Source organism: Mustela nivalis (genome assembly GCF_964662115.1).
Source record: "Mustela nivalis genome assembly, chromosome: 6".
Taxonomy (NCBI): Eukaryota; Metazoa; Chordata; class Mammalia; order Carnivora; family Mustelidae; genus Mustela; species Mustela nivalis.
Window position 1 is genome coordinate 151402146 of NC_139025.1, and position 243397 is coordinate 151645542.

Below are 243397 nucleotides of genomic sequence, written 5' to 3' on the forward strand. Positions count from 1 at the left end.
CTGAACTTAATTTTAAAGCTTCTCTGAGTTGAAAGGTACGGAACTGCTAAGAAAGTTTCCAACCTAATTAATTAAGATTACTTTTGATCAGAGGTTTCCACCAGACATAACTCCTGGACCTGCAAACTTTCAGAGCCATTCTTTTCACTGTGCCAACTGTCACTTTGAGCTTCTTTTCATATTATATCATAGATTGCAAAACTTGTTATCTATTCCTCTGACTACTCTTAGAATTCTTCAAGTCCTACCCAGTTTATCTTTTGATTTTATTTTATATTTCTTGGCTTTTTAAAATACATACATGTGTTTTTATTTGAGTTCTAAAGACCTTTGTAATGGATGGAATCCAAATACATAAATATTTTTTCTAATGATAAAGGTTATGAACCTAGTGGGCTCATGCATTCCTTTTTTTTTAAGTAGACTCCAGGACCAAGTGCTGCTTGAACTCAGGACTCCAGGGTCAAGAGCTGCATGCTCTACCCAGTAAGCTAGACAGGCACCCCTCATGCATTCTTTCTTATTCCTAGGACCATGCAATTCTAACTGGTATTTAAATCAATATTCCATTGAATTTCAGATATGTCACAAAGCTTCATCTGTGGTCACAAATTTAGTCATTCTTCATAATCAGAATAACTGAAAGGTACTAAGGCCTTACTGGACTAAATATTTTGTGCTTATTTTCTCATCAGAGTCTCATAATAACCCTACAAAGTAAGAACTATCAAGGCCACCTGGCTGGCTCAATTAGGAGAGTAGAAATTACTTTTTAAAAAAAGAAAAAGAAAGCGAATTGGGGCACCTAGGTGGCTCAGTTGGTTTAGCATCTGCGTCTTCATTTTAGCTCAGGTCATGATCTCAGGGTGGTGAGATGGAGCCTGGCATTGGGCTCTGCACTGGGCATGTAGCCTGCTTAAGGTTCTCCTTCTCCTGGGGTGCCTGGGTGGCTCAGTGCGTTAAGCCTCTGCCTTTGGCTCAGGTCATCGTCTTCAGGGTCCTAGGATCAAGCCCCGCATTGGCCTCTCTGCTCAGCAGCAAGCCTGCTTCCCCCTCTCTCTCTGCCTGCCTCTCTGTCTACTTGTGATCTCTCTCTCTCTCTCTATGTCAAATAAATAAATAAAATCTTAAAAAAAAAAAAGAAGAAGAAGATTTCTCCCTCTCCCTCTGCTCCTGCCTCACCCCACCCCACCCCTGCAAAAATAAATAAACAAATAAACAAAAAGAACTATCATTATCCATTATCTCCAATTTATAGATGAGAAATGGAGAACTGGTAATTTAACTGAAGCCACATAGTAAGAGATAGATCTGGAACTCAAACCCAAGTCTAATGACAAAGCCCAAGTGCCTGGTCAATAAACAGGAGATTCAAGAAAATGCACATTAAGATCATAACTGGTCCCTTAGTACTTCTTGCCTATCAGAGTAGCAATGTTTTGTTTGTTTTAATTGATACTGTTGGCAAGGGGCTGAGAAAAGCAACTAGTCTTCTGCACAGCCTGTTGGACTAAATGGATACAATCTTGCTGAAGTCCAATGTGGCGCTAAGCAGCTTTCTTTCGCCCAAGAAGTCCCTCTCTTGGAATGTATCACAATGGAATTTTTTTCAAAGATTTTACTTATTTATTTGAGAGAGATGGGGAGAGTGATCACAAGAGGGAACGCGGGAGGAGGAAGGTAGAAGCAAAGGGAGAGGGGGAAGCAGACTCTCCGCTGAGCAAGGAACCCAATAAGGGGTTGGATCCCAGGACCCCAGCAAAGGCAGGCACTTAACCGACAGAGCCAGCCAGGTGACCCCCCCCCCTTTTTAAATAAATTCTACCCCCAACATAGGGCTCACAACCCTGAGATCAAGAGTCTCATGCTCCTAAGCCAGTCCGGACACCCCATAATGAAATTACTTTTAATGTGCAAAAATTAGCAATAAATATGCTTATTGGAAATGAGCTAAATGCCCATAGCTAGGCTTTTAAGTCAGCAAAGGCTTCCACCCAATAAAATGCTCTATAGTCATAACTGGGATGATCTGTGGCTCTGGTCACGCTTGACTGGCTACAGGAGATAGCGACCCACTTGTTCTACCTCCAGAGAAAATAGACTAGAAGAGAGACCATTATAATAAAGATATGTATGGATGGGAACTGGAGCAAGAAAAACAGGACTAGAGGAGCCTGGGTGGCTCAGTCGGTAAGGCGGCTGACTCTTGGTCTCAGCTCAGGTCATGATCTCGGGGTCATGGGATCGAGCCCCATGTCAGGCTCTACTGACAGTGGGGAGTCTGCCTGAGGATCCTCTCTCTCTCTCCTTCTCCAACCCTGTTCACTCTCTCTCTCCCTCCCTCCCTCTCAAATAAATACATAAATCTTAAAAAAAAAAAAAAAAAAGAAAAGAAAAGCAGAACTAATGGAAGGTTGAAGGTATCTCTACTTCTCTGTAGGTCTGCTCCTACCCTCCTCTTTTTGACTACCAGCTTCCTCCGTTCTAATTTTTTCTGCTCCTTCACAACTCTGACTTCTATTTATTTGACTTGCCAGGGCTTTAATTCAAGGTCACAGCATCCTTACACTATCAGCTTCTTTGAGGATAGTCTCCGTCGCCCAATTCTATAACCCAGAAGCATGATTGGCCCAGCTCATCTTTTCACCTCATGGGTATGTCTCTGACCGCCCACAGGTAGGCTGTCCTGCAATCATATGCCAACCCTTTAGTTCAATTAGTTGTGGAAAGGAAATAGAGCCAATTAAGGATAGAAAACTATGAGCTAGGCAGTATTTCCTCCAATGGGACACTGGGTATGCAAATAATGATCCGTATTTCTAATACGATGATTTAGTGAAAATAGCAAATTATGAACTGATAAATATGATACCATTTTTGCTTTAAAAGTATAGAAATAGAAAGCCTTGAAACATATACCCCATTAACAATGGTATCTCCAGGTGATGGAATTCCAATGGATTTGTGTGGAATTTGTTTGCTTTTTTGTATTTACTAAGTTTTCTATGATGAATTACACAAAATACTCCTTCTGTAAGTATAAATATGAATCAACTTAGTAACTCTGAAATAGATTAATCAAATAAAATTAAATTACAAAATAATTAGCCAAATGGTCATTTTGGGAGATGAAATTGGTTCATGACCTCAAGGAATTTACAGACTCATGGGAGTAGAGTAACATTAACAGTATAGCTTCAGATAAGCACCAGGACAGAAGTTTTTCTGGGCCTGGAATACCTTTAATCCCCTTATCTGCCTGGGAAAGTCCTATTCAACTTCCTAGACCCAAGTCAAATGTCACGCCTCACCCAGGCAAAATTTTAATTACTTCCTCATTCATGTTTCAGTAGCCTTTAGAAACCATATATCTTCAAAAATAAGCCCCAAGTTTTTCACATTTTAATACTTCTGCAATCAGGATAGGTCTTACAAACAGTATTGGGGGGAAAAAAAAACCAGAAAAACAAAAAACTAGTCAGCTACCAGATTGAGAAGTAGGTGGAAAAGTAAGAGGATGGTCATTGTTTGCACATCTTAACAAATTTCTAGGGAAAGGTCAAAGAACTTTCAGACTTAGAACTGACGACAGATTCACTCTTCAAGAAAAGTTTAGTGGGTCCAAAAAAGTTAGAGTCTTTACGTTTGGTTTGGAGAAGAGGCTAGTAAGTAATTCCAGTGATAAACATATGCTATTGTAAGTCAAGTTTTTTAAAAACATATATATTCGAGGGGCACCTGGGTGGTTCAGTGAGTTGAGTGACTGACTCCTGATTTGGGCTCAGATCATGAACTCGGGGTTGTGGGATCGAGCCCCACGTTGGGCTTCCCCACACAGGGGAGTCGCTTGGGATTCTCTCTCTCCCTCTCCATCTGCCCCTCTCCCAGCTAAATAAATAAATAAAATCCTTAGGACATATACATTTGATAGAATAGTCTTTTTTTATTAATATTAAGTAAACTCTACCCCCAGTATGGGGCTCAAATTCATGACCCCAAGATCAAGAGTTGCATGAGTCAGTAGGTGCCCGTAGGATATTCTTAATGTCCCAAGAGGCTGTTGGAACTTGATGATGCAACAACAAAGTTGTGTTTGAGGATCACCTGGGTAACTCAGTTGGTTAAGCTTCTGCCTTCAACTCAGGTCACAATCCCAGGGTCCTGGGATCCAGCCCCATATCAGGCTTCCTGCTCAGCGGGGAGCCTGCTTCTCCCTCGTCCCATCTCCCCAAACCCCGCACCTCCCCCAACTCCTGCTTGTGCTCTCTCTCTCTCTCACTCTCTTTCTCAAATAAATAAATAAAAAAAATATATATATTTTTAAAGATTTTATTTATTTATTTGACAGAGAGAGATCACAAGTAGGCAGAGAAGCAGGCAGGTAGAGAGAGAGGAGGAAGCAGGCTCCCCGCTGAGCAGAGAGCCCAATGTGGGGCTTGATCCCAGAACCCTGGGATCATGACCTGAGCTGAAGGCAGAGGCTTAACCCACTGAGCCACCCAGGTGCCGCAAAATATATATATTTTTAAAGTTGTCTTTGAGGGGCACCTGGGTGGCAGGGAGTCTGCTTCTTCCACTGCCTTTTCTCTCTCCCTGTTCATCCTCTGCCTCTGTCTCTGTCTCTGTCTCTCTCAAGTGACTAAATTAAATCTTTGTTTTTAATATTTTTTTAAAAAGCGGAGCACCTGGATGGCTCAGTCGTTAAGCACCTGCCTTCAGCTCAGGTCATGATCCCAGTGTCCTGGGATCAAGCCCCACATCAGGCTCCCCACTCCGAGGGAAGCCCGCTTCTCTCTCCCCTGCTTCCCCTGCCTGTATTCCCTCTCTCACTTTCCCTCTCTCTGTCAAATAAATAAATAAAATCTTTTTAAAAAAACATTTTTTAAAAAGATTTTATTTAGTCACTTGAGAGAGGGACAGAGCATGAGCAGTAGGGACAGGGAGAGAGAGAACCTCAAGCAGACTGTGCACTGCTGTTGGAGCCCTAGGGGATGAATCTCATGACCCTGAGATCACAACCTGAGCTGAAACCAGAGGCAAAATCCAAAACACCCCTAATCAGTTGATCTTCAAATAGCGAGATTATCCAGGTAAACACTTGAGCCTTTTAACAGCAGAGTGTTTTCTCCAGCTGACAGAAGTCAAAGAGACTCAAAGCACAGGTGGGCCATTGCCAGTTTTAAGAATTGGGGGAGGCCACACGATAAGGACCTGACAGCAACCTTGAGGAGCTGTGAGTGACCCCTGGTTAAGAGCCAGCTAGAAAAGAGGCATCCCAGATCCATGTTTACAAGGGACTTGTTTCTGCAATGACCTAAGTGACCTTAGACGTGATTCTTTCCCAAATCTTCAAGATAAGGGTCCAGTCCAGTGAATACTTTTACTTTTGCCTTATAAGGCCTTGAGCAAAGAATCTAGTCAAGCTTGCCCAGATTTCAGTAAGGAACTAATACATATTCCCAGGGATATTTGGGTGAATCTGGAGGGGAATGAGGTGGTTCAAAGGTAGTCTTACCAAATATGCTAACAATTAAGTTTTGCATAAAATGGGGGTGCCTGGGTGGCTCAGTGGGTTAACCATCTGCCTTTGGCTCAGGTTATGATCTCAGGGTCCTGGGGTCGAGTCCTGCATCAGGGTCCTTGCTCAGCATGGAACCTGCTTCTCCTTCTGCCTGCCACTTCCCTACTTCTGCCTCTCTCTGACAAGTAAATTTTGCCTTGTACTTCAGATTCTCTGGATCTTACGTCTGGGCAGAGCCGCTGGCAAGTAGTCTGACTTTAGACACTTCAACCTCACCGGTTTTCAGAAAGGAGCAAAGCATTTTAACTACCTGCTCATGATTGCAGCCATTTACCAACTGCTGGCTATGTTCTAGAATGTGCTAGGTGTTTTATATATATTGTCTTATGTAATCTTCACAATAACTCTATGAGAGAGATATAATTATCCTCATATTATAAATGAGGAAATAGGTACATATAGGTTAGGTATTTTGCTCAAGGTGATAAGATTCAGACTTAGGAACCAAGCTTAGGTCTTTCTGATTCAAAAATCTCTGGCCAATTGCTATTCAGTACCACCTCCCAGTTTACTGACCTCTATCAGTGAGGAGTTGTTTCTCACTTTTTACACATGCCTGATTCCCTCTGGGAACCCTTCAAGAAACATTTGTGAACATCTGTGTCCTGGCCTAGGGACAACTAAGAACAGAGACCCGGAAGCTGTGGGAGGAAGCCAGGAAGTCAGCCCAGAATGGAGTTGGGGCATTGGTTTCCGGACTGGGGTGAGAGTAGGCCGCAAGGCACTGGTACAGTTTCAAGGCGAAAGAGAGAGGACAAATATAAGGACCCATGAGGAACCAGGAGCTCAGAAAGTAGCCTCATTGAAGTCTGGAGAGAAGAGGAGGCTGAAGCAAGGAGCGACCTCCTTGGCAGGCCTGGATCCTGAGACAAGCCTGCACCTGCCGGGTTCTCTCACCACACGCCTTTTAAACATCTACAGGACGACAGTGTGCTACTCGTTAAAACAGCTAACTTGTAATGAGTGCCTTCCAGGCCCGGCTCTAAATGCTTGCTGTGACTCATCTTATTTGACTGTCATAACAGGCCTGTGAGACAGGAACTACTATAATTCTCCGAATTTAAGGATAAGGAAAGAGACTCAGAAAGGTTAACTCATTTTCCAAAGATGACAGATGTAATTAGCGACACACCCTGGATTCACACTGCACTTGACCAAAAGCCGGCGTGCGTGAACACACTGGTCTGCCGATATGCCTCCCCCTGTCTGCGGTAGCGGCTACCAGGAGAACTGAGCGGGAAGGTCTGTGAGGCCGTATCCCCCCGGGAACACGATGAGCACAGACATGACGAAGGACTCTCCTGGAGCTTTTGGACATCGAGAAATCATGAGGAGCGCTGAGCAGAGAACGGTTGATTTTTAAGAAATTTTTATTTGGGGCACCTGGGTGGCTCAGTTGGTTAAGTGACTGCCTTTGGCTCAGGTCACAATCCCAGAGTCACGGGATTGAGTCCTGGATCGGGCTCCCAGCTCCATGGGGATTCTGCTTCTCTCTCTGAACTTCTTCCCCCTCAGGCACTCTCTTTATCTCAAATAAATAAATAAAATCTTAAAAAATTTTTTTTTTTGCATTTGTTTATTTTTGAGAGAGAGTGAGCACAGGCAGGGGGAGGGGCAGGGGGAGGGGCAGGGGGAGAAGCAGGGAGCCCAACAAGGGGCTCAATCCCAGAACTCCCGGGAACATAACCCGAGCTGAAGGCAGATGCTTAACCAACTGAGCCACCCAGGTGCCCCAATTTTTTTTTTTTTTTTTTTTTTAGTAAACTCTACATCCAACTTGGGCTTGAACTCAGGACCCTAAGATCAAAAGTCCCATGCTCTACTGACTGAGACAACCAGGCACCCCAAGAACCATTGGTTTTTATTAGATGGTGGAAGGTTTCCTAGAAGAGGTGTTACTTAAACAAGTCTTCCAAGGAATGACCCGTGGAAAGTGTGAGAAAGCTCAAGTTGGACAAATAGGGTAAACCAAGCCAGGGAGTTGTAAAAATGTGCTGTGTGTGGGCATACCCGTGTGTGCATGTGTCGGGCATACCCGTGTGTGCATGTGTCGGGCATACCCGTGTGTGCATGTGTCCGGCATACCCGTGTGTGCATGTGTCCGGCTTACCCCCAGCTCCCTCACTCGTCTCCAAGAGCGGAGGCCACTCGATGCTTACAGAAGTCCAAGTGGAACCTCTTTAGAAAGACACCCAATCCTTGCAAGGGGTGTGACCTCCTCTTTCCTCAGTTATGATGGGTTATCGGTTGGGTAATGGGTGGATGCTTCAGGTGAGAGGGGTTATAAATAACATCTCCCCTCGTCGTTCCTCATTCCCTTTAAAGATTATACAGGTGGCAGAATGCTCAGGTCCTTGGTGCAATGCCACTCTCCTGTGGGCTCCTGTAGCTATGGAGAAGAGACAATCTTACTAGGCCTTTCACGAGATTACAGGTAGACTGGGACCATTTCTACCACCACTTCTATTGCTAGAATAGAGCAACTTAAAATACCGCAGGTCTTGAAGCGTATTAGATGTAAAGACTATCGCAGAAAAAAATGACACACACACATATGCCAGCCATGTTCCTCCCTAAGACGCTAGTTAGCTGACCCACATCCAGTCTGGTGAGACAACGGCCAAGTTCTAGGTTGTTCTGCACAGTACAGAGCGAGGCTCTCTGACCCATAAGTACCGACTGTGTTATTCATTTTAGTGTTATCACTGGCAACATCTTCATGTATCAGAGCATCTGATGGAGGAGAATTCACGTGTAAAGTTTAAAAAAAGCTTAATTTCACGATTGTGCCTCGCATTCATCTTGTCAGTTATACACCAGCTCCCCTAAGCGACACCCTCCTTCAGAGAGCCTTCTCTGATGCTCAGGATAGCCCTTCTCTAGCTCCCGAATTCTTTTCTTTCTTTTTTTAAAGATTTATTTATTTGAGAGAGAGAGTGAGCAGATGTGCACACGCATGAGTAGGGGGAGGGGCAGAGGGGGGAAGGAGAGAGAATCCTTAACCCGACGCCTTGCTGAACACTGAGCCTCATGTGGGGCTGGATCCCAGGGTCCTGAGATCAAGACTTGAACCGAAATCAGAAATCAGATGCCCAACGGACTGAGCTACCCAGGTGCCTCTCACATATTCCTTTTTGTATTGAAACTCTGTGTAGGTCTGTTTCCCTCAACTATTCTATGTGTTTCTCTCTTTTTTAAATTTTTTAAAAAGATTTTGGGAGTGCCTGGGTAGCTCAGTGGGTTAAGCCTCTGCCTACGGCTCAGGTCATGATCTCAGGGTCCTGGGATCAAGCCCTGCATCAGGCTCTTTGCTCAGCAGGGAGCCTGCTTCCTCCTCTCTCTCTGCCTGCCTCTCTGCTTGCTTGTGATCTCCACCTGTCAGATAAAGAAATAAGATCTTTAGTGGTGCCTGGGTGGCTCAGTGAGTTAAGGCCTCTGCCTTTGGCTCAGGTCATGATCCCAGGGTTCTCTGCTCAGCAGGGAGCCTGCTTCCCTTCCTCTCTCTCTGCCTGCCTCTCTGCCTACTTGTGATCTCTGTCTGTCAAATAAATAAATAAAATCTTAAAAAAAAAAAAGAAGATCTTAAAAAAAAAGAAATAGGTACTTTATGAACATAGAATTCACTAAAGAAGCAACATGAACAATCAATAAACCTGTTTTCTGCTTTTTCCCTTTTCAGTTAAAATAATTTTTTAAAATTTATTTGAGAGAGAGAGAGACCACAAGCAGGGGGCATTGCAGGGGGAGAAGGAGAAGCAGACTCCCTGCTGAGCAGAGAGCCCGATGCAGGGTTTGATTCCAGGACCCTGGGATCATGACCTGAGCCGAAGGCAGAGGCTTAACCAACTGAGCCACCTAGGTGCTCCTTCTTTTCAATTTTTTTTTTTTAAAGATTTTATTTTTATTTATTTGACAGAGAGAGAAATCACAAGTAGGCAGAGAGTCAGGCAGAGAGAGAGAGAGAAGCAGGCTCCCGCTGAGCAAAGAGCCCGATGCGGGGCTCGATCCCAGGACACCGAGATCATGACCTGAGCCGAAGGCAGCGGCTTAATCCACTGAGCCACCCAGGCGCCCCCCCTTCTTTTCAATTTTTAAGTAAGCTGTATGCCCAGCATGGGGCTTGAACTCAACCCCAAGATGAAGAGCTTCATGCTGTAGCGACTGAGCCAGCCAAGCACCCCAGGAATCAATAAATTTGTAAAAGGTGCTCAACTTCCCTACTGATCAGGGACATGCATATTAAAACTTATAATGAGATGTCATTTCACATCCATCGTATTAGAAGCATTTAATAGTCTGAGAAAACTAAAGGTTGACAAGGAAGAATAGTGAAGGAAAGTTATGCATTTCTGGTGAGAATGGAAGTTAGTACAACCACTTTGGAGAGCATAGTAATTTGGCCATACCTAGTTAATTACCCTAGGACCTCAGAATTGCCCTTTTAGGTACATATGCATTTCTCTGGAATTCCTACACGTGAACACCAAAATGCACATTGGAGAAATAAACATTTTTGAGACAGCAAAACCCAGAAATGACCTAAATGGCTATCATCGGGAAAACAAATAAATTGCAGTGTGATCACATACTCAATATGAAAGAGGGGCATAAATGAAGTACAAGTCCAGGTACGAACACAGATGAATTTCACAAGCATGATATTGAAAGGGGAGGGGAAGCGCAGAATACTCACTTTGATACCCATTCGCATACAATTTAAACAAGTTCATGCAAATCAGTGTCATACATTGCTTAGGGACCTACATCAGTACCTCTGTGGAGAAGCACCTGGCTGGCTCAGTTGGGAGAGCATGGGACTCTTGATCTAGGGATTGCGAGTTTGAGTCCCACCTCATTTTATATATATATAAAATCTCTAGAAAGAGAGAGAAAGCATAAATAAATGTAAAGGCATAGGAGTGTATTTTGAGACCCAAATTCCAAAACAGGGTTCCCACACCAACAAACAACACTTTGAACTCCAGCAGGATGTCTGAGAATTCAAAGCAATTCAACTCAATTCTGACATTATCTACATCTACATTAGCTACATGATCTACATCTGATAGCATCAGATTCCACAAATTAAGGACTCACCTACAAGGTGCCCCCCACCCCAAACCCCCTTCAGACGCGTGGTAAGCTTAGATGGTTTACCTGTGCTCCTCTGACCACCTAGCTATAAATCAGACATTTCCAAGACCTCCTTGCTCCTCAGCTTAAGTTAATTTGCTGGAGTGGTTCACAGAACTCAGAGAAACATTTTACATGGTAGATGAATGGTTTATTGGCTCAGTGGGTTAAGCCTCTGCCTTCGGCTCAGGTCATGATCTCAGGGTCCTGGGATCGAGTCCCATATCGGCCTCTCTGCTCAGCAGGGAGCCTGCTTCTCCCTCTCTCTCTGCCTGCCTCTCTGCCTACTTGTGATCTCTTTCTGTCAAATAAATAAATAAAATCTCAAAAAAAAAAAAAAAAAAAAGAAGCTATGACTTGGGAACAGGCAGTTGGAAGAGGAGCATGGTGGGGGTGGGGGAGTGGGGAAGGTGCTCCAAGCTCCCAAGCCCTCTCCAGCAACACTGCTCTCCCCATCGGCCCTGCATTCCCCAACCTGGAAGTTCTCCGAACCCTGCCCTTCTGGGTTTTTAGGGAGGCTTCATTAAGTAGGCATGGTTGATTAAATCATTGGTCATCATTGGTCATCATCATTCAGGATGGCTTTAAGTCCAGCACCTTCTCTCCCCAGGGGTCAGGGAGTGGGAGTGAAAATTCCAACTATAATCCATTAGTTAGCACCCCCTGCTTTCCAAAAGTTGCTTCATTAATATAAAAAAAGACTCATTTAACACATTTAACACTCTCCACACTTAGGAAATTCCAAGGGTTGGGGAGCTCTGTGCCTGAAGTGGGGGTAAGACTAAATAAATAAATATATATATATATATATATTTAAAATTTTTATTTCTTTATTTATTTTAGAGAGAGTGAGAGCACATGCAAGCAGGGAAAGGAGTGGAGGGATAGGGAGAAAATCTCGAGCAGACTCAGCACCAAGCCTCCATCTCACAACCCTGAGATCGTGACCTGAGCAAAAACCAAGAGAAACTGACTGAGCCACCCAGGTGCCCTTAAATATCTGTTTCTTATTATAAATCACAGTATCACGGAATGAGGAATTCAAATTCAGGTGAGCAGAATATGGATTGGGGAAGGGATAGTAATTGAGGAAGTAGTCAGAGGAACCTTTATGTCCTATCAGTAAAATTGTTTCTTTCTTTCTTTTTTTTTTTTTTTTTTTTAGTTTATTTATTTGTAATCTCTACACCCAACGGGGAGCTTGAATGCATGACGCTGGGATGAAAATTCACATGCTCCACAGACTGAGCCTGCCAAGCGCCCCTAAAATTTTATTTCTTTAACCCACTGAGCCACCCAGGAGCCCCTAAAATTTTATTTCTTAAGCTGTGTGCTAGGTACATGGTTGTTCTTGGCACTGCCCTTTGTATCTTTTCTCTCTCTTACTAAAATTCTTCAAAATTCTTGTTGAATTTTTTGAAAAATAGAGTGGGTACTTGTTCCGTAGGAAGACTTGCAGCAGGAAGTTGTTCTAGAAAGAAGATGCCGTTCTGGAGAGGGCGGGCAGTGATCAGGGAACCAAGTGTCCCCCTGCTTAGCAGAGTAAAGAGTATTTGATTAATAGCAGCAACTTCCTTTTATATAACATCCTGAACTTTATAAATCACTTTCATATGCACTGGCTTATTTCATCGTCAACTTGAAAGACAAGTAGTCCTATTTTATGGATGAGGAAACAGGCTCAGAAAGATTAGGTGATACATTTGTGACTATTTTTGTCAGAGAAAAGTTTAAAAGGATATACAATAAGTGGTGGTCATCTCTAGAAGGTGGAATATCAGGTGATTTTTACCTACTTTTATTTGTTTAATTGTATTTTCCGATATTTTTAAATATTTTATTTTAGTCAAATTCAGCTAATTAACATATAGTGCATTATTAGTTTCAGAGGAAGAGTTCAGTGATTCATCAGTTGCATATAATGCCCAGTGCGCATTACATGCTGTGCCCTCCTTAATGCCCATCACCTAATTACCCCATCCCCCCACCCATCACACCTCCAGCAACCCTCAGTTTGTGTCCTAGGGTTAAAAGTCTCTTACGGTTTGTCTCTCTCTCTAATTTCATCTTGTTTTATTTTTCCCTCCCTTCCCCTATCATCCTCTGTTTTGTTTCTTAAATTCCACATATGAGTGAAATCATATTATTGTCTTTCTCTGATTGACTTATTGCTCTTGGCATAGTACCCTCTAGTTCTATCCACATTGTTGCAAATGGGAAGATCCTTCCTTCCTCTTTCTTTCTTTCTTTCTTTCTTTCTTTCTTTCTTTCTTTCTGGTGGCTGAGTAATATTCCATTGTATATATATATACACACCACGTCTTCATCCATTCATCTGTCCATGGACATCTGGACTCTTCCCATAGTTTGGCTATTGTGGACATTGCTGCTGTAAACATTGGGGTGCAGGTACCCCTTCGGATCATTACATTTGTATCTTTGGGCTAAACCCCTAGTAGTGAGATTGCTGGGTCGTAGGGTACCTCTATTTTTAACTTTTTGAGGAACCTCTACACTGTTTTCCAGAGTGGCTGCACCAGCTTGCATTCCCACCAATAGTGTAGGAGGGTTCCCCTTTTCCTCATCCTCGCCAACATTTATTGTTTCCTGGCTTGTTAATTTTAGTCATTCTGACTGGTGTAAGGTGTTATCTAATTGTGGTTCTGTGTTTCTGTGTTGTTGTTGTTGTTGTTTTTTAAGATTTTATTTATTTGACAGAGAGCGCAAGCAGGGGGAGCAGCAGGCAGGCAGAGGGAGAGGGAGAAGCAGGTTCTGTGCCAAGCAAGGAGCCTGATGTGAGGCTCAATCCCAGGACCCCAGGATTACGACCTGAGCTGAAGGCAGCCACTCAACTGACTGAGCCATCCAGGCGCCCCTCACTGTGGTTTTGATCTGTATTTCCCTGATGCTGAATGATGTTGAGCATTTTTTCATGTATCTGTTGGCATTTGTGTGTCTTTGGAGAAATGTCTGTTCATTTTTTCTGCCCATTTCTTGACTGGATTATTTGTTTTTTGGGATATTGATTCAATAACTTCTTTATAGATCTTGGATTCTAACCCTTTATCTGATAAGACATTTGCAAATATCTTCTCCCATTCTGTAGTTTGTCTTTTGGTTTTGTCTGTTTCCTTTGCTGTGAAAAAGCTTTTTATCTTGATGAAGTCCCAATAGTTCATTTTTGCCTTTTCCCCCTTGCCTTTGGAGACATGTCTAGGAAGAAGTTGCTGCCACCAAGGTCAAAGAGTTTCCTACCTGTGTTTTCCTCTAGGATTTTGGTGTATTCCTGTCTCACACATAGGTCTTTCATTCATTTTGAGTCCATTTTTGTGTAAGGTGTAAGAAAATGGTTCAGCTTCATTCTTTTGCATGTGGCTGTCTGATTTTTTCAACACCATTTGTTGAAGAGATTTTTTTCCACTGGACATTCTTTCCGGCTTTGTTGAAGATGAGTTGACCAGAGTTGACGGTACATTTCTGGGGCTCTCTATTCTTTTTTTTTTTTTTTTTTTAAGATTTTATTTATTTATTTATTTATCTATTTATTTATTTATTTATTTGACACACAGAGAGACAGAGATCACAAGTTGGCAGAGAGGCAGGCAGAGAGAGAGGGGGAAGCAGGCTCCCCGCTGAGCAGAGAGCCCCATGTGGGGCTCAATCACAGGACCCTGAGATCATGACCTGAGCTGAAGGCAGAGGCTTAACCCACTAAGCCACCCACGTGCCCCCATGTATAACTTCTGAAGTGAAAAAAAAAAAAAAAACGTATAGTAGGGAGAGGAAGGGACGGGAACAGGAAAAACGTGACTTTCTCCATGTTAAATAGTCAAGTTTTTGTCTTTTTTTTTTTTTTTTTTTTTTAAGGAAACCTCACCCTCAACATGGGACACAGACGCACAACCCCAGGATCAAGACTCTCATGTTCCTCTGACGGAGCTGGCCAACCAGGTACACCTCAAATATTCGAGTTTGATCCTGATCCCAAGGCCTAAGTACACAAATGACTAACAACTGAAGAAATACCAAGAAAGAAGCTAGCATGTGAAGAATAGGCTTAACCTCACTAGCAATCAAAGAAATGCAAATTAAAACAATACGTGAGAATCAGGTCTATTAAAGCAGCAAAACTCTCTCTCAAGGATAAGGGTGTGGTAAGACTGTAGTCATTAATTACTGGGAACATTGTAAATTGGTACAATTTGCTCTGAAAATTATTCGGCAGCAAGTAACCAGAGCTGTAAAAATATTCACACCCTATGGAAATAATCTACAAGGTGGAAATATTTTTTTCCCCTGGGGGAAGAAAGTGTTTATAAGAGCACCATTAATGGAGCAGAGCCCCTCATTTAGATGGAGGGTCCACATTTGGCTGTTTATAGAAGGGGGGTCCTGTAAGCTTCTGAATGTTTATTCATCCTAGTTTATCCACAGAAGGATTTGGTTTTTTACCTGAAAGAAAAATGAAGAAGTATGAGGTCGTGACTGAGGAAGAATGGTGGGGATTGACCTGGTGTCTGTTTAGGCCTTGGTTCTTGGGTTGTCTTTTTTTTCCTTTTTTCCCCCCACAGTATACCCTAACTTTATGAGATTTAAGTGGAAAAGCTCAGCGTCTGGAGGAGTGTTCTGTTTTCCTATTTTTTTTCTTCCTTGTGAAATATCTTGTAAGTAAGATGTCAATAATGCATTTAATTCGAAGAATTATGGTACGAAGCAAACCTGTGTGCTCAGCTCCCAGCTTAAGAAATAGAAACTGAGCATTCTTTTCCCCCATCCCAGTGAACCTCTACTTTGAATTTCGTATTTATAAATCCTTTACTTTTGATTATACAATGCATGTTTACTCCTACGGCTCAAGCGATCCATTGTTTAATTTAGCCTGTTTTTACCTTTATTGTACTTTGACCCTTCTGTGTGTATTTTTTTCTTATTTTGGCTCACGCTTTGAAACATATCCTTAGAGGATAAGTCCAAGCTCCTTCTCTTCAGTCCTCCCACGCTCTACGTCTGTCTTTTAGTTTCTTCTTTTTTTTAAAGTAATCTCTACTACATCCAACAAACGGCTTGAAATTATGACCCTGAGATCAGAAGTCGTATGCTCTTCCCACTGAGCAGCCGGGTATCCCTCTACCTTTTAATTTAAATTAAACTGTTCACCCCCTCTTTTCCAAAAATATTTTCCCACCTTTCTTCACTTAGAAAATTCTCTTTAAAAAAATTTTTTTTTTAAATAATTTCTACACTTGGGGCGCCTGGTGGCAGAGTCCCTTGGGTGTCTGACTCTTAATTTCAGCTCAGGTCATGATCTTAGGGTCCTGGGATCCAGCCGCATGTCAAGCTCTGTGCCTGGCGGGAGTCTGCTGAAGGTTCTTTCTCTCTCTCCCTCTGCCCCTCCCCCCACGCTCTCTCTCTCTCTGAAATAAATGAATAAATCTTAAAAAAAAAAAAAAAAAAGTGGGGCGCCTGGGTGGCTCAGTGGGTTAAAGCCTCTGCCTTCAGCTGGAGTCATGATCCCAGGGTCCTGGGATTGAGCCCCGCATCGGGCTCTCTGCTCTGCGGGGAGCCTGCTTCCTCCTCTCTCTCTGCCTGTCTCTCTGCCTACTTGTAATCTCTGTCAAATAAATAAATAAAATATATTAAAAAAAAATAAGTAATCTTGACATTCAACATGGGGCTGGAATTTACAGCCCCAAGGTCAAGAATCACATGCTCCACCTACTGAGCCATCCAGGCGCCCCTAGATAATTCTTATTCTTCAAGTCTCCCCATTAAACTATAAACTCTTCCAAGGTGAAGATTATCATCATTACCATTGTTGTCATTGACATTTATGGACCAGATAAAAGCGGGTACTACACAGAGAGTCTTCTGTGCGTCATCTCATAGATCCCCACTCAACCCCATGAAGAAGGCAGAGGGACTATCCTCATTTTGCAGATAAGGATATAAGGGTCAGAAAGAGTTGGTAACTTGCTTGAATTTCAAGAGCTCTCACATGTGGACCTATTTCACTGTCTTGTCCAGTGTAGGATTTGGTGTGTAGATGGACTCAGTACATGTTTGTTGCACTGAACTGAAGGGAAAAGTCAAGATGGAAAACCATCTCTTTAGTTCAGATGATGACAGCAGGGGTGGAGAAGAGGAGCCAGAAACAAGATGTGGTTTGCCACGCTATTATAGAGGTAAAATCTGGGTAGTGAAATTGTTTTGTTTTTGTTTTTAAACATTAAGGGACCAGGGGCACCTGGGTGGCTCAATCAGTTAAGCATCTGCCTTTGGCTCAGGCCATGATCCCTGCACCCTGGAATCGAGTCCCACATCAGGCTCTCTCTCAGTGGGGAGTCTGCTTTTCCCTCTCCCTCTCCCCCTCCCCCCAATCGTGCTCTCTCCCTCTCTCTCAAATAAATAAATAAAATCTTTTAAAAAATATAAACGCTCAGGGGCCGGTATTTTTCTCTTATGTAATTTTTTATAAAGTTTATTTATTTTTTTAGTATTCTCTGCATGCAGTGTGGGGCTCGAACCCACAACCTCGAGATTAAGAGTTGCCTACTCTTCCGACTAAGCCTGCTAGGCACCCTTCCATTTTTTTTTTTTTCTTTTTTAGTTTGGGCAGTTCTGTATTCGTGGAAAATTTTAAAGAAAGCACGTGGTTCTTTTACAATTTAAGAAGAGAGAAAGCAGGGCAGAGGCAGAGGCTATGTGACTTGGCACCAACAATATATAGCAAATAAGGGAGAAGAAGGAATCTAAGCCAAAGCCATGCTGGGGGTGGGAAGCTCTATTAAAAGAGCCTCGAGGGGCACCTGGGTGCCCCCACCTTCAGCTCAGGTCATAATCTCAGGGTCCTGGGATTGAGCCCCGCATCAGGCTCTCTGCTCAGCAGGGAGCCTGCTTCCTGCTCTCTCTCTGCCTGCCTGGTTGTGATCTCTCTCTCACTCTCTCTCTGTCAAATAAATAAAATCTTAAAAATAAAATAAAAGAGCCTAGACATGACAGCCCTGAGACTAGCTACATGTACTGTCAAATAAATAAAATCTTAAAAATAAAATAAAAGAGCCTAGACATGACAGCCCTGAGACTAGCTACATGTACTGGCTAGATAGTAGCTACGCACACATGAGGAAAGGGAAAGAATGTAATAATGGGGCCTAGGAATTCTCCTGAGGTAGAAAGAAGATTTCACAATCTTGCCTTTTTGTTCTGGTGTCTCCCGGGGCCTGCCATGGTGCTCAGTGATGCCACTCACTTATTGGAGACTTACTGTGGGGCCAGACATCGTGCAATAAACACTTTATATCACAGATCATCTCAATGCCTTCAGTTTCTCTCTCTCTAATGTAACTTACATATAGCTGCCGAATCACATTTCCTCAACGGCTGATCATGCCCGGCCGCTACCAGGCCATCAGCAACACGCCCTGCCCCAGGGAATAGTGTCTGAAATCCTGAGTTTGGCAGCTAAGAGCTTTCTTGAGGTGACCCTCACTCACCTGTCCAGCATTGTCTCACACTGCTACTTTTCCAACACAGTAAGTTCCTCGCCTGTGAGTACGTGTCCATTAACCCATCCAGGGAGCACTCACTGACCACCCCCTACGTGTCAGACACTATTTAGGTGTTGGGAAGAGAACGGTAGACAAGTGCCTCCCTCCTCTTATGGAGCTCACCCAAACAAGGGATAAACTAGAAGCTGTCAGCTGTATGGATTTTGAGGACAATAAGAGAGGGTAATGGGATAGTGAGGGCAGGGAGGTGAGGACTGACTTAGGTGGGGACAGTCAGGGAAAGTCTCTGCAAGGAGGTGAATTTCAGGCTGAAAGCTGGTTGGCAAAGAGGAACCTAAGCAAAGATGTGGGCAAGGAACATTCTGGGGCAAGGGGTCTGTTAGCACCAAAGCTCTAAGGTGTGTACAAGCTTGGTGTGATCAAGGGATGGAGGGAACATGAGAAGGAAGGTGATTTCAGAGGAGGCTGTGGGGGAGGGGGCGGGGGGAAGTATTAAATCAAGGGGAGCCTTGGAGGTCTGGCTGAAGATTGGGGTTTTTATCCTAAAAGCAATGGGAAGCTGCAGACAGGTGATGTGATGTGGACTCGGTTTAAGATTTTAAATGATTACTTTGTTTCTATGAGAAGGAATTAGAGCAAAAACAAAATCAGGGAGATCAGTTAGGAGATGAAGGCAGGAACTCAGAAAATACGGTGGTGGTTGTTTGGAGCTGGGGAGTGACAGTGGGGATGGAGGTCTGACACAGGTTTGAGAGCAACCAGCGAAGTAAAATCGTTAGGGCTTGGTGAGGATGAGGATTTTGAAGTGACAGAGTGAGGAAATGTGGAGTATTGCAAGACGCCAATGACCCAGGCATAGGTTAGAAACAAAGGGCAAACAGGGAAAGGCAGCTACCTCAACCCTCACCACTAGCATTTAAATATTCCTGCTTGGGGCGCCTGGGTGGCTCAGTGGGTTAAAGCCTCTGCCTTCAGCTCAGGTCATGATCCCAGGGTCCTGGGATTGAGCCCCGCATCGGGCTCTCTGCTTGGCAGGAGGCTGCTTCCTCCTCTCTCTCTGCCTACTTGTGATTTCTGTTTGTCAATTAAATAAAATCTTTAAAAAAAACATCATACAGATGGTATTTGATTTAGAACAATACCTAGGCAGATAAAAGAGACGAAGATGGTATACTCTCATATTATCCTGAAAAGGAGGCAGAATCATTCCCTGCTAATAGGGACGTGGCTTCTTCTCCTGCTTCAGGCAGGACAGTCCTGGCAAGGATGACTTGGCAAGTTGCAGTCCATCCCTGACTAAGGAATCACTCAAGTACTTACTGAACTCTTGTACACACTGTTTGATGGCAGAACCGGACAAACTGGAGGGAAGTAAGGCAGGAGAAAAACAAGGAAGTACCTTAGAAAAGTTGTGAGATTTATGCAGTTATAAATGTCCAGAAACAGTCTCTCAGGGGACGGGGCTCCGAAATCTAAGGCATGGGGCTGAAATCCAGGCAGTAATATTTAAAAACTGAGGGAATTCTAGTAAAACAGCTAGGGTGGGGGTACTTGGCTGGCTCCCTTGGTTAAGTGTCTGACTTTTTTTTTTGAAGATTTGTTTGAGAGAGAGGGAGAGAGCATGAGCAGGGGGAGGGATAGAGGGTGAGGAAGAAGCAGAGTCCCCACTGAGCAGGGAGCCCCAACATGAGGCTTGATGTCAGGACTCGAACTCAGGACCCCAGGATCATGAAATGAGCTGAAGGCAGATGCTTAACCAACTGAGTCACACAGGTGCCCCTAAGTGTCTGACTCTTGATTTGGGCTCAGGTAGTTTGAGCCCCATGTTGGGCTCCCCACTCAGCGGGGAGTCTGCCTGTCTCCCTCTCCCTCTGCTCACTCTCTCTCTCAAACAAATAAATAAATAAATCTTAAAAACGACCACTACCACCCACCTAGTGTGCCGTTCCTATATAAACTAGTTTGGGCAAACCAAAGAATTGGGAAGAGGGAGTTCTCCTTATAGAAGTATTTCAGCTAATAAATGAAGAAGGAATAAACTATGGAAATAAAACATCAGGGGCGCCTGGGTGGCTCAGTGGATTAAGCCGCTGCCTTCGGCTCAGGTCATGATCTCAGGGTCCTGGGATCGAGTCCCGCATCGGGCTCTCTGCTCGGCAGGGAGCCTGCTTCCCTCTCTCTCTCTGCCTGCCTCTCCATCTACTTGTGATTTCTCTCTGTCAAATAAATAAATAAAATCTTTAAAAAAAAAAAAAAGAAATAAAACATCACCATTTGGCAAACGCAAATGGCATGAGGGCTACCAACATCATGAGATCAAATCATACCATGTACTTCCCGGTAGAAGGACACAAGATCACCATGGGGTATTCTTACCTCTCGGAATCTGAATCTGATCATGTTTATACATCCAAATACCAATATTAGGAGAGCAGAGGAGGGGTGGCTGGCGCAGTCGGGGGTGGGGGGCACTTGCCTCTTGGCTCTTGATCTTGGGGTTGTGGGTTTGAGCCCCATGTTGGGTGTGGAGACTACGTTAAAGAAATAAAATATGTTTTTTTAAAAGAGGGGGGAGCTGAGGATAGAGGATCATGTTAAAAGACCCCAGAGGATGGAAGTGGAGGAACACAGAGCTGGGGGAACACTACAGGACAACCAGGTTTCCTCAACAAATAAGTTATAAGAACAGAGACAGAGGAAGAGGGGAGCAGATCAAGACATGTAAGGAACATACCAACAGATGGATACGGAGACCTTATTTGGATTTTGATTCAAACAAACTAAAAATGACAAAAGCAAAAAAACGTAAGATAACCAGGGACATGTGAACGTTGACTGAAATATTTGATGATACTGTGAATCACTGCTCATTTTTTTTCAAGAGTAATAGTATTGCGGCTATGTTTAATAGAAGAGACACCTTTTACAGCAGTGGTTCTCAAAATTAGAGCATACGTCACATCGCCTGGAGGGCTTATTAAAACACGGACTGCTGAGCTCCACCCCTAGTCTCTGATTCAGCAGCTCTGGGGTGGGAACTTAGAATGTGCATTTCTACCAAGTTCGCAGGTGACACTAATGCTCCTGGGCTCACGTTTTGGGAACCACTGCACTGGGTTAAGCAGATTTTTAAAATCTGATTACTCTTTCAAAGAAAGAGCTGAGGTTATCAGCTGAGTTCTATCTATCCCGCTGGGTTACAGCTCTCAGACAGGATTCCATATAATGAAAGAGAATGAACTCTTGTTAAAAGGCTCACATAATAATTTAGTTTGTACTGCCACAGGAAGGCGTGAAAGAACACCTTCAGATCGCTTTTCTGTCCGAGTGTGACACACCCAGCTCCCTCCTTAAGCACCGGCCTCTGAGCTTCCCCTTCTCACTCCCCAGCACAGGATCCCGTAAAGCTCCCTGGAACTTGGGCCACATCCCTCCATCATTTCCAAATTCAAAATGGGTTGATGCATATAATCTGGGGCATCCAGTCCTACACGGAGTGTCTCACTTCTGAGACACAGAACTGCTCCGTTCTGTGCTGTTGTAGAGGGGACCTGCTGCCAAATGTTGGCTCTTCTGTCCCCTGTGTGACCCACAATGCGTCATTCGGCGATTTGGGGCCTTAGGCTTTCAACAGGTAAAGAAAGAAATCTGTTATTATGAGAGAAAAGGGGGCACCTGGAGAAATATTAACCAGAGTTCCTTGGAGGAAAGACATTTCCAACAATACTAGAAAACTGCACTTTACAGACATCATGACTTTATAATTTAACAACAAAGTGCTTGTGTGTGTGCGTGCGCGCGTTAGATCCTCACAACAACCTTGTGAGGTAGGTAAGGTAGAGGCCGAGGGGTAAAATCCGGCCAAATTAAGTGTCAGGGCCAGCGCTCAAACACCTCACCTTCTCAATGCAGTCAGTGTTCTTTCCAACACACTGCCTTCCCTCAATTTATTTCTGCTAAATATAGGAATGTGCTAGTGCATAAAATGATTAATCTAAAAAAAATCAGGCTTGCGTTAACTTAAAACCACAGGGCCCACGAACCAGGTGATTAGAAACAGGAGCTGTTTCCTTCAGCTAAATGCCGGAACGACCCTGGTAATATTTAGCGTCTCAGCGGTTTTGCTTCCACAGTTTTATAGTCCTCTCCAGCCTCCTCTGGCTTGTTGAATGTGGGGTATTTTCTATGCCTCCAATGGCAGCAAGGCACCAGTGGGAGTACCTCATACCCTGCTGTGCAAAGAGCTTCTGAAATTCTTTCAGCCTTGAAGTCACAAGACCACAAACATCCTCTAGGAGAATTCTGCCTTGTCACGGCGATGAGACATCTGGTGACTAACGTCTGCATGGCACTGGATAGGGAGAGTGTTTTCTGCTTTATTACATCTTTGTGTTCACGGCCCAAATCCTCTAGCTGCAATCTAATTGCTCGCGAGTTCTGGCCTTGTAGGGCTGTGTTAATGAATTCCTTAGTGAATCATAAGGCTAATAAAGGACTTTTTAAGGACCCGGTGTTATTTAGTATTAAGGGCTTATAAGAGCTCAAATATTAATCACTAATAGTGATAATGTGGCCCCACGTATCTCACTCCTCTTTCCGTAATCAAGCATCAACCGCCAAACTCACGTTTCCATAAGGTCAGTTAAAAACACTGAAGGAATGCCTTTTGTATTCAGAACATTATTTGCAGCCTATGGGTTTATCCTCACCATTAAAGTGTAGGAAAAGGCCCAGCTTGAGCCACTGATGTCCATGTTCAGGCTTTCTCTACATGAAGCACCGGGAGGCAGCAGAAATGAAAATCTGAAAAAGGGCAGAAGAACCACTACAGACCATTTTCCGAGATCAAATGGGTATTTTGATGGCATAAGAGATGCGCTTTCTGACGGAAGCTCTTGTCACATCTATTGCAGTGGAAAGGTTTTTCTCCTGTATGTGTTCTCTGGTGTGTGAGAAAATGGGAACGCTGATTGAAGGTTTTGCCACACTCGGGACAGTGATAGGGTCTGTCTCCTAAGTGGATCCGTTGATGGGTAATGAAATGGGAGCTCTGGTTGAAGCTCTTCCCACACTCACCACATTTGTAGGGTCTTTCCCCCGTGTGGATCCGTTGGTGCTTTATGAGGGCAGAGCTGTCGGCGAATCCCTTCTCACAGCTGTCACACTTGAACGGCCTCTCCCCTGTGTGTGTCCTCTGGTGCGTGACCAGGTGTGAGCTCTGACTGAAACTTTTGTGGCAGTCAGGACAGCTGAAAGGCCTTTCTCCTGAGTGAGTACTCATGTGCGCTACAAAGTGAGAACTATCTCTAAAGCCCTTCCCACACTCTGGGCACTTAAAGGGCCGTTCCCCTGTGTGGGTTCGTTGGTGCTTAACCAAGTCTGAGCTCTGGCTAAAACTTTCCCCACAATCACCACACCTATAAGGCTTCACTCCCGTGTGGGTCCTCTGATGGGTAATGAAGTTTGAGCTTCGACTAAAGCTTTTATGGCATTCGAGACACGTGTAGGGCTTCTCTCCTGTGTGGGTTCTTTGGTGCATTATGAGGTGTGGCTTCCGCCCAAAGGTCTTTCCACACTCTGGGCATTCATAGGGTCTCTCACCTGTGTGGGTTCTCTGGTGTTTGATGAGCGTAGAGCTGTCGCTGAATTTTTTCTCACACCCACTGCACTGGTAGGGTTTCTCTCCTGTGTGCGTTCTGCGATGGGTGACAAGGTCTGAACTCTGTTTGAAGCCTTTCCCACACTCGATGCATTTATAAGGCCTCTCACCAGTATGGGTTCTCAGGTGTCTTATGAGATAGGAGCTCTGGTTGAAGCTTTTTCCACATTCTGCACACACAGGCTTCTTTCCCACATATCCATCCAGCAGCTTGTTTAAATCCTCCTGTGGAAGGGGCTCCGGTTGGCCCTCTCCTGGTAGGGTTCCATGTTGCCCTTCGAATTCAAGGTCCCTCTCCCAGTTTCCTCCCCATCTAGGAGGATGAGAAATATCTTTACTGGCCCTTTCTGAAGATGCTCCACATCGTTCTGCTATTTCTGAAATGTCCTGATTGAGTTTTGTCACCTGATTCTCAAAGTCTGAAAAATGAACGAAAGTAACGGGGAACAAAGTTAACCAGTTATCGGGACAAAGCATCAGAAGGCAGTAAGAAAGACTGAGATTAGCGCTTTGGCAACAGACTACACTTAATTTGACTTTGTGTAAAGTTTTCACTTTGGGAAAAGTTTTCTTTTTAATTTTTTATAAACATTTTATTTTTAAGTAATCGCTACATCCAATGTGTGGCTCAAACTCACAACCCAGAGATCAAGAATTGCACACTCCACTGACTGAGCCAGCCAGGCACCTCTCACTTGTGAAAAGCTTATTGAAGTTCATTAAGCTTACAGAAAACATAAATTCCTAAACCCTTTGTAAGATGAATCCTGGGGGACACCCTGAGTGGCTCAGTCAGTTAAGCATCTGCCTTTAGCTCAGGTCATGATCACAGGGTTGCTGGATTGAGCCCTGCATCGGGCTCTCTGCTCAGCAGGGAGCCTGCTTCCCCCTCTCCCCCTGCCCCTCCCCATCTCCCATGCTCTCTCTTTCTTTCAAATAAATAAAAACAAAATCTTAAAAAACAACAACAAAAACAAAAACAAGAAACCAAAGCTGAAATGCTAGATTTCCTCCCATGGGGTAATATCCACATCTCACCCGTGTGACTTTCCCTTACGATCTTCCTTGCCTCGAAATTTTGGAGTGGTAGCACCCACGGCTCTTCCTTCTGCTCCAGCTGGGAGATTACACCTGTACCGGCAAGTCTATAAAGGAAGGTGGATGTAGGATATTAATCTGAGCCAACCACACAATGCTTGACCAAAAAGGCAAGCCCTTCTCCTTCCCTAAGTGGAGGAGAAAGCCCAGGGAGACGCTAAGCCAATGTGTGTTGGTCTCATTGGAAGGATTGCCATGATGGAGTGATAAAACAGGGTGATTTCCCCAAGATGCTGAGAAAATAGCCCCTTTCCTCCCATTAAAACAAGAACAACAACAACAAAACAAGGTGACTTGGGTGATGGAAGTCCAGAGTGAGCACAATAATTCATCTCTGAAGGCACAAGGCTAAAGCCATGTAGAGAGATAATTTTATCAGCAACAATGCTGCCATGACCTCACCCTTAGAAAGAATCAGGGAAGTTAACTATAATGTTGGGCTTTAAACTTTTCCCAGAAGGACAGCAGTAGATACAGTCATGCATGAGAAAAAGACAAACACTTGTAAGAAAAAAAAATGAGCAAAGAATACAAATAGGCAATTCACACACACACACACACACACACACACACACACAGAGGCACACACACATACATATAAATGTATAAAAATGTGAAAATCTTTATAAAGATGTGAAAAATCTTTAACCTTACCATTAATCAAAGAAATTCAAATAAAAACAGACCATAAAATATGGAGATAAAGAGTGCAAACTACCGAAGTTTCAATCTTAACCCTTCCTCTTACAAGCTGTGTGACTTCAGGAAAGTGACTTAAACTCTCTGTGTCTCAGGGTCTTCCTCTAAAGACTAGGGATAATGATAAGACCTATCTCATAGGAGATTAAGTGTAAGTCCTCAATAAATGTTCACTGTCACAATTATTTAACCCAGACTCTTAAATTATAATACCTACCAGGATAGGTAAAATGTAAAGAAATGGACACTTTCATATAACACTTGCAGGAATAAATAATTCACTTTTTGGAAGGCATTTGGCAAAAATATGAAATACCTCAGAAATGTATCTATTCTTTGATCCAGCAATTCTAATTCTGGGAATTCTTTTTTTTTTTTTTTTAAGATTTTACTTATTTATTTGACAGACAGAGATCTCAAGTAGGCAGAGGGGCAGGCAGAGAGAGAGGAGGAAGCAGGCTCCCTGCCAAGCAGTGAACCTGATTCAGGGCTTGAAACTAGGACCCTGGGATCATGACCTGACCCGAAGGCAGAGGCTTTAACCCACTGAGCCACCCAAGCGCCCCAAATTCTGGGAATTCTAAGGAAATAAAAAAAGTTAAAATAAAAAGTTGTGGGACGCCTGGCTGGCCCAGTTGAAAGAGCATGTGATTCTTAATGTCAGTTGTGAGTTTGAGCCCCATCTTGGGGGTAGAGATAACAAGAACAACAACAACAAAATAATAATAATAGTCATAATAATGAAACTTAAAAAAAAAGTTGTGCAAAAGATGTATTAGTTAATTACTAACTAAGTATATTTTAATTAATAAGACCTAAAAAAGAAAGACAGCTAAGAGGTGGTCATCACAATACTGGTGAAGATCTGGAAATGACCTGTCTCATAACAAAGGAATAATCATATGTGACTAAGCCACACGAAACTGCCATTGTACAAGCTAAAAAGTGGTTTAAAAATGGTCAAGTATACAGTTCAACAAGTTATCATATTCCATTCAATAAATTACTAAGTAATGGGACGCCTCGGTGGCTCAGTAGGTTAAGCAGCTGCCTTCGGCTCAGGTCATGATCCCAGCGTCCTGGGATCGAGTCCCACATCGGGCTCCTTGCTCAGCAGGGAGCCTGCTTCTCCCTCTGCCTCTGTCTGCCATTCTGTCTGCCTGTGCTCGCTCTCTCCCCCCCCCTCTGATAAATAAACAAAATCATTAAAAAAAATAAATTACTAAGTAGTTATTTTAAGCAATGTATAGAAAACTATTGTTGTCAATATATATTCACAATACACTATGTAAAAAAGTAAGATACACAACTGAACATACAAGTATGAGCCCAATTTTTTTCTTTTGCTTTTGTTAATTACATACATCCTTAGAACCATGCTGGAAGGATAGTAACTCTTCAGTCATGGCATGGAGTGGGACTTCGGTTTCCATTTTGTCTCTCTTTTTCTTCAAGGGGCATATACTACTCAAGAAGTAAAGCAAGGAGAAGGGGTAGCTGTTGTATTTTAGAAAAAACACTGAAGGTTTGTTTTGTCTGTTTTTGAAGCGACAGGAGAAAACACAGCTCCCCCTTAGCCACAAAGACCTGGGTTGGACTCTCACCTCTGCCACTTAACTTTGAGTCTCAGGGTCCTGACCTGAAAGAGGGGGATAATAATAACCACATCAAAGAGTTGTGGTGAGATATTAACAAGACAATAAATATCAATGATATCTGCAAGCCATAAAGTGCCATAAAGATGGAAGTCATTCAAAAAAAAAAAAGGGGGGGGGGAGTTATTCTTTTTCTACAAGGGAGGCAACAAAGACTCAGAGAGCTGGTGTTCTAAGAGACCAGGCTCCCTAGAGACCACTCGGACCTGGACAGTCTCACAATATCTAAGTCTGAAATCTAAAGGAGAATAGCAGCCTTACCCTTTGAGAGCCCATTCTTCTAACTGTGCTGGGTGGTACCCCTGAAGAGGATTCTCTAAGCGGTGTCCAGGTAACCCATTCTTCCCTGAAGTCCTCAGCCACATCATTGAGAGTCATAAGTTCCTAAAGCAAGAGACCTCAGTATGCATCAAAAGCTCTCTGGACATTCTAATCATTGTCTCAAAACCAAAAGACAGCCCCAGTGGCCACCAGTGTACCCAAAGAGACCACTTTCCCCACCCCTCACCCCCCGCCCCCCGCCTAGAATAGCAATGAGGTAATTCTGTCAACCACGGAGGAGTAGCTTTTCTTGTTCTGTTTCTACATCATCCTTCCCTTGGCCAACACGCACATCACGAAGTGAGGCCTGGAGCTCCCAAACACATCTACAGAATCCACAGTCTTTGGAAACATGAGCTTTTTGAGGATTAACTTGTCCATGATGGACCAGATCAACAAAGAGAATATGTGGGGATGACTTGATTTGTGAAAAGCTCTCCAGTGACATTTTCCTCAGCAACCTAGGAGATTGTGGACTTCATTCTACTTGTATTAGTTATGGAGCAGCTGACTTTTCCTGGCTTGTAGATTTGGTGTCAACTTCAAGGAACAGACTACGCAGAACCCCAAAGCCAACAAACCGGGGTACCATTCTATTTCAAGGTTTAATGGAATCAGAAATGAGATTTAAAAAGACCTGGGTAAGCTATAAAATAAAGTAAAATTTAACGAAGATAAGCACACACACATACATACACACACACACACACACACACACACACCCATGGGGCCTGAAAACAATCATCAACACATTGATAAAACTGACAGCAGTATCAAGAAAAAATTATTTGGAGGGTGTTGGTCAGATTACTGGATGGATCAGTAATTTATTCAGCAATATGTTGTAAGGCATTAGGAGTCACAAAGACATATAATGGGCTTTTTTTTAGTTTTGTTTTGGGGTCTTTTGTGGGGTTTTTTGGGGGGAGGGAGTGGCTTAAAGAGTTTCCAATAGAAACAAACACAAGTCAGCCAGATGAACCTGCTACAAAAAACTCTGCATTTCAGTGGAGGATGGACCAGACTGGAGTGAGGAAGCTTAACTCTTCCTGGGTTTTTTGTCTCGCCCATCAAAGCACCAGGGTGCGAGGAGAAGACACTCACACTTTTCACGGAAATATGTACACATTTCCACACATTGGTATTGGTCATTATAAAGTACTGAATTTTTAAGGACCTAAACATCGCAGGGATACATTTCATCTCTCTGGATTAAAAGAGTGTCATTAGGAAGTAAGTTTTGAGCATAAATTTTACTTCTACGTCCATTCGGAAACACAACTGCTATGCCCACTTGCAGGAGTCAGCGGGACTGACGGGGAGGGAGTTCGCAGCCACCGTCCCAGAAACCTTATTTCTCGCCCCGTCTCCTGCCCCCACCCCCACCCCGACAGGTGACCCCGCAGGCCCCAGGGCGCAGAGGTGCTGTGACTAAGGGCCATTGTCAGCAGCACCAGTTTGTTCGCTGGGTTATTAATAGGGACATGACGGCACGGGTGGGCCGACACCCGTCCCTCCCGCCCTCCCCGGGCAGTGCTCGAGGCCCTAATCAGGGCGCCGCGGTCACAGGGTCACGCCACTGAGCTGAAGCCCGGAGACCACCTCGGAGGAGAAAGAACATTGGTCGAGAGGATGGGCTCTCCGGACGACGGCACAGAAAGCCGCAGCCGCCTCTCCCCACTCTTCAGCAAACGCCGCGGGCTCCGAAAGGCGAGCGCGGGGACCTGGCAGGGAGCACATCGCGGCGGAGGGCGAGTCCCCTCCACGCCCCTCAACAGCTCCCAGGCTACCGCCGCGGTCTCCTTCCCCGCATCACTCACCGCCCCGGGGCCCGGCCGGGGATGGAGCAGGAATTGAGAGTCCTCCACCGCCGAGCCACACCCGGCCCACAACGCCGAGGCGGTCCCTCCCTGAACCCGACCGGGATTCGTGACAGGGCTGTGGGGACACAGGTGGGACTCCGGGCTCGACAGCCCGCAGCCGGAAAACACCGCCCCTGTTCCCTTACCATTGGCTCCTCATTTTCCGCGACCAGAAGCTTCGTCCGTCCATAGGCTGACAGAGCTTTCAATCACCGCGCGGCCTGCTGGGAAATGTAGTCTCGAACCAGACCGCAAAGGACCCGGAGTCCCGGGATACCCGGGTCCGAGCGGTGGCAAGTACTAAGCCCAATTCTCCCTACCGCGGGAGCTGCTCCTCTAGAGGTGAGAGAGGGATCTGCACACCGGAGCCTCCTGGCCTCGCCCGACTGCCGCGGAACAGCCATGTACCCACGGCGGCGTCTCCCGCGCTCTGGCACCTCGCCCTCTGCCAAGCGCGGGCAGCTCACCGCCGCGGGCTTGTGGATCCTCCTCTTCCAGGTCCCCCGTCGCCAAACGCCAGAGCCTGCATGGTGTCTGCCCGCAGCCGGCTCCAGGGCAACTCAGACTATGCATTAAGAAACCCCACGCAGAAGCCGTTAGCAGAAAACAGACGTTCTGCTCCCTTCCGTTAGCCTCACAGTTCCACTGGTTAACACGCCTGTTAAAAGCCAGAAGAGGCTGGCGAGGGTGTCATGACGATCGTCTAGGAAATGTGTATTGGGTTCCGAACTGTGGAGGCCACTGGGTCTTATGGGAGAACTAGTGTTCACGTTGGGGGGCGGGGGGCCCTACCTAAAAAAAAAAAAACAATAGAAGCCTTTCTTTACAATGAAGACAACGCACCTATCTATCCTGTTTGTTGATTCAAAGCAATTAAAAAACGAGAACATTTTAAATTACCAGCTCATGACTAATGTAAAGACTCCTTCAGTGCTAATTCAACCATTCCGTCAACAAACATATATGGTGCATCTTCCAACATCTTCCAACAAACAGTTGCTGGGAACGTTCTACATTCCAGACTGTTCTGGGCACTGTGGTTATCCCCAGGAATTATGTAGGACCATTGCTTCCATGAAGCTCACAGGTCAACAGGGGAGAGAAACCATAGAAGATACTAAAATACCAAATAATATTGCCCCTCGCCCCAAATAGCTGGGGCGTTTCATTTGTTTTTGCTGTCTAGCGGCAGTCATCTGCAAGATGACCACAGTAGTATTTGGGAGAATTCTGTCCACTACAAACAAATGTCTGGTTTTGCTTAGTGGATGTACTTTAGTTAGACAGAAATAGGGAAAACAAATCTCATGGGAGCCCAGAAGCAGCGAGGAACACCCTGCAAACCTAGGGAGTACCAGACCTCATGCAACTCGAACATAGTCCAGGATCTGGAGAATCAATGGCATCTCGGGCCCCTCAGGGCTCTTTCTGGCGTTCTGCCATCAGGAAGATTCCATGGCTCTTCAATCAATCAGGAAGGAATGTGGAAGGGGAGAGGAATGAGAGTCACTGAACCTGGCTGCGGCTGTCCGTTGCCTCTCTCTGTGGTCTCCGTTCCTTCTGCCCCAGCCTTGCTCTCTCCGGGCTTACCACTAGCAGATGTGTGGGAAGAAAAAGGAGAGGAGAAGCTTGGTCTCGTAATAAAAACAGCCAGTAGAGGACAAGAGGCCAGGTACTGCTGGTGGCCACTTAGATAAGGCCCATGACCTATTAGGAGTTGGGTGCTTACAGGTGTGCCAGAGAGAAGGCAATACAGGTGCAGAGGATGAAAAGAAAGATTTTTAGTAGGAGCTGCAACTGGCTTTTTTTTTTAATTAAAAAAATTTTTTTTTAATTTTTGGGTGCCTGAGTGGCTCAGTTGGTTAGCATCTGCCTTCCGCTCTGGTTATGATCCCAGGGTTCTGGGATCAAGTCCCGCATAGGGCTCCCTGCTCAGTGGGAAGCCTGCTTCTCCCTCTCCTACTCCCCTTGCTTGTGTTCCCTCTCTCACTGTGTGTTTCTGTCAAATAAACAAATTAAATCTTTAAAAAAAACATTTTGGGTTTAAAATAGTCAAATTTGGGTAAACTTAAGTCAAAAAATTTTTTAAAGATTTTGCTTATTTGACAGAGATCATAAGTAGGCAGAGAGAGATCAGGGAGTGGGGTGGGGTGGGGAGCAGGTTCCCTGCTGAGCAGAGAGCCCGGTGCGGGGCTCAATCCCAGGACCCTAAGATCATGACCTGAGCCGAAGGCAGAGGCTTAAACCCACTGAGCCACCCAGGTGCCCCAACCTTAGTCAATTTAGAATTTAAACTCCCTTTGAGCGCTGTCTCTCTCCCCCAAGGGTCTCTCCTCCATTTACAACCTTTTCCAAGATATTATCGGGCACTGGGGAAACAGGCCCCAGTTCTCAGCAGACCTCCACTGGCTTCTGTTACCTACTTGTGCTCACCTCACCTCACCAAATCTTCCATGTCAACCTCTGGACTCATTTCATCTCCACCGACCTGTTCACACCTGGAGGCCTGTTCTCTCTGGTACCTACTTGGGCTGCTGCCCAGAAACCTTGGCCACAGGTCTTCAGCCATATGGTGATCCTTTGGGAGATCTCCTGGCTCTCAACTTCAGCTACTCTGCTTACTTTTACTGGAAGCACTTGGAGACTTCTGGAACCCTCCATGTTCCACAGCATTAGTCTTGGGGTGTTACCTCTGACCCTTTTCCTGCTCAATTCATCTAGAACTACCACATGTTTACTTGGGGATGCTCTCCGTGCCAGTTTCCTTTAACAGTTCAAAGAAAGAAGCAGGCAGTGATTTCTTTTATGTCAGTTTCCCTTTCGACCTCTCTGGCGGTTCTTAGCATCACTTTCCCGCTTCTCTTCCCCATTGAGGATCAATTCCCTGGCCTGCTTTTAATGGCAGAAGGCTGTCTGGAAAGACCTCCATAAGGAACCACACTGGGCTACACGTAAGAGAAACCTGACCCCTGTGGCATTGCCAGAGGAGGAGCTGTTTTTCTTGTGTCTCAGGAAGTGTAAAAATAGGGCTGGGACAGCAGCTCTGGGCCACCACCAGGGACCCGGGCATCCTCTGTCTCCCTGCTCTGCCAACTTTAGTGGGTGCCTCTTGTCTTGGTCACTTCTAGCCATCATGTTTGGGTTTCTTGGTAGAATATCATTCTGCCATGAAATGCTATGACCGCTGAAATAACACAGAACGTGGAAAAAATGAAAAATGTAAAAACAAGTAAGAAACCATGTGGCAAAGCAGATGAAATACCCATTTGTATGTGGTGAATATTGGTCATTTATACACCCGCCCTCCAACCTTCTCCAAAAAAACAGCACCTGACTTTCTGGAGAAAATAGCACCACCCACGGTTCCGATGAGAGCAGGTGTCTTCTTCTCCGACCCTCCCTCTGTCACAGGGTGTGGTTTGGAAGTGGGTACCGGACCCAGACTGAACAGGGCGCAGCTTTGTGCCTCCTTGCCATGACAATCCCCCACAGGGTGTGCAGGGAACTCAAGCTGAGCCTGTCAGGGACGTGCCCCCGCACTTCTGAATCTGGAACCAAAGAAAATAAGACCTTTTCCTGCCTGTAGGGGATGATGGGAAGAGGCCAGGCTGTGGGGATGGGCAGACGGTTTCCTGACCCACGAACTGCAGCCTGAGAGTGAGGGGCTCACAGAAAGTCTGAGGCAGGAAAGCAGTACCCAGAGACTTTAAGCCTTTGGTCACTGAGGCCAGAAATAGCCCTGACTTTTTCTTAAGTTTGTTTTATGAGTCAATAAATATTCCTGTCTTGCCTAAGCTAGTCTGAGTGGTAAAGTTCAGGCACTTGAAATTGAAAAATTCCCCACTGTTGCACTATTTCTGTTGAAAAAAAAAAAAAAATCCATGCATGTGAATATACACACACGTATACATACATAAATACGGGAATAGCTTTTGCTTGTCTGTATTTTACATCTTTCTCAACAAACCCATTAATCTTTTAATGCCATGTTTTAGAATTACCCATTTAAATGTACTCTTTGTGAAGGGTTCAGAAAATTCATGTAAAAGAGAATAAAATTAGAAATGAGCAGCTTTCATCCTTGCTCATAATAACAAACAGCAAAATTATTTGAAACCCTTTGAAGCTGAACCACTTCCAGGATAATTAACCAATTCAACTCCTTCTTGGTAGAGATTTGAAACAAAGCATCTAATGCCTAATGTGATAAAAAGCATCAGGCAGGGATTATCACCAACCGATATGATAATGAGGTAGTTCCCTTAAGAACTCCCTCCTTAGAGAAGATACAGTTTATCTTCTGTAAAGATATGTTCTCATTTGGAGGAGTGCCCGAGATTTCCAGAAGGCTTCCCTACAACCTCCTTCTAAGATCTGGGAACCAAGTTGTTTCCTGTCTCTGGTAAGCCAACATTGCTCATAAATGACGTTTCTGTGTACAGTGAATCGTCTGAGGAAGTTTTGTGACCCTCACAGGCTGATTTTTGCAAGACAGACAGTCTCTATTTAAAAATGCATGTTGAAATCACATATTCCATCATCGTGGGGAGTTTCTTATTCCCTCTAACAAAAAGCTTTTATTTATTTTTATGATTATGTAAGTAATGGGCATTCATTTTTGAAAAAGTAGAAATACAAAGAAATAGAGAAATCCTACAACCCACTTAAAAAACACTTAATATTTTGCTACATATCTTTCATGTGTGTGTGTGTGTGTGTGTACTAAAAAATTTTGGCTGACCGGAAACTACAGTTCAGATATTTCCAGGGAGAATGGAGAATTCTTTCTTCCCCTACTCCATTTGATGTTCTTATGTGTACTGGCATCTGGTGTCTTACTTTTTTGTTTAAAGGAGAGAGGAGATTTGGGGGACAGAGGTGCCTTCAAAGAAAAGGTGAAGGCAAGCTGGGGAACAGTGTGGTGTCTGGAGTGTTTTTCCAGCTACTTACGAAAGCAGATGAAGAAATGCAGAGAGCTGTGCCCAACAGACGTTGGCTGGGACTTTTGGGCACTGGCTCTGCTCTTGGGCTCAGGGATGCCTTGCAATCCAGAACTGGAGAGAGGCCCCCTCCTAACCCGTGGGGTGGAAATTGCCTGGAGGACGTGGTAGTGCCAAGCTTTACAAGGGAGGGAGTGTCACATCTGGAATTGCCTCTAAGAAAAGGGTGAGTGAGGGTGAGAAGGACATGGAGGTCTTGTAGTCAAGGAGATGAACTTTAGAACAGTGCTTCTCAAACATTAATAGACACATGAATCACCCTGGGTAGGGGTGGGGGGGCTGGGTCTTTTTTTTTTTTTTAACTTTTAAAGGCCCTTTAAAATTTTGGTCATTTTAGTCACAAAACAAATTGAGGGGGGCTGGGGAAGGGGGGTAGGGAAAGGGTGGTGGGGTTATGGGGTTATGGACATTGGGGAGGGTATGTGCTATGGTGAGTGCTGTGAAGTATGTAAACCTGGAGATTCACAGACCTGTACCCTGGGGGCTAATAATATATGGTTATAAAAAAATAAAAAAAATTTTAAAAATTTTGGTCATTTTAAACTTTTTTTTTTTTTTAAGAGTTTATTTATTTGTCAGAGAGAGAGCAAGCAAGAGCGAGCACAGGCAGACAGAGTGGCAGGCAGAGTCAGAGGGAGAGGCAGGCTCCCTGCGGAGCAAGGAGCCCGATGTGGGACTCGATCCCAGGACGCTGGGATCACGACCTGAGCCAAAGGCAGCTGCTTAACCAACTGAGCCACCCAGGCGTCCCCATTTTAAACTTTTAATGTCATTAACACAGCACTGTATTTACTGGGGACCTTATACTTGACATTATACTTCCATAGATGATCTAAAGTAAGGCCACAAGATTTTCACTTTGTACTACTAGGGGAACAATGAAGATCAGATGATAATATTTCTTTCTACTACAATGATTTAAGCGGCATTTCCTTTTCCTATCCTGTGGGAACAAAAGAAGTATTTGTTAGGTTGCAGGCAATGTGCTATGCTGGCTTCTTTAAAAAATGTTTTGGTGATAAAATTCATATAGTATAAAATACAAAAATTTTAAGTGTTCAACTCAGTGGTGTTTAGCATATTCACAATGTTGGGCAACCATCACGACTATCGAATTCTGGAACATTTCTATCAGACCCCCTCCAAAAGAAACCCATCACTCATTTTCGGTGAGCCTGGATGCCTGCTTTCTTCCATTCCCTAGGCAAACACTCATCTACTTTTTGTCTCTATAGGTCGGCCTATCTTGGACACTTCATATGAATGGGGGTTGCCTGGGTGCCTCAGTCATTCAAGCGCCTGCCTTCAGCTCAGGTCATGATCCCGGGGTTCTGGGATGGAGCCCTGTGTTGGGCTCTCTACTTAGCAGGGAGCCTGCTTCTCCCTCTCCCTCTGCTGCTCCCCCTGCCTGTGCTCTCTCTCAAATAAATTCTAAAAAATTAAATAATTAAAAAATTGAAGAATTTTTAAAAAGAGCAGAATCCTGGGCCACCTGGGTGGCTCAGTTGGTTAAGTTTCTGCCTTTGGCTCAGGTTATGATTCTGGGATCCTGGAATGGAGCCCCATATCAGGCTCCCTGTTCAGTGGTGAGTCTGCTTCTCTCTCTCCCTCTATGATCTCTCTTTTGCTCTTACTCTCTGTCAAATAAATAAAAATCTTAAAAAAAAAAAAAAAAGCGTGATCCTGCCATTGTACTTTTGTCAAAGCAAAGACAGCATGAATCTTCAGCATGGAGTTCTAGCTTCATTAAGCCATTACGCACTAGGAACACACAAAAGAACTCTTGTTTCACAGTCTGGACTTGACCTTGACAAACATTTTCAAGCACTGATAGCTGCAAGCAACAAATGGCCATATTAACTGTAGTGAATGTTCATTATCAACAACGGACATATGAGGTCCCTGATTTATGAATTTGTTAATTGCTCTTCCTTTTACGGGTCTTTCCCATAGGAGATGGGCATCCCTTTTCTGTGAGTATATTTCTGGGCCCAGGATACCAAGAGACAAGCCGACACACATCAGCCTTAAAAAATTACCGTATTTCATCTAAAATGCCACCACAGGAAACTAAGCGAGGAAACAAACCTGCCGGTTAAGCTCTAGCAAGTTGTCGGTTGTAAGATGCATCCCGACTTCACTGATGCCACTAAAGGGGAGTAAAGTGGACATCCTGGGATCGGCGCCCTACAGCAATGTCCCCCTCTGTACCAAACTCACTTTATGTGCCATTCAAATCCTGACCTTGCCTTGTTTTCCGGCCAGAATGCTTGCAGTGACTTGCTCTCGGGCTGCTCCCGGTCCTCCAGGTCATGGGAGGGCACGAAACAGGACCCGGCCTCATGCCAGCACCCATGCTTCTGCACTCTGCCATGTGGCTTCTCTGTGGCTGTGGAGCCCCTCCCAAGTCCTCGGCTGCACACGATGGGGCCTCTGCAGGCTCCTGTGGGTCGAAGAGGCTGTTGGCGGTAATGGCTGGAGGAGTCTGGCTGCTCAGCTCCTAAGAGAGAAGGACTTGATATCCTCAGGGGCAAACGTTGACTAATGAGAGACTTCAGCAGCCTGCAAACAACTCTCCCCCCTCGCTGCCCTCCTCCCATACCACCCCCCCCCCCAGAAGCTCAGAGATGCAGAAGCTTTATCCACCTTCCCAAAAATATCCCATGAGGCAGAGGAAGCCACTGTGCTTGCAAAAGCTGTGGCCAGCACTGTGATGCCTGCTCTCACATCTATGCTTCCTCTTTCCTGGGTTCACACCCCTTTTCCCAGCACTCCTGCTCCCCTGGGAATATCCGCTCCCACCTAGTGCTAGTACATGAACTGTGCCTCCGGATCTGTTTTCTAAGGAACCCAGGCTAAGACACCATCTCAACGGACCCATTTTGCGGGAAAGAAGTCACGTGCTGATGCAGACAGGGAAGGAAGGAGGGGTGTGAGAGGAGAGGTGAGGTAGCTGAGGTGTTCTAGAACCTTCCAAGTTGTCAGTACCGGGGCTTAAATGACTTCTTACTCACAAAAGGTCTAGCTATGGATCTCTACGGTCAGATGGATAGCTGCTACCTGCCTGTGGAAGGGAAGAGTGGATCCAACATCAGCCTTCTTAGACACCGATAATATTAATAACATTAGCTAAGAGACCAGCACTTCTACTTCTAGGAATTTGTCTCGCAGACCCACTTCTGTGTGTGCCCATGATGCCCAAAGTACACAAAGATGTATATACAAAGTAATATCACATCGTTTGTCATAATGCCTACAGTAACAAGGAATAGGAGGCGTCCCAAATGTCAGTCAACAGGCTACATAAATTAAGATATTCCCATGAAATACTACACAGCCATTAAAAATAATGAGGAAAAGCTCAATATTCTGATGTGGAATGCCTTCCAAGATTTAGGATTACAGGAGGAAAAAAACTGAACAGCAGAGTAGGATCTGTAGCCTACCAACATCTGAATTAAAAAGACCTGTATATACATATTTCTATAATTCACAGACCTCTGTAAAGATACATGAGAAACTGCTAAGGCTGGTTACTTCTTTTTTTAAAAGAAGATTATATTTATTGGGGCGTCTGGGTGGCTCAGTGGGTTGAGCCTCTGCCTTCAGCTCCGGTCATGATCCCAGGGTCCTGGGATCAAGCCCCGCATCGGGCTCTCTGCTCAGCGGAGAGCCTGCTTCCCTCTCTCTCTGCCTGCCTCTGCCTACTTGTGATCTCTGTCTGTCAAATAAATAAATAAATAAATAAATCTTAAAAAAAAAAAAAAGATTATATTTATTTGAGAGAGAGAGGCACAAACGGGAGGAGGGGCAGAGAAAGAGGGGGAAGGGGGAAGTAGGCTCCCCACTGAGCAGGGAGCCTGATGTGGGGCTCGATCTCAGGATCCCAAGTTCATGACCTGAGCCAAAGGCAGACGCTTAACTGGCTGAGCCACTGGCAGGCCCCCCAAACTGCTTACTTCTAGGAGGGCAACCGGGAACCTGTGGCCTGAGGGAGAGAGGTGGAAGTGAGACCTGTTCATTTTACTTCTATTTTTTATTTTTTTAATTTTTTTTTAAAGATTTTTATTTATTTGACAGATCACAAGTAGGCAGAGAGGCAGGCAGAGAGAGAGAGAGGAGGAGGAGGCAGGCTCCCCACTGAGCCGGGAGCCCGATGTGAGGCTCGATCCCAGGACCCTGGGATCATGACCTGAGCTTTAACCACTGAGCCACCCAGGTGCCCTTACTTCCATTTTTTAACTGTGTGTATTATTCAGTTGCCTAATTTTTTTTTTTTTTTTGAGCCCTCTCCAGCTATTTATCTCCTTCTGTAAGGTGAGGACTATTATTGTCACCGCACAAGGAAGAAACTAAGGTATGAAAGATAAAGTGACTTGCCCAGGGTGACACAAAGCTACAGCAGTCAAGCCAGGATTCAAAACCAGATCCAACTCCAAAATCCAGGGGGACAAACACATTCTGTTTTATCTAGGACTTTCCCTAATTTTAGCAGTAAATGTCTCTTCTCCTGGGAAATGCTTAAAAACTGTCCTGGTTTTCATGGAAAGCCTGCATCCTGGAAAGTCCTTCAGGCCTGGACAAATCAGGATGGTTGGTCATCCTCACAAGATCCCAAATCTTGGCCACTTTGTTCTGTTACCTTCCTGACGAACTAACATGTTCTATCGGATCCAGCGTTTCCAAGTGCCTATGAACAAGAACTTGGGGCTTGTGGACACCTTTTGAGGTCCGTCCCCAGGCCACATCCTTCATCTGTGAGAAATGCCCTCCATGCTGGAGTGGGTCCCTGGGGCCAATGTGCCCCGCAGGAGTCCACTTGTCCCTGCACAGATGGTTGGACTGGGAGAGGACTTTCAATCTAGGTATCAAACTCAGTGGTCACAGTCAGATTCTCTTTCCTAGTGATACAGACCTGGCACTCTGGGGACTCCCTACTTGACGCTGAGACCAGAGAGGTCACGGTAACACTGGCCTGACGGTGCCATGGGGGCCCCACGGAGGGAGCTAAGGGAGTGGACTTGCCAAGCAGAAGGATGAATCCAGTGTCAGCAGAAGATACGGGAGGACACAGGGGCTGAATCTTGGGCCAGGCCACATGGCTCCTTGATTTTGGTTGTAGTCTCCTGTGGGCTTGGTTTCATTCCTGCCTCGTCCCATGCTCCCAGGCTCCCAGGTGGCCCTATACCTTCCCACCAAATCTCCCTTTCAGTCTGGAGCCATTCTAAGGCGGTTTCCATTCTCTGAAAACAAACATTCCCTAAACGACTAAAACCATGCCAATTAAAAATACAGTCTTTACTGGGGGGACCCGGGTGGTGCAGTGGGTTAAGCTCTTGGTTTCTGCTTGGGTCCAGAGATCAAAACCCGCAGTGGGCTCCAAACTCAGCGAGGAGTCTGCTTGAGATGCTCTCTCTCTCTCTCTCTCCCTCCGTGCCTCCTGCTGTCTCTCTCTCTCAAACACATCTTTAAAAAAAAAAAAATACAATCTTTATTGGGGCACCTGGCTGGTGGTAGAGCATCCAACTCTTGATCTTGGGGTTATAGGTTCAAGACCCACAATGGGTATAGAAATTACTTAAAAATAAAATCTTTTATTTTATTTATTTTTTGTTTATTTTTTTAAGATTTATTTATTTGTCAGAGAGAGAGCGCACAAGCAGGGGGCTGTGGCAGGCAGAGGGAGAAGCAGACTCCCCGCTGAACAGAGAGCCCAGTGCGGGGCTCCATCCCAGGACCCTGAGATCATGACCCGAGCCAAAGGCAGATGCTTAACTGACTGAGCCACCCAGGTGCCCCTGTTGTGTTTTTCACTCTAATAATAAACTAACAGAGAAATTAAGAAGATAATTCTATTTACTATTGCATTAAAAAGGATAAAATACCTAGGAATAAATGTGACCAAGGGGATGAAAGACATATACTCTGAAAACTATAAGACATAGATGAGAGAAACTGAAGGAAACAAAAACAAATTGAAAGATAATCCATCCTCATGTGCTGAAAGGATTAAAATTGTTGAAATGTCCACCCAAAGCAATCTATAGATTCAGTGCAATCCCCATCAAAATTCCAATGGTATTTTTCACAGAAATAGAACAAACAATCCTAAAATTTCAATGGAACCACAAAAGGCCCTGAATAGCCAAAACAATCTTGAGAACAAAGAACAAATCTGGAGCTATCACACTCCCTGATTTCAAACTCTATTATGAAGCAACAGTAATGAAAACAGTGTAGTATTGGCACAAAAACAGACACATAGATCAATGAAACAGAAGAGAGAACCCAGAAAAAAAGCCCACACATATATTGTCAATAAATTTGTTACAAAGGAGGCAAGAATATGCAGTCGAGAAAGGATAGTTTCATCGATAAGTGATGTTGGGGAAACTGGACAGCTGCATGCAAAAGAATGAAACGGGATCCTTTCTTATACCGTACACATAAAGTAACTCAAAATAGATGAAAGATCTGAATGTAAGACCTAAAACCATAAAAATCCTAGAAGAAAACATGCCATCGCGGGTGGGCGCCCCACTTGCCATCAGGTGCCTGCAACCTTCTCAGGTGTCACATGGGCTACAGAAAAATCCACAGAGAGAATGAGGCCATTTCTTCAGAATCTGGAGACTATGCCTAGGAGGCACGGGGCACATTACCTTTCTCGTCTCATGGGTCAGAATCGTGTCAGTGGTCACCCCTTGAACCAAAATCCCGCGCAAGGAAAATAGAACCACCGTGATTGGCTGCAAGTCCCTGCAGAGGCCGGAAGGTCCTCCCTCAACAAGGAGGCCATGCTCGCTCCATCTTTTTCTGGTCTTTTCTCACTTCCCACCTCAGCATCCAGGGTTTTCTGGACCATCTTGCTCACAATTACACCTCCAGCATTCTCCGTTTCTTTCTCTGCTTTAGTTTAAAATTTTATTTTTTTTAAGTAGACTCCACACCCACCACGGGGCTTGAACTCACGGCCCTGAGATTGAGAGTCATGCGCTCTACTGACTGAGTCAGCCAGGCTCAGTTTATTGTACCATAAGATATGGTTTATTCATTTTTAAAGCTGTATAGCCCCACCTCTTTCAGCCAGAATGTGAACTCAATGAGTGTAGCAATATCACTGTTCTGTTCATTGCTACATCGTTAGCCCATTCTGGCCACATAAATAATACTCAATAATTATCTGTTGACTGAGTGAAAAATCCATTTGAATGAATTCCATCCGAATCCATCTTTCAATAAATTCTAAACTCAGGTGAAGAAAAGAATTGTTTACTCTTTCGTTGCCTTCCCCCACGCACCCCCATGCCCCCGTCTTCACCCACCAGTCATTGCTCCCCAGACAGCATTCCCATTGGGATGTGGGGTTCCTGCTGCTGATGACTGGAGGCACACGTGAGCCTAGGAACTGTTCCAGGAGCTGGCTATCCTGCCCCAACGTCCCTCACACGTGGCCACAGCCACCCCTTGCTGTCACTCCTTAGCTGCGAACCTCTCCTTTAGGCCACTCTGCAGTCGTGATATGGATTTGGGACCAGCGTCCTGCCCCCATCCTCCATGACTTCTCACGGTCCCTTCACCTCCTCTACTCCAGTGATGTAGACCTTCACATATGCAGCCTCCAAGGCATGGCCTTATCAGGAACCTGCTTCTGCTTCAGGACCTCAACTCTATTGTCCTCATTCCCTCTCCTCTTTTCCCCTACAGTAATGGGCCTGCCCTTCACCCCCATTGCTGCCTCTTTGGCTTCCTTGCTTATGGTTCCTCTGACCGTCCACTCTGTCTGCACACACAGTCGGCTCTTCAACGGTGCTCTGGCCAGGGCCCTAGAGTTCCTGTTCTTTAGCTTCCCAGTCTACCCGCTGCGAGTTCCCCTGCTGTCTACTTCTGCAACCTTCGGGCTGGTGGAAATGGCTCCCACCTTGCCTGGCTAGAGGGGCCTGTCCGGGCAGCACGACCCCTACCCAGTCCCACCCCCTCTCTCTCTCCTGGGGATGTCTTCGGGTTCTGCATTGGACTGGCCTGGGGAGTGGGAAGGAGCGGGGAGAGACAAAGGAGGGACTGAGAGGGCCTCAGTGCACTGGGCTGCCCAGCCGAGGGCAGGGCAGGGAGACGGAGGACATTCTCTCCTGCCCCTCGTGGAGGCTAGCCCAATTCACAGATGCTTTGTGAAACTACTTTGTGAAACTACTTCATTTCACGAATGCTTTGAGTCAGCTGGGATCTGAGAACTAGAAATGAATGAAAACAGTGCTGGCGCTCCAGGAATCCCTAACAGCTCATTGGCTCCTTGAGTTTTAAGGCTTTGAGAAGAAGCTGAGGTAGTAAATGAAAACAAAAACAAAGACAAAAACAAAAGCAAAAACAAACACCCAGAAAGAACCCGTATATGGACTCCACCCTCTTTTACAGGAAATTTGGAAACATGCATGAATATATTTCTTTATGTTTTCTAAGCACAAGAAATAATTCTAGCTTTTCTTGATGATTTATAATTAAATTTTTAAAATTCATTTTCTTAAAAGATTTTTATTTATTTGACACAGAGAGAGAAAGAGAAAGAGGGCTCGCATAAGCCAGGCAGAAGGAGAAGCAGGTTCCCTGCTGAGCAAGGAGTCCCATGCAGGACTCTATCCAAGGACTCTGACTGAGATCATGACCTAAGCCGAAGGCAGATACTTAACCGAAGGAGCCACCCAGGTGCCCCCAGTTAAACCCTTTTAAATAAACTCAGTTTGATCTTGAAAATTAACTGTTTCCAGAATGAATCCAGGCCATGATCTATTAAACTCCTGCCTTAAATCATAGCGATGTTTAAAGGTAATATTTTAAAGAGAATATGATCATGATTCTCATGCAGAGATATTAAATGAACATGTCAAAGATTTTACTGAACTCATACTAATCAAGGACCCAGTGAGATATTCACAAAAGAATTCAAAGAACTCCCCTACCCCCTGCCCTCACGTAGGCAAATAAGAAATGCTAAAAGGAATTTATAAATCAATGCAAATGTATCTATTCCCAGGGCAATAATCAATTCCATTCCACCAGACATGATTAATTTGCATTTATATGGACAAGACCAATTTGTATTGATACTGGTTTTCTACAACTTCCAGAGGTGTAAAACAGATCAAAGACAAGAAAGGTTGAACATGAAGGGTTGCCTACATAAGACACCCAATAACTTCTTTTTGGGTCCATTTTGGTCTTTTGCTTTTTCCTAATATTGACCACTGGAGGAGAAGACCAAGAAACATGAATATATAAAAATTAAAAACATGTACATCACAGAGTATAGATAGTTGCTAAAACTCTTTGGTATGTACACCTAAGATCTGTGCACTTCATTGTATATAAATTTTTTTTGAAGATTTTATTTATTTATTTGACAGAGAGAGAAGGAGAGAGCAAAAGCAGGGGGAGTAGCAGGCAGAGGGAGAGGGAGAAGCAGGTTCCCAGCTGAGCAGGGAGCCCAATGCAGGGCTCGATCCCAGAACCCTGGGATCATGACCTGAGCTGAAGGTAACTGCTTAACCGACTGAACCACCCAGGTGGCTTGGTCAATTAAAATAATTGTTTAAGGGGCATCTGGCTGGCTCAGTTTGAAGAAAATGGGACTCTTGATGTCTAGGTCATGAGTTTTAAAGCCCCATGCTGGGTGTAGAGATTACATAAACAAATAAATAAATAATACATAAATAAATAAAATTTCGTAAATAACAGAAAAACCTTGTGGATGCTACAAATGTTATTAATAAAATTTTCAATTAAGCATTACGCTGAGAAAACATTTGTGACACATGTAACAGACAACAGATTGCTATCTTCCATAAATAATGGGGTCACGTGAATCAATTAAATAAAAACGCCAATAAATAAGTGGCCAAAAGCTAACTAGCCCACAATCTGTGGAAGCAGAGACATACGTTGAAGACCGTTCACTTTTGTAATTAATTGCAAATTTGAATAAATTCTTTTTCACTTATCCCTGGTTAGAGATTTGTGAAAATTATTTTACTTTTGACAAGCATGCAGTAAGCCAAGCTTTCTACATCTTGCTTGCTGCTGGTGGCACACACTGATGTGAGTTTTCCAGGGAGTCTTCTTATGGCATGAATAAAAAGACTTACAAATGTTTTTGACTCAGAAATTCCAACACGAGGTCTCTTACAAGGAAAAAAATTGGGAACCACATCCCAAGATGCATGGACAAAAACAGTCAATATAGCGAAAAATTGGAGACAACCAGTGTCTGGTAACAGGTTAATCACTGCAAAAATTGCAATACGGCCCTACGATAAAAACCTCATTCAATCTTTAAAAATGTTTATGGGGATGCCTGGCTGGCGCAGTTAGTACAGTGTGTGACTCTTGATCTTGGGGTTGTGGGTTCAAGCTCCACGTGGGTATGGAGGTTATTCAAAACTAAAATCTTTCAAAAAAATAATAATGTTGAGGCCTCTGGGCGGCACAGTTGGTTAATCACCTGACTTTTTATTACCACTCAGGTCATCGTTTTGGGGTGGTGAGGTCGAGCCCTGCGTTGGGCTCCATGCTCAATGTGTGGTCTGCTTGGGTCTCTTTCTCTCCCTCTCCTACCCTGCTCTCTCTCTCTCAAATAAATAATCTTTTTAAAAAAATAATATTTATGAAGAATTTATTAAGAGATGGGGTGATGCTTAAGATACATTACATGAAAAATCAGGCTATGGACCTATATATGTCATGTTTATAAGCATATAAAAATATAAGCACCAATACTCATATGTAGTAGATATTACACTGGAGATGTAACTCATGGGTTGTTTATTCATTGCTCTGTGAAAAGAGTGCTAGAATGTGTTCTTTGGGGAAAGAGAGGCTCCCCATCCCATGGAGTCCCCTTCCTCCAAGGGAGGAAGCTAGAATTTAACTATTTTGAAGGGCTGGGCCCCCAGAGGCCATCAGGCCCTACTGTTGGGGAAGCTTGGGAACCAGTGACCAACATTTTGTGTGAAAACCTATTGAAAAGTCAGTCTTGGGGGCAAGGTATAATTTGCAGCTCTATGGTCCAGGAGGGAGGAGGAACAAGCCCAGTCTGTTCTAAGGGTTGGAAACACCAACGCAAGACAGAAAAGGGGGGTGGCAAAATCAACAGGTGTTCATCGGAGCTAGTCCTGAGACAGTGCTGGGGCTGGAGGCCTGAAAGGGCTGGCGGCCAAGAATGAGGCCTTGGGAACTGGTAAAGGACTCTAGATTAGCTGATGCTAAGTGAGTACAATTCCTCCTCCCCAGACCTCCCAGTCTGAGAGCCTGGTGGGAACCAGCAGGGGTACCGGAGAGTGACACCTTGTGGTGGCAAAGGACAATTGCAGAAAGAGCCAAAGTCCGGAGTTTAGGACACATGGGCTTTTCTTCAATAGGTGTGAATGTCCATAGGGCTTTGTATGTTACATGAACTCTAGGGTCCTGGGCAGTCCAGGAGAAAGGGAACCTCTGAGAAGGGGGTAATTGGCTAATTCAGCAGTCAGAGTCTGGAGCTAGGTTTTAGTTTCAGTGATTTCAGAAAACTTTTTCGGGCGTCCTCACTACTATGGTACAGTTCATATTGACCATGTTCATATGCATGGAAAAAAGAACAAAAGAAAACCCACCATAATGGTAACAGAGGTTATATTTGAGTGTTGAGATTATAATTATTTTTATTATCTTTTTAAAGGTTTATGTATTTTTAAAAATTTCAACCATCAGGATATATCATTCGCTGTTCTGGCAGGAATACTTGTTTTTCTTATAAAGGGTATACGGTGGTATGTTACTGTCATTCTATTTATTTTCTTTTAAAGATTTATTTATATATTTGAGAGACAGAGAGAAAGCATGTGCTAGCAGGGGGGGAGGTGCAGAGGAAAAGAGAATATCTCCTGTCGATTCCCCACTGAGCAAAAAGCCCAACATGGGGCTCCATCTCACAATCCTGAGATCATGATGTTAGCTGAAATCAAGAGTAAGATGCTTAACCAACACAGCCGCCCAGACACTCCTGTAATTCTTTTCACTTTTTTTAAGATTGTCTTTTTCGAGCAGTTTTAGGTTCACAGGAAGGTTAAAAGGGAGGTACACAGATTTCCTATAGCCCTCTCCTTGCCGCCACCCATGCACAGCCTCCCTCCCATTATCCACATCCCTCACCAAAGTGATACGTTTGTTACAACTGATGAACCTACGCTCACACATGGCAATCACCCAAAGTCCGTAGTTTACCTTGGGGTTCACTTGTAATGTTGTATATTCTGTGGGTTTAGTCAATGTATGACATGTATCCGTTATTATAATGTCACAGAGTAGTTTCACTGCCTTAAAAATCCTCTCTACTAGGATGTCTGGGTGGCTCAGTCCGTTAAGTCCCACTCTTTTTTTTTTTTTCAAGGATTTTTTATTTACATATTTGACAGAGAGACACATCAAGGAAGGGAACACAAGCAGGGGGAGTGGGAGAGGGAGAAGCAGGCTTCCCGCTGAGCAGAGAGCCCGACCCAGGGCTCAATCCCAGGACCCTGGGATCACCACCCGAGCTGAAGACAGATGCTTAATGATTGAGTCACTTAGGTGCCCCAAGTGTCCAACACTTGATTTTGGCTCAGGTCATGACCTCTGAGTCTTGAGATCAAGCCCCGCATTGGGGTGTGCTGGGTATAGAGCCTGCCTGAGGTTCTCTCCCTCTCCCTCTGTCCTTCCCCATCCCCCCATCTTACTCTCCCTCTCTCAAAAAAATAAATATAAATAAATAAATAAATAAATAAATAAATAAAATCCTTTGTGCTGTACCTATTCATCCTTCCTGCTAGCCCTTCCCCCACAAAACCTCTGACAACCATTGATTTTTCACAAAATGCCTCATATTACAGGTGCATCGTTTTGTATGTTGCTTTTTTCAGCCACCGGAATATCTTCCTGTATTAACAAATAGAGATATTCATTTTTTAAAACTCTACCCCCAACATAGGACTTGAACTCACAACCCCAAGATCAAGAGTTGCTTGCTCTACCAACTGGGCCAGCCAGGCGCCCCAGCGATGTTCATTTTTTAAAAGGCCAAATAGAATTCTAAGGTATAGATATTCCAAACATTATTTATCTAGACCTCCGTTTATAAATGTTTAAATTATTTGTATATATTTTGGCTATAAATATTGCTATAATAAATATTCTTGTACATATCTTGGCAGTATGATTCTATCTATAGTATTTCTAGGAATAGAATTGTTTGTTTTCCTTCCAAAAGGACTACCCCAATTCCTATTACTGCCAACGGGAGAGTGAATTATTTTGCTCCCTGTCAACACTACTGTGTATTATCATGCTCTAATACTTTTGCTAATACCACAGAAGAAAAGCAGTATATTTGTTTTGATTTGCATTAAAAAAATTACTAATGAGGCCAAGTTTTTTGCTCTGTGACCTGCTTATTCTTATCCTTTGCCCATTCTTCTACTGAGTTGTAGGTCTTTCTCACGCTCCGCTGTATAAACTCACAGTAAATGAGAAATTAGTCCTTTGTCACATGTGTTACAAATATTTCCCCTACTTTGTCATGTGACTTTGGTTTCAGTCTTTTATGCTATATAGACATTTTTAACTCTGTGTGTTCCAATTTATTTCTTTTTATTCCTGGGTCTGAGTGCATTTGTTTTATAATTAAAAAAAAAAAAAATCAGTTTGTGTGTGTGTGAGAGAGACACAAAGAGACAGAGAAGCAACTGAAACACACAGCGGTAAATGGCCATTAGTGGAAAGCCTATGCCCAGACCTTTCCCTGGGGATGTTTCTAGCTCCCAGGCCACGGGGCCGCATTGATCTCAGTCAGCAGCTTCAATCTTTGTGAGGGAGGAGTTTCGGAGAAGCAGTCTGGTTTGACAAGCCGGTCAGGGATTTTGTCCCGCAGCCTCTTGTACATGCCATGGGCCTCGCACACTTGTACTGCAGATCTCAAGATTTTTTTCTTTCTCTTTTCAATGGTCAACTAACTATTCCAGTGATAATTTTTCTTCTTATGAAATAAGCAGCCTAGGGATTATATACACAGCTGACTCTTGAACAATGCAGGTTTGAACTGTGCAGGTCGATTTGGATGAGGAATTTTTTTTTTTTTAAGTAAGCTCTCTCTCAGTGTGGGGCTTGAACTCATGACCCAGAGATGGAGTCGAATGCTCTCCCAACTGACTCAGCCGTGTGCAAGGTCCTATATGCGGATTTTCTTTTTTTAATAAATAACATACAGCATTGTAAAGGTTTTTTCTCCTATGGTTTTCTTTTTTTTTTTTTCTCTTATGATTTTCTTAACAATATGTTCTCTACCTTACTTTATTGTAGGAATACAGTATATAACACGTATACTGTATTAATGTTAATTGATTGTTTCTGTTATCAGTAAGACTTCTGGTCAACAGGCTCTAAGTTTTGGGGCATCTGGAGTTCTGAGTAGATTTCAATTGCTGGGGTAGAGGTGGGGGTGATGTCAGTGCTTCTAGCCCCTAGTTGTTCAAACGTCAACTGTATACATACAGTATGTGTGTATAGTGTGTGTGTGTGTGTGTGTGTGTACACATGTATTTACATTTCTTCCTTTCTATCTTTGTAATTAGTCTTCACTTGTAATAACTTGGGGGTACATGGATGATTCTAGAGCTAAATCCCCTTGAAAACACACTCTGCCTTAAGTCCTTCCTGGTTCCACCGGTGCCTCTGTGTTCGGCAACTGCCAGTTCAGACAAAGCTGCCTCCTGAGTCATTCTGCCCAGCCCAGAGCAGCCTTGTGTCTTCCGAGAAATATCCCTGACTACAGCAGTTCAGAGTAGGGCATGGGAACTGGCCGGAGATTGTAAAGCCATTCTCTTCCTTCTTGGCACCAAGGGGCTAGAGAAGCCCAGGTCAGCACAGGACAACTGAGAAAGAGAAAACCCAGCATCCCAGGAGGAGAAAGACAAGGACCAAAGACACCCCCTCCACCCCCATTACACTAACGACAAGCTGTTAATTAAAAAATAAATAAATAAAAATAAAAACCGAAAAACAAAGACAAAACAACACAAAACAAAAAACCCAAAATATGGGGAATACTTCAGGCCTTATTAGGAGGGGTGAAAATTTCCTTCAAAAATGAAAATGAAAACAAAAAATCCTGTTCTAGCTCTTCTTTTCACAGGGGCATGCGTCATGGGGCCCTTAACTTCACATTGTTCAGTGATAATTCTTGGACTGAATTTCACTCCTTCCTCTTTCAAATAAGTACTTCCCTGATCTCATTCCCTCGTTTCTCTTGCTCCCTTGGCATTCCCACCAGGAGCCCCCCTTTAGATTTTTTTTTTTCTTCCCTTTGGGCCAGCCTTAGAGCCTCCTACAGCACTGGTCATGATAGAATCTTTTCCCAGGCTGGTTTAGTGGTCCCGCTCCTGTGGCGTAACTAGCAAAAATGAGACACACAGGCTTCCTTCAAACTAAGAAATCCCCTTCTAGACAGCGAGGACATAGGGTAGTTTGAGCAATGGTAGGGAGGTTGGGGGTGTCTTGGGGGGGGGGGATCCTTCCTGCGTCCTCAGGGCCTGAAGGCGCCACTACCTCAATTCAGGTCACTGGCCCTGCTCCTGACCCAGTGCTCTAGAAAGCACCGCCCATCCCCATTCTTATCATCTCGTGAATTCTAGCTGACCTGGGTGCTCCCTGAAAGGCTCAGGCTGAGCACTCCCTGGGGCAAGGTATCTTCTTGCTCAGCATTTAAAAATAAGTAGTGATGCGTGTATTTTCTGCCCGGTCAGGTTCTCCTAGTAGGCCTAGAGTCTCTGGAGTGGAGAGAACCTGCCCTGGTGTGGGCTACCGGTAAGGAAACTAGGAGCCAGATCTAATCCCCTCTCACCCTGGAGGGTTCAGGGATTTGGGCATGTGACAGACTCAGCCAACCAAATGCACTTTCCCTGGTTTTGGAACCCTGAGAGGAGGGCAGGCCAACAGAAATGACTGTAGGGTCACAGGGGCTCATGGGGAGGGCACACGAGCCTGGGAAGACCATTGTTGTGGTTCTTGGGGCTTTATCTAGCCCTAGTTTCTTGGCTCCCAACCAGTTTTTTTTTTTTTTTTTTAAAGACTTTATTTATTTATTTGAGAGAGAGAGAGATCACAAGTAGGCAGAGAGGCAGGAGGAAGCAGGCTCCCTGCTGAGCAGAGAGCCTGATGCAGGGCTCGATCCCAGGACCCTGAGATCATGACCTGAGCCGAAGGCAGAGGCTTAACCCACTGAGCCACCCAGGCATCCCAGCTCCCAACTATTCTTAATTAAGCCTGATTCTTTCCCATTTACTCTGCAAGTTCCCTAATATTCTTTCAATAAGTCCTTTTTACTTAGCCAGAGTAGTTGTCTGAAGCTTTTAACCAGGAATGCCCACGGGTAGTGCAGAGCTCTGTCACCCCTGGAGTTTGGCAGATGGAGAAAAGATTTTCTTGGGGGAGCAATCCTACTCAGTAAACCGGGCTGTGTTTCTAGGCTTGCTCGCTGCCCCAGGCTGGCTTGAGCACCAGGTCCATTATGCCATAAACTGGTCTTAAATGTGAATTGCTTTCTTTTCTTTTCTCTTAAACATTTATTTACTGGACACCTAGGTGGCTCAGTCAGTTAAGCTCTGCCTTCAGCTCAGGACATGATCTCGGGATCCTGGGACTGAGTCCTGCATCGGGCCTCCCTGCTCAGTGAGGTGCCAGCTTCTGCCTCTGCTCCTCCCCCTTGCTGGCGTGCTCTCTTTCTCTCTCAAATAAATAAATGAATCTTTTTAAAAAGCAAAGATTTACTTGTGTGAGAGAGTGCACATGCGAGGGGTGAGGAGGCAAAGGGAGGAGAGAGAATGCTAAACAGACTCTCTGTGGGGCTCAGTCTCCTTACCCTAAGATCAGGGTGACTCTGAGATCACCACCTGAACCAAAGCCATCGGACTACAACAGCCAGGTAACCTGAATGTGAGTTGCTTTCTAGCTAAACCTGGGACACTTGACACTGGGCAGGACCAATCTCCTAGAGAATCAGGCACAGGAAAGAGATGGCTGGCTCCAGGAATGTCCTATGACAAGACAGGGCCAGTTTCTTGTGGCCAAGGGTTGGTTTGGGATAGGATCAGAGGTAAACACACTCTTAAGCTGCTAAAAGTTTCCGCTACCAATGCCCCAGGCCCCCACACCCAAACACATCTTTTCCCCTTCATGTACATTCTCATTCCTAGGGAGGATGGAAGTGGGGAAAAGCAAATCTTTGTAATATGAGAACATCCCCAAGAATTATCATCCTCAACTATTTTGCATATCTTCTCTAAGACTGCTGGCCAGGAGAGTGGCCACTGGAGCTCTGCCTCCAGTGCACGGTGTGCAAACGTCTTAAGCTGGCCTCCAGGTGGTGCTATTTACACACGGTCCACTAACCCTAACACAGCAGGATGCTGCCGGGGAGGTGGTGGTCCACAGCTGAACTTCACCTTGCATCGTTACACTTGGACTGATTAAGGGCATTCATGAATGAAAGGCAGGGGAAACCGAAATAATCTTCGGAGTGGTGCAGAGAACTCTCTAAGAATGACCTCAAACTCAGAAGTTATAAAAAGACAATGTAGACAGCATAAATATTTCTATGCTAAAAAACAAAAAAAACCAGCAAACTGAGAAATGGCAACTTCCATGACAAAGAACTCACTTTCCTAATATACCAACAACTCCTGCAAATAAATTTGATTAAAGCATGGGAAGAAAAAAATCTTGCCATTTGCAATGACGTGGATGGAGCGACAGAGTACTGAGCTAAGTGAAATAAGTCAACCAGGAAAAGACAAATACTGTATGATCTCACTCAGAGGTGGAATTTAAGAAACAAAACAAACAGGGGCCCCTGGGTGGCTCAGTCAGTTAAGCTCTGTCTTCTACTCAGGTCAGGATTCCAGCATCTGGGGATTAATCCTGAGTCCCACTTCCTGCTCATTAAGAAGCTGCTTCTCGGGACGCCTGGGTGGCTCAGTTGGTTGGACGACTGCCTTGGACTCAGGTCATGATCCCAGAGTCCGGGGATCGAGTCCCGCATCGGACTCCCAGCTGCATGGGGAGTCGGCTTCTCCCTCTGACCTTCTCCTCGCTCATGCTCTCTCTCACTGTCTCTCTCTCTCAAATAAATAAATAAAATCTTAAATAAAAAAAAAAAGAAGCTGCTTCTCCCTCTCCTCCCTGTGTGTGCTGTCTGTCGCTATCTCTGTCACTATTTTTCTCTCTCTTAAATAAATTACAATAAAATAAAATAAAGAAGAAAGAAAGAAAACAAATGGACAAAGGAAAAAAAAAAAAAAAAAAACCAGAGAGAGACAAACCAGAAAACAGACTCTTAACTAGAGAGGACAAGCTACTGGTTGCCGGAGGGGAGGGTGTTGGGGCTGGGTGAAGGAGGACTTGGGGACCGAGGAACCCACTTGTCCCGATGAGCACTGAGTGTCGAGTGTCGTATGGAATTGCTTCATTATTGCACACCTGGAAACACTGTATACTGGATCAAAGGAAAACAAGCGAACAAACATGGGAACATACGAACAATCCGTTCACAGAATAGGAGATTAAAATCACCCCAATAGGGACGCCTGGGTGGCTCAGTTGGTTGAACGACTGCCTTCGGCTCAGGTCATGATGCTGGAGTCCCGGGATCGAGTCCCGCATCGGGCTCCCAGCTCCATGGGGAGTCTGCTTCTCTCTCTGACCTTCTCCTCGCTCATGCTTCCTCTCACTGTCTCTCTTTCAAGTAAATAAATAAAATCTTTAAAAAATAAAATAAAATAAAATCACCCCAATAAACATAAAACATTTCTCAAATACAAAATTTTCATCAATATGAAATGTAATATAAATAAAAAATCAGAACAGCGAAGGCAGTCGGTCATTTGCTTGTGCGCCTCGGATCACTGCTCCGTGTCAGCATTCAGTCTTTCTATCAGAGACCGCTGAGAGCGTGTTTCCCTCCATCCTCCTGTTTCCCCCTGGGTTTCCAGACGGTTCCTCACCTGTTGTCCTTGCAGCGCTGCGGCAGCTACTTCTTCAAGGGCATCGACTGTGGGAAGGACAGAGGCCGATCTCCCGCTCTCACCTCCCAGGGCCGAGACCCACGGTGAGCAGCACTGGGATGAGGGACTGATGTGGACACGTGGAACGGGTGTGCCGGGAGCGGCGTCCGCGCGCAGGGAGGCGGCGCTGGGGCGGGCTCCAAGGAGACCAGGTGGACGAAAGAAGAGGCGGGACCTGGCTTGCCTCCAGCGGCAGGAAAACCACGTGCGAAAACAAAGGGGTGTGCCAAGGCCAGGTGCGAGCGTGGACCAGCAGGTTGGGGGAGAGGGCGCCGGGCTCGGGCAGCGGACTCCTCCCAGCTCGGGGACAGCCTTCGGGGGCCTGACAACCTGCCTCAGCACACAATTCCCGCTGAAATGGACCTTCGAGCCCCTCCACACAACTTTTATTTTTCATAGCCAAATACACGGAGGCCTCAGGGAGGTGAAATGACCCGTCCCAGGTCCCTACTCCGGCCAGCCCTGGGGTCTTGAAGGCCCGTCCGCGGATTTGCCTGCGGCGGGCGCGGCAGCACCGCCCGGGCTCTCAACCCCCAGCTCTGCTCCCTGCCCGGCCGCCCGGCCGCCCGGCCGTCGCGGTGGACTACAACTCCCACAATGCCCTTGGCCCGGCCTCCCCACCCCGCCGTCGGGCTGGGGGCCGGGTTCGCCAGTAGGAGAGCAGGGTTTCCAGGGGGCGTTCTCGGCGGCCAATGAGCGCGGCGGGGGGCGGGCCTCTCCCGTCCATTGTTCTCGGTGCCCCTCGGGCTTGAGCCGCGGAGAGTCCGGAGGGGCCGGGCCGTGCCCGGGGGCGCTTTGGCGCGCGGAGTGGCTGCGGAAGCCCGACCCGGTCTCCCGAGAGGTGAGCCCGGAGAGACGGGCCTGGAGCGGCGCGGGCCGGGGGGTAGCCCGCGGCGAGGGAATAACGGGCCTGGAGCCAGTGCGGGCAGCCCTGCTGGGGGAGGGGTGTCGGGGGCTCTGTCTGCGGCCGCGGGCCGGGGCCCCCGGGTTGACGCGCCCGGTCGGCTCGGCGAACGCACCCGGACCTTGCTCTGGGCTGGTGAGCTTCCTGCACATCCAGCCAGGGGCGCGGGGTTGGGACTGGAAGCCACGCTGGACGGCGTCCCGCCCAGCTGGTCGCTTACAGATGGGGAAACTGAGCTTCCGAGGGGGCGTGTCTTGCCCCGGGGCAGACAGCGAATGAGCTGACCCAGAGCAGTTTTCCCGGGCTCCCAATCCGGACTTCTGTTATACCTGTGCCTCTCACAGCCCTTCGATAAATACACATTGAGAGCTTCGGGGTTCCCATTAGATTTGCTTTCTTCTGTTTTTTCCTCCTTCTCTGCCCTCCCCCGCCCCATTTAAAAAAAAAGGGGGGGGTATCTGAGTTTTTGTGATGTGGTAGTGATTTTTAAAACATGAGTTTTCATTGCTTTTATAGTCTGTATTTTAAATAGTAATTTCACTGCTGTGTTCATTTTTAAACGGATTTGGGATCATACTGTGGTGTTTGTGTTTAGCTAGGTTTGTTTTTATCGCTAATTTTCATGTTTATGAAGATTATCTCAGATTATTAATGGTTAATAATATTTATCAGCAGAATTAAAAAAATACTTAAAACTACATGCAGCAGAATGCACAGATCTTAAATTTCAAACGTATGCTTTGTGCAACCCTCATTAAATCAAGATACAGAACATTTCCAGCACCCCAAACGCTTCTCTGAGCCCCTTCTCAGTCAGTACCCCCCCAAAGGTAGCCATGATTAAATCAGCATAGTTTTAAGTACAGTTTACTGTATGAATGTGGCATAATTCATTAACCATTCCTCTGCTGCTGGTTTTTAAAATGTCAATTAAAAAAATTTTTTTTTGCATTTAGAAACAAGGCTATGGTTGTTGACTTGCAAGTAAATTTTTCTTCAAAGATGGGTTTTTTTTTTTAAAGATTTTATTTATTTATTTGACAGAGATCACAGGCAGAGAGGGAAGGGGGGTGGGGGAAGCAGGCTCCCTGCTGTGCAGAGAGCCGGATGCAGGGCTTGATTCCAGAACCCTGGGATCATGACCTGAGCTGAAGGCAGAGACTTTAAACCACTGAGCCACCCAGGCGCCCCCAAAGATGGTTATTTTTAAAGATAAATTCCCGAGGGGGCCAAGGCTGCATTGAAGAGCATGAATATTTTAAAACTTCATACTCCTATGGTAAGAATGCAGTTAAGATACTGCCTTCCTGGGTGGCTCAGTGGGTCCCCCTCTCTCTCTGCCTGCCTCTCTGCCTACTTGTGATTTCTGTCTATCAAATAAATAAATAAAATCTTTAAAAAAAAAAGATACTGCCTTCCTTGAAGTGAGGCTCAAAGTATCTTGACACCTGATCCATTGCTAATCCTAAAGATGTCCCCAGAAGATAAGGATGGGTATTATTATCTCTACCTATTAAATGGTCAATGAAGTTAAGGGACTGAGTTGTATGTTAGGTCAAGGTCACTCACTCTGAACTGATTTAGGGCAGAATAACTCAGTCCTTCGTCCTTAGGAGGACTCTGAATTTCTGATACTCATTCTTTTGGAAAGAAAATTTGTGAATTTTTTTGTGCTTGTGATTCTTCTTGACTTCCTTTGCCACAGAGAGGTTTTTAGGAGTAAGCCATTTTTCCTTTAAGAGGGACAGGAAACTTGTGTTGATTGGCGGATGTAAGACTCACTTGGTGGCCTGACCTGGGCTCCTGTGAGTGAGATCATTGTAGGACAGTCTACTTATTGATTGTGGTTCTCTTTCTCATTTTCCAGCCAGACTACTTGTTGAAATTTGAGGCAGGAGGTGTCTCCTCCGTGAGCCTCGCTCTAGAAGATTGAGGTTCAAGGTTAGAGGCCTGGGCGATCCCCCTGGGAAGGTGAATGATGGCTGCAGAGGGGCCGAGAGTAACCAGCTCCCTGAGCCCCTTGGTCCAGGTGCCTCAAGAGGAAGACGAACAGGAGGAGGTCACCACCATGATCCTGGAGGACGACTCTTGGGTGCAGGAAGCTATATTGCAGGAAGATGGCCCTGAGTCAGAGACCTTTCCCCAGAGTGCTGGCAAGGGTAGCCCCCACGGGGAGGCCGCCGGAGGGCCGCAGGGTGCACTTGGCCGCCTCCGAGAGCTCTGTCGGCGCTGGCTGAGGCCGGAAGTGCACACCAAGGAACAGATGCTGACCGTGCTACCAAGGGAAATTCAGGCCTGGCTGCAAGAGCATCGTCCCGAAACCAGTGAGGAGGCCGTGGCCCTGGTGGAGGACTTGACCCAGACCCTTCAGGAAGGCGGTAAGATGCTGGGCCCCATGGAGGAGGGCGGGAGCATCCCCCACCATGGAGGAGTGTGGTGTTTGTGGACAAGGAGAGGGTGGTATCCAGGACGGAGGTGGGGACAGCCTGTCCTGCTGCTGCTGCTGCAGGCAACCAGGACATGCTCACCCTTTCTAATGCCCTCGTATGCAGTGGTGGTTCCAGAGTCTCAGTATAGGAGAGCCTTATAGGACTATTCTTGGAGCTATATTTGCGTAATAAGCACAGTGTTTACTTCTTTGTTTATTCAGAGTGGTTGGGAAGCTGATAGAGGTTATGGGGAGGGGGACTGAAGACCATATAAACCGTCCCCTGGCACCCTCCCTTGATTGTGCAATAAACATCCAAATATTTGAAGTTCCAGCAATTTGAAAAACCAGATAATCCTACTTTTTAAGTGTTTATTCTTATGAAACCGAGATCAGCGACGAGTACACCAGCTAGTGACTAGGAACTTGCTATGGTATAAAATCATCCTAAGCTTTTGAGTCGTTTACAACGTGAGCTCTTTGCCACGGTTACCGTCCGTGTCTCCTGCGTTACTGATATATTCTGGGATCCTGGCACGCCACTTAACTCCTCTGTCTCTATTCTGGTCTTCAGTTGTAGACCGGACTCCCTTGACTACCAGATGTTTCCTTCGCATCTGCCCGTGTCCCTGGGGCTGCTTCAGGACCCACGGATGATGGCTGCCTGGGCACTGATGAGAGCCGCAGAAGTGCAGAGATAGGAGGGGAGAGGCCGGGAGAGGTCAGAGAGCACGTGGAGCTTGAGCACGAGGTTATAGGCCAGAGTGGGGTTTGCAGAGGTTCAGGGCAGCAGGGAGGGTTTGGCAGCTGAGAAGAAAGGTGGGGGTGGGGAGGGGCCGCACGAAGCTCACTGATTCAGGTGACAGGAAGGGAGGCTGGCTGGTTGGAGTAGAAAGTGTGTTTTTAGGAAGTGGTGAGATGTGGAGTTTGGGGGAAGGGTGGGTGGGGGCTTGAACTGAATGTCGTTGGCCTCAGCAGGTTCTTGAACTAGAGCCCAAGGGGCATGGGAGGAAGTGGAATTTGGCAACAGGATGTAGGTTTGATTCAAGTAGGGAGAGGCCAGTGGCAGGAGAGCAGTCAGGAAGCTGCCTAGACATCAGGCAGCTGGGAGAGGGGTTGGGCAGAGGCGGGGACAGCAGGAGAAGAAGAGGACACTGGACACAGGTAAGAAGAACCAGCAGTGACACTAGCTGACATTTGCAGGTCCCTTTCTGGTCCGGGCCTTGTTCCTAGCAACCACTATGCAAAACTGACGGACATTTCACCATCTTGGGAGTTAAGTGACTCCCTGAAGATCGCTGAGCTAGTATGAGGCTGAACCAGGATTTGAGCCCATGGGTCTGAGGACATGGTGCACCTTCTTAAGCATTTTATCCCGTCTGTGGTACAAAGTGATAGTTCCCATAGGGCATTGCAAGCGAGGACTAAGACAAAGCTGTCTAACTCAGAGGCATCTGTCTGGAGGATTCGGAAGACTGGGAAGAGGAGGCAGGAAAGGAGGAGGTTTGGGAGCAGAGGCTGTGACCAAGCCTGGGGACATGGGAGGTAGAGGAGTCAAGCTGGCTTTTGGAGGAAGGGACTGACGTTGATGGCCTCCTGTGAGCCCAGCCCTGCCTCCTCACATGTCCGGCTCACTATCAGTCCTGGGGGCGGAGGGGGGAGCTGTCATTTTACAGATGAGGAAATGAAAACTCAGCAAGGTCAAGTCCTTACTCAAGGTCACACCCTTGATGGGAGGTGGTGGAGCCGGGATTCAAAATCTGGTCTGTTTGCTTCCACATGTGTTTGGTAGGTTTTATTTGAAGCAAAGTTCCTGGTTTTCTTTGGCCCCTTCACTTTACTCTTCCTATTCAAAAGAAAACAGAAATCTCTTATCCTGTCCTAAAAACTTAAATTACTTGCCTGGTGATGAATGTGACAAGTTTGTAAGGAACTTCAAAGTCTTTAGCCAGATACTGTGGAGAGGCCAAAGGGGTTGAGGGCAGAGGAGTGACCTTTCGGGTTGTTGTTTATTTTTATTTTTTTTTCAAAGATTTATTTATTTGAGAGAGAGCAAGCGAACATGCGTCAGGGAGGGGCGGAGAGAGAGAATCTCAAGCAGGCTCCTTGCTTGAGCACAGAGCCCAATTCAGGGCTTGATCCCAGGACCCGTGAGATCATGACCTGAGCCAAAACCCGAGTTGGACACTTAACTGACTGAGCCACCCAGGCACCCCCTGGGGTTGTTGTTTTGTTGGGGAAGTCGTGAAGCAGAGCTTCAGGTCTGAGCAGGCCCTCTCCTCCCGGCTGGCTGTGGGTTTGTTAGTCCTCTGGCTTGAGCTTGGCTTTGTCGGTTTCCACTCGCCTAACCAACGAGTCTCCTGATCTTCCCCGTGATTACTCGGAGGAACCTGTGCACTGTCTTCATCCCCTCAAACATTTGTTCCATGTAAACCACTTAACCTTTGTTCTGTTCCTCTAGCTCGGGACCTTTGGACGCACTTAGCCAGCACTGGACATTTCAATGCCTGTTTGGACAGTGGTTATTTAATATTTGATTAACAGGCACCTCTGGGTACTCACCTTTCAAGGTTCTTAAAATTGCCATGAAGATGGGACCTGTGCTGCTGGTTTAAATGGTAAAGCTCATATGTCCTTTTGAGTGTGTTCCAAGAACGTGTTCATCCCCACACATGGTGTTTCTGCCCAGAGCTCTGCCAGCGGTCCAGTCTCTTCCCCCTCCAGGGCCTCTGCCCCCTTCTACCTGAGCGGCTTAGAAATCTTCCTGAGTTTCCTGGTGTCTCCAAATCAAGCATGAGCTCCTTATTCTGCTTGGAACTGGGGCCTTGTGTGACCGCCCCGAACTGCCCTGCAGCTGCCCATGGTCCTCCCGCTGTTGCCCTGGCTCCATTCAGACCAGATCTTGCTGTGCCTTGAGCAAAGCCTATGCTTTCTAGTGTGCATCTGTGCTCTGAAGTGTTGAGTGGGCATGGCTCTATCCCATCCCCATCTGATAAAATCCTGGATGTCCTGAGTCTATGCCCTTAGAGACCCACTCCAGAAAGCCATCCTTACTTCTGGCTTCTGGTCTCCCTTCCCTGTTGCCAGCCCCAGCCTCCTGGGAGCACCTCTAAGCCCCTCTCCCCAAAGCCATCTGCCCTAGAGCTTTTGGATTCTCCTTGTCCTTTAGCTTTTGATTATGTTCCATCTTGTTTTCTATTTATATGAATAGCTATCTCATTTGTTCTAGCAACTTCTAAAATCCAAGAAGGCATGGAACCCGTTTTCTTCTTTCTTTCCTTTCTTCTCTCCCAGCACCGCGCACAGAGCCCCCCACACTGTGGGAGCTCAGTACCTGGCGCAAACACACGAACCCTTCCTGCCCACTGGCAGGGATAGAGAGGCTCCTTGCTAGCACAGTCCATGAAGGAGGCAGAAGGATCGCTTCTTTGTTCCAGGCCTTTTCCTTGAGAAAGCCATGCTAAGCTTTTGTTTTAAAACAAAATGGGGTCAAGGCCACATTTGGCAGAACACAGCCTGGCCATGGCCAACTCTGGAAAGCAGGAGAGATGAGGCTGCAGACCTGGGGGGAGGCTCAGACCAGAGGGCAGCCTGGACAGCTCAGTCCGGCAACAGAGCCCTTGTTCTCAGTCTCTGGTGTCTTCATTCTTTTTTTTTTTTTTTTTTTTTAAGATTTATTTATTTATTTATTTGACAGAGAGATCACAAGTAGGCAGAGAGGCAGGCAGAGAGAGAGAGAAGCAGGCTCCCTGCTGAGCAGAGAGCCCGACATGGGACTCGAGCCCAGGACCCCAAGGTCATGACCCGAGCCGAAGGCAGCGGCTTAACCCACTGAGCCACCCAGGCACCCCTGGCGTCTTCATTCTTAGAAGTGCCACCTGAATGCTTTGTTCAGCCAACCCAGTGAATACTATCATGTTTATGCTATTAATAGAGATATTTAAAAATTTTTTATTTTTTTTTTGTAATCTCTACCCACAATACGAGGTTTGAACTCATAATCCCGAGATTGAGTCAGTCCCGTCCCCTTCCGACTGAGCCGGCCAGGCGCCGCAAAGATATTTATTCATAAAACATGTTTCGAGGACAGAGGCTTGTGCTACTCCCATTCCTCAAATTCCAAAGGCTCAAGGACATCCCTCCCTGTCTGGCCTGAGTACAAACTAGAAGGTGGCCTCTCTGACCGGATGTTGTCCATCTAAAGTGCAGGAATCATGCAGGAGACCAAGGGCATTTCCTTGCGTGGGACAAGTTGTGAGTGGAAACCCTGGGTATGGAGAAGCCACACCCCCAGGGAGGACATGTGCCTTTTGTGCGGGGAAGCTGGCCACGCACCTGCACATTAATACAGGATGGAGCAAGTGAACCAGGGAAGGGCAGCGATTGCAGGCCTCAGGAGGGCATCACTGGTCCTGATGCCTGTCTCTCCAGGGAAGAGGGTTTTCGGTTGATGTGAGATTGACCCCTGCAGTTTTTGCCTGGAGGCTGTGTTTTCAGTCTGCGGTTCACAGACCCACTGAAAGACCATTTATGAAAAGCACCGGTTATCTCTACTACTTGTTAGAAAGTCCCAACCTAAACTCAGAACACTTCCTTTTCTTCTATTTTCCTGGCAGTTTGGTGAATGACAACCCAGATTGTCCAGGGTAATCCTGAATATGAAATACTTGTCCTTGCGGATCATCAGAGTGTCTCAGTTCAATTGTGGGTGGCCAGGCCTTACCCCAGACTCCTCTATCCGTCAGCAGCCAGAGGCCGGAAATCGTTTCTCAAATTGTATGGCTCAGTTTGGGGTTCAGAAACTATGGTCACTGTAGAGCTAAGACAGCTTGCGTCTGGACTGTTGTCTGATTGCTCTGCCCAGGGTTTGTGCACCTTTCTGTAAGCGGCGAGCAGAAAGGTAGCGCTAGAGCCTGCAGATGGGAGGAGTCAGAGGCCCCAGTGGCCTTCCCCGGACCCCCCACCCCCACACCAGTGTGGGGGCAACATCAGGGGAAAGGCGAAATGCTCCTCTCCTGACATACAGATTTGATCTCACAGAAGCTCCACCTCCCAAGAAAGAAACTGCTGATGTCAGAGGGGAACAAAGGGGAAATTCTTGGGCTCAAAGTGGATGAACCCTGCTGTGTAAATCCATGACCCTCGGTGCCGTGTGTGGTCCCTGAGCCCACAGCATCAGCATCCTCTGCACTTGTGTCAGAAATGAACTTCCTGGGCCCCACCCCACACCTACTGCACCAGAAACTTTGGGCTTGGGGCCCCCTACCCTGTGGTTTACCAAGCCCTCCAGGTGGTCCTGATTTAGTCTCCAGTTAGCGAGCTGCTGCGCTAGACCTTTGGTTCTCAAATTTGGCCACACATCAGAATCACTCAGGGTCCCACTCCTAGGGATTCTGATTTTCTGGTTCCACTGGCATGGGGTGTGGCCCAGGCAAGGAAATTTTGAAAATTCCCAGATGGCCCTAAGCCGCAGCCAAGTGTCAAAACCACCGCTTAGAGCCTTGTTACTCAAAGTGTGGTCCGTGGACCAGTGGTGGCGAGGTCACCTGCAGCTTGTTTGGAAAGCACGCTTAGTCTCACCCCAACCCACAGGAAGCAGAATCTGCATTCAGCAAAATCTCTGGGTGATTCGCCTGCACTTTGAAGTGTGAGAAGCACTGCTCTAGCCTAGAGGGGAGTGGACATTGTTAACTTCAAACCTCCTCTTATCCAACAGCTGAGCCCCAGAGTCACAGCTGACCTCCCCAGGCATCCGTAGCCCCACCTGGCTTTGGGCAAGCACAGGCAACAGGTTACCTAGCCTGCCTTTGCTGCCCCAGAAATGCTCCCTTCTTGCTAACAATGAGCAAGTGCATGCATTTTTCATAACAAGACAGGGAACAGAGAGTGTTGGGGGGGGGTTTGGAGAGGTGTTTATCTTTTTAAAGCTATGATTCTCAGTTTCAAAACAAAAATCACCTATAAGTCACTGGAATATTTGCAGTGTAGACCTTACAGAGCTCTGAGAGGGATGTAATGTTCTAACTGTAGAATGTTTGGCAATCATTCATTTAAACCGATAACAGAGCCCACTGCCGTTGTTATCAGAGGCCAATCTCTCAGGCAGCCCAAGTGCATGGGGAACAGTGCTCCCAGCCCCTCAGGCACCAGAGCGCCCTGATGGGGAGAACCCTGCCCGGGAGGAAGCTGGGTGAGAATCACACCTGTACTTCAGACCCATGGCTCTGACTATGGCATTGAGACACTGTGGTGTATCCGAATCAGGTGGGCTTCACCAGAATTTGGAGTCTAACCCACACCAACGTGCCAGAGTCTGCGACTATTTAGTTCATTTTTCTAAATCAATCACAGTAAATTCAGGTTTATCTCCCCACTGATATCCGTTTTCCTCACACTCATCATGATATGCTTTCCAGTGAGTGAGGAAGAGGAGGGGTCTGGCCGGGCAGGGGGGTACACACAGCCCTGAGAGCAGCCGTATGGATGTGCGAGTGAGTCCCCTGTGGAGGTGGAGGGCGGGGGCGGAAGGTCCAACCACCACTGCTTTAGCCTCAGCCTGACTGTGGCTTTTGTTTACTAACCCAGAAGGGAAGGAAGGAAGAGGGCCTAAGGCAATTCAGCAACAGGTTCAGTGAATGGCCTTTGGACAGTGGTCTCACTATTTCTAAAATACGAACATTGGACCCTTACTTCTTAACTTACACAGAACTAGATCTCTGCCTTACAAGTGACAAATTTCCAGTAGATTATAGAGCTCGACTCTAAAAGACCTGGAATAACATGTAGGAGAATGTGTTTATAATCTTGCAGTGAAGGACTTCTTAAGCAAGACAGCGATCTTCAAAGCTGGATTGGACTCAGGAAAACAGAAAAGTCCTTTCTATAAAAAAGGTACCGTGAACAAAGTTAAAAGACAATACACCAAATGGAAGGGAATATTTACAACAAAATCTGCAAACAGCAGATAACAGTCAAACACCGTTGATCTGGGGGCGCCTGGGTGGCCTAGGTCATGATCTCAGGGTCCTGGGATGGAGGCCCCGGTGTCAGGCTCCCTGCTCAGCAGGGAGTCTGCTTCCCCTTCCCCTCCGGTCCCTTTCCTCCCCTCCACCCCCATCCAACCCCCCAAGGTTACACACGCTCTCTCTCTAAAATAAGTAAATCTTGGGACGTCTGGGTGGCTCAGTTTGTTAAGCATCTGCCTCCTGCTCAGGTCCTGATCTTGGGGTCCTGGGACTGAGTCCTGCATCAGGCTCCCTGCTCAGTGGGGAGTCTGCTTCTCCCTCTCCCTCTGCCTCTACCCCTGCTTATGTGCGCTCTCTTTCTCTCTGACAAATATATAAAATCTTTAACCAAGTAAGTAAATAAATAAACAAATCTTTAAAAACAGCAATAAAAAGTCCTTGATCTATAAGAGCTTCTGTAGTCCCTAAGAAAAGTCAGTGCAGTGGAATGAAAGATAAAAGATATGAATGGGCAATTTAGAAATGTAGAAAAGTGAATTATAACTTTATGAAACCACATGTTCCACCTTACGACTGATCAGGGAAGTACTCATTAATTCTTTTGCCTACTGAACCATCGGAAATTTAATAGAGTGTTTCTGGGAAGTCTCTGCCTTTCTGAGCATTTATTTAATCTTCTAAAACTTATTTCAGAGTTAGTAGGTAATGCCATCTATTTTAAATTTGATAGAGTACCTAAAATTATGAGCCATGTATTATTCTCTTCTGACCGTGATAAAATTTACATGACATAAAATTTGCCATTTTTTAAAAAAAGATTTTATTCGTTATTTGACAGAGAAAGACAGCGAGAGAGGGAACATAGGCAGGGGAGTAGGAGAGGGAGAAGCAGGCTCCCCACGGAGCAGGGAGCCCAAAGTGGGGCCTGATCCCAGGACCCCGGGATCATGACCTGAGCTGAAGGCAGACATGTAACGCCTGAGCGACCCAGGCATCCCAATTTTAATCATTTTTATGTGTACAGTTCACAGGCATTAAATATATTCATATTGTTGTATGACCACCACCACCATCCATCTTCAGCACTGTTTCCTTTTCTCAAACTGAAACTCTGTGCCCAGTATAGAACTCCCCATTCCTCCCTCCCTCCCTTGTAGCCCCTGGCACCCACCATTCTAATTTCTCTCACTATGATAAATATGACCACTCTAGGTACCTCATATGGAGGAATCATACAATATTTATCCTTTTATGGCTGGCTTATTCTTTCACTTAGCATAATGTCCTCAAGGTTCATCCATGTTGAACCATAGGTCAGAATTTCATTCCATTTTAAGGCTGAATAATATTCCATTCATTCATTGTTGATAGACCTTTGGTTTTTTAGCATTTGGTTATTATGAATAATGCAGGAACATGGATGTAAGAAAACCTGTTTGAGTCCCTGCTTTCAGTTCTTTTGGATGTGGACCCAGCTGTGGAATTATTAGATCATATGATAATTCTGTGTTTAATTTTTGGAGGAGCCACCATACTGTTTTCCATAGTGGCTGCACCATTTTGCATTCCCACCAGCAATGAACAAGGGGAGAGTCATATATATATACACACACACACACACACATACATACACACACATATATGTATATATGTGTGTGTACATACCTATATATATATTTAAGATTTACTCATTTATTTTGAGAGAGAGAGAGAGAGACACCACATCAAGAGTGGGGTGGGGGAGAGGGAGAGAGGGAGAGACAGAATCTCAAGCAGAGTCCACACTGAGTACAGAGGCCAAGTAGGGCTTGATCCCAAGACCCTGAGATCATGATGCAAGTGAAAGCCAAGAGTTCTATGCCCAACGAACTGAGCCACATAGGCAGCCCAAGAATCATATATTCTTTTAAGTCTATTTCAAGGATGCATTTCTGAAGATTTACTTATTTGAGAGAGCATGAGCAGGAGGGATAGAGGGAGAGAGAATTTCAAGCAGACTCCGTGCAGAGCCCGATGCAGTCTTGTTTCTTTGTCTAATAAAAGAAGGTTCGGCTGGTCCTTAAGCCACTGACAGGGCAGGGGGGTTATTGGGTCTGGATTCTCTGCAGTGAGGTGGTAGAAAATAATCACAAAAACTAAGTATCACATCGAAAGGCTTTACAATTAGAAGTCTCATATTTCGGGCGCCTGGGTGGCTCAGTGGGTTAAGCCACTGCCTTCGGCTCAGGTCATGATCTCAGGGTCCTGGGATCGAGTCCCGCATCGGGCTCTCTGCTCAGCATGGAGCCTGCTTCCTCCTCTCTCTCTGCCTGCCTCTCTGCCTACTTGTGATCTCTCTCTGTCAAATAAATAAATAAAAATCTTAAAAAAAAAAAAAAAGAAGTCTCATATTTCTATCTAATAGTTGGGATGCTGTTTTTGTTTACATTTAAATCTTTGACCAATTTGGATTTTTCCCAGTATGGGCTCCAACTTCAGATTTTTTTCCATTTGGCCTCACCAGTCGGTCCAGCATCATTTATTGAACATTGATTGAATGTTGTGCCTTTTTTCTGTGGATTTGAGAGGCTGCCCTTGTCAGACGTTCAAGTTCTAGTGAAAAAAAAAATTCTTTAAAAAAAAAAATCTTTTTTTTTTTTTTAAAGATTTTATTTATTTATTTGACAGAGAGAGAGATCGCAAATAGGCAGAGTGACAGGCAGAGAGAAAGAGAGGGAAGCAGGCTCCCTGCTGAGCAGAGAGCCCGATGAGGGGCTTGATCCCAGGACCCTGAAATCATGACCTGAGCCAAAGGCAGAGGTTTAACCCACTGAGCCACCCAGGTGCCCCAGCGTCATTAAATTCTTGTTTCTTCTGCTCATCTGTCTATCCGTGTGCCACCTGTGTTCAGTTCTGAATTCACATGACTACTGAGTCTGTTTCTAGAGTGTTTGTGTTGTTTCTCTGGTCTTACTGTCTATCAGTGTTTTCGTTCCTGAGATGTGAAGTATGTTTGAACATCTGACAAAGATAGCCCCTCTCCTCCCCACCCCCTGGTCTCAGTCAGTAATCCTGTCTTAACATTTTAAAGTTTTTTGTTTGTTTGTTTTGGTTTTTTTTAGTTGTCTCTATACCCAATGTGGGGCTCAAACTCATGACCCCGAGGTCAAGAGTTTCATGCTCTACCACCAGAGCCAGCCAGGTGCTCCTTAAGGTTGATTTTTGCTCTGGGAGACACTTGCATGCACTTTGGGTGCGTGAGTTGCCAATTTTAAATGGTACACTTTGAGGTTAGGGTTAGGGAGGCAATCCATGAACATATATCAGTCAGTGAACATATCCTCTGTCCGACCTTCTCTCAACCCCAGATTTGGCTAGAGTACCATTTCTATATTGCTGGGTAGCCGCCACATTCTCTTCTCATTGTAATGGCCACAGGCATTTGAGACTTCGTTCTGAAGTCTGGTGTATCCAGACTGGTGTATCTGGTGTATCTGGTGAGCTAATGTGCTCATCCCCAGCTTGTTTGCTCAAGTTCCCTTCATCTCGTGGTGGACTGAAGCTCACTTCCTAGTAGTTCCCTCTCAAAGGGCTCATAGGAACCATATTCTGAGAATTTGTGCATATTCAAAGTTGTTTACCTGCCAACGTGATACTTTAAGGATGTTTTTGTTGAACACAAAATCCTGGGCATCCCCTTTCTTTTCTTGTCTGCCTTGTGTCTGCAGATGTGAAAGTCACTATAGAGAAGCCTGAGCCCAGGTGGTTCTCTTGCCCCACATAAGTGATTCGAGCCTTTTGCCTCATGTCCCATCTCATCACTAACCTCTGGAGTAGTCTCCCTAACACAATGCACCTTCCCAGGGTCCTTGTAGCTTCCTACGTTCATGTTTGTTCTGCTCCTTTGGTCTAGCTCCCCTGTTTGAGAACTCCAGTTATGTGTAGATGGACTCTCCTTTAGTCCAACTTCTCTTTCCATCCTTCTCGTTAATCCCTTTGTCCTCCTCATTCTGCTTTCTTTCCGTGCTCTTCTCGGTCCTCCTTTTCCCTTTCTGCTTGCCAGCGTACCTATCCTCCTTTGCACTCCTCCTCCTGCGCTCTGGTCTCGGGATTTCCTCTGCTTTTCCTCATCCTGCCATATCCCACTCCATCTTTTCCTGCTGTCTCCCTGTCTCTTCCAACTTTTACTGTGGGGTCTTCCTTCCTGGAAGCGGTTGTTTCTCTTAATGTTTATTTCTCCCTTTTTGTTGTTGTTGTTTTTCCTATTTTTTTTTTTCCAGAGAAATGTACACAGGGAGGAGGGGGGCAGAGGGAGAGAGAGAATTCTTAAGGAGACTCCCAGCTAAGGGGGGAGCCTGAGGTGGGGCTTGATCTTGTGACCTGAGCTGCCACCAAGAGTCAGAGGCTACTCTGACTGAGCCACACAGGAGCCCCTTGTTTATTTTGATTTTAATGCATGAAAAATGTCACCTTCTCAGTCATAATTGCCATGACTAATGTGTGAGGGTCAAAGGCTCTCTCCTCTCTGCTTTACAGAAACAAAGCTTCCTGTAGAGGGTGGTCGTCTGGGGGATTCTGGCTGTAGAAGCACCTCCTGTGCTTCTCTGAACCGGAGAAGCCAGCCCTTTTGGCCTCAGTTCCTGAATGCCCTGGTGCTCTTGAGGGAGACTCCCTTACCTTCAGGAAGTGATTTTCTGCCTCAGCTTTTTAAATATCCTTTTTTTTTTTTAATTAAATAAGCTCCACGCCCAGTGTAGAGCCCAAGGCGGGGCTTGAACTTATGAGATCAAGACCTGAGCTAAGATAAAGAGTCAGATGCTCAACAAACTGAGCCACCCAGGCGCCCCTCCACCTGAACTTTTTGAGGTCAGCTGCCCCTCAGTTCTAGCCCCATGCCCCTCCCCCCACATCACTTTCCACACTCGTTCTCTTCACTTCCTGCCTCATTGGCCTCTGCCCTATCTCAGCGGTTTCTGGAAGCCCTTGTATGTATTTTGGTGTCTGCAAATTAATCTTCCTCCTAATCTCACTGCTTATGCAGTTTGAGTTTTTGTTTGTTTTCCCTGTTGCTTCTGAGTTCATTCCAGAACTTACCAACCAGTTCTTCTGATTTCAAGGCAGTGGAAAACCTTATCAGATAATGTCCCTGTTCTGAAGAGAACAATTTCTAAGTCTTTTTTTTTTTTTTAAAGATTTTATTTATTTGTCAGAGACAGAGGGGAGAGAGCGAGCGAGCACAGGCAGACAGAGAGGCAGGCAGAGGCAGAGGGAGAAGCAGGCTCTCTGCCGAGCAAGGAGCCCGATGTGGGACTCGATCCCAGGACCCTGGGATCATGACCTGAGCCGAAGGCAGCTGCTTAACCAACTGAGCCACCCAGGCGTCCCATCTAAGTCATTTTTTTTAATGATAAAAAATGATTTATTGAGGCATCTGGGTGGCTCAGTCATTGAGCATCTGCCTTTGGCTCAGGTGATGATCCCAGGATCCTGGGATTGAGCCCACATCGGGCTCTGTGCTCAGCAGGAAGTCTGCTTCTCCCTCTCCCACGCTCCTTGCTTGTGCTCCCTCTCTCTCTCTGTCTCTCTCTGTCAAATAAATAAATAAAATCTATAAATAAAAAATAAAATTTTTTAAAAGGCTGCTTTCTTAAAAAAAAAAAAAAAGATTTATTTATCTGAGAGAGAGTGCAGAGTAAGCAGGGGGAGGGACAGAAAGAAAGAAAGAGAGGAACTTAAGCAGACTTCCCGCCGAGCTCAGAGCCCAAGACCTGGAGTTCGATCTTACAACTCTGAGATCAGACCTGAGCTGAAACCAACTGTCAGAGGCTCAATGGACTGATCCACCCAGGTGCCCCTACTGGTCACTTTAAGAAATGTTTTTGGTAGTATTCGCTTGCAGAAAATAAATCAGGGCCTCTGCCTGAAGGACCCTGTAGAAGAGGGGTGCGAGCCGACCTCTGTGCTAGAAACTTGCAAAACCCTGTTGCAGGAGGTTGTAGAAGTGCAGGACTCTGGGTCCTGGCCATGTGGGGGCATGCACTGTGCCCCTTGTGCCTGTATCTGTCCCCTGGATGGACACCTGGAGCCACAGATCACCAGCAGCGTGTGTGTTACTGGGCATGAAGTGGAATCACAGGCCTACTTGTATGGTTAAATACAATCTGCTGTGGACCGATAGATAACTAGAACCCAGGGCTTGCCTGAGGGTGTGTCAGTGTTTATCTTGTGCACCTACAGAAATTTACCTTTACCTACAGAAACTAGTAATCACTGAATCGACCATCCAACTTTAAATAAACTATTAACTTCAGTGATGGGAATGTCACTAGGACCTCGTGTAATTATTTTACTAATTGTCTCTCCTGTTCTGGATGGATGTGCTTTCTCTGGAGGTCTGATGTTAGGTGCTAGGAATAATCAGGCCGTCATCCTGATCAAGAAATCATTGATTTATTTCTGTACACCCTACAGAATTCCAAAAAAAGAAGTGAAGACAACTTACAGAAAGAGAGCATAAGGGTGCTCGCTTGCAACACATACACTAAAACTGAAATAATAAAGGAAAGATTAGCCAAAGAAGGAGGGAGGCGGGAGGGAGAGAGGGAAGAAGGAAGGAAGGGGGAGGGAGGGAGGGAGCAAGCACAAGGAAATTATAGCAGAAAATGAAATACTGGGAGGGGAAAAATGAAAGAACCTGGGCTGTACAGACATCCAGTATTCTCTCTGAGCGTGTGGCTCCAAGCTTCCAAGGAGGCAAGGCAGAGAGGGCACCACAACTGGAGCCGTGAGGCAAACACATCTGGCTCAGAACAGCAATGCTGTTGGGAATGTCGGTGAGAGGGAAATTTCCTTCTTGTTCATCAAGAGGACATTGTGTGGCATAAACAGTGTTGCCGACAACTCCCTGGCAATGTTAACATTCCTGACAGCCATTAATTTCTGATGACACTTCTCAGACTGTTCGTGACTGTTGGCCAGAGCCATGAAATCAACATGTGGCTCAGTTTCTATGGGCCTCAGAACAGTGAGGTCCAGGCTCACCGCTCTCCACGGCTGGATCCTGGAATAAAATTCAGGGTCTCTCAGTGAAGGAAGGAGACACATATGTTGTCAGCAATATGCCCTCCTGATTTCTTTCTTTCTTCCTACTTCTTTTTTTTTTTTTTTTAAGATTCCATTTATTTATTTGAGAGAGATAGTGTGCAAGAAAGCACAAGCAAAGGGAGGATCAGAGGGCGAGGGAGAAGCCGACTCCCTGCTGAACAGGGAGCCCAATGAGGGACTCAATCTCAGGACCCTGAGATCACAATCCAAGCTAAAGGCAGATACTTAACTGAGCCACTTGGGTGCCCCCTCCTGATTTCTTCCACCAAAATATTTGAAAAGTGTTGGGCAGCAGAATTTTACAAGTTTCTGGCTGGTAGGTATTTTATATTACTGATGGGAGGTCCAACTGTAAGCTCCTACTACAGATACATTTTAAGGCTCTTCTAACTGCCCACTTGTCATCGTATAGACACCTTGAGTCCTTGTTGCAGGGGCCCTGTCATCATTTGTTTGTGTCTTACTTATTATAATCTAATAAGATTATAAACACAGGATATACCATAATGGGTGAAATTATTAAATTTGCTCTTTTTGAAAGGAGACTGAGCTTTAGGGAACTTTCTCTGGTACCAATGAAAAACACCTTCATTCATTCTCCAAATTTAATTGAGCACCTGCCATGGTGAGTATTGGGGGTCACTGTGTACCCTGTTGCTTTCCATTGAGTAGGATTTTTAGATTCCCACCTGACTTCACTTCCCAATGGAGAAACAGGTACAGACCTAAAACCCAAATCTTTAAGACTTAGAAATTCTGGGTGATCACCGAGAGGGAATAAGTTCTGACAACTAGATAAGCACGAAGAAGGAAATGAATCTGTTTTTTAAAAAGTTTTGAGGATCCTTTAGCTTCTTAATTTTCATTAGTTTAATTTTTTAAATATTTCACTCAGGTTTCCTTTCCTTCTCTCATCATTACAGGAAATTGAGTATAAATCATGTGTTTCTTCATTGTTTCAGATTTTGAGATCCAGAGTGACAATGGGGAGAACTCCAGTCAGGATCTATTTGAGGACGCCGAGCCACATGAGATGTTCTCAGAAATGCCAGAAGGGGAAGGCATTCCGCAATCCGACTGGGAAAGTGACTCTGAGAGAGACTGTGGCTCCAGGGGGCCACAGAGGAATGCCCCGAGTGGGGACCACAGGGAGGTGCCCACACAGGGCAGGGAAGTCGGGCAGCTCATCGGCCTTCAGGGCACCTATCTGGGTGAGAAGCCCTACGAGTGTCCCCAGTGTGGGAAAACCTTCAGCCGGAAATCCCACCTGATCACCCATGAGCGGACCCACACGGGAGAGAAATATTACAAATGCAATGAATGCGGGAAAAGCTTTAGCGATGGTTCCAACTTCAGCAGACACCAAACCACCCACACGGGGGAGAAACCTTACAAATGCAGAGACTGTGGGAAAAGCTTTAGCCGGAGTGCAAACCTCATCACCCACCAGAGGATCCACACAGGAGAAAAGCCCTTCCAGTGTGCCGAGTGTGGCAAGAGTTTCAGCAGGAGCCCCAATCTTATTGCCCACCAGCGAACCCACACGGGTGAGAAGCCCTACTCATGCCCCGAGTGTGGAAAGAGCTTCGGCAACCGGTCCAGCCTTAACACACACCAGGGCATCCACACAGGCGAAAAGCCGTACGAGTGCAAGGAGTGTGGGGAGAGCTTCAGCTATAACTCCAACCTGATCCGGCACCAGCGGATTCACACAGGCGAGAAGCCCTACAAGTGCGCTGAGTGCGGGCAGAGGTTCAGCCAGAGCTCAGCGCTCATCACACACCGGAGGACACACACTGGCGAAAAGCCCTACCAGTGCGGTGAGTGCGGCAAGAGCTTCAGCCGCAGCTCCAACCTGGCCACACACCGCCGCACACATCTGCTGGAGAAGCCCTACAAGTGCGGCGAGTGTGGCAAGAGCTTCAGCCAGAGTTCCAGCCTCATCGCGCACCAGGGCACGCACACTGGCGAGAAGCCCTATGAGTGCCTGACGTGCGGGGAGAGCTTCAGCTGGAGCTCCAACCTCCTCAAGCACCAGCGAGTTCACACCGGCGAGAAGCCATACAAGTGCACTGAGTGTGGCAAGGGCTTCAGCCAGCGCTCGCAGCTCGGGGTGCATCAGCGGACGCACACTGGCGAGAAGCCCTACCAGTGCCTAATGTGCGGCAAGAGCTTCAGCCGGGGCTCCATCCTGGTCATGCACCAGCGCGCCCACTTGGGGGACAAGCCCTACCGCTGCCCCGAGTGTGGTAAGGGCTTCAGCTGGAACTCTGTCCTCATCATCCACCAGCGCATCCACACGGGGGAGAGGCCCTACAAGTGCCCTGAGTGTGGCAAGGGCTTTAGCAACAGCTCTAACTTCATCACTCACCAGAGAACGCACGCCAAAGACAAAGCCTACTGAGCTGGCTGAGAGCCAATGGAGAGGGCGATCAGGGCCCAGCCATGATGCCCCCAAATGGTGACATCCCTCCAGGAAAGCCATTCTTCCCAAGAGGTCTCTAGGGACATGGGCCAGAATCTCACCCTCGCTCATCCCCGATTCTAGTATTTGCTGCCATCTTAGAGCGTGGAGTCACACCCCCAGAGCAGAGGAGGGGAACTGAAAGCCGCAGAGTTGGGTCTCTTTCCGTTTTGTTGCATGACACGCGACTGGCTTCCTCTCTCCTGGTCCTCCGGGCCTCAGTTTCCCCTTTGGTAGCACAGGGGGAGTGTTTCTCTTGGGGGACAGAAGACAGCATGGCCCACAGCCCAGGCTGAGGCCTCAGAAATACTGGAAAATGACAGGTGCGGTCTGGTAGTTCTGCTGCCCCTTGGTCAGGCTAAGGTGCCTTCACCAGCAGCTCCTGCCATGCCAGGCTGTTAGGTCAGAAGCAGCTTTCCCTGGCCTTGTGTCCTGGGCTTTGATTCTCAAATCAAAGGTCAAGGTAGATGGATTTTTCCAACTCAGTCATCCAGAGGAAGGTAAAGCCCTTCTCTATTTGTAGAAAGTGTCAGGGACCCAGAGACTGGAGGGAGTATGGCCTGGAACCAGTGTCCCCGTAGCCTTTCCACTGATAAGAGTTGAACAGCACCCACCAGGGAGGGTAGAAACTGAGGAGACTCACACCTTTGCTTGTGTCTCTGCTTACTGTCCTATGGTAAGTTGGATGCCAGGGGAATGCACTAGTTTTTGTGGGGTTTTGTTTTTTGAATGGGAAATCAGGGACCGCCAGCCACCTGCTGGTGGGTGGTGGGTTCTCTGAGGGTGAAACAGTCCTGCACCCTTCAGGGTTGGCTTGTGTCCTCACCCCCACAGATACTAGCCCCCAAATCATCTCTCTATGCACTTGTCATTCCCCTGTTCTCGTTTTTATTTTATATGAGCAAGTCTAGAATTCTGTCTGGTAGCTTTTGTATACTTTCATATTTTTAAGGAAGTCTTGATTCTGGGGACAGAATCTGTCCTCTGGACAGATCTGAGCTTGAAATAGAAGTTGTCCTACAGGTGTCATCCTTGATCGTGGGATGCTACCAGGGCTTTGTTCTTGGGTCCTTGAGCCTTGAAACCATAAAGACCAGGGGATGATAGCAGGTCAAGGTGTTTGGAAGGAAGAAGAGAACGGAGAAGGTGTTTCTGGGAAATATGAAACCACCTCCTCTAGTGCATAGAGCCTGTGCTCACAATGGGCCTTGGTTCTTATAGAATGGACGCTCAATATTTCCTAATAAAATAGAGTCCCATTCTTTTCCTGCATCTGCCTTTCAATGTGAACTTGACTGTTAACCAACCCACACCTCACTTCCTACCCACTCACCTCTTGCCATAGGCTGAAAGTGGTCCAAGACCTTCAAGGAGTAAAAATCAGTGGCTTTAAAGAACACACCTTTGGTGAACCAAGACCTATGTGCTTGACCTGTGCACACATCTGTCCACTGTCCTTTGCCAACTGTGCATTCATTCAGTCTGTCAACCAAGACTTGGAGTGGCAGCTGTGGCAGCTTTGGCTAAGGAGCCAGGTGGCCACCTAAGAATGTCATTGGGAATCATCTCTATCCAGAATCAACTAGATTAGATACAAGAAGGACATTTCTAAGCTCAGCAGTGATGGTGGTTAAACCAAACCACGGGAAGGCTGTGAGATCCCCATCATTAATCCCATTCCTTCACTTCCATTTGGCAAACACTGAGGACTTAAGTACCATCACTGTGCTAGGTACTAGGGAAAGGTGATGAACAAGAAATCCCATTACCTGTCTCCATCAAGTTCTTACAGGAGGAATAATCCCATCTGTCTGGGAAGCTACAAGAACCATTCAAGGGAGAATGGATAGGGTGCTTTCCTAGCTGAAAATAAGTTCTGGGATTTGGGTTGTAGAAGATACTGTCTCTCTTCTTCCCCCAAGTCTCAAGGTAAGAAAAGAACTGACATTAAGCTTTGCAAAACTTTCCGTTTTACTCCTCTCTACCTGGTAGGCACACAAAATATCTTTAAAAAAAGGGACACAAGATCAGGCTGGACCCACAATGGGAAATGACACACTGTGGTCCTAGAAAGGTCAAGAGTCTTTAGCTTCCTGTCCTGCTTGCCCATGAAGCTGGTCTGCTGAAGCAGGGAGGGCGTGACACATACAGGCCTTCATGCCACTCAATGTGGGATGGGAGGGCAGAGTCTTCTTCCCTAAAAGCCGTCAGGAAGCCCTGGTCTCCTCGGCAGATCTATTTCCACCATGTCGTGGCTCTCAATTCAGTTACGCCTGTGTTTCTGTACCAAGAACATCTCCCCTAAATGTACATGCCTTTACGGACTGAGGTTTTGTCCCCAGTTCATGGGAACAGCCTTGGGACAGTTAAACATAATAAGGGCGTCCTGGATGGCTCAGTCAGTTAAGTGTCTTGACTTTTGGTTCTGGCTCAGGTCATGATGAGTCTCATCGAGGAGCCTGCTCAGCGGTGAGTCTGCTTCCCCCATCCCCCCCCCCCGCCACACCCCCACAGCACTTTCTCTAATACATAATAAATGGTAAAAAGAAAACAAAGAGCGATGCTTTACCATCAGCAAGTTCCCCATACCCATTCTGGCAGGTCTCTGTGACTTGCCCACTTCCCTCTCCTGGGCCCTACAGGGGCTGCTTTGTACCCTTCAGGCCTCTTCCTCAGACCCAGTCAACTCCTAGGCTCGGCGCCCCTTCCTGGAGAACATGTCAGGAACCTCCCTCAGCATCCCAGGCCCAGAGCAGCAGCAACTCCACAGTGCGCGCCTCCCTTCCGTCCTCCTGGCTCAGCCTGGAGATGGGCATTCAGGGTGGCTGAGACCCATCTCCGCCTGTGTTAGCCTCCACTTTTCTCCTTCCCTGGTTTCCAGTTTCTACCAGGTTCATCCCGTAGCTTACGTGCCACAATCATTTGTTCTAGAGCCACAGACCCAGTATGTCCAGAAGCCACCTCCCTGTGGGCCTCCCTTGCATCTCTGAGCAGCACCGCCTTACCCGGCCTCGCCCAACCCCAAACCTGGGAGTCCTCTAACACTCCTTCCTCGCTTGCCTCCCTCAGAGCCCTCAGGAACCTGGCCCTACAGATCCCGTCTCCCTATTAACACCTCCCAGCTCCCACATGACCGTCACCCTCCGGCCCCGGGTACAGTTCAGCCCCTTGCAACCGCAGTAACCCCCAAGGTCCCGCCAGCCCTGCCTCTACTTCATCCTCCAAGTTATTGGCAGCGTGAGTGACCTCCGACTGAGAGCACAGCCTGTCACTGCACAATGTAACCCCCTGGGGCTCCCATCTCTACAGAAAGGCCATGTTCCTTGGAACGCACATGAAGCCTTCCCAACAGGGCCTCTGTGGAACCTCTTCGTGGCACCCCAATACCCTGACCATCCTTGCCCCTTGAGTGCTCCCCTTGAACGTGCCCTCACCTTGTCCTCATGATGTTCCCCTTTCCTGGAATGCCTCGTCCGCCTAGGGCATACCTGCACAGCTTTGGAAACTCAGCATGGGTACCCCCTCCTCTAAGAAGCCTTCCCTGCACTTCTCTGGCAGACCTGACCCTGTTTCCACGCCCGTGCACTGTCCAGCTTCAGAGCCTGGGACAGGATTCTGCCCCTCCGCCTTCTCTTTGTCATGTTCACACCGAACTCTGTCTCCAGCCCCCAGCTCAGGGCCTGGTGCGTGACAGGAACTCCCTTAATTTTTACGAGTTGAGTTCTCTTCATGGGGATAGACGGAAATGCAAGAGGCAGGTGGAGTCCCAAATTCTGAGCTGGAAAATGGACTCTGTCTCCCACACGTCCCTTTGGTTAAGATGTTAAATGTAAGTTAGTTTTAACCTCAGTGCCTCTCACCTAAGATATGGTTTATTGGTATTGGTGGATGAAGTTACAGCTGAAGACATTTATAAAAACCAACTAACCAGAGCTCCTGGCTGGCCCAGTCGCTAGAGCATGCAATTCTTGATCTCGAGGTGGTTAAGTTCAAGCCCCATATTGGGTGTTAAGGATTACCTAAAAAAATAAAACATTTGTGGGCTCTGAGTGGCTCAGTCGGTTAAGTGTCTACCTTTGGCTCAGATTGTGATCTCAGGGTCCTGGGATCAGGTCCTGCATTTGGCTCCCTGCTCACCCGGGAGCCTGTTTCTCCCTCTGCCTGCCACTCCCCCTGCTTGTGCTCCCTCTCTCTGAAAAATAAATAAAATCTTTAAAAAATAAGAAAAATCTCTAAAGGGGCGCCTGGGTGGCTCAGTGGGTTAAGCCGCTGCCTTCGGTTCAGGTCATGATCTCAGGGTCCTGGGATCAAGTCCCACATCGGGCTCTCTGCTCGACAGGGAGCCTGCTTCCTCCTCTCTCTCTCTCTATGCCTGCCTCTCTGCCTACTTGTGATCTCTCTCTGTCAAATAAATAAATAAAATCTTTAAAAAAAAATCTCTAAAAACAATCAATTAACCAGTATCCTAATGAAACAACTTATATTTTTGAAATACCACAGATATCAAAAAGGCAGTGGAAAACTAGGCACCTTCTTTGCACAATCTGTTTCTCTTCCCTCTGGGCAAGCGATGGAACTTGGAGACTGTCTCTAATTCTCACCCTTTGGTCCCAGTGCATTCATAGGACTATATCCTGAGGCGGTACCCCTTAATTTTTTTTTTTTTTTTTAAATACAACACACAGATAAGTATGTGGAAGTGTAAGCTCACTGCACTTTTTTAAAAGATTTTATTTATTTAAGATTTATTTATTCATTTGACAGAGACACAGCAAAAGAGGGGGAGCGGGAGAAGGAGAAGCAGGTTCCCCGCAGAGCAGGGAACCCAATGTGGGGCTCGATCCCAGGACCCCAGGATCAAGACCTGAGCCGAAGGCAGACGCTCAATGGCTGAGCCTCCCAGGCACCCTGACTGTGGTTTTACAAACTGAACACACCTGTGTAAACAGCACCCACATCAAGAAACAACTTCGCCACATCCCAGAAGCCCTCCTCGGGTCCTCTCCAAGCAGCACTTTGTCCACTTGCCTCCGTTCTCACGTTGGACGTAGTGGAGGGAGTGTTGGGAGCCGGACAGACCGGTTCTAGACACTTGTACCACTGACCACACACCCTCACTTTTAATAAGAGATTTTACAATTTGTGGCAGGTCATAATGAAGACTTCACTTTTTTCATGGAATTTTACTTCCCTTTGGGTTGTGTTTATAGTTTATGATAAGACACAGTAGCTCACAGTGACAGCTTACGCCATGGTGACCACGCAGAGGCTCTGTGCTAAGCTTGACCCACAGCCCCACTCAATCCTGATGATGAGGCAGGGAGGTAAGTGAGGTAGGTCTGTATCCCCACTTTAGGGCTGAGGATGTGAAGGCTGGGAGGAGAGGTTCAGTAAGGACATTGGCCAGGGCCCGTTGCACTGCCAAAGCCATGGGAAGAACAGAGAAAACACTGAAATACAAATGACAGATTGGCTACAAGTCTTTTCTGGAGCTGGCTTCAAGAAGACCCACAACTGTCATTGGCCCTTCCTTGCACGTGACCATGTGACCGGCTCTTCCCAGCCTTTTATCCCTAATGTCGGGTCCTGTCTCATCACAGGCTCAAAGCTGGGCTTGCCCCTACAGTCCCTCATAGACCATCCCAGAGGTGTTCAAACCCCTCCTGTGGCTGGGCCCTGTTAGGCTATTCCAAATTTCTGGACAGAACAGTCGGGTCCTTCCTTTTTCCACCCTCTTGACATGCAAAGTAGCCCCAGGCCACAGAGGAAGGGGAAGTGCCCGGGCAACAGGCAGATTTTGAGACCGAGGATTTCCGAGCCTGGTGGAGAGTGAGGGCAGGTGGAGAATTCCCTTTGCCTTTCCACCCAGTCATTTGTGCAACTGAGCTCCTGCCTCGGCACCGGCAGTGGCTGTGTTTCTAGAGCCTACTGGCCTCTGGCTCCCTGCCCCTGCTGGCTCTTCCCAGTGTCCCATTCAGAGAAACTTCCATCCCTTCCCAGGCCCGGGGCAGCTGTAGAATGGGTGTGGGGTGGGGCGCCTGTGTGGCTCAGTGGGTTGGGCCGCTGCCTTCAGCTCGTGTCATGATCTCAGGGTCCTAGAATCGAGTCCCGCATCGGGCTCTTGGCTCAGCAGGGAGTCTGCTTCCCTCTCTTTCTCTCTGTCTGCATCTCTGCCTGCTTGTGATCTCTGTCAAATAAATAAATAAAATCTTTAAAAAAAAAAAAAAAGAAAAGAAAAAAAGAATGGGTGTGGGGGCAAGGAGTCTGGCTCCAAGGAAACACTGCCCAGGCCCCTCACACCTCCCAGGCCCTGGCAGGCGCAGCCTCTCCACTGTTTACACGGCTGGTGTTTGAGGGGTGCCTGCTGGGAGCCCTCAGCGGAGGTTAATTTACCACAGAGTTCTGGTCCCCAGCCTTTCTGGTGCAGAGCCTGGATTTCCTCAGTACATCCAGAGATGACTGAATCCCGGGTGGGAGGCTCCTGTTAACTAAATTTCCAAGAGACCAGGAGAATCTAGAACCCCAGTTATCAATTCATAGGAGCATATCGTCCATCGCAAGCCAGCTTCAGAGTCTTGAGTGACCAGCTAGTGCTTGAGCAGCAGGAAACGAAAGGAGGGGGTCACGTGAGGGGCAGGGAGACACCAGCCACGAATCCCCTCAGGAAACAGATGCTGTGCTTCAAATCCTGCTTATCTTCTGTGCCCCCCAGGGCCATCTGCTCAGTGCCCAAGATTCCCATGGTAATGCCTTCTTCCAGATTTCCCTGGAAACATTCCCTTGTGCAGATGAGCTGGTATCACTGGTTAACTGGGAGTCAAATGGATGATCCAGCGGGCCTAGGGAACATTAGTCTCCACTCATCATATGTGGCTGTAATCCCCTGAATTCCTAGATCCCTAGATAAGAATTCCTTATCTCCTTCATCTGGAAATCCTCAGCTCCTCAGGCACTGCTTATAGACACCTCTTGTGCAATGTTATTCTAAATACATCCCAATAATCTAGACACCAAACTTGCTGACACTGACCTACTGACCTTTACATGCCTCTTCCAGCTGTTCCAAACAGTGCTGCCCCTCAGAGCTATTAGCTCCCATGTGTCTCCCTCCAGCTCGTGCCCTGACACCTGTGGTGTAGTAGATGGAGTGGTGGGAGCCAGAGAGACCTGGCCAACCCAGTTCTAGACACACTTGTGCCACTGATTAGCAGGCTGAGGAGGGCAATTCACTTCTGGAGGCCTCATTTTCCACATCTGCAAAACTGATGGCAATATGTCCCATTCCAGAATGCTGCCGAGAAGAGGCTAGTCACTCCATGTGACAATGAACATTGAAATCCTATTCTTCATGTAACTCTAACCCGCTTTCACCAAAAAAATGGACCTGTCTCCGTTTCCTGGGATAACGGTCCTCCGAGGGACCAGGAGGCCACAACTGGGAAAGTATCTCATCTAAGTAGACTCTTGGGGGTCCTTTAATCCCATTCTCTGAGGAGTGTGGCTCACAGCTTGAGCAGTGTATGCATGTCTTCTCCCTTGAATACTGGGTGTGGTGTTGATGGTGAAGGGGATAGGACCTGTATTTGGGGCTATCCTCTCCATGCTTGATTTTGCTTCCAGTGAAAGTTCCATTTGCTCAGGAGCTCCCTAAGTTAAGGTTGTGGAGTTGGATCAGTAATTTTCACATTTACTTTTTTTTAAACAGTGGCCCAGTTGCTCTCCAGGATGTCTTTCCAGCCATTCACTTTGAAGGCACCTTTTAGCCCTTACTGCACTGCATTGGAGATATGTGGGCTATTCAGGGCAGGGGCGCCTGGCTGGCTCAGTCGGTAGAGCATGCAACTCTTGATCTTGTGGTCCTTGAGTTCCAGCTCCACGCTGGGTGCAGAGATTACTAAAAATAAATAAAGTAAAAATGTATCCTCTACTGGGCTGCATTCCCTAGAGGAGGAGGGAGGGTCTCGCTTGGGCTAACGTTGATGTTCCACGACTGATCTTGAATGAATAAGCGTTGACAGTACTCATCTTGTCAACAGTATTTACCTTGAATCTCCCAAGACTGTGCAGGCAGGAACTGAGGGAGATATTTGTGGTGTGTGTGTGTGTGTGTGTGTGTGTGTGTGTGTGTAAAGCATTACCATAGTGGACAACCATGCCGGAAAAGTACTCTCTTACGTGGCAAAAAATCTGAATTGGAGTCTCAGCTTCATGCTCACACCCCTCTGGCCCGCAAGGGTCCTTACCTCTCTTAGCGCCACCGGGACTAAGGGAAAGGAGAGCAAACACACGTGCCCAGCTGGACCCCTTCTTGCTGTGGCTCTGAACTCTCAAATCCAGCCTGCAGTGAGGTCCCACCCATCATTAATGATTCATCGAAAAACAGAGACGCCCTGGGCCACCTCCATAAGTTATTGGCTAACGCTGCTGTCAACCTGAGGGCACAGAAAGAGGTCTAGGGGAAATGGAGTCCGGCAAAAACCGAGTCCTCCTGGGGCTCTCGTTTCCATTCCCGGTGTTTAGTGGCTGTCCAGATGTCCAGACTACGGGCCTGGGCTTGGTGTTCGTGCGGGGATGTGGAGTGGCCGCGGAGAAGGTGTCAGGGGCCCAGCTACCCGGACTTGCAGGGCCTCGGCGGGCCCCCTCAACTCTCAGCTAGGGTGCTGGCCTACCTGGCCCGAAGGTTGGGGGGCGTGGCCGGACCAAAATCCGGAATTATGCTGCCTCCGGCCCAGGCACCGCGAGTGGCCCCTGGGTAGGATGCGCCCCCCACCCCCTGCTGGCGCGGCCCTCCTTTGCGCTGCCCACCCTACCCAGAAGGGACGACCCTGGCCCTGTAGGCGCCAGGGCGACCCAGTCCCCAGGGCCTGCATTTACCCAATAAAGCTTCCAGAGAGGGTCGCCCACGGAGCAGAGTAGTCTTCCAGTGTAAGTCATGCTCTGAGGGCCAGTCCCCCAAGTTCAAGGTCAAGGGGTGGAGCCCCTGTTTATTTCCTGCCCTTCACCAACTATGTGACCTTGGGCAAGTCCCCGAGCCATGATCGCGCAGCCGAAGTATCTCTTAACTTTCCTGCCAGCTCTAACATCCTATGAGTCTGTGTTTTTATTGTCCGTGCTCTTAAAGCTTGTAACCTTAGCCGGGGTAAGTCTCCCTGTCTGGGAGAGAGTTACTCCAGGACTGAGACTTGGGGTGCCCAACGCCAAGAGCCCAGCCAGAGATGTGGGTGGTTAAGAGGTTGGACCTTGTGAATTGCTGAAGCCTAGAGCCGGCTCCACAGGGGCGCTGCTCTCCAAGGTGCTGCTACCTTGTGCGTTGTCTCCTACTTGTCCTGCACTCTAGCTTTTGAAGACCACCGGCTTGGGAAGGTGGGCAGTTCGTGGTCCCCATTATCTTCTCCAGCCTACTCTCATTGGTCAGTACACATAGTTGACATTTTTCGCAGTGTCTGGTAAATTGCTATACAAACACAGCTTCAAGCTCCCCTACTTTCCAACCAAATCACTAGCCCTTGACACTCCTCTTAAACTTCTGGAGCTTCCTCCCCAGTGACAGGGGGACAGACTCCATGGACACCAGGACTTGGGAAGGGGAAAACAGGAGGGCTCTTTTCTTCACCTCAGTCCAGCTGGGCTAACACTTGCGAATGTCACTAGTGTTTACTCTGTAATGTATCTCTGGCTCTAGAATTTCAAGTTCTACTTAGTGACACCTATCTCAAGGTAGCTTCCCAGTGTGCTAAAGAAGAGGTCTGAGCTTCAGAGCCCAGTTGCAAGGTTCTTCTCTGAACAATGGCTGTAGTGGTGGACCAACAAATTCAGACTCCTCATGTGCAAGAAGAGCTTCAAATAGTGAAGCTGGAAGAGGATTCCCACTGGGAGCAGGAAATTTCCCTTCAAGGGAGTGATCTTGGACCAGAGATCTGCTGCCAGTGCTTTTGGCATTTCTGCTATCAAGAAACATCCGGACCCTGGGAGGCCCTCATCCAACTCCAGAAGCTCTGTCATCAGTGGCTGAGATCAGAAGTGTACAAAAGAGCAGATCTTGGAGTTGCTCATGCAGGAAGAGTTCCTGACTGTCCTTCCTCAGGAGATCCAGCTCTGGGTTAGACAGAGGCATCCAGAGAGTAGGGAGTAGGCTGTGACTCTGGTGGAAGACTTGTAGAAAGAACCTGGAAGATGGGGGCTCCAGGTGAGAACCAGGAACCTTGTTCTGAGTAGTTACAATAGGGGAGTGGGAGAGCAGATCCCCCTTGGTTTGCCAGCCAGATGGGTGATGTGTAGGTCTTTGCTCTTTGTGTCAAGTGGCATTTGCTTATTCCCCAGGCGTGGTAGCCACAGATTCCCTTCCAAGCTCACACTGACTCTTCAGGGAATGTGTAGCATTGGTTGTTCTGAGTCTTGTCCCTGCCATTAAGTAAGAGAATGATTTCCATGCATCCATGCTCCTTATTGCCTTGCAGTGATTTGCATAGGGCTGATTTCCTCCTTTGCTTCTTTGCATCTTGGGATGGTTAAGTTTTAGTACCTAAAGAATTCTGACCACTTCTAGTCCTTGAACGGGGGCAGGAGGTACACACAGAGGAGAAGGAACCATCATCTATTAGACCGACATCGTGACAGTATCTACCTCAACGGGAGATTTTGAGGATCCTGGCATGTGGTTAGCACTCAGGAAATGCTCGTTTTCCTTATTGTGAGCATTGCAATTATGGTTAACATAGATGAACACCTTGCCCTATGCTCCCCACTTAAGGGGGCACATTTCCTGAGTCATTACATGTTTTCTTCTGAAAACTAGACTTTCTGGGATGTTTGTCTCAGCTCCCACTTCCAGGTAGAACAGAAAGCAGACTACATAGGAACTCCATGTCCCTTCTTGCTTTTCCTTGAGCAGGACTTCCAGTTCCCTGGCTAGATGGGGTCTCGAGGCTGGAGAGAAGTGAAGAGCTTTGGAATGACAATCTCCAGGACTTTCAGGAAACTTCCTGTGCCAGTGGGAAATGACTGAAAGCTAGTACGGCACCACTTGGGAAGTCAGACCTGGAATTCTGAACACAGACAAGGCAGCACTGGGCTGGGAGAGCACCCACTCCCTTGGCTTTCCCGGTTTACTACTCCGAGGTGCTAAAACCACAGGGCGAAGGGAGAAGAAGAGAAAAGCAGGTGGCAACAGGAAAGCCTGCTCCCCTTCATTACCTTTGCTCATAAATATAAACAGATTATTAGTGTTCATGATTTCCCTCTTAAATTTCTTTTTTTCAAATGTCCCCTTTATTTATTTTTTTCAAGTAAACTCAACCTGCAAGGTGGGGCTCAAACCCATGACTTCTTAATCAAGAGTCACATACTCTACTGACCAAGCCAGCCTGGCACCCCTCCCACTTAAATTTTTACCTGACTTTTAACTATAATTTACTGTCGCTTGGGGTGCCTGGGTGGCTCAGTTGTTAAGAATCTGCCTTCAGGGGCGCCTGGGTGGCTCAGTGGTTAAGCTGCTGCCTTCGGCTCAGGTCATGATCTCAGGGTCCTGGGAACGAGCCCCGCATCAGACTTTCTGCTCAGCAGGGAGCCTGCTTCCTCCCCTCTCTCTGCCTGCCTCTCTGCCTTCTTGTGATCTCTCTGTCAAATAAATAAATAAAATCTTAAAAAAAAAAAAAAAAGAATCTGCCTTCAGCTCAGGTTATGATCCCTGGGCCCTGGGACTGAGCCCCGAGTTGGGCCCCCTGCTCAACAAGAAGCCTGATTCTCCCTCTCCCACTCCCCCTGCTTGTGTTCCCTCTCTTGCTGTATCTCTGTCAAATAAATAAATAAAATCTTTAAAAAAAAAAAAAAAACCTGTCCCTTAATGAGGTTAATAGAAAAAGTGAGCCTTGGCAACCCCAAATTAAACAATAGTCAACCTTAGATGATTGAAGGGGTGAAATTCTCATGGTTAAGAGGAGCTTCCCTCCTTGGTGGGGCTCGGTAATTCTGCTGGAATTTTAGGGGATTCAATAAATAGTACTGTTCTTCCCTCACTCAAATTCCAGACCAACCAAGAACCATAGGAGTCAGATGTTGAGATCAAAATGGCAGTTTTCTAACTGGTAGATCCGTTGGGCAATGTGGTTTGATGTGTGGCCACAGTGGGGTTCCTCACATGAACCTTGCATTGAGCCACAGGCAGCCCTAGATGACCACAGCCTGGCAGGCATAGAGCTGTCACTGCTGGTCTCTTTGAGCCATGAGTGCCCAGCTCCTTGTTAATCAAAGAAGTCCTTCCTCCTGTTTGAGGAGCGAGGGGACAGAGAGAGGCCAGGAGTATTCTCAGGCTTGTGCCTCTACCCAGAAGGCAGTATCAAGAAGAGAAAGGCAGCTTTTTATAACTGACTGTCAACCTACGGGTGGATGGGAAAAGAGGAGCCAAGCTTAGGGGCAGGACCTCTGAGGAATGGGGAGAGGAAGTAAAGTGTCTGGATCCTGTCCAACTCCCTTTCTTTAGCCTATCTCCACACAAATCTCTTGCTTAGAAGCTGGGGGATGGAGGGAGTTCTGCAGTTCTGCTGTCTTAACCGTGGTTCAGCCATAGTCCAGCTTCTTCGTTTCTGGTTAAGGGAAAGCGGACTGTGTTCTATCTGTTACCATTGAGAAATGGTTTCTCAGTGTCCAGGAGGGGCCTCTTTCACATTGTTTGCATTCTTCTGAGCTCAGAAAGAGGTCACATTTGTGGTTTCACCTCATTCTTTCAGATCTTGAAACAAGGACAGAGGACAAGGAGAAGTCAAGCCAGGACATCTCCAAGGAAGCAGAGCTATGGGGGATGCTCTTAAAGAGACCCAAAGCGGATGCTTCCCAGGCCCTTGACTGGAGGACAGACTGGGAAGGTGAACATGGGGCAGAGAGGCCATGGGAAGTACCTTTAGAAAATGGGCAAGAGGTACTCTCCCCTCCAGAAGGAGATGTAGGTAAATTCATAGGTCCTCAGGGAAGCCATGTAGGAGGAAAGTCCCATCTCTGCTGTGCATGTGGAAAACACGTCAGCCAGGGTTCATGCTTCACTGTCCATAGAGTAGCTCACACTGGGGAAAAGACACCTTTTAAGTGTGGCCATTGTGGCCGAAGCTCACATCTGGTTTGCCAGCAGAGAATCCACACTGGGGAGAAGAAGCCCTACAAATGCTCAGACTGTGGGAAGGGCTTCAGTGATCGTTCGAACCTCACAGCGCACCAGAAAGTCCATACTGGCGACAAGCCCTATACATGTGGGGAGTGCTGGAAAAGCTTCAGCCAGAGCTCCAGCTTACCATGCACCGGAGAGTCCACACAGGGGAGAAACCCCCTAAGTGCGGCAAGTGGGGAAAGTTTCACTGATAGCTCCCACTTCAGAACACACTGGCAAACACACACGGGTGAAAAGCCCTACCAGTGCCCTGGGTCTAGGAAGAGGTTCAGCAAGAGCTCCATGCTCAGCAGCCATCAGCAGGTCCACACAGGAGAGAAACCCCATGCCTGTCTCAAGTGCAGGAGAAGTTTCAGCGACCGCTCAAACCCCATTACCCACCAGTGAATTCACGCTAGAGAGAACCCCTAGGAATGTGAAGAGTGTGGGAAAAGCTTCAGCCAGAGCTCTAGCCTCATCAATCCGCAGAGAATCCATACTGGAGAGAAACCCTATGAGTGTGCTGAGTGTGGCAGGCGATTCAACAATGGCTCCCATTTTATTTTGTTTTATTTTTTTTTAAGATTTTATTTATTTATTTGACAGAGAGAGATCACAAGTAGGCAGAGAGGCAGGCAGAGAGAGAAGGAAGCAGGCTCCCTGCTAAGCAGAGAGCCCGATGCAGAGCTCGATCCCAGGACTCCGGGATCATGACCTGAGCCAAAGGTAGAGGCCCTAACCCACTGAGTCACCCAGGCACCCTAATGGCTCCCATTTTAGTGCACATCGCAGGACCCACATGATGGGGACTCCAGATGTGGTAGGAATGTCTTTAAAGTACCAGGTCTCAGAACACCACAGAATATATTCCAAAACGGTTCGTACTGTCCTTAATTCTGTACCATGGCACCCACATGAGATAGAGGGAAAGAGTTTAGACCCCAGTCCAACAGATGTTATTTTTGTTTCCCTCTCTAAAAGCTCACTTGGCTTACAAAATACTACTCAGGGCTTTCTTCTCCACGCCATTGAAATGGAAGCTCATGTGGAGAGGATTCAGAGACTGGTTCCAAATTTGGCTGCGTCACCGTCACAGTATGTCTCTACGATGATCCTGTGCCTTCATTTCCAAGCTCAGGATTCTGAGGGGGAGAGTCCTGTCTCTGAGACCCTCTCCCAGGGACAGAAGCTTCTGCTGCCCTGGGCTGCTGGCACCAGGGACGGCTGGCTCAGTCCCAGGGCCAGCCACTGTTGAGCTGTCTCTCTCAGCACTGGGCAGCTAGACAGGATTTAAGGACTTCCATGGCCTTCCCTATGGGAGGACTGGGGCCCGGGAACGGCCTACATTCTTCCACGTTCCTTTTCTTAAGATGTACATGGAGTTGCTGGAGAGAAAAGCACTCAATCATGTCATTGGAGGGGGGAAAAGGAGAAAAGATCAATGCTGGAGGTTGGCTTTCTAAACCACAACCTACTCTTCCTCTCAGTGTATGAGGTTGAACCATAGGAGATCACCATTTTGATCTCCAAACCCAGCAATTTCATGATACAACTTCAACAGACTTTTTGCAGAATAGAATTACTCCAGAGTGCAAGCAGAGCCACTGGAGAGCCTGAGAGCTCCCACTGTGTCATCAAATAGAACACCAGGTCTAGGAGATCACAAACAGGGTAAAGTAGTGGGAAAGCCTTTTCTCTCGGTAACAATGTCCTGAGCAGTAACTACAAACCACACATCGATCAAGACGACTCCCAGATGGAGGATCTGCCTGTCACCGGCCTCTCACGAGCCTCCTCGTTCCTACAGGGGAGGCCATGTGCAGGTTCACAGGTTCCTGGAGATAACAGGGTATCTCTACAAAAGCAGAGCAAAATTCCTGGGGAGACTCTGACACATACACAGCAAATGGTGCTTGGAATTAAGTGGAATATAGTTTTTCCCTCTTAAAATAGTTTCCTTTGGGGCTCCTAGGTGGCTAAGTTGGCTCCTAGGTGGTTAAGCATCCAACTCTTGATGTCAGCTCATGTCTCAACTTCATGCTTGTGAGTTCAAGTCCCACAATGGGCTTTAAAAAAAAAAGTTTCCTTTGTGCATATGACTTGAAAATATTTCCCCACAACTTTCCAGAAACCCACCAATTATAAAATAAAGCACTGTTGGGGCACCCAGGTGGCTCAGTGGGTTAGGGCCTCTGCCTTCAGTTCTGGTCATGATCCCGGTGTTCTGGGATCGAGCCCTGCATCGGCTTCTCTGCTTGGCGGGGAGCCTGCTTCCCCACCCCCCCCCACCTGCTTCTCTGTCTGCTTGTGATCTCTGTCAGATAAATAAATAAATCTTAAGACAAAAACAAAAACAAAAAAAAAAAACAAGCACTGTTGACACATGACAGTTTCATATAATTAGATTTATAAAATAGCATTAAGTAATGAGTTGGGTTTTTTTAAAAAAGATTTTATTTCTTTATTTGATACACAGAGATCACAAGTAGGCAGAGAGGCAGGCAGAGAGAGAGAGGAGGAAGCAGGCTCCCTGCTGAGCAGAGAACCCGATGCGGGGCTCTATCCCAGGACCCTGGGATCATGACCCAAGCTGAAGGTAGAGACTTCAACCCACTGAGCCACCCAGGCGCCCCAAGTAATGAGTTTTTTTAATGAACATCAAAGAACTTTTTCAAATAAGCTTTATCTGTCAAAAGCAGTCATTCTGATGGGCTGTGGGCTTTTCATGTTGTTACTATTATTGAAGACATTGAGTTTTCCTGTAAGAATGTTCTTCAGGGGCACCTGGGTGGCTCAGTGGGTTTAGCCTCTGCCTTCGGCTCAGGTCATGATCTCAGAGTCCTGGGATCCAGCCCTGCATCAGGCTCTCTGCTCAGCAGGGAACCTGCTTCCCTCCTTCTCTCTCTCTGCCTGCCTCTCTGCCTACTTGTGATCTCTGTCAAATAAATAAATAAAAAAAAAAAAAAAAAAAAAAAGAATGTTCTTCAAACCACCTTAGAAGGCCTCCTATCAGTGTATTTCCAGCACAGAGTAGTGTCCTGCACATAACCAAGGCTTAATAAACACTTACAGAACGAGTTTGTTTGTTCTCTAGCCCAATTGATCACCTCTCTTATCCATGAGACTTGGCTCTGCCCAATATCTGCTCTCTGAAAGTAGATTCTCTTCAAAGATGCCAATTTACTGTCACTGAGGAGATTTCAAAGAGTCTATTTTGGGGGATGGTCTTCCAAACACTATCCCAGAAATTTGAGTTCCAGATTATTTTGTAAGGCCAGGAAATAAATCTGATATGTATTATTTTTAACCATTTCACTCTTCTGAACGAGAAAGACTCTACTTGAGTGGAAATTCGTCACACTTAAACCAGTGTGGTTATGCATTATAAAAAGACTGGAAATAATCGGATTCCCTTTTGGAAATTTTTGCCACCATCCTTCCCTGGAACGGAGCAAGGAGATTCAAATAGGATAGCCATCCACTTTCATCTCCTGGGTATTTTCCCCTTAGCAAAGTAACAAGAAGACTGAGTTGGAGACTGTAGATCTTTCTTCTAGATTTTACGATCCCTGAAGCAGTAGGGCCTGTGAGACCACAACTCTCGGGTGCTGTCTGCCTTTAGTTCTCAAGGGAAGACGAGAGCAGGGAGTTAGCATGAGCTGACTGTCACACAGAGAGGCTTCCCGGGGAACCAAATGCAAGATGTACTCCTTACAAGGTCTGAAGTTTGATTTGAAACTAGTCACCGGTTACCTTGCTCAAGAGTGTTTTGATTTACTTTTTTGTCTACAACCATACTCAGCACAAGCAAAGCTCTGGGGCCTTTCACTTTTAGCTCAACTCAGACTCATAATCATGGCTTCAAAGTTTTTGAACCAGGCAAGCAAGGTGACTTCTGGAAGCTGTCTCCTTGGAAATCCCTCAAGATGAAAATAATAGTGAAAGTTCTAAGTGGGAATGCATAAAATTCACTTTTTTTTTTTAAATGAATTTTAACTGAAGTTCATAGCAAAAATAGTGGCCCTTATTCTCATTTACAGATAGCTAGAAACGGGAGGTGGTGTCAGAAGCTAATCCTGCTAGCGGAAGCCAATGCAAGTATGTTCACCCATTAAACAAATGGATGCCAAGCAGATCCTGAGAGTGGAATGATCAAAGGGTGAGCCAGCTTCATAGACGCAGCCCCAGGGCAGAAGCTTTGTGAGGCTGAGGTCCCCCCAGGGCTGACCCGGCCACATGGGGCACTGTGCAGGTGACCTAGGCCTCCCCTCTCCCACCCAGCCCAGCATGGGGGTCCCCCTCACTGGCTTTGATAGCTCTGGCTCTGCTCCACCTGCAGAGAACCCACCCTCTCCCTTTACTTCCCTCTGGGACTCCAGCCTCCTGGTGTCCTCCCAGCTCTGGGAGTCCTTGGGTCAGGAAGGCGGGGGTGGGGGGGTGAGGGGAGTCGGGGGGGTAAGGGGGGGCCAAGGCAGCTCCTCCTGCTGCATATTCAGGGAGGCAGGCCCTGGCCTGAGCCCTTTGCTGCTGCATGGGGTCGGTAACTGCAGTGTGGGCCACAGCGCAGAGCTGGGCCTTGGGTACTGATCTGTCTGACTGCACCATGGATGTGTGTTGGGGGGTGGGTTCCTGATCGTCCAGCATTGGACCCCGGCTGTGCACTGCTTGGAGCCACAGAGGCTGTGGGGGTTGTCCTGTGAAGTCCATACCCAAGGGAATGATTGTGTGTGCTCAGAATGACTCCTGAGAGTCCCTTTCAGAGCCTGGAGGCAAGGACAGCATCTCTCTCAGGTCTGTGAGATGCTCCTGGACTGAAGGTCCATAGGAGCAAACCCTGCGGGGAGCAGCAGGAGCCTGTTGCCCACCACTGCCCTGGATAGCTGGGCCCTTTTGCCCATGGGCCGAGGTGCCACCTCCCTGTCTGGGTCTCGTCCCCTCTCTGCACCCCCTGTTATTATCTGCAAAACAGGGAGGAGGAGGACCCATCACTCCTGGTTCTGAAGTCTGCATCCCCAAACAGCTCACCATCATTCACAGCCCGTGAGCCTCCCACCAGGGCACACAGTAGCCCTTGTCTAAATAGTCAGGGCTCTAAGTCAGGCTAGGCACCTGAGATTCTTAGCCTCTCCCCTTCACAGCATCCTTCAGTATGATGTGGAATGCCAGATTTGTGTGGGTTGTTTTTCTTTTTTTTTTTTAAGCTTAAAATCGTTGTTTTTAGGATATTCAGAAGATTGTGCAACTGTCACCACTATCTAATTTTAGACCATGTTCTTCACCCCAGGAAGTTCCAAACTCATCAGCAGGCACTCCCAGTCCCCACGGCCCACAGCCACCACTCCTCTCCTTTCCGTCTCTCAGGACTGGCCTGTTCTGAACATTCCCCGGAAATGGAGTTCTACAGCAAGTGGCCTTTCGTGACTGGGCCCTCCCCCCAGCATCCTGTCTGCAGGCCCCTCTGCGTTGTGCCAGGTGTCCGTGCTGCCGTCCTCCTTCTCGCCCAGTGACATCAAGGTACACAGACACGCTGCACTGAGTTAGCCCCCTCATCAGCCGGAGCCCAGCCGGCTTGTTCCACCAGTGCTTACTGAGAATCATTCGCGCACACGTTTTTGACAAGTTTTGTGTGGACACATTTTCAGTTCTGGTGGATAAACGTCCGAGGAGTGGAATTGCTGGGCCGTTGAGTAACTCGAGGTTTAACCTTCTAAGGAAGTGCCAACCTCATTTTCCAGATAGGCAGCACCACTTTACATTCCCACTAGCAGTGTATGAGGGTTCAGATTTTTCCACATCCTCCCCCCAAACTGGGTAAAGTCTTTTTTTTTTTTTTTTTTTAAGTAATCTCTACACCCAGCATGGGGTTGGAAGATCAAGATCAAGAGCTGCATGCCCTCGGCCCCAAGGACGACAATGAGCCTGGTATGGTGTTAATGCTTCATTTCCGTTTATTTAATCAACTTCCTTAGCTTATATACAGCAGGGTGACCAATAAGGGGTCAAGCAATGGGGAGAGCCAATGAGAGTCCTGTTACTATGCTGATTAAATTAGATACAGCCAATAACTATATCCTCCTTTAGGAGGGCTTCACCAGAAAGTTCATTGTATACTTGCAGCATGTTTTGCTAGCAGTGAGCCAAGCGCCTTCTTGTAATGGCGGGGACTTTCCCGGCCGGAGGCAGTCCCCGACACATGCCAGGCACCCTTAGTCTGGCTTTTGGTTCTAGGTATGAAGTGATGGAGCCAGGTTCAGAATGCACTGGGGACTCCTACAGGTGGCAGGATGGCAGAGGGCTGTGCGGGAGGAGCAGCAGCCCTGCTGCACCTGCTCTGGGCCAGGTAAGACCCCGGTGTGTGCCCGCAGCCTCTGGCCACACTCCCTGCCAATGGCCAGTCCAGCCTCCTCTCAAGCCCGCGTGCACACGCCCACTGCATAGCCTGCCCTTGAGAGGACGAAATGGAAGAGGGCGTGCAGGCTCTGGAAGTAGACTCTGGCCATTTGGACAAGACCTTCTGGGCCTGGGTCCCTAGAAGATGGCCTAGTGGAGGGATGCAGGCTCTGTGGGCACACAGCCATGGCCCGTGGCCTTCTCAACCTGGGGGAAGGGCACAGCTAGAGGAAGGCTGGATGGGGCTGGGCATAAAATGTGCCCTCTCCCCATGTTTAAGTGCACAATTTGGGGGCATAAAGTACATCTGCATTTCTGTTCAGTTATCGCCACCCTCCAACACCAAGACTTTTTCATCGTCCCAAACTGGAAGTGTATCCATCCCACAGGAACTCGGAATGCCCCTGCCCCAGTCTCCAGCCACCACTATTCCACTTCCTGTCGCAGCCAACTGGCCTGTTTTGGGTCCCTCGTGGAAGCAGCATCTTTGCGTCTGGCTTACTTCCCCGCACCTGTTCTGCCCAAGTCCAAGGGGGCGGTGCTGGGCAGAGAGACTCTGAACCATCTCGCTGACTGGTCATGCTTCCCAGAGGAAATATAGCGCCAACCACAAGCAAGCACAGACGGACAGATGGCCACCGATGTGGGCACTGGTCAGACCCGCTCGCTCTTCCTGCCTGGAGGAGGCCCGCAGCCCCTCATTCCGAGGTCACACTGCGGTCAGGGCCAGGCCACAGCCCCCTTTCTCAGTCTTACTTCCAACTTGCTTTCTCCCCAGACTGGGGCCGTGCCCTTTCTCACTTCTGTCTTTTCCCAGGTGCTCCCCTCTGCCTGGAACACCCCCCCCTCTCCTTCCGCCCGAGGGAAGGACACAGCTCAAATAGCCCCTCTCCTGCTCACGCAGGGTCTCAGCCCTCTGTGCTCCCAGATCACACGACCCCCTTCCCCCAAGCAGTGGTTCCCTCAGCTCCCCCACCGTGGGGCCGGGTTGTACCCCTCTGACCTCATAGCCCCGCAGCCACCTGGGCGATGCTGGAGAAGAGCTGGCCCAGAGAACCACACTCCAGCCGCCCCTCCTTCTGCCGCCGCCGTGCCACACCCGCTTCCCTCCCTCACGCCAGTGCCTGCGCCCGCTGACAACAACCAGTCACAGCCACCACATGGCGAGACCGTTCGCGTTTCCGTCATTCCTGCAAACTTCACTCCGCCTCGCTGCCCACGTGTCTCGGGCTGCAGGTTCCCTCCGCACCTGCGCTCCGGGCCAGGGCTCCTTCCAGACCCTTGGCCCCGCTTGACCCCAGAAGCCCAGCCTCACACCCGTGGGGCTGACCTCGGCACTGACTCTGCTCTCCCTGTCGGACGCTCAGGAGAGAGGTGCAGAACGGATCTGGCCCCTGGGTCACACGTCCTGGGGGACCCACTAGGCAGGAGGAGGGGGGAGTGGGAGGCGGCGCCGGAGAACGGGCTGCGACTGAGTGTCCCCCCCCGCCCCCCGCCGCGGCCTTTGAGAACACCCCTTACTGCCAGGGATGGGCCTCCTCCTGCGGCCCGGTCACCTCCTTCTGGACCACGGCACACTGTGTTCCGGAACACACGCTTCCGAGCGCTCACACGCGCGACGGCTGCCCGCAGCCGCGTTACTCACCTCCGCTCCTTGGCTCTTCGCTGTATTTCTTGCTTCCTCCTTTGTAATCTCTCCAAATCTCGCTCTTGTATTGTGAGTCTCCGTGAGGCCAGAACAGTTCCTGAACGCTCTCCCCCTTCCATGCTGAGCCTCCACCGTCTTTGCCCAGAGCTGGACTGGAGCGGACCCTGGGCTCATGGCGACGTGCGTCGCGGACGGTCTTCAGGTTCCTCTCGGGGTTCTCTGGGGCTTCTTTCTGGAGGAGCTGAGGGAACCCCGGGCGTTCCTCCCCGGGCACTGTGTAGGTTCCCAAAGGAGCGTTCTGGAAACTGGAGGTGAGGATTTGTAGCTGTCGCCTACACTGGAAGCACGGATGGCGTGTGGTGACAGGGGCCACATGGCCGGAACGCGATTGTGGAGCCCGCGCTGCACGACCAGCGCTACGGCGCCTGCGCGGAGGGCGGGGCCGCTCGGGCCGGGTCACGTGCTCGCAGCCCCAGCAGCACCCGGGAGCTTTCTCCAGAGGCAAACCCTCGAGCCTGCACCTCAAATGTGAAGTGTTTTTTTAATGTGGTGACTTGGCCACATTCCCCCAGAAGTCATTCCCCTGTGCGTTTCCAGATAGAGTGAGCCACAAGACTCGTTCCGGGGTGAGATCTGGAGGAAGTAAAGGGGCAGCCATTTTTCTTTTTTCTTTTTTTTTTTTTTGACACTTGGATCCCGGGGCAGGTGCATTTGTAGCTCCCGCTGGCGCCTGTCTGCATGCAGCGGGTCTGTCTTCCCGTGAGCTCTTCAGCTGCTGCCTCCCCTCGGCCACAGCTGTGTTCAGCCGTGGCGAAGGCTGCTGGCAGCTCCTGCAGGAGACCCGCATCACCAGACTGCAGACAGGAAGAACTGACCCGTCCCAGCTGGTCCTGGCTCCCCCTCTTCCATCCACCTTCCCTTTCCAGCTGCCTGCTCAGCAGTCTGTTCTCACCAGTCCTCTGGCTGATCCTGACGTGCGTGGGAGTTTGAGAACCGCTGATTGAGGAAAACTTTTACAGTTATATGGGCCTACAATCTACCTTTTTATATCTATAGGAGGACAGTTTTTTTTTTTTTTTAAGATTTTATTTATTTATTTGACAGAGATCACAAGTAGGCAGAGAGGCAGACAGAGGGAGAGGGGGAAGCAGACTCCCTGCTGAGCAGGGAGCCTGATGCGGGGCTCGATCCTAGGACCCTGAGATCATGACCTGAGCCGAAGGCAAAGGCTTTAACCCACGGAGCCACCCAGGCGCCCCTATATGAGGACAGTTTTAATATACACAAATTTCCCAGAAACTTGGCTACTATATAAAACTAGGGGAAAGTGTACATTCTTTTGTTCAGAATGTTCCAAAGTGTTTTTTTTTTTTTTAAGCGTATTTAAATAAACTCTACCCTGACATGGGGCTCAAACTCATGACTCCAAGATCCAGTCACATGCTCTACCAACCGCACCAGGCAGGCACCCCTCACCCGTTCAGAAAAACCATGTCATCAATTCTCTGGTGTGTCACAAATATAGCACACAGCACAAGGGTCTGATTACATCCCTATGGATGTGTGAACTTTCGTGTATGGAAATACTCTTTTGTATTTATACTGGTTTTGAAATTATTTGTAAGAAATCTTTTTTCCCTGTACAATTTTGTTTCAGGATAGTAAAGGGGTGTTCACATAAGGCATGTTGGGGCTGACGGTATTGAGGTCCACTGTCTTGGATTAGTAACACAGCTTGAGCGAGTGTGTGTGTTTGTCTATGAGCACACAGTTTCTGGGCCACATTTTGGTATTATATTAGGAATTGACTAGTTTCCCAGATTTTTTAAAATGAAAATGTCTCTAGTTGGGACACCTGGGTGACTTAGTTAAGCCTCTGACTTTGGTTCAGGGTCCTGGGATAGAGCCCTGCATCAAGCTCTGCGCTCATTGGGGAGTCTTGAGTTTCCCTCTCCATCTGCCCCTCTCCTACTCATGCTCTTTCTTTCTCAAATAAGTAAAACCTTAAAAACAACAACAAAAGCAGAAAGAAAATGTCTCTAGCAATGGGAATTGCTGTTCTTTAAAGAAGTTTGAAAAAAAGTGTACCCACAAAATTGCCCCACCCCCAACATCCTTTTTGGAGCTGCTCCTTCAGATTTTTCTTTCTTAAGTATTGGAGAACTCAGATTTTCTACTAAAAAGTATACAGTTTTTAAGAAAATTAACTGTCTTTAGCCTTTCAAATTAACATATAATTTTACGCATTGTTCTCTTATAATCTTCATTTTTTCCCCCTTTTTCTCGCTTAATTCGTAGAGGTTTAGACGTGGTGCCTAACAGTCTGTTCTCAGATCTGTCCCCTCTGCTTGGTACTGCAGGTGCAGACTCTGGCTCACTGTGCCTCCTGGGCTCCCCTGCTGGCAAGCCAGGGGACTTCTTCTGTCTCTGGACTTCTGCAGTCTCCAAATGTGTCCTCTGCAGTCCCAGCCCCTGCTCCAGGGTCCCAGCCCCCGCCATCAGGATTGCTGTGCTCCCTTTCCCGCTGGGAGGCCCCACTGCTCAGCTCTTGTCACACCCCACCCCACCCCACCCCTTTGTCCCTCTGGGTAACTTCCTGCTGCTCTTTTCTCTCCTGGGCCCCACCTCCCCCTGCATCCTCTTCCAGATGCCCCAAAACTGAATTCCTGCAACTGAATTACTTGGCGTGGGTCCAGTCTTTCTGGCTAGACCTTGACTGATAGGGATTTTATCACTATTTTTCAGCAAAGCAGCTTTTGAATTCGTCCATCAGCTCTACTATTTTCTAAATGACTCATTTCTGCTTTTACTTGGTGGATAATATAGCTTAGCCAGCAGTATGCTGTAGTATTTGCCAATTTCTGTGGAGTAAGTATTTCCATCATGGCCAATTTCAACCGTCAGTGTGACGTCACTAATAGCTCAGAAGAGATCTACAGGATCAGCTCTCATGGGGGAATGGAGGGGGGCGGTGGTGGGGAGAAAGTACAGAAGGAAGACTTCAGAAGATGGTAAAAATGACATCTTGAAACTGAATATTTTAAATTAAGCTTCTCCAGTACATAACACTCCCTCAGCTTCATTGTTAAATTAAAAAATCATTTCATTTGAAAATTTCTTAGGTTTTTCTCACTTCAAAATAATTCCCAAGTGCTTTGTATTAACTTGAGCCCCTGCCCCAAATTCTTACATGGAAACCCTAACCCCCAAAGTGACAGTATTTGGAGACACAGCCTTTTAAGAGGTAAGTAAGGTTAAATGAGGTCATAAGGGTGAGGCCCTAATCTGAAAGGGCTGGTGTCCTTGTGAGAGGAACAGAGACCAGACCACTCTCTTCAAGGACACAAAGGGGCCCCGTGTGCACACAGCGATGGTGGCTCTTAGAAGCCAGGAGACGAGGCCTCAGAAAGAAACGTGTTGGCCCTTGGATCTTAGACTTCCAGCCTCCAGGACTGTGAGCAGAGAGTGCCTGTTGCGTGAGCCCACAATCTGTGATGTTCCATTAGGGCGGCCCGAGCTGATGAATACAAGTGTGCCCACTGGTTTGGCCAGCAAACCAGAGCCCATGAAGGTCACAGAGCTTGTCTGGGGTGACAAAAAAGTTTTGGAATTAGAAATAGTGATGGTTGTGCAACATGGTGAATGTAGTTAATTCTACAGAATGAATACTTAAAAATGAAGAAGACTGGCAAATTGTGACATATATTTTACCATACTCTTTAAAAATTAGTAATATATAACCAAATAGAAACCTTCAATGGGTGAATTGTATACTGCATGTATTATATGTAGGGTAAGTGAATTATATCTCAACAAAATTCTTTTTTAAGAACTCAGAGCCCAAACTGATGAGTAATCAAGTAATTTCAAAAGCTAACTTGCTGAAAATTCCTTAAAAGATGTGCCAGTGAGAAATTCTATTAACAGGAATACACTTTAATATTTGCTACCAAAAAGAAATGTCCCTTGGGTCAATTCCTCTGGGAGGCTGGGGGCAGGCATGGGAAAGCACCACCCGGGGCCAGGTGTGTCCCAGTGCAAACCACCTGAAGAGTGGGGGGAGGTCCGGTCTCTGCCACAAGGCGTATTGGTGAGAATGCCCATCTCCTCATCCCGGCTGTTCTCATCTTTAGAAATCTTTGCCTCTGAATGTTTAACTACACAAGGAGTCTCAATTTCACACATCCAAGACGTACAGACGAAAACTACAAGTAATGATTTTTCATTGATCAGACCAGCAAAGGCAGCCACTAGAGTCACTTGGCTGGGGAGGGCAGAGAAAGACACCCATCACTGCTGCCTTCACAAACCGCACGGCCCCCAGGCAGGGCACACCAACAGGATTTACAGAACCTAAAAATGCGCACATCCTCTGCCTCAGCAATTTATCCTACAGGCTTTTGTCCATGGGTACAAACGCTGTTCACACTATTTATAACAGTGAAAGATTAGAAGATTTTAACAGCCATTTAACAGGAGACTGGACATACAAATTCAGGCTCGACTGGACATGGCTGCCGTGTACTGCTGGGAGCAGGAACCACACCGCTGCTTCCTGCCCCCTGAGCTGGGTCATCAGGGCCCCTCCATCAGCTGTCCAAAGCACTGTTCGACAATCTGGCAACTTGGTAGATAAAAAAGCACATCATCTTGTTTTAATTGTTATTTCCTTCATTCCTACTGGAGTTGACTTCTTTTTCATTTTTATTGGCCCTTGTACATTTTGAGTTCTGTAAAAAAAATTCACAAAACACGTTTATAACATTTGTTGGTTTTTTTCAATCTTCACTCTGATATGGTGAATACAGACAGGGATAAACACTGTCATTCTACACTTGGTGGGAAATGGGGCTCCTGGATCTAACAGGAGCTACCAAATATTTATTGTTGCTAGGCATCCTGTGTTTTAATCTATCACTTCTAATTTTCCCAACAAGCCAGAGAAGAGGTAGCTCTTACTATTCTTATTTTACCAATAAAGAACCTGAGGGTAGGAGAAGCTGGCTGACTTGCCCAAGGCCACTTGGCTGGTAACAGGGACCTAAGTCAGTACCTTGGCTCTACAGCAGCTCCTCCTCTTCTTCCAGGCCTGGGTAGGAAGATGCCAGAGTCAGTGGGCCGCACGGGTGTCCACCCAGTCCCACACGTGCAGAGAGGCATCGCTCGCTGCCGATAACAGAGTCCGTGACTTGTGGGGGTGCCACGTGTGGGTAGTGACCAGTGGAGCAGTGTCTGTCTGATTGTCCTCCAGGAAGATGTGACCTCTGTGAGTGAAGAGAGGTTCTACTTGTCTCCCCGCTCCATCCCAAGATGTGGCATCATAGACCTGGACTGTCCCATCAAAACCTAAGGAAGAACGAGAAGAGAGGATTGACACTGAAAAGTAATTTTTTAAAAAAGATTTTGTTTATTTATCTGACAGAGAGAGACACAATGAGAGAGGGAGCACAAGCAAGGGGATGGGAGAGGGAGAAGCAGGCTTTCTGCTGAGCAGGGAGCCTAAAGCAGGGCTAGATACCAGGACCTTGGGATCATGACCTGAGCTAAAGGCAGACGCTTAATGACTGAGCCACCCAGGCAGCCCTGAAAAGTAATTTTTATTGTTTATTATTTAAGTTGCCTCTCTGCCCAATATGGGGCTTGAACTCACAACCCTGAGATCAAGACTTCACACTCTGAGCCAGCCAGGTATCCCTAATTTTTAAGAGTTTGCTCTCTGGCACCAAAATAGGTTATAGGATGAGAAATCAAATAGTAACAAGATGCTTATGGCCAGGATGCCCAGCTAAGCTAAGTCAGTAGAGCATCTGATTCTTGATCTTGAGGTCATGAATTTGAGCCCCACATTGGGTGGCAACTACTTAAAAAAGAAAAAGATACATAAGGCCAGCTGAAGGGGGCGTAAGCTATGCCCCTAATGTCAGGCGGTGACGGTATACTTCTTTTGCTCATCTGTGAAGTGTCAGGCCCGAGGCTGACCCTGGACAAGCGTTCTTTTAATCCTCACCACTGCATGAAACAGGTACTATTATTCTCCCTAGGAAACTGAGGCTTAAGAGACCCTTTCAAACCTTCTCCACTTGCTTCAAAGCCTAATCCCTCTGCATCTAGATCCCTCTGGGCAGATGGCCTTGCCTCCGGCTTGATGGCAGAAACAAACAGAAGCCTTTACAGAGGAGCGCCCACATGTCCCATGACCTAGCTATACCCACACGCACTCCATCCTGCTGTCTTCTTGCTACCAAAGAGACAGTTCTTCCACCAAGCCTGGTTCTTTCCTTCTGCCCTTTTTGGATCCTGCCATTATCAACGATCTTTTCTTGGTCTCTCGATTATTCTTTCAACCTCTCCCCTTCCTTCCCATGGACTCTTAGATACCCTCATTATTAGACACCCTCATTCAGCTAGAAACTGCCAGGCCAGACCCAAGAGCCTGCTGACCTAGCAGCTTGCTGGAATTCGAGAAGCAAGCAGCCCAAGAAGCACTTCTGTGATCCTCTCACCTCTTGCTGGTCCAGCCCCACGACTGTCCTAGTGCCTCACTGTCTGCACGCTTCTTGACCAACCTCAGCACCGAATTCCTGCTCAGGTAGGAAAGGTCTGATACCCATGTGAAAGTTGAGTAGCTAGAACGGGGAAGGGCCTGCCCTGGAAGAACCTGGACTATTGGTCTGGAGCTTCTCTGGAAGCGACTGTCACTTCTGGGGCCAAGTTTATTATAGGGCTGCAGTCTCCTTCCTGAGCACTGTATGGTCCCCTGGGAGGTAAGTGACAGACAGCAAATACTGCTCAGCGGTACCTGAAATGGCCAAGCAGTTGTCCAGGCCTGGAGCCCAAGTCACTCGCAGCAGCTCTGGGTCAGGGCTGGGTGCAGACACCGAGCACTGGGCGGAGCTCACAGGATGGCTGAGATCCCGGGGATCAAAGAGACAGAGCTGCCCGTTTGAGCCAAGGCTGGCAATGCTCGGCCCAGGGCCCCGGCCCCCAACTTCGGCACACCACCTCCCTCCAGCAGCCCCAGCCCCGGGGCTGATGGTCTCTGACGGCGCCCACTTCTGGCGGATGTCAACAAGCCCCAGGCGGCCTGAGGCACAGCTGAAGGCAAAGGTGTCTGCAGCCAGGACCTGTAGGCTGCTTAGCTCCTCACTGTCACTGACTCCTGGAAGACAGAGGGTCACAGAGAAAAGCTGCTAGAATCACAGGAATCTGACCGGTCACACGCCCCTTCCTCTGGAAGCTTCCCACCAACCCCCGGCACCTCGCCACGCTCCACCCAGCTGGGATGGCACTGGTCCCTGGGACTGGCTCCTCCAGCCCCAGAACCATAGCCCCTTGAGACCAGGGTCTGCCTCGAGTCCAGCTGGTTCCCCCAGCAGCTGGCAAGGTGGCTGAACTCAGTTCTTCATGTGGCTCAGGAGGATGGGAGTGAGCAGGAGATGCCGGCAAGGGGTGAAGAGAAGCGGTACCTGAGGTGTACGTGGTCTTCTGGGATTCCAGGTCCACGACCTTCAGACTGCGGAGCCTCACCCCGTGGAGGACTCCGGGTGCCATCGAAGAGAAGATGGCCACCCTGGGCCAGAGACCGCCCTCCTTCTCCGGCACAGCGATGGTGCTGACTGCTTGAATGACATCTGGGGGAAAGCACAAGAGGCTAAAATCCGGGGTGCTGATGAAGGCCTGAAATATTACAAGGTGAAGGCCAGCCAGCAGCCTTTCCTTGTACATTTAGGTCAAGGAAGAAAGGGGGCTGACAGCTGGCAAGAGAGGACGTGAGACATAAATGCCCTGGATTACGTTCACATTTCTAAAACTGAAACTGTCAGTAGCACTTTAATTCCTTCATAATTTGTCTTATAAACAGTTTTGCAAACAGGAGCTAATGAATCACAGCGGCCAAGAGCAGTCTGGCTTTTTATAGTTTTACAAAGAACACATAAAGATAGAAAAAAGCAAAGAATGCACTGAGGATGTCACTGACACCTTAAGTGAAAATAACAGGTACAGAGTTTACGAACTAATAGTATTTCTTCAAACACATGTTCCATGGCCTCAAGCGACCTGCAGACGACAAGCAGGAGAAGGTCACGAGGCCGATGTCTCCAAATGGAGACTGGGCGGGGGGGCTCCATGGCACTGTTGCATCAGGCAGGAGCAAGGACGCACGTGTCTGCTCAGCCTGCTTGGTTCTCGCCCCTGTGTTCTGGAGGCTTCTCTTGGTGGCAGCCGTTTAGAGCAGAGCTCGGAACAGAACAAGTCATTTGCTGCACAAACTACTTTACAGGAGATGCATATTTCCATTTTGTATTTTCTGGCTCCAAGAAAGGCTCATTATTTGGTCACCACTTCTCTAAAGAAAAGGGACACCTAGCTATTTTTCTGGTTCTAAAGCACAGGTGAAAGTCAGGATGAGGAAGGAAGAGACGAGAAGGAATACTAGCACAGCTTGGCAAGCAGGCACAAGGCAAGGAGTCCCTTGAAATGGTTCCCATCCAAGGAGGGCACAGGGCACATGTCTGGGCGGGGCTAGAATGCAGAATGCCCTTGGGTGTTCCTCCGAAGACCCACAGACTCTCAGTGCCCTTGATCCGGACTTGCTGAACTCAACTGCTCCTTCAACGTGGGCTGTGGAGTTTTGGAGCAGACATGACAGCTGAGCTTGGGATCCGAGTCTGGGGAGTGCCGGCAAGGCTGTGAGTCAAACCCGCCCCTCCTGGGCAGCACATGAGCAGCTCCCTCTTCCCTTTCCACGCACTCTAAGGAGCTTGGACAGACTCCACGAGACCTACTGCTCTGAGCCAGGGCACGGGTCTCAGATACGATCCGTCCTCTGACAGGGGAAAGGAGGAGGCCAAGGAAAAGCCTTCAAAGACCTATTTCAAAGATGCAGTGGAAAATTTCAGAGCCTCCTGAAGGTCTCCTCGTCCTCCTCCCTCTAGCCTGTGGCAAAATGCCCTCCTCCAGGGAATCCATACCACATTTAGCAAACCAGCCTCAAATGGAAAATGGAAACGACTAGGAAATCAAAGCAAAAGACACAGCGAGGCACCTCTAAGAACCTGGCCATAAAAGAAGGTTGTGTCTGAGGATTCACCAATACAGAACAGGTCATAGGCACACTCCCTATGGAACCGGAACAGCGCCCACACCTGCAGGAGTGAGCAAATGCCTTAACACAACTAAGGGACAGTGGTGTCCTTGAGAGAGGGGGCTGTCCGGCCATGGAGGCAAAGAAAACACTGGGGCCTGTCCAGGGCAGAGGGAGCCAAACCAGACTGAGCATTGAACTTCAAAGTGGCTACAGCAGGTGACATTCAGCTGAGACCTTCAGATATGTATTTGTCTAACTCAAAGGCTTCCACAGCCCCAGTGAGGAGAGAAAAGGCCTCAGATGCTACTCCAGGGGCCTGGATGGCACAAGGCCTGGGCAGTACTGACTTCACAAGCTTTATACTTTGTGCTAAAGACTGCGTGTGAAAACACAATTTGGAAACCTCTGAGCTGATTCCTCTTGTTATGGTTTTGTTTATCACGCAGTCTTCGGTGAGGTCAGGTCTTCTATAGGCAAAGAATTAAAGATCTAGAATAGTCTAATTTCAGAGATACTTATTTTTTCATTTATGAACGAATAAAACTGTATTCCGGTCTATACAGTAGTCTTATGAGTCTGGCGAGTGTGTCTGCCTCTATAAACACATTCGTTTAGAATGTGCTGACAAAATCAGGTTTTCAAGACATCAAAGCTGTGAGTCAGCACCTGGATTTTGGAAAATTCTGGCTTCTGGAAAAACAGCTGGCCGACCTTCCCTAGGCTCTGCACTATTATCTAGGGAAAGAGAACTCCTTTTTTTTTTTGGTGAAAGATTATTTATTTATTTGACACAGAGAGAGAGAGAACACAAGTAGGCAGAGAGGCAGGGGGAAGCAGGCTCCCTGCTGAGCAGAGAGCCCAATGCAGGGCTCGATCCCAGGACCCTGAGATCCTTACCTGAGCCGAAGGCAGAGGCTTAACCCACTGAGCTACCCAGGCGCCCCGGAAAGAGAACTCTTGATCGGATTTGCTACTCCCATAGGAGTGCCAAAGCAAGCCCCACTGGGCCATTTGCTCCCCTGGGCCTAGGGCTAGAGGTTCTGTGCGGCACCTGGTACCCCCGGCACCGTCAGGACGAAAGGCAGCACAGAAGGCAGCTCCGGGTGCCTCCACAGGGCTAGTGAGACTCCCCTCCCTCTCATCTTTAAATAACTACTGTCGCATACAGCCTATTTTCAGGCAAAGATAAAAAACTACAAGTTACTGGCCTAAGGACAGACATGAAGATCAATGGAAGAGAACGGAGAGTCCAGAAATAAATCCTTACATTTATGGTTAAGCAACCATCTTTCAACAAAAGCAGCAAGGCAAATCAATGGAGTAAGATAAGGCTATTTGACAAATGGCGCTGAGACAATTGGATATTTACAGGCAAAAAGGTGACTTCACACTGTACACAAAGGGGAACTCTAACACAGGCTTAAATGCTGACATGAAAACAATAAAACTGGGGGGAAAATAAAACAATGCATAGAGGAAAAAAATCTGTGGGTTAGGTAAAGATTTCTTAAATATGACACCAAGAGTACAGTTCTTAAGAGAAAACTCTGACAAATCAGACCTCCCCAAAATGTAGAACTTTTATGCTTCAGAAGACACTATTAAGAAAACGAAAAGACAAGTAACAGACTGGGTGAAAATATTAGCAAAACATATACAGGATTAAACACAGAGCTACTCTATGACCCAGCAATCGCACTACTGGGTATGTATCCCAAAGATACTAATGTAGTGATCCGAAGGGGCACCTGCACCCCAATGTTCGTAGCAGCAATGTCCACAATAGCCAAACTATGGAAAGAGCCCAGATGTCCATGGACAGATGAATGGATAAAGATGTTGTGTGTATATATATATACAATGGACTATTACACAGCCATCAGAAAAATGAAATCTTAACATTTCCCATGACATGGATAGAACTAGAGGGTATTGTGCTAAGTGAAATAAGTCAACCAGAGAAAGACAATTATCAGATGATTTCACTCACATGTAGAATTTAAGAAACAAAATAGAGGATCATAGGGGAAGGGAGGGAGGGAAAAATAAAACAAGATGCAATCAAAGAGAGAGATAAACTTGACTCTTGACTTTAGGAAACAAACTGAGGGTTGCTGGTGGGGAGCTGGGTCGGGGGAAGGGGTAACTGGGGGCATTGAGGAGGGCGCGTGATGTAACGCGCACCGGTGTTACATGCAAATGATGAATCACCAAACTCTACCTCTGAAACTAGTAATACATTATGTGTTTGTTAATTGAATTTAAAAAACACATATAGGACAAATCTAGAATGTATGGAGGACTCTGTTTTTTTTTTTTTTTAAAGATTTTATTTATTTATTTGACAGAGAGAAATCACAAGTAGATGGAGAGGCAGGCAGAGAGAGAGAGAGGGAAGCAGGCTCCCTGCTGAGCAGAGAGCTCGATGCGGGACTCGATCCCAGGACTCTGAGATCATGACCTGAGCCGAAGGCAGTGGCTTAACCCACTGAGCCACCCAGGCACCCCTGTATGGAGGACTCTTAAAGATGAAAAAGTCAATCAAAAAATGGGCAAAATATGTGCTCAAATATGAGCACCAAGAAAAAAGGAGCATCTAGGTTTCTGCCTGCTGTTGTAATCCCCAGAGCCTTCCCCATTGCCTGACACATGAGAAGCTCACAGTGAGTATCTTTGAATGAATGAGATGTTAACTACTGCTACAAATCATAGTAAGAACAATTTTTTCTTTTTTTAATGTAGGCTCCACAGCCAATGTGGGGCTCAAACTCACGTCTCCCAGATCAAGTGTCCCATGCTCTACCCAGCAGCCAGCCCATAAATATTCCCTATCATTGACAGATCTGCCTCCAGGGACCAGCTCCAAGCGAAATGGAGGCACAGACCCCGCTGCTGCTCAGTAAATACCCTACCACCTTTTCTTCAGAGCCCCTACACCTGCACTGAGATCAATGGTTATTATTTAAGTATAGTTACCACCAGATGTGGTTCCGAGCAAACCCTAACGTCAGACCAGACCCAAGGCCAGGTCAGGCTACTGTCTTCATGTCTTTCAACAACTCAGCCTCTCTGGGATGGTCTGTTCTCAGACTCCTCAGAATTTAATGAGATCAGTCACGGAAAGTCCTTGGTACAGTGCCTGGAGGAGTATGCTTATTAATGTTACTGTTACCTTGTGCAGATTATTGATTAATCTGAACAAGTATCTAGTAAATGTACAGTGAATCCAGAGTATCAAAGGGCCCAGGATGGCATACTGTCTTCAGCCTGTGAGGGCGTGAGAAAAAATAACAAAACTCTCTCACGAAGATATGCATAGGCATTTCCCTGAGGAAGACCCATGAATGGCTAATGAGCACAGGGAAAGATGCTCTAATATTATTAGTCATTAAAAAGATGGACATGAAAGGCACAAAGAGAAAAAAATTTCACTGTCACTAGGATGCTTTAACAAATGTTGATGAGGATATGGGAAAACAGAATACCTCATACACGGTTGGTGGGAACGTAAATAATGAAGCCATTCTAGAAAACAGTTTGGAAATGTCTTTAAAAAAAATCAAACATAAATTTACCACATTATCCAGCGATTTCACTCCTAAGTGTCTGTCCAAGGGAAATGAAAACATGTCCTCACTGAGACTCGTACACAGTAACAGCCAACAGCTGGTGGACAGATAGGCAAGTGCAGCACACACACGCAGTGGAATATTACTCAGCCAAAAAAAAAAAAAAAAAGGAACTAGAGCTGCATGCTGGGTCCCTGCCTTTCGTCCTAACTGTGCCTGGGGAACCAGATATCCGCCCGTGGTACAACAGGGCAGACCTCAAAGTGTGACACTGAGTGGAAGAAGCCACATACAAGAGACCACACATTGTATGATAGGAAATGTTCAGAAGAGGCAAATCTATTACAGAGGCAGAAAGTAGATTAGTGGGGCAGGGTGTGGGAATGGGGAGTAACAGGAAGTGGCAAAACAGATCTCACTCGGGTCATGAAAATGTTCTAAAACTGACTTGTAGTGATGGTTGCACAATTAATTAAATGTACCAGAATAACTGAATTGTATGCTTAAAATGTGTGAACTTCAATACAATTTTAAGAAAATAAACAATCATAACTGCAAGTCAGTGATACAAAGTGGACGCTATAGCATTAGACAAGTGACAAAGAGGACACAACAAAGGAAAGCCCTGAGTCTGTGATCTTGCAAAAGCACAAGAACCACCTTTCTGGATCAGCACATCCTGGGGAGAAGCCAGCAGCTACCAGCCAGGCTCTGGGAAGTAGCCAAGGGAGGCTGTGCAGGGACCAGGGGCGGAGCATCACATAGGCAAAAAGGCAGTTCCAAGAACAGTGGCCTGTGCCTCCAAGGCACAATTCTATTCTGGCCAAGAATGCTCTAACTAGAGGAGGGATGGAAGGGGCTGGATCAGGGCTGCCCGCTCTTGGTGCCTGCCTGGCAGGGGAACCTGCACACCGACTGCTGGAGGGAGGGCCATTCCGCTCCCCTCCCAAAGGGAACAGGATTAACACTTCCGGCTCCTCTTCCTGTTCCCATTAGGGAGTAGAGTGACTTCATGAGGAGGGAGACTGGTAGGCTGTGCCTCTTGCTCCCTCATTATTTTCCATCCCTGTGACCTCCTTGCCACCACCACCTCCTCCTTCTCCCAGAGGTGAGCTCACCTGAGTGGCCCCAGCTCTGCCCTTGACTCTGCCCTGGCCTGGGGAGAGGCACGGAGTACGCCAGGTGCTTAGCCTAGGACTGGGGAGGGGAACTGAACCCCTGAAGCAAGTTACAGGAAGCTCCAGTGGGGAGCTTTGCCCACTCATCTTTGCCCACGTTGAATTAGATACTGCATTTTAATTCCCACCTGGCTCTGCGACTCCTTCTTAACTGGCCTAGCTTAGGAGCCGCGGTGTACAGGTATCAGGCTTTCCCACAACCCAGCCCCGCCAAGTCAGATTCACTCACCACTGTCCTCTGCGACCTGCCACACATGCAGGTAAGAACCCGGAAGACCAGTGGTTACCAGCAACCTATTCATAACAGACAGAAGGATTAGTCCAGCGAGTGGGGAGCTCACCCACATACCCGCCGGCCTTTTCCCTTCCCAGCCTGCTCAGCTTGGGGTCCCTACACGCCCCATCCCAGGAAAGCTTACTGCAGGGAGAGATCATTAAGACCAGTCACCCTCATTTCACACACGAGAAGCAGCTTCCTGCACTTGAGGGACAGACCCTGAGCTCATGGAGGGTCGTGGGACTGAGCCAAGGCATACCCAGGGCATGACGTATCCGAGAGGACACGAGCATGGAGCCTGAACACACAACCCTAACCCAGAAACTCTCCATCTCCACCAGCTGGGACGATTAGTCCCAACTCCCCACCACCAGTTCTTTGAGAAACTAAGGGCATCCTCCTACTCTGTATTACTTGGGACAACTCCAGCGACCTGCGGGTTACGTTAGTTCAAAGGTCTGTGGTCTGGAAGGGACCATCAAGCTACCAATGTTTTGTTGTGTTTTTTTTTTTAATATTCCAAAGCCGTGTGTGTGTGTGTGTGTGTGTGTGTGTGTACCCGCGCACGCCCGCGCGCACGCCTGCATGCTAAGTGGGTAGGGGTCGAGGCGGATCTAAAGAGGCAGGACACCCCTGACAGCTCCAGCCACTCCACCCTCAATGGAAGGTCAGGGTCACAGAGTTGACCATACCTGGTGTCTGGCACGTGCTTCAGCTCAAAGACAGACGCGTCTGAAAACCCTCCGTGGCACACCTTGAAATCTCTTTCTGGGCATAAGCCCTAAAATACAAAGGGGTGGAGCATCAGAGAGCCTGCTTTCCAAAGACACGCCTCCGATGAGCTCCGGGTCAGACGCTGGCACGAAGCCCCCCCGCTGGCAACAGATGTTTCTCCCCGCCGGGCCTCGGTGTGCTGCTACCAGTAAATGTTGGTCTCAGCTGCCTTGACACAGCTTTCCTGGCTTCCTGCACATCCAAAACCCTCTCCCAACCTTTCCCTGGGCCCTTTCACTACAGCACAAGTGTCATACTCCAGGCCTTCTTAAAGGAGTCACTGAAGCTTCATAGCTTCATCCAAGACAGCTGGAATGTATCAGTCAACTACCCTATCCCCATTCCTCCCAGCTCCCACTGAAAGTCAGGTGGGTTCTTCTAGCAATAAAAATGTAGCAGCCACCAGTTATCCAGTGTTCACTGCATCGGGCTCTGTGTTCAGGGCTCGATCTACTTTATCACATTGAATTCTTTTAACGGTCCTGTCCTGTACGTACTGTAATGACCCCTATTCTAAAATGACAAAAGCACAGGAAATTTCAGCAACTTTTCTAAAGTCACACAGGGATTATGTTGTGGATCTGACAGACCCAAGTCTGTCTAACCAAAGTTCATGCTCTTAGCCACTAGACTCCACTCTCTCCATGGGAGGGAATGAAAGCAGAAGGAAAGGAGGCAGCCACAAGAAAAAAGAGGAAAAGCCAGCGGTGAGAGGTAGGAGGTAAATAAGGTGTCTCTTCAAGGCTCAGTCTGGATGAGTGAGCTCCTGGCTCAAGCCTCAGTGGTGGGGACTGGGAAAGGTCAAGAGCACTAGGCAGGAAATTCCCCCCAGAGCCACAGAGGCCAAGCTGTCCTCAGATGAGTGTGAGTGATTTTACAGCAACCTCACACAGCTACTCACTCTTTTTTTCTTCACACATTCTCTTCTCTTGGCTTCTGAAACACTGCCCTTTTCTGAGACTCCTACTTCAAAGACGCTTCCTTCTTAGTACTTGCGGATTCCTCTTCCTCTAACCATTCCTGAGGTTTGCTCCTAACGCATCATCTTCTTTTACTCCTTATACACGACACTGTCATCCTAGGTGACGTTAACCATTCTAAGGGTTTCAGCCACCCTCTACACGCCAATGACTCCCTAAATCTATTTTTTTTAAATCTATTTTTGATAAAGTAAAACTGACCCCTTCTTCTAGGAACCCTCTGTAAACCTCAGACATCCTGTAGCACTTATCTCTGTGCATCCCTGCCTCCCTGTGACACAAGCAGGCAGGACCAGGGCTTGTCCCTCTCTCTGTCTAGTATCCAGGACGACACCTAGTAGGCAGAGAAACTCTCTAAAGGTTTAATAAATGAGTAAAAAGTAGACGCATATATTCAGTGTTCATATTTCAAGTTACCTGGTTTTCTTTTACAGAAAGTCTCAGAGGTAGTATGAGATGAAGAATCTCATTTTTTTTCAGGCTTTCATAGCCAGCAACGAAGACTCCTGGAAAAAGAAGCAGAAGTAGCTGTGCCAAACTTCTAGAAAGATCTTGGACTGCAGCTGTGTCCAGAAATTTCACCCAAACCTCCAAAGCAAAGATAAATTCCTCCACTACTGGTATGCAGCCTTGTATTGGCGAATGGAAGGGATCTAGATCGTACTAAGGGAATGTGAAGTGCCCACGGGGCGGAAATTGCTACAAGACCAAGAGGAGGCCTCAGACTCCCAGAAGTGTGGCTTGGGTCCCTGCCGGCTGAGCTAGCATTAAGAGGTCCAGCCTGAGGAGTAAGAGTCCATCTCCTTCAGAGCCAGGCAGGGCAGATCACCTTTGTCACCAATCCATTCGAGGACTCGAGTGGCTCCTGAAAGGTCGAATGCATGGAAATCTTGGTACCTGCATGATAAAGACACAATGTCACACAGTGCATAGCACTACAGCTGTTAAAACTCTGAGACAGCAGCATGGTTCGGTCGGTGGGGGCCCAGACTCTGGCGCAAAGCAGACCTGGGAGCAGGTCTTGTTGCACATCATAGCCCCCGTGTGACTGGGACCAGGCCGGTCACAGCTATCCCCGAGCCTCGGTCCTCATCTGTAAAACGCAACTCCCAGAGATCCCGGGCTTCCCAAGGCTGATGTGAGGGATCATTGAGACCTTTCGCTCAAAGTCTCATTCAGGCTGACGCAAAGTAACGGGTCACCTAGGAGATTATCATCTTCCACGACCACCGCTCTTCCTGGCACCACACACAGGCCACGCACACGGGGAGGTGCCTCTTCCCGGATGCTGGACCTCGCCTCATGACCAGGCCGGCCCAGCCCACACCGGGGTTCCCTGCGCGCTCCACCCGGCGCCCGTCCGCCCGCCCCGCCGGCTCCAGACCCAGAGCCCACGTCCCAGGCCCACAAGATTTACAAGCGCAAGGATTCCACCAGCCAGTCCTCCGCGGACTCCATGGCAACGCCGCTTCCGGTACCCCACTTCCGCCGCCTCACTTCCGCCTCTGGGAACCTTCCTCGACAGGCGCGGCCCTCTCGCGAGGAGTGGGCGCGGCCGGCTCTGGCTGGGAGGCGTGGTCCCAGGCCAGGGGGCGGGGCCGTGAGGAGACTGAGCGCCTTCACCAGCGCGCAGTGCGCTCGCCGGGCTGGGTCCGGGATACTCCCGGCAAAAACTCCGGGGAAAATGACGTAAAATCAGGGGTTCCCAGGATGTCAGTTCTGGGCGGGGCATCGGGGGCCAAATACCCGCCCGTTTCATCAGCGAATATTTGCAGATCAGAGGGTCAAGCCCAGATAAAATACAGGATGCTTGGTTAAATTCAAATTTTAGGTAAACTAACGAATAATTTTTTCGGGTATGTCCGTGCAATACTTAGGACGTCTCATACGAAAAACCTATTCATTGTTTATGTGAAATGAGAATTTAACTGAGTGTCCTGTATTTTTACTTGCTAAATCTGGCAACCCTACCCAAGGCCAGAGAAGAGAGTAAGCAGACAGCGAGGTCTGGATCCTAGCCCGGCTCACTCCCTTGTATGCCCTGGGCACTCCCCTCAAAGCTTGGCATAGGGATGAAATGGAATAGGGTAAGCAAAACCTCATCTTGTAGTGGAGGGCAGCTCTCTCGTCCAGGCGAGGAAACAGGAGAGACTTCCTGTGCCAGTAGGTGGCAGAGGTGAGAGTAAGAACCCCGGCGTATCCAGCAGGCGCTGAGTACCTGCTTGCTGAATGAGAGATGGAATAGGAGTCCCCAGTAGGCCGGTGTCCTGAAGGTCTCTAGACTTTTTGAAGCCAGCTCTATCTCATTGAACACGCCCTCCAGCAGCCCCCTTTCCCTCCCGCGCCCTCAAACGCAGCTGGAAGGAGAGGCCCAGACAGTCTATGTAAAGAGCAGGGTTTTATTCACGACTTCAACACTGAAGCAAGAAATACAGCAGGGACATAATTTGTGTCTCATGGGCAGTATCCCGGCGACACAACCAGAAATCACAGTAACGGAGTAACAGACGTTTGAGCCCAGGTTTTACATCCAGATGGGGCTGCCACCAGGGTCCCGCTCAGCACCTTCCCTGGGTGTGCGCAGTCTAAGTCATGTCGGCGTCTCTTCCTCATTAGGGGCACCCCTTCTGCAGCATCTGGGCCAGCAGCCTCCTGTACTGAACGGGAACACACAGAATTGATCTGGGAAGAGGGGTATATGAGAGGGGCGTCCTGACATTCCTAAGTGCTGGGCATCCACAGAGGTAGGCAGGGGCAGGCTCTTAGCTCAGGCAGGCCCCCCGGCACCTTTCTCCCTGAAGAAGGACCTGGGAAGGGTCGGGCACTGGTTTTCTCAAAGTGATCATGACAGGCAAGGAGATCGTGGAAGTGAAGCCCTGTTATGTGCCTGGTCCTGGGCCAGCAACGGTGTTTTCTCTCCCTGGCCCCAGCTGTGTCCCAGACCCCACTTCTGAAGCCCCATCCCCTAGTCCCAGATACTGCTTCCTCGGAGGTTCGCTAGTTGGTGACATTGCTAGCCTCCGAGGTGACATCATCTCCCTTCAGACTCAGCCAGCCCAAGCTTCCGGCCCTCGATTCTGAGGTCCCCACGGGCTCATGCTTCTATGCAGGAGGAGAGCCCAGGAGATTGACTGGGGCTGGAGTTGGGCCTTCTCTAGGAAATGCCCCTCCCTTCTTTCAAAAGGTATGCGCTGTATGCTAGGCACAGTGGGGGATATGAAGGTGAGTCTGTGACAGGTGCTTACTAAGTGCTTTCTACGTGCCAGGCACCATGCTGAGCACATGACACAAATGGTCTCATTTAATACAAGATGGGTGCTATCCTCATCATCCCCATTTTATAAACGAGGAAGATGAAGCCTTTGACAGAAGCCACATTCTACCACACTACACGGCCTTCTGGGCACAGTAACAAAGTACAAGGGAAGGTGGTGTGGGCTGCGGACGGCACCAGGAGCAGGGAATTGAGGAGCTGCCCTTCTACCAGACTAGAGACTGAAGCTGTCTTGGCTCTAGCTTAGGGGTCTTGAATGTCCTAACTCAGTGATCTACAACCAGGGGTAATTTGGTTTCCTACCTCTTTCCCCTCAAGAGAGCTCTGGCAATGTCTGGAGGCATTTTTTTGTGGTTGTCACAAATGGGGTGGGGGTGGGGATGCTCCAGTGGGTAGAGACAAGGGATACTACTAAACTTCCTCCAAAGCACAGGGCAGCCCCCCACAACAAATAATTATCCAGTCCAGAATGTCAGGAGTGCTGAAGTTGAGAAACCCTGCACTGAGGGTCACTGAGGCGGATGAGGGACTGGGAAGAGCACTGGTCAAGTTGAACAAGGTCTGACTCTGTCCTGGGTGCTGACTCTTCTCCTTTCTGGGTCTCAGGGTCCCAACTATAGCCACAAGTACAAACGAGGCACAGCAAAGGTGGAGAGCTGGGGTAGGGCGAGTCTGGGGCGGGGGACGTCCTGCTGCAAGAGGCTCACTAATTACTCCTAGACTGTGACTTCAGACTGGGGACTAGGTGAAGGGAAATTTCTTTCCTACTTCTTGCTCCGTGAGGTTTGCTGGAAAGGTCAGTTTCTTTGAAGTCTTTTCTCCCTTTGGCTCTGAATCACAAGGAAAGCCTGGAATCCCTGGCTTTCTAGGGCCCATCACACCTTGGGGGTCTGTCACACCCGATGCCCAATGCTGGAACCAGCAGCAGCCCTGGCTAGGTCTCTCCTGGGCCTGAGGTAGAAGCTTGGCTCACCTGGGGGTGAGGTGCTGGGCTGCTAAGGCTCATGCCCAGAACTTTCTTTAGCAGGAGGATCCTGGGAAGATCGTGACTCAGCTGGAGTCTCTGGTCCCTCAGGGAGATGTGGGGAGCTGTCCCCAAGAGGAATGGGCTGGGGGTTTCCAGGCTCTTCTTACCCATGAAGTGACCTAGAAAGGGGGCGCCAAGGCATAAGGAAGTTGGGGAGCGAGGATCCTATCCCAGTGGGAAAGCTCCCCATCGCTCTCAACTTTCAGTTCTCCTGACAGCAAGATCCGAGGTCAGTCTTCCTCCTTCTCCTCACCAGGAGACACAAATGCCCCCGTGGGGTGGCAAAGCCTGTACTTCGGCTGCTCCTGAACAGGTGGAGATGGTTGAGATGGTGGAGAGGATGGCACATGGCCAGCGACAAAGTCTGCCAGTTGTGCTGCCTGCTTGCAGGAGGGACACGAGAGGGCAAGGAGGAAAGTGGGGAACGAAGAGGTGTCTGGAGGGTGGAGGTGCAGAGAGAAGACACACCAGAAGTCAGAATAAGGTTCAGCAGACCCCTGCCTCAGGCAAGGAGCTCCGGCTGGCAGGCAGATCTGGGATCCAGACCCAGCTCTGCTTTAACTGGCGGAGTGATCTTAGCCAAGTCACTGAACTGTCTGGGTCTCAAGTTTCCCATCTATTAAGTTAGACGAGTTCCAGGGTCCTCACCAGCGTGGACACTAGTGTTCCTGGCTGAGGAACGGCCTGACAAGAAAAATGGGATCAGAGCAGGGTGAGGGGCGCTTGCCCGGGTCCCGAAGACTTACCGGTGGCCCAGAGGTTGCCTCGAGGGTGTACTCGGATCTTGCTGGCCCGGCTGCGGGGCTCTGGGGGATCCCAGCTGAGCGGCGCGGCGCCGGCAGCGAGCAGAGCGAAGAGCAGGAGTCCGCCGAGCAGCCGAGAACCCCCCGCCCGCAGGGTCATGGCTGTACCCTCGCCGCGCCTCTGCCCTGGCGCGCTTCGCAGCGGCTGAAACCCCTGCTGCCGCCTTCCCTCCTTTTAAACCCTCGCCCCTGGGGGCGGAGCCTGTCCCGAGGAGCCCGCCCCTGGCGCGCTCGCCACCGCCCGGGCCCCGCCCCCACAGGACGCTGGGCTGGGCAGGACCCCCGCGGCTGGGCGCTTGCGCTCCCGCACCCACATGGGCATCGCTGCCGCAGGGCGTTGGCGTCCGTGCGCGCCACCCATCAGCAGAGGACCCTGATCCCGGGCAAAGCCCGCTTCCCTGGCGGCCGCCTCGCGGCTCCCACACGCTTTCGGCCCACGAGTGGTTACTTTGCCTCGGAACCTCTCTTTACAAGGGTAAAAACGGGGGTGGCGCTACAGTGTCCAGCAAAGTGCCAGGCACCAGCCGAGCCATAAAATGCCTACCAGCCCCTCGCTCTTAGGGAATGAGACCGTGTTCGCCCTGCTCCCTGCCCTCTCCCCGCCAGCGCTCCCCAGGTGCTGCAGAAACCACAGCAGGTGCTCGGGCTGGCAGCGCAGAGTGATGGATGGGGAGAGGGAGCACCCCCCCACCCCAAGAATGGACGCTGTACTTGGGGGAGCCTGGCCTATTCCTTGGGTAGGAGGCAGATCTCTGGGTCAGGAAGTGCAAAGAGCACCGGACCAAGAATTCATACATAAACTGTGACCTCGTTGAACCTCACTTTCTTCAACTATCAAATAGTAATAACCGTGTTGCCCTACTTGTGATAATTTTACATTTTTTTTTAAAGATTATTTATTTATTTATTTGACAGAGAGAGATCACAAGTAGGCAGAGAGGCAGGCAGAGAGAGAGAAAGGAGGAAGCAGTCTCCCCGCCGAGCAGAGAGCCCGATGCGGGACTCGATCCCAGGACCCTGAGATCATGACCTGAGCCGAAGGCAGCGGCTTTACCCACTGAGCCACCCAGGCGCCCCTAATTTTACATTTTTTTTGTGGCAGGAAGGAACAGTCCTACAGGACTGGCCTCTCACACCCAGTACTCTCTTTCTCCCAAGTCCATCCTTGTCTTGGAAAGAACTTCTGGGTCAGCACCATCACTTAATGAGTAAAAACACTGCTCCAGAATAATATATTTATTTTTGCTCAAATGATTACTAAACACCAATGTTCAGGAGCACCATGCGAGGCATGAGAGGAGGGAGACAAAAGATTATTCCCTGCGGCCAAAGGAGTTTACCATCTCACTGGAGAAACAGAGTTCCAAAGGAGTGAAAGATGGAGGAGTGGGGTGCAGACCCACCCCGGGATTCGGGGATCTGCACTGTGTGGCTGGGACAGACCCCACTCCCCAGTCTGGCTCAGTAATGGTACTTGGGATTGCCCTGCGTGTATCTAGCGCGGCAAGGCCAGCTAGCTCGGCGGGTCACCGCTCTAAAAGGGGAAGTGTGGAGCAGAGACTGGATGTCATGCTGAGTTCCCAGGAGCATGACTTAAGGACAGGGACACTCCATTTCTGGCCCTGGCTTTTCCTTGCCCCGGTCTCCTTGCTTCTCATCCCCCTCCCTGGCGTTTACACCTCTCTGCATTCTTGTCACTGCTCAGCCCTGGCGTACAGATATAGCTCTTATCACCTCCCCATAATAACCATTCCCTCTGTGACCCCCTTCCTCTCCTCTGGCTCACAGACGTAGAAATTCATGGGAACACACGGGAGCTGGTATTGAGTGCTTCTTCACTTCAATGCTCGAAGGAACCTTATTTGGTAGGTTTCTCTCTCATTTTATAACTGAAACAGGCTCAGAGGTTGAGTCGCTTGCCCAGATGTCACACTTGAATCAGCCTTCAGGTCGGCTTGGAATACTCTCTCAGGTTCCCAAAGTCATGCAGGGTGGATGCTATTTCCCTAAACCACACCCACTCCTGTTTTATCATCACAAGTGTAAACATCGAGCTGGTTTAGATTTCTTAGGGGAGAAAGGGAGCAGGCACTGAATTTAGAGTTTGCCCTCACTTCTGCAGGGGATCCTGGGACTGGGGGTTCTGTTCTGACCAGTCAGGCCTGCGTTCACAGCTCCAAGACTGACCTCAGGTGCCCCCAGCGGGATCATTTTATCTGTCAGGCAAACACAGCAAGCAAGGCCCTCTAGGGACCCTAAAGAAGCAGGGTAGCAGCTCCACGGCCGCCAGGAAACGTGTGCCTGGAATGAGAAGCATTAGGCCCAGCAGAGAGGGTGGCTGGCTCAAGACAGCACTTCCAGACTCAATGTCTCCAGGAGTGTGCCAGGCTCTGAGTTTACAGTGAGACCTCAGCTGTCCACTGCCTGTTCTCCAAGTGTACTGTGATGGCAAGGGAAGTCTAAGGGCCTCCATCCCACTGGGAAGACTGACAGTGAGTCCTGTGGGGTCCCCCAGGGAAGCTCTCCAGCGTTCACACTGGGCCCTTCTCAGGTTTCTACAGCCTTCAAGGATAGTCACGGGAAACCTACACAGGCTTCACAAGACAATCCTAGAGATGATGAAGGGGGAAAAGATACACGGCAACTCCTGTTACAACCAACACCAACAAAACATCTGAACTACACCATGGTTTTTAATCAAAGATTGCTTGAAATAAAGGACATGTGTGTTACTGTTTGCTACATTTTCATCAAACTGGAATCAGTTTTAAGTAACATCTTTTCACAAGTACTTTCATGCATGCTCCTTTGATCACCAACACTATTTTGATGTAGTAACAACTAGCATTATGCCTATTTCACAGATAAGTTAATTCAAGTACAAAGCAAGTTAGTTGCAGAGAAACTATACAAATGGAGGAAACCAGAATGAACTTGATGGACATGAAAGGTGCAGAGGAGAAGAGAGGAAGCGAAAGCAGAAATTTAAATTAGACATACATGAGTCTGGTAAAAAGGAATGATAACAAATGCAGAGCTTCTCAGGAAAGGATGGTATAAAATCACTCCCCCGGCAAACCTTTGAGCACAGATCTCCACCCGTATGGTTTGGGAGGATGAAGAGAAACAGGTCTTGCTCTTGAGTTTCAGAATGGGAAAGGACTGGACAATCAGGACAACAGCAGAATCTTCAAGAAGAGAGTCAGAGATATAGGATACAACTTCCCAGAGTCAGAAGGAACACAAAAGAATTAGTTAGAAAATCAGAACATTCACCATTAGTCAGGAAATGTACCAGAAACGGAAACTGCCAAAACACAAAATATTTTTTTAAGGCAATGTTAAAAAAGAGAGAGAAAACACCTACATATAACAGGAAAGTAAGGACAATTGCACCAGTGGCTAAGGGAGCTAAGCAGCCACTTCTCCGCTCAATGGCCCAGGTGCTCAAGGAACTTAAAAAACCCAAGAAAGGGATAAGCCCCAGGCCCAGCATTCATAATTATGTGGGTGGGACAGTCATGTATTTCAGGGGGGACATTCAATAACTCAAATTAATACTCTCTAAACTCCAAAGAGGTTTCAAATCTGCCCGAGAATCTATTTCTAACAGATTTGCTAATCTGAGTGAGTCCACAAAAGAACCACCTAAAGTCTCTAAAGAGTTCCCAAGGGTCATGGCATTTATGCCAAATGAAAGAGTCTCATTAGATATTATAAAGGTACAAGGATTGGGTTATGACGCCCAACATTGTGACATGAAAAAAGACTTGGGAGTTGTGGCTGTGCCTTTCACGGGCCAAGAGATCTTGGGCAAATCTCTTAACTTGTGGTTTCTTTTTTGTAAAATGGAGTTTATTTTGAAGACTCAGTAAGAGAAAATAAAAATCTGTCATGAATTCAAAAGCACTTAGCGAAGCATGTGGCAAATACTAAGTATTCGATGTTATGAGCTGGGTCCCAGGAAATGCAAAGCCTACTTTCAATCGAAAGCCCATTACCGGGGGAAGAAAAGGCTCCCTGGACAGCCGCTAAAGCTGTGGTGTTGATACAACACTCAACAAAATACCTATCACACTGGGAGTTGCTGGACAGACTAAAGGGCCAGCAGATCTGCCTCAACTTTTGACCAATTCAAGAAACAAATTCTGGTCTTCTTCCACTTAAGTAAGTTGTCAGGCTGACTGCTTTGATCAAGGCTCATGCTAGTGATTTACTTCCTTGTCTGACATAAAGCCCGAGTACAAATTCTTTTAACTAGCCTCCTTGATGTAAAGGGGGAATCCAGATTTCCAATCTAAAGAAACTGGCCAATTAAAGTAAGGGTGCTAGAGAAATGATTTTTTAAAAAATATTTAATTTATTGGGGTGCCTGGATGGCTAAGTGGGTTAAGCCTCTGCCTTCAGCTTGGGTCATGATCTCAGGATCCTGGGATCAAGCCTTGCATGGGGTTCTCTGCTCAGTGGGGAGCCTGCTCCCCCCACCCCAGCCGCCTGCCTCTCTGCCTACTGGTGATCCCTCTCTCTGTCAAATAAATAAACTCTTTAAAAAAATTAATTTATTTATTTGACAGAGAGAGAGCGCGCATGAGCAGGGGAAGCAGCAGAGGGAGAGGGAGAAGCAGGCTCCTGCTGAGTAGACAGCCCAACATGGGGCTCGATCCCAGTACCCAGGGCCAGGGATCATGACCTGAGCCGAAGGCAGACACTTAACTGAGCCACCCAGGTGCTAGTAGAGAAATGATTCCTAACCAGGCCAACACAACATTTACTGTTCAAAAAGAGACACTTCTGAAAGTAAACAGGGCACTAAAATTAATGAACACGTGGAACTGATCTCCAGCAGGCTCAGACTGGCCGGCTGCAGAGAAAAAGGCGTCCGGTCACCCCAGCAAAGGGAACCACAGACCTTTTTTCTGCATTCCGGGGATGGCTATGAGCCATGGAATATTTGACAGGGGTGAATGTAGGGCTCGTAAGTGACTAAATATGGTGGGAAAATGAGAAAATCGAAGGGACTACTCCTTCAAAGAAGAGGTGCAATAGGCAGGGTCCATTGACAGGTACTGTCATGAGCGTCAGTTGAAAGAGGGGACAATCAAGTAGAAGTGTCCGGAGAGAACAGAGAGACAGAGACGGAGTGAGGACCGGTATTTGCGAACAACTCACAGAGACTTACTCGCTGGGAGTGAGGACAGTGGAAGAGTCAGAGCCCAGAGACGACGCGATGATCAAATTCCCACGTGCAGTTTTATCGGTCCTCATTCTCCTCCATCTCCGGCACTCACAGTGACACTCCCAACTTCCCACTGGCCCAGCCAAATCTCAGCGTAGGATTCCATTCCACACCAAATCGAACATCTCTGGCATGTCTTACATTCCCTAAGAGCTTTTAAAACACATTACATTTACTAATAAAAAGTTGCCCAGCTGTTAAGTCTTAGGTTTTAGCACTAAACTGGACAATATAAAAACTGACAGCATAAAACCTCTCTCCCAAAATAATCTTTATTTTTGGCTAAGAGAGAAATTAAAATATTTCTGAGTAATTTGATTACTTCTCAGAAAAATTTAGCTGTTGCTTCCAATGACAGCATCCAGCAAAGGAGGAAAACCAAAACTGGGTGTGAAAATATGCAAATGAGGAAAATATTTCATACATTCATACAATGTTTCAAGTGTATAAGGAGGAGAAATGTGGACAGCTGAGGATACAAGTACTGGTCAGGAAAGCTAGAATCACAAAGACCCCCAGGATCCCAACACCGGGCAGCGAAGCACACGACTTCTCCGGACAAGCCCCAGAAAGCTTGCTGCAAAAGCAGAGCGAGGATGGTTAGGCCAAGCGGTTAGCCCTACCCTCTGCAGGTGATTAGGAGGGAAAACATGGAGAGAGTAGCAATTTTCTGCCATTCTATGCACGGGGTTTGCTTCCACACTCCGTGGCTCTGAGAAAATCTTAGTATAGTACTAGCCTCACAGGCAGGCTCAAAGAAGCACTTGTTAGCCTAATGGGCCAAGTTCCTTACTCGGCTGAGGTCATTCAGAGCCCACATCCAGAATTTAAAGCCTAAAGCCTAGTTAAGGGATGTCGGATGGCACTATTCTCTGCGTGGGAGAGCTTCGTAAGATTAACTGTTCTTAGCTGTAAACTGCCTCCATTTTTTAATGCTGATTCCATTAGCGTTCAAGTGTGGACCGATTTCCACTTCAGCTGATTTCACTCAGCTGAACAAATAACAGAAGCTGCTCATTTAGCCCAACACAGAAAATCTGCTTACTTTCACGTTTCACACTAAGTACAAGAAGAGAACAAAAAGAATCCTGAGTATTTTGTACTTAAAACACACTGGCTTACCCTACACTGGCCCTTTCCCTAACTGCCTCAATATGAGAGGAAGAAAGACGCAGCTGGGTTTTGCATTTACTACTTTAAACTTTTCCTCCTCCAAGTCTGCACAAGAGAAAAGTGAAGTCAGGCACTTAAGAGAACAGGCTTTGGCAAATGAGTTTTTAAAAGAGCAAGTAGCTCGCTCGCCTTCTAGCACCTTCCTCCTGCTTCCTCCATATGCTGAAAACCACTGCCATCGTGTAGAAAGGACTGAGAGTGTCTCAAGTGCAGAAAAGGAGAAAAGCCTTTACAGCACAGTGAGGTTTTCTGAACCTTTCAGCAACACTAACTGCGTTTCTACACATCTCAGGTGCACCCTGGCAAAGAATCCATTTTATGGCTAAGAGATTTCCTATGAATGCCAACAGCCATTTCTGCTCCACAAAAACAAAAACAGACCAACAAAAAACAGTTGTTAGTATGAGGACAACGTTCTTAGCTGAAGGACTGCACACATCAAAGCCTTTATCTCCCCCCAAGGGTGCTAAGAACCAGCAGAAGGCAAAGCTTTCCCGACAAACACAAGTCAGGGATAAGGGGTTCGATATGCAAAGTCTTTTATTTAAAATTTGAAAAGTTAAGACTCACGACCACCTCCGTATATGCTATTCCCATCTTATACGGAGGAATGATGGTTCCAAACTCGCACAGAGCTGCGTTTTCCATTTCCAGAACTCTGTAGGCACTTTAGAGGTGAAGCTTGGCTTCAAAATACAAACACTGGGGGCTTTGGCTCAACCTTTTAATATAAAAAATTCACTGATGTACAAAAATGTGAAAGGGTGACAATGACAACATATGAAATCCTGTGATTGAGAGTCCCCTCGAGTGCACGCCGTGGTGCCCGTGCACCTGCCCACATGGGCCCTGGCGTGGAAACAGAAACTAATGCAAACGTTGCTACCCAGAAGCGCCGACAGGTGCGAGCTGCACTCCACCGATCACAGCCCAGTATCTACGCCAAACATTCAGGAACGAAAAGTACAGCATCTTCCAGGAACAGCGACGCAGGCGTCTTACTCACGGTGGACCAGCACAAATAAACCCAGCAAGAAGAGTACTGCATACTAGAAAACAAACACAGAACGCAGGTCAGGGAAGCTTTTCCAAGTGTCCAAGTCCTCAGAGTTCAGGCATGAGCTGGTCTTGTGACCGTGACCAATTACTAAACTAACCGATCCGTCTGTAACCCATGTGACAGTTTCCAAAAGGAAGCAAAGTAGCGCATGTTTAATGAACCGTATAGTGTAGGCTCTTACCTTAAATTTCGGATAGTCATTCATGAGGATCGTCACAATCCCAATATAAGGAACAAATCTAAACAGACAAGCAAACAGAAAATGGGTCATCACAGAACTCCCCTGTAGCCAGTCTCATTTACCGAACAGTCTCAGTGTCTTCCAGCGGAAACTGATTTGCAGTCTACCGAGTCCACTTGTGCAGACTCTCCTATTAGGTCCTTTCAACCACTCATGTGACAGGGAAGTTAGGAATATCACCATTGTACAGATGAGGAAACAGATGCTCGTGCCCAAGGTACATGGTTTCGGTGCAGGAGGACCAGTACCAGACCTAAGGTCTCGGGTCTCCAGATGGGGACTCTCAGGCTACACGCAGATTCAGTGCTCGTGGCTGGGTTTGTTGTCATAACCTTCCAGGAGTGGGCAATGTAGCTGGGGCAACAAGGCAAACACAGCCCGATCATTACAAGGTACTTCATGTTAAGCGTCTAAGAAGTGAGCATAAGAGCTCCATATAGTACTTAAGATTTCGCTACCCTCTCATTTCTTAGCCGCCTGTAATCTGGCTCGGACTCTCCTGATCCCAAACTTCCGGAACACTTTAATCGCTGCAGGCAGTAGACCAGTCTCGCCTCCTGTCTTCCTGTTCATCTCTGCAGAATTTGACTTTGAGGACCATGAACTTCCCCTGATATCCCTTCCCTCCTTGGTTTCTCGAACAGCCCACGAATCTATTTTTCCACCTACCTCTTGGCTGCTATCTCTTTGTGTTTTTCACTAGCTCTTTCTTTCTCCTTGCCCCTAAAGTTTATCCCCTTAAACTCGAAAAAGATAAAACCATCCGTTAAATAATCCCATACACCAGATATATTTCCTTTGGAGTCTTTATCACATTTTTTTAAATCACATTTTTAAAAATTGCGTAATTGGTTGCAAAACTAGCTGCACAGTGCCTGTCCTTCTGACTCGACTCTAAGCTCCATAAGGGCAAAGACGACGCCAGTCTTGCTCCCACTGTATCCTCAAGGCTTGGTGTAACCCTGCACACGGCAGACCTCTGGTAAACACTGCCTGACAGAATGTCTGGATGTCCAGGCCTCTTCTCTTCCTTTCCCTTGGAGATCTCATTTACTCCTGCATTTCACTTCTCCCGCCCAACAGAAAACACTCCTCGACCTTGCAAGAATTCAGGGGGGAAAGGAAAGCTTAGCAGGGTACCGGCACTGTGGGAGGAAGTGACAGTTAGCAAATGCACAACTTCCTCCTTTCTCCTCCTCTTTTCCTGCTGGATTCTAGAACAGGCCCAATGATGCTGACCTAGAGCCTGTCCTAGAGGAGGGAGGTCAGGCTGAGGTGAAGACGGAACTTCGCATATTTTAAAATAGCCCAGATATTTCTATTCAGGGCATCCACAACCTGTGCACCATCGTCCCAAAGGTGCACAAACAGAAATCACCTCCCACATAACACCTCCATCATCAAAGCCTTAGGCAAGCTTGAAAAACAGAAATTTTGTCTTTGGTGCACTTCCTTCCTTTGAAGAACTCCTCTTCCTTCCTGTTTCCTGTCCTCACCCCGTCTTGCCCCTCTCCCTTCTGGCAGCATTACCAGACCATCCCCTCCCCGCCACCAACCACCTCTCTGCATCCCCAGACTTCCATTCCGTAAGCTGATGTTTCCTAAAACCAGGCCTCCTTTGTCAGAATCACTCGGAGAGCCTGTTACAAATGCAGATTGCTGTATCTTCCTCACATTTACCGAGTCAGCGCATCTGTGGAAGTGGGGCCCAAATAATGCTTCTGCACACGACAGCACCAGCAGCTCAGTTCTAGCTGGGGGATGCCTGCAGCAGGCACGTGGTGACAAATAATATGCCCTCCTAGGACCCATGCTTTGGTTTCAACCCCTGGAACCTCCAAGAGCTGCAAAATGATAGTCCCTACATGATGGCAGAGCTAAGCTCTAGGAGGGTAGAAGGGGGCTTTCTGTGTTTTTAAACACGTATTTTTTCTTTGTAATACAAAAACTTAGTTGTCTCACTTATGAGATCTTCATAAAAGCAGTAGCTTTCAATGATCGTTAAGTCATCTAATTTAAGAAGGTGAAGGCAGATGCCTCACGGTAAGATGCAAACTAAAAGCTATAAAAGTATCTGTGATTTCAACTAAAACACTATCAGGCTGCTGATTCTGGTCTGATGATCAACCAGCAGCCACTCTCACAGAGAGAGAATTTTTGCTGTTCCCTCCACGCAGTACCCGTGCCCCGGGAACCTTGAGCTCCCTTGTGACCACACAGCCTGGTCATGAGTTACCCATGGAGACCTTTTCCCTTCTAAGCTTGGTTTTCCCTCGCCCCACTATAAGAGAAATGGAAGCAGCTGGGTCTTTAGGAGGAATATAAGCGAATAATAGGACAGGCAGTCCAAAGTCAAAGAAGAGATTTAATGATTTGTCTCACTGTTTCCCTCCTCGGACAGAGACAGCAAAAGGCTGCTTATCAAGTACATGCCGCTGCCATCATTATCACCTTCAATTCAAATCAGCTGCACTTTTTTCCTACTCTGCTTGGAGAAAGTCTGCTAAAGGCAAGTTGACAATAAGCAGAAGAAGGTTTAAAAGAAGTCAAACACGCCACCCACAAAGGCAGCTCCAACAGCAGCCCGGGCCCAGTCAACATCTAGAAGGCCGAGTGTGGAGGAACACATGCCCCTGGGGCGGTGCTGGTGAGGAAGGGGCCTCTGCGGGAAGAACGACCTGCTGATGTTGGGAGAAAATAATTTGGTCAGATATCGAAGGGGCCTCTATCTGGGAAGCCTGGACCCCGGGGAGCTGACTGGAAAAGGATCATTGTTTCTACCCCAGAATAATCGGTTTCAAGGTAAGTAAAAGGTACATTTTAAAAGCCTCATCCGTAAAACTGGTCTTAGCCCCCAGAGAGCTCAATGACTCTACTTCTGCCTTCTCCTGCACGCCTCTCCTCCTGGTCAATAGACTCTGTTCCCAGCCTCCGGCCTGTCTCTCTCTCTCTCTCTCCTCCTGCTCTTTTCTGTCACTAACAGCTCCTCCTGTGTTTTCAACCTTCTCAACGGAGAAAGAATCACCTCTTCTTCAATACGTAGCTGGTTCAGTATTAGTTTCACTTTCTAACACTGTTTTTATTACACACTGCGACATGAACAAACGTCGAGGACAAGATGCCAGGTGAAAGAAGCCAGATGTAAATTAAGACCACATGTTGTGAGATTCCATTTAGATAACATGTCTAGAGACAGAAAGGAGATGATGAGTGGCTGCCAGGGACTACAGGGAAAGGGGATGGGGAGCGACTGCAAATGAGTATGGAGTTTTCCTTTTGGGGTGTGGACGTGCTCTGAAATTAGTGCTGACAGCTGGGTAACCTTGTGGATATAATAAAACCCACTCAACTGTACACTTTTAAATGGTGAATTTTATCTCCTAATATATGTGCATTTTATCTCAATAAACTTGTTTTAGCTTGTTTTTACTTAGGGCCTTAGGCCTCAGTGTAAAATTTTTTAGTTTGCAACTGTTTGAAAAAAATCTGTTTTGACTGTGTGAAGACACTGGTACCACAGTCACAGACCAGTCTGCAGAAAAGCTGTCCTCAAGGCTTGGGTACAGGCTGACTTGGAATTACCAGTTTGTGCTTTATACACACATCTCCGCCAAACGCAGTGCTGTGCCCGCTATGTGTCCAGGTAAGTGGCAGTATGATCGACGCAGAGCTGCCCAGGTAAGAACCAGCGCTCCTGCTAGATGGCTATGGGTGCCCCAGACGTTTCTACTTCATGGGAAGTTACTTAACTCAGACAGTACCAGGCCACTGCCTTTTTTTTTTTTTTTTAATAACTAAAAGCCACAAAAAGACCTATATTTTCAATGTTGGGATTTTATTTTTGTAAAGATTTTATTTTTAAGTAATCTCTACACCTAATGTGGAGCTCCAACTCACCCCACTGAGACTGAGCCAGCCAGGTGCCCCTCAATGCTGGAATATTAGAAATAATATTGTATGTATTTTGAGATTAAAAAAAAAAATTCTTCAGAAAGACAAGTTACTTGAGTGAAAGTCTGGCTCCTCTACCCATGATGCATCTTCTACCCAAACAGGGGGCCAGAGTGAGTGGACTGAACTGGATTAAATACCTAAGAATCAAGATCCACATAAAGGGATACTCTGTTATACTGGTTATGGTATAAATAAAACATACTTTAAAATTTAACAAAAGCCTTAAAGTATGCATAGGTTTCACCCAGTAATTCATTTCTGTGAATTTACTAAAGAAATGATTACTGGGCAGAGGCAGTGAGATGTTAAGATGTTCATTATAACATTATTCACATACACACATACACACACAGAAACAGTCAAAGCATCTACCAATAAGAGACCAGCTAAATAAAAATATGGTCTATCCATTCCATGGACTAGCATACAGCTATGAAAATGATGATATGGAGATATGTCTTTTGATTTGTAAAAATACTGAAAACTTTGGGGATAAAAAAGTGTTATAAACAGCATGACTATCTCTCCTCACACATAAAATGTCTTTATGTATAGATACATACATACGTTATCTGCATCCTTTACATAAAGACCAAAAGAAACTAAACCAAAAAGTTAAAATACTTACAGAGGGGGAGGGGAAAGAGAGCTGTGACTTTGCCTTAAAAAAAAAAAAAGATTTTGGGGCGCCTGGGTGGCTCAGTGGGTTAAAGCCTCTGCCTTCAGCTCAGGTCATGATCCCAGGGTCCTGGGCTCGAGCCCTGAAACGGGCTCGCTGCTTTCTCCTCTCTATCTGCCTGCCTCTCTGCCTACTTATAGTCCGTCAAATAAATCTTTTTTTTTTTCAGTATCTTATTGTATTTACTTATTTGACAGAGAGAGAGAGGAGGAAGCAGGCTCCCTGCCGAGCAGAGAGCCCAATGTGGGACTCGACCCCAGGACCCTGAGATCATGACCTGAGCCGAAGGTAGAGGCTTAACTCACTGAGCCACCCAGGCACCCAATAAATAAAATCTTAAAAAAAAAAAAAAGATTTATTTTAGAGAGAGAGAGAAACTCAAGCCTACTCCCTGCTGAGCTCAGAGACTGACACAGGGCTCAATCCCATGAGCCGAGCTGAAACCAAACCAGATGCCCTCTGACTTTACTTTTAGATGACTGTTATTTATGTTTCTACGTGAATCTGTACATTACAATTAAAAGAAAAACAAAAAGACTCAACGAGACTGACAAGTCTGAATAATCACATTAGCAGCATGTTGGGAACTGTGGGAGATGGGAACATCATTTCTCAGAAGCACTGATGATCTGGTTTGTATTATAAAAGTGTGCCTGGGGCACCTGGCTGGCTCAGTCGATGGAGTACGTGACTCTTGATCTCAGGGTTGTAAGCTTGAGCCCCGTGTTGGGTGTAGACATTACTTAAAAATAAATTTAAAAAGTACGTTTAGCTCCAACACGAGAGGTATGCACACAAAAGAAAAGACAAAAGACACCGGTGCTTGTTCTGATCCTACCTCTCTGGCCCCAAACCAGCATCTCTCATGCCATAACTAAAGCAGCTTCCACTCAGTACTTGCACACTGACTTCTCTGTGGGAGCAGAACTGCTCAGTGCAGTGGCCTGATCTCTAGCAGAATCACTCTGAATTCCGTGTCTACAAGAAGGAGCAGATGTTCTGACAGGGATGAGAGCCCGTGAGGCATCTGAACAGTGAGACCCAGCAGCTCCCCACTTTCAGAAGTACGGTACCAGTAACTCTGGCGAGATGGTTAGGTAAGAGTGGGCTCCGGGGTCGGCCGAACCCATCTTCAGTGTGGCCTTAGATAAGCAACCTACCTCGCGTTTCCTCATCTGCAGAATGGAAATATTAGGGCTGTTTTGTGGTTAAAATGAGGTAATACTTGTGAAGAATTTAGAATGAGTCTCTGGCACATAGGAAGCCCTAGTAAATGTGAGTTATTGTTAATACTATTAATAACATGAAGGTAGTAACAATTCTATTACGTCCTCATGTCAGTAACTTACAATTCCTGTCCTCCACTGATCTGTTCTCCTGATAAAATCTGAAATAAACAGGCTTAATATAACTTTGAAATTTAATTCGACCCCAACAGTTTGAAGGCTAGAAATAAAAACAGTATGAAATAAACATGGTAAAGTTGATTTAGATGAATACTTTCAGTTGCTGATTCAATAACTATTTAAGAAATACATTTCAGGGAGCAGGATCAATAACTGGTCTAGACCCTCAAACCAGCACGGTTTGGACTCAGAGTACAAGAAGGTGCCCAATAACATTTCCTTTTTTCTTTCCCCACTAACATTTCTTGAATGAATTAAATAAACGAATTTTTAAAATTGTCACTCCAATCCATTATCTCATCACTAATATTCTACTCTTTTGCTGTACCCCATCTCCTCCCCTCTGGAGCAGTATCCCCCCGGTTTTAGATGTATTTTAAGAAGCATCCTTTTTCAAAAGACACAAGGTGATTTGGTAGAACCAGGACCAAAACATCTTATTTAACTATGTGTGATCAACAATATGACTGGGGGCCACATCTCCCGTGCCATGGAAGAGCTCAGTAAATGCTCCCCTCTATACTTACCCCCTTGCTCTCCCCACGACATCTTTCTTCTCTAACCAGTGTTGTCCTTGTTTATAGAGGCCTCTATCATCAACAGCATTATTATCTCCTTTGGTCAAAAACTTGATATGTCCATTTTGCCTTAAAAGAGCAAGGGGAAATAAAAGTAAGGGAAAGCCAAGTCATCAAGCACAAAATTTCCACAGCACCAAAAATGCTGTGGCACTGTGTATTTTATCATCATCCGGAATGTCAAAATGATTATCTACTTAGCTAAAAGGATGTTCCTATGTTTATACGAGGGAAAAACCAGAAACAAGCTGAAAGTCTAACATTCAGGAGTTGAAATACGTAAGCATTGAGCACAATGTCACGGAAGAATAGTTAAGTTACACTAGAAGATAATACACATTTATTAAGTGAAGAAAAACTTAGACAAATACAAACCACCGATTTTCTGTAAATACAAAAGAGCAAAGGAACACATTAAACTATCCCACATGATATAATCCACAATACTAAGGAAATGACAGAATAACTTAGTTTCTTCAACAAGTTGTGAGGAACAAAGAAAGTTGGAAGAATTTACAGCTTAAATAAAAAGATTATAAAGCCTTATCAACCAACTGCAACCAAGGACTTTAAGTGAATCTAGATTCAAACAAACTGTTAAAAAAAAAAAAGCTATGTATGACACAATCGGGAATTTGAACAAAGATTGGAAACGTAATGATACAAAGGTATGGTTGTTCTTTTTTGGGGTGTAAGCATGCTAACTGTAATTATATGTTTTTTAAAAGCTCATTGCTTATGCTATATAGATATTTACTAATATTTACATATGACATGGTATCTAGGATCTGATCCAAATAATACAGGAGGGAGAGTGGGAAGAGGTGGTAGTCGAAGTGGGGCAGAACTGGCCATAAATTCATAATTATTGGGACTGGGTGAGAGTACATGAGAGTTCATTATACAGTTCTGTGTACTTCTATGAACATTAGAAATTCTATTTATTTATTTATATTTTATTTTATTTTTAAGTAGGCCAACATGGCACTTAACATGACTCTGAGATTGTAAGTTGCAGACTCCACTGACTAAGCCAGCCAGGCACCCCAGAAATTCTACATATTTAAAAAATAAAATGAGGGACACCTGCGTGGCTCAGTCAGTTAAGTGTCTGCCTTCAGCTCAGGTCATGATCCTGGGGTCCTGGGATCAAGTTCTACAACAGGATCCTTGCGCAGTGGGGGCCTGCTTCTACCTCTGCCTGCCGCTCCCCCTGCTTATGCGTGAGCTCTCTCTGACAAATAACAAAATCTTTAAAAAATAAAAGAAAAAATAAGATAGTGAAAAAGATCTAAAGTGATAGACCAAAGCATAAACAGTGGCCATCTATGGCTTTCTTTAGCTTCTAACTTTTCTCTTTACTTCTAATTTTTTTCTTCAAAAACCATACATTGCTTTTACATGCCAGGGTTTTTAAGAAAAGCAGTTTACTTGATCAGGAAATTATTAGTTTAATTCTGCTAAAGAACAGGAGGTTGGGGCGCCTGGGTGGCTCAGTGGGTTAAGCCTCTGCCTTCGGCTCAGGTCATGATCTCATGGTCCCGGGATCGAGCTCCGAATTTGAGAGAGCCTGCTTGCCCCGCAACCCCTGCCGCCTGCCTGCCTCTCTGCCTACTTGTGATCTCTGTCAAATAAATAAATAAAATCTTAAGAAAAAAAAAAAAAAAAAGAACAGGAGGTTTCTAGTAATTTTAAAATTTAGTTGAAAGCAGAGTACATTTTACTGTTTGATAAAGACTATCTTAAACCTAATTCAAGTGCGTTTGGGTTAAGTATTATACAAAGAAGAAAACTGGCCTCAGACTCCTACTGACTAACATCCACTTAGATTCTAAGCCAGACTGGCTCACGAGACATGAAATGTGCAGATGAAACTAAATTGGAAGGTGTTGCAAACACCAAAAACAGTTAAGTGCAAAGAGTCACATTAAAAATGAGATTCTAGTTAGAAAAAAATGCAAATATATACAGAGAAAAATAATCCTTAGCTGACAACTCAGTGAGGGAAAGAGAGGCTGAAGACTTCAGGAGAGTGGAAGAGGGCAGGTGCCAAGCGGGGCAGCAGCAGGAGCAAAAGGCAGGAGCCCAGGAAGGAAGAGTGCACCGAGCCAGGAAAACAACAGCGAGCCCACGGAAGCAGAACAGGGATGTCAGATTTCACGAAAGGAAATGGGGACGTGGAGAAGCTCCCCAGGAAAGGACAGGGACGCTCCAGGAGGCTGGGGCTCTCCTCAAAGACTTGATCTGCCAACAAGGCAGAGACACACACGTGTGCACACACACACACACTCAAGCTCCCCGCTCCGGGACGGTGTCGGGAGACACCACTAGAGCTGGTGAAAAGACAGGGTCTCCGTCTACGAAAGGGAGTGGCGGCACTGGCTCCTGTTAGAGCCGCTGTCAAATCTACCCCAGCACTTCACTGCTCACGCCCCAACATGGACTGATGACCCACGCATGCGGGGCATTCCCCCGGCTACCACGGGGACCAAATATTCAATACCATCCATCTCCAAGGAGCTCTGCATGCTTGCAGTTTAATTCAACCATCATAATACCGTGATGTTAGCAGGGAAGAATGAATCACTTTCTAGGTAAGAAAAAGTAAGACCCAGAAAGCTAAATGGGGCAAAACACTCTCTCTCCCTGCTCAGAAAGAGCAAAGCTGAGGACTAAGTCATCCCAATTGCAAACTTTCTCCTGCCAAATATTTGACCACATGCCAGTGTTCACCATCATTAAACCATAATAGGAATTTAGTAAGTGCCCCTCAGAGAGGACTATAAAATCAAGCAGGAATTTATATGTGGGAAAAGCATCATCATTAAGAGGGACTTGACTAGCAGGCTAATGTGAGAACTACCCCAGAGAATTAAGTCAACTGAGAATATTTCAAAGTGATGCCGTCTCTTAAATGAAAACACAAACCTCGCTACGTCCTAGCTCTTTCCTGACTCGTTTCTGTTGGGAGAAAATGGAAAACAAGAAAGCAGGTAGGGGAAGAAGGACTCAAAGAAGAGATGTTCCGCTATCTGCCGGAGCATGTGTAACCTTGCCTGCTGGTGTTATACAGGGGGGAAATGTATATTTATAAAACAAAGAGTGAATTACCCCAAATTTAACATTTTTTCTGGGTGTTATGGTTGTATGTGATTTCTGGTTGCTATATTTACCCATTTTATTTTATTTTTTTAAGATTTTATTTATTTTACAAAGTGAGAGAGATCACAAGAAGGCAGAGAGACAGGCAGAGAGAGAGGGGAAGCAGGCTTGATCCCAGGACCCTGGGATCATGACCTGAGCCGAAGGCAGAGGCTTAACCCACTGAACCACCCAGGTGCCCTACCAATTTTATATAGCATCTTATTATTAGCTGTATAATAAGACTATTATAAGATGGAGAGTCAATATATGAAAAAATGAGCTTTTTCTGATATTTACAAATTTACAAAGGCATTGGACATAAGAAGCAGGTGGAGAAGGAAAGGAGGAATGATACCAAAGAGAGAGGTCAGCTGAATGATTCATCTTTCTTCTCGGAATTCAGGATTTTATTTTTTTTTTAAGATTTTATTTATTTATTTGACACAGAGAGAGATCACAAGTAGACAGAGAGGCAGCCAGAGAGAGAGAGGGAAGCAGGCTCCCCGCCGAGCAGAGAGCCCGATGCGGGACTGGATCCCAGGACCCTGAGATCATGACCTGAGCTGAAGGCAGTGGCTTAACCCACTGAGCAACCCAGGCGCCCCCAGGATTTTATTTTATTTTTATTTATTTATTTTTTTTTAAAGATTTTATTTATTTATTTGACAGGCAGAGATCACAAGTAGGCAGAGAGGCAGGCAGAGAGAGAGGAAGAAGCAGGCTCCCTGCTGAGCAGAGAGCCCGATGCGGGGCTTGATCCCAGGACCCTGGGATCATGACCTGAGCCAAAGGCAGCGGCTTTAACCCACTAAGCCACCCAGGCGCCCCCAGGATTTTATTTCTTAAGACAATGTTCAGATGAAAGAAATGTGTAACGGTGCAAAAATCAGCCTGAAAATGTTCAGGGCACATTTACTAAAGCACTTCCTCCATTCTGGTCATTACTTAGTCTCATATTTAAGAACACTGTTAAGACTACTAAATCAAATGATATTCACAATCAGGAAATTTAGTGCCCCCAAAAGAAAAACGGAAATTGGAAGCTTCAGAATATTAACTGCATCTGTTATCTAAGCAGACCTTCAAGTTGAAGGCATCTCAAGAGTCTGAAATGAAATCACCAAAAACCCTAGATCAGTAGAACTCCCTGCTCTTCGGGAAGCCTGCTTCTCCCTCTGACGGCCACTCTCTCTGCTTGTGCTTGCTCTCTCTCAAATAAATAAATAAAATCTTTAAAAAAAAAAAAAAAAAAAGCAACAGTTGACAGTTCCCTCTTCTCTAAGTGGAGAAAATAAATGACTTTAGAGGGTGGGTAAGAATAAGATACTGTTTATTCATTCTCCAGAAGGGAAATCACTGCCTCACTGTTTCCCTTCCCCTCCAGGTGTCCTCCAGGATACTTACCTTTTCCTTCATTTCTCTTTCCTTCCCTCCTGAACGTTTTCTTTAACTAGAAACACTACAGAATTGTTAAGGGAGGGGGTGAGGAATATGGAGCTGGACAGGAAAGCATAGGCTCCAAACTCACAAATGTTATAATTCATCTTCCTAAAACTCTTAATATTGCAGATAAGGAAAAAAGACCCAGAGAGGGGAGATTTTGTGCTCATTGTTATGCCCCACCTCCACCTCCAGGTGATTCTAAAGGTTCCACATACATCCCTTCCAACTCTAAAATGCAAGGGTTTATGTTCAAAAGTATAACTTAGATTTTAAACATTTTCTTACTTTCTTTTTTTAAGATTTTATTCATTTATTTGTCAGAGAGAGAGAATACATGCAGGGGAACAGGAGAGGGGAAGAGAGAGAAGCAGGCTGCCCGCTGAGCACAGAGCTTGACTCGGGGCTCGATCTCAGTACCCTGGGATCATGACCAGGCAGATGCTTAACTGAGCCACCCAGGTGCCCCAGATTTTAGAAATTTTCTTTGGAATTTAGAAATTCCCCACACTCAGTCAGTGGAGTGCACAACTCTCAATCTTGAGGTTGTGAGTTTGAGTCCCATGTTCGGTGTAGAGATTACATACATAAAATTTTAAAAGAAAAAGGGGCGCTTGGGTGGCTCAGTGAGTTCAAGCCTCTGCTTTCGGCTCAGGTCATGATCCCAGGATCCTGGGATCGAGCCCTGCATCGGGCTCTCTGCTCAGCAGGGAGCCTGCTTCCTCTTCTCTCTCTCCCTGCCTACTGTGATCTCTCTGTCAAATAAATAAATAAAATCTTAAAAAAAAAAAAAAAGCCCTGTGTATCACCCCCCAAAAAAAACTACATGAAGGTTGATTCTAAAGAGAATCTTCTAATGTAATTGATGAGGTAACCCTACGTAATCCTTAAAAAAAAAAAAAAAAAAAAAAGCTATATGGCAATCTGACAGACATATCCAGTAAGAATAAATTTACCAACTTTTTCAAATTCAAAAGAAAAATTCTTTTTCTTTTAAAGAATTTTAAAAAATTTTAAAAGAAAAAAGAATTTTTCTTTTTCTTTTTCTTTTAAAATTCTTTTTCTTTTAAAAATTTTTAAAGAATTTTAAAAAATTTTAAAAGAAAAAGAATTTTTCTTTGGAATTTGAAAAAGTTGGTAAATTTATTCTTACTGGATATGTCTGTCAGATTGCCATATAGCTTTTTGGTTTTTTTTTTTTTAAGGATTACGTAGGGTTACCTCATCAATTACATTAGAAGATTCTCTTTAGAATCAACCTTCATGTAGTTTTTTTTGGGGGGTGATACACTGGGCTATAGATCTTGTTGGGAAGTAAAAGGAAACCAAAAAAACTTCCAGAAAAAGCTTCAGAGAAATAAATGAATTAATGAATAACTATTTAGTTTTCCAAATGTTCACCAAACCTTCAGTTATTCATAAAAATGGATTTGAAGAAGGATCTATGCTTTCCCCACTCTTCTTAATCTTCAGGTTATGAAAATTAAACACTGCAAACACTAAAACATATAAAGATCTTAAAACAGAGAAGATACAGTTTGCACATACTTTTCATGAATCTTCAAGACTCGGTGAACTATAGGAATCTCTCGTCCTTCTATCCTAAAAACCACAATTTCTCCCACTCGGATGGGATCTTCAACTCGATTTGTTAAAAAGAGAAGATCTCCTCTATGAAATGCTGGCTCCATGCTGCCACTACGAGGGAGAGAAGAATAGACAAGAAAAAGTGTGAGATTAAATTTACTTTCAAAATCAGATACTCGGGGCATTGGTGGTTCAGTGGTAGAATTCTCGCCTGCCAAAATCAGATACTCAACAAAACAATTATAAGTATCACCCTTGGAGTATACTCAATACTTTAACAAATATATCTGCATTGATGTGTGTTGTTCCCAAAGCATGGTTTCCACAGACTAATGAGTTATACAAAAGTTTCTTTAGTTATTAGCCTTTACTGACTAGATCCGTTTCAAGCATTACTATTCAAAGGAGCTTAAATCTTGAAAAGGGCAGTGTTACTAATTCCTTAACCTTTTAGAATTTCAAGTGACAAGTAGAATATAAAAGAATGAACTTTATAATCACTGCCCTTATTCTCACCTCATCTGAAAACACTGAACACATTCAAATATTCAAATGAGAGCTGGATCGTCTTCTGCCATTTATAAAGATACAGACCAAGATGACCTTACAGTTTTGATTTGAAGAAGGAAAAACAGTTCATCAAGTCAAAGAATAATCAGCTACAGAGATAAAACTTCTGTTAATAATTTACTTATTTTAAAAAGAAACACAAGAAAGAAAATCAGAAAAAATGTGGAGATTTTTGTTTTAGAATTTCAGAAAGGAGGAAAGGCTTCAATTCCATGGTAACGAGGACAAACTTCTAGAGTGTTTTCTCACCTCTCCCCTGTTCTACCCTATACCAAGTTCTTCAAAGAGCCCAAGATATTTGCACTAATTAATGAACCTTTTCTTGCTAAGAAGAAGTAGCCCAACAGTATTATTTTCTGAAACTCAAACTCTAGTTTTCAGTAACAGATTTACTAAGAGAAAAATAGATAAGGGTTTAAATCCAATATAGGAATAACGAAGAAGTCCAAACATTTCCATGTAAGACTCTGGTACCTCAACATAAGAGAATATGGCAGTCATTCCCAAACTTACTAGAATCACCTAGGGAACTTAAAAAAATAAATAAATAAAAATAAAAATCCCGACATCTAGGTCATAGCTCCAGCCATTTAAATCAGAATGCCTGGAGATGGAAGGCAAACATCAGTATTTTGTAGACCCCAGGTGACTCCGATATATAGCAGTCTATAGGGAACCACTGGGGACGTGGATTTTCAGTACGTTTATTCTTAAAACTTTTGTTAACATTCTTCAGGGTACAATGAGTTCCCTTTTTCAGAAATTGTTCTGAAAACAGGACATGTGTTTGGTGAAAATATTAGAGATAGTATTTTAGACCTGTGGTTTTCAAGTTTTTCCTTTGATTGATTTTTAAAATCAGTGACATCCTTTGTTTAAATAAAACCTTGCTTGAAAATTATACCAATAAAACAGATACAAGCTGAGCTGCTATGGTTTAATGGCTCATTTTTACTGAGCACTTACTGTGTACAAAGTGCCATCCTAAGTTGTTTTTTTTTTATTTTTTTTTATTTTTTTATTTTTTTTTTTTTAAGTTTTTTTTTTTTTTTAAAGATTTTATTTATTTATTTGACAGAGAGAAATCACAAGTAGATGGAGAGGCAGGCAGAGAGAGAGAGGGAAGCAGGCTCTCTGCTGAGCAGAGAGCCCAATGCGGGACTCGATCCCAGGACTCTGAGATCACGACCTGAGCCGAAGGCAGCGGCTTAACCCACTGAGCCACCCAGGCGCCCTAAGTTGTTTTTTTTTTAAACCATCTTCAGAACTCTATGATGTAGATACTCTCATTATTCCAACTTTATGGACAAGGAGATTGAGACTTAGAAAGCTGTAAGGTTTTAAATTAAAAAAAAAAATGTTAAAGGTAAGATCTGAACAGAATTCACTCTCACTGTGCTAACCTGACTCTTAAGCCCCTCTAGAGTTTTCAGCAGGGAATTTCATAATCACACTTACATTTAAGATTCATCACTTCAGAAGGGATAGAGTTTGTAGAGGACATCAAATTAACTATCAAATTAATGAGTAAACCAGAAAAGATCAGAAGGTAGACTGGGAGATCAGCTGTCCAGGCTACTACTTATAATTGAATTCTTGGCAATCATTAATTGTGTTATTAAAAATATGGACACAGGGCACCTGGGTGGCTCAGTGGGTTAAGCCGCTGCCTTTGGCTCAGGTCATGATCTCAGGGTCCTGGGATCGAGTCCCGCGTCGGGCTCTCTGCTCAGCGGGGAGTCTGCTTCCCTCTCTCTCTCTCTGCCTGCCTCTCTGTCTACTTGTGATCTCTCTCTGTCAAATAAATAAATAAAATCTTTAAAAAAATATAAAAAAAATATGGACACAGGAGAATCGTAAGGAGACACATAAAGAAAAGGACGCACATACAGAATTACTCCAATCATGTAAGAAGTAATAGACATGAGAAAAGAGACTAAAATGTTAGTAGTGATTATATCCCAGAACTAGGGGAAACTTCATTTCCTTTAGATTTTTTTCTATGTTTTCAACATTTCATATAATGAAAATGTATTAACTTTTTCAGATTATAAAAGCATATTTTTAAAGGTCACTACAACAACCCAGGCAGGAAATGAGGGCCTGAAATAGAACAGTAGAGAAGACAACTATAAAGTAGAAGAGACAACGAAAATAACAAATCTGATGGCCAATCGGATAGGACAGGAAGGGGTGATCAAAGATGACTCCTGGATTTTTAACAATGGTGATGGAGCAGATGGTGGTGACAGTCACAGAATCAGGAGGAAGGAGAACAGGTGTGTGGGAAAAGGAGATGAAGTTTACTTTTATTTTATGGAGTTTTGTTTTATTTTATTTTATTTTATTTGACAGAGAGAGTCACAGTGAGAAAGGGAACACAAGCAGGGGGAGTGAGGGAGGGAGAAGCAGGTTTCGTGCCGAGCAAGGAGCTCGATGCGGGGCTCGATCCCAGGACCCTGAGATCATGACCTAACTGAAGCAGATGTTTAATGACTGAGCCAGGTGCCCGGCTAGCTCAGTCGGTAGAGCATGAGACTCTTAATGACTGAGCCACCCAGGCAGTCCCATAACATGGAGTTTCAAGTGCCCCATCAATATTCAGATGATGTCCAGTGTAGGGAGAAAACAAGAGTCTAGATTTCAGGGAAGAAAGCTGAATGAGACATGAAAAGATTAAAAAATTCAGATACGGGAGTGCCTATATCTGTATCAGTGGGTTAAGCATCTGCCTTCAGCTCAGGTCATGATTTCAGGGTCCTGGGATCGAGCCCCTCATTGGGTTCTCAGCTAAAGGCAATCACTCAACTTAACCAACTGTGCCACCCAGGCACCCCAATAAATCAATCTTAAAAACGGGGCGCCTGGGTGGCTCAGTGGGTTAAGCATCTGCCTTCAGCTCAGGTCATGATCTCAGGGTCCTGGGATCGAGCCCCACATCGGCCTCTCTGCTCAGCAGGGAGCCTGCTTCCCCCTCTCTCTCTGCCTCTCTGCCTACTTGTGATCTCCTTCTCTGTCAAATAAATAAATAAAATCTTAAAAAAATGTAAGAAAAAAATAAATCTTAAAAACAAAAACAAAACAGTGTGCGGTGAGAGGACCATTAAAGAAATACACTGGGGGACACTTTTTAAACTTTAAAAGTTATTAGTAAACTTTTTACCACTGCCTGACTAAAATTTTAAAATGAACACATCAATTATATATTTTATAAGAAGCTATACATAGACCACTTAAATATTTTTAAACTGACTTCAGCTCTACAAAGGGGAAAAAAAAGTTTTGAACATTTACTGAAACTCCGGTTAGAAAAATAAATAAGACGGGCGCCTGGGTGGCTCAGTGGGTTAAGCCTCTGCCTTCGGCTCAGGTCATGATCTCAGGGTCCTAGGATCGAGTCCCACATCGGGTTCTCTGCTCAGCAGGGAGCCTGCTTCCCTCTCTTTCTCTCTCTGCCTGTCTCTCTGCCTCCTTGTGATCTCTGCCTGTCAAATAAATAAATAAAATCTTTAAAAAAAAAAAAAAGAAAGAAAGAAAAATAAATAAGAAAGTATTTGCCTTCACCTGGAACTAATATAACACTATGTGTTAAATATTGGAATTTAAAAAAAAAAAATATATATATATATATTTTTTAAGTTGTTTTTATCCCCAGTAACTTCACAAAAGTCCTAAAAGTGGATTCTCAGTTAACCTGAACCCTCTGAGGCATATTCAGCTCCAGGTAATTATTATATTCCTCAAAGTTACATGAAACCCAGGCTGCCTGGTTTTACTCGGTCACCCAGTCATGCACATTACCTTTCTCTAATGACTGCTTCTTCTAGTCTTGACCAGATTCCCTCCCACTAGGACCTGGTCTCTTTTAATTTTCCTTTCTTTATTCCATATTGGTAATCAGAAAAGCTTAGTATACAAATAAACCTACTTGCGAAATAACTTGTCCAAACACCACTTTTAAGCCCCAATTTCCAGCCGCAGCAGAAGTGAACTGTTTTCAGGACCACTGCGTTGAACAGGTCCTCAGCCGAATCCCTTGCTCACTCCAATATCTCCAGCTTACAGGTTATTAGACTGTTCTTAAGCATCTCCACTGAAGGGAACTCAATCTGAAATAATCCCAGAAGAATCCCTAAAAGAAGCCTCCCCTGGGCCCTCGGTCTCTCCACCTTTTCCCCACAGTGCCAATTAGTGTGGCTTCTCCTGTCAGTGTTTGAAGCCGAAGCTCTCCACTGAATTTAAAACTGTCTGGCAACTTGGGGCCACGTCTCTGTACTCCCAGAGAAGTACATTAAATGCTTTCCCAGCTTGTAAAATACATACATGCCTTTGGATCTGTCAAGTCACAGCTGGACGTGTTCACTAATAAACACAGAACAAAGGTATGAGTAAGAGTAGGCGTAAGGTAAGAGTAAGACGCTGGAGAGCCAGTGCCTTGCTGGGGAAGCACTTGATGCCGATGTGTGCAAATCCCAAGATGACAATGAAGGAACCAAACTGATCTTGTTAAGGGCAATGTACTGTTATCTACGCTGTAGATGACGTTAATGATTATTTTATATTTATACACAGCTATCTCCAGAAAAGATCTGAAATAGCTTGTATAAGTAAGCCCCAAATTAGACGAAACTATAATGATTCAATTATACAACCAAGTGGTAATTCTCCAAAAAGGAGTTAGTTACTAAATCTGGTTTTTAAACCACTAGAGTGTAAGTTCAAGGGTAGAGAAGGAAATACGGTGGGCAAAGATTCAGTACTGTCACTTTAAGAGGCAGCACTAATGTCTTCAAAATTCCAGAAGTCTGTTTAGAAGTGATATTTAAAGGTCAGCAGGAAGCCTGGAAATAATTAGTGATGCTTCTGTACTGACACTGAGAACATGCTGCAGAGAAACTCTTAATTAATTTGTCGAGATGATACCTAATCTAGCAAACTAACAACTAATAGCCAGCCCAATGTATCAAAATGAGGAATATAAGAAGACAGAATTATCTCAGGAAAATACAGCACATTGGAACACTTTCTTATAAGATGTGCCAAAAATAAAACACACATAGTAAATGTTTTGGAGAAAAGTCATGAGCCTGTTGGGGCTCTGAATCCTAAGTGACTAACAAGGCTGCGCATTTCCCACAGTTGAAAAATGGTAACTGATTTTCTCTCAGGCCCGAAAGCATGGTTTCCCCAAAAATACAATAGTTATCCAATTTCTCATTTTTTTCCTCAAGTAATGCCATGCAATTCTATGCCTTGAAAAGAAAAATTAATTGTTACCTGAGCACCACTACAATTGGACTTTCACTTCCAGTTATGACCATTAGCCCCTTCCAGATCATTAGTGCCGACGAGACAATCATTCCAAAATTTAGGACTTGATAATACAGCTGTAAGAACAAAAGAGAAGAAAGGAGATCCATAATTATCCCCACTCAAGGAAGCAACTGAGAGTAGTATCGATTTAAAAGTTTAACAAAGAAAATGTTTCAGGTAGTACTATTACGGCAGCTGAAGTTCTACGACATTCTTTAAAATTACATTAATAATTTAAATTAAAAATTAAATTCTTTAAACTACACCGTCAGCATCCAGCACAGCCAATAACCCTTATCACCCAATAACCTTTCTCCCATTTGGTCGCTCAATGTGCTACCATTACATAATAACTTGTGTTCAAAACTCTTCACAGATGTTTTCATTTAGGTTTCACCACAATTCACCTTAAGTTCAATCACATCTGTGATACCTACCACTGTTTCTCAACTCCTGTAGGACTTACTTTTCTACAGTGTTTATCCCTTGACAACAATGGGCTATTCCATGGCATTTAACTCCCCTCCTCATCTTACAGTTGAGGAAGCTTAGGGTCAGACAGACAAAATGGCTTCACCAAAGTCATACAGCGGGTCAGTTACATAATTAAGACTCGAAAGCCAGGCTTTTCTGTCTTACTAAATTTCTACTACTCGACAAATTTTAAGATTCTACCTCAAAAAGCAGGTATGACACCAGAAAGGCATTTCAGGTGAGAGAAATAATGGGAGCTTACCATGTTGGACTAAGGCCGAGTAAGAGGATGATTGACTCATTTTTTGTTATTTTAAAAAATATATGTGCATGTGGACATTCTATAAGACAACTATTCTAGTTTTCAAAAATTCAATGTCATGAAAATAAAGGTAGGAGACTGTTTTAGATCAAAAAGGACTACAGAGACATAACCAAATGTAAGGCATAAACTCTGGATCTTGGTTCAAAAGAACAAAATGCATATAAGAAAAAAAATCCCAACTATTGAAGACATTTTGCCTGGCTGGCTTAGTTGGTAGAGCAAGTGACTACTGATCTCGGGGTCGCCAGCTCAAGCCCCATACTGGCCATAGCAGGGATTACTTTAAAAAAAAAAAAAAAAAAAAAAAAAGATGTTTTGGGGTCAGTTGGGGAAACTCAAACATGAAATGACAGTAGGAAATTAGTGTTAATTTTCTTAGGTATGATACCAGTATTATGGTTATGTAGGATACTGCATGCTAGCAGTAATTACCCAACAGGAGTAGTTGGGGGTAAACTGTCGTATCTGCAACCCATTTGAAACAATTCAGAAAAAAAATTGTATGCACACATAAGTACACATGGAGCAAATACGGCAAAATGCTAACAACTGCTGAATCTATGTGGCACAACTTACAGGTGTTTGTGTACTATTCTTTCAAGTTTTTTCAGCCTTATTGAAATATAATTGACAAATACAAATGCAAGGTTTTTGTTTTTTTGTTTTTTTTTTTGAAGTAGGATACATGCCGCATGTGGGGCTTGAACTCAAAACCCTGAGATCAAGAGTTGCATGCTCTACCAACTAAGCCAGCCAGGTGCCTCCAAAGTGTAGGATATTTCAAGTGTATAACATAAGGGGGCGTCTGGGTGGCTCAGCTGATTAAATGTTTGACTTCTGATTTCAGCTAAGGTCATGATCTCAGGGTCCTGGTTTTGAGCCCTACACTAGGCTCCGTGCTGGGCATGGAGCCTGCTTGGGATTCTTCTTCTCCCTTTGCCCCTCCCTCCCCACCCTGCATAAGTGGATCTTTAAAAAAAAAAAAAAAAGGATAGACATGATGATCCGATATATGTATACCCTGTTAAAGGGTTCCCCCATGGAGGGGGAACACATCCACCGCCTCACATAACAGCCCCTTCTGGCAGGGGAGGGAGGTTAGGTCTTTAGATTTTTCTTGAAACAAAGGTATAGGGGTGCCTGGGTAGCTCAGTCGTTAAACGGCTGCCTTCGGCCCGGGGCATGATCCTGGGGTACTGGGATCCAGCCCTGAATTGGGCTGCTTGCTCAGCATGGAGCCGGCTTCTCCCTCTGCCCCCACCCCCTGCTTGTCCGCGCTCTCTCTCCTCTCTCTGTCAAATAAATAAATGAAATCTTTAAAAAAAAGAAAGAAACAAAGGTATAAAAAACTGGAAGAACATAAATCTTTGAGTGGGGCTCAATACTAGCCCATTTGGTGTTATTTTGTTTATCTGTATTTTGTTATCTATATTTACAATTTTTATTTCTATCAAAATATAATTTAAAAACCAGCCATTTGGGGCACCTGGGTGGCTCAGTGGGTTAAAGCCTCTGCCTTTGGCTCGGGTCATGGTCCCGGGGTCCTGGGATCGAGCCCCGCATCGGGCTCTCTGCTCAGCGGGGAGCCTGCTTCCTCCTCTCTCTCTGCCTGCCTCTCTGCCTACTTGTGATCTCTGTCTGTCAAATAAATACATAAAATCTTAAAAAAAAAAAAAAAAACAGCCATTATCCTGGTCATGGGAGGCCACCCCAACAATCATTTTTGTTTCTTTTAACTATTTCTTGTGCTATTTACCCTTATGCTCCTAAAAACTAATTTTACTCCTATTTTGGTTGCCCTAGATGAAAATATGAACACTTTCTAACAGATACAAATATTTCCTATTCTTTGAGTAATGGAGTAATAGGAGCATACAGGTATAATCTGATACCTAGTTTGACATTCCCAACTGGGGACATTTCTTCCCATTCACAGGGAAGGAAACTGAGGCACAGAGAGGCTAAGTGGTATGCTCATAGCTGCACAGCTATTGGCAGGCAAAGCAGCAACTATCAGAACGCACGTCTCCTAAATTCTACCTCTTCAAGATGGTAGCTTTTTTTAAAAGATTAAAAAAAAAAAAAAAATGGTCCTCTCACTCAGAAAACAGAATTGAGGAAGTGGAGGGAGAGGTTAGAAGCAAGAAAGCTAATTTCTAAGAAGTAATTCTGGCTAACCAGTGGATACACAGACAGGAATCCAGCTAAAGGTCCTACTTTCCAAGCTTTTGATCCTGAAAAAATCACCTACAGTATTGGTTAGAACAGCAAAATCTGCACCCCACCCGAGTCTCTGGGGGGAAGGGCTGTGAGATTCCACATTACTACCAAATATAAAATATAGCTCCATGATTCCTTACCTGGGGGTCAGACAGGTTTCTTATTTCAAAACCGGCCAGATTCTGAAAAGGTAACCCTTACATGTACCACCTATTTACATAACATCCCTGGCAGGGTCTACGGCAATATCCCATCATCAACCATGATAATATTTCTGCAGTAAAACGTTAAAAATTCACACTGAAATAAATAAAATCTAAAAATAGCCACATGTCTATCATTCAGGTCTGTTTCATTGATGAAAATCTTTCCATTTTCAGAAGGGAACCGAGGTAACATTCTCAGAACAGGTATGGGATACCTAATAATTATTCTTTAAAAGAAAAACGAAAGACAAAATTTACAACTTCCCAGGTCCCTGCCAGGAGGTCACTATTCTCCCCATAATTAGCTTTCTCTAATACTACCTTTCACTACAGAGTCATTGTTATGAAATGTATCTAATCACCAAAATCACCACCATCATTCTTCTTAGTGAGAAAGAGGTTCAAAGTCCCTTGCTGTGTATATCCGGTATGGTCCTTAAAATGGGCCTGCCTGGGCGCCTGGGTGGCTCAGTGGATTGAGCCACTGCCTTCAGCTCGGGTCATGATCTCAGGGTCCTGGGATCGAGTCCTGCATCGGGCTCTCTGCTCAGCGGGGAGCTTGCTTCCCTCTCTCTCTCTCTCTCTGGCTGCCTCTCTGTCTACTTGTGATTTCTCTCTGTCAAATAAATAAATCTTTAAAAAAAAAAAAAATGGGCCTGCCTGCACACTGCTAAGTCAGTCTGTGAGCCAAAGCCTAGACAGAAGCACACTATTTGCTGAAACCAATACTGCAAAAGTCTGAAAAATGTCATATTCTTCCTTTCTTTCCCCCCTTTTTTTTCCTACCAACAGTCTTTACTCAGAAGACAAACACATGGCCTCCCCAGCTAATCCTTTCTTTATCACTACACCTGAAAGCTCATGAATATACATGATTACAAAAAGGGCTCTTTCTGGTATTAGAAGAAATAAGGTGGCGGCTACCTAACCTCTTACCATTTGGCAACATCATGCTAACTATTAATAAGACATTGTGACATATGTAGAAAAACAGAAGTGAATAGCCCTGTCACTGTCTCTAAGAAGTGACTGGAACAATTTGCTCTTCAGTGCTCAAGGTGAAACTAGAAAAGAATGTTATTAAAATCAATCAAAGCAGGAGCGTTGGGTAGCTCAGCTGGTTAATCGTTGATCTTGGGGTCCTGGGACTGAGCCCCACATTGGGCTCCCTGCTCAGTGGGAAGCCTGCTTCTCCCTCCACCTCTGCCCCTCCCCCTGCTGATTCTCTCTCTCTCTCAAATAAATAAAATCTTAAAAAAAAAAAAAATCATAGCTCTTGGTAAGCATGGTTATGGGGATTTGTGTGTGCTATTTTACTTTTGTAGTTTTAAAAAGCAGAACCTTCCCCTGCAAGTTCTGTGACAATTTAAAACACTGTAAGAAATAAGTAACAAGAGTTTTAAAAAATGTTGGACAGAAAATACAGCAAAATAAAAGCTGACAAATTTATTAGCCATAATCTGGAAGTCATGTACTGTGCATTTATCTACTATAGTTATCAAATACACCATTATAGTTCCTATTCTTGCAAGAGATATTTGAAGTGCAATGCATAGGTTATTTTCATAGAAGTCACACTTCCAGCAATCCAGCAAAGACAGAAGTGACCATGGAAGCAAAAATGTGACTCAGAGCTACAGAATTACGGCTGGCCTAAGTTTTCTACTACTCTTAAGACCTCAAAGGAAGAGACTCCTCAATCCATAACCACAATTCTCCTGCTTCCTAAGTCACAAAAGAGGAAGCAATTAGAAGCTGGGGTTATTAGAGGCAGATACCTCCACAGCAACTAGAAGTAAAACTGATGGTGTTGGAAAAACTGAAGCATATTCAGAGTATCTGCCATTAGTATGGACCAATAAAGTCACTGACAGTCCCAGTGATGATCTTAAATAATAATAGTAAAACAAAAAAACCCTGAATAATCTAAACAGGCATAATATCATTAACAGAAGACAGATTTCATTTAAAAAATCTGTTCAATCTTTTGGGACACCTGGGTGGCTCAGCTGGTTAAGCGTCTATCTCCGGCTCAGGTTATGATTTGAGGTTCCTGGGATGGAGCCCCACGTTGGGCTTCCTGGGCTTCTTGCTCAGGGGGGAACTGGTTCCTCCCTTTCCCTCTGCCATTCCCCTGATTGTGCTCTCCTGCTCACTCTCTCTCAAATAAGTAAAATCTTTTAAAAATAATTTGGGGGGGGGGGCGCCTGGGTGGCTCAGTGGGTAAAGCCTCTGCCTTTGGCTCGGGTCATGATTCCAGGGTCCTGGGATCGAGCCCCAAGTCGGGCTCTCTGCTCAGTGGCGAGCCTGCTTCCTCCTCTCTCTCTGCCTGCCTCTCTGCCTACTTGTGATCTCTGTCTGTCAAATTAATAAAATCTTAAAAAAAAACAAATTGGGGGGACGCTTGGGTGGCTGAGTTGGTTAAAGCAGCTGCCTTTGGCTCAGGTCATGATCCCAGGGTCCTGGGATCCAGCCCCACATTGGGGTCCTTGCTTCGTGGGGAGCCTGCTTCTCCCTCTCTCTCTGCAGCCCCCTCACTTATGGCTCACTCTCGCTCTCTCTCAAATAAATAAATAAATAAACCCTTAAAAAAAATTTTTTTTTAAAAAACGTAATTGACCAAAGCAAAAATAGGGGCACCTGGGTGCTGCAGTCGATTGGGCATCCAACTCTTGGTTTTGGCTCAGGTCGTGGTCTCAAGGTCGTGGATCCAGCCGTACTTGGGCTCTGCATTCAGCACAGAGTCTAGGATTCTCTCTCCCTTTCCTTCTGGCCCTGCCCAGCTTGTGTGTGCTCTCTCTCTCTCTCAATAAATAAATAAATCTTTAAAAAAAAAATAACAAAGCATGGTAACAATAAGGTATTCTGGAAACATGTGCAGAGGTAAAATACACAACAGCACAAAGGCCAGAGGAGGGGAAATAGAAATATAGTACTGCAATGCTTTCATACTATACATGAAGTCATATAATAGAAGTTGAAGATAGGCTGAGGCAAGTTAAAAACAAAAACAAAAAACACATGATGGGACACCTGGGTGGCACAGTCAGTTAAGCATCCAACTCTTGGTTTTGGCTTGGGTCGTGATCTCAGGGTCAGGAGATGGAGTCCTGCATGGGGCTCTGCTTGGGACTCTTTCTGCCCAGCTTCTCCCCCCAAAGTAAATAAAGTCTTAAAAAAAAAAAAAAAAGAAGATAAACCTTAAAACAAACAAATAAGGTATACCAAACAATACAACAAAAGAAATAAAATGGAAACATTGGGAAAAAAAAAACCTCAACTAATCCAAAATAGGCAGAAAAAAGAGGAATAGGGAACAATAAACAAAGGGGAGAAATAGAAAATTAAGATGGGAAATTCTTAAACACACTAATAATCACATAAAAAATAATGACCTAAGTATTAAACTTTAAAAAGTAACTATTGTCCAATTAGATTAGAAAAAGAAGCTCAATTATACATTGCCTACAAGAAATGCATTCTAAATATAGATACAAATATTGTAAAAGTAAAAAGACAGGAAATCATACCATGCTAACATTAATCAAAAGAAAACTGAAGATCAGACAGATGGATCAAGTGGCCATATTAATATTACAAAAAGCAGATTTTTTAAGAAGATTTTATTTATTTATTTGACAGAGAGATCACAAGTAGGCAGAAGAGTCAGGCAGAGAGAAAGAAAGGAGGAAGCAGGCTCCCTGCCGAGCAGAGAGCCCGATGCAGGACTTGGTCCCAGGACCCTGAGATCATGACCTGAGCCGAAGGCAGAGACTTAACCCACTGAGCCACCCAGGCGCCCCCACAAAGCAGATTTTATAATAAGTAATATTACCAAGAATATGAGGGTCATTTCATAATGATAAAGAGGCGAGTTCACCATTAAGACATACTCTTAAACATCTATGCAACTAATAACTTCAAAATACAGGAAACAAATACTGACAGAACTGCAAGTAGAAACAGACAAATCCACAGTTGTGGTTAGAAATTTCCAAATCCCAGGGCACCTGCGTGCCTCAGTCAGTTAAGCATCTGCCTTCAGCTCAGGTCATTATTCACGGTCCTGGGACTGAGTCCAGCATTGGGCTCCTTCCTCAGGAAGGAGCCTGCCAAGGACCCTGCTTCCCCCCAACCCTGGCTCTGCCTGCTGTTCCCTCTCCTTGTGCTCACTCTCTCTCTGTCTCGGTCAAATAGATAAAAATTTAAAAAAAAAAAAGAAGAAGAAGAAGAAGAAGAAATTTCCAAACCTCTCTATCAATAACTGATACAGCAAGACAGAAAATCATTAAGGATAAAGAAAAGGTAAACAACACTTCCAACCAATTTTACCTAATCGGTATTTACAGAACATTTTGCCCAATGGCAGATACACATTCCTTTTAGGTCTACATTGAATGTCTACCAAGATAGACCATATTCAGGACCATAAAAGAAGTCTTAATAAACAGAAAAGGATTTGCATTATGCCAAGCATATTATCCAATCACCAAGGAATGAAAACAGGAATCAGTAACAGAAAGACACCTGAACCCCCCTCCAATATTTAAAAATCAAATAACAGATTTTTAAATAACCCAGGGTAAAAGAAGAACTCAAAAAAGAAGTTAGAAAGTATTTTGAACTGAATAAAAATGAAAATACATCAAAATCTGTGGGATGCACCTAAAATGCTAAACAGAAGGAATTTTATAGCAATAAAGGCCTATGTTAAGAAAAAAAGAAAAGTCTCAAATTACATGTTGTATTTTTGTTTATACTCTGTTCAAATTATTTTGTAACTTCTCTTGTGATTCTTCTTTGACCCCACGGGTTGTTTTGAAACTGTTTAATTTCCAAATATCTGTACACTTCCTAAATTAAGCTTCTACCTTAAAACAAATGAAAAAGCATATGAAACCCAAAGTAACTCACTGCAAGCGAACACAAAAAATAAGAGGAGCGCCTCGGTGGCTCAGTCAGGTAAGCATCTGCCTTCAGCTCAGGTCACGATCCTGGAGTCACAAGATCGAGCCCCAGGGATAGAACCCCACGTCAGGCTCCCTATTCATCAAGTAGCCTGCTTCTCCCTCTGCCCCACCCCTCTTGCTTTGTGTGTGTGCGCGCTCTCTCTCTCTCTCTCATGCTCTCTCAAACAAATACAACCTTAAAAAACAAAAATAGAAAAATCAGCAAGGATACAGAAAACTTGAATACCATCAACCAACTTAACATCTAGAAAACACTCCACCCAACAGAGCAGAATACACATTCTTTTCAAACACACATGAAGCATTCTCCAGGGATCAGGCTCTTGACGTAGAAAAAAAGAGCCTCAATTTTAAAAGATTGTGGTCTTAAAAACTATGCTTTCCAACCACAATGGAATTAAATTAGAAATCAGCACTGGAATGGGGCGCCTGGGTGGCTCAGTGGTTTAAGCCTCTGCCTTCAGCTCAGGTCATGATCTCAGGGTCCTGGGATCGAGCCCCACATCGGGCTCTCTGCTCAGCGGAGAGCTTCCCCCTCTCTCTCTGCCTGTCTCTCTGCCTACTTGTGATCTCCCTCTGTCTATCAAATAAATAAATAAAAATCTTAAAAAAAAATAAATAAAAAGAAAGAAAGAAATTAGCCCTGGAAAGAATTTGGAAAATCTACGGATATTCAGAAATTAAACAACATTTTTCTAAATAACCTGTGGGTCAAAAAAGAGATCACAAGGGAAATCATAAAATATTTTGAGAACCGAGTGTAAACAAAAACACGACGTATCAAAATTTATGGAATGAAGCTAAAGCACTGCTTTGAGGGAAATTTATAGCTTTAAATACATGTATCAGAAAAGATTTTAAGTCAATAAACCAAGATTCCACTTTAAGAAACTAGAAAACATAGCAAACTAAACACAAAGCAACCAGGAAAGAAATACAGTTTAGTTTTAAAAAATATATATAGTTTTTTTTTAATCTTAAAAAAAAAATATCGTTGAGACAATACATTTTATGTGTATTTCACCACGATTTTTTAAAATTATGCTAAATGAAAGTAGCCAGCTGCAAAAGACTACATTTTAGATTATTCCATTTATACAAACTATCCAGCTAAAGCAAACTGTAAGAGACAGAAAGCAGATTAGTAGGTGCTGGGGGCTGGGAATGGCAACAGGCATCAATTGTAAAAGTGCACAAAGGATCTTTCTGGAATGATGGAAATGTTCTAAAACTGGTTTGTAGTGATTGTTGCACGATTCTGTAAATGTACTGAAAAAATGAACTATACACTTAAAATGGGTGCATTTTATAAATTAATAAAGCTTTTTTAAAAGGATTTTATTTATTTATTTGTCAGAGAGAGTGCGCGCGCACGCACAAGCTGGGGGAATGACAGGCACAGGGAGAAGCAGGCTCCCCGCTGAGCAGGCAGCCTGATGTGGGACTCGATCCCAGGACCTTGGGATCGTGACCTAAGCCAAGATAGACACTTACTGACTGAGCCACCCAGGTACCCCAAAGCTTTTTTTTTTTTTTTTAAAGCACACACACACAAAATAGAAGCAGAATGGGAAAGGCCTCAGAGTAAAGGAGGTCTTTTTAATTGACCCGAAATCCAGAAGCTATAAAGAAAATACAGGTAAATGTGACTACCAAAACAAAATAAAAAAGCAAACAATAATCAAAAAACCCCACAACTATGCATGGCAAATTATACTATCAGTCAAAAGACAGATTACAAACTCTGAGAAAATATTTACCATGATATGGAAACAAAAGACCAATCTCCCCATAAACAACTCTGAGAAATCAGTAAGAAAATAATCACCCAAAAAAGGAAAATAGGCAAAGGCTTATGAACTGCTAGTTCATGGAAAATGAAGTAAAAATGACCTCAAAATCATATGGAAATACACTCAACCAAGCTCAGAATAAGGGAAATACAAAGTAGAACTATCTTGAGGTACTCACTCTTCACTTACTAGAACAGCAGAAACTCAAAGTTGGAAAGCATACAATGCTGGCAAGGCTACAGGAAAAAGTCACTTTCACTTTTTAAATTTTTGAACAATGTAAATATAATATCTACTCATTACTCATTAAGCTACTCATTACAAAAGGGGGAGGGTGAGCCCACAAACTTCTTTCAACTACCTTAGTTGTCTCTCTGAGGCATTTGATTAACTGTCTCACCCTCTGGTTTGTTACATCAGACCCGAAAAGACAAGTGTTCTAAGATCCAACCTTGGTCCTTTTCTCTTCCCATCCTGCATGCAATCTTGTCTCTTCGTGGCTTCAATGACAATATATATGCTGATGACACCCAAATCTCTATCTTCTTATCACACCACATACATTCCCTAGATAAATCCATTCAGTTACTTACTGAAAACCACCCCAGTGTTACACACACCATTAATTCAGCAGATCCAAAGCTGAACTCAGTCCCTTTCCTCAAGTCTCTTCCTCCTTCCACACTCTCCAGCACAGCGACTGGCGCCGTCATCAGCTCGAGGCCTCTGGATTTCACCTCCCCAACACCTCTCACATCCGTCTGTGGGCTCCCTGTCGCTGCTGCTTTATCAGGTCTTGTTTCCTCTCACCAAGATGAAAATAATTCCACAGGTAAACAGTTCTACCTCTAGACTTGCATCCATATAACTCATCTGCCTATGTATTATTTTTTTAAGGTTAAAATGAAATTATTGTACTGTCTGCTCCAAAATTTTTTTTTTTAAAGATTTGTCAGACAGAGAAAGAGCACACAAGCAGTGTTAGCGACAGGCAGAGGGAGAGGGAGAAGTAGGCTCCCTGCGAAGCAAGGAGCATGATGTGGGGCTCGATCCCAGGACTTCAGGACCATGAGCCAAAGGCAGACACCCAACCGACTGAGCCACCCAGGCACCCGTCTGCTCCATTTCTCACGACTTAAAAAGTCTGAACTCCTCAGCATTAAAGGCCTTCCATGATGTGGTCCTTGCTGCCCTCTTCAACCTTACTCCTTGCTACGAGTGATTTTCCAGGCTCGTAACCATAATCATAATCTAGCTTAGAATGCAGGATATCACAGCCCCTCAACAATACTACTCCATGTGGCAATCGAAACTACAAGGTACTTTTTTTTCCCCCCCAAAGTAGGCTCCAAGCCCAGCATGGAGCCCAACATGGGGCCCAAGTCACAACCCTGAGATCAAGACCTGAGTGGAGATCAAAAGTCAGAACACTCAACTGACTGATCCACCTGCGCCCCAGTACATATTCTTACTTAGGTCTTAATGATGAAAATCAGGGGTTAAGTGCCCTTAGTAAGACAATCAGCTTCTAGAAATGCCAACTTAAAAGAGGCTCATTCCATGTTTTTGTGACAATTCCCTATCTCTGAGGACCCCTGCAGCAAGAGAAATAAGACCACTAGGTATGCTTTTGGTAACAAGGCTTACTTGAAGGCTACATCAGCTCTAGAGACTTCTATCATAATCTGGTCAAAGGGACCCTTGACTGGCCCTCCATTCCAGAGTAAATTTGTTTACTATATTGATGGTGTCAGACTGACTGGACTTGGTAGCTGAACCTCGTGACCTAGATTCCCTGGTAAAATACACATACAGCCAGAGTGTGGGAAATAAATTCCACAAAAATTCCCGACCCAGTGAAAATTCTTGGGGTCCGGTGATCCCTGCTAAGATATCCCTCCGAAGACAAAGGCTAAGTAGCTGCATCTGGTTCCTGCTACCACTAATCAACTTAAAGCCTAGGGGGCCTCTCTGGATTTGGGAGGCAACATCTACCTCATTTGGGTGAACTACTCATCTCTTACCCAGTAAACCCATTCTGAGCCGGTTCTGAGTGGAGCTCCACAACAGACAGGTCTGAGCTGCCATGTAAGCCGTTCTAGCACTTGGGCCATATGACCTAGATGTCATGGTGACTGAAGTATCTGTGACACACAGGGAGCCTCTGGCCATTCTCTATAGGTGAAATGACAGTACAGGTCTTTGGATTAGGGACGGAGCTATGCTATGCTCTGAACCATTCTCTTGAGTAATAGCTTCTAGCTTGTTACTGAGTTCTAGTAGAGATCGCGCATTTGATCACAGGTCACCAAGTTACCACGTGACCTGAACAACGAGGCTTGAACTGGATGTTGCCAGATACACCAAGCCATAAAGCTGGGCATTCACAAGGCACTCCACTGTCAAGTGGGAGTGGTCTGTACAAGTCTGGGCTTGAGCAGATCCTGAAAGTAAACTGTATGAGCAAGAGACTCAGACACTCACAGTTAAGCTCATGATACACTGCTTCACCTCTCTCCTCCTATACCTGTCACCTCCTGGGGAGTTCCCTATGGCCAGCTGACTAAGTTAGACTTTGGGATCTACATGAACCATCTAGCACCACCTGAAAATAGCTGTGGCATTACACGCCCACTCAGAGTTGTCCACCAGGGCCTGTAATTAAGGGAAAACCCTTCAGCCAGAACTTTGAGTGATACAACAGTTGTTCATTTTACCCGGAATGAGAGATGACCACAGATGTGGCTTTAACTGATTCAGGAGTGACTAGCAGTGTGGCTGGACGGCCAGAGACTTAGAAGGGACATGACTGAAAGGCCAGAGACAAGAAGTTTGGGGAAGAGGTATATTGAATGAGCTCTCCAAGTAGGTATTCAGCATGCGAAGACAGCTGGGTTCCATATAAAAGTTCACCAAAGAATGACGTCAGCAGAGCAGTATCCTAATACTTAGGTAGATAAAATTCCCTATTCTCTGGATATCAGTCCCCCACTCTAACCAGCTACTCCTGTCTTGCACAATGATCAAAATGGCTATCTGTAGCAACCAAGCTGAAGGTTAGCAACATGGATTTTCACTCACCAAAACCAACTTGGTTCTAGCCATGATGAGTGCCTAGTCTGCCAACTGCAAAAAATCAACAATGACACCACTCCTGATGCTGGTTCAACTCCATCATGGGAGGGGCAGCAATTTCTCCTTACTAGAATATATTCTGGAAATGGATCTGTCTTCTTTGTCCTTGGTATTTGTCAAACCACCATCCATGAACTAATGAAATGCCTTATTTCCCCATCATGGTATCCCATTCAACACTGCGTGTGATCAGGAAACTTATTTTATGGAAAATTAGAGCTCTGCCCCAATCCAAAGCTCTGTGCTATCACTTCACCATTTCCATTTTATGGAAAATTAGAGGCATACAGGCCGTGAAACTCACTGGTCTTACTATGTCTCCCATTACCTTGAAAGAGCAGCAGGACAGTAGGCTAGTTATCCATTTACTGTCTTGGAGCTCCAAATCCATCCTTGTGTTACCTAAGCAGATTCTTTCCCAACTGGCTCAATGATGTTACGTTTTATTAATAAAAGGCATGAGGGGGACCACTGCAAGGTGATGAAAGGGCTTCTCCTGTCAGTTCCATGTTTTATCTCACACAGTAGCAAGTGCACCTGTGTGCAGGTCTGACAGGGCTCAGTTACTATCACAGTCTGCTGCTGGCCACATGATCTCCGGCAAGCTTCTCAGCCTCCCAGCAGGCCACTGCTATAGACCAGCTCCAGCTCACTGCCATGCAAATGTCACTGCCACGGCAGATCGCATGTTCCCACACCCTCTCCGAAGAGGTCTGAATCTCAGGCTTGGGAGGGGGGTTGGAGAGAGGTTATTTTCTTATTCCTTTCCACTCCCTCATCCTAGAGGGTAGTAGTTGTTTTCTGGATATGCTATTTCCTGAACCTCTTATAAGAGCTCTTGTACCCATTTTTAGTAGTTAACCATCTTTTACTAGTTAACAGTTTTTTAAAAATATTAAACTTGTCTCTGTTCAATTACTGATAAGGTTTTTACCTTCTGAGTGATACAGATGGTCTTTTGAGACTAGTTACAGCACCAGCAGCACTTTGTGGGGCTGGGATGATGTCTAACGCCTCCCAGTATATTCTGAATCAGAAACAAACCTATGGGATTATTTCTTCGACAGGTACAATTCAGGAATCTGGAATTAAAGGGTGACTGGGATGCCTGGGTGGCTCAGTTAGTTGTCCGCTTGTCTCAGATCATGATCTCAGGGTCCTGGGATGGAGTCCCACACTGGGCTCCTTGCTCAGGGGGGAGCCGACTTCTCCCTCTGCCTACCAATCCCCCTGCTTGTGTTCACGCTTTCTCTGACAAATATATAGAATCTTTTAAAAGAAAATGGAATTAAAGGGTGAGAATGGGAGTGATCCTTCTCACTATAACCCCGATAATCCGCTAGTGAAAATTCTGCTTTCTATTTTTATAACTTTGGATGATGCTGGCTTAGAAATTTTCATTCCCAAAGGAAATATCCTTCCATCAGGGGACACAATGGTTCCATTAAACTGCAAGTCAAGACTACTACCTAGCCACTTTGGGCTTCTCATGCCAGTGAACCAAATGCAAAGACTGGGGGTTATTTACTGGCAAGGGTGATTGATGCTGACTTTCTGAAAAAAATAAGAATGTTTCTAAATAATGAGGGAAGTGAGTATAACTGGACTACAGAATCCTCTGAGGCCTCTAAGTCCTCTCATGTCCTATGATAAAAGTTAGTGAAAACTACAACAATCCATTTCAGGCAGGACTACTCTTGACATTAACCCTTTAGTAATGAAGGTTTGGGTCACTCCGCCAACCAAGAAACTATGACCACTTGAGCTCTTGCTAAGAGCAGAAGGTTTATGGCAATTTTTTAAAGATTTTATTTATTTATTTGAAAGAGATCACAAGTAGGCAGAGAGGCAGGCAGATGGAGAGAGAGGGGGAAGCAGGCTCCCTGGGGAGCAGAGAGCCTGATGCAGTGCTCGATCCCAGGACCCTGGGATCACAACCTGAGCTGAAGGCAGAGGCTTTAACCCACTGAGCAACCCAGGAACCCCAGATTATGGAATTCTTTCTTTTTTTTTTTTTAAAGGAGAGAGTCTTTTTTTTTTTTTTTTTAAGATTTTTTATTTTTTATTTGACAGAGATCACAAGCAGGCAGAGAGGCAGGCAGAGAAAGGAAGGGAAGCAGGCTCGTTGCTGAGCAGAGAGCCCGATGTGGGGCTCAATCCCCGGACCCTGGGATCATGACCCGAGCCGAAGGCAGAGGCTTTAACCCACTGAGCCACCCAGGTGCCCCAGATTATGGAATTCTTAATGTAAGAAAGAATACAGCTAAAACCACATGACCAATTACAGAAACAAAGGACTGCTGCATATTAGACAGAAGCATAACTTGGCCTTTACCTTTATTTGAAAAATTAAATACAATTAGAAGAGGTGTATACAGTTGCCGACTTGACAAAGGGTAGACTGCAGCAGTTTTGCTCCTCGCTAACTTGGTTGGCTAAGATCTCTGTAGGGCTCTGGGGTAAAGTTGGCCAAAAAAGGAAATGTGCCCAAGATCTGGAAGGTGAAAGGGAAGCAGCTGCGACTATGCTGAAGGCCACTGTGGTTAGAGGTGGTGAGCAACAGATGTCAAGAGCCTACCTCAATCTGGTTTGTCCTTGCTGCCTCCTGTCCACGCCCGGCTCTTCTGGCTGGCTGACAGGGCCTGACGAAGAGGCAGCAGCCACCCCCAGGCTCATCTACTCTCCTTCCAAGCGGTCCCACTCCATGAGCAAGACATGGAATCCATCCCCAGATGCCGTGGGAGGCTTGCCTTTGTCCGCCCAACAGTGCTTCAGAAACGCTGGTTAATGACATTTCTCTGATTCTCCGTCTCTCAGTTTTAGACTATTACTTACCCAGTTTCTCCCACAATTGTGTAAGATCTAATTCCTACGACAAATCCTTAATTCCATAACAGTCATAGTGGTTCTGCTTCCCAGACTAAACTCGGACCCGATAAACCATGTTTTTCGGATAAAACCTTCTGTCTCTGTGCACAAGTTGTGTTTGATACCACACGTCACCTTGTTCCCTGAAGTCAGAAAAGACAACTCTTAAACGTTAAAATCACAATTTCTGTGTAACTTGTAGGCTTGTGCCATTTGGCCATGGGAATGAACTATCACGCTTGTCTTTGCGTCCTGAGAGGAATATTACGAAAAAGACCCCCCCAAACTAAGAAATATGAACTATCTAGAAACCATTGCCAATAAATGCCTTAATCCTTACTATGGTGCTATATTCCAGATTTTGCTTGAAGTTACACAGGATAAAGAGTGGTTTTTGGATGCTTGAGAATATGCTCATGGACGGTAAGTGCAATTTATAATTTACTTGGGATTTCCCTGTCTATTGAGACAGAAGTTAGTATTTCTACACTGAAACTTGACAGTTATTTACTGAATGCAGACACCCTGTCAATAACATTTTTCAGATCCTAAATAAAACTATTAGTTTTCAAAAATCTGGATAGATCTGTCCTCTGCACTGTATATTCTGCCTATTTGTTGCACACTTACTCGTATTTGGTTGAAGACTAAGAAAAATCTCCTAGGTTTCTGTGGGCTTTACTGGAGGGCCAATTTATTTAAAAAAAAAATTATCGAAGCTATCTAGAATTCAATCAGGTATCATTACAACAGCCACTAGGAGTTGAGTAATCCTAAGCGATTAGAAGATATATAAAGAATGAAGGATTCCACTAAGTCCTAAGGCCTTTAGATTTAGGCAGGAAGACATACAGATAATTAAAATCCAAAGAAATGCAAAATTCAATCAAGTAATATGAGGAGCTAATAAGCAAATTTCATGAAAGTTGGATTCATCTCATCAGGGCTCAAACATGAATCTAAATAAATAAATAAACTCTTAAAAAGGAGGGGGGCACCTGGGTGGCTCAGTGGGTTAAAGCCTCTGCCCACACACCTGCCTCTCTACTTGTGATCTCTGTCAAATAAATAAACTCTTTAAAAAAACAAAACAAAAAATAACATGAATCTAGTCACATCCTGGCCAATATCCTCTGGTCATTAAGAATTCTCAGCAAGGGGTGCCTGGGGAGCTCAGTGGGTTAAAGCCTCTGCATTCCATTCAGGTCATGAGTCCTGGGATCAAGCCCCGCATTGGGCTCTTTGCTCAGCAGGGAGTCTGCTTCTCCCTCTCTCTGCCTGCCTCTCTGCCTACTTGTGATCTCTCTCTGTCAAATAAAATCTTTAAAAAAAAAAAAAGAATTCTCAGCAAGCAGAGAAGACAATCCCAAAAATTACATGTGAAAGCAACCTAAAAATTATTTGGCATGACATACTCATTTTCTTAGCAGGTAAACATCTTTTAACCCAAGGAAAATTTGTAATTAAGAACAGAAATGCTTAAAGGAAATTATGTATACTGTTAATATTTTAATGTTAAAAACTCTGTGCATATTTAGTGTTTTAAGTACTTATAAAATTTTAAGAGAATTTGCCCTATTAAAGTAATAGGTCATTTTTGCAGTTTCAATTTGAAATATACAATCAATTGTTGCAGATTTATTATTTTAATCAGAAAGTTTACTATCTATACAGAGTTGAACCATTTCAGAAAACTTAAGTAGCCCCAGACACTTAAATATTATATTAAGTATGCAGTGGTTTGTTGAATAATGGATAAGGAAATTTTTAAATTTATAGTATTTTTAAGATGCTTGTTTGTAAATTAGCCCAAATATTCAAAGGCCCTTAAAACTGACTGTTAAAATTTCCTATACTTTCTTTTTCTTTCTTTCTTCGTCGGGCTTCCTGCTTGGTGGGAAGCCTGCTTCTCCCTCTCCCACTCCCCCTGCTTGTGTTCCTGCTCCTGCTCTCTGTCATATAAATAAAATCCTAAAAAAAGATTTTAGGGGAGCCTGGGTGGCTCAGTTCTTGAGTGTCTGCCTTCAGCTCAGGTCATGATCTCAGGGTCCTAGGATGGAGCCCCGCGTTGGGCTCCCTGCTCAGCAGGAGGCCTGCTTCTCCCTCTCCCACTCCCCCTGCTTGTGTTTCCTCTCTCGCTGTGTCTCCCTCTGTCAAATAAATAAATAAAGTCTTTAAAAAAAATTTTAGCTTTTACAAACTGAACATCATACTTTAAAATGAAAGATAACTATAAACGGGCTTTTCTGGACACAAAGGCCACCTCAATGGGCATCAAAAAACTAACTTATTACCAGGGGTGCCTGGCTGGCTCAGTCGGTAGAGCATATGACTCTTGATCTTGGGATTCTTTTTTTTTTTTTTTTTAAAGATTTTATTTATTTATTTGAGAGAGACACAGTGAGAGAGAACATGAGTGAGGAGAAGGTCAGAGAGAGAAGCAGACTCCCCGTGGAGCTGGGAGCCCGATGCGGGACTCGATCCCAGGACTCCGCGATCATGACCTGAGCCGAAGGCAGTCGTCCAACCAACTGAGCCAACCAGGCGTCCCTGATCTTGGGATTCTTAAGTCTGACCCCCACACTAGGTGTAGAGATTACTTAAAAATAAAATCTTAGGGCGCCTGGGTGGCTCAGTGGGTTAAGCCGCTGCCTTCGGCTCAGGTCATGATCTCAGGGTCCTGGGATCGAGTCCCGCGTCGGGCTCTCTGCTCAGCGGGGAGCCTGCTTCCTCCTCTCTCTCTCTGCCTGCCTCTCTGCCTACTTGTGATCTCTCTCTGTCAAATAAATAAATAAAATCTTTAAAAAAAAAAATAAATAAAATCTTAAAAACAAAAACTAACCTATAACCAGTCAATCTGCCAAATTTTCAGTTTTACAAGCTGTGTTGTTAGGCAATGTTATTAAAAATAAGTATGATTAAATTACATTAAAAACAAAGATAATAAATAATTTAAATTCATCAGTTCCTGGCTACTTTACTACATTTTCTCATCATCTACGTGCTTGAGGTTATTTTTTCTATGTTATCTCTAAGGTGGAAGTTTTAGTTACATGCTACCTCCTTTCTTCCTAATTCCAGATTCAGTGACGTCATGTTAGTAGTGTGAAATCAGCCATGTTGGGTGTATCTGCACCACGGAAATAGGCAAACTTGATCAATCAGGGTTTCGTGGATTAAGAAAAGCCTCAGGGAAACAGTGACCCTTATACTTCAGTAAAGGAGCCACACACCAAAGGGGAGAAGACAAATGAAATAGTATACAAGTGCTAAAAGGACTGCAGAGCTCACCTTATATCCTAGGACAGTCCATAAAGACTCACAAAGAATACAAGAGGAGTTCTCAAGACAGTTGAGTATGCGATGTTTGAATAGAACAATGTTCACAGAAACAGTGACATGAAATAGGTAGGAAAAGTAAACTGGGACAAGACTGAAACAGTAAGAAATGGCAGCCTGTAATCGACTGGGACTTACAGCAAATGCCATTCTAAGGGTTTGGGCCGTTACCTACAAGGCAAGGAGGAGCTACTATAGGTGTGAGGGTAGGAGAGAGGACTTTAATATGGCAACAACATATAGGATTCAGTAAAGACAGTGAAACACTTCACTCTTGGAAACTGTGACGCCGACCAAAAAAAAAAAAAAAAACAACTGCATTACATATAATAACCAAAAGTCTTGAGTCAGGTGTTAAAGAACCAATGAAAACTCAAAGCTCCAAAGAACACAAGCTCTGTGATTCTATGTATATAAAATGCAAGGTCATCTACACTGACAAAAAGCAAGTATGTGTTTGCCAGGTGCTAGAGAGATGAACTACAAAGGAGCACAGGGGCTCTTGTGGTTGACAGAAATGTTTTGTTATCTTAAGTGAGCTGGGTGCATAGAACTGTGGAAACTTATCGAACGGTCCACTTTATTTATTTTATTTTATTTTTTTAAAGATTTTATTTATTTCTTTGACAGAGAGAGATCATAAGTAGGCAGAGAGGCAGGCAGAGAGAGAGGAGGAAGCAGGCTCCCTGCTGAGCAGAGAGCCCGATGTGGGACTCGATCCCAGGACCCTGAGATCATGACCTGAGCCGAAGGCAGCGGCTTAACCCACTGAGCCACCCAGGCGCCCCTCAAACGGTCCACTTTAAATAGACGAAGCTCATCACACTCACATGCATTCCCCTTGAACCTGATAAGAAAAAGAATTACAACTCAACTTAATCAAACATTTGAAGTTATTTAGACATAAATGGAAAAGTTATGCAAATGACAGCATTTTTCGAAGAGTGGAACCAAATTGGTTTTCCTCCTTCCATCTGATTAGCTCTCAGTGATCCACAGTCACTGCCAGATACCATGTACAGGTAAAACCTCAGTTCAAAACTTCCCCTCGCCCCGCCCCACGACCATGCTATCCAATCCCTTCCATCCCCTCCTAAGGATCTCCCGGTTGCTCGTTTTCTTCATCTCGATTATGGGAGTAATATGACCTACCTTGCTGTTATACAAAACACTCCACATACAGCAAGAGCTCAAAATAGTTATTATTTGCCTTAGTCATTCTCTACACACTCGTGCTCCTTGAAGGCAGAGTTGTCCCATTGAACTTTTCATCTCTCTCAGTGTACCTAGCACACGTTACAACAAACAGTAGGCCCAAAGTATGTATTTCTTCAGAGAAATGCCTGCAGCACCTAGAAATTCAGATATGAAGAAAACACTTTGCCACAAGTGAGAATCGGAATCGTCACCATAAAGACACAAACCTTTCGTGCCATTTGAAAAGAATGATCACTTATGACTGAAGGAATTACGAAACAGGTCTAGGAGGGGACACTGAGCTAGGTGAAGTCTGAAGCGGAGAAAGGGAAAGGTGCATATCCACTTCCCCAACTGGCAATTATAAATAGTGTAAAATAAATCCACGAGAAACATCTTCAATGGTGACATGTTCAATTCTTAACAGGGAAATACTACAAGGCGAGCAAAACGAGGCTCTGCGAGCAGAAGAGGAACCTTCTCTAAGGACCGCCTGGCACACGGTCTAGAAGTTCAAGATGGAGTAAGGAAGGTTTAAGGACAAAATCAGAAGATCTGAATTTCTAGATCCCGGTGCCATTAATACGGGGCAGTAAACCCGAGGGTTCTGAGGGCTGCCACCTGCGTGCGAAGCGGTCTCAAGGACAAGTGTCACTACCGTCCCAACTCTTGAGTCAGGGGTGCTCCGGGGAAAGGCACGGCAGCCCGCTGGGGCCCAGCTGTCCTAGAAGGGTTGCTACAGGCTGAAAGCAGCACAACGGCGGCGGCCTACACCGCCTTCCCGAGCATCCCAAAAGCCAGCGCAGTCCTGAACTGCTAAGCCTTGTCGCCGGAACTGATCCGGAGTCGCGGCGACTGCAGGAAACACGAGTTTGCCGCCTTCCCAAGTCTCCGATGTTAAGCAACCCCGACTCCCACAGAGAAAGCGCCCTGCGGTTTCCATTTGCTCTCCCGCCTCCTTCGCAGGAACGGAACGTGAGGAACCGGCTTCCCGCTCCGCCCCGGGCAGGCCCGGGCGCAGCTCGGGGCTAAACCCAGGGGGCGGACAAAGCGACCTCTGGCCACACGCCCCACAAAGACAAGGAATGATCCGGGCGCCAGACCCACTCAGGCCCTCGCACAGGCGAGCACAGGTCTCTGCCGGGCTCCGCACGGGCGGCGTCAAAGGGAGACCGGGAGCCCCGGGAGACAGTGGGCGGCCAACCTCACCTGCCGCTTGTTCATTCGCCGCACATCGTCCAAAAAGTCTAGAGACAGCATGGCGCGGCCGGCGAGGGGGACACGAGCAGCGGAGAGGGCGCGAAGGGACCAGCGGGCGGAACGGCTGGCGCACCGGCCGGGCTCGCACTGGACGGGACCCCGTGGCGCCCGCACTTCCGCTTCCGGGGCGGGAACCGGCGCTCCCTTCCTCCCTCCCGCCCCCGCCCCGCGCGTCGCTGCGGAGAGCAGACAAAGGGACCCGCGACTCTTCTAATCGGGACTCCCGGCCTGGTCTCGGTGCGGGAGGGCGCTCCCACGCCGAGCCGAGCCTGCGGAGAACCCACCGGACCCCTGTTCCCGCGCTTAGCCCGGGCCCCTCGCGGAGGCGTCGGCCCGGGCTCCCCGGGAGGCCGCCCTACGACCTCCGGAAGGCGGGCTCTCGCGCACGCCCGGCCAATCGGGAGCGGGTCTCCGGCGTCCAGGCGGCCGCGGCGGCCCTGGAGTGGCCGGCGGCTCCAGTCGGGCCGCGGGTCTGGGTGTGGCCCTGGGCGTGCGTGGCCAGGTCCTGCCTTCGCCGCCGGGGCTGGTCTCCCGCGCTGCGGGAAGTGGCCGCTGAGGTGGCTTCATTAGCCGCTTTACGGGGCAAGGTGGAGGCTAGGAGCGCCTTTCGAAGCACTGCCTGAACCTCCCGGGACTTAGGAGGCTGCTGGGGGAGGAGGGAACAACCGAAGAAGGCTACGGTGTGATGCGACCGCCGAGGTGCGGGGTGTCAGGAAGTCCCTAGCTCCCCCGAACGTGACCTCGCTCAGAGGACCTGCCCTCTCCTTGAACTCTGCCTCCTGCTTTTGCTACCTTGGGCACCTGGATGGGACCCTCCTGTCGCTGTCCCTGACTCTCAGGCTGCTAATATACGCGGCGGACGGAAAGGACCGAAGCTGGTCTCTTACCTGTATTTTTCTATCTTTTTCAAAATACGAATCTCACATTAGGGTGAAGGATCTACTGGGACTTTTTGCACGCTCTTTGCAAATTCTTTACTTCGAAAATTATCTTGGAATAAAAAATTTAAATATTTTGGAGGATGGCTGTAATGAAAATGATAGATGATAAATTTGTGGGAGGAGGGAAGCCTCCTAGGCTGCAGGTGGGAATGTGAACTGAGACAGCCATTTTGGAAAATGGACTGGTAGTTCCTCAAAAGGTTAAATATGGAGTTTTTAATCAAATTTACTAGCAGCTCCACTGCTAGTATATATCTAAGAGAATTGAAAACATATGTCCAAGCAAAAACTTGTACATGAATATTCATGACAGCATTATTCATAAACCAAAACGTACAAATAACCCAGATGTGCTTTAACTCATGAATGGATAAGCAGAATGTGGTATAGCCATACAATGCAATATTGTCAATAAAAAGAAATACAGCAATATGGATTGAACCTTGATAACATTAGGCTTAGTGAAAAAAAGTCAGTTATAAAAGTCACATACTGTATGGTTCCAATTACATAAAATGTCTAGAATAGTCAAGTTGATAGAATGAAGTGGTTGCCTAGGGCTGGGAGGGTTGAGAGAAATGGGGAGTGACTGCTACTGGTTACAGCGCTTGCTTGCTTGCTTTCTTTTTTTTTTTCAAGATTTTATTTATTCGAGAGAGGGGAACCGCAAAGGGAGACTGAAAGGGAGAAGCAGACTGATGTGGGACTCCATCCCAGGACCCTGGTTCATGACCTGAGCCAAAGGCAGATACTTAACGGACTGAGCCACCCAGGCGCCCCTGGTGTATGAATTATGTCACAGTAAAGCTGTTATGAGAAAGAAAAAAAAAATTGACATCTTGTTCACTGTTAAATCCCAGTGGCAAACATACAACCTGGCACATATTAGGTACCCAATAAATATTTGTTGAATTTAAAATGTGCGTATGTGTATGTATGTGATGATCTCCAACTGCTGCCTGTAGGCACCCCATACTGAGTAAGTTGAAAGATGAATTCCTGATTTCCCCAAATTAGGAAGGCCTGTGGAAGAAAATAGATTCCATGCGGGCAGGGACCTGGTCCACCCCTTTATCCCTGGCTCTCATAGCAGTGCCAAATTCATAGCAAATACTTAATAAGTATTTGTTAACAAATGTTGAATATGGAGTCTAAGCTAAATTCTGGCTAATAGAGTGCTTGGCCTATGCTTGTTAATGTTGAATTCAAATCTAAAGATAAGGCTCTATAGCCATCTAAATGGGTATGAGCCTTGGTCAGTCTTCATATTGTGAAGAAAAGATCCGGAAGAGAAGCACAAAGTTCTGGGGGCTTCAGATGTACCAGGAGTCAGTGTAGTTGGGGATGTTCAAAGAGACCTCAGAAGGGAAAGAACTTCTGATATATGGGTAAAATTGATTTGTTATGTGGGTCAAGTTGGAAGGTGAAAAGGATATACTGGGGCACCTGGGTGGCTCAGTGGGTTAAGCCGCTGCCTTCGGCTCAGGTCATGATCTCAGAGTCCTGGGATCGAGTCCCACATCGGGCTCTCTGCTCAGCAGGGAGCCTGCTTCCTCCTCTCTCTCTGCCTGCCTCTCTGCCTAACTTGTGATCTTTCTCTCTGTCAAATAAATAAATAAATCTTTAAAAAAAAAAAAAAAAAGGATATACCCACTGGAAGGAACTGTAGAAATAAAGGTATAGGGGCAGGAAACTGGGAAATGTGTTTGGAAAATCCAGTTTGATTTTCCAACTTTGCCTGTAACTAGTTGGGTCTGTAGGTGTTCTTTTGTCACTGAGGAAACCTGAGCGTGCCTAAGACGTCTTGTGTTGGATTTGCACAGTTCGTATTTAGGGCCATATTAAGGTACTGCTGCACATCTGAAATCTTACACGTCCATAACCCACTTTCTGAGAGTTACTTCTTTTTTGTTTCTCTGTATGTTTTAAATTAAACAAATAATAGATGAGTACATTCTCATCATAAAAGTTAAAATAAGACAGACAATCCAGCCATTCCACTTCTGGGTACATACCTAAAAGAACTGAAAGCAGGGATTTAGGGGTACTTGGCTGGCTCAGTTGGAAGAGCAGGCAAGTTTTGATCTCAGGGTCATGAGTTCGAGCCCCTGCATTGGGTGTAAACGTTACTTAAATAATTAAAAAAAAAAAAAAAGGATCTTGAATAGATATTTACACACCCATGTTCATAGCAGCATTACTTAAATACCCAAAAAGTGGAAGAAACGCAAGTGTCCATGAAGGAAGAAAGAAAGGAAGGAAGGAATAAACAAAATGTGATATAAACACACAACAGAATATTATTCAATCTTAAAAAGAAAGAAGTTTTTCTTTTTCAAAGATTTTTATTTATTTATTTGAGAGGGAGTAAGAGAGAGAGCCCAAGCTGGGGTAGGGGCAGGGGCAGAGGGAGAAGGAGAAGCAGACTCTCTGCTGAGCAAGAAGCCTGATGCGGGACATGATCCCAGGACCCCGGGATCATGACCCCAGCCAAAGGCAGATGCTTAACCAACTGAGCGACCTAGATGCCCCCGTCATTTTGCTCTTCAGGTTTAGGTTGTGTTGGCTCTGTAGTTTGTCTCAGCTAATGTTCAAATATTAGGGCGTAGTTAATCTAAACTAATGGATTGTTTCACAATATGCATTGTTTACGTGTTCAATGTGAAATTTCATTGTGTTGCATTTTATTTTAAATTTGCAAAAATAGATCAGTAATTCAATTAGTTAGTGGAAAGTTAATTAAATCAGGATGCTGAATGCTTTTAAACTTGGGGGCGGAGTTATAAGTGAAACAATGACCAGGAATCCAGTGTAAATAACGATATAGTATGACTGACTATGCTGGGGCGGGCAATCCACAAGCGTGACGAATTATGATGAGCTTCTGAAAAAGAAAAGGGCTATTAAGAAATACGATGAGCCTCTAGGACATATGTTTTATTAAACTGGTAATCTATTTTCCCCTGGTTCCCAGTACCTTAGGTTATGAAACTGACCAAATAGTGGCATAAGGCCAATGAAGTCTTAGTGCCATTTTTAAGAAAAGCTCAGTGGCCAATCTGATAATCAAAACCAACTTTCTAGAGGAGGAGAAGCCCATAAAACAATGCTCTCAATAAGACACTGATAACACTTACCCCCCAAAGAAAAGAAAAGTGGTCAAAACTATAAAGGCATCCTTTAAAGTTGCACTTTTCAGAGCCAAAACAGTGACAGGTATATTCTTGCCAAGAAGCTTTTAAAGTCAGTCATAACATTAATGATAAACATGCAGAGTAAGAAAGGTAAATAAGCTTTTGGCAAAATTCCTTTATCAAAAGATGATGTTGGGGGAAGAAAGATGCTGTTGGGCATTGCATAATATCAATGGCATGTAAAGTAGATGAGCACATCGTCTGGAGTTGTCTGGGGATGCTGGAGAAAGTCATCCAATCATGCGAGGCCCTGGAAACCTATCTCAGCACATTCCCCTCATTTTCATTGATCTGATGACTTAGTCGCCTATTTCTGCATAAGAAATCACCCCCAAACTTAGCGAATTAACACAACAAACTTTATCTCACAATGTCTATGGGTCAGAAATTTGGGACCATCATAGCTGGGTGGCTTGAGCTCCAAGTTGTCCATGACATTATAGTCAAGCTGTCCAGAGGGGCTTGCAGTCTCATCTGAAGGCTTAACTGAAGGACGTGCTTCCAAGCTCCACTCATGGGGCTGTTGGTGGGTCTTAATTATTCTTGGATTACTGGATAGAAGCCTCAGTTCCTTGTTGGCTGTTGAGGGAGACTCCATGTCTCCCTCAGTTTCATGCCATCTGGGCCTCTGTTTAGGGCAACTTACAACATGGTAGCTAGCTTCCATCAAAGTAAATTACCAAGAGAGTAAGAACCAGGTAATGAATAAGATTACCAATGCATCCTGGTTTTGCACTGAAATTTCTGCCTCTCAGAGAACCCTTCAATCCCAGGAAAAGCAGGATGGTTGGTGACTCCACCAAGACAAAATTTGCTGGTTGTTTTTTTTTTTTTTTTTTAAGATTTTATTTATTTATTTGACAGACAGAGATCGCAAGTAGTCAGAGAGGTAGGCAGAGAGAGAGAGAGAGCAGGGAGCCTGATACGGGGCTTGACCCCAGGACCCCGGGATCTTGACCTGAGCAGAAGGCAGAAGCTTTAACCCACTGAGCCACTCAGGAGCCCCTGCAGTGTTTTTTTGAGCCTAATCTCTGAAATGACATATCATTATTTCTTCCACATTTTGTTCATTAGAAATGAGTTCAGTACAGACTCAAAGGGAGGGAATGAAGTTCTACATTTTGAAGGAAGGCGTTTATCAAAGAATGTGTAGGCATATTTTTAAAACCATCACGTATGGAGTCCAGTTTCATGGTGAAAAGAAAATATTACAGAGAAACTAAACTTTCTAACTTACTCCCTACCCAACTCATCTGCTCCCATAAACATTGCTTTCTCCTTTTCTTTCCCTCCATCAGTGAAAGAGGCATCGCTACTCCTGTGTGAAGCTACCCTCTTCCACCTACTCAAAACCATTCTCTCATTCCCGCAATTTCTTCCCATTAACTTTCTCTTTTCCTAGCATCTGATCATGTTCAAATAGATCTTACAAAATTTATATGCTGAGTGTTTTATGGTGGCATAGTACACAAACAGTAAAATGTGTAAATAGTGTGTGTATACAGCTCGGTAAATTTCAACAGACAGGCCTACCCATTCATCATCTATATCCTTCTATAGCTCACTGAATGCTGGTTTCTGCTCCCAACACATGGCTGAAAGCCATAAAATAGCCTCTTTAAATCCCGTTAGGTCCATTGGGTCCCCTTTCAGTTTCAGGTCCATTGTCTCCTGCCTCTCTGGCTTGTTGTTCTCAATCTCCAACATGGACTCTTTAGCTTACTACTTATGGAGGAACCCTGCACCACTTCTCACTCTGCAGTGCCTCTGGGTGATTTTTCTCTGTCCTCCCAAATTCAGCTACCTTCTCTATGCATTCACGTCTCCAATATCTATAGCTCTGACCTCCTCCTGGATGTCGACTTTTATATCAACTGCTTCTGGACATCTCCACTTGGATGTCCAACAGACACCTCAAGCTCCCTGTGCCCCAAATGTCACAGATCCCCATCCTCATTACTCCCCACTGAAGAACTGTTCTTTCTCTTATGTTTCAAATCTCTATAAAAGGCACCACCTCGGGGGGCACCTAGGTGGCTCAGTCAGTTAAGCCTCTGCCTTCGGCTCAGGTCATGATCTCAGGGTCCTGGGATCGAGCCCCGCATTAGGCTCCCGGCTCAGTGGGGAGTCTGCTTCTCCCTCTGCCTCTGCCCTCACACACACTTCCCTCCCCGCTCGGCTCATGCTCTCTCTGTCTCTAACAAATAAAATTAAAAAAAAAAAAAAAAAAGACACCACCCAATCACAAAAGTAGTTGTCATCCTTGATTCTTCCTTCTTACTCACTTGTCAAATCCAATTAGTCACCAGGCTTGTTATTCTACTTTCTTAATGTCTCTCTTATTCATCTGCTTTCTCCAACCCCACTGTCACTACCTTGGTTCATGCTACTTATCCTGATTGTTGCAATGAATTCCCAACCAGTCTTTCAGCCTGTAGTCTTGTTCCCACATCTTGCCTCACTCCAATCTCTTCTCTGCATTGCAACCAGAGTGATTTATACAAACCATCAATGTGATGATGCTACTTCCTTACATAAAACCTTTCAGTAGATCTTCCTGACTTTCAGGATATGGCCAAATTCCTTGGCGTGCTACAAAAGGCATTTTGTGTTCTGGCTGCTGCCTACCACTCATGCTGGTCTTACTCTCCTCCTGTTTGAGAGTATATAGTTCCCTAAATGCTGCCTGTTCTCACTTAAGTGGAATTTGCTTCCACCGTCTGGAAAGTTCTTCATTTCACTCCAACACCTTTTATTCCTCCTTGCCTTTCAAATTAAGCTCATGCCTTATGTCCTCTGGGAAGCCTCCACTCTACTTCTGCAGACTCACCATCTAATTATGTGTTTGTTGCTCTCACCAGACTGTGAGTTTCCTGGGAGCAAGGGCCTTCTTATTTTTTACCCCCAGAATATTACATGAAATAAACACTCGGCAAAAATTGTCAAATGAATGAATGGAGATGTTAAAGCTTGGGAGACTCAGTCCATGCAGAGACAGGTGGATCAAACCAAACTCTAAGGTTAAGGTTATCTTCATTCAGATTACTGGGGATGGTATGTGTGCTGTGTGTGCTCAAGGCTGAAGGAGGATTTTTTGAAGTAAATAGCAGAAGATATAGCCCTAGTCCTTGAAGAATTTTCAATATCATGTGCAGCAGAAAAAAATAAAATAAAATAAAACAGGGGCACCTGGGTGGCTCAGTCAGTTAAGCGTCTGCCTTCGGCTCAGGTCATGATCTCAGGGTCCTGGGATCGAGCCCCGCATTAGGCTCCCTGCTCAGCGGGGAGCCTGCTTCTCCCTCCCCCTCTGCCCCTCCCTCCACCCTCCTCTCTCTCTAAAATAAACAAATCAAATGTTTCAAAAATACAAATAAAAATAAAAGCTCTCTTTATGAAAGCAAACAAGTTAAGGGGTAACTCTCAGCCTATACATTCCATAGAAAGTCAAGAGAGGAGGCAGAATTTTGCAGGTACCATCAAAGGACACTCTCATCTGTATCTCAAAGGAGATTTCCAAGGGATCCTGGGCTAGAGTTGGGCCAGTCTAGCAGTGTTAAAGAGGAAGCATACTGTCCAGCACAAACTAGAAATGGGGTGAAGTGTGGGGTGCTTCCTTCCCGGGAGCTTACAGTCTTGAAGAACAGACAGATTGAGCAAGAAATAATTGGGATGAAAAGAATCTGGTAGGAAGGACTAGGACCCAGAGAGATTAATATAAACTGGGTGGATCTGGAAAGGCTTAACGAAGGTTCCCTGCCATTGTTAGAGTGGAAACAGTGTGTCTGGGGAAAATAATTCAGATATTTAGGACAGTTGATTCCAGACTAGACAAAGATATAAAGCTTAAGGCATTACATTTTCCAAATGTGGGACTCTGCCATGCTATTTTCTCTGCTCACTGGGCTGCCAGTCTTCCCAACATATAAGTCTTTTAGACCCCATCCATCACAATGACATGTCTGGTATTTTCTTTCATAGAGAGCCTGCTGGTCTGCCTGAAGAAAGCTGCTGCTGCTGCTGCTGCTGCTGCTGCTGCTGCTGCTGCTGCTTCTTCTTCTTCTTCTTTGTTAAGATTTTATTTATTTATTTATTTATTTGACAGAGAGAGACAAAGCAAGAGAGGAAAAACAAGAGGGGGTGGGGATGGGAGAGGAAGAAGCAGGCTTCCCGCCAAGCAGGAGCCTGATGCTGGGCTCAATCCCAGGGTTCTGGGATCATGACCTGAGCTGAAGGCAGCCACTTAACACTTGAGCCCAGGTGCCCAAGGAAGCATCTTCTTATAGAGGTTAAGTCAGACCTACCTGTTTTATTTTATTTTATTTTATTTTATTTTAAGATTTTATTTATTTATTTGACAGACAGAGGTCACAACTAGGCAGAGAGGCAGGCAGAGAGAGAGAGAGAGGTGGAAGCAGGCTCCATGCTCAGCAGAGAGCCCGATGTGGGGCTCGATCCCAGGACTCTGGGATCATGACCTGAGCTGAAGGCAGAAGCTTTAACCCACTGAGCCACCCAGGTGCCCCAGCTATCTGGTTTTAAATCACATAACCGCTCACTAGCTGCATGATTTTGGGTCATGAGTTAATGCTCTTTTTTTAAAGTTTATTTTTATTTTCTTTTTTTATTTTATTTTTTTTTTAATTTATTTATTTGACAGAGAGAAATCACGAGTAGATGGAGAGGCAGGAGAGAGAGAGAGAGGGAAGCAGGCTCCCTGCGGAGCAGAGAGCCCGATGCGGGACCCGATCCCCGGACCCTGAGATCATGACCTGAGCCGAAGGCAGCGGCTTAAACCACTGAGCCACCCAGGCGCCCCTAAAGTTTATTTTTATTTTCTTAAGTAATCCCTTTACCCAGTGTGGGGCTCAAGTTCACAACCCCAAGGTCACGAGTGGTATGTTTTTCTGACTGAGCCAGGCAGTTGTCCCAGGATAACTCATCTTTTAAAAAAATTGTCATATTTGAAAACACATTTTGTTTTTTTATTTGTTTGTTTGTTTATTTATCTGAGAGAGAGAGAGAGAGTATGGGAAGAGGTCAGAGGGAGAGAGAATCTCAGACAGACTCTGTGCTGAGTGTGGAGCCCTTTGTGCGGCTTGATCTCACAACCCTGAGATCATGACTTGAGAGAAAATCAAGAGTTGGATGCTTAACCCACTGAGCCACCCAGGCACTCCTAAGTTAACTCTTCTTTTATCCTCAGTTTTCTGGGTGTAAAGTGGGACTAGAAGATCATTTTCATCATTTGAACATTAAATAAGATAGCAGATGTTAATAGAGCCGTCGGATGACGAATGGCAAGTGGACAATGGATGTTAATAATTATTAAGAACAAGAAGTGGGTTCAAACTGATGTCCAAATGCTCAGAAAGTCAATCTGTCATTAGAGCTGAACCCTGGTCAATCACTTTGGTACAAATAAAACATGTCTACCAGCAAAGGCAAAATTGACTCCATTTAAAAACAAAAAACAAAAAACAACTACTGAAAAAACCGTGATCTTACTATTTTCTCCTTGACCTTCCCCATGAAGGAAGTGGTGGGTAGAAGGAGAAGGTTCTGTACAACCTTGCCAGGAAGGGAAGTGGCCCAGGAATATCAAGGCAAACCAGTGCACAGGCCACCCTGAGAGCTTCATTCTTCCCTGGGGTCACTTCCCAGAAGGACCTATGTGGGTTTGCTGGGAGGACACATCCATCCCAGCCCCCTTTGGGTCAGGTCAGGGGCTAAAGAAATGAGACTCTCCGCCTACCAACCCAATAGCTATGGACATCAGAGAGCCTGGCTTTCATTTTATTTTATTTATCTTTTTTTTTTTTTTTTTTTTTTTTTTAGAGAGCCTGGCTTTTAAAAAATGCAGCAGCTCTGTGTCACATAGGGTGTTAAGAAGAAATCTCATTCCCCCAAATTAAAAGTTTCTTCTGTGCAGAGAGGTTACCAGAGCCACTCAAGTCTTCCTGGGAGGTTTTTGGGGGAGTTCCCTTAAGAAATCCTGGACAGCTGCAGAGGCAGCCTTCTGAGTTGGTATGTGTGTCTACGCAGTGGGGGTGGGGAGACACCAGTTTTCCTGTTTGGACATTCTGCCTTGGCTCAAAAAAGAAAGGGACCATACTGTTGGTTCTATAGGTTCTTAGAGAGGAGATGGGCTGTTGTCAGTGTGGAGGTCCTGCAGGGGAAGGGCCAAGTGTGGGGACAACCTTAGCCTCTCTCCTCTAACTAGGGCTTCTACCTCCTCCCTCACTGATGCATTGTCTTTGGAGCTTTTGCCTTCTGTAGTTAATAATAGGGACACTGAAGGGACTCCATTTTTAGAAAGGCTCTGTCTCTGCTGTTTTTCTGCGAGGCCCCATTTATTCATGTTCTATATTTCACTTTGCATCTGAATAAACCAAAGAAACTATGTTCCCACTCCAAAGGGGGGGGATGCAAGAAAGTTCATCGTTTTCTGAGTTTGGTCCTCAGCCCCCAAACGCCTGATCACATCTAAAAAGTACTGGATCCCAAACGTTCCAGGACGTTAGGTTTGAACAAAGCCCATCTGATGCCGGCATTGACACCTCTTACCCTCCACGAGTTATGAAATAACACATGTTGTTCACCTGAAACTTGCCTTCGATCAGACCCTACCCTGGATTCCTGAAGGAACACGTACCCTGAACCGCTTTCCAATACTACCTCCTGAACCCAAGCACCGAAGAGGCTCCCTCTCCTTTCCTGACTCAGCCAGGCACTTTATCTGTTACACTTTGTCCCTTACTCTATTCGGTAAACTCTGTTCTCCCTTCCTCCTGGCTTGTGTTTGGTTTCTATCCTGCACATAGCCAGAGACCCTCTTGGCTGGTCCTGCGGGACCCTTCTGGGTCCTCAGATCTGGCATGCCTACATCAACCCAATGGTTTCAAGGACCCTTTGGGAATCTGTTGAGGCACTGAATCACCACTGGAAATGTGGTTTGTGTAAATCTGGATTGAATATAATGTTCTCTTAATGTAACCACATTCAAAAATACAATCATTAGCAATCATTTATATATGCACTCAAGTAATAAAAGAACATTTACCTAAAGGCTGCTACGGAGCCTGTCTTCAAGGTGCTGGAGCAGAAACGCTGCATGATTTGGCCACTCCCTCCTTCATCAGTTTGATCTGACATTCGATGCTAATCCCTCCTCCTGCCATGTAGGCATCTGCAAACACTTGCAGCCCCAAGATATGGCAGAGGGGTTAATGAAGCGAGCTCTGCAGCCAGACCATTCTACCCCTTCCAAACTGTGTGATTCTAGACAAGTCACTTTATTTTTTAAAAATATTTTATTTATTTATTTGTCAGAGAGCGAGAACAAGCAGGGGGAGCAGCAGGCAGAGGGAGAAGCAGACTCCCCACTGAGCAAAGAGCACAATGCGGGGCTCCATCCCAGGACCCCGGGATCATGACCTGAGCAGAAGACCCACGCGTAACCTATGGAGCTCCCCAGGCATCCCGACAAGTCACTTTAATTTACCTCTTTGTACCTCTTTTCCTGTAAATAAGGATTGAGGGATCTAGGGGGTTTTATGGAACTAAAGTGAGCTCAGAATGTAAACCATGAGAACAGTGCCTGCCTGACACTTAATAAATAATGATCATTCTTATCATCAGAACCTCCTTCCATCTGGAGACCTGACAATCCTACTTCTTCTTCCAGACCCTGCTGAAGTGTCATCCGCCGTGGGAAGCCTCCGCAGACCTCCCCTGGGCAGAGTCAGCACCCGCTCATTAATCCCACTCCTGTATTTTATATGTACTTTTATATGACCTTGATTACATGGAACTTCAGTCGTGTCCAATTTTCTGAATCAAAACAAAGGCTTCAAGGCCCGAGATAATCGGAAAAGAGAATAATCACTGTAGGAGAGAATCTTGCTTCTACAGAGAACAGCTCTCCAAAACACAGACCCTTCACTCCAGAGAACTAGTGGCTCCCAGAGGGGAGGTGGGTGGGGGGTTGGGAGCAATAAGGGGAAGGGCTCAAGAGGGCGCTATCCTGATGAGTGCGGGTGACGTAGGGAAGTGGTGAATCACTGTACTGCACGCCTGAAACTAACATCACACTGTATGTTAACTATACTGGAATCTAAAAAAAAAAAAGGAGAGTGAGAAAGAACACTAGAGCAGCTCACGAATGCATCTGAGTGTGTAACTAGTGAACTTGAACCGAGCTGCCTCGGTTCAAGGAGTGTTTTCAGGGTGGAGTACTTCCTGTCTTGGGCCTGCCTATTCCCAATTTGTCAACATCCTGCCTCCCAGCTCGCACCACTCACAGGGCCGCCCAGAGAATGATGCCTGAAACTGGCATTCCCACTCCCTGCGGAGGCCCCAGTCATGGGGAACCCCATTCAGCGCCACAAAGGGCTTCTGGGCCTTCCTTACAGCTGCTCCTTCTCCTTCTAGCATTTTCCAGCTCTCCCTTCTCCCTTTTGCTCAGCTGTTCTTCCTTCAATCTGCCTTCCTTCCTCCATCCCTACAGCCTTCTCCTCCAGAGATGGATTCCACGATTCCTCCAGGTGGCTGCTCAGCAGCTCAGACTTCCCTTTCCTAACACTGACTACATTTTATGGTGACTATTTCTCTGACTTTTCTGCCAAATCGTAGGTTTCACAAGCCTGGAAGACTAACCTCAGACTCTGTCCCCACGGGTAGGTGAAGAGCAGTAACTGCTGTTACGAGCAAACATGAATGAATGAATGAATGAATGAGGAATTAGTGCTCGGTGGTGGGCACTCACCTGTGTCACATTATCTTCCCAGGGATTTCTGTGCATCGTGGGCCTTAAAAAAGAGGAGCAGAAGAAGAAGAAGAGGAAAAAAAGCAGCAGCAGCAGCAGCAGCATCTCTCAAGGAAAGGAAAGAAACTGACTAGGAGAGCAATACTTGAATCGTTTAAAATTTCACACTAGATGGACGCCTGGGTGGCTCAGTCAGTTAAGCACGGCCTTTGGCTCAGGTCATGATCCCAGGGTCCTGGGATTGAGGCCCTCATCGGGCTCCCCGCTCAGTGGGAAGCCTGCTTCTCCCTCTGCCTCCCTTTCCCTCTCTGTGCCAAATAAATAAATAAAATCTTTAAAAAATAATCAATAAAATTTCACATTAGAGATTCTCAGCATCTGAGAGTTTTCTCCCACTCCCCTCAAAATCCAACCCTTCCCACCTGAACATGTTTTAAAAGGAAGAAAGAGAGAAGGAAAAATAGAGAGAGAAAATACTTTAATGTTAAAATGTTAAGTATGGTTTTCTCTAAACCTGTGTTGACTGACACAAAGACCACTAGCCCCAGAGGACACCGACAATTAGGAAGGAGGCTAGTTCAGACTGAGATGTACTGCAAATACAAGACATGTTGCAGGGGCCCCTGGGTGGCTCAGATCTCATGATCTCAAGGTCCTGGGATCAAGTCCCACGTCAGACTCCCAACTCAGTGGGGAGTCTGCTTCTTCTTCTCCCTCTACCCCTTCCCCTGCTTGTGCTCTGTCTCTCTCTCAAATGAATAAATAAAATCTTTAAAAAAAAAAAAGTCATATTCTAGATCTTGAAGACTTAGCATGAAAAAGGAGTTTAAACTATTGGCTGTTTGATTACAATGTGAAATGATAATTCTTCTTCTTCTTCTTCTAATGAAGTAGGCTCCATATCCACATGGGGCTTGAACCCAGGACCCTGAGATCAAGAGTCACGTGCTCCACTGACTGAGCCAGCTGGGCGCTAGTAATTCTGATATATTCTGATATATTCAGATATATTCTGATATATTCAGTTAAGTGAAGTGAAGTTTGATTTCACTTGTTGCTTTTCACTTGTTTTTAATAGGCCACTAGGTGACTTAAAATGGCCTTTATGGGTATGTAGAGGTTAGTTTTCAAGTGAGGTCAGGTGACTACCTCCTTTCTGCTCAGAGCTGCTTTTTCTGTCCTTTCCTGGTTTGCTACATGCCCTTGAACCCTGGCATTTTCTCCACTGCTTTTGGTGTGACCTCTGGAGCTGGCACATTGGTGTGGCAATAGGGTCTGCTGCCTGCGTCCTGACCTTGGGTCCTGTTTGCCTAGTTACCACAGCTCTCAGTTTCTGTCTCAGGCCCTGGCCTGTGACCTGACCATAACACTACACAGTTCCCTTTGGGCTATGGTTTGGTTTTGGTTTTCTCTGTGTTCCCTGCACGTGGGATTTGGCAAAAAGAAATGAGATCTGTTCTTTAGGCAGTTATTTTTGAAATCACCTACCAGAAAATATTGATGGGCAGCTGGGTGGCTCAGTTGGTTAAAGGTCTGCCTTCATTTAGCTCAGGTCATGATCCCCGGGTACCTGGGATCGAGCCCCATATCGTTGTCATAGGCCTCGTCTGCTTTTCCCTCTCCCTCTGTCAGTCCCCCTGCATATGCTCTCTCTCTCTCACTCTCTGACAAATAAATGAGTAAAATCTTAAAAAAAGAGAAAATATTGATAGATGAAGAATACATCATAAAATGCCTCAAGTCCATCGCTGCAAAAAACAACTTCGAACATATGCAGATTTCCCTCCTCTTCTCTTGAATTAAGGGAAGATTGATTCTCCCAGAAAGCAACCATTTGGGTAGAGGGTTGGGTGAATCAGGTAGCCACACACCTGCCCTGGGTCTTCAGCTTTAACTCTCTTGGCCATGTCCAATCAGTTCTCTCGCTGCAGAAAGGTCAACTCAGTCCTCTGGCTCAATCTTTTTCTATGTCAAGTTAGGCTTCCTCAGCGATGCCAACTTTAAAAGTCCATATGCTTATTCATGTGAGTGGGAAGGAGAATAACTCTAAATAAACACAAGATCTTCAGCACACACATGTCTTCCAAGTCTTTCTTCCTTTCCTGGGTGCCAAGAGAAGTACCCCTCCTCCCTTTCAGTAGTGTCAACATTTCCGCCTGTCTGTGGGATAGGGCTTGGAAGTACTGGGGCTTTGGAGTGATGTGACCTGGTTTTAAATCCTGGCTCCATCACATAATAACAGTGTGATTTGGGGCAAGTAACTTTTCTGAGCCTCAGTTTTCTCCTCTGCATATTGGGGACAACAGAGTCTTCTGGAAAACACCTGGCCCAGAGCAGCTGTTTATTACCATATGCTTGCGTCATACCCCACTGAACTGGGGCTTCACTCCTCCCTTTCCTGCCAGTATCTACAACCGTTGGCTTTGCCTTAAAAAATACTGCATATACATCTGTGTACACATAGGTACCTCTCCTGACTTTTAGAAAGAAAAATAAGCCCCACTTGACTCTTTGGTTAATGTCTGACTTTCCCCTTCATTGCATAGTCAGATCTCAGATTACAGGTAGTTTACTGCTGTCCCGTTCTTTCCTTCCTTTCTTCCCAGCCATGTGTCTGTCATCTGCTCTGACACTCACTAGAGTGATTCTCAAGGTACCGTTTCAGCAGTGACCAGTGGGTTGGCCAATCCAGCGGTTTCCTGCGGTTCCCATTCCTCCTGACTTCACTCAGCGCTCACCGCTCCTTCTTTGGATGCTCTTCTCTTCCTGCGATGACCACCAAAAGTTCCCCAGCCAGGCGGAGGATCCGTGACCTTATAAACTCATCCTCCCTTCCTCTACTCTCTGGCCAGCCCCTCTTTCAAATGCTCAGCCAGCTGGCCACTTGTTCCCTCTCCTCAGACCTCCCACCAGCCCCTGCACGCCGCCCCTCCCCCATGGGTGGCATTCCTTCTCGGTGGCCTGTGGTTACTTTGGAGCCCAGAGCCCAGAGCCTGCACCTGCAGCCACACCACAGTCGACTCCTCCCCTCCAGCTCACAAGCGGAAGTGGCTTCCCAGCTAAAGCCGGACCCTCCACCTCTGCCCTAGAGCCCTCCCGTCTGCCTTCTGGGCTGCTTTAGGGGAAAAAAACAGATCATCAGCGATTTGCCTTCAGCTTCTCCCACTCCGCAGTGTCCTCCCCATAGCATAGCATTTAGGATCTCACCCATCTTTAAAAAAAATTTTTTTTCCCCTCACCCTCACTTCCCCCTCTAGTTACTGCCTATCTCCCCTCCTCCATTTTAGCCCAAGCTCTTGAAATCAAGCCTGCGCTCTCTGCTTCCTCCTTTTGCTCTCCATTCTGGTTTCTGCCTTAAGGCTCTGCCAAGGGCTCCCTCCATGCCTTGAATTCTAAGTGTTTTATTGGGATGTGGATTCCCTTAACAATGAGGGTGATGATAGAATGGTCTCTGTGAGACACCTGCAGAGGGCCTATGGCTTCTGCAAATTAGCCAAGGTCGCCTGGCAGCGGTTTTGGAAGCAGGCAGTTAGGCTCAGAGTCTGAGCTCTTGCCACACTGTACTCCATGCTTGAAACCGGACGGCCTGTGTACCTAGCAGTCAACACGGTGCCTTGCGCCTAGTTGGAGACAGATCAGCATGTCTGAGTGAATAAACACATTCTGCCATCACGGCTCAGGTTCTTTGTCTCTTGTTCTTAGAACAGCCCACTGATCACAGGTTCTTAAAAAGTGCAGGGGCTGGGACGCCTAGCTGACTTGCCTAGCATGGAACTCCTGATCTCAGGATTGCGAGTTAGAGCCCCACATTGGGTGTTGAGATGACTTAAATAAAACAAAACAGGGGCGCCTGGGTGGATCAGTGGGTTAAAGCATCTGCCTTCGGCTCAGCTCATGATTCCAAGGTCCTGGGATCAAGCCCTGCAGCGGGCTCTCTGCTCAGCGGGGAGCCTGCTTCCCTTTCTCTCTCTCTGCCTGCCTCTCTGCCTACTTGTGTCTACTACTACTGTCTGTCCAATGGATAAATAAAAAATCTTAAAAAATAAAATAAAATAAGATAAAACAAAACAAAAAAAGCCTTAAAAAAAAGGTGCAGAGGCTGATGTTTACGTCTATTTTTCTGAAAAAAGACCCAGTTTCATGACTTTTTCAAAGAAGTCTGACTCCCCACCCCCAAAGTTGATAACTTCTGGATTCATTCATTCCTCTGTCTTCTGTCTTATTTTCCCCAACCCCCCCTTACATCCTGTACTCTGACGTTAGATGGCTAGATTGTCGATGTTTTATTTTAATTCTGTCGCTGATAAAAAAAAAAAAACTTCCCTGCACCCAAAGTGGCCTTGAGTGCCTCCTCAGCTGGCTGCCTCCAAGATATAAACCAGATACTTCAGCCCAATGGCTAAGTCTTTAAGTAATCAAGCCCCAGAGCATGTTACAAGTATGAGCCTCCGTTTTTCTCCGACCTGAGTCTTCTAGTCTTCTGTTCTGGTCAAACTGAAGTGTTGTACCTTAAAAACTTATTCTGACCTACCTTTCAGGAGTGAGTTCAACAGTGATGTGCTACATTCCTGATCTAAGCCAGGACTTTGCCTGGGGCTAAGAGTGTGAGGACGACTACCACACACAGTCCTTTCTTTTGAGAACCTATCCGGTTTGGGAGACATACGTGAAAACAAAATCCCCAAAGTATGGGGCAACAAACTTGTGGGAGTTCTTCCTGCTCAGAGGTGGGGTGGAGCTGACCTAAATTTAGGAGACTTTCTCTAAGCTAGACATGTCTGTATTCTTTACGTGTTTCTTTTATGACAAGCATGCCTTAGTTTTGTAACCAGAAAAAAGGTCTTATTGGGTAAAGACTGTGATTAATTCAATTCTGAGCACCTGATTGCCAAGGGGGGAAAACCCATAACTGTCCCAGAATTAGTAAAATTAGGGGCGTCTGGCTGGTTGGGTTGGTGAAGCATGTGACTCTTGATCTTGGATTGTGAGTTCGATTGTGATGGAGGTAGAGATGACTTAAATACATTAATAAAAATTAAAAAAAAAAAAGGATTAGTGAGATTAATGAGGAAAGGACAATCAATCAATGCAAAAATGGGCAAAAGCTAAGAATTTCCCAGATGAAACATTTATGGTCAATAAGTATAGGAGGACCTGTTCAATCTCATGAATCATCAGGAAATACAAATTGAGACCACAATGAGATTTCATTTGATACCCATGTTAAAAGTGGTGAAAATTAAGAAATCTGACAATCCCAAGTGCCGGAGAGGATGTGGAGCGGTAGGGCCCCATATACGATGTTGCTGAAACTGTGAATTGGTAAAAAGCACTTTGGTAAACAGTCTGGAATTATCTCGCAGAGCTGAAAGTCGACGTAGCCTTTGACCCAGCATCTCTGCTCCTGTATTAATACACGGGAGAAATTCTTACACTTGTGCACCAGTGGGCTTTACACGAATTTTCTTAGCAGCACTTTTGCAACAGCAAAAACCTGCAACAGCCCAAACGCTCATTATCAGCACATTGGCTGTATTAGTTTGAGCTCCTCAAAAGCAGAGACTGGGTCAAGGACTTGGGTGCAGGCTGTTTATTCGGGATGTGATCTCAGGCAGCGGGAGTGAAGGACAGGAGGATGAGGCAGAGGAGGAAGAAGAGCTGACTCAGAGCATGTGGTTCCACAGACGCCTCTAGGAAGCATACAAAGTGCCTTCCAGAACTGCCCTCTGAAGGATGGGAGCCTGGGGCTTTTATCCCTTGGCATGAATCCCGCATTAGTTGAGGGTTAACTCTCCTTACTATCAGGCTGTGGCTGAAGGGATGCTGAGAAGCTCTCCTAGCAGAAAGGGCCTGGGCCCGAAACTGGAGAAACCCAAGGCCTAACAGTAGGAATTGTCAGTGTTTGGGAGCTCCCAGGAAACTGGCCACGATGTATTTGGCTAAAATCAGAGGTGAGCCAAGGGGAAAATACAGTGTACTAAGGGCCTCTGCTGCAAGGGGCAAAGTAGTATTAGTGTAATCACATTCTAGAATAACCTGTAACGGCCACAGTAAATAAACTCAGCTACTCGCAGCATGCCCGAGATAAATCTTAGCAATATCACATGGAAAGTGAAAAAGAAGTCCCAGGATAGGGGCACCTGGGTGACTCAGCCGGTTAAGCATCTGCCTTTGGCTTGGGTCATGGTCCCAGCGTCCTGGGATTGAGTCCTGTGTTGGGCTCCCTGCTCAGCAGGGGGGCCTGCTTCTCTCTCGGCTCCTCCCCCTGCTTGTGCTCTCACTCCCTCTGTCAAATAAATAAATAAAATCTTAAAAAAAAAAAAAAAAAAAAGAAAGAAGTCCCAGGATATTATGTAGGGAATGATGCTCTTTAATAAAGAAAGCAACTAAAATACATGTGTTGGGACTATGTTTGTAGGCTCACATACACAAATATATACTTACATGTATATGCAAATACATAGACATACACACAGTTCTAGAAATTAAACTTTTCTGTTTACTTGAATTCTAAGGGAAAAAAAAACTCTACAGGAATATTAAAAGAACATATAAGGAAATTCTGAAAATTAATGAGAAAAAGATAAAAAACTAATAGAAAATGGGCAAAAAGATATGAACAGATATTTCACAAGAGGAAATGTATATAGTTAGTAAAGATACATAAACACATTCAATCTCAACTTTTTTTTTTAAAAAAAGCAAGACTTTTAAAATTTTATAAAGCTAGGGTCATTTTTTATTTTTATTTATTTTATTTTATTTTTTTAAAGATTTTATTTATTTATTTGACAGGCAAAGATCACAAGGAGGCAGAGAGGCAGGCAGAGAGAGAGAGAGAGAGGGAAGCAGGCTCCCTACTGAGCAGAGAACCCGATGCGGGACTCGACCCCAGGACCCTGAGATCATGACCTGAGCCGAAGGCAGCAGCTTAACCCACTGAGCCACCCAGGCGCCCGCTAGGGTCATTTTTTAAATTGAAGTACAGTTGACACACTGAATATTACATTTGGTTTCAGGTGTACAACACAGTGATTTGACAAGTCTGTTCCTTATGCTTGGCTCACCATGCAAGTGTTGTTACCATCTGTCACCACATAAAGGCCACTACCATACTATTGACTACATTCCCTACCCTGTACCTTTCATCCTTGTGACTTATTTATCCCATAACGGGAAGCCCGTGTCTTCTATTCCTTTCATCCGTTTTGTTCTCCTCCCACCCCCTCCCTGCTGGCAACCTTCCATTCTCTGTATTTACCGGTCTGTTTCTGCTTTTTGTTTGTTCATTTGTTTTGTTTTGTTTTTTCCTTTAAGATTGCACATATCCATGAAATCAAAGCTAGGGCAATTTAAAAAATTGATTTAAAAAAATATTTTCTTGGGGCGCCTGGGTAGCTCAGTGGGTTGAGCCTCTACCTTCGGCTCAGGTCATGATCTCGGGGTCCTGGGACCGAGACCCATATCGGGCTCTCTGCTCAGCAGGGAGCCTGCTTCTCCCTTCTCTCTCTGCCTGCCTCTCTGCCTACTTGTGAGCTCTTTCTCTGTCAAATAAATGAACTCTTAAAAATTTTTTTTTCTAGCTAAAAATAGTTTTAGAAGCCAGAAAATGATAAACACAAGATTAAGCATTGGGGGTCAGGGTGTGGGGGATATATGTCAGTTGTCAATACAAGTTTTCAGGCTGGATGATTAGTAATACAAGAGAGACACACGCGAACCAATGAACATAGGATTCTGACCCATGGATTATATTTTAAGATATTATTTATATGGGGGTGGGGCAGAGGGAAAGGGAGAGAGAAGCAGGCTCTCCCCTGAGCAGGGAGCTGGATTCCAGGCTCGATCCCAGGACGCCAAGATTATGACCTGAGCCGAAGGCAGAGGCTCAACCCACTGAGCCACCCAGGTGTCCCAAACCCATTTCTGCACATCTTGAGATCCAGGAAATAAGATTATACGGTGTGATAAATGTATTCATAGGTACCTATAAGATACACTGGTAACATGAAGGAGCTGGGAGGAGATGTTCCTTCCCACTTGGGAAAGCCAGGGGAGTTTGACCAAAGAGGTGATCCCTAAGAGGTCTAGAAGAATAAAGAGGAAATTGCCAAATTCTGGGGAAGGGGGGAGGGCATGGGAAGGCCCTTGCAGTGGTTAGAGCAGCATGAACAAGCATACCTATCCGACCAGTAAACTGCAGTACGGGCAGAAGAGGAGAGTGGGAGAGGTAGAGGCACGTGATGGACAGAGAAGATAAGAAAAGATGCACGGTGAGGAGCTTAGACAGTATTCCACACTGTGGGCAAATAAGAGCTTTGGAGGACTTTAAGCAGGGTACTGACATGATTCATTTCAAGAAGCTCCTCCCCACCGAGAGCAGAACTGGCTGGGCTGCTGGAGGGAGGAAGGTATTATGATCTTTGTCCAGGTGAGAGATACACACAGCCTAATTTATTCAGGAGCTCAGATGTGTGTTGGGGGGGGGGAGGGGGCTGTGTGGTTTAAATTGAGAGGTTTTTAAGATATAGAAAGGGCAGAATTTTATTTCCCTGCTCTCCCCCATTGTTTCTTTATAACACTTATCATTCCTTGATATATTTGCTTATCTATGGTCTGTCTCCCCCCACCGGGATGTAACCTGCAGGATGGCAAGAATGTTAATTTTGTTCTCTCCTCAATCCCCAGGGCCTAACAGTTCCTGGAACATGATAGGTACTAAGCAATTATTTGTTGAACGCATGCAGTTTAGTGAGGAAGGAGAAATATAGGGTAATAGCCAATAGGGGAAGAATTTCCAGAGCTCTAGTCTAATTTAGTTCCTGTATCTCCTATTAATCTCTTTCAGAGCTCCGTCTCCAGCTAAGTATTTGGCCAAAAAATAAAATGCACCTGCTTCTGCCTCTCATCCTTGTCTCAGTCTGAGTTGATGATCTTTTCTGTTCCCTCCACCTACCTTACCTACTCTCCAGCTACCTTCACTTATTCTCTCTGGAACCCTGGTTTCTGGATTCCCTGAAGCTCCTTGGCCATACGCTTAGACAGTTCTCGCATTGTTCTATGACCACACACCTGCTAGATATTCTGCCTTTGTCTTTCCAGATCTACCCTCTGTCCTTTTCCAGCAGCTGGCCTTGAAGGACACTGTCATCTCGGCTTAGTTCCCCTGGGCTTCTTTTTGGGTTCAGCCAGTGGGGGAGTTTCCACAGGAGACCTGAGGGCAGGAGAGAGAGGTAGGGTTGATTTTCTGCAAGTTCCTAGGGGCTCTCTCTTTCCCGAAGCTATTGTTCTCACTTAGCCTATGGCTGATAATGGCTTCTCAGCAGATGTGAGCCCTAGGGTGCTTCACTATCCCTTGTTGGTTTCCCCCAGCCCTGCTGGCCTCTTTGTACACTATCCCTTCTTCAACTCTCTTCAGTTACACATTTTGAGCAGGCCATCTGTTTCCTGCTGATCTTGACTGATACAAAAGCAAAAATACAGAATTGTATCTTTTTTGAAAAGTTGAGCTATGATTCACAAAATTCACCCTTTTAAAGTTTACAGTTCAGTTTCAGGCTCTTAGTGTAGTAGAACAAATTGTATCTTTTTCCAAATAATCTGTAATCAGATGTTTTCCAAGTTACTCCTTTCTGTTTACTCAGTGGTAAGTTACACAATGTTACATACCATAAGTTGCTCCAACTTTCATGACCGCAAATAAGGGTATATTAAATATTGTACATGTGGCCATTCTCTTGGGGGGAGGGTTATCTCCCAAAGAAAATTTCCAGGAGTGGTATTGATGAGTCAAAAGGGCCCCATCTCTTTTAAGGCTCTTCAGAAGTATGATTAATCGTTTCTTAAAGGGATGATACCAATTCACATCGCCACAGTTTTCTCTGAATGTCCCAATTACATCATCTCAGTAGCACTGGAAAGTGTATAAGGTATGTGTATTTTGCTAGTGCAGTATGCAATGTTACCATTTGAAGTTCTTTGATAGCCATACCAACCCTAAGTCATTTAAAGCCATGTTTAGCTAAATGGGAACGGAGGGACAGTGACTTTGAGAGGATTATAAAATGGATAAATATGGAAGAAGAAGGTTAAAATATATGCACAAAGAGTTGGCCATACTGGTCTATGAGCATTAATGGCTCTCTTTTAATGGACTCTCTGGAATCAACACTTTTTATTCCCTCCAATTAAACATATTGACTATACTATACTACCCATGACCTACTGAATGCTTTCATCTCTGGAATTCCTACACACTTCTTCCTACCAATTGAGTTAAATGCCTAACAAGAGTCTATTGTGTTGGGTCCCAAACTTCCTTATGACAGTTGTATGCCAGAGTGTAATTAATTTAAGTTACACAAACTGATGAAACATAAGCATGAAAAGAAAGAGTTGTTTCTATGAAATGTCAGTTGAATGCTCTGGAAGTATTAGCTAACAACCAGTTGAAAATTACTGTCAAACCAGATGTGGGTGAGACAATTACAAAGGATTTTTTTTTTTTTTTTTTAAAGAATCAGCCTTCATGTATACTGCTTTGCAAGAAGTTTTAAGTCCTTAGACAACTTTAGAAACAAATTGCAAAGCACAGAAAATACACTGTGGATAGGATTTATGTAAGAAAGGGCCCAAGAACACTCTAATCGGCACTCTTGCTCAAAGAAAAATTTTGGCCTTACATCAGAAGAATGGCAAATAGGTGTTCTTTATAGGTTTTAAGGGACAATGAGATGGGAAGGTATGGATTTGCCATTTTTTATAATTCACTGCATTAATATACTCTTCTGCTCAACTGCCTAACTATCGGGTCAGATCCAATTTGTTTGGGTGGGAATAGATCCTATTCCCTATTTTTTTTTTTTTTAATAGGAGGGCAGGTAGGAGAGAATTTGTCTTGGACTCACCTAACTGGTGAATTCAGATCTGCCTGCCCTCATAGTGCAATCTTCTCTATCAGAACACAGTGAAAGTTGCTAGGCCCCTGCAAGGGGGAAGTTGGAGTTTTGGAGGAGATAATTTAAATTCAGGGAACACTAAAAAGCCTACCAGTCATCAGCCAGGCCACATTCTTGAGTTCAGCTCAACTGGTGATAGAGTTTAGTTTCATTTTCTCATTGGTTCTAGACTTAGAAGAAAGGGATGATACTTACTGTCACTATCATATTCCAACAGTGGTGGGTAAGATAGCCTCCGCATACTGTCACAATCAAGATACATTACTTTCCTTTTTATTTTAGTTCATGATTCTGTTCATTCAAATGACAAGTTGTCTCTGGTTTACAGGTGGTAATCCGGCCTTGTCTGAAATTCCTAGGACCTGAGCTGAAGGCAGTCTGCCTCTCAAGCTAAACAAAGAAGAAAACGTTTATGGTTCCTGAGAAACACTGATATCAGGAAATATTTGCTTAGAAGGGAAGAGGAACCCAACCTGGCTTGTGTCAACCCTTCTCTCCCTGCCCACTCCATATCCTGAGAGAGTCTTGACTGTCCTATTGATTTCTGGGGCATGTAGATATGGCAAACTTAAGGTCACAAACTATATGGCTATTTAAATGAGAACTGTAAACATGGCAGGGAATACTCTTGCCTCTCTTTGATGTCCTTTGAGGCATTTTGTAACTCTATACTGGCTCATAAAATCAATGTAGCAGATCCTGACCAGTGTTGGGAAAGAAATAAAAATAATCAAGCTGAAAGGATCAGCGAGCAGTACGTAAGAGTAATACTTCATGAAACTTCTGTCTCAGAGGAGTATTTATGTACATGCATGTGTATATTCTGGGTTGAGATGTGCAATAGATTTTGTAAAGGGGGTCACAGTCAAAAAAGTTTGCCAAGAATATTATTCAGCAATTAAAAAAAAAAAGAAGGAAATCTTGCCATTTTTGACAACATAGATGGATCTCAAGGGCATTATGCTACATGAAATTAGTCAGACAAAGACAAATATTGTATGACCTCACTCATCTGTGGAACCTAAAAAAAGCCAAACTCATAGAAAGTTGTAAAAAAAAAAAAAACAACAAAACACAAAACACTGGTTTAAGGTGCACATTTCTTCTTTCTCTCATCCCCACTCTTTGCTAATCGGTTCTTTCTGAAACTCTGGTGCCTTGTGAATAAAAATTGTAGTAGTTATCAGGTAGAGAAGCAGGGGCCAATTCTCATTCTGTAGAGTTAGAATGCAAAACCTGTTGCCCCTACCTCACTGCTCTGATTCAATCAAAAATCCAAATATCATTAAGTTAGAAGGGCTGAGATCCAGAACCTCGTTAAGGAAGAGTTTACAGGAAAATTTACTTTGAAATTTATCACCTGCACAGTTCAAGCTCCAAGGGTTCTTCTCAACCGCAAATTACAAAGGGTTTAGCTTGGCATTCAGGACCATGGCCCCATCTTATTTTTCCAGACTGAGTCTCCTGCTTTTCACCTCAAATCCTATACTTCAATCAAACTGACCTCTGGTGTTCTGTGAACACTCCATCCATTTTTTATTTTGTGTCCTTGATTGTAGGGTTCCTCCAGCTGAGGGCTGCCTCCCCAGTTAGCCCATCCCTGCTGACCTAAGTCCCTTTCATCTTTCAAAGACCCATTCACAATTTCCTTTCTTCCTGATTTTTTTAAAAGATTTAATTTATTTATTTGACAGAGAGAGATCACAAGTAGACAGAGAGGCAGGCAGAGAGAGAGAGAGAGGGAAGCAGGCTCCCTGCTGAGCAGAGAGCCCGATGCGGGACTCGATCCCAGGGACCTGAGATCATGACCTGAGCCAAAGGCAGAGGCTTAACCCACTGAGCCACCCAGGTGCCCCTCTTCCTGATTTTTTAAAGGAGGCTCCATGCCCAACGTGGGGCTTCAACTCAAGACACTGAGATTGGGAATCCCATGCTCTGTCAACTGAGCCAGCCAGGTGCCCCTCCTCTCTTAATTCTTAATATCTCTTTTCAACTCCATAAAGATCTCTTTAAAAATACCCTTCTTAAAAATACTTTAAAATGTAATTTATTCCTGAGTTAAAGAGAAATATTAATGTACTGTGAAAATAAGAAGATGAAGAAGTCACAGAAGGAAATAAAAACCCAATTTATCTAGGAATGATATCTATGTGTGATATGCATAGTATATTTATATATTACAAGCTAGTATTATAACATCTTACAATGTACTTTTCAATTACAAATATTTCCCATGTCATTAATCTTTTCCTTCAACACGATTTTTAACGGTTACAGATAAACTAGAAATTATTTAACAATCATAACATTGGATACTTTGTTTTCACATATGGTGGTATATTTGGGGGCATATAAATGGGGAAGTATCCAGGGTACAACGACAGATTTCCTGAAATAGCAGAATAGAATTTTGGGAATAGAAAATTGGGGCCAATAGGACAATTAAGAGAAATGTAAGTTTCCCTGTGAATCTTTGGAAATACTGGCAGGTATGCTGGCTTTCCCCACTCTAAGTAAAATAGTGGTTTGAGCCAACTGCACTTAAGTTTTAAAGGACAGTAACTCCAGAAGGCCTACGGATGACTTTGGGTTGATCCTAGGCAGCTGATTCAGGGCAACATGGAGGACCAGTATGTATGCCTCCCCATCTCAAAGTATTTCCATCTTTACACATCCTTTAATTCTTGTAGGAAGAGCTGAGTCTCTTCTCTGATTTCTTCCTCCCCCTCCACCAGTCCTATTTAATCATTGTCCTTTTCTGAGATCTTGCACCATTAATTATTGCATATTCCATTCTCCCGTCTCAGCTCCTTTATTGGAGAGCTCCACCTCATACTGGGGTGCGGGCGTGGGGGATAAAGAAATCACTTCTCTCCTTTGCTCTTACTACCCCTCCAGCTACAGGCCTGTCCGGCTCACGGCCAAACTTCTGAAAAGATCAGCCTCTAATGCTTTCATTGCTTCACGCACTTCTCATCCAAGGGCTCAACTCAGCTCACTGCCTGGCGCACAGCGGGCCCTGGCTCAAAGTTAGTTCCTCCCCTCTTGCAAACTGGCATCTCTTTCCTGGTTCTTCAGAAGGAATTTCTCCGTGGTCAGCAGTGGGTGTCCACTGTCAGACGCCAGGCCCTCGCCTCTGCGCTCCCACACCCTGACCTGGCACCTTAAGCCCGCCTGCTTCCAGGTGCACTGGGTTCTTGGAAGGTCCTGCTGGTCGCCCTCCTGGCCTTCTGCCCGCCTCTCTGCGTTCTCACCTTGCACGGTCAGAGCTCCCCCGTCACTCGAGAGCTCTCCCCGGCTACGCCCCGGGAGGCCCCGGCTCTCGGTGGTCAACTCTGCTCACTGCGGGTCTCTCGGTTCTCCCAGAGGCGACACGTCAGAGTGCCCCCCGCCTCCAAGCCCGCGAGCAAGTCCCCAAGGCCGGCAATGACCAAACACTGAGGGCGCACCCACCGAGCGCCGGGCCCGCGCCACCTCGGCTTCCTTCCACCGGGCAGCCTCTCGCTAGGCCCCACTACGTGCCCAGCTAAGTGACGAGCTCGCCGTCCCGGCTCCCGAGGCGCCCGCCGTCCGCTGGGACGAGTCGGCCGGGAGGCAGCTCGGGTCCCTCTAGCGGGAGACGGCGGCCCCTGCCCGAGGCCCCCGCCCGGGAGGCGCGGCGGAGGACCCGCGGCCCAGGGCGCAGGGAGCGGCCGCCCGGCCGGAGCCGCGGCGCCCGGGTGTTCCGCGGGGCGGGCGGGGCGGGGGCTGGGCCCGGCCCCGGCGCGCGGGGTCGGGGGTCCAGCCCTGAGCGGCGCCGCCCCCGCCCCGCCCGCCCCGCCCCGCCCCGCCGCCGCCGTCGGGCCCGCGCCTCGCAGCTCGCCGCGGGGAGGGAGGCCGGAGGCGGGAGCGGGAGGCCCGAGGCCGGAGGCCGGGCCCAGGCCGGGGCAGCCCCTCCGCCGCGCCGCCCTGGGCCGGCGCCCAGGTCCGAGTCGTCTTCCGCCCGCCCCCCCACCTCACCCGCCCGCGGCCCCAGCCGGGTCCCGCCGCCAGGCCGGCTCCCGCCCCCGCTCCGCCCCCGGAGCCGCAGCCCCGCCCGCCACCGCCGTCGCCATGTTGTGGCTCCCGCAGCCGGCGCTGGGGACGCGCGCGGCCGAGCCCGGGGCCTGCAGCCGCCGCCGCCGCCAGGTAAGCGCCCCCCCGCGGGCCGGGCCAGGGCGGGGAGCCTGCGGGCCGGGGCCGCCGCCGCCGCCGAAGCCGCCTCAGCCCGCCGGCCGGGGCCGCGCCGAGCCGGGGCCGAGCCCGCGCCCGCGCCGCGGCCCTGCAGCCGGGCGGACCCTGCGCGCCGCCCGAGGCGAGGCGGCAGCCACTTCCCCCGACCGCCGCCTGGCGGGCCCCTGCCGCCACCCCACCCCGCCTCCGGCCGACGGGCCGCCTGCCCCTGCCGCCGCCGCCGCGACCGGCCGCCGCCGCCGCCGCCCTCCCCGCGCGGGGCAGGCGGCCGCCCTCGGCCACAGCCCGCGGCCCCTCGCCCGGGCGCGGATAACGGTGCCGCTTCGCCCCGCCGGGGCGCCCTGTCAGCCCTTCCGTCCCCCGCCGCGCCGAGAGCTGGCGCCGTCCTGGGGCGGACACTTCGGGGGTCGACCCTCTTGGGCGCCCCTCGGTCCCTCCCCCCACCGCCGCCCAAGTTCTGAGCCTGGGGGAGGTTTCTTCGGGAGCAGACAGGTATTCCTGCTCCAGAGTTGGGGGTCTTCAGGGGGGGACCAGGCCTGCTAATCAGGGTGGAAATGATCTCTCTGCAGGGGCTCTTTCTGCCAACCTGGGAGTGTGTGTGTGGGGGGGTGGTGGGAGGCTCAATGTGACCCGAGGGAGGACAGGGGAGCGTCAGCTGGACAGATGGCCTCCTGGCCTTGGATCAGCGTGTGTGAGGGGGAGGGGTCCATAGGACCTTAGGTATGCCTGTTCCTGAGAACCCCAGGATTATGGGAGCTGCTCAGGGATTTTTAACTTTCTGTTTCTTTGAGTAGGCCAGAGGGAGCATTAAAAGTCCTGGATTGGAATAAATCCACAGGCCCACCCAGGGAAGCATGTCTGACACCCAGGACTGGCCTAGAATAGGACTGGCAGTAGGAGAATGGGACTTGAGGGTAAGATGGTATTTGGCTTAGGGTTGGCCCACCTGCCTTCAGCTCTCTGTTCATACAGGCCCTCTAGGGTGCATCTGTTGGTGTGTACAGTGTGGCTGAGCATACAGGATGTGGACACAGATGCCTGGCCTGGTGGGTGCTTGCTGGGATTTCATGGGTCTGTTTCCTCAAACTCACAGGTACATTGCACAGTGAAAGAGAGAAGAAAGCGTGGTGCTAGCGCACATATTTTGACTGTTTTCCCAATGGTCATGGCTTTGAGTCACTCAGTAAATTTTTACTGAGCACTTACTATATGCTGGGCACTGGATAAGGTGTTGGGAGGATGGTGGTAAACCAGAAGGACATGTTTTTGGCTTGAGCTGGTAGCCTAGTGGGAAAGCCCAATAATAAATAATCTGGAAATTTCGTTCCACACCGAATATTTGTCAACATATATGTGCCGGGCGTTGTTTTAGATGCTGTGAAGAAAGCAAACAGAAATACCTGCCCTCGTTGAGCTTTCAGTCTGATGTGTGTGTGTGTGGGAAGGAGCAGGAGGCTGGGAAAATAGATTGTGAAAAATGCAGCCTCTTCAAAGGGGCTAAATGCTAGGGAGAAACAGAAGACAGGGAAGGAGGATATGAGATACTGGGTGGGGGTTGAATTTACATTCAAGTGGCCCCAGGAAGGCCTTCTTGGAAGATGTCTTTTGAATAAAACTTTGAAGGAGGCCGTAAACTGATCATTTCAAACTGGGCTGAGCTTGAGGAAGGAAAGAGGACCAGAATGCCGAGAGCGATGGGCCTTGGTTTGATCTGGGGGCTTTGGGAAGGCTTCCCCGAGGAAGTGACGTCTGGGCTGAGACCCGAAGGAGGGTTAAGAGTTAACCATGTGTGGAGCAGTGCAGAGCTTGGCGAGTTGGAGGAAGTGAAAGAGGCCTGTGTGGCTGGAGGGGGTGAGGGGAGAGGGAGAGGGGAGGTAAGTCTGTAGAGAGGTGAGTTAGATCACAGGGGGCCTTGGGACAGAATGGCTCCTTCCCCACCCCTCCCTCAACTTCGGTCTGTATCCCCCGTGAAATTAGGAACCTTTGAAGGGTTTCAAGTGATTGACATGATGACATTTAGGTTTTAAAAGGTCTCTGGCCTCTGTGTGGGGAATGGACTTTGAGATAAGCAGGTAAGGTGAGGCTTTCTCCTTGAGTGGTCTAACCACTTGATCTGCTTCGAAAAGCCTCAGAGAGTCTGGGGGGAGATCCTTTTCCTCAGAGTCTATTTTGTGCAGCTTTTAGGAAGGCAAAGGAAGACGAATTAGCATATATGGAGTGCCTGCTAGATGGAAGAATCAATTTGAGAGACTTCACCAACATCATATTTAAGTTCATCCTTTCTGCAACTTAAGAGAAAGGGCTTGTCCTGCCCTTTTTACAGATACAAGCCCAGAGGGAATAGGGAACAAGCCCTGAGGGGATAGATGACTTACCCAAAACCACATTTGTAACACAATCTGGATTCAGACCCAGGTATCCTGGATCCCAGAGCCCACTGGCTCTGGAACCAAACTACTGGAGTTTGTGTCTTGCTTCTGCCACTTGCTAACAGAATGACTTTGAGTTTAATTTCTTATGTGCCTCAGTTTCCTGTTTGGAAAGGCCTCAAGCTTTTCCCATCTTAAATGTAGATCAAAGTACCTATCTCATAGGATTGGTAAATGCAGATAAAAGTACCTACCTCGTAGGGCTGTTGTGCATATCAGATTAAACAAGCCACGTAGACGCAGCACTTACCTCACATGTTAGTCGCTATTATTACATTTTTAAAACTCTCATGCTTTCTCTTAGCTATGATTTGGTCACATTGGATGAGATTAAATATATAGATTTAATTTAAAATTTTAATTTTAAAGATTAAATTTAAAATTTAGTTCTTGGATTCTGGGAGACTCTTTTCTCCCTCCCCTTTTCTCTAAATAATGCCAGTGTTCCATGTGATCAATCATTCAACATTGATCTCCCATTTCATTCTTGACACTGTGGTAGGACTTTTGGATACAAAGTGAGTTCCCTCCCTTTAGAACCTCAGGGTGTCCAGGGGAGGTCAGATATGTAAACAAAGGAGCTACAATGTACTTAACAAGTTCTCTAATGCTAGCTAGTTAGAGAGCTGTTGGGAGCAGTAGGAACTAAATGCCTAGGGGGAGTAGGGAAGACTTTGGGGGCAGAAGTGGCTTTTGAACTGGGCTTTGGAGGAAGAATAGGAGTTTTACAGGCAAGTGAGACTTGGCAAAGGACAGTCTAGGTAGAGAGAGCTATGTGTGAAATCATGGAGCCCTGAGAGGTTTGGTTGGTCTGGACAGGAGGCTGGGAAGCTGAGTTGGAGCTGTGAAAGGCAAGTCAAGTTTGGATTTTATACTACAAGCCACAGAGAGTGTTAGATGAGTATTAGATACATCAGGTACACACCATGGTCGGTGCTGGAGTTAGGGAGTGGAGACAGATGTCACTCTGGAGGTGGCTTTATTTTCGCGGGATCACTGTGTTTCAGGATCTGGTTCTCAGTTTCGTAGTCCTAAAATTCAGTTTTGTAGGGCACTCGGAGCTTATTGGATCCAGGCAGACTGACTCACTAACCAAACTTGGAAGATACTGATGCATAAACTTAGGGTATTAACTGGCCATGAGAAATGAAACTGCAGAATGACAGATGTTCTGTCCTCTGGCCATCCCCCACCCCTTCTGGCCAGGGCTGGGACATGTTAACAAACGCTTGCTCCTCAATTCCTGTTTGTTTTTCTCAGGCCCGTGAAGATGCATCCTTTTCGTTAACACAATCTTGACTTAAGCTCCATACAGTGTGGGCAGCCACGATTATTAATTGATAGAATGCATGATTCTGTATAGTGTGGGTTGGATCATATGTTTGTGACTCTTAAGGAAGAGGAGGAATAATTTTTTAGAAACAAAATACTGGAAAAGGGTGTTTCTCAGAATTGGTATCCAGATTCTAAGTGGTGTGGGTAGTCTTGTAGCTAAAGGGTGGTTGTGGACAGATGCATTGGAAATTGTTCTGGGAACAGAGGTCTGTGAACCCAGGGAGGGGGCGGGGAGCTTTTGGTTGCACTGGAAGGAGAGATTGGTTTAGAATTTTCGTTTTCCCTACACATCGGAGACAGAAAATAAAGTAGTAACTCCTCCCCTCTACTCAGCCTGGTCATGGTGAGCTTTCCTACTGGATTGGAATCCTCAATCTGGATTGGGGTTTGAGCCTCATCTTAACCTTCTTTCTGCTTCTGCAAAGCTGAGAAGGGTGGTGGATCTTCTAGAGTTTTGAATCTTTGTTTTTCTATAGTGAAAAATAAATCCAAATAGACCAACCTAGATTGTGGGCTAATTCTTTTTCTTTTAAAACTCTAAAAAGAATTACACCAGAATATTCATGTAGAAAATGCAGGGAGCACAGATTAGGTATACTAAGGAAATACAGCTTACTGATAGGTCCTCTAACCCAGAGCTACCGTTAACGTTTTAATATTCAGTGTTTGTATTAGATCTTTATCTCCAGCTCCATCTTTTTTTTTTTTTTTTTAAGATTTTATTTATTTGTCAGAAAGAGAGAGGGAGAGAGAGCAAGCACAGGCAGACAGAATGGCAGGCAGAGGCAGAGGGAGAAGCAGGCTCCCTGCCGAGCAAGGAGCCCGATGTGGGACTCGATCCCAGGACGCTGGGATCATGACCTGCGCCGAAGGCAGCTGCTTAACCAACTGAGCCACCCAGGCGTCCCCAGCTCTATCTTTATATGTAACTTTGTTTTAACTTTTTCTTTTCCATAAAAAATAGGAACACCTGAATAGGAGAGAATTCTGAGTGCAGAGCAGTTTTGTGTACTCACAAGCTGTGCTCGCTCCAGTGGTCTCCCTCTCTGTGTTCTAGGAGTGTAGCATTGTGATATCCATTAGCTAATTAATATTGAGAAATGTTTTAGGATCAGAGCGGTACTTAAGCCAACCATTTACTTTTCTTTGAAGTGGGAAGCGTGTATTTGTTGAAATGACCTATCTGATCCTTTTTATAACTCAAAAGTTGGTGAACACCTTTCCAGTTCGGTGTCACCCACAGAGTCATTACTCAAACCTCTCAGCACTTCTGGGGTGTCCTCTGTTCACTGTGTGACTTTGGGTAAGTCCTTTACCTTCTCCATTTTAGATTCTGTAGGTGTTGGATCAAGAGGTAATGGTGCCCCTTTTTTGTCACATCTCCTGTCTTCCAGGAGATGAAAAGGCTGAGGATATCCATACTTGTGATTGATTGTGGAAAGACTGCCACAGTGTTGAGTGAAAAGACAGGAGTGTGTCCACTGAGCAGATTAACTCCTGGCCTCCAGTCAGAGTGTGTGTGTTTTCGGGGGAGGGGAGCTGAGGGGATCTGTATCACTTTGTTTTTTCTGTTGATGAGAGCTGCTCAATTATTGGGGAGCCCACTAGAAAACTACTTTGGGCAGTTCAGAGGTGGCATTAAGGGTCTTGTGCAAAACTAAGTCTCCAGGATTATTCAGAGAATTGAGACCTACTACCCTCTAGGGTTAACTCAGAATGGACCCCCTCCTGTCTGCAGAACAGTTTGCTGGGAGACCTCCTTCCCACTGAGTGGTGGGATTGGGTGGTTTTGCTTTTGTTTACATGTTTGCCTGTCACTTGAATTTTCTCAAGGTTTGTGTATCATCTTTACAAAAACAAATAATCAGTTAGTCTGTTTTCATTTTGGAGATAAACTTGAATGCCCTGAGGCAAAAACTCAGACTGCCCAGAAATACGTCCCTACGGAAGAGTCCTGATGTCCTGATGTCGGAGCCGGCCACTCTCCTGGGTCACTCAGGGGAAATTGCCTTTGTTAGATCTGAGGTGACTTAGGCTGGGACCTCTGACTGGGCCAGTCCCTGAATTCAGAGGTCCCGGGCTGCACCATCTGGAAGGGGTGGTTAGAGTGTGACTTGGCTTCTAGCTACATTCGGTGGGTGTTTTCTTTTAGAGTGCTTTTAAAGAAATCACTCCTTCCAGGTGTGGTCCCCGGCCTTCGCTCCCCTGGGGACCACAGACTCAGTCTCCTGCTTGTCAACGGTGGGGCATGCCAGAGGCCTTGGTGTTGTGACCTGGGGGTCATGGTACTGTAAAGAGAGGGGTTCCTGTGCATAAGCCTCACATGCATTCCTAGGATTTCTCTCCTTCTGGGGGTTTGGCTCGTTCTGGGTGTGAGATGGGAGGGGGGTGGCTACTTCTTTCTCATTTTCATCCGGTCTTGGGGCAAAGGAACATCTTCCCCACACTGCCCTGGGCAAGCTGGCGTTGAACACAGGCCGGTAAAGTGGGCTCTGGTTTGCTGGCGGATACAACATCCTACTCCTGTTTGCCGATTCAGCTCCTAACATTGAAGTTGTTCCTGAGCAAGCCGAAGGGCAGAGGGAGACCCAAGAGAGGTTTGAAGACAGGTGTCCATTATAACTGCAAGCCTCTCGGGGCTATTCTAGGGCCTGAAAACACATCTGAGGCAGAGTTTTGGCATTTTCAGAGGAGAAGGGGGCCCCGGGGTGGGCAGTGAGCAGCTGTTCAGATTCTTCTGGGGCTTGGCCCAGCCCAGGCTATGCTGTGTATGGGCAAGGGCTGCGCTCTGCCTTCCCTTGCTGGACGGACTCTCCAGACCTGAGCTGAACTGGCTGAGGTTGTAAAAACTTCTTCACTGTTTGAGATGTCATTAGACCTATAAATCTTCAGGCCCTTAAAAATATTAGATGTGTGATTAATTCTACCATTATTCTTAATTAGAATGTTTACTTGCATTTAAAATCCCATGGAGCCTTTTTGCAAGGGCGCCATCATTGATCAGGAATCCACAGTTGCTTGTGAAAGGCCTAGCCTGGGCCCAACCCAGAGCTGGGTACTCTGTGGAGCACAAAAGAATCCTGTGAGGTGAACTCTGCCCTCAAGGAGTCGCCCCACTGAAAGCAATTAGAGAACAATTTGCTTGCAGACCAGGGATATCTTAAGGGGGCTTTTCTTGCTGAGGGTAGTGGTTACTTTCACACGGGTCACCCCTCTGAGATGGCTGGGGTTTCCTCTGGGGAACATTCTCTGGTACCCAAAATGGATTGAATGGCCCTTTGGGAGGAGGGAGGTGGCGGCAGTGATGTAATCTCATGGTTCATTTCTTCACTTGTCTCCCGGTGACACTCTTTCTCCAAGCCCCTGAGCCCGTTAGGAGAAGGTAGCCAGTGACCCACAAAATATGAACCCAGTGCTTGTCATTCCACCATTCTAGCTCTGGTTCTCTGAGTCTAAGGCTTTTGCATTCCCACTTAGACTCCCCTTTTAAAATATTTACACCCCCCTGGGAGAGGTCAGACTCTTAGCAGTTCATCACCAAATAGTAGCTTTAATTACCAGGAATTAATTAAGTCAACTGAGAGAACGACTGGGGCACAGACAGGCACTTGGGGGCAAGAGTATCCGAAGGGACACACTCCTGCAGGGCAGGAGAGAAGTGAGAGCAGCAGAAGAAACTTTGATGCCCATTAGTTGCCGCAGGCAGGTCCTGCAAACTCAGGGATCACCCTGGTGGTCCTGCTGGCTGGGGCCTAGGCTGCAGCATGGGCACAGTCCTAGCACCCGCCCAGTGGGCTTTGAGGCAGAGGTGGAATTTGGGCTGACTCTTACAGGGTTGGCAAGACGCCCCCCCCCCCACTTAAAAAATAATATATGCTTACTTTGGAAAAGTTTTGGAGCATTCAAGAAGAAAAATCCCTCCTAATTTTATAGCTCGTGATAGATGGCTGAAGTGCATAGGCAGAGGGCAGTGTCTCTTGGACAGTGTAAGTTCCGGTCCTCCTAAAGCCTTCTGTCAAAGACTAAATGCCAGTCCTTATGGTAGCCCTCCTGCGTCCTGCCCTGTCTCCTCTGACTCCCTCTGCTCTGGTTTGGGTTCCTTGAGTGTACCAAGCACTCCTGCTTGCTCTCCCCTCTACCTAAAACCTCTGTTCCCCCATGTTCTCATGGCTTGCTGTTGCACTTGCCTCCGAATTGCAAAAGCAGTCCCTCCCGTTTCTGATTGCGGTTGGGGAGCTCCTGTCGAGGAAAGCCCTATGACTTGTCCTGAATCTGCTTGTTTGTGACTGTGTGTCTCCATCCAGTGGAACGTCAGCACCCCCGGAGGCGGGGACCTGGCACCTAGTAGGTGCTCAGCCATGATCCCTGAGTGAATGAATGCGCGTGCCTGTGTAAGTGCAGGGCGTTTGGCTGTGGCATTGGAGCGGGAAAGGGCAGTGTCTGGAAGCTGGAGCGGAAGGAATGGGTGTGGATGGTGTGGAGAGCAGGGACAATCTTGGCAGGAATGGGGACTGGACACATGGTCCAGTGTGTTCTGGTCGCTACAATCTTACCTCTTAGTGGCATGTTGAAGGGGAAGGCAATGATTGGTCTTCGAAGCAGGTAAAGAAGCTCCCGTGGAAATGTAAAAGCAGTGGACTTGGTCTAGGTCTAGAGTATGGAAGTTCTCAAAAGCTTGGCTCGAGGAGCTGGGGTAGGTGATAAAACTTCAGGGTTTTGAGAAAAGTGAGTGACCTGACGAAAGCAGTATTTGGGGAAGACTGGTCTCCAGGAGATACGCAGGGTGACCATGGGAGAGAGACTGAGGCAGGGAGGGGAGAGGCAACAAGGATGTGGAACGGAGAACATCAGTGAGACGGGGTCGTGGCTGGATGCTCCCCATCTTCTGTGTGTTGGCCTTGACAGAGGCTTCCGGCACTCCCAACTAGGTAGAGCTCAAGTATTGTCTGTGGCTTCCAGTGAGTTTTGGAGGCAGGTGAGGTGTGAGTAAGAGGAAGGGGAAAGGAAGAATCCTCCTTAGGTGTATCAGGTTGGTGGGTCTGGGGTAAGCACACGGTCGTATCCTGCACCAGGCCTGTGCTCCCAGACTGTAACCCAGGATTGTGAAAATTGTTCCCTGTCTGAAGGTAGCTGTTAGTGCTCTTGGGTTTTCTTTTGAACCTATACACTTACCAGGACTGTATCTGAAATCCATTTTGTTCGATCGCCTTCTTTCAACTTCATTTTTTGTCTCCATAGTTTTATCTGTTTCTCAAAACAAATTGTCTTTGACTCACAAACCCATTTGGATTGGGTTAATTGACTGGAAATACTTATTTCTAAATGGTTTCTGTTTCATTAGGCTTCTAGCCTGTTTTTAAAGAGGCTTTTGCCAAGATGAGATCAGTGGAGCAGTGATTTGGCTATAATCAGCTTCTTCCCTGTCATCTTTTGGTGTAAGCTCTGTGTTGAGATTGGTGTTTCTGATGCATTCAGTCCTAGAAAAGTATTTGAGTGCTTGCTGTGTGCCAGGCACTGTTTTAGGCACTGGGATTATAACAGGAAATAAATAAAAATCTTACCTTCAGGAAACTCATTCTAGTGTGTGTAGGCTTATAGATAACACGCAGAATATAAAGTATGATGGAGAAAAACAAAGCAGGGATGGAGGTTAGGGAGGTTTGGTGGGAGGCAGATTTTCTCTTTTAAATATGGAAATCAGGGAAGTATCACTGATAAAAAGACACTTACACAGAGATCTGCAGGGAGGAGCCATCGGGGTAGAGAGAAAAGCCAGGAGACAAAGTCCTTGAAGCCGGAGAAAGCTTGAGGAGTTTTGGGAATAGCAAGGAGGTCAGTGTGGCTGGGGCTGGAGTGAGATGGACGAAGTACGGGAGAGGAGGCCTGAGTGGTCCCACGGGCTTGTAGGTCCTGATGGGGCACCTGAATGAGAGGGGAAGCTCCCAGCAGCTCTGCCTCCTTCCTGGAAGTGTTGCCTTAGTTGCCTGCCATGCGGAGGGGCTTATGCAGTGGCTCTTGCGTGGGTGGGTGGGGCATGGGAGTCTGAATCATCTGGAAGCCTCTCTTGGGCCAGCTGCTTGGGTCATCCTGGCCTCCAGGGCCACCTGGAGCACTGGTGCCATTTCTGGGGCTCATTCAGTGCCAATGCCATTGTTCCATAGCCACCAGGTAACTGTCACAGCTTCGGAAGCCTGGGTTTACCCCACTGCTTTGCAGTCAGTTTCCAGGGAGGTCCAGGAGTCTGCATTGTTAGCAAGCTTTTGGGGTGATTTTTGAGGCCAGTGCTCCCTGGACCACACCATGGTTCTCAACCCCAGAATTATCCATCACCTGTGGTAGTTTTAAAGAATGCCTGGCCCCATCCCTAAAGATGCTGATTTAATTGGTCTGAGTTGGGGTTAGGCATTAGTCTTGCTCCCGACCTCTTCCTAATGTACATCCAGGGCTAGAATCACTCGTCGGAGGATTAAATAAGCCTCGTACCCAGAACTTGATGGGGGTGTTTGAATGGGTAACTGTGAGTAAGGGACTTCGTTCCGCCCCTCTGGGAAGGCTAAGGCAGGGCCGGCCACCTTGCCAGGGATAACAGGCATCTTTCGTGGTGATATTTACGTGCTTTATCTCATTTGACCGCCTCACTTCTTTTGGGCTCCGCTTCCTTGCTCATAGAGTCAGCGGCTTAAAAATGGTTTCCTGGAGTCTCTTTGGCTCTGACCGTTCTTGATCTTTCTAGTGTTGGAAGAACCTCTAAATCAGAACAGCATTCTAGGACACTGTTTACTGATGTTGTGTCTTGGAACACCCTAAGGTGCATCATAATTATGGCAAGGGCTTGTAGCAAATGTCTCAACGGTAAATTGAAGGAAGATGTGTTCCATCACCCTGGGAAGAGGAGGGTGCTAGAAAACTGAAATGTGTGCCATCGGACCCCGGTTCAGAGCTCCTAACGGAACCCCTACCTTGGTCCATGGAGGCAGGTGGGAGCCTGGGTGTTCTTCTTGGCTCTCCCACTCACTGGGGTGAGTTTCATGCGAAGTAGAAATTGTGTTTTATAAACTGTGAAGCTTCTATAAATCCAGCAAGAAGCAGGCAGCCTGGATCAGCGACCCCTGATACTCAGGCAGGCCGGCCCCTCTCTGCCCCCAAGCTGTGTTACTGGAGACCGGAGGCAGTTCGAGTGACCTGATGGAATCCAGTGGCCCCGGGAGCTAAGGTTAACCAGGAATAAATAACCAGGCCCGTCCTGGAGTGCCTCAGAATGAACTCACCTCGGAGACGTGAAACACCCCTCTGCCTGGCACCCGCGGCTTGGATTTTTGTCCTTGTTGGGACGGCACAGTGTCTGCTTCTTAGTTTGTGTTTTGAAATGTGATGGTCCAGTAAGAAGAAGAAAAGGTTTAGGGGAAGAAAGTTTTTCTGTTTCTCTTCGGTAGAATTGGTATATTGAGTTTCCTTCCCTTCCCTTTAACATTTTCCCACTCATACTGTCTCTGTCTGTATTTCGAATCCAAACTAAATGCTGGTCTCTCAAAGTTGAGACAAAAATGAAGTCAAATGAGGAAATGCCAAATTAGAGTGAGCGTGAGCAGAATTTGAAATGCGACTTTTCATCCTGTCATTTGTGGGCACAGACCTGATGGGCCATTAACCAGTTTCTCCACATTGGCCAGTTCAACCCGAATCTCGGGGCACTGTGACCCAGCGTGAGAAGTTTTCCAAAGTTCTGGAGGCGATGCTAGTGCTCAGCTACAGTGAAGATCACCTACTTTTAAAAAAAGGCTCTGCCAGCTTTTCTGTATCTTCTCTCGTTCTTATCCCCTGGTTCAGTGTTTGTCTGTTTCCTGTCCCCCTCCTGTGACTTTCCCCAGCTTGCCTGACCCTCTGCTTCCTCCGCTTCAGCTGGCCTCCTGAGCTGTGTGGAGGGGTAACCTTGCCTCCCCTCCATGTGCACACTTCTGACCAGCCCAACATTTAGGCATCCGGCAGTCTGCTGGGGCACTCTGGAAAACTAGGAGGTAAAGCCTGCTGGCCCCTGAGGTGGGTAGCATAATGCTGAACATGTGTGTTTGCTATGTTGAAGGCAGTGTTGTAAGAACTTCACAAATATTAACTCATTGAATCCCTACAACAGCCCCATTTTATAGACGGGGAAAATGACACAGAGGTGAAGAAACTGCCACAAGGTCGAATGGCTGGCGAGTCTCAGAGCTGAATTTGAAGCCGCGGAGCCTGTGCCCTGAACCACCACACCGTGACGGGGAGGGGGAGATGCTCTGCGGCCTTGAATCTGGGGCTTTGAATTTATGTTTGGAGATTTTCTCAGGGTCTGACATACACTTTTATTTCTGTGATTATTACCTTAACTTACGTAGACATTTACCTTCAGGCCTATTAAAAAATGTTTTATTTTTCTTCTTTCCTTAGGTGGTGGTTGGAAACTAGACCATGTGCCTAGGTAGATGTTATTCCTTTCTCCATAGCTCTCCATCCCCAGCAACGCTCACCACGCCCTTGTTTTGAGAACCTCTCTGAGGTATGATGTCTAGGCTGACCTGAGCTGGCCTTAAAGACACACAAGTGATGTCTTTATGTTCCTTGGTACCTTTTTTTTTTTTTTTTTTTAAATTGTGGCAAAACATACATAACAAAATTGACCATTTTAACCATTTTTAAGGTACTGTTGAGTGGTGTTAAGTACATGCTTACCATGTTGTACATCCGTTCCCGCCATCCAGAATCTTTTCATCACCCCAGACTGAAACTCTGTACCCATCAAACACTAACTCCCTGTCCTATTTCCCCCTTAGCCCCTGGTCACCACTGTTATGCTTTCTGTCTCTATGCACGTGACTGCCCCAGGAACATGGATTCCTAGGTGGGATCATAAGTATTTGTCCTTTTCCACGTGGCGGATTTCACTCAGGGATGTCCTTGAGGCTCATCCATGCTGTAGTGTGTCTTGGACCTTTGTGTCTTTTTGAGGCCAAATGATATTCGGTTTATTTGTATCACATTTTGTTTACCCATTCATCTGTTGATGGACACTTGGGTTGCTTTCATCTTTTGGGTGTTGTGTATAACGCTGCTATGAACACATGTGTAGGAAGTACTCTTTGAGACCCTGGTTTCAGTTCTTTTGGGTACGTCCTCAGAAGTGGAGTTGCTAGATCAGACGGTGGCTCTGGGTTTAGTTTTCACTAGGAACTGCTGTACTGTTTTCCTTAGTGGCCGCACCGGGTTATGTTCCTACCAGCAGCCCAGGATTCTGATTTCTCCATGTCTTCATCAGCACTTGTTATTTTCTGGAATTTGGGTGGTTGTGTTGTGGAATAGCTATCCTAATGGGTGTGACCTTGGTGGTTATCTGGTTGGACTCACAGAGTCCGCTATCCACGGATCTGGTCCTAAGTGAGCGGAAATACACACATGTAGAGAAAATGATGGACTAGACCTCCGTGTACGCCTCCCCCACATCCAATAGTTATTAACTTGTGACTAATCTTGTTTTGTTTAGGAATACCCTCCTTGATCTCTTCCTTCTGCTCTGTGTCATTTTGAGGCAAATCCCAGACATCACATCATTTTATTATTTATTTTTAAAGACTTTATTTATTAATTTGAGAAAGGGAGAGTGAGTGCAAGTGGGAGAGGGACAGAGGGAGAGAATCTCAAGCAGACGCCAGGCCGATGTGGAGCCCAGCACTGGACTCGATCCCATGACCCTGGGGTCATGACCTGAGCCAAAACCAGGATTTGGCTCATTTTATCTGTAGATATTTCACTTTATGTCTGAAAAAGACAAGGAATTTTAATAATTCATTTGTCTGATGGTAGAAGGGCACATAGACCTTTAGGTCCCTTATTCCCTGTCCTTCCCTTGGGCACACATGCGGACACCTGGATGTTACATCTGTTGCCTTACCCTGAGGTTGGTGAGAAGCTTGCTTTCCTGAAGAAGGCTGGCTGCCCTTAGGTCAGAGGCGTCATGGTGAAAGAGCCCACCCAGTCTCCATTGACAGGGGAGAGAGAAGAGGAGGAAGAAGGGATGAGGAAGAATGTGTGTGTGTGTGTGTGTGTGTGTGTGTGTGTGTGTGAGAGAGAGAGAGAGAGAGAGAGCGAGTGAGTGATGGAGGGGAAACCACAGCACACCCTAAGAATACTAGCATGTTCCCTCTCCTTGCTCTCTCCCCGCAACCCCTCGCCTCCAGAAAACCCTTTGATTTTGAAATCTTTGAGACTGTAGTTTGCCCGTGGTAGATGAGACCAGTGACACACACAGAGCCACCAAACACATGGGTACTGGAGATGAGGAAAAAGTAATCCTGTGGAATGGCTACTTTTTCTTTTCTGGGGCCCTTTTGTTCAGGGAGTGGAGGCTTGGTTCCCAGCAGGCCTGAGGCTACAGGTTTTTGCTTCTGTTTGGGTGTCCCTACTATCAGGAGAAGATGCTTTTACAAAACTCTGCGGGAGGGACTCCCGGAGGGTGCTGTGCGGACAAAGAGGAGTCCTCTCCTTTCCTCTTAGTCTCTGGGTTCTGTCCCTTTCTGACAAAATGCAGTGCCGGTGTGAGTGCTAAGATCTGTTTCCAAGCAAGGAAAAGGAAAGGGAGTGAGGGTTACAGAGTATCAGTTTTTGTCTTGGTTCTCAGCTCTCTTTAAACTTTGTTTCCTATAGCTGGTGTGTATCCTCTCAGTCAGCTGACCGGTGCTGCCTACCCCCAACTCCCTCCTCTTTCATCCACTCTTCTTTTTGTCTTTGTTGAGATAAAATTCGTATGCCATGCAATTCACCCATTTAAGCACACAATTCAGTGGTTTGTAGCGTATTCAGTCATATCCCCTTTTCTGAAGACTGAAGACTGCCCTGTGCCCTGCCCTTCCCTCTTGGTCTCGGAGGGAGCCTGCCCTTTCTGCTGGCGTCAACACGGATCCCATCCACAAGACGGATGAGCTTATCATAGGGACGTTGGCCAGTGGTCACTTTCCAGAGGTTCAGTATTGAACTTAGCCCTGCAGGAGCCCAGGGCACACGGACAAGTGCTGCTTTGGGGAGACCCCTTCCCACTGGCAAATCCCATCACCTCTCAGGGTCTCTGTGCTTATAAAAAGTGAAACACAAATTATGCTGCAAACTTGCCAACTGCTTGACTATGAATAAACCTGTGTGGGAACCTGTGACTACCCTTGAGCAGTCTTAGTTCTGGGCAGGTGAGCCCGTCAACTCATTCCTCCTTTCTAGTGGCGGAATACCTTTCCGTAAACACAGCGGAGCTTACACAGAGACAGTGGAGACAAGCAGTTATAGAACAGGTCAGGGGGCGGGAAGGGCTTCTAAGAGAAGATCGGGAAAGGACTGGGACTGATGGCGAGCATGGGGAATGGTGCGCACACCGGTCATGGAAGGCTCCCGACGGAGGGACAATTGAGTAAAGACCTGGTGGCAGCGATGAGGGAGGCCCGGAGACCTGAGGGGAAGGATGTTCTGAGCAGAGGGAACAGTAGCCCCAAAGGCTCTGAGCAGGGCCATGCTTGAGGAACAAGGTGGAGGCCTGTGCCCGCCCGGAGCCGCCTGGCTGACAGAGAGAGGCGTGGGAGATGGAGGCCGTGGAGGCCGCCCTGCTCGAAGGCTGGAGTTCACCCTGCGGGAGACGGGCCGGCACTCCAGGAGAGGAGGAGTGTGGTCTGCTGGGTGTGTTAGGAGCCGCGCTCTGGCTGCCGTGTTGAGAGTGAGCCGTAGGGGCAAGGCGGGCAGGCTTTCGCAGGGACCCTGGGAGAGAGATGGTGCTGGTTGGAGGCAGGAGGAAATGGTTGCATTCGGAAGAGTTTTGGAGGAGCACTTGACGGGATTTGCTCTTGGACTGGAACGAGGGTATGAAGGCAAGAGGGCACCTGAGGAGGCCGGATCTGGCCTAAGCGACTGGAAGGACAGAGCGGTCACCAGCCGTAGGGGAAAATTGAGAGTTAGGCTCGGACAGACTACGTTTGAGCTGCCTGTCCGCGTAGAAACCCGAATGTAGAATTGAGGAGATACCAGCTCAGAAATAGGGGGTACCTGTAGTAGGGCTTATGAAGCAGCAGGAGAGAGAATATTTTACTGAAGTTACTGTAGCAAAAGTCAAAATTATGCCCCGAGAGGAGTAAAGGAATCAAAAGGGAGCACAAAGGAGCCCACCGAGGGGACCACAGCCAGAGAGAGCCCCTCTCCCTTCCTTGCCTAGAAGCCAGTGCTCTGATGAGCCTTCCGTGGCACCCCCGATGTGTGGCTGCTGGATGTTTGCAGGGGGCGTGTGCAGGGCCCTTGGGAGCAGGGGCTGGGCCTTCCCTTCGTGTCCTCAGTGCCAGGCGTGTCTTGGCATCTGGGGGAGCTGCCGAGGTAGATGAGCTCAGCGCACCTACCTGTCCGCCTCCCTCCCTCTCTCCTTCTCTGTCTTCCTTCCCGCAATTTTTTTTTCCTAAAATTTTATTTTTAAGTAATCCCTACACTGAACGTGGGCTTGAACTCACAATGCTGAGATCAAGAGTCACACACTCCACCAGCTGAGCCCGGTGCCCCGACCCTCTTCTTTCCAAGCCCAAGTTCTCCCGGTGTAAAATGAAGAGGGTGGACTAGGCCAGTGCACTGGAATCACTGGGGAGGCTCTAAAAAAAAATGCAGGGATCCATCCCAGACTGGTCAAATCTCGATTCCCGAGTAGGAGCTTGGGGTTCTGTGTTTGAAAGTCATCCCCCCATGTTGTTCTTTTGCAGTCAGTCCAGGAGCAGTCTGCAGACGTGTATTTGGAAGCCACTGGACCAGATCATTTCTGAGGTCCCCTTCAGCTCTAACATCCTGTGAGTCTTGTTAGAATGTTTGCAATATAATTCTCTTCCTGGGAAGTGGGATTTTTGCTTGGGGTGGAAGGGCCTGGAAGGGGAGAGGAGAAGCTGCCTCTGGGGGCAAAGTGTACCCTGGCAGGACAGACAGGGGCAGGTGTGTCAGCTGGGGTTTGGGGAGGCATTGAAGAACGGTCCTGGGAGGGACCGCTGGGGAGGGGTCTCTGAGTAGTGACAGCTTACTTGCCCCTGGGAACCACATGTGTTAGGCCTCAGAAATAGAGGTAAACGATGAGACCCCAACTTTGGAGAGGCTTTATAGGCTGATGAGAAAACTCAGGATCCCATCTCGCTGTGGGAATCGCTGCTACAGCAGAAGGCAGGGGAGGAGGGCAGGGGATTGGTGTCTCGCATTCAGAGAAGGCATGTGGAGAAGGGGGCCCTGGAGCTGAAGCTTTGGGCAGAGGAGGTGTTCTCAGGCAGGTCTGTGTTGGGGGCTGGTGGGGTGGGGTGTCGGGTGTTCTGGAGCCAGGAGGAACAGCCCAGGCCCTGACACAGAGGCAGTCTGTGAGAACTGCCCGTGAATGAAAGGCACCCCGGGAAGTCACTGGGGAGGTGGGCAGAGACCAGATGGGGATGGGCTCTCCACGCTGGCTAGAGACAAGGAGCTATTTCCCGGAGGGGACGGGCATCTTGAGGAGGACATCTCTGTGATCAGATGCATGTGTTACCGTAACCACTGTGCAGAGTGTGCGTTGGAGGGGGCTAAGACCAGATGGAGAAGAAGACAAGCGAAAAGCTTTGCTGTTTTGCCAGGTCCATTGTCCAACGGGGCACCTGCTTTCTTGTACTGCTGTGTGTCTCTTTGGGCTGCCCTTTGCTGACGATTAGAGTACCAGATGCCTTGTGGAATGAAGCACCGGCTGCTGACCGACTCAGAGCGCCCATGCCTGGGGCCCCTGAGACGCACAGGCAGGCTTCGGTGTGTACTCGGGCGGCAGGGCCAGGTGTATGGAAGAGGGTCTGCTTGTCCACTTCAGGAGTTAAATTTTACGTAGAAATTCATAGTTTTAGGTTAATTTGCCCAGTCGTTATAGCCTGGCCTATTCAAGGGCTCAGAGATCCTTCAAGTTAGTTTAATTTTCTTGATAAACCGAAGCCTGCCGACGAGCTTTTCATAGGTAATTGCTGACTGCGTCAGGGCAAAGCCGTTCTGGGGTTTCACCATTTCTTACTCTTCTTGCTCTCCCGTTCCTGGCCTGGGACTTTGTTCTGGGTCTTTCCCCATCATCTGATTTCACGGAGCTCCCTTCTCTACCACCCATGAGCTCAGTGCCCTTCTCTCCCCATTGTTCAGCCAGAGTCCAGCTAAAGCTCCTGCGAGGACCGTCGGCAGCAGCTTGCTCTCACGCCCGCTCCCTTGTTCTGTCTTTCTCCTTGCCTCGCTTCCACTCCTGGGACAGAAGTTCGCCCCAGCGGGCCACCAGCTCAGGCATTTGCTTCCACTCTCAGCTTCTTCTAAGTAAGCGTGAGATTTCACTCACTTGTGGTGTGCATCAGACAGCTTGACTTACCCTTTGCTGTGTTTTCCCCGGACTGCTCCTTCTGAAAGAGAAAGCAGAGGATAACTTCCACTTAAGCCCTTTGTAAACCCTTAACTTTTATAACAATAATTGAACACGTATCGTTGAGTGAACAGATTATATCAACACATGAGCCGTATTCAGTCACGTGAGGGAGCAGGGTGAAGCGTTTGCTCACAGGTTATAAATACGCACACACCTGTCGTGCTAGTCCTTATCCAGCAAGCAATGGCAAATTCGAGGAAAGTCAGTTTTGTGGTTTCCAGTCCAATGTTCCTTGAATCTTGTTGCCTTTAACTTTTATCCTATAAATCTGTCACATGTCGTTTGCTTCTTTGTCTTATTAAACAATATACTGAATAGAGATCAGATTTTTCTTAATGTTTTCAGAGTGCCTCTGCCCCCTTGATGTCCTGTTTCTGAACTTTTATTAATCTACCATTACCGAACTTAATATTAAGGGAAACAGATGACCTAGTTTAATGTTATTTGAAATTCAGAGGCTTCAATGCTGAGAGAAAGGAAGCTCATAGGTTTAGTGACAATTCTTGTTCTTAGTTCCTCAGGCCCCCCCCCCTTTTTTTAAATTTCTGGATTCCAATAAGTGTGCATGTTACTACATTTATATATTTTGCCTGTAACAACTTCAGTGTATTTTCTTTTCATTTTGTTTCTTTTTTTTTTTTTTTTAAAGATTTTATTTGTTTGAGAGAGAGAGAGAAAGAGAAAGAACACGAGCAGGGGAGGGGGGTAGAGGGTGAGGGAGAAGCAGGCTCCTTGCTGAGCAGGGATCCAGGATGCCAGCTCAAACCCAGCACCCCCAGATCATGACCTGAGCCGAAGGCAGAGGCTTCACCGACTGACCTCCCACCCCAGATGCCTGTTCAGTGTATTTTCTGACGAATGAGTAAAGTTATGTCTTATTTGTGTACATCTTTTATTTCCAACTTCAGAATGCTTCCCTTTCCTCTCTACTATTTTAGGTGTGAGGTGTGATGAACACATGTACGCGTCAGTTATCCTCTCCCTCTCTGCTAAACCTTCATCTCTCCAGAATAGAAGAGTTCTAATTTTTAAGCTCTTATTAGAAAGCTCTCCCATCTTGGGGCACCTGGGTGGTTCAGTGGGTTAAAGCCTCTGCCTTCGGCTCAGGTCATGATCTCAGGGTCCTGGGATTGAGCCCCACATCGGGCTCTTTGCTCAGCAGGAAGCCTGCTTCCTCCTCTCTCTGCCTGCCTCTCTGCCTGCTTGTGATCTCTCTCTGTCAAATAAATAAATAAAATCTTTAAAAAAAAAAAAAAGAGAAAGAAAGCTCTTCCATCTACTTTATAACTTCAGGCTTATCTCTTAGGACCTATTCCTATGCTGCTGTGTCTTTCTTAAGGTGCACGGAACCGATACTGAGCAGCCCAGCCGGCTGTGGACCCTGGTGGTTTTGAGTAAGGGCAGGATCACAGGTTGTGTTTCGTTTCCAGTATTCTTTCTGATCATGTGCGGTGTTTTCTGGGCTTTTTGGGATAAAACATGCAACGTTGGCTGCAACAGTGGCCAAGCCTCTTTACTGAACAGCGTCACTGAGAACTCTTTACTTTAAAAGTGTCATTAGGATCACTTTTCCCTAAACGTCCCTTCACTTTGGCTTCACTGATGCCCCTTTACCGTACTTTCACCCACTCGTGCAGCCTCCTGAGAACTCACTGTCTTTTAATTTCGCCTTTTGACTTCTGCAACAGTTTCAAGACCATTTGCAGTCTTGAAGGTTTCACTTTATTGCTTGATGGTATAGTTACAGAAGGAGAATGCTGTGGTCATCCCTCAGGAAGCTTACAGCCTAATACTCTGCTAGATCATTGGTTCCCAAAGCCTACTGGACACAAGACCTCCTTTTTAAAAAATTTTTTTCACAGACCCTTGTTCAGTAATGGTATGTATGTACGCATGTGGGTATGTAACACATATATGTGTATGTATTTATTATGTGTTACATACGTATATCTTAACCCACTGAGCCACCCAGGCACCCCAGTAGTGCTGGTTTTTGTTTCTGTTTTGTTTTGTTGAGAGGGTGGCGGAGGGTCAGAGGGAGAAGGAGAAAGAGAATCCCACGCACGCTTCTTTCCCAGCTGGCAGCCCAATGCGGGGCTTGATCCCACAACCCTGAGACCAAGACCCTGGCCAAAATTTAAGAACCAGATGCTCAAATGAGTGAGCCACCCAGGTCCCAATAGTGGTGTTTTTAATGGCTGGTTCCTAGGACCACATGTATGGATACAGCTGGGTCCCCTTATGGGTGGGGGAGCTACAATTCTCGGTAATTTAAGGAAGTATTAAGCTTGAGTCCAGAACTGGTCCGTGGGTTTAAAACTCCACTGTTCATGGTGCCCTGTAAATGACAATCACAGTCTCACACACAAAACATACATTCACCCAAGTTGTATGGAATTCAGTTTTTTTTTTTTTTTTTTTTTGGAATTCAGTTTTTTTAAAAAAATTTTTTTGTGAAATTCTGACATTTAGATTCTATAAGAGTCTGCCTGCTTGTTCTGCCCTAGTCCTCTTGTTCCTGCCCCCTCAGAGAACTCTTAGACCTGATGAGAGCCTTTCGGAATTAAGGTGTTCCCCCTCCCTCATCTGCTGACATGTTTACTTAAGTGTTGGACAAACATTTCTTGGGCAAGTAGACGATCCTGTAATAAACAATAGGGATGGATCTATCGATCTGCCAATCTATTTTCAGTGTCCCCATCTCCCTGCAGGGAAGCTCGTCAGGGGAGGGCACAGCCCCGCCTATCAGCCCTGGTGCCGCTCTCCGCTTCCTTGGTGTGACGTACATGGTAGCAAGGGTCGCCCGAGTAATAGGGACCAGGAGGCGGGGGCCTGCCTTGCCTGGTGACAAGACACCCCCAGCTCGCTTGCTGGGCTCACCGTGCCTGGACCTTGTCTGCTCTGGTACTGCCAGGGCCGGCTTTTTAGGTTGGTCTTCATGGACACGGGGCAGAGGCCAGACCCAGGCTCTGGTCCCAGACACTGTCCCCTGGCAAAATGGGCAGCACTGTATGAAGTTTGCTCTTTCCAGCCCGTAGCAGGTCACAGAGACATGCTAAAGCTTTGTACCTGGACTGCACATCGTGTGTCAGTTACTGTATGTCAGTTACGTTAGGGAACTGGTTTTCCAGCCTGCGGTCCCCTGCTGAGGCACACCGGGTGTGCTTTCAGAACCTTATGTTAGTGATGTTTGGAGTCCTCCATAAAAAGCTTCTCAAATGTTTTTGGCCTTCCTAATTCCTTCTTCTTTTTGTCTATTAAAAATATAATTTAAGGGCGCCTGGGTGGCTCAGTGGGTTAAGCCGCTGCCTTCGGCTCAGGTCATGATCTCAGGGTCCTGGGATCGAGTCCCGCATCGGGCTCTCTGCTCAGCAGGGAGCCTGCTTCCTCCTCTCTCTCTGCCTGCCTCTGTGCCTACTGTGATCTCTCTCTGTCAAATAAATAAATAAAATCTTTAAAAAAATATATAATTTGATAAAATTACATAAGCAGTACAACTTGAAATAGTTTGATAGTTTGAAAATGCAGATAAAAGAAAGAAAATAATCTCACCTGTTGAGATACTTCTAAGATTTTAGAGTGTTCCTCTAGCCCTTTTCATAAACGTAGTATATAATGAAAATCTTTTGTTTTTTTTTTAATTTGTTTGCTTTTAATTTAATTTTTTTCAGTGTTCCAAAATTCATTGTTTATGCACCACAACTAGTGTTCCGTGTAATATGTGCCCTCCTTAGTACTCACCACCAGGCTCACCCATCCCCTTACCGCCCCCCCTAAAAATCTTTTGTTTTAAATAGAATTGTACTATATATGTATTACAGTATCCTCCCTCCCCCCCACTTTGTATCAGGAGCATAGCTATAAATCTTGTGCTGTAATGATGTCTAGTATTTAGTTGTGTTAACATACTATAATTTATTGAACCAATTCTCTCTTGTTGGAACTTTGGTTGTGGCTCATTTTTTGTTATGAAATTATTTTGTTATAAATAATTCTGCAGTTATTCTTTGTCATGTGAGTCTCTATTTCCTTGGGATAAATTTCTGGAAGTGGAATTATTGGGCCTTATGTATGCATTGCTAAATTGCTCTTAAGACAGGGTTTATCGGGGCACCTGGGTGGCTCAGTGGGTTAAGCCTCTGCCTTCAGCTCAGGTCATGATCCCAGAGTCCTGGGATCGAGCCCCACATCAAGCTCTCTGCTCTGTGGGGAGCCTGCTTCCCTCTCTCTCTCTGCCTGCCTCTCTGCCTCCTTGTGATCTCTGTCAAATAAATAAAATCTTAAAAAAAAAAAAAATCTTTGAATCTTTAAAAATCTTTAAAAAAAAAAAAAAAGACAGGGTTTATCAATTTATACCATCTTTAGAATGCTTACTTAGCAGGGGCGCCTGGCTGGCTTAGTCGGTTAAGCATCTGACTCTTGATCTCAGCTCAGGTCTTGATCTGAGAGTTGTGAGTTTGAGCCCTGCCTTGGACTCCACGCATGGAGCCTAATTAAAAAGAAAGAAAGAAAGAAAGAGAGAGAGAGAGAGAGAAGGAAAGAAATGCTTACTTTTCCACATCTGTGCCAATCCCAGGAATTATTAGTTTTAAAATATTTTATTTATTTATTTCAGAGAGAGCAAGAGGAGCAAGCGTGTGAGCACAAGCAGGGGGAGTGGCAGGCAGAGGGAGAGGCAGACTCTCTGCTGAGCGGGGAGCCTGTTGTGGGGCACGATCCCAAGACCAGGTTTCCCCAGGAATTATTTTTTGAAAACTTTGGTCAATTTAGTAAGCCCCAAATGGCTTCTCATTATTATTATTTTTTATTTTTTTAAAGACTTTATTTATTTATTTGATAGAGAGAGACACAGTGAGAGAGGGAACACAAGCAGGGGGAGTGGGAGAGGGAGAAGCAGGCTTCTCGCTGAGCAGGGAGCTGGATGTGGGGCTTGATCCCAGGACTCTGTGATCATGACCTGAGCCAAAGGCAGATGTTTAACAACTGAGCCACCCAGGCATCCCAGGCTTCTCAGTATTTTAATTTGTATTTCTCTAATTCCTTGTGAGGTAGCAACTTTTTAATGTATTCACTGTCCACTTGTGTTTCTTTTTCTAATTGTGTGCTCACCATTTTTGTTCATTTTCCTAGTGGGCTGCTTATCTTTTACTTACTTCCTGGCCTTCTCTATAGTAAAGACATTAATGGGAGTCACTGTCACATCGCAGATAATTCCTGTCGTGTACTGCTCTTTGCCTTTTAACTTTGTGCTGGCAGGGTTTTGATGACTACAACTTTTTACTGGGGACTCTTTCTCTGCAGTTTCTTCCTTTGCTTTTATAACAGTACATTTTGAGGGACGCCTGGGTGGCTCAGTTGGTTAAGCAGCTGCCTTCGGCTCAGGTCATGATCCCAGCGTCCTGGGATCGAGTCCCACATCGGGCTCCTTGCTGAGCAGGGATTCTGCTTCTCCCTCTGCCTCTGCCTGCCATTCTGTCTGCCTGTGCTCGCCCTCCCCCCCCCCCGATAAATAAATAAAATCTTTAAAAAAAAAATAACAGTACATTTTGATTAATTTCTATTTTCTACTTATAAACAGTGTGATACTTTGGAAAAAGGTTTAAAGAAATGCAAACAGGTACACCATGAATCCCTTATTCAGTGCTGTTGATTGTGGCTGTTTTTGGTTTTCCCTATGATGAGTAAATAGAAAACAGGTCTTGATCTTTGGCTTTTAAAAGTGTCGGCTTCGGTATATAAGATCCAAAGGTTAGAAAGGGTTTTCCTGCTGCCAGTGTTGAACCGCCATAGCTTTTCCCTGCTCTGAGTTTCCTAGCAGAAGATACCTTCCCTTCCCTCTGGCCGTTCTCCGCCAGTTCCTGAGATCGACCTGTGGGAGAGCATCACTTTCTTCTGTTGCCAGAACTCTCTGCCTGCGGCCCCTGTGACTTCCCGGCAGGCAGCAGTAGGCTCCCAGCTAACCCTGGCTCTCACCACCCAGCTACTGCCTCTCCTCCCTCACCAGCTTTCTGCAGCTCCTTGAAAACACCAACCCATTCTGCCCTTCTCCCTCAATCTTTTTTCCCCCGCTAGATTGTAAAAAAAGGTGGGGGGAAGGGGGAAAGAAAGAAACGTACACAGCAAATATCACAGAGGCACTTCCCTGTAGTTTGGGTCAGCCTGCCCATTCGGGGATGTTGGTGCTCTCCCGGTCGCCAGTGCCCTCCCCTTGCTGACGGGCTCCTGTTTCCAGGAGACAGTCATTTGTGTCCAGGAGCTTTCCATCTCATTTCAGAGTGAGATGCTGCCTGTCGTATTTAGTTCAGATAATTGGTATTTCACTTTATTATTACCAACCATAATTAGATGTATTCCCAGTGGTGGGTATTTTTCATTTTCTGTGGGAACTCTTAAGCAGGCAGATGTGTTTTGTTCAGGGTTGGAAAGGGGGGGCAAGAAACCGAACCTGCGAACCTGTTGATCCCAGGGGCTGGTAACAGATACACCTGTGCTATGCCACCTGCTCCCCTGTGGGTCTTTTTTTTTTTTAATTTTTAAAGATTTATTTATTTGAGAGAGCGAGACTGTGAGTGGGGGGAGAGGGGCTGAGGAGAGGGAGAGAGACTCTCAGGCAGACTCCCCGCTGAGCAGGGGCTGGGTCCCAGGCCCCTGAAATCATGACTGGAGCCGAAATCAAGAGTCAAATGCTCAACCAACTGAGCCCCCCAGATGCCTCTCCCCTGTAGTTCTAAGTGGGTTCCCCCCCTTTACTTACCTCTTTTAAAATTATAAAAGCAATCTGTCAGCACAAAGAGTCCTGAAAAATAACCCGCCAGTAGTCCCACCACCCTGCATAATTCCTTTTCCTTTTCTTTTAATCTTGGCTCAAATGCATACTTAGTTTTACATTGTTCTAGTCTGACAACGTTTTTTGGTGTTAGTTTTTTTTTTTTTTAAACTAAACATTATAAGTGAAATTTCTTTTTTTTTTTTTTTAAGATTTTTAATTTTGGGGGTGCTTGGTTGGCTCCATCGGTTAAGTGTCTGCCTTCGGATCAGGTCATGATCTCAGGGTCCTGGGATTGAGTCCCTCTCTGCTCAGCGGGGAGCCTGCTTCCCCCTCTTCCTCTGCCTGCTGCTCCCCCTGCTCGTGCTCTCTGTCTCTCTGTCAAATAAGTATATAAAATCTTTTTAAAGAAAGGAAATTATAAAAAAAGATTTTTTATTTTTAGTAAACTGCCTCCAGCATGGGGCTGGAACCCAACAGCCTGAGATCAGAGTTGCATGCTGCCCCGACAGAGCCAGCCAGGCGCCTTAGCGCTCTAAGTGATTTTCCATGTTGCTGTGTAAATGTCATCATTAGGATTTTTAATGGCCACATAATAGTCTATCAATTATTTAATCATTCTGTATTCTTGGACATTTAGATTCTGTGTGTGTGTTTGTCTCTTTTGTGTTGTTTTAATAACACCATATACTTCCATGTGTAGCTTTCAGGGATTTTTGTCGTTAGGATAAGAACATTGGCCTTGGGGCTCCTGGCTGGTTCTGTGTAGCCACTGCACTGCTTTCTGGGAGAGAGTTGTGTGGTTCTGCGTTCAGACAGGTTTTCAGTGTAATCACAAGGAATAACGAGAGGCTGTGCGGCTCTGGGATGCTGAGGCAGGTGCAGAATTCGGGGTTGAGCAAGGGAGGTGGTGGGGTTTCCTCCTAACTCCAGCAGGCTGGAGCCAGCGAGCTGAGCGCTGCAGTGGTTTCCTGATGCTAGGCCTCTTGCTAGGACCTTGGCTTTCCTCTCTCTCAGTAGTGCTGTGGTTCTCCTGCTCCAGAGCATGAAGGAAACAGGTGGCTTTGCTTTTCTTTGTCTATTAAGTTAGAATAAAATTTGGGGCTTCCCTGACACTGTTCACTGGACCATTTGATAACAATGTGAGACTTTGAGAGTCGCTCTGCCCCTTACATCTAGGATCCATTCACTAGCCAGTAAGAGTTTTGGGTGAAAATGAAGGAACCAAGCAGACACTGCCTCGAAAAAGAAAAGGCCTAGGAGATGATGTAATTTGTTGGAGTGAGTTTGTGGGATAGCGTCAATCCTGGTAATAGCAGATCATTTTGGATTTGATTGAATTCATCCAGCAAAAAAGCCAAAATTACAAAGTTAATGATAAAATATTAGGAGTTAATTTAGCAGAAGCCATAGCCACATCTCATCTATGAATCAGAAGTTTTCCAAAGAAAAGAGGTGCTGAGCTGTGCTTGTTGTTTTTTAAGGTCTCAGGGCTTGGGCTTTGCTAGTGCACGTGGTCAGGGAGTGTGGCTAGTCCCTGAGGCACTGAGGCAGGGCGATGGAGTGTGTTCGCTCTCTGGCCGTGCGGCCGGCCGGGGGCTTCCAGGTGCTGATGTTTAGGCCTGGCCAGGCAGGCCTGTCCCTGCTCTATAAAACTCTCTTTCCACCCCACCCCCAGGGTCTCCAGCATTCTGGAAACCTGTTGGAGTAAAAGTCAGGTGTGTGACTTCCCAGAGTCGGGTCATGCGTGTGCATCCTGGCCGTGTGCGTGTGTGTTGGTATGATGGACACGATGCTGGACGGAGTCCAGTGGGACCCTGGGGATCGCTGATTCTGTTCTGTTTCTGTTGTAGCCCTTGCCAGCATCCAGCCATGGGGGATATGAAAACTCCAGATTTTGATGACCTTCTGGCTGCCTTTGACATCCCAGACCCCACCAGCCTTGATGCCAAGGAGGCCATCCAGACCCCCAGTGAGGAGAATGAAAGTCCCCTCAAACCTCCAGGCATGTGCATGGATGAGAGTGTGTCCTTGTCTCACTCAGGATCATCCTCCGACGTGCCGGCCGTGAGCGTCATTGTCAAGAACACCAGCCGCCAGGAGCCGTTTGAAGCGGAGAAGGACCACATTGCTCCCAGCCTCCTCCACAATGGATTCCGGGGCTCGGACCTGCCTCCAGATGCCCACAACCTGGGCCACAACTGTGGGAAGTTTGATTCCACGTTCATGAACGGAGACAGTGCCAGGAGTTTCCCCAGCAAGCTAGAACCTTCCAAGTCAGAGCCGTTACCAACCTTTAACCAGTTCAGTCCAATCTCCAGCCCAGAACCCGAGGATGCCATCAAAGATAATGGGTTTGGAATGAAGCCCAAGCACTCTGACGGTTATTTTCCACCCCCTCCTGGGTGTGGGCCTGTGGGGGGCCCAGTCCTAGAGGCTCTGGCTAAGTTTCCAGTCCCAGAGCTCCATATGTTTGATCACTTCTGTAAGAAGGAGCCCAAGCCGGAGCCTCTGCCCTTGGGGAGTCAACAGGAGCGTGAGCGAGGAGGACAGAAGGCGGGGGAGCCTCCCAAGGAGCTGGACGCCAGTCGGTTCTTTGGGGAAGCTTTGGAATTCAACAGCCACCCCAGCAACAGTATTGGAGAGCCCAAGGGGCTTGCCCTGGAACTTGGCACCTGCTCGTCAGTCCCCCCAAGGCAGCGTCTGAAGCCAGCTCACTCCAAGCTCTCCTCTTGTGTTGCAGCCTTGGTGGCCCTGCAGGCCAAAAGGGTGGCCAGTGTCACCAAGGAGGATCAGCCTGGCCACGCCAAGGATCCCTCAGGGCCCACTAAAGAGGGCTCCAAAGGTAGCCCCAAAATGCCCAAGTCACCAAAGAGCCCCCGGAGCCCTCTGGAGGCCACTAGAAAGAGTATCAAGCCATCAGACAGCCCTCGGAGCATCTGCAGTGACAGCAGCAGCAAAGGCTCCCCTTCAGTGGCCGCCAGCTCCCCACCAGCAATTCCCAAAGTCCGAATCAAAACCATTAAGACGTCATCGGGGGAAATCAAACGGACCGTCACGAGGATCCTGCCGGACCCCGACGATCCTAGTAAGTCCCCTGTTGGGTCGCCTCTAGGGAGTGCCGTCGCCGAGGCCCCGAGCGAGGTGCCAGAGGACGAGGTCGCTGCCTTGCCGGCAGTGGCACACTCTCCTGAGGGGGGCACGCATTCCGGGAGCCCCCAGGGTGACAAGAAAGGGGATGAGAGCACAGCGAAGGCCAGCGAGTCTGTGTCTCCCTGCGGCAGCTTGGGGTCCCGGGTCCCCAAGGGGGCTGCCCCCGGCTCGCAGTCCGGCAAGAAGCAGCAGCAGAGTGTGGTGCTGCAGGCCTCTGCCCCGGCCCCTGCCAGCCTCCTGCCCAAGGCCGTGCACCTGGCCAACCTGAACCTCGTCCCCCACAGTGTGGCCGCGTCCGTGACGGCCAAGTCCTCGGCACAGCGGCGGAGTCAGCCGCAGCTCCCCCAGATGTCGGTGCCCCTGGTCCACCAGGTGAAGAAGGCTGCCCCGCTGGTGGTGGAGGTCTTCAACAAGGTCCTCCACAGCTCCAACCCCGTGCCCCTGTACGCGCCAAATCTCAGCCCCCCCGCGGACAGCAGGATCCACGTGCCGGCCAGTGGCTACTGCTGCCTGGAGTGCGGGGACGCGTTTGCCTTAGAGAAGAGCCTGAGCCAGCACTACGGCCGGCGGAGCGTCCACATTGAGGTGCTGTGCACGCTGTGCTCACAGACGCTGCTCTTCTTCAACAAGTGCAGCCTGCTGCGGCACGCCCGCGACCACAAGAGCAAGGGGCTGGTCATGCAGTGCTCACAGCTGCTCGTCAAGCCCATCTCCGCGGACCAGATGTTTGCAGCCGCCCCCGCCAGCGCCCCGGCCCCCGCCGCCCCGGCGCCGCCGGCCTCCCCCAAACCTGGCCTCCCCCCGGGCGCTGCCAGCCCGACCCTCCCAGCTTTGCCGCTCTACCCGGACCCTGTGAGGCTCATCCGGCACGGAGTCAAGTGTCTCGAATGTCACAGGCAGATACGCGACTACATGGCTATGGCCGCCCATTTCCAGAGGACGACGGAGGAGAGCGAGGGGCTGGTAAGCAGACCCTCCCTGCGATGGCTGTCAGCCCCCTGGTTTTCGCGAGCTCCATGATTGGGCATGGAGAAAAGCTCCCTGAGGCGGGGGCACTGGTGGCATCTTAGGAGTCTTAGAAGAAGACGCCGGCTTGATGGTTAGTGACCCTCTGTAACGCAGAGTGCTTGGTATTTACTGGGGAGAGGGTCCTGTCCCCAACCCCGGGGAGACTGAACATTCACCAGCTGGGTCTGTGGCCACGCCCCACGTCGGGCTCAGCTCCCAGGCTCCTGGGTGGGCGGGGGGCCCCTGTCCAGCTGGGGCTGGTCTCTGGGAGGTGTCAGCTCGGGCTTTGCACACGCCCGGTGACCGTGGTGGACAGAGGTAGGGCATCACCGCCCTGCTCCTCAGTCTCTGCTCTCAGAACGGGGTGCGTACGGAGCTGTTCTGCGTGGGGAGACTGCTGGAGGGCCGAGGCAGGGCTGAGAAAGGAGAGCGGACGGGCTGTGGCCCAGGCTTTGGGGCCCTCTTCCGTCCGCATTCGCACCGCTCTAGGAAGGCAGCTGCGCTCATCTGCTTGTTCCAATTCTTGGCTCAGCTGATGAGATTGGTTTTTGTTTTTCTGAAGACAGTCTGTGCCGAAAATACCCTTTGGCACCCTTGGTGTCGTGGCTGGCTGTACTGGCCTGGTCCCATGAAAGTAGGCCTCCAGACACGCCTGCAGAAGGCTCTCTGCTTCCTCCTCCAGGTGACTCTCCAGGACCCAGCCAAGGCCGCCCCTCCCTGCACCTCCCTAAGCCAGGGCTGCGGAGGCCTTGGAGGAAAGCAAAGCCGCTCTTTACTTTAGTTCAGCAGGGGCCTGCGTACCTGTCTGCAGCAGAGGAGCCTTGCACAAGTGTTCCCAGTGTGCTTGGGCCGGAGGGAGTCTCCCTTGTCAGACCCAGGGGTGCCTCGGGGAGTCGCACTGCTCCTCCGGGGCCCACGTAGTTGGGCAGGGACAGGGCTCACTGCCCACCTGCTGCAGGGTGAGGCCAATGAAGTTTGGGGCTAAAAGGCTTGTAGACGTGGTTGCCCAGAGGGTTTTAGAGGGACTACCTCACTGTGACTCGGGGCAGAGGGCAGGTGCCTTGTGGCTGGGACATTTGAGTTAGACGTGCAGGAAAAGTTGGGGGAGGGGAGGGTGTCCAGGTACAAAGTATGGAGGTGCGGGAAAGTGCAGCGTGCACCTCAGGAGCAGAGCTGTGGAGCCTGGGGTGTGTGGGGGTGGAGACATGAGGTGGAATTGGTGGTCTGTGGTCCTTCTGTGGGGTAGCTGGGCTCCCTGTCCCCACCTTTGCCCTCTCCTCAGTTTGCCCTGTGCTTCTGATGAGTCATGGTGTTGGCGACCTTGGCCCTTCGTTCTTCGGCTTCAGTCTTCTTGCTGTCCCCGCGTAGCTGTCTCCGCATAGCTGTCCCCACATAGTTGTCCCTGCATAGCGGACTGCTTCTTCTGGGTCATGTGATCAGAACCGTTGCCAGCAGAGGTCTGATGCTTGGTGCTTTCCCACCATTTCTCACCTGCCTTCTAAGATCCGAGCCCTTGGAGGTTGGGTTGTAGGCCCCGGCTGACACCCTCCTGTGGTGCATCTTCTCCTCTAGCGGGAGCTGGACCCGCAGACAAGAAAGGGAGAGGGGACCCAGGAAGGCCGGCAGGCTGCCCTCAGCCCAGCACCATTCCCCACAAAGTCCCCTGCTAATGAATGTGGTCTCAGGGAAAGGGCACCGTTTGAGGTCTGGGGTCAAACCTGACCTTGCTGGCTGTTGGACTTGAATTTCCCGAGACAGTTCCCGGGCTTCCGGCCATGTGCGGAGAAGTGGGTAGACGGATGCAGTGGGGCTGGGCTTCGCTCTAGTAGGTGCTGGGACTGTGGGGGAGCACACGCAGGCCTTCTGGCTTCCCCCCTGCACTGGCTACCCTCCCCTGCAGGGGCTGGAGGGCAGCCCTTCCTGCATTCCCAGGCACTGTATTTGGATGTTGTCAGCACAGACAGACTGTTTCTTCTTGGCCTTAAGCTTTTATTTAACTATGATGTCATTGTCACATCCAACAAAATGAGCAGTTCCTTAATGTTATCTAATACAAGTCCATATACAAGTTTTCCTTTTGTGTCAAAAATGATCTTTTTATAGTTGGGCTTGTTTTGAATTAGGATTCAAACATGGACCACATGTTAGCATTTGTTTTTGTCTTTGTTTTGTCCCTTGAATTTCTCAGTCTAGAACAGTACCACTTCCCACTCCATCACACCAGACCCCTGTTTTGTTGTACATAGCACTGATTTGTCAAAGAAACTGGTCCATGCGTCCTGAGAATTTTCCAGGACAATTATGGGTTTGACTGATGCTTCCTTATGCAATTAATTTGTTCTTCAGTACCCGGTATTTTATCTGTTGACCAGAAATTGGCAATAAAGACTAGAAATAGGCAGTTTTGTGGAGGGAATATCACTTTCTTCATATTTCATGACTTCAGGGAGGCATAGAGTCCTTGATTGTCTTGTTTTGTTTTTTGTTTTTTGTTTTTTAGATTTATTTAACAGAGAGAGAGCAAAAAAGAGAATACAGGCAGGGGGAGTGGCAGGCAGAGGGGGAGGCAGGCTCCTTGCTGAGCAGGGAGCCCCCTGCCCCGCTTCCCCCCCTTCGCCCCCTGCAGCTTGGGGCTCGATCCCAGGACCCTGGAATCATGACCCAAGCTGAAGGCAGCTGCTTAACTGACTGAGCCCCCCCGCCGTACCCCAGATTGTCTCAGTTTTAATGATACTAAACAAGATCAGTGAGTTTAGATGGGGATGTTCTGATTCCTTCATTGTAGAGTTCCTTATCTTTTACCTAATTATTTTAGTATTCATTAATAATTGCTCCTGGAGTCAGTAATTTTATGAGTTGAAGAAAGGAGTTTTATAATTTTAGTATTTCTTTCTCAGTTATTAGCTGGAGTTCTGTGTAAAATATCTTTCCATCTTTGATGAGGACTATTTGGTTACTTTGAAGTATAGTTTATGTTGGAAAATGGGATATATACTTAATTTATTTTCCTTAGTTACCAGTTTTTTCAGTAGTGAGTTGATGTCCTGACAGTCTCCAATAGTGTATTAAGAATCTGTCCTTTATTATTTTAAAAAAATTGTGGTAAAATGCACATAGCATAAAGTTTACCATTTTCATCATTTTTTAAAGTGTATACAGTTCAGTAGCATTAAGTACATTCACACTGTTGAGCAATTTCCAGAACTCTTTTCATCTTGCAAAACTGAAACTCTATACCCATTAAAGAGCTCCCCACTCCCCCTCCCTCCTGCCCCTGGCAACCACCCTCCTGCTTTCTGTTTCTATGAATTTGACTCCACGTGCCTCACACAGTGGAATCACACAGTACTTGTTTTTCTGTGGCTGGCTAATTGCATTTAGCATAATGTCCTCAAGGCTCACCTCTACTGTGGCTTGTGACAGGACTTCCTTCCTTTTCAAGGCTGAATAATAGTCCATTGTGTGTTTATATCCCATTTTGTATATCCACTCACCCGTGGATAGATGCTAGGCTTGCTTCCGCATCTTGGGGATTGCTTGAGTAATGCTGCTTTGAACACAGTGTCCAAGTGTCCTGCTTTCAGTTGTTCCAGGTACGTACTCAGAAGTGCAATGGCTAGATCATATCGTAACTATTTTTAATTTTTGAGGAACCACCCTCTTCCCCCGCACACAGTGGCTGCACCATTTCACATTCCTGCCAACAGAGTGCGAGGGTTCCAATTTCTCCACATCCTCGCCGACACCTGTGGTTTTATGTTTTGTCTGTCTCTTGGTTTGCTTTGCTTGCCTTCGGCGATAGGCACCCCAATGGGCGTGAGGTAGCCTCCTCTGTTGTTCTTATAATGAACTCACTGGGTTTCATGTGTGTGGTATGTTGGGGTTAGGTGCTTTTCCGTGGTCAGGCTGTTTCCTCTTCGGTCGTGGAGTCCCCTCATGCTGGCTCCTACATCCTGGGAACATGTGAACCCATGAAGCCTGAGAAGCTTCCTTACTTTTCAGTCCCAACAAGGTGTCCTGGGTGTATTTCTTGTGCTAAACGTGGCATCAGCCATCCTTCCAAAGAGCCAGGTGTCAATTGGTGAGGAATAGTATTTGATGTCACATTCTGGGTACCAGGATGCTTGGGCATATCTGCTGCTAGGCCTTTGCGGTGGCCAGAGCTGAGAAGTGTATGTTTTTATTGTATTTATTTATTTATTGGAAAAGTTTTATTTATTTATGTAATTTCTACAGTCAGTGTGGGGCTCAAACTCATTAAAAACTCATGACCATGAGATCAAGAGTTGCATTTCTTCCAACTGAGGCGGCCCGGCACCTCAGGAAGTATATGTATTTAAAAAAAAAAAAGAAAAATTTTACTTTCAAGTGGATAGATAAAATCTTTAAATATATATATATATATATTTTACTCGAGAGAGAGGATGAGTGAGCAGGAGAGAGCACAGGCGGGCTGGGGGGTAGGTGAGGGGAGGGAAGTGGGCTCCCTTGCTGAGCAGGGAGATGACACATGGCTCGATCCCAGGACCCTGAGATCCTGAGCTGAGCCGAAGGCAGACAGACGCTTCCCTAAGTGAGCCACCCAGGCGCCTCGGAAATATAAGGTTCTTAAAAAGAAGAAAGGGGGTGGAGCACATGACTCTTGGTCTTGGGGTTGTGAGTTTGAATCCCATGTGAGGCATAGAGCCTACTTTAAAAAAAACAGGGAAGAAAAATCACGAGTTTATACTGGTATTCAAATGTAAAATTATGGAGTTTTTATGTAACTGATTTTATACTGAAAATCTTGGTTCCTAAGATTTTCCTACCACACATACATATATATGCCCAAATTTTGAAGTATTAATACCAATTTTTTTTAACATCTAAGGCAACTACATAAAGTTGAGGGTGTATTTGCAGTTCTTTCTGGTCTTAGAATAGATCACATTAAGGATATATCAGTCAAAATACTGCATTTTAAAGGTCACTGGGAACAAGTGTTTTTTCTATATGGTTATGTCACCAGCTCGATATGCTGTTGGCTTATTTAGTTTCTGTTCTTCAATTTTTAGGGAATGTTTTTGTTTTTCTCCTTTAATTACATATATATATGTAAATATATATATAAATCATATATGTAAATATATATTTATTTATTTGTATTTATTTTAAGATTTATTTGAGGGAGAAAGAGAGTGAGAGTGTGTGTACGCATGTGCATGGCTGTCTGTGTGCTGGGGGAGGGACTGAGAGCAAGGGAAAAAGAGAATCTTAAACACACTCCATGCTGAGCTCTGAGCCCTTTGGGGGGCTTGATCTCATAACCCTGCAATCAGGGTTGGGCTGAAACCAAGAGTTGGGCACTTAACCGACTGTGCCACCCAGGCATCCCAATTTTATGTAATGTAACCTCTGACTCTTGGTTTCGGCTCCAGTCGTGATCTCAGGGTCGTGGGATTGAATCCACAGAAGCAGTGTGGAGTCTGCTTCCTCTCTCCCTCTCCCTCTGCCTCTCCCCCCTTATTTCTCCCCCTACCTCCCTCTCAAATAAATAAATCTTAAGAACAAAACCTTGGACCTGGTGACAGGTGTTGGAATTAAAAACAAAAACAACAAAAAGACACAAAGGCTTTTTATTATGGAATGTCCCAAACGTACGTAAAAGTGGCCAGAAAGGTAGAACAAACCGTCTTTTACTAGTGGCCAGCTCCTGGCCCGTCTCGTTTTATGTATTTTCTCACCCATTCCTTCCTGCTCATGGATTATTTCTAAACAAATCCCTGCATCACTGGGTCTGTAATAGTTCTGTATTATCTTTAAAGTATGAGGTTTTCCTCACAAAGAACGTGGATATAATATCATGACATCTTGAAGCTAATAATAATGATAATCTCTTATTATTATCAGACCTTAATACCAAGTGTCAAATGTCCTGAAGTCATTGTCAGGTTAGTGCTCAGATTGCTCTGAGCGTCTCGTCTCTCTCTGCAGTTGGCTTGCTTGAATCAGGGTCTAAATGAGAGCTGTACACTGCAATGTGAACCTTTCTCTTAAACTTCCTTTAATCTCTAAGTTTCCTTTTTCTGGTTTCCCCTTGAAATCTATTTGTTGAAAAAACTGGGCTGTGTGTCCTGTAGAGGCCCCCATGTTCTGGATTTTGCTCTTCCCGTCCTCCTTAATGACTTGTCCCTCTAAGCACCTCCCCTGGGCCCAGGTCAGTGGCTCCCACAGTGAAGAGCGAGCACAGTGGTCCCCTTTTGACCCAGAAGGGCCTCCGCTGACGCAGGCGCTCTCGAGGTCTGCTGCTTCCCCCGGGCTGTCTGTGCTGTGCCCACCAGAGCAGTGCGGACTGCCCGACTTCTCCCCCTTGCTTTTCTCCTGAGTCTGGGAGTGAAGGAGCTGTTGCCTACTCCACTTTTTCCTGTGGGCATGTGTGGTCAGCCGGCTCAGGGCAGTGGTTCAGGACACCCCCAACAGGGCTGAGGGCACGGACACTGGCAAGACCACTCAGCCCTCCTGCCCTGGGGGCTTCTGAGGGCCAATCAGGTCTGCTCTGGACGTCCCCGAGCCACGGGACTAAGGTGTCCAGCACTGCCTCTGCTGAGCGAGAGCAGAGGGCCTAGTGGGTCTGGCAGTGTAGTGGGCTCTGACCCTTGAAGACGTGCCTTTGGCCTCTGGAAAGGAAAAGCTGGTCTGCTCAGCCTGAGGGAAGGAACACTCCCCGTCCTAGAAGCAGGACTGATGTCTGGAAACATAACGTCAGTTCTGTCTCTGATGAATAAGGTGAGAGGCAAAGCTTGCTTGGGTGTATCAACACTTGAACGAGGCCTGGGGGTGCCACATTTCCTGGGAGGGTTGGAAGAAAACATGGTGGTGGGACCCCGTGCGAGGAAAGCCAGACCGCCGTGGTTGGCGAGCTGTGAGTCCGCAGCCCCCGTGGCTCCTGAGTGACCTGCTTTCCTGGTGTTTCTTCCTAGACTTGCCAGGTGTGCCAGATGCTGCTGCCCAACCAGTGCAGCTTCTGCGCCCACCAGCGGATCCACGCCCACAAGTCCCCCTACTGCTGTCCGGAGTGTGGGGCCCTCTGCCGCTCTGCCTACTTCCAGACCCACGTGAAGGAGAATTGCTTGCACTATGCCCGCAAGGTGGGCTACAGGTGGGTGCTGCCTGGCGTGCTGTCCTGGGCTGGCCCAGCGGCCGGTCCTTTCCTGGGTCTGAGCTCATTTCAGGATGAACTTTGGTCTTTAGAGTGCTGGGCCCCCAGCCTAGTAGGACAGGAATGTAAGTTGGTATTTAGGTGTTTTTATTTTTAGAGAACAAGGGGGATAGGTAGTAAGAATAGGAGTTAAAAAGAATTAAACATGAAAAAGTACCTTTGAAGGGATGGTTTTGGGGATTAGTTTGGTTTTTAAAAGTGTATAAAGTTAATTTACTTACAGAGTTACTGTGTTTGGCATATTAAATTTGAAGTCCCATTACAATCATACATTGACTAATTGCAGTACTTTCGGATGTTCTCAGTTTCCATTAGCAACTGGAACTGCAAGGTACAGAAGCCTTCAGTATCTTTACGTTGAAGAATTTTTGTCCGTTTGTGAAAAAAAAGTGCACAACCTGAAAATGGAAAAATGATCAGCCTCATAGTAAAACCAAGAAAACTATTTTAAACTGAGTCTACTCCACCTGTCAAGTAAATGTAGGCAAGAAGTCATTTTCAGGAAAAAGATCAAAACGGGGAGAGAAACGCTCTCCCAAACACATTGATCTCTGACTTTTACAACCACTTGGTGAGGCTCCCTTTACTGACTTACTACATTTTGGAGTTTCTACATCTTCTGATGTTTTGACGTTACCACTTTCAGTTACCTGAAAATTAATTTTGTCCAGATTTAGTAAGGTTTTCTTCTCTTTGGTATTTACAAAAAAAATATTGATTTAGTTCATTGAATAACGTTCTTCTTGAGTACCTATTCCAGCCTGTAGTGCTGCGTCGGACCCTCGGGATACAGAGGGGGTTGGGACAGAGCTGCCGCCGGCAGGGGCTTCAGTGGGGTGGGTCACACACCCATCCAGGCGACGGTAACTAGAGCGGGGAGCCCCGCAGTACGGATGGTCAGGGATGCTCATGGAGGAGTTAGTAGGTTTTCTGGCAAGCGAGGGAGGGGAGCATGTCTGGCAAGGGTACGGGCAGGGATCTGGAGCACACGAAAGGTTACAGGAATGATGAACATTTTGGGGTGAGGGGGGAGATGAACTGGGGGTAGGGTGGGAAATGAGGCCAGGGCCTCAGTAGGGCCAGGCCCAGGCAAGACCTTGGAGTGCTTGGTAGGCACTCAGACTTTCTCCAGTGGACAGTGGAGCAGGGGAGTGGTCTGGCAGACCTGTGCTTCCAGGAGATCTCGAGGGGAAGCCGATGTGCATTAGAGAGAGGAGAGCCCAGAGAGAGGTAGGAAGGCAAGCGGGATGGTCCACATGAGAGGCTGGTGGCTGTGGCTGAGGCACTGGAAGCTGCGGGAATGGAGAGAAGTTGGGTCTGGGAGAGCTTTGGGGAGTAGAAGCATCAGAGCTTGATGGTGGCTCGCAGACGGGGTGGAGGCATGGGGAGGCGCTGTGGGGACTCCCTGGCTTCTGTCCCCATGTAAGTACTTCCAAATGTAGACTAGCTTCTTTTGCATGTTATGGGAAATGGAGAACACACCAGAGATGGGTTACTCAGAGCCCTGGCTGCTGTGCTGCAGAGGGGTGTGGCTTGGTAGCATCCCAGCTCAGTGTTTTTTGTTGTTTTTTTAATTTAAGTCATTTCTGGCCCCAACGTGGAGCTCAAACCTACAACCCTGAGATCAGGAGTCACAGACTTCACTGACCGAGCCAGCTGGTTGCCCCCCGCCAGGTCACATTTTTTAAACCAAACACCTGAACGTGTGTTTTTACAGTATTACATAACATTTGAAAGTACCTTTCCAACTGTGACTTAAGCATGTGCTGCTGGTTTCAAGATCAAGTCCAATCCACTAAAAATGAAAGCAGTACTTAAATTTTTATCTTTGGATTTTGAATCCAAGAAGTTTCCAATGATACAGATACATAGATAGGTCAGGAGAGAGATAGATCATGAACAGGGGAGACAGGAGAGGGAGAAGCAGTCTGAGCAGGGAGCCTGATGCGGGGCTCAATCCCAGGACCCTGGGATCATGACCTGAACTGAAGGCAGAGGCTTAACAGACTGAGTCACCCAGGCGCCCTGGTCTTTGGTCTTTTTTTTTTTAATTTGTCAGAGAGAGAGCGCGAGCAAGCGCAGGCAGACAGAGGCGGAGAGAGAAGCAGACTCTCTGCTGAGCAAGGAGCCCGATGTGGACTCGATCCCAGGATGCTGGGATTATGACCCAGTGTCATGATCCCAAAGGCAGCTGCTTAACCAACTGAGCCACCCAGGTGTCCCTGGTCTTTGGTCTTTTAATTCAGTATTTTATTTTACTTTCATCTGCAAGAGAGTAAAAAGAAACAGTGTCTCAAAAGCGATTCAGTTTTTCAAGGCTTTTTTTCTTTTTTCTTTTTTTTAACGATTATTTATTTGAGAGAGAGACAGAGGGAGCAGGGGAGGGGCAGAGGGAGAGGGAGAAGCAGATTACCCCTAAGTGGGAAGCTGGATTCGGGGCTCGATCCCAGTACCCTGTTGGACACCTAACCGATTGAGCCACCCAGATGCCCCTGTCAGGCCTTTTTGTACAGAATGTCCGACAAAAGAGTAACTTGATTCAGCTGCGGGGGCGGCTTACTGGAGCTGTTGGCATTCCAGCCTTCAGAGGCCCGTGGTTGAACTCAGGAGGCGTATGCACAAGGTATAGTCTCGGTCGTGCCTAAGAGCTTCGCTATTAGCATGTATTTTTTGTATCATTTTTATTTAGACACACAGCACACATTCACCCATGTAAAGTGTACATAGTTTTCAGTGTATTTACAGAGTTGTTCATTATCACAACCAATTTTATTTTTATTTATTTTTATTTTTTATTATTATTTTTTTAAGATTTTATTTATTTATCAGAGAGAGAGAGGGGGAGAGAGAGCGAGCACAGGCAGACAGAATGGCAGGCAGAGGCAGAGGGAGAAGCAGACTCCCTGCCGAGCAAGGAGCCAGATGTGGGACTCGATCCCAGGACGCTGGGATCATGACCTGAGCCGAAGGCAGCTGCTTAACCAACTGAGCCACCCAGGCGTCCCTATCACAACCAATTTTAGAACATTCTCTTCATTCCAGAAGAAACTCCGTTTTATAACCCTTCCATTTCTCCCTCCCTCAGCTATCACTACTTTATTTTCTGCTTCATATATTTGTTTCTTTTGGACATTTCACAGAAAAGGAATCATAGGATCTGTAGTTTTAGCCAAGATTCACCCTATTATGTCAAGAGGTCGCTCCTTTGTTACGGCAGAGTGATGCTCCCTGTCTTTAGATACCACAGTTCACGCATCCCTTTACCAGCTGATAAAAACTTGCGGTTCCACCTTTCGGCCGTTATGATAATGCCCTGATGAACACTGATGTGTCAGTTGTGGTGTGGATGCAAATTTTCCGTTCTTTTGGGCCGACACTTGGGAGTTGAAGAGCGGGACTACCTGGTAACTCTGTTTAACTTTTTGAGGAACTGCCAGACTATTTTCAGAAGTGGTTGTACCGTTTCTGTCTCCCTACCAGCCAGCAGATGAGATTTGTGATTTCTCTGCCTTCTTGCTGGCATTGTCCATCTGACTGCTGATGACGGCCATCCCTGTGGCTGTGAAGTGGTGTCTGGTTAGGGTTTTGATTTACATTTTCCCAGTGGCTCCCTGCGCTGAGTATCTTTTCTGTTTGGTATTTTCTTTGGAGAAATGTCTGTTTGCCTGGTTTTTAATTGGGTTATTTATTAACTTACTATTGAGTTGTAAGAGTTCTTTGTCCATTCTGGATGTAAGTCCCTTGTCAGATACATGACGTGCAAATATCTCCTCCTGTTCTGTGGGTGTTACGTTTCAGTGAATTCTCAGTGTTCCTGTGCTCCATTTATTATTGAGTTCTACTACAGAGTCTTACAATCTTACTTAGTTTTGTGTTGTTTTTGCTTTTCTCGAAGACATTGTCAAAGTACATTTTATGTGTTTTATGTGTAGGTACTTCATGTAAAATGTATATATATGTTATATATACAGTTTAGAATTGTGTAAATTTTTTGCTCTTTGGTGAAAATTTGGGGAGTGGCCAGTGATGTCGTAAAGGAGCAAGTTTGAACTATTCTTAATGATCTGTCATTTTTAAAAATTATTTGTGATTATTAGGACAATCAAGTATTTTACTCCTCTTTGTCTTTTCTAAAACTTTACATATTTCATGGTATATAATTCTGTAATTGTGTATCTTCTCTTTAAAAAATTGGTGTAAAGAGTTCTGTCTTGGGGTCAGATTTCTCTTCCCACTTCTTCATCAATTTGTAAACCGTACTTGACTTGGTCTTTCACTGACACGGTGTGGGTTCTTTCACTCCCAGAGTTCTTACTTTCCATGGGGCTTCTTTGCAGAGTGTCTCCTCAGTACATAGAAGGGGTTTTTAGCCGCATTTTTGAAGCACGTGTTTATACTGCCCCTGCTGATGTCTGGTCAACTTGTACAAGGAAGGCCACTTAAGCTTCCTTACACGGATCAGGTCTACTTGGCCACTTCGGATGAATTTGGAAATATGTGGATTTTCTTTTCTCCCCACGATACTTGTGGTGTAGAAGTACTTTTGTGTGCTAGAAGTTGGTCACTATTTTGTTTAGGGGAGAGAAAAGAAAATATAATTAAATAGCTCGTGTGGAAACTCTAAAGCACGTACAAGTTTAGTGATGAGCGCACATCAGAGGTCATCGCACACAGCTTTCTGCAGGTGCTCCTCATAGCTAATTAAATTTGCAAAGGGGGTTCCCTGTGTCCCCCCACCCCCAGATACACAGAAAAGGAGGAAAAACGAAAAGGACCAGGCGGGATTCTGTGGTGATGTTGGTGCACAGTATCACCTGTGCTCCAGCCTGTGATGTTGGAGCTCAGGCTTGGGGAGTGAATGGAAGGGCTGTATTTGGGAGTCAGAGGGTCTGTAAGTGAAGGCATGTCCTTTTCTTCAGTAATGCAACAGCCTCTCTTCTCAGTCTTACTGGGATGTTGGGGTTATGGGGTCAGGCAATACTGCAACAAGCGGGGGGCTCCCAGTTACCTCGAGGGGAGTGGCTGGGCTCGGGGAGGCGGTTTCCTCATGTGGGGGAGATGGGGCTCTCTGTGTGTGGGCAGGAGGAAAGAAGGAGCGGGCGAGAGGGTCTAGGGCCTGGAGTGGATAGAGAATGGCAAGTTGGTCACAGGCTTGTGGGACTGCGGAAGGGGAAGGCCAGTTAGAGAGAGAGGTTGTGAAGTTGGCAGAAGAGTCCGGCCTCGGTTTCAGAAACAAGTGCTTTGATATAGTTCATGCATGATCCAAACAGTGTATTTGCTAAACGCTGTTTGGAAAACACAGCCTAGGCCTTCGGAGCCCCATGGTCTGGAGCTGTACCGGCTGTGCCTGACTGTTGAGTTTGACGTGTGGCCAGCGTGACCGGCCGCTGTGTTTTATTGTATTAATTTAAATCTTCGTAGCCACATGGCCAGTACAGTGTGGAACATTCCTGCGGTCAGCACAGGTTCCCCTGGACTGTTCTGCCCCAGAGGATTCCGTCCTGGGTTTTGAGGCTGCGTGTTTCCTGTGCTTGTGGCTCAGGCCAGCCTGGCATCTCCCAGTCACACTTTGCGTGAAGCGGCCGTCCCCGCTCACTTGGTAGCAGCCAGTGGGAAGGCCCAGGCTCCTGTGGCCTCCTGCACCCCTGCGGTGGTGTTGTGCTTCAAAGGATTTGGTTTATATCCTCTTGGGACCATTCCCCTCCCTCTCTATTCCCGCCAGCATAGCCGTGGGTGTGGTGGCTGCAGACAGGCTCTCAGCGTGCATGTGTGAAGGATGGCGGGGGAGCCCCCCCCCCCCCGAGATGGCTCTGCTCCTGCCCTCCGTCCTCCTCCCCCAGCACAACTTCTGGATCTCATGCACCTCCCACACCCCCACCACCCTGTCCAGGTGCGTGCACTGTGGGGTCGTCCACCTGACCTTGGCCTTGCTGAAAAGCCACATCCAGGAGCGACACTGCCAGGTTTTCCACAAGTGTGCATTCTGCCCCATGGCCTTCAAGACTGCCAGCAGCACCGCGGACCACAGCGCCGCCCAGCACCCCACCCAGCCTCACAGACCATCCCAGTGAGTGTGACGCGGGGCCGGCAGGCCTGTGGGGTGGAGCTGAGTGGCCGGGGCACTCTGGGGAAGGTGTTAGGATGGACCAGGGAGCTGGGGCTGCCCGGGGTTCACTGCAGGCATCCCCAGGCAGGGGAGTAGCCACGTCGGCTCAGAGCAGTGCTTTCCCAAACCTGAGCCTGGTACAGAGAATGGAGATGGGGCGAAGGTTCCGTGGCCAGAGCCCGGCCCCTCACTCCCTGGGCCTTGTCTCTCCAGGCTCATTTATAAGTGCTCCTGTGAAATGATCTTCAACAAGAAGAGGCACATTCAGCAGCATTTTTACCAGAACGCCAGCAAGACGCAGGTGGGCGTCTTCAAGTGCCCTGAGTGCCCACTTCTGTTCCTGCAGAAGCCAGAGTTGATGCAGCACGTCAAGGTGGGGTGCCCCGGGGAAGGAGGCTGGGGAGGAGGGCATGCGCCTCAGGCCCCGGGGGTCTGACTCTGTGCCTCTTTCCCCTTACCCAGTCAGTAATCGCTCTCCCCATCCCCAGAGCACCCACGGTGTTCCCCGAAACGTGGACGAGCTGTCAAGCCTCCAGTCTTCATCGGACACGTCCTCAAGCCGCCCCGGCTCTCGAGTTCCCACCGAGCCCCCAGCCACGACCGTGGCTGCTCGGGGCAGCTCCCTGCCTTCGAGCCGCTGGGGCAGGCCTGAGGCCCATCGCAGGGCCGAGGCCAGGCCCCGGCTGAGGAACACTGGCTGGACGTGCCAGGAGTGCCAGGAGTGGGTTCCTGATCGGGAGAATTACGTGTCCCACATGAAGAAGAGCCACGGTCGGGTAAGTGTTGGCGCGTGGTCCCCGGGCAGTGCCAGAGTCCTGGACTTCTGTCCTGTGGGGTCAGAGCCCCCTTATGTGGTGGACCCCTTAGGGTGCCCGGGGCTTTGGGCAGGGTGGGTCCCACAGAGCCGAGGGCTTTCTGCCTGTACCGCCCGCGTACAAAGACCCCCGGAGCGGTCCTAGAGTTCTGATGCTTTGCGTCCTGTCGTCTCCCGCAGGCATTGAAGCGGTACCCGTGTCGGCAGTGTGAGCAGTCCTTCCACACCCCGAACAGCCTGCGCAAACACATCCGCAACAACCACGACACAGTGAAGAAAGTCTATACTTGTGGGTGAGTGCTGGACGTGGGAGCCAGGAGGCCTGAGGTTCAAAAGGACTGTGGCCGGCACTGCTGGGGCTCTTCTCTGCTGTGAGATCAGGGAGGCGGGGGGCAGAAGCAGGAGAGAAGCAAGTTTCTCCTGGAAAGATACGGCGGCTCAGTCGGGAGGCCGGGTTGGTCGGGGACCAGCTTCTAGCCGCTGGTGGCCGCAGAGCCTTCCCCTTCCTACCTCCCTCACCCCGGTCTACACTGCCAGTCAGCATGACCAGCCCTGAGCTTTAGGAGGAGTGACAGTGATGGGACCGTGTGCCCCGTCTGGCCTCCTCCTTGCTGACCACTGGCCCAGCCTTGGGACCTCTGGGCAGTGATGGCAGGGAGTGGAGAGAGATCATAGCTCAGGGCCGGGACGAGCATTCTGACTTGCTGTTGTCGGCCACCTGGTGACTCCTAGCCAGCTCTCTCCCCAGGAGCCAGAAGCAGCGTGCGCCTCACCTCCCTGCCAGTGTGCGTGGCCCCACTAGGCTCCCTGGGGCCTGTCACCTTAGACCCTGTCTTCCGGCTATGCTCCCGCAGGTACTGCGCAGAGGACAGCCCGAGCTTTCCTCGGCCCTCCCTCCTGGAGAGCCACATCAGCCTTATGCATGGTATCAGAAACCCTGATTTGAGCCAGACGTCCAAAGTCAGACCTTCGGGTGGACATTCCCCTCAGGTGAGCAGGGGGCCCCTGCCCCTGGGAGTGACTTGCCCCGTGAGCACGTCAAGTTGGCTGCAGGGGCCCATGTGTGACAGCGGCCATGGAGCCTGCAGCAGCAGCAGCTCCCCTCCCCGCGGCTCATTCTCTAGTCCTGTGCGGGACCGCACACAGGTGAAGGACAGGGACACAGACCTGGGATCAGCCGTTAGCCTTTTGCATCTGTGGCTTTCCTGTGCCTGGTGGACTCTGGAGTGGACCCACAGGTGCTGTGTCAAGCTGCTGCCGCCCCTCTAGTGCCGGGAGGAGTGGAGGGGGTGAGGGGTGCAGGGCTGAGGGTGGCAGCGCTCCCGAGTGTGTGTGCATGTGCACATGTGTGTGTCTCTCTCTCTCGCGCGCACACACACACACACACACACACACACATTATGGGAGGAGTCAAACCTAGACTCCCGGGATCTGTACAGCAAGGGCTGTACGACACGAGCACTGTTCTGTGCCCTTGTCCCATTTCTGGTGAACCTGAGGAGCGACATGCTTTCCCCTCCTCACAGCTTGCTCTTCCCATGCCGGGGCAGGGAGGGCTGCTCCTCAGAGGATTGGGCATGTCTGGGAAACTCGGAGAGCTGCCTGAGGTTGCAGGGCATTTCTTCCTGGCTGCTTGGAGAAGGGCGTTGGTCAGCCAAAGGCTTTTCACACGCGGCAGGTGGGATGTCCGCTGACGTTTTGGGGGCGTCTGTCTGCGGTTGACATGCACACCCCCACCCTCCAAATGCACATGCCCTTTGATCCAGTGGTTCTGTCCCTGGGATTGTTCTGTCTGACACCCTTGGCCTCGGGCCTGAAGGGGTCCGCACCCCGCACCACAGGGCCGTGTGCCGTGCAACAACGCAGGAGCACAGCTCCATGTTGTGGGAGGGGACCGTTCGCCCCGCCGATGCTAGGTAGGGGCCCTCCTGGAGACAGCGGCCAGCCCGTGTCCTGAAGTAGGAAAAGTACGCTGAAGCAAAGTATGCATGGTCTCATTTTGTAAAAGGCAACAGCTTTCCCTTTGTGGGTGCACAGATGGTCTCTCGGGGAGCCGCAGAACCCAGGCCATGTGGCCTTCTCTGGTGGGCAGGTCCAGGGAGAGCTGGCCAAGAGGGACTTCTCCTGCCTGTCCCACATCCTTGGAATGTGGTGCCACACGCATAAGTTACATGAGACAAAGCAAAAGCAAACCCAAAAACCTGAAAGAAACCAAATCTAAACCCACGGTTTGGGGCTGGGGCGAGCCTGGCTGGGGCGGGGCTCCTGGGAGTCCATGGGCGGCAGCGTTTGGATGTGGGGCTCCCGCTGGGCACGGGCTCTGCCCGACACCGCTCATGCCATGTCCCCTTGTAGGTGAGCCATCTGAAAAGACCAGGCAGCGGAGCTGGGGACGCTCCGGGCACCAGCAATGGCGCGGCCGTCTCTTCCACCAAAAGGCACAAGTCCCTGTTCCAGTGTGCGAAATGTAGCTTTGCCACAGACTCGGGGCTCGAGTTCCAGAGCCACATACCTCAGCACCAGGCGGACAGCTCCACGGCTCAGTGTCTCCTCTGCGGCCTGTGCTACACCTCGGCCAGCTCCCTCAGCCGCCACCTCTTCATCGTCCACAAGGTGAGAGACCAGGAGGAGGAGGAGGCGGCGGAGCCCGAGGAGGGCTCCGGGGAGGAGGTGTCCATGGAGACCAGGGAGAACGGACTGGAAGAATGTGCCGGAGAGCCTTTGCTGGGCGACCCAGAGGCGAGATCGCGAGGCCCAGCTTCCGAGGAGGACGGTGCCCCAGATGCTCAGAGTCCAGCACAGGCCTCTCAGGACCAGGACAGCCCCGCTCCGTCCCCTCAGGTGTGACCGGAGGCTCTGCGGTGCGTGCGGTCGGGGTGCTGCCCCGGCGCGCCCCGTCTGCCATGTGGACAGTGGGGGAGAGAAGGCTCTGCCCCAGTGTGAGTGTGGCCGGCTGTGCCCTGGAGCCGTGTCTGCCCCGAGCTGCGGGGGGCTGGGCGTCTCCAGCCCCGGGAAATGTGCAGTCACCCAGGACCCTCCCAGCTCTGAATCTGCTTCTGTTATTTATGGCTTTGTGCTGCTTCTTGGTACCCCAACCCTTGTCTGTGTCCTTCCAACCCCAGGCTGCTTATGTGGCCCAGCCCCAACGCTGTCAACTCGGCTTGAAACCCCTCCGCACTGTGCTCTTCTGGGAGGCTCCCGCGCGCTGCCTTCAGCCGGGGCTCTGGTCGGAGCGCTCCTCCCTGCCTGCAGAGCCTGAGAAGGGGGATGCGGGTGCTGGCCGCGCCCCTTGGAGAGCTCGCCCAGGCCGGCTCGGTGAGGGCCCTCGGTCGTTGCCCTTCCTTCCTGCCTTCTCGGATTCTTTCCCCTCCAAAGTCGTCCTGGAGAATGAATTGTCACTGGCTCCTCCCGTCTGTGTGGGTGGGAGGAAGTTCCGCAGCGTGCCTGTTTGGAACTCGGGAGAGCAGGTGGCGTGGCCAAGGCGGGCAGACCCCGTTGGAGGGAGCTGTGCGTCCTGGCTCTGCCGCGGTTCTGCCCTTCCTGACCTGCGGGGTTGGGGGCACACAGACGTTGGAATATTTGTACTCTTGCTCCTGTGCCATTAGAGAGGCTGCCGCCCCAGGCAGGCCGGCCCCTCCTCCTCTCGGCTACACTCATGTTGCTCAGACTATATTTCAAATAAAAAATCTTCTTACCACGCGGGTAGGCTCTTGTATTCCTCTTCAAGTGAGCCTGGCCCTGCCCCGCTCCACCTCAGTCTCTCTTAGACTCCCTCCCGGTCCCATCTCTGAGGGAGAGCAGCGTGCCTGCTGTCCGAGGGCGGTCCTGTCTGGATTCTGGAACTGAGGTTAGGAAACCAGAAGCTCAGTACGTGGTCCCCAAGAGACTTTCTAAGGACACAAGGGGAGGGTCTTAATACTGGCTAAGGGGCCCCCGCGAGGCCTCCCCGGGGCTAGCAGCATTGGCCTCAGGGCCTATTGGAATGTTCTGGGTACCCCCATCTTTCCTACAAATGGATTTTTCTCCTGAGAGACCCCTTTACTAAGGTGGCAGTGGGGAGAGGGATAGAGGGGAGGAATTCTAGGGTTACCTCGCAGTGTTCAAGAGGTCCTGGTGTTGCCACTGCCACGGGGAGCTCTCGGGCGGCAGCATCGGGACTAGACAGGGCAGGCTGGTCAGAATTTGGGCCCAACCAAGCCCCAGGGGCAGGCCACGTGGAGGTGTCCTCTGACCCCCGACCCAAGCTGCTGCTGTGTGGCTGGGGGGTGCGACTGGGCCCAGCAGGTCTAGGACAGCAAAGAGAAGTGGGGACTAGCCGAGTTCTTAGAGGTGCTCTTTCAAGGAAGGCATTAAGTGTCAGTCGTAAATTGTTAAGTCAGATAAATACGTCTGACCTTTTCACAATAGAAAAAAAAGTGCATTTTCTTTTTCTGTCCAATGCCAGATTTTTAGTGGAAATCCTCATGACCCTGGGACGGTTAGTGCTCACCTCCGTGTTGGAGAGGCTGTGCTGTTTAAGGATTGCTACACTTGGCACGGCCACCATGTCCCTCTTTCCCAAGCAGGTAGTGAGGCCGCCTACAAGGCCTGAGCTCACCCCATCTTGGCTGTCTGTCGTCCCTTTCCTCATTCCACTGCAGGCGCCCACCCCACACCCCATGGTCCGTTTGTGGGAACACTACTGAGGAGGCTCTGAGAAGGGCTTGAGATGGATTGTGGATCTCTTCCTGCCCCCAGGCAGTGGTAGCTGTAGTGGGGGCAGGGTAGCGAGCTGCAGGCTCCTCTGCCTCGCCTGACCCCATCCACCCTCCTTCCTGGGGATGGTGCGGGGTGGCAAGAATGCCAGGCTACTCACCAGGAGACCTGGGGCACAGCCTGGATTCTGCTCTAAACTGACCCTTAGGAAACCCTCTCCCTTCAGCACCCCCGCCCCGCCCCACTGCTGAATCGTCCTGGTAATTCCCATCCAGCTCGCTTCCCGGGCTTCATGAGACGGTGAGCGTGCAGGCACTATACATGTGGGATGCATGTAGGGTGCAGGAGTGAGGGGTGAGGGGCCCCTCCCCCTGCCGCTGGCATGCAGGTGGATCGGTGCGCACGCTGCTGCAGCAGTAGTGATGTGGCCCCCATCCCCGCTGATTTTTGTAATCACAAGGACCTCCCAGTTAACCCACCTCTATCGCACGGAGAAGAACAGAGGCTCAGAGAGGTCAGAGAACCTGCTGGGCCGCCTGTACGTGCTGGTGCCATGTCAGGTCTGTCTGGTTCCAAAGTCCACAGCATCCCCCACCCCACACTGCCTCCCTGGCCCGGCTGCTTTGGCCGCCTCCCGGCCTGTCAGCACTTTGCAGCCATCAGGACACCTATTCTCCTACCTCCCCTGTGGCTGGGTGCCCCCTCCCCCCTGCCCCCGAGTGCCAGATTCTCCTTGGAGCCGGTCTGCGCCTCTTCACCCCAGGGAGAATCCCGCACAAGACATCTGTACTGGACGTTCTGAAGGGGGGGTGTAGGGTGCCCGTGACTTTTCATTTACCTTGGGGGTTGATTTTGCTGTTGAAGACTGTCAGTTTTGGGGGGCCATGCCAGAAAACATGGTTCCCTCAGGGCCCAATATCTTCTGCTCTCTCCTTTTCTGAAGATGTTTTTAGTGGGTGTGCTATCTTATCACTTGTCATCATCAGCAAATGCTTTTGCTGTAACAAGTGCTTATGTACACGTTCTCAGGAGTGACCTTTCTGCTGATGAAGTTAAACAGATAAGCTCCCCACCCGTGTAGAAACTACAGCCTAATACTCACGGGCTTGGCTTGACGAATGACTAGTATTTATTTTCCAACCGCTTTATCTCTGTACAACTGTGCCGAATTACTATAATTGGTGTAGAAAGAACTGTTCCCTTAACTTATGTAAACAGTCTGGTTTTAAAAACTGTAGCAGTTGTGGCTTAGCAAGTTCGAGACATGTTGCGCAGGAGCCCTCTGCCTGCCCCGTTCACCACTGTACACTCAGCTCTGGCCGCACTTTTCCTTGTTATAAAAATTTTTTTATTGCTTTTTTTTAAAATTAATACACATACTTGGTAAGACATCCAAACAGTACAAAAGAATATACAGTACAAAGTAACCTTCCGATCGGAGGTCAGCCTTCAGTTCCCCAGGCCCCTCTAGAATTTATCACTGTTATCTATCCAGATCTTGTGTACACTTTCTGAGCAATTCTATGCATTTACAAGTTTATAAATATGTATATTTATATTATCTATTTTTAATACAAATGGTAGCATTCTATGCACAGTGTTCTGCAGCTTGCTTTTTTCACTTGTGTAATGGAGATTGTTCCAAATTCATCCAGCGGATCAGTCTCGTTCTTTAGAAGCTCCTAGCACAGTTCCTCGCATACAGTAGTGGTCCAGAGAGTGTTGGGATGAGTGAGTGAATGGAGGCACGTATGCACCCACGCGTGAAAGCATCTGATTCAACTGGTAGCCACAGAGTCCTCTCAGGTCTGCTCTGAGCAAAGCAGGATGTTCTGGATTCTAGAATGTGTTGTGTCGTCACCCCTCCACCCCACCCTCATCTTTTCCAAGGGATCCAGGCTGTTCTTGACCTTGTCCACCAATGTCCACCAACAGATGCCACAGCAGTCTTAGGAAAGTAGGTGCGGGGAGCCTTGAGCCCCTTTGGAGGGAAGAGCAAACTGAAGGAGCCAGGTCCCAAGAATAGGATTTTTTTTTTTTTTTTGAGGTCCCTATTTAAAATGCCTCTCTCTGATCAGAAAATGACATCGCGTTATTAGAATAAAAAACGTGCGTATTTGTAACCCCATCCTACTTTTGTGGTTCTTTTCATGTCTGTGTATCAGGGTCCAGTTATTTCCAACTGCTTTTCCAACTGGACTCCTGTTTAGTTCACAGCCAAATATGATACGATTGTGATAGTAACAGAAATCAAACATTTCTACATAACACACGTGATTCTCATGTTCATTCTCTTATGCAGGCGCAGAGCAATCCTAGGAGGTGGATACTGCTGTTCTTTTGGAGGTTCAGAGGGGTTGAGGAATTTCCCGAAGGCCACGGAGCTCATAATGGGCAGGGCTGGGTTTCATTTCGGTGTGACTAGCACTGCCCCGTCTCTGATTTTGAATGCTACCTTTTCTTTTAAGATTTTATTTATTCATGAGGGACAGAGGCAGAGGCTGAAGGAGAAGCTGGGAAGCTGATGCGGGGCTCCCTTCCACGACCCCATGACCTGAGCCGAAGGCAGACGCTTAACCGACTGAGCCACCCAGGTGCCCCAGTACCCTACTTTTTGCTACTTGGCATTATATCTGGACATGGTCCATGTCTCTAGAAAGCCCCTAAATCCTCATTTTCAATCACTGTAACCATTTTCAAATCAATTTACTTACCCATTTCCAGTTTAACATTTAAATTTCCTGATTGGTGAGTGCGGTGCAGAGTCCCGCGCATACAGCTTTTTGCTTCTGCAGAATTATTTCCTCAGGGGGTTATTCCTATTTTTGTTGACTAAACTTCCTGGCAATGTGATAGAATGAAGAAAGCCAGCGACTAGAGATCAGAAGCGCTGGGTTCCAGTCTGAGCTTAGTGACTAAGTTGTTTGATCTTTCTTGGCCTCCGTACCCCCATCTGTCAAATGGGGTGGGTGTTGGGTTAAGTCTGTGGGGATCCTGAGATCTGGCTAGATTTTATCTTCTTGTTCCTTATATTTATGCCAAAAGAGAGGAGACCTGCCTAAAGGCAAGAATTCTTAATCAGATTTCTTCTCCTGTTTAATTGTTTTATTTATTGACTCTTGGTCTAGCCATATACAGAAGTAGAAAGGATCCCTCTCTGCCCTCTTTCCCCTAGGCAGTTATCACTTTCATTTGCATTTATTTATGTTGTAATCGGCATCAGATTATTGCTTTTTTCAGATGGCGTCTGGCTCTTGAATAAGTACCTCTTGTCAGTTCCTTCCAAGTCTGAACTGTTGACTTGAGGATTTATTTTTTTTATTATTTCTTTTTTTAAAAGATTTTATTTATTTATTTGACAGAGATCACAAGCAGGCAGAGAGGCAGGCAGAGAGAGAGGGGAGGAAGCAGGCTCTCTGCGGAGCAGAGAGCCCGATGCGGGGCTCGAACCCAGGACCCTGGGATCATGACCTGAGCCGAAGGCAGAGGCTTTAACCCACTGAGCCACCCAGGCGCCCCTGACTTGAGGATTTAAAAGTGTCTTCAGATCCAGCTTTCATTAGGGGCCTGGGTCCAGAGGAATTCTTGAGCTACTTCC

General features: G+C 46.9%; 6 protein-coding genes and 3 long non-coding RNA genes across 18 annotated transcripts; 3 read left to right on the forward strand and 6 right to left on the reverse strand.

Moving 5' to 3' along the window:
* Positions 1-21962: 21962 nt before the first annotated feature.
* Positions 21963-30412, reverse strand: ZNF774 (zinc finger protein 774). Of its 2 annotated transcripts, XM_082736180.1 has the most exons (4): positions 29475-29602; positions 27595-27717; positions 24920-25026; positions 21963-24300 (listed from the first exon to the last, which is right to left on the reverse strand). In XM_082736180.1, exons 2-4 carry the CDS (start codon positions 27699-27701, stop codon positions 23048-23050), a joined length of 1467 nt encoding a protein of 488 aa, XP_082592306.1. In that variant the 5' UTR covers positions 27702-27717; positions 29475-29602; the 3' UTR covers positions 21963-23047. The 2 variants fall into 2 exon arrangements, with proteins under 2 accessions (XP_082592306.1, XP_082592305.1); XM_082736179.1 differs by lacking the exon at positions 27595-27717 and having other exon boundaries at positions 29475-30412.
* A 4648-nt stretch (positions 30413-35060) lies between these two features.
* On the reverse strand, positions 35061-54192 carry LOC309867392. Its single transcript, XR_014313147.1, has 3 exons — positions 53572-54192; positions 36761-37016; positions 35061-35459 (listed from the first exon to the last, which is right to left on the reverse strand). It is a non-coding gene; the product is annotated as an uncharacterized lncRNA (long non-coding RNA).
* Positions 54193-54285: 93 nt separating this feature from the next.
* ZSCAN2 (zinc finger and SCAN domain containing 2) lies at positions 54286-74747 on the forward strand. Of its 2 annotated transcripts, none has more exons than XM_082736163.1 (3): positions 54286-54472; positions 56403-56913; positions 71974-74747. In XM_082736163.1, the coding sequence occupies exons 2-3, from the start codon at positions 56511-56513 to the stop codon at positions 73413-73415; spliced, it is 1845 nt and encodes a 614-aa protein (XP_082592289.1). In that variant the 5' UTR covers positions 54286-54472; positions 56403-56510; the 3' UTR covers positions 73416-74747. The 2 variants fall into 2 exon arrangements, with proteins under 2 accessions (XP_082592289.1, XP_082592288.1); XM_082736162.1 differs by having other exon boundaries at positions 54347-54472; positions 56407-56913.
* Positions 74748-98568: 23821 nt separating this feature from the next.
* Positions 98569-112036, reverse strand: WDR73 (WD repeat domain 73). Its single transcript, XM_082736183.1, has 9 exons — positions 111932-112036; positions 111344-111411; positions 110932-111020; positions 109453-109541; positions 108713-108777; positions 102115-102279; positions 101448-101807; positions 99702-99994; positions 98569-99378 (listed from the first exon to the last, which is right to left on the reverse strand). Exons 1-8 carry the CDS (start codon positions 111970-111972, stop codon positions 99759-99761), a joined length of 1113 nt encoding a protein of 370 aa, XP_082592309.1. The 5' UTR covers positions 111973-112036; the 3' UTR covers positions 98569-99378; positions 99702-99758.
* An 857-nt stretch (positions 112037-112893) lies between these two features.
* NMB (neuromedin B) lies at positions 112894-115786 on the reverse strand. Of its 2 annotated transcripts, none has more exons than XM_082736195.1 (3): positions 115562-115786; positions 114762-114934; positions 112894-113166 (listed from the first exon to the last, which is right to left on the reverse strand). In XM_082736195.1, the coding sequence occupies exons 1-3, from the start codon at positions 115716-115718 to the stop codon at positions 113002-113004; spliced, it is 495 nt and encodes a 164-aa protein (XP_082592321.1). In that variant the 5' UTR covers positions 115719-115786; the 3' UTR covers positions 112894-113001. The 2 variants fall into 2 exon arrangements, with proteins under 2 accessions (XP_082592321.1, XP_082592322.1); XM_082736196.1 differs by having other exon boundaries at positions 112894-113171; positions 115562-115784.
* A 6763-nt stretch (positions 115787-122549) lies between these two features.
* SEC11A (SEC11 homolog A, signal peptidase complex subunit) lies at positions 122550-164154 on the reverse strand. Of its 2 annotated transcripts, XM_082736194.1 has the most exons (7): positions 163736-164154; positions 141964-142073; positions 136078-136227; positions 129895-130014; positions 129311-129348; positions 123269-123326; positions 122550-123076 (listed from the first exon to the last, which is right to left on the reverse strand). In XM_082736194.1, exons 1-6 carry the CDS (start codon positions 163784-163786, stop codon positions 123301-123303), a joined length of 495 nt encoding a protein of 164 aa, XP_082592320.1. In that variant the 5' UTR covers positions 163787-164154; the 3' UTR covers positions 122550-123076; positions 123269-123300. The 2 variants fall into 2 exon arrangements, with proteins under 2 accessions (XP_082592320.1, XP_082592319.1); XM_082736193.1 differs by lacking the exon at positions 129311-129348.
* A 100-nt stretch (positions 164155-164254) lies between these two features.
* LOC309867394 lies at positions 164255-165646 on the forward strand. The gene is made up of 2 exons (XR_014313150.1): positions 164255-164485; positions 165367-165646. It is a non-coding gene; the product is annotated as an uncharacterized lncRNA (long non-coding RNA).
* An 18494-nt stretch (positions 165647-184140) lies between these two features.
* On the reverse strand, positions 184141-191023 carry LOC309867388. The gene is made up of 3 exons (XR_014313143.1): positions 190898-191023; positions 187839-188033; positions 184141-185899 (listed from the first exon to the last, which is right to left on the reverse strand). It is a non-coding gene; the product is annotated as an uncharacterized lncRNA (long non-coding RNA).
* Positions 191024-191504: 481 nt separating this feature from the next.
* ZNF592 (zinc finger protein 592) lies at positions 191505-238801 on the forward strand. 6 transcript variants are annotated; one of them, XM_082736142.1, is made up of 11 exons: positions 191505-191552; positions 191608-191810; positions 208366-208449; positions 218679-220941; positions 227946-228124; positions 234075-234251; positions 234504-234663; positions 234779-235066; positions 235285-235397; positions 235959-236094; positions 237460-238801. In XM_082736142.1, the coding sequence occupies exons 4-11, from the start codon at positions 218698-218700 to the stop codon at positions 237949-237951; spliced, it is 3789 nt and encodes a 1262-aa protein (XP_082592268.1). In that variant the 5' UTR covers positions 191505-191552; positions 191608-191810; positions 208366-208449; positions 218679-218697; the 3' UTR covers positions 237952-238801. The 6 variants fall into 6 exon arrangements, with proteins under 6 accessions (XP_082592268.1, XP_082592269.1, XP_082592272.1 ...); XM_082736143.1 differs by having other exon boundaries at positions 191515-191545; positions 191659-191810; XM_082736144.1 differs by lacking the exons at positions 191505-191552; positions 191608-191810 and adding exons at positions 192150-192347; positions 204044-204152.
* Positions 238802-243397: the final 4596 nt, after the last annotated feature.

Excerpts from the sequence above, each read along its gene's own strand:
- ZNF774 (XM_082736179.1), bottom strand. The coding sequence starts at position 29,665 with ATGGTAAGGGAACAGGGGCGGTGTTTTCCGGCTGCGGGCTGTCGAGCC. Across the intron at positions 25,027-29,474 it reads CCCGGCCGGGCCCCGGGGCG|ACTTGCCGGTACAGGTGTAA; the intron begins GTGAGTGATGCG and ends CTTCCTTTATAG. Across the intron at positions 24,301-24,919 it reads CGTAAGGGAAAGTCACACGG|ACTTTGAGAATCAGGTGACA; the intron begins GTGAGATGTGGA and ends TTCATTTTTCAG.
- ZSCAN2 (XM_082736163.1), top strand. The coding sequence starts at position 56,511 with ATGATGGCTGCAGAGGGGCCGAGAGTAACCAGCTCCCTGAGCCCCTTG. Across the intron at positions 56,914-71,973 it reads CCAGACCCTTCAGGAAGGCG|ATTTTGAGATCCAGAGTGAC; the intron begins GTAAGATGCTGG and ends TCATTGTTTCAG.
- WDR73 (XM_082736183.1), bottom strand. The coding sequence starts at position 111,972 with ATGGAGTCCGCGGAGGACTGGCTGGTGGAATCCTTGCGCTT. Across the intron at positions 111,021-111,343 it reads CGAATGGATTGGTGACAAAG|GAGTCTTCGTTGCTGGCTAT; the intron begins GTGATCTGCCCT and ends TTCTTTTTCCAG. Across the intron at positions 102,280-108,712 it reads GCAGGTCGCAGAGGACAGTG|ATGTCATTCAAGCAGTCAGC; the intron begins GTGAGTGAATCT and ends GCTTTCCCCCAG.
- NMB (XM_082736195.1), bottom strand. The coding sequence starts at position 115,718 with ATGACCCTGCGGGCGGGGGGTTCTCGGCTGCTCGGCGGACTCCTGCTC. Across the intron at positions 114,935-115,561 it reads AGGCAACCTCTGGGCCACCG|GTCACTTCATGGGTAAGAAG; the intron begins GTAAGTCTTCGG and ends CCCCCTTTCTAG. Across the intron at positions 113,167-114,761 it reads GCCCAGCACCTCACCCCCAG|GAGGCTGCTGGCCCAGATGC; the intron begins GTGAGCCAAGCT and ends CGTTCAGTACAG.
- SEC11A (XM_082736193.1), bottom strand. The coding sequence starts at position 163,786 with ATGCTGTCTCTAGACTTTTTGGACGATGTGCGGCGAATGAACAAGCGG. Across the intron at positions 136,228-141,963 it reads CCAATTGTAGTGGTGCTCAG|TGGCAGCATGGAGCCAGCAT; the intron begins GTAACAATTAAT and ends TCTCCCTCGTAG. Across the intron at positions 123,327-129,894 it reads GTCGTGGGGAGAGCAAGGGG|ATTTGTTCCTTATATTGGGA; the intron begins GTAAGTATAGAG and ends TTGTCTGTTTAG.
- ZNF592 (XM_082736142.1), top strand. The coding sequence starts at position 218,698 with ATGGGGGATATGAAAACTCCAGATTTTGATGACCTTCTGGCTGCCTTT. Across the intron at positions 228,125-234,074 it reads GCCCGCAAGGTGGGCTACAG|GTGCGTGCACTGTGGGGTCG; the intron begins GTGGGTGCTGCC and ends CACCCTGTCCAG. Across the intron at positions 236,095-237,459 it reads CGGGTGGACATTCCCCTCAG|GTGAGCCATCTGAAAAGACC; the intron begins GTGAGCAGGGGG and ends GTCCCCTTGTAG.